The 269862-nt window shown below is 42.4% G+C and overlaps 2 protein-coding genes across 7 annotated transcripts; one reads left to right on the top strand and one right to left on the bottom strand.

The window, feature by feature from the left end:
• The first annotated feature begins 45143 nt into the window (after nt 1-45143).
• On the top strand, nt 45144-202105 carry pex5lb (peroxisomal biogenesis factor 5-like b). 2 transcript variants are annotated; one of them, XM_024435030.1, is made up of 14 exons: nt 45144-45615; nt 102205-102300; nt 112164-112278; nt 140851-141081; nt 146629-146758; nt 147114-147201; nt 147475-147573; nt 170140-170256; nt 178783-178926; nt 181337-181407; nt 183372-183587; nt 195947-196112; nt 196246-196403; nt 199952-202105. In XM_024435030.1, the coding sequence occupies exons 1-14, from the start codon at nt 45601-45603 to the stop codon at nt 200145-200147; spliced, it is 1842 nt and encodes a 613-aa protein (XP_024290798.1). In that variant the 5' UTR covers nt 45144-45600; the 3' UTR covers nt 200148-202105. The 2 variants fall into 2 exon arrangements, with proteins under 2 accessions (XP_024290798.1, XP_024290799.1); XM_024435031.1 differs by lacking the exon at nt 102205-102300.
• A 14066-nt stretch (nt 202106-216171) lies between these two features.
• Nucleotides 216172-241882, bottom strand: mfn1a (mitofusin 1a). 5 transcript variants are annotated; one of them, XM_042328530.1, is made up of 18 exons: nt 241556-241882; nt 241294-241417; nt 240857-240992; nt 240264-240426; nt 239709-239833; nt 231660-231768; nt 231214-231321; nt 230633-230786; nt 230166-230233; nt 229938-230059; nt 229215-229341; nt 228663-228761; nt 226269-226371; nt 225485-225711; nt 224966-225097; nt 223771-223967; nt 216696-216830; nt 216172-216537 (listed from the first exon to the last, which is right to left on the bottom strand). In XM_042328530.1, the coding sequence occupies exons 2-18, from the start codon at nt 241406-241408 to the stop codon at nt 216468-216470; spliced, it is 2190 nt and encodes a 729-aa protein (XP_042184464.1). In that variant the 5' UTR covers nt 241409-241417; nt 241556-241882; the 3' UTR covers nt 216172-216467. The 5 variants fall into 5 exon arrangements, with proteins under 5 accessions (XP_042184464.1, XP_042184462.1, XP_042184463.1 ...); XM_042328528.1 differs by having other exon boundaries at nt 230624-230786; XM_042328529.1 differs by having other exon boundaries at nt 230633-230795.
• Nucleotides 241883-269862: the final 27980 nt, after the last annotated feature.

Consider the following 269862-nt stretch of genomic DNA (forward strand, 5'->3'; position numbering starts at 1 on the left):
ATAAAATATTCAATTACTTTTTGAAAATCGTCCTCTGATTTGTCATCCAAGGGGTCCCAGCTATAACATGTAGTGTCATTTTGTTAGATAAAATCCTTCTTTATATCCCAAAAAGTCAGTTTAGTTGGCGCCATCGATTTGAGTAATCCACTCGATCAACTTGCAGAGAAACTAATCCGAAAATCTACCCCTAAACTTTGTTTCAACAAGTCAAACTACATTTCTATTTACTCCTCAGATACCCTAAAATGTAATCATATTTATTTCAGAAAGAAGTATGTTCAATAGGAAACAAATTTTAGCAGGTGCATAATGTCTTCAAGGCGCAACCAAACACGAATTTCCAAGACAGTGTCCCTCAACTAAAACTGTTATTTCTTATTCATTTTTGAAGTTACAAGCATGAAACCTTGAACATAGACTCCTGACACCATGTGGAAGCTGCTATAGAAATTTTCAATATGACCTTTCTCTTGAATTTCTAAGAGGATGGTCTCTCATTTAGGATTTTCTCCTACCATATCTATTGTGTTATATTCTCCTACATTATTTTAACATTTCTACAAACTTCAAAGTGTTTTCTTGCATATCCTGTCTTCAGGGCCTGAGCTACAGGCAGTTTACTTTGGGCACGTCATTCAGGCAGGAAGTGGGAGAAAAAAGGGGCCAAGCCCTAAGTTTTAATGGAACCGAAAATGTAAAAATATGACCTTGGCATCTCGTAATGCGAACCATAAATGTATACATTTTAAATTTGTTCAGACTGTATTTAACACCAAGGAAAAGTTTTACGATGAAATTGGCCCCAAATCCCAACTGTTCCCTGTGTCCCCTAAATCAGGTTGGCACATTCCTTGATATGATGTGGGAGTGCCCTGCAGTTAAAAGCTTCTGGTACAAAGTTATTTCAAAGTGCATGAATATAAATATTCAATGTTGTTGCTTCTGCTATGTTACTTAGCTCCTTGAATGTCTCAATCAGAGATGATTACTACTTGCAGGCAGCACCGTCGCAAACAATATGTTGGCTTTTAGATGGCAATCACCCCACTCTCTCTCCCAATCCGCCAGTGGATACAGTTACTTTCAGAAGTTATAGCATTAGAATTATCGACAGCAAAAATTAATGGAACATTTGAGGCCTGGAAAAATATACTTGACTCTGTAAAAAAATAATCTCAGCTCAACACATAAATAAACCATCTATAAAGCCCAACTCATACATATATTATATATACAGATATACTGTATACCTATTTTCATATTTTGTACTCTCTTTGATTTCAGGCCCACAGCGAAAGGGTGGTATGGGGAGGGGTTTTTCTCTGGTCACCGGGAGGGGGACCTAAGTACTTTTTGAAAATTATTGCCTGTCTGTGATTTGAGCCCCTTGAAAAAAGGTACAAAATTATAAAAAGTTGTTCACAAAAGAAAACACAATGTCTGTCAACAGTATAAATACTTAATAGAACTGCAATACAGAACTCCGATATGCTCTGAATCTAGGCAGAGGGCTGTATTGGTGTGTATTCTCCGAAAGTAGTTATTCTAGGGCAAATCAACAAAAAAAACCCATTTGAATCCAGATTTCCTGGAGACATAATATTAAGTTAAGCATATCCTTAGAGGGTGGACGGGGACCTGTTGGAGTGATCTTGACCTAATAGACAGATCACCTGCAGAGATGGAGCACCTTATGTACTCACTTAGTGATAACCTGGTATAAACATAGGTATGACCATGTACAACATCTAAATTGCCTTTCATTTATGCTTAGTTGCAGTCAAAACTGTTCATAAACATCTGCCAGTTGCCACGTGTGTTCCCTCTCCGGCCTCTAGGTCACCAGGCTGCTCATTATGGCGCACACCTGTCACAATCGTTACACGCACCTGTGCTTCATCACTCACCTGGACTCCATCCCTTCCTTGATTACCTGCCCTATATATGTCACTCCCTTTGGTTCCTTCCCCAGGCTGATTCCCGTCTGTTCTTTGTTTGTGTTTCTTGTTTTGTATTATGTTTTTTTTTTAAACACTCACTCCCTGAACATGTTTCCCGACTCTCAGCGCACATCATTACATCAGTGGTATGAAGAACTGAAGAAATCAGCAACCCTCTAAATGTACACATAGTGCTCTATTGGTATCAGACCTCAGGATAAGACCCAGAAGCAGACAGTTCGTGGAAACAAAATGTATTACAAAAACAGGGGGTAGGCAAACTATAGGTCAAGGGCAGGCAGAGGTCAGTAATCCAGAGCAGTGTCCGAAAGGTACATATCGGCAGGCAGGGTCAGGGCAGGCAGAGGTCAGTAATCCAGGGCAGTGTCACAAGGTAAAGAATGGCAGGCAGGCTCAGGGAGACAGAGGGCTGTGAGACAGATCCTTGATCCATGAAATGTGGGATGTATACAGAGAGTGCGGGGCAACAGAAGACAAACAGCAGAGGAGCTAAGGATCTTGGAAATGGGGAAAGGGCAGATAAAACGGGGGGAAAGAGTACGGGACTCTACCTGGAGGGGCAGATCCCAAGTAGACGGCCGGCTCCAGGTGGTGGGGTTGGCCGAGACGAGGCACCGAAGAGTCATCTCCAGGTCCTGATTAGCATGATCCTGATTGGCCATTGGATTGGGGTTGAAATCCAGGGGACAGGCTGGCCGACGACCCAATGAGTGTGCAGAACGCTTTCCAGAACCGGGATGAGAACTGAGGACCACGGTCAGAAACCATGTTTTATTTTTTTATTTTTTTTATTTCACCTTTATTTAACCAGGTAGGCTAGTTGAGAACAAGTTCTCATTTACAACTGCCACCTGGCCAAGATAAAAGCATAGCAGTGTGAACAGACAACAACACAGAGTTGCACATGGAGTAAACAATAAACAAGTCAATAACACAGTAGAAAAAAAGAAAAAAAGAGTCTATATACATTGTGTGCAAAAGGCATGAGGAGGTAGGCGAATAATTACAATTTAGCAGATTAACACTGGAGTGATAAATGATCAGATGGTCATGTGCAGGTAGAGATACTGGTGTGCAAAAGAGCAGAAAAGTAAATAAATAAAAAACAGTATGGGGATGAGGTAGGTAAATTGGGTGGGCTATTTACCGATGGACTATGTACAGCTGCAGCGATCGGTTAGCTGCTCAGATAGCAGATGTTTAAAGTTGGTGAGGGAGATAAAAGTCTCCAACTTCAATGATTTTTGCAATTCGTTCCAGTCACAGGCAGAGAACTGGAAGGAAAGGCGGCCAAATGAGGTGTTGGCTTTAGGGATGATCAGTGAGATACACCTGCTGGAGCGCGTGCTACGGGTGGGTGTTGCCATCATGACCAGTGAACTGAGATAAGGCGGAGCTTTACCTAGCATGGACTTGTAGATGACCTGGAGCCATTGGGTCTGGTGACGAATATGTAGCGGGGACCAGCCGACTAGAGCATACAGGTCGCAGTGGTGGGTGGTATAAGGTGCTTTAGTAACAAAACGGATGGCACTGTGATAAACTGCATCCAGTTTGCTGAGTAGAGTATTGGAAGCTATTTTGTAGATGACATCGCCGAAGTCGAGGATCAGTAGGATAGTCAGTTTTACCAGGGTAAGTTTGGCGGCGTGAGTGAAAGAGGCTTTGTTGCGGAATAGAAAGCCGACTCTAGATTTGATTTTAGATTGGAGATGTTTGATATGTGTCTGGAAGGAGAGTTTAAAGTCTAGCCAGACACCTAGGTACTTATAGATGTCCACATATTCTAGGTCGGAACCATCCAGGGTGGTGATGCTAGTCGGGCGTGCGGGTGCAGGCAGCGAACGGTTGAAAAGCATGCATTTGGTTTTACTAGTGTTTAAGAGCAGTTGGAGGCCACGGAAGGAGTGTTGTATGGCATTGAAGCTTGTTTGGAGGTTAGATAGCACAGTGTCCAAGGAAGGGCCAGAAGTATACAGAATGGTGTCGTCTGCGTAGAGGTGGATCAGGGAATCACCCGCAGCAAGAGCAACATCATTGATATATACAGAGAAAAGAGTCGGCCCAAGAATTGAACCCTGTGGCACCCCCATAGAGACTGCCAGAGGACCGGACAATATACCCTCCAATTTGACACACTGAACTCTGTCTGCAAAGTAGTTGGTGAATCAGGCAAGCCAGTCATTAGAAAAACCGAGGCTACTGAGTCTGCCGATAAGAATATGGTGATTGACAGAGTCGAAAGCCTTGGCCAGGTCGATGAAGACGGCTGCACAGTACTGTCTTTTATCGATGGCGGTTGTGATATCGTTTAGTACCTTGAGCGTAGCTGAGGTGCACCCGTGACCGGCTCGGAAACCAGATTGCACAGCGGAGAAGGTACGGTGGGATTCGAGATGGTCAGTGATCTGTTTGTTGACTAGGCTTTGAAGACTTTAGATAGGCAGGGCAGGATGGATATAGGTCTGTAACAGTTTGGGTCCAGGGTGTCTCCCCCTTTGAAGAGGGGGATGACTGCGGCAGCTTTCCAATCCTTGGGGATCTCAGACGATATGAAAGAGAGGTTGAACAGGCTGGTAATAGGGGTTGCGACAATGGCGGCGGATAGTTTTAGAAATAAAGGATCCAGATTGTCAAGACCAGCTGATTTGTACGGGTCCATGTTTTGCAGCTCTTTCAGAACATCTGCTATCTGGATTTGGGTAAAGGAGAAGCTGGGGAGGCTTGGGCGAGTAGCTGCGGTGGGGGCGGAGCTGTTGGCCGAGGTTGGAGTAGCCCGGAGGAAGGCATGGCCAGCCGTTGAGAAATGCTTGTTGAAGTTTTCGATTATCATGGATTTAGTCCAGTCAGGCCTGGAGTGAACCAAAGGCTATATCTGTTCTTAGTTCTGCATTTTTTGAACAGAGCATGCTTATCTAAGATGGTGAGGAAGTTACTTTTAAAGAATGACCAGGCATCCTCAACTGACGGGATGAGGTCAATATCCTCCCAGGATACCCGGGCCAGGTCGATTAGAAAGGCCTGCTCGCAGAAGTGTTTTAGGGAGCGTTTGACAGTGATGAGGGGTGGTCGTTTGACTGCGGACCCGTTGCGGATACAGGCAATGAGGCAGTGATCACTGAGATCCTGATTGAAGACAGTGGAGGTGTATTTGGAGGGCCAGTTGGTCAGGATAACGTCTGTGAGGGTGCCCTTGTTTACAAATTTAGGGTTGCACCTGGTAGGTTCCTTGATGATTTGTGTGAGATTGAGGGCATCTAGCTTAGATTGTAGGACTGCCGGGGTGTTAAGCATATCCCAGTTTAGGTCACCTAACAGAACAATCTCTGAAGCTAGATGGGGGGCGATCAATTCACAAATGGTGTCCAGGGCACAGCTGGGAGCTGAGGGGGGTCGGTAGCAGGCGGCAACAGTGAGAGACTTATTTCTCGAGAGAGTAATTTTTAAAATTAGGAGTTCGAACTGTTTGGGTATGGACCTGGAAAGTATAACATTACTTTGCAGGCTATCTCTGCAGTAGACTGCAACTCCGCCCCCTTTGGCAGTTCTATCTTGACGAAAAATGTTATAGTTGGGTATGGAAATCTCAGAATTTTTGGTGGCCTTCCCAAGACAGGATTCAGACACGGCAAGGACATCAGGGTTGGCAGAGTGTGCTTAAGCAGTGAGTAAAACAAACTTAGGGAGGAGGCTTCTGATGTTGACATGCATGAAACCAAGGCTTTTTTGATCACAGAAGTCAACAAATGAGGGTGCCTGGGGACATGCAGGGCCTGGGTTTACCTCCTCTCCACCGAAAGTCCATGGATCCGGAAGACGTTCTACACCATGAGCTGGGTCGTCTCCTTGGCTGAAGTTAGCTTGGGGAGGGGGATGAAATGGGCTGTTTTGGAAAACCTGTCCACCACTGTGAGGATAGTGGTGTTGCCATCAGGTGGAGGGTGACCAGTGACGAAGTCCAGGGATATATGTGACCAGGGATGGTGAGGGACAGAAATAGGTTGAAGGAGGCCAGCCGGAGCTTGCCGAGGAGTCTTGTTCTGAGCACCGACAGTGCAGGCGGCGACGAACGCGGAGACGTCCGGAACCATGGTGGGCAACCAAAAGCTTTGTAGCACAACGGCCAGGGTCCGACAGGAGTCGCTGGAGGGCTTGTCGGTCATGGAGGAAGTGTTCTTGAGACGAGTGGGAAAAGACGAGGATGTTGTTGAGGAAGAAGAACACAAACCGGTTCAGCATATCCCAGAGAACGTCATTAACCAGGGCCTGGAACACAGCAGGAGCATTGGTCAAACCGAATGGCATCACCAGGTATTCATAGCGTCCACTAGCAGTGTTGAAGTCTGTATTCCACTTGTCACCTTCCCATATCCGTACCAGGTGGTAGGCATTCGGCAGGTCTGACTTAGAGAAGATAGTGGCCCCCTGGAGCCACTCGAAAGCCGAGGCGATGAGTGGTAGCGGGTAGCGGTTCCTAACCGTGATGTCATTGAGGCCCCGGTAGTCCATGCACAGGCGCAGAGTTTTGTCCTTCTTCTTCACAAATTAGAACACTGCGCCGGCGGGGGAGACAGAAGGATGTATAGCCCTTGCAGCTAGGGAGTCTCCATAGCCTTGGTCTCCGGATCCGACAGTGAATACAGCTGTCCCCGGGGTGGTGTAGTGTCCAGGAGAAGGTCAATCCCTCAGTGATAAGGTTGATGCGGAGGAAGCGAAGTGACCCCGGCCTTGCTGAAAACCTCCCGGAGATCCTGGGACTCCGCAGGAATGGCAGAGAGGTCCGAGGCTTCTATGTAGCCTACAAGAAGACGTCCCGGGGCAGGCTGCGCCGACTTCAGGCAATGGGCGTGGCAGAACGGGCTCCAGCCCACGATAGTACCAGCAGTCCAGTTGATAAGGGGATTGTGGCACTGGAGCCAAGAAAACCCCAATACAACAGGAACCTGAGGATATTTGATGAGCATAAACTGTATAGACTCACTGTGGTTCCCGGGAACACGCAGGTGGATAGGAGTAGTTTTGTGGGTAACCCTGCCTATAGAGCGCCCATCCAGTGCTCTAACGTCCAGGGGACTGGAGAGGGGCAGAGTGGGGATGCCCAGCTCAGACACCAGTGTGGCGTCCATGAAACTCTTGTCAGCCCCAGAGTCAATGAGAACCCGGAGAGATTTAGACTGGTCACCTCACAGCAGGATGGCATGGAGAGAGGTTTGTGTAAGGGGAGAAGAAAAACTCTCCTTATGGCCCACCAGAGTATTCGTACCTACTGATGAGCCCGGTCTCTTTAAAGGACAGGTAGACACATGATGACCGGCAGTTCCGCAATACAGACAACTCTGGGTGTTAAGTCTGCATAAGCGTTCGGCTGGAGCCTCTGAGAAAAGTGAGTCGGCAGACCTCCGAGACTCTCGGGGGGGGGACCTCGGGTAAGCTCAGATCCTCTCGGGGACGTAGATGCCAGGGACTTCCTGAGTTCCTTGGAGGCAATGTGGGATCCTTGGGCAAATGATTGGGACCGAAATCCCACATTCCCGTAACCACCCATCGAGCCGGACGGTCAAGGCGATAAGAGAATTGAGATCCATAGGCAGCTCCAGGGCTGCGAGCTTGTCCTTAACCTCCTCAAATAATCTATGAAGGAATGTGTTGAACAGGAATTCCGGGTTCCAGGCACTCTCGGCAGCCAACGTGCGGAAATCAACTGCATAGTCCACCACACTGCGGCAGTCTTGGCGACGCTGGAGTAACTTCAGTGCATCCTCTCTCCCGGACAACGGAGAATCGAAAACCTTTTTCACCTCAGCCACAAACTGCTCCAGGCTGAAACACACGGCAGATTGTTGTTCCCACACTGCAGTAGCCCAGGCGAGAGCACTCCCGGACATTAGCGTTATGAGATAGGCTATCTTCGAGCAGTCCAAGGGGAAGGACGAGGGCTGCAGCTCGAAGATGAGGGAACACTGGGAGAGAAACGCCTGAGAGATTCCTGCCTGTCCAGCGAAGCGTTCCGGAGGAGGTAAGCAGGGTTCTCAGGAAGCCGGGGTGGCCTGGAGAGACGCACTGCTGACCGTGGTGTTGCTGGGGGGCTGGGAGGCTACTGTCGTGGCCGGCGGCCTCACAGATAATCAGCGGAATTGCTCCAGCAATGAATTCAAGGCACAGTCATGGCATTCTGCCAAGGCCTGGAATCCATTCATAAGACCTCAGTGTATCTCCTCGTGTCTCCCAATCGTGTCTCCTTGGGAGGAGATGGCGTTGTGGAGCTGGTCCGAGTCTGCTGGGTCAGTCATGGCCAGTTCGTACTATCAGTAATCCAGGGCAGTGTCACAAGGTACAGAACGGCAGGCAAGCTCACGGTCAGGGCAAACAGAATGGTCGAAACCGGGAAAACTAGAAAACGGATTAGAGAGAAAGACAGGAGTATGGGAAAGACGCTGGTAGGCTTGACGAGACAAGACAAACTGGCAACAGACAAACAGAAAACACAGGTACACAAGGGATAATGGGGGAAATGGACGACACCTGGAGGAGGTGGAGACAAGCACAAGACAGGTGAAACGGATCAATTGGTGTGTATTCTCTCCCAAATAAGTTATTCTACAGGAAATGTTTTATAAATATCAGAATTCCTATAATATTCTCCAAAATTCTGTATGTGCAACCTATTATGGTATTTGGGTTGCTATAACATTTGATTTGAAGTGATTTTGAAGATTTGGGCATGCTTTTTTAAGCATCCTGCCATAGGCCCTTCCACTCCAATTGCTTCACTAGGAGCAATGCTAATGCTGGCTGTGGGGTAAGTAGATTAATAAAACTAAGTAATATGTTTGGTCATTGACTCTCAGGATCAATGGAAAAATTAAGTGTATTTCAAATTCTGGTGTACTGCAGTCATTTTTACCACAGAAATAGGATCACTTTTTAGCTTTAGCTTTTTTATGTGGATACTTATGTGGATTGTACTTTGGCAAAAAGCTGCACATTATTTAAGAAACATTTATATTTTTGTTTTACAGAATATGTAAATTAACTGTACTTAAGTCTGTTTTTTTAGATAACATAATTTACATGTCTTAATGATGTTTTGATAATAATTGAGTTTATATTTAGCTATGATTGTTGTTTTCTCAAATAGTTTCTTCTTGGGGTCAAAATGACCCCAGTTGGTAATCCATGTATGTGAAATACTGTATGTTGATAGTATGAGGGTTAAGGCCTGCAGTGTGAACAAGGCATAATTAATAGGTTAATGTAATAGGTTATTGTCATCAGTGCTTAGTTACAGAATGTGTAAGAAAAGGCCCCGTGAAGGTGCTTCAACTCAGTTTTGACCTTGGCGAGCATAGTGCTGCAGGTCTAGGCAGTTTGAGCATGTGCTAAATTATGGATGATGTAGATTTGCATATGAAAAGTGCTGATATTTGGAAAAGTGCTGATGTAATGCAGTTTACACTGTGGCAATGTGGTGTCTAGTCTAGAGAATGACTTACCTGGTTGAATAAAGGCAAAATAAATACATACTGCTGGAAAATAATGTGAGAGATAAGAGGCAGATTCATGCACAAGGTGAAAAAGGCAGGTAGGATGTTCCTATCTTTCCAACGAATGACTAGTAGAACACAATTGACAGTACACAACATTTTGGGTTTGCATTTAGATTTTACACCCTGAAAATGTTGATATGACAATATGTATTGACTTCTTATCTACAGGACATGGCAGCACTCCACTGTAGGCAGACAATGGTTGCGGTCCAATTCTCTACCTTACAGTGAAGTCATAGCTATACTGAACAGAACACTTGATTTGCCTGCCCTTTATGGCAATATTCCTTTCTTTAAAAACGTTCTAAACAATGTTACAGGTAAGAGTGCACCTTATTTAGACATGGTCACCCAGTCTAGTGCTCTGTGGTCCCATTTCAGCACCATGTTGCTGTCCTCAAGTGCTGCACAGTCTCTATGGGGCTCAAACAATTTCAGCATAGTGGTGCTGTATGTCAATGCATGGACTCATGCTGAACGGGGTTATGATACTGATGGTTTGTAAGGTTGTGGCCAGACACGGTCACAAAAAATAGATTTTGAAAGACTGTACAAGGACACAATCACAAGAAATAACTTTCATTTGGCAAACCTACATATGATGACCCTAAGCCTAGATTCAATCCAGACTGCAGAAGATCTGCTGTAAAGGAGTATACGTTCACTAATGTCTTTAGTCTTACACATTTTTTTGTCTAAACTCTCGGTAAGAAGAATGTCAGCAACTCCAGTTCCAGTGATGATGTTTAATTACATATTATTTGTTCATGAGCAAAGACATTTGGTTTCTGGTAGTACAGAATTAAGATGATTTTGTAAAATATCGGGTTATCACCAATAGTACAATATTACAATGAAGTAACATAACTGCTAGAGTACAATAATATGTCACATTAACAATGACAGTTATAATTGAGTCAGTGATTCACATAGGGAAACCATAACTGGAAAGCTCCACAAGGGGGCAGGGCAGAGCTATAACTAAACATGCCAAATGGCTTTCAGCGTGGAGCTGACAGCAACTTCAAACGACGAGGAAGGATGCAGTCATGTGGTGCTTTCAAGACAACTCGGAAAATCTGAACTTTTTTTGTTGTAGAGCTTCCTATTGGTTGATTATGATATCTTCCAAGTGAGAAACTCGGAGCTCATCTTTCTACGAGTTTCCCATGTCGAAAATGTCTGAGTTTTCCAAGTTCCGATTAGTCTTGAACGTGGAATTAGCAATAGGAGCCAGCAATTCTCCATCTCCATATTCGCATACAAGTTACAAAGAACCAGTGGAGGAATGTACATAAGCACATGGACACAATAGGATGCAATAAAGGTTATGAAAAATACCTTGCGGTAAAATACATGTCCGCGGTTATAACAAAAACCCTGTATACTGTTGAAAAGGCGCACCATTAAAAATGCATTGTTTATTTAAGCAAGGTTAGAAGATTAACGTTTCAGCCTTCAATGGCCTTTATCAGAATAATCACAAAAAGATAATAGACAAGTTCATATAGGGCACGGGAAAGACAATTAGAGAGAGAACTCTCTTCAACTGGTGGTGCTAATGAGAGAGGGTGTGGTAGACTATACAGGTTGGTCCTCAGGAAGAGGGGTTCTGTGGTCAATGTCTCCACTTAATGATGATTTACATATTCACTATACATATGTGCAATTGGGCATTAGGCCACCACTGAAATCAATTAGCGAACGTAGGCTACGTGTTTAACTTGTGTGCTAAAGTAGAAAACTTAATGAAATATACAACAAGGAAATATTTGTCACGTGTGCCTGTGGTTCTATTTAGTTCGTTTTGCTTTATTCCCTCGTGTGCTTTAAATATTTATCCTATTGTGTGCATTGTTTTGGTTGATTTATTTTTACTTGTTTGAGTGACTATTTGAGTGTGACCCTGCTCGGGATGAAGAGCCGAATGACGTGTGAGGGCGTACCAATGGTTTCCAGTATGATGACGTTACTGATGAAGCTTTCTCCACCCTCTCCAGACATGACCTGCTACGACCCGACTGCAGATGCCGCGACTATCGCATCGGAACCCCATGATGCCGATGCTGAAGCAACTAACGCTCCATGCCAAACAACTATGGACTCTAAAGTGTATGTGGTGTGAGTATGCCTGGGCCTGTCCTTGTGTTTAGTTCTGTGTTGCTTTCATGCTATAACCCCCTTTTAATATTAAGAAAAAAATAGAGATATTAAAGAACCGTAAACATTGACAGTCTGCCTCCTGCCTGTGGTATTGGGATTGAAATAACTTTGGTTTTGGACATATGCATTATGATAAGGTGCTTACTGTTGCATGAACGCACACATATATACATGTATTATTGGTTAGGAAACAACAAAAGGCAAAGGTGCGCCAGGGGGAAAATGTGCTGATGCATACACCAAGTTTATGCAGGTTCTGTATGAGTATGCAAATGTACTCACCCACAGAACAGGTGAGGGATTTAGCACCCAAAACGGCACGGAACGACAGAGAATATTGTACATCCTCGTTATAATGCAATTGACATTTATAGGTCATTTCCAATTGAGCCGACATATGCAGCGTTTACCGTGAATGTGGTCTTCGCGAAAGCAGTAAAACGTGCATAGCGAACCAACCATGATCAGATTGAATTTGGCCTTTAGACATTCCCTAGTGAAAGGACTTTCCACACAGTTTCATTTGTTGTACTTACCCCTCAGAGATGGACTGCTACCCACCACCTTGAGAGAAATTTATGCTTAGGTCTGCAGAGAGACAGATGGCCCTGGGAGGATCGCCATTGACAGAGTGTGAGAGGGGGCAGAGGGTGGGGTGGGGTGGGGGTGGGGGGTAGAGAGAGAGAGAGACAGGGAGAAAAAGAGGGGGAAGGGTGGGGAGAACAGGAGGGGGAGTATTTTTTGTCAAGCTCCATGTCCAACACAGACTGACCTCTACATTGGCCCGGAATCCTCCCCATCGCCACAGACACCTGGCAATCCACCAGAGGCCTGCCCTGACGTCAGCACCAGCTTGGGTTGCCAGATTCCAGACGTTGCCCGCGACCTTTGCCGGCCGCCCACTCTGGCCATAGCATGCTGCCAACTGAGCTGATTGAATATTATTTGATTACTCTGAAATCCGAAGGCATCAAGAGATTAGAGCCAGCTCAGAGGGTCAGCTCAGAGTATTTACCTCGAAATACGGCTCACAGACATTTTAGTTTTCAGGAAGACCAAAAAAACAGACGTAACAATGGTATGATGCTTTTGCATGGTGGATAGGACTATTCACATCAAAAATGTGAATGGTGATTGGTACTACCAACTATGGCTATACAGATGTAGGATCTTAATTTTAGTTTGCTACAGCTTGCTACAGCAGGAAATTAATCCTGCAGCAACAGGAAATGTGAATTTTGTGAATTATAATTAATGGTCCATTTTTGTATGGGTTGATACATTTCTCGTTAGGGCAAATCAAGTCTGACATTTTAAAGTGGAAATTACACACTTTAGAAGCCTTTTTAAACCTTGAATACACTTCAAGTTTGCATTTCCTGATTAGTGATCAAATGAAGTTCCTACATATGTACTGACCCACTAAATTCCAAGGTCTGTCCAGCAGTGGACATGGAAATGAATCGAAAGCCCCCTATTCTTAATTTTTTTTGTGATCAACATTTCATAAAAGACCACTATTCCTGATCGATTGATTGGTGTATAAAGAGTTATCACATCTGTTGTTTATGAGTTTTGATCAGTTACGAAACAATCTGGCATGAGTCATGACAGCCGTAATGCTACACAAGTAGCTGATTTGGTTCTGGGTGCTGAGACTAGTCACTAACTGAAAGGCAAGGAAGGGAACTGGTAGACAATATGGCTCTCAAAAAACATTGTATTTGGAACAAGACACTCACCATACCCTAAACCTCAACTAAATCTTGTAATAAATCATGTGGAAATTGAGCAAGTTGAGATGACTAAACTGCTTGGAGTAACTCTAGATTGTAAACTGCCATGGTCAAATCATATTGATGCAGTAGTAGCTGAGATGGGGAGAAGTCTGTCTATAATAAAGTGATGCTCTGCCTTAACAACACTATCAACAAGGCAGGTCCCACAGGCACTAGTTTTGTCACATCTTGACTACTGTTCTGTTGTGTGGTCAGGTGCCACAAAAAAGGATTTATGAAATTTGCAATTGGTTCAGAACAGGGCAGCACGGCTGGCTCTTGGATGTACACAGTGAGCTAATATTAATAATATGTATGTCAATCTCTCCTGGCTGATAGTGGAGGAGCGATTGACTTCCCCAATACTTTTATTTATGAGAGGTATTGACATGTTGAATGCACCAAGCTGTCTGTCTAAACTACTCGCACACAGCTCGGACACCCATGCATACCCCACAAGACATGCCACCAGAGGTCTCTTCACAGTCCCCAAGTCCAGAACAGACTATGGGAGGCACACGGTACAACATAGAGCCATGACTACATGGAACTCTATTCCACATGAAGTAACTGACGCAAGCAGTAAAATTTGTTTTAAAAAAAACAGATTAAAAAAACACCTTATGGAACAGCGAGGACTGTGAAGCAACAAAAACATTGGCACATACATATGCATACACACACACAATAACATACGCACTATACATACACATGGATTTAGTACTGTAGACATGTGGTAGTGGTGAAGAAGGGGCCTGAGTGTGTTGTGAAATCTGTGAATTTATTGTAATGTTTTAAAATGGTATAAACAGCCTTAATTTTACTGGACCCCAGGAAGAGTAGCTGCTGCTTTGGCATCAGGTTATGGAGATCCATAATAAGTACAAATACAAATATGTCTGATGGAAAATGAGCTAAATCCAACTCATGAAAGGAAGGTCAAATTACCATATCAATCATCTGTTCAGGGGCCAAAAACCATTGTGCTTCTTCACATGGTGACATATCTGAGCGTACAATTGCATCATACTCTGTAGTAGGCTACACAAGACACGGAAAGGCAAAAATCGTAATATATAATCCAAATTGCTATTTCCAAAGCATCTCTCTGCTATTTTTGTATAAAAAAAGATGCAGTATAGCAAATCCAGAGCTCCAATCACAACACATGTGTTCTGTAAAGATGCAAACGTAGACCAATCATTGCTAAAAATGTATTTTATTTCTTTAATAGAAAATAAAAGTTGCACAGCCTCAATACCCCTCCCTGCTTGCCCTATTTGTTATGGATGATGGATGCGATAGGTTCAGATTGGGTCATCAGTGGCGGTCCCTCGCAGTCCAGACCCAACGTGGTGGTAGTGTTGGTCAGTGATCCACTCCAAACTGTCAATACATAAATCATTAATCAAAATAACCATACCACAAGGTAGTTACTCTACCTGCTTCATTCATAACAAGAAAACTAACGCTAACTGTAAGAAGCTAGCTAGCTGGCCAAGTTGCTAGTTAGCTAAGTTACTAAACTTGCTAGCTTATATTAACCAGTAATAGAAAATACGCCTAAACGATTTAAAACCTTAGCTGTCACCTTGAGGATTGATAGGGGGTAAAAAATTACCCTGAAGGGGAGGCAATTTCGTTATTTGTTAGCTAGCTAAGCTACCAGGTAGATTTAACCCCCCCATCAAGCCTAGCTAGTTAGCCCTACTGGCTGCTAACCTTTATTTAAACTAGGTAGGCATGTCACAAACCAATTCTTATTTACAATGACGGCCTAGGAACAGTGGGTTAACTGCCTTGTTCAGGGGCAGAACAACAGCTTGGGGATTCGATCCACCAACCTTTCGGTTACTGGCCTGACGCTTTAACCACCAGGCTACCTGCCACCCCAAGATAAAGAGAAATAAAACTTCTCAAATTAGCTACTAACTTTAGCGTCAACTTCGTTGAGGTATTTTCTGAACAGCTTCTCACTTCTTTATTTATCCAGTTGTCAGTTCGACCACACACAGTTTACACACTCATTTGTGGCACCCAAATAAATTAAAAAGACAGTTGAAACTCCACAGCAGAAAATACGTGATTCTTGTTGTTAAACTATCAATACAGTGCTTTTTAGCTTGTGTTTTGCGCATGGCTTTATCCATAAGGAATATAAACGTTATAGCTAGTGTCTGAAAGAATGATGTTGATTTAATATTTGTCAAATTATTGAGATTGTCTTCAAAACTCAAATAAGCATCAGAAATGGTCCTTATTTAGCCTATCCTGATAGGAGAATATGCATTGTATGTGCTGAGGATATATACTATGTAGCCCTACTGTCAGTATTTGTCATCATATAGAGAAAATAAATGTCCACATCTCAGGAGATATAATCCAGAGGGAATCAAAAAATTATTTGTGCATGAAAGAAAAATATGGATATCATGTTTGTGAAATGATTGAGCATGTGGTGAAAACTCAGAAATCATCCTTATTTTCAGCATTTCAAAATCCGGATATGGACCTCAGCCAAAATAAGCATATCTGGAATCAATATAGTTTCATATCTTGAATGTACTGAGAAAACACAGATATGTGATATATACAGTTTAATCAACATGAAGAGGGAAAATAGGATGTCACATATCTCAGGATATTGAATGAGTCCATATCCGGCCATAGAAAATGTCCATATGTGGTATTCGGAGTAATCCCAATATCCTATATGTCTAAAAGACACATTTGTATTCAGAAATGGTCAGGATATGGTGCATATCCACAAAGCAGAAAATATGCATTGGTAATGGCCTGTAATTCTGTAGAATATCAAAAACGTGTCATGTAAAGTTGTCCCCTGATATGGACTCATTTCGCCCAGTGCATGGTTATAGCATAAAGTTAACAGATGGCACAAGCTTTTATGAAACTGGCATAGTTCTAGGCAGACGATTTAATCTTTGATTGACACATCCAGCTTGTTGAACATGGTTGGCTTTCAGCATGTGAAATTACTCTATGGAATTAAATGTTAAATGTTCCATGTCAATGCAGAAAGTAAACTCAAGTTGAATCCTCACATGAAATCTGATGGGTAAGTGGGATTTTCCCATAGGCTAGGAAAACGTACAGTTATGAATATAACTACTGTTCCCTGAATCGATTGCTCAGTTTGGCATAGCGGTCAGCTCTAGGAAGGGTCTTGGTGGTTCCAAACTCCTTCCATTTAAGAATGATGGAGGCCACTGTGTTCTTGGGGACCTTTAATGCTTTTTAGTACCCTTCCCCAGATCTGTGACTTGGCACAATCCTTTCTCGGATCTCTATGGACAATTCCTTCCTCCTAATGACCTGGTTTTTGTATTGACATGCACTGTCAACTGTGCGACCTTAAATAGTCAGGTGTGTGACTTTCCAAATCATGTCCAATCAATTGAATTTACCACATGTGGACCATAGGTGGACTCCAAACAAGTTGTAGAAACATCTCCAGGATGATTAATGGAAACAGGATGTACTTAAGCTCAATTTCGTGTCTCATAGCAAAGGGTCTGAAAATGTATGTAAATAAGTTTTCTGTTTCTATTTGTGATGAATTTGCAAACATTTCTAAAAGCATGTTCCCTCTGTCATTATGGGGTATTGTGTGTAGATTGAGGAACAAAATGTATTTCATCCATTTTGGAATAAGGCTGTAACGAACAAAATGTGGAAAAAGGTAAGGGGTCTGAATACTTTCCAAATGCACTGTATATACATGTATACAGTGTCACAGGTGGGATTGAACCCTGGTCTCCAGCTCTGATTTATAAGTCGGAAGAGTCCGACTCACCTTTGCTACAACAGCACAACAACGTATGTATACAACTCTCTCGTAGAGAGAGCACGTGCCGACTGTATAGTTGTAATCACGTTCGAGGGTAAACCCCTAGCCCTCAAATTCAACTTTTCAGGGACCGAATCCACAGATCCCATATCTGCGGTCGTGGGTGCCAAACTCTCCTGTGCGCCTGGGACAATAGATCCAGAAGACACGGCACCCTCCACGGATCCCCGCCTGACAAGCGGTTGATATCCGGGAACCAACGAAGAGTCGCCAGACTCAACAGCAGACCATCCTGACGGACCTTCTCCACAGTGGCCTGAATCAGATACTCCAAAGCATCCTTTCTCAAAGGAGCAGAGAAGTACAGACAACAGTGTGCGTTTTTGCGCGATGCGTAAAGATCAACGTTGGATCTGCCGAACCCCACCCCATAGATATATGAGCCCTCTTGAAAGTAGATCCGCACCCACGTTGAGAGATCGGGGACGATACGTCACCCTGAGCAACAGGAAATGTGCACTGCTCCATTACAAGCAGATAACGGCCAGGTTTTGGAGAGAGACCACGTCCCCCCGCCTGTTGATGTACTCTACTGCCATCCTGTTGTCGAACCTTACCAACACATGCTGGCTCCCCAACATCGGAAGGAAATGCCTCAGTGCTAGCAAAACAATCAGTAGCTCTAGATTAATGATATGCAGTGCCCTTTACGCTGTTGACCAAATCCCTCTTTTCGAGTAGCCCACATACAACGCTCCCCTCCTAGTAAGGATGCGTCTGTTGTGATCACCTTGTGGGACACTACCCGGCTCATGAGAACCCCCTGCAACAGCAGTCGCGGGTCCCTTAGGCACGACAGGGATACTTTGAGCCACCGATGGCAGTCACAAGATGCGTCCAGATGCATAGCAATCACCTAGCATTGAAACAGACACATCAACAGAAGTCCCAGAGGCACCACAGATATCATAGAGGCCATCGGACCCAATAACTGCAGGCTCAAGTGAAAAGGCATCGAGTGCCTCAGCTGGAACCGTACTAGACAGAGCTGGAATGCGACCCTCCTCTGTTAGGACAAAAACGCATGATTCAGACCTGTGTCCAGAACAAAACCCAGAAACTGAATGCGCTGAGCTGGAGTCAAACAACTTTTCTTGTGATTCACTATGAACCCCAGAGACTGAATATGGGAAACCATTGTGGCAGTGTGGAGTTACACCTGTTCCCTTGACTCCTCTACGACCAGCCAATCATCAAGCTAGGCCAATACTCTGACTCCCTGGCACCCCACCGGTGCTGAAGCTGCCTCCACCACCATAGAAAAGGTGCGTGGGATAGGAAGGGCCCGAAAGGCAGGACCAAACACTTGTAGGCCACACCCTCAAAGTGTGAGCATTTTGAACTTGCAAATGTTGAGGTGCTTGTACACAAGTCCAGGATGGGATGCAACGTTCCATCGCTCTTGGGAACTAAGAAGTACCAGTTGTACCAACCGCTCTGTACTTCTGACACGTGGGACCACCCAAATAGCCTGCTTTAGAAGGAGAGTGGAAATCTCCTCTCTCAAGACAGGCGCTAGGACCTCTGGGACCAATGACGTAATGACACCATGAACACGCAGCGAACTACAGACTGTACCCCCTTGTCACCTTCCTCATCACCAGTAGAGAAACTGCATATGCCCGCCTCTGGATGGAGCATGCTGCCAGTCTCCCATACTTTATCTCTTAAAGGGGCAGAGGACTGGGATATTGAAGGATTTTAGTAGGAAAATGACCCGTAGAGCAGCGTCCTGTTTTTGTTTCTTCTCGCCTGTAAGGAGTCCATAGCCGAGCCAAACAACTTTGTTGGCGAAACTGGCTCATCCAAATACATCTGCCTGTTCCTCTCAGGAATCCGGGACAACGTAAACCAGAAGTGGCACTGAGCCACCACTGTCTTCCCCATACTTTTCCCCACAGCCAGGATAGTACCGCCGGGACAGATGCAGCACAAAATCAGCCGCAGCCCAGATTTGATCAAGAATCTTTGAAACCGGCTTCCCGCCTCCATGGTCTTATTCAGCTCCTGCAGCAGATTGAAATGATACATCTGCAGCATTTTGACCACACTCAATGACCGGGTCGCCACACCCTCAGCCTGTTACACTTTTCCCAACTGATCTGCAGAGAACCAGCACTGTTTATTCGGAAGCACCATGCTAGGAGTAACTCATCAGCTTTCCATCTATTGGTGATGTGGAAACAAGCCCGGCCCCCTCCTTAACTCTCTACATTCATGAACTCGTCATAATATGGTAGCACCAGCCTGGCTGGATGAGGGGAATCCCAGGTCGCCTTTAGCTCATCTGCAAAGATCTTTAAACAAGAGTAAACAACGCTTCACAGCTGGGGGAGAAGACGGCTAATCCACCCCCGGGTGATCTGCCACCCTACAACACAACTATATCAAAGGTGCATTAACCACCAATGGTTCACTCCCCCTGTTGAATCCAAAGCCAGTTCACACTCTGAAAACCCTCCAGAGCCAACCAGGACTAGTATATCATCCCCACAATCCAGACTTGGCTGGTTAGCCTTTTTGAACTTACTCTTACCACTGGCCATCTTACTCAGGCAAGGAAGTGTTGGCTACACAAGCAAAGCAGCAAGTAGCATTTAGCAAACACAAAACCTGATACCAAGACCCAAAACTCGCAGCATCTAGGGGGACGAGTACTCTCGCTCCACTAGCCTACACTTAAGTCGGGGTCAAATCTCGTAGTCTTCATGTGCTTCAAAAGTTTGTAAGTTGCGAGCTGAAGAGCGAAGAATTTATTGCCAGGAAGGCGGGGGCATCCGAGGGCGGGCTCGGCATCCATTGGCCATTTTGGTTTGATTTCAGTTTTCTTCAGCTGGATGTGATTGACTCCCCCATAGTATGTTATACCGAGTGACCGACTGAAAGGGAACTGCAAGGTTGGCCGGTATTTTGTTGTGTCTTGGTACCCCGCTAGAGGTAGCTTTGATAAATTGTGTCTGTTCAGATTTTGAATCAGGGCAATTCCACGGTAATGGAATTGCATTGAGACTCAGATTTTTCACTTAAAATGTATGCCAAAATGGAACTAACCATACAACTCTATGCACAATTTAAACAACATAAACAAATACATTTCTGGGAGAACTATGCAGATGCAAAGTTTGGTAACTGCAGAAAGAATGGAGTGTCCGCAATGACATGACACATTGACTTTCAATAACTCTATTTATTTTGGTTATTGAACGACAGTAAGTGAAGTGGATTTACACCCGGGAACGGAATAGCTTTAACAGAATTTCATCATGGGTCCCTGATCTGTACTACACAGAAATGCATACTTATGGATATGATTGTCATTCTCTTCATGGTGATGTATCTTAAATAGGTACACAAATGTGTAAATATGCAATATCCTATGCAAATTTGGGTATTATTCTACACAATGGCTATTATTTTAATGAGCTCTGCCCACAAACAAGACCAAATTTGGTTGGTCCGGATCTCACCAAATCTAAACTAATCATAGACATCTACTGTATGTTTCACAAGTTTAGACATAAAAGTACAGCACAATAGAGTTCAGTAAAGTACAGTAGAGTACAGTTGAGTAAAGTAGAGTATAGTTCAGTACAGTAGATTATAGGGTACTCAAAATCTAGTGCGCTCTACTGAACTATATTCTACTTTTGTACTGAACTATACTCAACTTTTCTTTACTGTACTGTGCTGTGCTGTACTCTGCTGTCTAAACTTGTGAATCCAACTGTGGTTTGTGACTACTATGATTTCCCATTGTAGACAATTCAATTGCAGAACTTCTGTTACCAATTTTTGGGAAATTCCATTACCGATTTGGTCGAGGAATTCTGAGTTTTAATCACTTAATAATTCATAAACACAATTCACATCAGTAAAAACACTATAAATAATTCATAGGTCTAACTTGACCTTTTTACTTCTTGAACTTTCATTATCCTCCCTCCCTATTCATGAGGTAGAGAAATGAGAAAATATCTTAAAGATATGTTGTCACGGGATTCTTCCGTCGAAGGAGAGGCGGACCAATACGCAGCGTGGTTAAAGTTAATGGTTTTTTAATAAGGAAAACTATACATGAACAAACTACAAAAACAATAAATGTGAAAACCCGAAACCAGTCCTGTGTGGTACAAACACTGACACAGGAGACGCTAATAAGACAAAACCAACAGACAAACGAAAAAGGGATCGGTAGCGGCTAGTAGGACGGTGACGACGACCGCCGAGCACCGCCCGAACAGGCAGGGGAGCCAACTTCAGCGGAAATCGTGGCAGTACCCCCCCGACGCGCGGCTCCCGCAGCGCCGCCACCGAGGACGACCCAGAGGACGAGGCGCCGGGCGATCCGATCCGGGTGGAGGCAGTGGAAATCTCTCAGGAGAGAAGGGTCCAAAATGTCCCCCCCCGGAACCCAGCATCTCTCCTCCGGACCGTACCCCTCCCAGTCCACGAGGTACTGTAGGCCCCCCACCCGGCATCTCGAATCCAGAATGCCACGAACCGTGTACGTCGGGGACCCCTCGATGTCCAGAGGGGGCAGAGGGACCTCAGGTACCTCACCTTCTTGCAGGGGACCAGCCACCACCGGCCTGAGGAGAGACACATGAAACGAGGGGTTAATACGGTAATACCTAGGAAGTTATAACCTGTAACACACCTCGTTTATTCTCCTCAGGACTTTGAACGGCCCCACACACTGCGGCCCCAGCTTCTGACAGGGCAGGCGGAGGGGCAGGTTTCGGGTCGAGAGCCAGAACCTGTCCCCCGGTGCAAACACGGGGGCCTCACTGCGGTGCTGGTCAGCGCTCCTCTTCTGCCGTTCTCCTGCTAACTTTAGCAAGTCCTGGACGGCTTTCCAGGTGTCCTTGGAGCGCTGTACCCATTCCTCAACCGCAGGAGCCTTGGTCTGGCTCTGATGCCATGGGGCCAGGACCGGCTGGTAACCTAACACACACTCAAAAGGGGACAAGTTAGTTGAGGAGTGGCGTAGGGAGTTCTGAGCGTGTTCAGCCCAAGGAACATACCGTGCCTACTCACCAGGCCGGTCCCGGCATTAGGACCGCAGAAACCTGCCCACATCCTGGTTTACGCGCTCCACCTGCCCATTACTCTCGGGGTGAAAACCTGAGGTTAAGCTGACTGAGACCCCCAGTCTCTCCATAAACTCCCTCCACACTCTGGACGTGAATTGGGGACAGAAACAATGTTCTCAGGCACCCCATAGTGCCGGAAGACATGGGTAAACAAGGCCTCCGCAGTCTGCAGGGGATGAGACGACAGGACTTAGAAAACCGATCCACAACGACCAGGATCATAGTACTTCCCTGGGACGGGGGAAGGTCAGTAAGAAAGTCCACCAATAAGTGTGTCCACGGGCTGTTGTGGAACGGGGAGGGGTTGTAACTTCCCTCTAGGCAGGTGCCGAGGAGCCTTGCTCTGAGCGCACACTGAGCAGGAGGAGACATAAAATCTCACGTCCTTAGCCAGCGTGTGCCACCAGTATCTCCCTCTAAGACTCCGCACTGTCCTCTCGATGCCAGGATGACCCGAGGAGGGGAGAGTATGAGCCCACCGGATCAGCTTATCCCGGACCCCCCTCGGCACGTACTGAGTCCCCCCTGGACAGTTAGGGGGGGCCGGCTCTAACCGTGAGGCCCTCTCTATCTCCGCGTCCACCTCCCATACCACCAGTGCCACGAGACATGAAGGTGGAATGATGGGAGTTGGCTCAACGGACCGCTCCTCGGTATCATAGAGGCGGGACAGCGCGTCGCCTTTGGTGTTTTGGGAGCCTGGCCGGTATGAGATGGTAAAGCGAAACATGGTGAAAAACATGGCCCATCTAGCCTGACATGGATTTAGTCTCCTCGCTGCCCGGATATACTCGAGATTACGATGGTCAGTCCAGATGAGAAAAGGGTGTTTCGCCCCCTCAAGCCAATGTCTCCACACCTTCAGAGCCTTGACTACAGCTAACAACTCCCGGTCCCCCACGTCATAGTTTCGCTCCGCTGGACCGAGCTTCCTCGAAAAGAAGGCACAAGGGCGGAGCTTGGGTGGCACGCCCCAGCGCTGGGACAGCACGGCCCCGACCCCCGCCTCGGATGCGTCCACCTCCACTATGAACGCTAAAGAGGGGTCCGGATGCGCCAACACGGGCGCATTGGTGAACAGCTCCTTCAAACGACTGAAAGCTCTGCCCGCCTCTGCTGACCAACGCAAGCGCACCGGTCCTCCCTTCAGCAGTGAAGTGATGGGAGCAGCCACCTGACCAAAACCCCGGCCTTAACGCGAGCATCCTCCATCACCACCCCGGAGGTGGAAATACGATAACCCAGGAAGGAAACGGCCTGTTTGAAAAATTCACATTTCTCCGCCTTGCAATACAGGTCATGCTCCAGCAGTCGCCCAAGTACCTTACGCACCAGAGACACATGCGCCGCGCGTGTGGCAGAATAGATCAAGATGTCATCGATGTACACTACCACTCCCTGCCCGAGCAGGTCTCGGGGAATGTCATCTACGAAGGATTGGAAGACGGCTGGAGCATTCTTCAACCCGTATGGCATGACGCGGTACTCATAATAACCAGATGTAGTACTAAATGCGGTTTTCCACTCATCTCCTCCCCGGATACGTACCAGATTATACGCACTCCTCAGGTCCAGTTTTGTGAAGAAGCGCGCCCCGTGAAATGATTCCACCGCCATAGCGATGAGAGGTAGAGGGTAGGGTAACTAAACCCCACTGTGATGGAATTTAGACCTCTATAATCAATGCACGGACGCAGACCTCCATCCTTCTTCTTCACAAAAAAGAAGCTAGAGGAGACGGATGATGCGGAGGGCCGAATGTACCCCTGTCCCAGCGCTTCAGCAACATATGTTTCCATCGCTACTGTCTCCTCCTGGGACAAGGGCTACACGTGACTCCTAGGAAGTGCAGCGTTCTCCAGAAGGTTAATCGCGCAGTCCTCTCGACGATGGGGTGGTAATTGGGTCACCCTCTTTTTACTGAAGGCGATAGCCAAATCGGCATATTCAGAGGGAATGCGCATGCTGGAAACCTGGTCTGGACTCTCCACCGTAGTCGCACCAACGGCAACTCCTATACACCTGCCTGAACACTCCTCTGACCAGCCCTTAAGAGCCCCCTGTCGCCAGGAAATCACCGGGTTGTGTTGAGCTAGCCAGGGAATTCCCAACACCACTGGAAACGCAGGTGAACGATCCATGAAATTCCCACGCCTGAATCGACTAGCGCCTTATGCTGCAGAGAGGGAAGAAACCCAGGGAAAGAAGTTAAGGTCCCCCTCAAAGCCGCCCCTCCTAACTCCATAGGGATAGGGGCAGGAGGGCTGGGAAGTGGAAACGACAGGACCTGATCCGAACGCCCGCGGGCAGCCAGCAGGTTGTCGAGACGGATAGCCAAGTCAATGAGTTCATCCAGTGTGAGGGTGGTGTCCCGACATGCTAGCTCCCTGCGGACGTCCTCCCTGAGACTGCATCAGAAATGATCTATCAGGGCCCTGTCGTTCCACCCTGCTCCTGCGGCCAAGGTCCTGAACTCCAGGGCAAAGTCCTGCACGCTCCTCGTCTCCTGACCCAGGTGGAACAGCCGTTCACCCGCCGCCCGACCCTCTGGTGGATGGTCAAACACAGCTCGGAATCGGCGGGTGAACTCGGGGTAATTATCCCTCGCCGAGTCCGGACCATTCCACACTGCGTTGGCCCACTCGAGGGCTCGTCCAGTCAAACAGGAGACGAGGGCGCTCACGCTCTCCTCTCCGGAGGGAGCAGGACGCACGGTAGCCAGGTACAGTTCCAGTTGTATAAGGAAACCCTGGCACCCAGCCGCCGTTCCATCATACTCCCGTGGGAGCGTCAGCCGAAGAGCCCCGGAGCCAGATGTGGTAGCAGGAACAGGAGGTGCTGGAGATGAGGTGGGGAGGCCACTCCTCTCCCATCGATCCATCCTCTCCATCATTTGGTCCATGGCCGAACCAATCCTATGAAGAACGCTGGTATGATGGAGGACTCTCTCCTCCATCGATGGGAGAGGAGATGCGGCTGCTCCTGCTGATTCCATGTGTAGAGGTGCGGGATTCTGTCACGGGATTCTTCCGTCGAAGGAGAGGCGGACCAATACGCAGCGTCGTTGAAGTTCATGGTTTTTTAATAAGGAAAACTATACATGAACAAACTACAAAAACAATAAATGTGAAAACCCGAAACCAGTCCCGTGTGGTACAAACACTGACACAGGAGACACTAATAAGACAAAACCAACAGACAAACGAAAAAGGGATAGGTAGCGGCTAGTAGGGCGGTGACGACGACCGCCGAGCACCGCCCGAACAGGCAGGGGAGCCAACTTTGGCGGAAGTCGTGACATATGTATGTTTTTGGAAACTGAATTTCAAGGCACAAGCAATGTTTTCTTAAACTTACAGAAGGAAGAGAAATTCCTCCAAAACTAAATATAAGTGTTGATATGAACTTCACATGTTGGTGCTCATGTTTTTTTTTACTGCACATGGAAATGACCATCACCTGCTACTTGTTGTCAGCAGATGATTTAGGTGCAAACAACAATCTATTCCAGAAGCTTTTTGTCTTCTGGGTCAAAGTAATGAAGACGATCTTCAACAGCGCCAGATTAGTTTCCCAACATGCTGCAGTTTTGGGAGTAGTGGATAATGACCAAAATGAAAGTTGTGTCTCACTTTACTGGTGCTGTTTTGGGGACATACAGTCTGTCCCTGTTATCGCTGTCTCATCGTCTGACCTTAGAGGCATGGAGGTTTGACAGCACCCCATATGTCCCAATACTCCCCCTTCCTTCCCTCCCTCCAGTGCTGCCATTCTGAACTGCAGATAGAGCTCTGAAAGTTGGCACTCAGTTCTCCAACTCAGCAGGGCAGCTATAGAAACGGAGCCAAACTTAGTGGGGACACGTCAGGATGTGAGGAAATTCAATTAAAGTCATTTTCACACCCACCCCAGTTGGTGACACGGGGAGTACCGGTGTGTACTCTGCTGATAGAGGCTGCAATATTGCTTGGCGCTCCTGTAATATCATTGGTCACACTGCTGTTCGGTCATGGCAAATCACGAGTCTCACAGGCAGGCTACACTGGATGCAGAACGTTAGCAGAGCGTGAGGCGCTCCCATTCATTTCAATGAAACCTGGGTGTAAACAACATAAAATTACAGATGTGAAATTATTAAATTATTGGCCATTTTTTGTAGTCTTTAATTTAAGCTGCCAAAGCAGCAGCTACTCTTCATGGGGTCCAGAAAAATTAAGGCAGTTTATACAATTTTAAAAATACATTCACAGATTTCACAACACACTGTGTGCCCTCAGGCCCCTAGTCCACCACTACCACATATCTACATTACTAAATTCATGTGTATGTATAGTGCGTATGTTATCGTGTGTGTGTGTGTGTGTGTGTGCCAATGTTTGTGTTGCTTCACAGTGCCCACTGTTCCATAAGTTGTTTTTTTAATCTGTTTTTATAAATCCTCATCAATCCAAGGAGATTTAACAGTTTTTACAGTCATTTTCTTAATGGGTGCATGCTTATTAGCAACTGGAATAAGTAGTTGTTTCATAAATGCGTCAAGTGCAGTGTCTGGTTGCTCCTCATTACACACCACAGATAAGCAAATATTCTTTACATCATCAACATATGAATCACTACAAAACTTATTGTATGACCTCTTATACACTATATTAGGCCCAGCCTTTGGAACTTTGGTTTTCCTAGATATGGCTACTATATTGTGATCACTACATCCTATGGATTTTGATACTGCGTTAAAGCAAATTTCTGCAGCATTAGTAAAGATGTGATCAATACATGTTGAGGATTTAATTCCTGTGTTGTTTTTAACTACCCTGGTAGATTGACTGACAACCTTAATTTCAGGTCCAGTACCATCGTTGGGCCGCGGGTGTGAAAGATTCAGCAGACTGCTTGTATTACACATCTGGCTAAAAGACTACTGTAGCTCTGCTGGAGTCCCTTTTATCGATAGCTTTGACACCTTCTGGAAACAGAAGATACTCTACCGGAATGACGGAGTCCATCCAAGTCATCTTGACTCCTGGACTCTCTCCACGCATTTCAAGGCTGCGTTGAAACAATGACTGGTAAATTATCTAGAAAAGTGCTAAAAATAGCCCATATTTACATATGTAGCCTAAGAAACAAGGTCCATGAGGTCAATAACTTGCTTGTAACTGATGACATTCATATTCTCACTATCTCTGAAACTCACTTAGATAATATGTTTGACGATACAGTGGTAGCAATACATGGTTATAACATCTACCGAAAAGACAGAAATGCCAACAGAGGCGGTGTTGTGGTCTATATTCAGAACCACATTCCTATAAAGCTTAGAGAATATCTAATGTTAAATACTATTGAAGTTATATGGCTACAGGTTCATCTGCCTCACCTAAAGCCCATTACTGTGGGAAGCTGCTATAGACCACCAAGTGATAACAGTCAGCATCTGGATAATATGTGTGAAATACTTGATAATGAATGTGATATCAACAGAGAAGTATTTTTTCTGGATGATTTAAATATTGACTGGCTATCATTAAGCTGCCCACTCAAGAAAAAAATTAAAACTGTAACCAGTGTCTGCAACCTGGATCAGGTTAAATTATTGGCTGTTTTTTGTAGTCTTTAATTGCTAAAAATCTGTTATTTTTCATCCATTTTCAAACGTTCCGAGCTAGTCCTCCTGATGTCGTTTGACCCCACATGGACTACGACAGTGTCAGCTCCCAGAATCTGCGGTAGAACAATCGGAAGCAGCCTTGTTATGTCCTGTACTCGTGCTCCTGGGTAGCACAGGGATTTTGCCTTTGGGACCGAGATGTTTCTCACCATAGAGCTGCCTATGATGACAGCTGGCGATGTTGAAAAGGGCCGGTATCTCAGGCAGCCTCACGGTCTGATGAGGCTGGGAGCTCCAAGGATCTGAACCCGAGGTAGAAGTCACCGGAGAGGGAGACAGAACCGAGGACCAAGACGCAGGTACCTCCGGATCCGATCTTGATTGGGAAGCCACCAAGGAAGAAGGCGCCGGAACCTCTGGATCCAGGGCAGCAAAGCTGTTTCTGGTCTGTGTCAGTTCCGGGCTCAACGTCTTCATGGAGACCCCCGTTACCAGAGGACGCCTTCTTCGACTTCCACGTCAAGTGACGTACCTCCATGCCTGGTTGGTTGGGTCGAGAACAGCCTGTTCTCCAGGGAAGGTGGACACCCCTTCGGGGATGGAACCATACCGAGCACCGGCCAGTCGGCTGTGGAGAGTCGACACAGCGGCAAAACTTCCACCAGACCAGAGTGGCGTCCTGCTACTGGGGTGGAAGAAAAATAAAATGTAGGTGGGCGTGGGGACCCCAGTAGCTTATGTAGGTTTGCTACTTACTTGCTAAGAGTAGCTACTTCACTCCTGTAGTCCTCCGCAAGCAAGCAGTTGCTACATTGTAAGTCAGCGTGGTCCACATTGTCCCTGAACAAAGCAAAGTAACAGAGCTCCTGCAATGCTGGAAATGTTCAATAGCGGCCTCCATTTGAGCCCTCCGAGCTAGCTAGGCTAGCTGGACTTTCGTGTCTCTCCCCTATATGGAATCTGACAAGATCCTAGGACAGATAGCAGGGCTCACAGTAATTTAGCCCAACAGAGCCGCAGGATTCAAAGTAATATAGAAGTATATAAAAACACTGTCAGCTTTTAAACCGATGTCTTTAGTTCAGGTTTCGGCATTTGACAACAAACATACGTCGATGGCAATACAACACAGAAAAAAAGTAATTGTAGTAATGCACACACTATGAATAGGCTACAGTATGCCATAACTTTAAAAAATACCTTCTCTCCAAAAAAAGAAGCAATATGCAAATATATGGCAATTTTTTAAAGTTAATTCTGTTCTGTTTGTAGAATGTGTGCTTAGTCATTGTACTGTTCTTGTTAACGAGTATCAAATCAAATTTTATTTGTCACATACACATGGTTAGCAGATGTTAATGCGAGTGTAGCGAAATGCTTGTGCTTCTAGTTCTGACAATGCAGTAATAACCAACAAGTAATCTAGATAACAATTCCAAAACTACTACCTTGTAGACACAAGTGTAAGGGGATAAAGAATATGTACATAAAGATATATGAATGAGTGATGGTACAGAGCAGCATAGGCAAGATACAGTAGATGGTATTGAGTACAGTATATACATATGAGATGAGTATGTAAACAAAGTGGCATAGTTAAAGTGGCTAGTGATACATGTATTACATAAAGATGCAGTAGATGATATAGAGTACAGTATATACGTATACATATGAGATGAATAATGTAGGGTATGGTAACATTATATTAGGTAGCATTGTTTAAAGTGGCTAGTGATATATTTTACATCATTTCCCATCAATTCCCATTATTAAAGTGGCTGGAGTTGAGTCAGTGTGTTGGCAGCAGCCACTCAATGTTAGTGGTGGCTGTTTAACAGTCTGATGGCCTTGAGATAGAAGCTGTTTTTCAGTCTCTCGGTCCCAGCTTTGATGCACCTGTACTGACCTCGCCTTCTGGATGATAGCGGGGTGAACAGGCAGTGGCTCGGGTGGTTGTTGTCCTTGATGATCTTTATGGCCTTCCTGTGACATCGGGTGGTGTAGGTGTCCTGGAGGGCAGGTAGTTTGCCCCCGGTGATGCGTTGTGCAGACCTCACTACCCTCTGGAGAGCCTTACGGGTGTGGGCGGAGCAGTTGCCGCACCTGGCGGTGATACAGCCCGACAGGATGCTCTCGATTGTGCATCTGTAGAAGTTTGTGAGTGCTTTTGGTGACAAGCCAAATTTCTTTAGCCTCCTGAGGTTGAAGAGGCGCTGCTGCGCCTTCTTCACGATGCTGTCTGTGTGGGTGGACCAATTCAGTTTGTCTGTGATGTGTACGCCGAGGAACATAAAACTTACTACCCTCTCCAAAACTGTTCCATCGATGTGGATAGGGGGGTGTTCCCTCTGCTGTTTCCTGAAGTCCATAATCATCTCCTTAGTTTTGTTGACGTTGAGTGTGAGGTTATTTTCCTGACACCACACTCCGAGGGCCCTCACCTCCTCCCTGTAGGCCGTTTCGTCGTTGTTGGTAATCAAGCCTACCACTGTTGTGTCGTCCGCAAACTTGATGATTGAGTTGGAGTCAAACGTGGCCACGCAGTCGTGGGTGAACAGGGAGTACAGGAGAGGGCTCAGAACGCACCCTTGTGGGGCCCCAGTGTTGAGGATCAGCGGGGTGGAGATGTTGTTGCCTACCCTCACCACCTGGGGGCGGCCCGTCAGGAAGTCCAGTACCCAGTTGCACAGGGCGGGGTCGAGACCCAGGGTCTCGAGCTTGATGACGAGCTTGGAGGGCACTATGGTGTTGAATGCCGAGCTGTAGTCGATGAACAGCATTCTCACATAGGTATTCCACTTGTCCAGATGGGTTAGGGCAGTGTGCAGTGTGGTTGAGATTGCATCGTCTGTGGACCTATTTGGGCGGTAAGCAAATTGGAGTGGGTCTAGGGTGTCAGGGTGTCAGGTAGGGTGGAGGTGATATAGGGGTGCGTCACCTGAGTGGGTTGATTCACTGATGTGGTCATCCTGTCTGGGTTGGCGCCCACCCTTGGGTTGTGCCATGGCGGAGATCTTTGTGGGCTATTCTCAGCCTTGTCTCAGGATGGTAAGTTGGTGGTTGAAGATATCCCTCTAGTGGTGTGGGGGCTGTGCTTTGGCAAAGTGGGTGGGGTTATATCCTTCCTGTTTGACCCTGGGGGTGTCCTCGGATGGGGCCACAGTGTCTCCTGACCCCTCCTGTCTCAGCCTCCAGTATTTATGCTGCAGTAGTTTGTGTCGGGGGGCTAGGGTCAGTTTGTTATATCTGGAGTACTTCTCCTGTCCTATTCGGTGTCCTGTGTGAATCTAAGTGTGCTTTCTCTAATTCTCTCCTTCTCTCTTTCTTTCTCTCTCTCGGAGGACCTGAGCCCTAGGACCATGCCCCAGGACTACCTGACATGATGACTCCTTGCTGTCCCCAGTCCATCTGACTGTGCTGCTGCTCCAGTTTCAACTGTTCTGCCTTATTATTATACGACCATGCTGGTCATTTATGAACATTTGAACATCATGGCCATGTTCTGTTATAATCTCCACCTGGCACAGCCAGAAGAGGACTGGCCACCCCACATAGCCTGGTTCCTCTCTAGGTTTCTTCCTAGGTTTTGGCCTTTCTAGGGAGTTTTTCCTAGCCACCGTGCTTCTACACCTGCATTGCTTGCTGTTTGGGGTTTTAGGCTGGGTTTCTGTACAGCACTTTGAGATATCATCTGATGTACGAAGGGCTATATAAATACATTTGATTTGATTTGATTTGACTAGTCTCTCAAAGCACTTCATGATGATGGAATGTAGTCGTTTAGCTCAGTTACCTTAGCTTTCTTGGGAACAGGAACAATGGTGGCCCTCTTGAAGCATGTGGGAACAACAGACTGGGATAGGGATTGATTGAATATGTCCGTAAACACACCAGCCGGCTGGTCTGCGCATGCTCTGAGGGCGCGGCTGTGGATGCCGTCTGGGCCTGCAGCCTTGCGAGGGTTGACACGTTTAAATGTTTTCCTCAAAGCGGGCAAAAAAGTTATTTAGTCTGCCTGGGAGCAAGACATCCTGGTCCGTGACGGGGCTGGTTTTCTTTTTGTAATCCGTGATTGACTGTAGACCCTGCCACATACCTCTTGTGTCTGAGCCGTTGAATTGAGATTCTACTTTGTCTCTATACTGACGCTTAGCTTGTCTGATTGCCTTGCGGAGGGAATAGCTACACTGTTTGTATTCGGTCATGTTTCCGGTCACCTTGCCCTGATTAAAAGCAGTGGTTTGCGCTTTCAGTTTCACTCGAATGCTGCCATCAATCCACGGTTTCTGGTTTGGGAATGTTTTAATTGTTGCTATGGGAATGACATCTTCAACGCACGTTCTAATGAACTCGCTCACCGAATCAGCGTATTCGTCAATGTTGTTGTTTGATGCAATACGAAACATATCCCAGTCCACGTGATGGAAGCAGTCTTGGAGTGTGGAATCAGATTGGTCGGACCAGCGTTGAACAGACCTCAGCGCGGGAGCTTCTTGTTTTAGTTTCTGTCTGTAGGCAGGGATCAACAAAATGGAGTCGTGGTCAGCTTTTCTGAAAGCTGCATCTGTGTGTACAGACATACAGAGACATGCACACAGTGTGCAGTGCGCATACACAAACACACAGCCCTCTTGAATTATTCCACGTAGCCCTAAAAGGGTGCTCCTTTTAGAGCCATGCCACTTCACCCTAGGCTAGCATCTCATAGCAGCTTAGACATACTGCAGCACACAAACCCTGCTGCCAAACTTGAACCTCGAGGCATTCCCGAAAAGCCTCTCAATTATTACACAGGATTTCCTCACCCTTTACTGTAATACCATGCACATATACATTTACATGTACTCGTGCGCACACACACACACACACACACACACACACACACAGATACACACATGTACAAACACACACACACACACACAGATACACACACACACACACAGATACACACATGTACAAACACACACACAAACACACACACGTACACAGACACACACGTACAGACATACAGAGACACACACACAGATACACACACGTACAAACACACACACAGATACACACATGTACAAACACACACACGTACAGACACACACACAGTAAGACCTTTGAGACTCTATCCTGAGAGATACCAAGCGTCTTCCTTTGTGATTCTGAAGTGATGACTTCCCCCGTCATTGTATTACCTCCAAATCAACAATCCAGGGTAGAATCAGGCCCTTAATTGATTTTCACCCACTTGATTACCTGAGAGGCCAACATCACTTGTCCTTGGTAAAAATTCATGAAACTGACAAAAAGAGTTCATGAGTGAGAGAGTGGTGTCAGTATGCCAAACAAAAAACATTTATTTCAAAGTTACTTTTAACAATTTACATTGAACATTTTATATACAGGCATTTACTGGGAGAACTGTATAGCACTTTGTGACACCGGCTGATGTAAAACGGGCTTTATAAATACATTTGATTGAAATTTGATTTATTCTCTGGCTGTCTCCATAGGAGAAAACCTTTTTGTTCCAGGTAGAACTATTTTGGGTTCCATGTAGAACTCTTTCCACACAGGGTTCTACATGGAAGTTGAAAGGGTTCTACATATAACCAAAAATGTTTCATCCTAGAACCAAAAAGGGTTCTTCTAAGGGGATGGCCAAAGAACCCTTTTGGAACCCTTTTTACTAAGTGCGTACATCACAAACAGATTTGGGACCAAGTTAATACGATGTTGAGGTTTAAATAAAGGGTTAAAGGGTTGAGGGTTGAGGGTTAAATAAATACGAGATGGAGGCTCAGTTTTGTGGGATTTGCTTGTCTCGACATCATTTCGAGATTATGGACTACATAATCTGCGTAATGTGCTAAAAATGTGCCAAATAGAATGCTATCTGTGAGGAGTTCAACCAACCTCATTACTCTGATGTGGTATGTGGGGGAAAACGATGGGCGCCTGGAGATGAAATACACTGTATGTTATATCATTTTTTAAAAATTCTACAGAGCTCTATCCTTTGTTTCCTACCTAGGGAAACCTTCACTGGTCTGGGATCAGAATTTTGGAGTACAGATGAACAAAGAAAAAAGGGATGGGGCTAGGTTTGAAGATAGAGATGCAGCTGTCATGACGTGGCCCTTTCTGGTTATAGATCGTGGCATCCCCCTCTCTCTCCTACACCCAGGTTCTGTTATCTCAGGTTGTAAATTCCTGGAGGAGACTCTCTCCCTTGGCCATGCAGAAAGATTGTAACAGAAGAACAAAGTAACTCCTTCTACATCACAGAACTTAAGAACTGAACAATATCCATGTTCAGTTCTCAACATTATCCATGTTTTGGAGAAGCCAGCTACGACCCGGTCCGTTTTGTTTCATATTTGTGACCTCATGAAAGACAGTAAAGCCACATTACCATAGCTCTGTTTATACACGTGCCTGCATTATGAGGTTTGTGTCTAATTATTGTATAAAATGAATGAGTAAAGATTAAACTATTTGTGAAATGATGTAATGTGATGTTAAACCGTTACTGTGAGAGAATTGTGTTCCCTTTAAAGTTGAACTAAGTCATTGGCCCGCCCCATGAGCACCGACATGATCTGGCTCATGGGACAGCCCTTTCCTATTGTTATGAATAAAACCCCCTCCTGAAGAAATCTTCTTCAGACCACATGTACCTCGATGAACAACGGGGGCACAGGTTGAGTTCAGACCACAAAACCTCAGTATAAGCTTAGGTTGTAATGGTTGTTGAATTCCTAACCATACCACGTGGAGCATTGGCTACATGGCGGGAAATGGTTAAACTCTGAGACTATTGATCCTGACAGAATAAGAGCAAATCTTAGATACTACTTACTAGTTTGCAGCTAGAAATTATGTCAACCTGGGATGCGAAGACCGACAACCGCCGTAACATCTATATCTATAAAGAACATTTCTGAATGGCACTCTGAAGTATTCAATCTAACCATGAAAGACTTCAGGGAAGCAGAGAGGCGCTGGGCTGAACTTTCCAACAGACAGACTGATGATTCCAACAGAGATCACGACGACACACTGGGTGTAAATATATATTTATTCCAATTTTTTCCCGAATGAGTGAGCGTTCAAGTGCAAAGGATTAGCATTTCAATTAATATAATTATCAACTGTGTAGCGACTCCTTCTGTTCTTTCCCGCCTTTTCAGTCCACACCCACATCCCTTTGTCCACCAAGCCATCATATCGGCTTAACCCACTAGGGAACCTCCCTTATCATTTCCTTGTAACCATATCTACTGTGTTGTTTGTTTTTGCAATCCTGTGATTATTTAGTTAGTTGGCAAATAAATGATTAAGACAATTGATGTATGGATGATTCATAGTAAAGGCTGGGTTCGTGCAGATTACCAACAATTTACTACTTTTGGAATGAGACTAACGTGAGGTAAAGAATAATTCATTAATTAGAAGACTAATTGATCAGTTATTAAAATATCTGAAGAGTTTTATATTAGGAAAATTATAACTTTAATCTGAAGATTTTCCTTGGTGCCCTGACTTCCTAGTTAATTACATTTACATGATTAGTTTAATCATGAAATAATAATTACAGAAAATTGATTTGATAAAATAACACAACACAGCCATGATTTAGTGTAGTTCAGTGGTGTGTATTCATGGATGCCAAGGGAAGCCCCCCCCAAAAAATGGACAAAACATTTTACAAAATAAAAAACTCTTTCGTCTTTTTTCATAATTTTCCTTCAATTCACAAGAGGCTGAATGTATCTCACTGGAGAAACCCTCCGTACAAGTGAAACAACACCAAGTTAAACAGTCTGACCAAAAAGTGTATGACATTGTTGCCACCCGTAGCATATAATTCAATAACAAGGGAATCCAGCAAGCATTTGGTCTCTCTTGATAAAAAAAACATTACAAAATATAGCCAATCAACATAGAGCTAAACTGAATGGCTCAAATGTGAATGGTCCTGGCGGACCAAACAAAAGTGTCAAGAGAAGCCAATTGTGCTTCAGACCAATCACATAAGATCGAAAGCAAAACGTAATCAACAGAAAAAATGTGAATTGCAGCATCTCGTTGTGTTGTTGTCCTCCGGTGGCTAGCTAGCTAGTTAAAATCATCCCTTTCCTAAATTAGCCATAGGATGGAGATTTGGATTTGGACTTGTTGTTTCACTTAATTCTCCGTACTGGCCAATGATTATAATGGCGATTGGGATCCAAACAAAAATTCATACATTGTGCTCCTAGCCTGAGAGGATGGAAGTTCAATATGTAGCTAGATGTAGTAGGCTAATGTTAACTAGCTGGCTCCTCGTTGCCCATGAAAGGAAGTTAGGCTAGCGAACAAACATTTTAGCCAGGTAGCCTAGGACAACAAAACTAAAAGCGTGTCATGTATGACAGAGTCATGGACCATTTCGGCAACATGAAAGAGAGGAGGACGGTACTTGCGTTCTTCTACAAGTAGGGTGAGTCAACATGTGTTTTCTACTTGCACGCACACAGTCTTGTTTAAGTAACCTTGTGGGGACATACAATTCAGTCCCATTCAAAATCCTATTTTCCCTAACCCCTAACCCTAACCTTAAACCTTAAACCTAACCCTAACCCTAAACCTAAACCGTAAACCCCCTAGAAATAGCATACGACCTTGTGGGGTCTAATAAAATGTCCCCAGCTGGTGACATTTTTGTACATTTACAATTATTGTGTTTTCTACACAAGTATAGTAAAAAACGTCCACACACACACACACACACACACACACAGAAATCAGTCCCATGGACAGCACAGCTACATCATTTATAGCTTACGTTGTATTGGACTAAATCGTATTTGGTATCTTTAAGTTGTCACTTTATTAGACGAAGCGTAGGTGATTTGATGATGTTGAAATTGCGTCAGATAACAATATTGACGAATACGCTGATTCGGTGTGCGGGTTCATTAGAACGTGCGTTGAAGATGTCCCATAGCAACGATTAAAACATTCCCTAACCAGAAACCGTGGATTGATGGCAGCATTTGCGTGAAACTGAAAGCGCGAACCACTGCTTTTAATCAGGGCAAGGTGACTGGTAACATGACCGAATACAAACAGTGCAGCTATTCCCTCCGCAAGGCTATCAAACAAGCTAAGCGTCAGTACAGAGACAAAGTAGAATCTCAATTCAACGGCTCAGACACAAGAGGCATGTGGCAGGGTCTACAGTCAATCACGGACTACAAGAAGAAATCCAGCCCAGTCACGGACCAGGATGTCTTGCTCCCAGGCAGACTAAATAACTTTTTTGCCCGCTTTGAGGACAATACAGTGCCACTGACACGGCCTGCAACGAAAACATGCGGACTCTCCTTCACTGCAGCCGAGGTGAGTAAGACATTTAAACGTGTTACCCCTCGCAAGGCTGCAGGCCCAGACGGCATCCCCAGCCGCGCCCTCAGAGCATGCGCAGACCAGCTGGCCGGTGTGTTTACGGACATATTCAATCAATCCCTATACCAGTCTGCTGTTCCCACATGCTTCAAGAGGGCCACCATTGTTCCTGTTCCCAAGAAAGCTAAGGTAACTGAGCTAAACGACTACCGCCCGTAGCACTCACTTCCGCCATCATGAAGTGCTTTGAGAGACTAGTCAAGGACCATATCACCTCCACCCTACCTGACACCCTAGACCCACTCCAATTTGCTTACCGCCCAAATAGGTCCACAGACGATGCAATCTCAACCACACTGCACACTGCCCTAACCCATCTGGACAAGAGGAATACCTATGTGAGAATGCTGTTCATCGACTACAGCTCGGCATTCAACACCATAGTACCCTCCAAGCTCGTCATCAAGCTCGAGACCCTGGGTCTCGACCCCGCCCTGTGCAACTGGTACTGGACTTCCTGACGGGCCGCCCCCAGGTGGTGAGGGTGGGCAACAACATCTCCACCCCGCTGATCCTCAACACTGGGGCCCCACAAGGGTGCGTTCTGAGCCCTCTCCTGTACTCCCTGTTCACCCACGACTGCGTGGCCTCGCACGCCTCCAACTCAATCATCAAGTTTGCGGACGACACAACAGTGGTAGGCTTGATTACCAACAACGACGAGACGGCCTACAGGGAGGAGGTGAGGGCCCTCGGAGTGTGGTGTCAGGAAAATAACCTCACACTCAACGTCAACAAAACTAAGGAGATGATTGTGGACTTCAGGAAACAGCAGAGGGAACACCCCCCTATCCACATCGATGGAACAGTAGTGGAGAGGGTAGCAAGTTAAGTTCCTCGGCATACACATCACAGACAAACTGAATTGGTCCACTCACACAGACAGCATCGTGAAGAAGGCGCAGCAGCGCCTCTTCAACCTCAGGAGGCTGAAGAAATTCGGCTTGTCACCAAAAGCACTCACAAACTTCTACAGATGCACAATCGAGAGCATCCTGGCGGGCTGTATCACCGCCTGGTACGGCAACTGCTCCGCCCACAACCGTAAGGCTCTCCAGAGGGTAGTGAGGTCTGCACAACGCATCACCGGGGGCAAACTACCTGCCCTCCAGGACACCTACACCACCCGATGTCACAGGAAGGCCATAAAGATCATCAAGGACAACAACCACCCAAGCCACTGCCTGTTCACCCCGCTATCATCCAGAAGGCGAGGTCAGTACAGGTGCATCAAAGCTGGGACCGAGAGACAGCTTCTATCTCAAGGCCATCTGACTGTTAAACAGCCACCACTAACAGTGAGTCGCTGCTGCCAACACACTGACTCAACTCCAGCCACTTTAATAATGGGAATTGATGGGAATTGATGTAAAATATATCACTAGCCACTTTAAACAGTGCTACTTAATATAATGTTTACATACCCTACATTATTTATCTCTTATGTATACGTATATACTATACTCTATATCATCTACTGCATCTTTATGTTATACGTGTATCACTAGCCACTTTAAACTATGCCACTTTGTTTACATACTCATCTCATATGTATATACTGTACTCGATACCATCTACTGCATCTTGCCTATGCCGCTCTGTACCATCACTCATTCATATATCTTTATGTACATATTCCTTATCCCTTTACACTTGTGTGTATAAGGTAGTAGTTTTGGAATTGTTAGCTAGATTACTCGTTGGTTATTACTGCATTGTCAGAACTAGAAGCACAAGCATTTCGTTACACTCGCATTAACATCTGCTAACCATCTGTATGTGACAAATAAATTTGATTTGATTTGGATTTTCCTCAGGTTTTCGCCTGCTACATCAGTTCTGTTATACTCACAGACAATATTTTGACCGTTTTGGAAAATTTAGAGTGTTTTCTATCCTAATCTGCCAATTAAATGCATATTCTAGCTTCTGCGCCTGAGAAATAGGCAGTTTTCTTTGGGCACGTTTTTCATCCAAACATCAAATACTGTCCCCTAGCCTAAAGAGGTTTTAAACCCTAACCCTTACTCTAACCTTGGCAGTAACCTTAACCCTAACATTAACCCTAACCGTAAACCCCCTAGAAATAGCATTTGATCTCGTGGGGACTAACAAAATGTCCCCAGTTGGTCAAATTTTTGTTCATTTACAATTGAAATGTTGAAGTTGAAATGATGCTGGAATGGTGGAGGCAGCTCCTGTTTTCTTTGCGACTGGTGATAACTCTACGTGGCTCTAAATCAGTAGTTGTTTAGTAGTCCATGAATGTTAACTTGCTTGGCCATGCTGTAGGTCATGTAACTGTTTGTTAAATGCAATATGCTTTGTTCACTGGACAGATGTTGCTCTCTGGTTTTGTGATGAAACACATGTTGTTGAATTTATTCTACTACTGTGTGACTGTCTTCTTATTGTCTCGGCCCTATGCTTATATATTATGGTGGCATATGAACTAACAGGTTGAAGAGCAAACAATGCAATTATTACATCACATAGGCTGCAATAAGTTTTTTTCCCCTTGCTTGTCTTCCCTAGTGAATTTACTTACGCATCCCTACTGTTTTAGTTTGTGGGGAATTTGTTTCTTCCTCATAGCTCCTTTCAGTAGCTCAAACCGTAGCTCTATTCAGTTATTTTCTGTTTTTCCCCAAGATCTTTCTATTTCATCACAAAACTCTTCTTCTAACGAGTTACTCTAACACTCATATAGAAAACCAATTCATGTCTGATTTCGGTCCAATTTCTATGCGTGAAACAAAGGTCAACAAAAGGTCACGAGAAGCCTCAAAAATGCAATAACTCTGTGGGCACAAACTGGTTGAATCAACATTGTTTCAACGTAATTTGTCAACATATTGTGACGTGGAAAATACATTGGATTTGAAAAAGTAATCAACAACAGATTTTTATGTACAAATTCAGCATATTTTGGGTTTTTCTATGTTAAAAATTGGTTAATTTTAAGGTTGTTTTAAGGTCACATTTCAACCACAGAATTATGTCATCATGTTATATGTTATAAAAAAACAATAGGCTGGGCAGCACCTTCTACTGGAGAGTTTATCTACAGCTATCCATTTGGTCTCTCCATCTGGAGACGTGAATCCAACATAGCAATTATTAGTTTGTGGACAAACTGGATATTGAATTGTTTTTGGTTGTCAACGCAACCAAATATAATTTGAAGGAGATATATCTTCCGCTTTGATAGTTCAATCTGTGCAACTGGCTTTAATTCCAGTTTGTCAAATGAATAAAAGATTGGTTGGATTCACGTCTCCATTTCAACTTTAAATGCACTTTAAATAATAACGTTTGATTTAGTTCAATTCATTAACCATTTTTGGTTGAGATGGAGATGTGAATCCAAAATATCAATTATTCATCTGTAGACAAACTTGAATTAAGACCAGACTAAGTCTGGGGCACAAAAGATACATCTCCTTCAAATGTTGATATTTGTTTGCATTGACAACCAAACACAATTATCACTTTTGCAATACAGTAAATAGTAGGGCTGGGACGATAGCCCTAATGTTGGAAACAAACATCATTATGATGTCATCCAGAGTTGCATTTTTTGTTTTCCAAGCTACAGCACACAATAGTTTACATATAGCATATTTTTAAAGGACCAAAGGGTTTAGTCTGCTTGGTTTGTGTTTTCAGTTTTGAAAATGAAAATGTTATTTTTTGCCCAAATATTGCGATACTGGTATAGTCACAGTGTTACGGCTCTCGTTGGTGGTAGGAAGAGTGGACCAAAGCGCAGCGTGGTAAGTGTTCATGATTCCTTTTATTCAAACACTTAAACAAAATAACAAAGCGACCGCGCACAGTTCTGTCAGGTACAGACACGAAACAAAAAAACAAGATCCCACAAATCCCAAAAGGAAAATGACAAGTTTTGTGATCCCCAATCAAAGACAACGATAGACAGCTGCTTCTGATTTGGAAACACACACACACACACACACACACACACGGCCAAAAACAAAGAAATAGAAAACATAGACTTTCCCACCCGAGTCACACCCTGACCTAACCAAACAGAGAATAATTAGGATCTCTAAGGTCAGGGCGTGACACACTGTCACGTTCGTCGTAATGAGTAGACCAAGGCGCAGCGTGAGTAGAGTTCCACATAATGTTTTAATAAACTGAAACTCACCAAACAATACAAACAAGTACAAACGGAAATGTGACGCTACTGGTGTTCACAAAGGCAACTTACTGTAGACAAGATCCCACGAATCACAATGGGGAAATGGCTACCTAAATATGATCCCCAATCAGAGACAATGATAAACAGCTGCCTCTGGTTGGGAACCATATCAGGCCACCATAGAAATACAATTCACCTCGATGACCCACCCAAGTCACAATCACGCCCCAACCAACATAGAGAATAAACAGTTTACTATGGTCAAGGCGTGACACACACAGCCCCTGTAAATAGCCAATTAACTTGTCGACAAGGTAACAATTTATATGTTGGACTCACATCTCCATCTAAACCTAAAATAAAAGTTAAAGAATAGGATTAAGCCAATGGCTCAGATGAAGCTATGTAATGGAGAAGGTGGAACGTTTTAAATTCCTCGGCGTACACATCACAGACAAGAAATTTGGCTTGTCACCTAAAACCCTGACAAACTTTTACAGATGCACATTTGAGAGCTTCCTGTTGGGCTGTATTCTGGTACAGCAACTGCACCGCCCTCAACCACAAGGCTCTCCAGAGGGTGGTGCGGTCTGCACAACACATCACCGGGGGCAAACTACCTTTCCTCCAGAACACCTACAGCACCCGATGTCACAGGAAGGCCAAAAAGATAATCAAGGACAACAACCACCCGAGGCACTGCCTGTTCACCCCGCTACCATCCAGAAGGCAAGGTCAATACAGGTGCATCAAAGCTGGGACCGAGAGACTGAAAAACAGCTTCTATCTCAAGGCCATCAGACCTTTAAACAGCCATCATTGACACAGAGAGGCTGCTGCCTACATACAGACTCAAATCATTGGCCACTTTAATAAATGGATCACTAGTCACTTTAATAATGCCACTTCAATAATGTTTACATATCTTGCATTACTGATCTCGTATGTATATACTGAATATTATACCATCTATTGCATCTTGCCTATACCGCTCGGTCATCGCTCATCCATATATTTATATGTACATATTCTTATTCCATCCCTTTAGATTTGTGTGTATTAGGTAGTTGTCGTGGAATTGTTAGATTACTTGTTAGATATTACTGCACTGTCAGAACTACAAGCACAAGCATTTCGCTACACTCGCATTAACATCTGCTAAGCCTGTGTATGTGACCAATACAATTTGATTTGATTTGAAACATTAGATACGTCTATTTTAAATATTGAAATTTGGCTGTGTTGTCAACCAAACACAATTCTATATTACTTTTGTAATACAGTAAAGAGAGAAAATTGAAGGCTGTCTTAAACTAATGTAACAGTATTTATTCAACACATCCATGGCCATGTTGAGGTTACTGTAGCTATAAATGTCTTCTTATGTAATCATAGAAAGCGTGCATGTTCAACATAGCATGCAAAGATCACAGGTTTGGGGAAATCATCACAATTGCTATAATAATCTATGCAGAATCTCGAACAGCATTGACCAGCTGCACTATGTACATTTAATGTAATCTCAACTGCAATCCAGGTTATTTGGTTGTGATATTAGATGAAGCATAGTGATAACACATTAAGTTGTATAAATACAAAATATCTGACATTGTATATTTGAACTTTGTTGTGCTTTTAAATGGTTGAATGTGCAGTGATAACACATTTAGATGACAAATAAACCAAAAATCAGACATTGTTTTTCCATGAGAATTTGGTTGTGCTTTTAGATAGTTGAAATCATAGTTATAACACATTGGGAATTCAACAAACTTTCTTTTTAAATTGGTGACTAAAGATTAAAATCTAAATGATCAATGTCTCAACCAAATATTATCCCAATTTCCATGTTGAAATCATGTGGTGTGTTCCCAGTGGGAAAGCCCCTTTCTCTGTAAACACACCAAAATGGGATTCTGACATTGGTGACTGGTGCCCAGTTTTTGGCCACACCATTTGTGGATGAGATTGTCTCGCTGTTTATGGGGGAACAAAATATCAAATGTAATTGAATGATAATCCTAATCCTAAACGGAAATGTGTCTGTAATCCAGAGGTCTCTGTTCCAAATGAAGAGACTGGCTCCAATCCAGTCTGCTGCTTTGGTAGTCTTTGATGAAAATAGATAGGTCAACAAAGGTCTATTATTGTCATGAATGGAAAATGTGATGATGTTGTGTTGTATTGTATTTTTGGATTGAAGATGTGGGAGTGTTTTAGGTCAGTAAAAGCTTAATGAAGAGGTTATATTGTCTGGTTTCCCGGAAACAGATTGAGCCTAGTCCTGAACTATAAAGGACTGTCAATGGAGAATCTCTATCGAAATAGTTTTTTGTCAACAGTTATAAATCCACAACACAAAACCATCTTCCTTCCTAAGTATAATGATGTGGGCAAATATAGGTCAATAGGGTCTTAAATCATTGATACAGGAAGTGTAAACATGTATTTTCTACGCAGACTAAGTTTTAAAAAAAATGATAGTCTAGAGAGGCATAACATGTACACTCAACAACAGGAAGAATAGCTGCTGCTTTGGCAAAAGCTAATGGGGATCCAAATAAACCAATAAATACAAACATATTATGCAAAATACAGAGAGCACATTTCATTCATTCCACATCAGTCTTCATTGGGATGCCTGATATTCTCTTGCCACTGCACAAGTAGATCTTATACAGTAAATAATTATGGGATAGGGAAAGTCAATTTCTCAGTTCGATGGACTTAATCAGACTGTTTCCTATTCTTGTCTGAGCAAATTGGTACATGGTTGCCTGTAGTGATGGGCATTCCGGCTATTTTCAGTGAGCCGGCTCGTTCGGCTCAGCTCACCAAAAAGAGCCAGCTTTTTTGGTTCCCAAACGGCTCTTTAAAAAAATAGCATTCTTTTTAGTAACAAACCAATGCATTTTTAAATACATTGTGCTTAAGGTAGAGTATGATTTCATTTAATAATTTAATTAGAATTGTTTTAACACCAATCATAGTCAAACTATCGCGAACTGTTTGACTTGAAAAAATACAAAACATATTAGCCGGCTCTTTTTGGTGAGCTGAGCCGAACGAGCCGGCTCACTGAAAAGAGCCGGAACGCCCATCACTAGCTTGCCTGCACTCCACGGTTGCATGTTTTGGCTAAATTACATCTCAGCTACTGCCGACAAAGACTAAATTGATTAGGCTGCCTCAGTTGAGAGGTTGACTTATGATTCTTAAAAAGTTATTTCACTCAAACCTAACTCTTTATCACTTCTGGTAGACTAGTGAAAAATTACATAGATTCTGCTCTGTTTCTCCATTTCTTTGAAAAGCACAAATGGATGACATGGGAATCTTGCTGGCTTTTAGGCTCTTAACCTTCATAACACGTGTCTGCCTGCACAGCAAAATAGTAGAATATCATTTTGGGGGGGGTAAAAACACAACTGTGTGCAGTACTTGTTATGAAATGTCATAAAATATTCATGTTGCCGCGTCTTCTCAAAAGAGCATGTCGGGTTAACGACATCTCACGTTGACTCGGGCTTTATTCTCGTTCATTTCCGGAGGGCACGTCAGCGGACGAGTCGCATAAGAGCGAGAGTGCGCTGTCTCTTCAGGGGTTGGGACAACCGAAGCTCCATTCATTCTATCCTCCTAAAAAAGATAGCCCCGAGCGCAATGCTGCTGCAATTTTGAAACAAATACTATTTACAATTGTGTAAATATTGGAAACATGACCCGGGCTCATTGCAGAATCAATACGTTAGTTTGTGATAGTAATTTGGCTGGTTTGAGAAACGCCGATCGTTGACTAATGGTCCGGGACCTCTCTTCGCTGATGGGGTAGCAGCTAGCTGGATACGAAAACAGCGTCAACTCCGTGTTCAGTCAACTCCGTGAGCAAGGGACAGCCTGTCCAAGCCTTCTGTGGTGAAAAGAACTAGCCTATTCGACTTCAACAATCCTCCTGTTTGACTGAATTATGTACCAGGTGCAGGTAAGATTACGATTTTAAAAGCAGTCCTCTAAAAGCCAGTTTTTCACGCCATAATGGCACGTGTAGGCTACATAACCTAGTAAAAAAACTGTGATTCTATAGCCTACAGACTGCTTGAGGACATTTTATGGAAGTAAAATTAATTACTATAAAAAAATTGTGCGGACATAAGATGAATGACGATAGAAATTAAGTAGTTTTTGCAAGAGTAATAACATTTAACACACTGAGTGTACTAAACATTAGGAACATCTGCTCTTTCCACGAGACTGACCAGGTGAAAGCTATGATCCCTTATTGATGTCACTTGTTAAATCCATTTCGATCAGTGTAGATGAAGGGGAGGAGACCTGTTAAAGGGGGTTTAACCCTTGAGACAATTGAGAAATGGATTGTGTATGTGTGCCATTCAGAGGTTGAATGGGCAAGACAAGATTTGTGTCTTTGAACGGGGTATGGTAGTAGGTGCCAGGTGCATTGGTTTAAGTGAGTCAAGAACTGCAACGCTGCTGGATTTTTCATGCTCAACAGTTTCTCTTTTGTATCAAGAATGGTCCACCACCCAAAGGACATTCAGCCAATTTGACACAACTATGGGAAGCTTGAGTTAACATGGGCCAGCATCCCTGTGGAAGTCTTGACACTTTGTAGAGTCCATGCTTGACCAATTTAGGCTGTTCTGAGGGCAAAGGGGGCTGCAAACTCAATTATTAGGAAGGTGTTAATGTTTTGTACACCGTCTATACAAACCAGCCAGGGAATGCCTACAACCTTTACTTCAATGAGTGAGACCAATTTATCTTTTAATGATTTAAACTTCAGTTTATCTTGCTGTTTTCTTTATTGAGTGAGTCGTTATTTGGTTTCTATTAGTGGACCACTTATCAACATCTAAGCTATCATGACTGTGCCTGCTGAAAGCACATTTTAGGACTCCCTCTTACAGTGCATTCGGGAAGTATTCAGACCCCTTGACTTTTCCCACATCTTGTTATGTTACAGCCTTATTCTAAAATGGATTTAAAAAAAATCCCCCCTCAATCTACACACTACCCCATAACTACAAAGCAAAGCAAAAACTGGTTTTTAGAAATGTTTACTAATTTATAAAAATACAAAGCTGAAATATCACATTTACATAAGTATTCAGACCCTTTACTCAGTACTTTGTTGAAGCACCTTTGGCAGCGATTACAGCCTAGAGTTTTCTTGGTTATGATGCTACAAGCTTGGTACACCTGTATTTGGGGAGTTTCCACCATTATTTTCTGCAGCTCCTCTCAAGTGCTGTCAGGTTGGATGGGGAGTAGAGGTCGACTGATTAATCGAAATGGCCGATTTAATTAGGGTCAATTTTCAAGATTTCATAACAATCGGTAATCAGCATTTTTGGACACCGATCATGGCCGATTACATTGCACTCCACAAGGAGACTGCGTGGCAGGCTGACTATCTGTTATACGAGTGCAGCAAAGAGCCAAGGTAAGGTGCTAGCTAGCATTAAACATATCTTATAAAAAAACAATCTTAACATAATCACCAGTTAACTACACATGGTTGATATTACTAGTTTATCTAGCTTGTCCTGCGTTGCATATAATCGATGCGGTGCCTGTTAATTTATCATTGAATCATAGCCTACTTCGCCAAATGGGTGATTTAATAAGCACATTCGCGAAAAAAGCACTGTCGTTGCACCAAAGTGTACTTAACTATGAACATCAACGCCTTAATTAAAATCAATACCCAAGTGTATATTTTTAAACCTGCATATTTAGTTAAAAGAAATTCAGGTTAGCAGGCAATATTAAACTAGGAAAATTGTGGCACTTCTCTTGCTTTCATTGCACGCAGAGTCAGGGTATATGCAGCAGTTTGGGTCGCCTGGCTCGTTGCGAACTAATTTGCCGGAATTCTACGCAATTATGACATGACATTGAATGTTGTGCAATGCAACAGCACTATTTAGACTTATGGATGCCACCCGTTAGATAAAATAGGGAACGGTTCTGTATTTCACTGAAAGAATAAACGTTTTGTTTTCAAAATTATCGTTTCTGGATTTGACCATATTAATAACCTAAGGTTCGTATTTTTGTCTGTTATTATAATTGTCTTTGATTTGATCAAATCAATTTAGCCTCAAATAAATAATGAAACATGTTCAATTTGGTTTAAATAATGCAAAAACAAAGTGTTGGAGAAGAAAGTAAAAGTGCAATATGTGCCATGTTAGAAAGCTAATGTTTAAGTTCCTTGCTCAGAACATGAGAACATATGAAAGCTGGTGGTTCCTTTTAACATCAGTCTTCAATATTCCCAGGTAAGAAGTTTTAGGCTGTAGTTATTATAGGACTATTTCTCTCTATACCATTTGTATTTCATATACCTTTGACTATTGGATTTTTTTATAGGCACTTTAGTATTGCCAGTGTAACTGTATAGCTTCCATCCCTCTCCTTTCCCTTGGGCTCGAACCAGGAACACATCTAAAACAGCCAGCCTCGAAGCATCGTTATCCTTTGCTCCACAAATGCCGCGGCCCTTGCAGAGCAAGGGGAACAACTAATTCAAGGTCTCAGAGCGAGTGCCGTCACCGATTGAAATGCTATTAGTGCGCACCCCGCTGGCTAGCTAGTCATTTCACATCAGTTACACCAGCCTAATCTCGGGAGTTGATAGGCTTGAAGTCATAAATACTTCAATGCTTGAAGCACAACGAAGAGCAGCTGGCAAATGCACGAAAGTGCTGTTTGAATGAATGCTTACTGAATGAAGCCTGCTGCTGCCTACCACCGCTCAGTCAGACTGCTCTATCAAATCATAGATTTAATTTTAACATAATAACACACAGAAATACGAGCCTTAGGTCATTAATATGGTCGAATCCGGAAACGATCATTTAGAAAACAAATGTTTTATTCTTTCAGTTAAATACGGAACCGTTCCATCCCTAAATCTAAATATTGCTGTTACATTGTACAACCTTTAAATGTTGCTATAATTATGTACAATTCTGGCAAATTAATTATGGTCTTTGTTAGGAATAAATGGCCTTCACACAGTTCGCAACGAGCCAGGCGGCCCAAACTGCTGCATATACCCTGACTCTGCTTGCATGGAACACAAGAGTGGTTACACAATTTCTCTAGTTAAAAGTCATGTTAGCAGGCAATATTAACTAAATATGCAGGTTTAAATATATATACTTGTGTATTGATTTTAAAGAAAGGCATTAATGTTTATGGTTAGGTACACATTGACATTGGTACAACGACAGTGCTTTTTTTCACAAATGTGCTTGTTAAATCATCACCCGCTTGGCGAAGTATTATATGCAACTCATATTTACAGATGATGATATTTACTAGTTTAACTAGTGATTATGTTAAGGTTGATTGTTTTTTTATATAAGTTTAATGCTAGCTAGCAACTTACCTTGGCTTCTTGCTGCACTCGCGTAACAGGTAGTCAGCCTGCCACACAGGCTCCTCGTGGAGTGCAATGTAAGGCAGGTGGTTAGTGTTGGACTAGTAAAGCGTGATAGTAGTAACTGATGCAAGCAGTAAAATTAGATTTAAAAAACACCTTATGGAACAGCGGGGACTGTGAAGCAACACAAACATTGGCACAGACAAATGCTTACACACATGATAACATACACACTGTACATACACATGGATTTAGTACTGTAGATATGTGGTAGGGGCTTGAGGGCACACGGTGTGTTCTGAATTCTGTGAATGTATTGTAATGTTTTAAAATGTATAAACTGCCTTAATTTTGCTGTACCCCAGGAAGAGCAGCTAAAGCAGCAGCTAATGGGGATCCATAATAAGTACAAATACTCCTGCTTTGTCATGTCTGTGTGCTGAGGGTCGTTGTCCTGTTGGAAGGTGAACCTTCACCCTAGTCTGAGGTCCTAAGCTCCTCTGGAGCAGGTTTTCATCAAGGATCTCTCCGTTCATCTTTCCCTCGAGCCTGACTAGTCTCCCAGTCTCTCCCTCTGAAAAACATCCCCACAGCATGGTGCAGCCACCACCATGCTTCCTCCAGACGTGTCACTTTGCATTCAGGCCAAAGAGTTCAATCTTGGTTTCATCAGACCAAATAACATTTTTCCTCATGGTCTGAGTCTTTAGGTGCCTGTTGGCACACTCCAAGTAGGCTGTCGTGCCTTTTACTGAGGGGTGACTTCCATCTGGCCACTCTACCATAAATACCTGATTGGTGGGGTGCTGCAGAGATGGTTGTCCTTCTGGAAGGTTCTCCCCTCTCCACAGAGGAACTTTGAAGCGGTGCCAGTGACCATCGTATTCTTGGTCACCTCCCTTCTCCCCTGATTGCTCAGTTTGGCCAGCTCTAGGAAGTCTTGGTGGTTCCAGTTTTCTTCCATTGAAGAACAGAGGCCACTGTTCTGGGGACCTTCAATGCTGCTGTGCCTGGACACAATCTTGTCTAGGAGCTCTACGGACAATTCCTTCCACCTCATGGCTTAGTTTTTGCTCTGACATGCACTGTCAACTGTGGGACCTTATATAGAGAGGTGTGTGTCTTTCCAAATCATGTCCAATCAATTGATTTTATCACAGGTGGAGTCCATTGAAGTTGTAGTAACGTCTCAAGGATGGCCAATGGAAACAGGATGCACCCGAGCTCAATTTTGAGTCTCATAGCAAAGGGTCCAAATACTTAAGTAAATAAGGTATTTCTGTTTATTTTTAATACATATGTAAACAATTCTAAACCTGTTGTCTCTGTGTCATGATGGGATATTGTGTGGAGATAGATTAAAACATTTTTTAAAATCAATTTTAGAATAAAGCTGTAAAATTTTGCAACCCCTACATACTAATTTCACCTTCAAGTTGTCTCGCTGAAATGTTCTTAAACTTTCAAATGACTGCTCGATCCACACAGCAGATGTTGTGGGCTAGGTTAAGAATGCTGTGTTGCAAGTGTAGCGCTACATTTAGCGCTACAGATACTTCACTTTAAGCCTTTTAGATCCCTTTTTGTGCACTATGCGCTCTAATCTTTTAAAAGCATTTTGCCAAGGCAAAGACTTACTCAAGATAATTCTTATCTAGTTTAACTGAATATGATGAAAAAGTTTGCAAACATGATAGGTTTGCAGCATTTGATTCATGCCTGTTGGAAGATTCCAAGGAAGTGCATTTTTGTCACTATACATCATATGCTAGCCTCCTATATTGCAATGCTCCTCAAACCATGCTGATGCAAAAATGATGACAGGACACTATTTGGCAGGCATCAAGTTTTATCTCACGAACATGAGTACTCAATGCATAGTATATGCATGTCAGGGTGGAGGGGCAAATACACCTGAATACTGAGAAGAGATACTAAGTGAGAACCTTGATGTCAGATAAGTGGACAATCTGTACAATACTTAAAGTACCCCCCCATGCAGTCTTTTTTTTAACATTTAATTTTTTAAATCGTCACTGTTCATGAAAATAACTCAATATATTTGTTATTTATATCCCTGAGCGTCCTTTTGCCATTTAAAATGCCCAGTCTGATCGTGTGGGCTTATTGATGCAACTGTAAATATTTACATACACAGCCCTGATTGGTGGATAGGGTCGTCTAGACCAGGAGTGCTCAAATCTTACCATACGAGGTCCTGAGCTTGCTGGTTTTCTATTCTACCTGATAATTAATTGCACACAGCTGGTGTCCCTGGTTAAATCAGTTCCTGATTAGAGCAGAACAATGGAAAAATGCAGTGGAACTATCTTCGAGGTCCAGAGTTGAGTTTGAGGGGTGTAGACTTTACCCCTTCAAAGTAGGAGGATCCATATGCAAATAGAAGCTTTCTGGTCATTGGTAAGAAATAATCATATTGTGATGTCATGATTAGGGATGCACGATATATTGGTGAACTTAGCGGAAATCGTCCGATATCTGTCTAGTTTAACGCCGATGTGTAAAACCGATGTCAAAGCTGACGTGCATACCTATATAATGTAGGCACATGACGTAATGACCCCACGTAAAAGGTAGCGCTACACATGCAACACAGCATTCTTAACCTAGCCCACAACGTCTGCTGTGTGGCTCGGAGTCATTTGAAAGATTAAGATAATTTCAGCGAGACAACGCCAAGATAATGGATTTTTATTGCTCTTGACAATCAACCGTTCTCTGTCGTGGGTGACGTTGGCTTTCACCGACTGGTCGAGCACCTGTACACACTACCAAGTGTGCTGTTTTTCAGATGTTGCCCTACCGGAGTTACACAGTAATAGCGTCACTGCTATTAGCTTAACGACTGACATTTGGACCAGCGATATCAGCCCCATGAACATGCTGAGTCTGATAGCACAGTGGGTGGTGAAGGATTTTGTACTGAGGAAAGTTGTATTGCATGCTCATGAATGTGCTGGTTGTCATACCGCTGCTGCCATTTCAATGGCATTTGAGAACATGTTTGAAACATTTAAACCTGAACACACTAGCTAGCTCCATTCAAACAACTGACTGGTGAAATAAGCTCATCAACTGCGCCTGCAGCAGACGTGATACCCTCTGTCATGGCATTGAAACTAGGGGTCGACCGATTAATCGCAATGGCCGATTAATTGGGGCCGATTTCAAGTTTTCATAACAATCGGAAATCCGTAATTTTGGGCGCTTATATTATTATTTTTTTTACACCTTCTATTTCATCTTTATTTAACTAGGCAAGTCAGTTAAGAACACATTCTTATTTTCAATGACGGCCTAGGAACGAGGCAGAACGACAGATTTTTACCTTGTCAGCTCGGGGGAATCCAATCTTGCAACCTTACAGTTAACTAGTCCAACGCTCTAACCATCTGCCTTACAAGGAGCCTGCCTGTTATGCGAATGCAGTAAGCCAAGGTAAGTTGCTAGCTAGCATTAAACTTATCTTATAAAAAAACAATCAATCAACCACTGTCGTTGCTTCAATGTGTACTTAACCATGAACATCAATGCCTTTCTTAAAATCAACACACAGAAGTATATATTTTTAAACCTGCATATTTATCTAAAAGAAATTCAGGTTAGCAGGCAATATTAACCAGGTGAAATTGTGACTTCTCTTGCGTTCATTGCACGCAGAGTCAGGGTATATGCAACAGTTTGGGCTGCCTGGCTCTTTGCGAACTAATTTGCCAGAATTTTATGTAATTATGACAACATTGAAGGTTGTGCAATGTAACGGGAATATTTAGACTCATGGATGCCACCCGTTAGATAAAATACGGAACGGAATAAACGTTTTGTTTTCGAGGTGATAGTTTCCGGATTTGATCTAAGGCTCGTATTTGTGTGTTTTATTATAGTTAAGTCTATGATTTGATATAGCAGTCTGACTGAGGGGTGGTAGGCAGCAGCAGGCTCGTAATAGTCAAAGGTATATGGTTTAGAGAGATAGTCGACATGTTATAATTCCTGTAATAACTTGCGGCTGAACTTGAAAGGGGTTCCTTCGTTATTTTACCGTTCATGTCTTCCATAGAGAATGTCTTGATCTACTTCAAATAAGGTCTGTGTTACGTGCAGGCTTAAACCACCTCTGCGTTTTGATACCCATGTAAATCTCACTAGGATAAGGTAATGTTCGTCAAAATATTTTCATAAATCCACAATTTTTTAAATCTTTGCTTATATTTTGCCAATATTGATCAGAGTTACCTTGTCCTATGGATATCTACACAGTTATCAAATTGGCAAGGTGGTGTAATCCTACACGAAACACAGACCTTATTTGAAGTGAATCTAAAAATATCCTATGGAATAAATTAATGAAGGAACCGCTTTTCAGATTTTGCTAGAAGGTGTCATGGGAATTATGACTAGCACTTTGGTAGTAAATTCTTACCATGTCCATTATTAAAATAGGATTTCCTGCATATAGAAATTAGTTTTTGTTTTCAACATTCATCACAGGTAACTTAAACTCTATTTTTATTCAAACAGTTGAGAGTATTTGTCTCCTAAGCAGACTCTTCAGTGTCATTGTCACTTCAGAGCTGTGTGTGTGTGTGTTTTACAGATGGCAGAGAAAAGCAGAGCACCAGTGTGGGACTATTACATGGAATTGGCACCAGGGAAAGCAAGGTGTCTTATTTGTGATAAAGATGTAAGCATGGCGTCAGCAACGGCTAAATCAAAAAATACCACCAACCTGTGGAATCATATTAAGAACACCCATCCAAAAGCCCATATGTATTATATTAAGTTAAAATAAAAGTGTTCATTGCTCATTCAGTATTGTTGCAATTGTCATTATTACAAAAATGTATATACAGTGGGGACAACAAGTATTTGATACACTGCCGATTTTGCAGGTTTTCCTAATTACAAAGCATGTAGAGGTCTGTCATTTCTATCATAGGTACACTTCAACTGTGAGAGACGGAATCTAAAACAAAAATCCAGAAAATCACATTGTATGTTTTTTAAGTAATTAAGTTGCATTTTATTGCATGACATAAGTATTTGATCACCTACCAACCAGTAAGAATTCCGGCTCTCACAGACCTGTTAGTTTTTTTTAAGAACCCCTCCTGTTCTCCACTCAATAGCTGTATTAACTGCACCTGTTTGAACTCGTTACCTGTAAAAAAGACATGTGTACACACACTCAATCAAACAGGCTCGAACCTCTCCACAATGGCCAAGACCAGAGAGCCGTGTAAGGACATCAGGGATAAAATTGTAGACCTGCACAAGGCTGGGATGGGCTACAGGACAATAGGCAAGCAGCTTTGTGAGAAGGCAACAACTGTTGGCGCAATTATTAGAAAATGGAAGAAGTTCAAAATGACGGTCAATCACCCTCGGTCTGGGGCTCCATGCAAGATCTCACCTCGTGGGGCATCAATGATCATGAGGAAGGTGAGGGATCAGCCCAGAACGACACGGCAGGATCTGGTCAATGACCTGAAGATAGTTGGGACCACAGTCTCAAAGAAAACCATTAGCAACACACTACGCCGTCATGGATTAAAATCCTGCAGCGCACGCAAGGTCCCCCTGCTCAAGCCAGCGCATGTCCAGGCCCGTCTGAAGTTTGCCAATGACCATCTGGATGATCCAGAGGAGGAATGGGAGAAGGTCATGTGGTCTGATGAGACAAAAATAGAGCTTTTTGGTCTAAACTCTACTCGCCGTGTTTGGAAGAAGAAGAAGGATGAGTACAACCCCAAGAACACCATCCCAACCGTGAAGCATGGAGGTGGAAACATCATTCTTTGGAGATGCTTTTCTGCAAAGGGGACAGGACGACTGCACCGTATTGAGGGAGGAAGGATGGGGCCATGTATCGCGAGATCTTGGCCAACAACCTCCTTCCCTCAGTAAGAGCATTGAAGATGGGTCGTGGCTGGGTCTTCCAGCATGACAACGACCCGAAACACACAGCCAGGGCAACTAAGGAGTGGCTCCGTAAGAAGCATCTCAAGGTCCTGGAGAGGCCTAGCCAGTCTCCAGACCTGAACCCAATAGAAAATCTTTGGAGGAAGCTGAAAGTCCGTATTGTCCAGCGACAGCCCCGAAACTTGCAGGAGCTGGAGAATGTCTGTATGGAGGAGTGGGCCAAAATCCCTGCTGCAGTGTGTGCAAACCTGGTCAAGAACTACAGGAAACGTATGATCTCTGAAATTGCAAACAAAGGTTTCTGTACCAAATATTAAGTTCTGCTTTTCTGATGTATCAAATACTTATGTCATGCAATAAAATGCAAATTAATTACTTAAAAATCATACAATGTGATTTTCTGGATTTTTGTTTTTTTTATTCCGTCTCTCAGAGTTGAAGTGTACCTATGATAAAAATTAGACTTCTACATGCTTTGTAAGTAGGAAACACTGCTGATTTTGCAGGTCATCAAATACTTGTTCTCCCCACTGTATGTGTGTGTGTGTGTGTGTGTATATATATAGATATAAACATTTTAAAATTCGTCCGATTAATCGGTATTGTTTTTTTTTGTCCTCCAATTATCGATATCGGCGTTGAAAAATCATGGTCTGTCGACCTCTAATTGAACCGCCTGCTCAACAAAGCGATTCGGTGGCATTCTGTCTTTACTGTGTCGCCACCATGCTCGATGCTAGGTACATGGACTGCTACTTTGATGCAGACAAAGGGTTTACGGGAAATGTTACATACACAGCTGGACAAGATGGAAACAGACACAGTGACAGTGTGCACCGAGGAAGAGAGGCCACGGACAGAGAGAGCTGAAACTTCACTGCCTGACATGTATGATGAAATCCTGGTTGAGACTGAACAAATGAACAACGAAACAGCACAGAAAGTAAGTGAAAGAAATAGGTTTTGATTATGTTTTACTGGTAATGGGGACATGTACATATGCCAATTTTTTTTTTGTTTTTGTGTTCTGTATGTGTGTGTAACCATTATTTAACTAGGCAAGTCAGTTAAGAACAAATACTTATTTACAATGCCACCAAACCCGGACGACGCTGGGTCAATTGTGCGCCTCCCCTCCCATGGTGATACAACCTGGATTCGAACCAGGGACTCTAGTGACGCCTATTGCACTGAGATGCAGTGCCTTAGACCGCTGCGTCCATGTGTCCGTGTGTGTGTGTGTGTGCGTGTGTGTAACTGTTTAACTGTACTAGAATGCTTAAAAGGCCGCTAAAATTTTTAATATTGGTTATCGGTATCAGGTTTTTTTTTAGCAAGGAAAATTTGTATCAGCCAAAAATTTCACCGGTTTATCACTAGTCATGATCTGGGCCAAAAACTCCTCTCACCTGAACCGTCTGGAATTCCAGGCATTTTTTCCTCAAACAGTTCTTACACGAAAAGGGCATTATCACCATTTTCATAATTTCAGAGTGTTATTTAGACAACATTGTGGAAATGTCATTTTAAACAGAATGGAATTTAAACAGGATAATCACATTGACTGCACTGTCCCTTTTAACTACCAGGAAAATAAGTACTCTGGAGTATTCTGGACCTCAAAGCTCGGCTTTGAGTAACCCTGCCCTAAATATTGGTGGTGCATTATCTGCACAACACAACTTTCACAAGTGCTAGTAGAGCTATTCTGTACATAGTAATGGAAAGTTAGAACAAAGTTGGAACAATGAGAATCTATATTACTGGTCCTTATTACTGATCCTCACAAGTATTTCATTTCTGATCATGGTGAAAATTGAGACCTTTTCGCTTCTTATATGCACTTGTATTGGTGTTTTGACCCAGGGCAGGCATGTAGGCTATTTGTTTCCTCTCTATACTATAATCTGTCTGCTGAAAATTGTTTTCAACATCTTTTGTAAAAAATTATACTATTAATACTGTTTTTGCATTGAAACTAAAGCTTTCACTGGGGAATATTGTCTTCCATCTCCTAAAAATGTTTTCAGGCTTCCATGTCTTCTTCTCCCTGGACCTCCTCAATGTCCACGTCTTGAACATCAGACTCTGAGGCCTCATCTTCACTGTCACTTTCCAGCCTTGTTGAGGATGGCTCGTTGCCAGGCTCAAAAAGCCTCACATTTGCCCAAAGGGCCACAAATTTTTCAACCCTTGTGTTGGTCAGCTGGTGTGTTTCCAAACAAAGACCAGTTGCACTTTAAGATGGCTGATGTTGGTGGGATTTGGAGGATGATGGAGGCAAGAGGGGAAAGAGCCTAAGATCCACAAAGTCCCTTCCACCAGGTGGCTGATGCGATATGTTGGCACGACTGACATATTGCATCCATCTCAAAGCCCTTACTTGGAAGTGTATTTCGCCAGACTGCCAAGAACCTTGCCCTCACCCAGTCCAAGGTGGCGAGACACGGTAGGGATGACACCATAGGCCTTGTTGATCTCTGCACCAGACTGGATGCTCTTGCCAGCATACTTGGGATCCAACATGTACACTGAGGTGTGTATGGGCTTCAGGCAGAAGTCTTCATGCTTTTTGTTATATTTCAGAACTGCAGTTTCCTCTGCTTGGAGCAACAGTGAAGTGGGCAGGGCAGTACGAATTTCTTCTCTTACATCTGCAAGCAGAGTCTGAACATCAGACAGGATGGCATTGTCTCCCTCAATCTGTGCAATGGCTACTGCTATAGGTTTCTGGCTACTTACCACTCTCTCCCAAAATATGTCATGCAGGAGGATCCTCTTGATGGGGCTGTTCATATCGGCAGACTGTGATATGGCCAGAGACACCTTCCCCCCCCAGGAGACTGTCAAACATTATGACAACACCACCCCAACGGGTGTTGCTGGGCAGCTTCAATGTGGTGCACTGATTCTTCTCACTTTGTTTGGTGAGGTAGATTGCTGCTTGGCCCTCTTGTACAGTCATGGCCAAAAGTTGAGAATGACACACATTAATTTCCACAACGTTTGCTGCTTCAGTGTCTTTAGATATTTTTGTCTGATGTTACTATGGAGTACTGAAGTATAATTACAAGCATTTCATAAGTGTCAAAAGGCTTTTATTGACAATTACATGAAGTTGATGCAAAGAGTCAATATTTGCCGTGTTGACACTTCTTTTTCAATACCTCTGCAATCCGCCCTGGCATGCTGTCAATTAACTTCTGGGCCACATCCTGACTGACGGCAGCCCCTTCTTGCATAATCAATGCTTGGAGTTTGTCAGAATTTTTTTTTCTTTTTTTTCTCTCAATGGGATTAGGGAGTTAGATCTAGGGAGTTTCCTGGCCATGAACTCAAAATATTGATGTTTTGTTCCCCGAGCCACTTAGTTATCACTTTTGCCTTATGGCAAGGTGCTCCATCATGCTGGAAAAGGCATTGTTTGTCACCAAACCCTTCCTGGATGGTTGGGAGAAGTTGCTCTCGGAGGATGTGTTGCTCTCGGAGGATGTGTTGGTACCATTCTTTATTCATGGCTGTGTTCTTAGGCAAAATGGTGAGTGAGCCCACTCCCCTTGGCTGAGAAGCAACCCCACACATGAATGGTCTCGGGATGCTTTACTGTTGGCATGACACAGGACTGATGGTAGCGCTCACCTTGTCTTCTCCGGACAAGCTTTTTTCCGAATGCCCCAAACAATCGGAAAGGGGATTCATCAGAGAAAATTCCTTTACCCCAGTCCTCAGCAGTCCAATCCCTGTACCTTTTGCAGAATATCAGTCTGTCCCTGATGTTTTTCCTGGAGAGAAGTGGCTTCTTTGCTGCCCTTCTTGACACGAGGCCATCCTCAAAGTATTTGCCTCACTATGCATGCAGATGCACTCACACCTGCCTGCTGCCCACCCTGAGCAAGCTCTGTACTGGTGGTGCCCCGATCCCGCAGCTGAATCAACTTTAGGAGACGGTCCTGGTGCTTGCTGGACTTTCTTGGGCTCCCTGAAGCCTTCTTCACAACAATTGAACCGCTCTTCTTGAAGTTCTTGATGATCCGATAAATGGTTGATTTAGGTGCAATCTTACTGGCAGCAATATCCTTCCCTGTGAAGCCCTTTTTGTGCAAAGCAATGATGACGGCACGTGTTTCCTTGCAGGTAACCATGGTTGACAGAGGAAGAACACTGATTCCAAGCACCACCCTCATTTTGAAGCTTCCAGTCTGTTATTCAAACTCAATCAGCATGAGAGTGATCTCCAGCCTTGTCTTCGTCAACGCTCACACCTGTGTTAACGAGAGAATCACTTACATGTCAGTTGGTCCTTTTGTGCTTTCTCTGATTTGCTTGACCTTCACTTGAACTCTGCATCCAGCAAATCAATAGATAAAGCATGTCTGGTTGGAGGGGTAAGAACATCCAGAAATCTCTTCCAATACACATTACCTGTGAGCCATTTGGTGAACCAGTTGCATGCACAGCTCAAGCAAGACATTCATCAGCATTTCTCTGACTACGTTCCTCCATTGAGTCAAATAATTTCTGATTCCAGGATGACCATGAGCTGTTGCTATCGATAAGGTGTCTGATTCATCATTTTCACCTCAAATAGAAATAGAGGGACTTCTATTCGATTACAATACCCCACCCAGTATTGTAATCAAAACCTACCAGAAAGCATGTTGTCCTTGGCTCAGACAGTGTAGTAGTGTGGGATCAATAGCTTCTCATTAGTGTGAAAGATCTTGAGAATCAGCTGTACATGTGATGGAAGAATGCACTGTGCATGCAGAGAGTTGCAATTCCATTGAATTGTGGATAGTTTAACCCAAATATGCCACAAGACCTAGAATTGCCTTATGTGTATCCCACAAAAAAAGGTTCACTGTTATAAGCTAACTTTTTTTTGGATGAATTTAAGCAAAATTCCAGGGCTTAACTTCCCATGGAAAATTTCCCGGAAGGTTTCCGACCCTTTGCAACCCTACACGCATGGCTATATGTCATGTAGGTCTGACCGATAGCGTTTATATACACATAGCAGTCTGTCTCTCTGCCATCTCTAATGGAAGAAGCATTGGCTGCGTACTTGTCCATTTCCGTCAATGTCAAATTCAGGCCTTCGAGGGTTGGTGATGTATAGAGTGCGCTGTTAAAATGAAGCGCTTTGTAAGAGAAACAACTTGAAGGAGACGAAACCTTAACTATGCTGGAGTTTTGAAACTCATCATCCTGAGATGTTTTGAAACATTAAATGGTTTCTTGTAACACTTACAGAAACCATTTTAAATGCCTTTTTTGTGTTTTCGAGTTCCATTTAGGACAGAATTAGATCCCTTTTTCTGAAGTGTTCATGATTAATGTTTTATGTATTTGATAATTTGTCATTTTAGCTGGTATTGTCAAGCACAGTGTTCAAACCACCAGCAGTAACTGGTAAATTGAAATAATTTGCACACATTGAAATAAATAACTTGCACACATTTAAAAAGATAGATTTTGGGGTTATATTTTACACTTCGAGACAGTTATGAAATGACGGGGGGTACAGATTGGTGGGTGAAACTATTTGAAGGGTTGGAGCGGGGAATTTAATCCTGGTCTTCAGAAGGGAGAGGGATGAAGTGTCTAAGCCGGGTGCGTTACTGCTAGACCACGGGCTCTGCACGATGTGCGTTCATTTTTATTAAATAGGTTTATTTTGTTTTCTTTGTCAATTTCAATTCACCCCAGAATAATTTCTTAGTGTGGTTGAGTGGGTAACATTCCAAAGAAATGTACTATCTTATTACCCCTCCTGTTTCTAATCTGTCTAAATAAAGCAGGGGGGAAAAATAAAGGTGGAAATCCACAAAAAATATTCTCCATAGGCCCTTATCAGTCAATATTTAGGCTATATACCATTTGCATTTCTGAACCATTGATTGTATGAGAAACATTGTTTTTGTATTTAGATTCTGTGTTTTACATGCATTGAATCCCCTGAAAGTGTTTTCACAATGCTCTCTTAAAAACACCAATATTCAGGTTGAATACTTTAGGACAGAATTAGATCCCTTTTTCTGAAGTGTTCATGATTAATGTTTTATGTATTTGATAATTTGTCATTTTAGCTGGTATTGTCAAGCACAAAATACTTTGCGTGTTTTAGTATACTTCATTTCTGTTTTAAAACACATTCTGTGTATTAATTAAAGCACTACATTGGGTTTACATTCAAACACCCTCCAAACACCAGATCTCAGCTTAGGCACACTACTTTTCATGGTTTCATTACACAATCATGGTGTTTTGAGACTTTACATTTTTACAGAGGGTGGCCGAAGAGGCAAAGGGAGAGCACGACACAGCAGCTGAAGATGGCTGTTTTGTGGGCTGAAGAATGAGCTTTAGGGGAAGAAAAGATGGTGAGACCCATCTTAAACTCATAAATGTCCTCCCTCCTGCGGTTTATGGCTCGAGGTTGATTTGTCCCAGCTCTTAGATAGGAATTTAATGGCCATGTCAAGGTGATGCCTCTGAAGAGAACACAATTGTGAAAATGAGAAGGTGTGGGCGGCACAAAGTGCTAAATGTTTAATTTGGGCTAAACAATTACGGATTTTTCGGCTAAATGGCTATAGTGGTGACTCAATGAGTCTGAGGTCCAGTCCTTGTTCATGGCTTGGCCTTGCATGTGCTTTTAAAGGGTAGGTTGACCTTTTAGACATAATCATGGTTTTTCAGACAGTGTTTAAGTCCTGGATTCAGATTGGTTTAAATAGCCATAGCTAATGTTTATTTTACATTTTTATTCAACAAGGTAAGATCCATTGAGGTTAAAAACCTCTTTTGCGAGGTTGACCTGTCAAGAAGGCAAAACGGGAAAATATAATACATAAAATACAAAACCCATCTCGGTTCTAAACTTAGGAACAGACAAGGACAGCAGCGACTGTGAACGAAGACTGTATTTAGTGACTGATCTGGTCAGTAGGGAACAGAGATACAAAGGGACTTGCCCCATTAATGCTTTGTACACCGAAATGCCCCAGTGCTTTAGCCTCCTGGTGGAGAGAGAGGGCCATTGCACCATAGCATACAGATAAGTGATGAGTGAGTGATCTAGCGTTGGTGATACATCTTAAAGCACCATGATACACTGTGTCCAGAGTTTAAGGTACTTGCTGAGGCATATAGACAATATCACTAATCCAGCACTGATTTAAAAAAAAAAGTGCTTTGAACAAGATCCTTTCTGACTAACAAAGTTAGTCACCACCTAACCAAACAACAATAGGAGTGATAGGGGCATGGTTCGCAATTTTAAAATTGCATAGACAAACCGTGATAGGAAGTTACTAAGATCTGATTAGGCCACAAATTTGGGACATGCAAACCATACTGCCTCTATCCTAACTGTTTAAAAAGTGAACCTACCCTTTTTTAATGTCTCTGTCCATTTTGTAGAACAAACACAGCTTCCAAGTAAAACAACCTATATGACCAGAACACCCTATGATTTGCTGTCTATAAATGTTCAAATAAGAAAATGGACAGCGAAAATGCTCTAGCCACAATTACATGCTCTTAAGTGCGTTGGGATTCTGTAATTTGTTTGCAGAGGTCTGTCTTTTAAAACTGTGTTACAATACAATGTGGTTCCACTTGACTGTTCAGCCAATGCTAAGTTAACACTTTACACATGCGCTGAGGAAAAATCACTTTGACCAATCTCTGATTTTAAACCAGAGAAACTTAACACTTAAAGGAAATGTTCAGAGGTTTGATGTTATTGGTTGGCTGGTTTTCAAAGCTGTTGAGCAATAATACACTGCTCAAAAAAATAAAGGGAACACTTAAACAACACAATGTAACTCCAAGTCAATCACACTTCTGTGAAATCAAACTGTACACTAGGAAGCAACACTGATTGACAATACATTTCACATGCTGTTGTGCAAATGGAATAGACAACAGGTGGAAATGATTGGCAATTAGCAAGACACCCCCAATAAAGGAGTGCTTCTGCAGGTGGTGACCACAGACCACTTCTCAGTTCCTATGCTTCCTGGCTGATGTTTTGGTCACTTTTGAATGCTGGCGGTGCTTTCACTCTAGTGGTAGCATGAGACGGAGTCTACAACCCACACAAGTGGCTCAGGTAGTGCAGCTCATCTAGGATGGCACATCAATGCGAGCTGTGGCAAGAAGGTTTGCTGTGTCTGTCAGCGTAGTGTCCAGAGCATGGAGGCGCTACCAGGAGACAGACCAGTATATCAGGAGTCGTGGAGGAGGCCGTAGGAGGGCAACAACCCAGCAGCAAGACTGCTACCTCCGCCTTTGTGCAAGGAGGAGCAGGAGGAGCACTGCCAGAGCCCTGCAAAATGACCTCCAGCAGACCACAAATGTGCATGTGTCTGCTAAAATGGTCAGAAACAGACTCTAAATCAAATCAAATTTGATTTTATTTGTCACATACACATGGTTAGCAGATGTTAATGCGAGTGTAGCGAAATGCTTGTGCTTCTAGTTCTGACAATGCAGTAATAATCCAACAAGTAATCTAACTAACAATTAAAAAAAAAACTACTGTCTTATACACAGTGTAAGGGGATAAAGAATATGTACATAAAGATATATGAATGAGTGATGGTACAGAGCAGCTTAGGCAAGATACAGTAGATGGTATCGAGTACAGTATATACATATGAGTATGTAAACAAAGTGGCATAGTTAAAGTGGCTAGTGATACATGTATTACATAAGGATGCAGTAGATGATATAGAGTACAGTATATACGTATACATATGAGATGAATAATGTAGGGTATGTAAACATTATATTAGGTAGCATTGTTTAAAGTGGCTAGTGATATATTTTACATAATTTCCCATCAATTCCCATTATTAAAGTGGCTGGAGTTGAGTCAGTGTGTTTGCAGCAGCCACTCAATGTTAGTGGTGGCTGTTTAACAGTCTGATGGCCTTGAGATAGAAGCTGTTTTTCAGTCTCTCGGTCCCAGCTTTGATGCACCTGTACTGACCTCGCCTTCTGGATGAAAGCAGGGTGAACAGGCAGTGGCTCGGGTGGTTGTTGTCCTTGATGATCTTTATGGCCTTCCTGTAACATCGGGTGGTGTAGGTGTTCTGGAGGGCAGGTAGTTTGCCCCCGGTGATGCGTTGTGCAGACCTCACTACCCTCTGGAGAGCCTTACGGTTGTGGGCGAAGCAGTTGCCGTACCAGGCGGTGATACAGCCCGCCAGGATGCTCTCGATTGTGCATCTGTAAAAGTTTGCTTTTGGTGACAAGCCAAATTTCTTCAGCCTCCTGAGGTTGAAGAGGCGCTGCTGCGCCTTCTTCACGATGCTGTCTGTGTGAGTGGACCAATTCAGTTTGTCTGTGATGTGTATGCCGAGGAACTTAAAACTTACTACCCTCTCCACTACTGTTCCATCGATGTGGATAGGGGGGTGTTCCCTCTGCTGTTTCCTGAAGTCCACAATCATCTCCTTAGTTTTGTTGACGTTGAGTGTGAGGTTATTTTCCTGACACCACACTCCGAGGGCCCTCACCTCCTCCCTGTAGGCCGTCTCGTCGTTGTTGGTAATCAAGCCTACCACTGTTGTGTCGTCCGCAAACTTGATGATTGAGTTGGAGGCGTGCGTGGCCACGCAGTCGTGGGTGAACAGGGAGTACAGGAGAGGGCTCAGAACGCACCCTTGTGGGGCCCCAGTGTTGAGGATCAGCGGGGTGGAGATGTTGTTGCCTACCCTCGCCACCTGGGGGCGGCCCGTCAGGAAGGCCAGTACCCAGTTGCACAGGGCGGGGTCGAGACCCAGGGTCTCGAGCTTGATGACGAGCTTGGAGGGCACTATGGTGTTGAATGCCGAGCTGTAGTCTATGAACAGCATTCTCACATAGGTATTCCTCTTGTCCAGATGGGTTAGGGCAGTGTGCAGTGTGGTTGAGATTGCATCGTCTGTGGACCTATTTGGGCGGTAAGCAAATTGGAGTGGGTCTAGGGTGTCAGGTAGGGTGGAGGTGATAAGGTCCTTGACTAGTCTCTCAAAGCACTTCCTGATGACGGAAGTGAGTGCTACGGGGCGGTAGTCTTTTAGCTCAGTTACCTTAGCTTTCTTGGGAACAGGAACAATGGTGGCCCTCTTGAAGCATGTGGGAACAGCAGACTGGTATAGGGATTGATTGAATATGTCCGTGAACACACCGGCCAGCTGGTCTGCGCATGCTCTGAGGGCGCGGCTGGGGATGCCGTCTGGGCCTGCAGCCTTGCGAGGGTTAACACGTTTAAATGTTTTACTCACCTCGGCTGCAGTGAAGGAGAGTCCGCATGTTTTCGTTGCAGGCCGTGTCAGTGGCACTGTATTGTCCTCAAAGCGGGCAAAATGTTATTTAGTCTGCCTGGGAGCAAGACATCCTGGTCCGTGACTGGGCTGGTTTTCTTCTTGTAGTCCGTGATTGACTGTAGACCCTGCCACATACCTCTTGCGTCTGAGCCGTTGAATTGAGATTCTACTTTGTCTCTATACTGACGCTTAGCTTGTTTGATAGCCTTGCGGATGGAATAGCTGCACTGTTTGTATTCGGTCATGTTACCAGTCACCTTGCCCTGATTAAAAGCAGTGGTTCGCGCTTTCAGTTTCATGCGAATGCTGCCATCAATCCACGGTTTCTGGTTAGGGAATGTTTTAATCGTTGCTATGGGAACGACATCTTCAACGCACGTTCTAATGAACTCACACACCGAATCAGTGTATTCGTCAATGTTGGGGGTGGTATGAGGGCCCGACATCCACAGGTGGGGGTTGTGCTTACAGCCCAACACCGTGCAGGACGTTTGGCATTTGCCAGAGAACACCAAGATTGGCAAATTCGCCACTGGCGCCCTGTGCTCTTCACAGATGAAAGCAGGTTCACACTGAGCACATGTGACAGTCTGGAGACGCCGTGGAGAACGTTCTCCTGCCTGCAACATCCTCCAGCATGACCAGTTTGGTGGTGGGTCAGTCATGCTGATGAGATCCTCAGACCCCTCCATTGTGAGACCATATGCTGGTGCGGTTGGCCCTGGGTTCCTCCTAATGCAAGACAATGCTAGACCTCATGTGGCTGGAGTGTGTCAGCAGTTCCTGCAAGAGGAAGGCATTGATGCTATGGACTGGTCCGCCCGTTCCCCAGACCTGAATCCAATTGAGCACATCTGGGACATCATGTCTCGCTCCATCCACCAACGCCACGTTGTACCACAGACTGTCCAGGAGTTGGCAGATGCTTTATTCCAGGTCTGGGAGGAGATCCCTCAGGAGACCATCCGCCACCTCATCAGGAGCATGCCCAGGCGTTTTAGGGAGATCATACAGGCACGTGGAGGCCACACACACTACTGAGCCTCATTTTGACTTTAATTAAGGACATTACATCAAAGTTGGATCAGCCTGTAGTGTGGTTTTCCACTTTAATTTTGTGTGACTCCAAATCCAGACCTCCATGGGTTGATAAATTTGATTTCTATTGATCATTTTTGTTGTCCGCACATTCAACTATTTTAAAGAAAAAAGTATTTAATAAGAATATTTCATTCATTTAGATCTAGGATGTGTTATTTTAGTGTTCCCTTTTTTTTTGAGCAGTGGTATATAAGGTTGCTTGTATTCTGGGCAGTGCTTGAAGTGAAAGTAATATAATTATATAGGATTAACATGCTAACATGTTAAACAATCTCTGTTTTGAATTGTCATTTGTCATTTATGGTCATAGAAAACTGAATGCCATCTTTTATCAAACTGAAGGTTTTTGTCATGTAGTGGTTTTGGAGCAACGGAAGCATGCATCTGTGCACATTAACCTAACCATCCTAATGGAAGATGAACGTAGTCAAGCTCTGGCTTAAGTGCTAAGTCCCACTAATGACACTGGCCTCAGAAAGATCACACAATTTTAAATGTTTGCTTTTCTCGTTGGGAATTAAACACATCAATGCCAGTTTTTCCCGTACATGTTAAGAAACTGGAGTAAACTGTACATTTATGCAAATGCAAAGGCACAACAGTTTGAAGTCCTCAATTGATACGAAGGGGTGAGATATTTATGACAGGGATTTAATAAGTTATATTGAACAAGTGTACTTAATCAAATTGTGTTATTACAGAATCATACATCACTTGTATGATAGAGAAATGGACATAGTGAGTGAAAGAGGAGTGATGGGGAGCCAGAGGGGTGCTGTCTAAAGGAAAAGTTGTGTCGCAAACGTAGACTTGTGGATCGATTGGAGTCAGTTGCTGAGCCTCAGATTAGCCGACGATAGACTAATAGGAAATGTGTGGGAAGAACAGTTGGCTGGTATGCCCTCACCCACTAGTACACTTGAGCTGATTGACTTTGGTTCTGGCCCTCTACAGGATGTCTGGTAAGAACAAGGCAGATGATTCAGCGGTTTTATTGGTTTTTCTTTTTCACCACCACACATTAGGCACACACAGTTGGCTGGTACGGACGAGCCCCCACTTGTCACGAACTGGCTCAAAGCCCGTAACAAAAGGGAGACAACGTGGAGATGAGGAGTAACAAAACATATATTTATTAAATACAGTAACTAAGTATAATACACTACGGATTACACACACCATTGATTACACACACCACCAAGTGAGTGTTTTGCATGCATGAATGTGATAATGCAGGGTGTTGAAAGGTGCCAAAGCAAACAACCAAAAGGCCACCAAGATACACAACAAAAATCTGTAAAGGTGTCTGAATGTAGAGTCTCCTCCATGAATGGGGAAGTGGTGTATTTATCCTGGGACACACCGGGCCCAGGTGTTTCCCATGTAGCTGACGACCCTCCCAACTCCGCCCACTGGCATCCTAATAAGGAAACAAGAACAAAGAGAGAATAAGGCAGACAGAGTGGGAGGGTCGTCACAACAGACACACTCGGAATGAATAGGAATCTTACTTGTTGTGAACTGTTGTAGTTAGATGCACAGGGCAGAGCAGCAAAGGGACCGGATAAGATGGAGTCCTTGTTTATGTTTGGCTGAACTAGAGGTGCAGCTGTTAGCCAGTGTCACTCTAGAGCAGGGTTTCCCAACTGCTTGAATATTCCCAACAGTACACATTTTTGTTGTAGCCCCGGACAAGCACACCTGAATCAACTTGTCAACTAATCATCATGCACTCATTGAGTTGAATCAGGTGAGTTAAAACAAAAATGTGTGATATTGGGGGTGCTCGAGGACTGGAGTTGGGAAACACTGCTCTAGAAAACCATGGGGGCCAGGAGGGTGCTGGCTCCAACACACGTAAGGAGCTTAGGGACTGACCCCATGAGGGAGGTGCACAGAGATGTGGAGTTAGTCCTGGGCCGCCCCATGGAATGCCACGGGTGGCGGAGGATCCTGTAACTCAGCTGGTGCAGGACTGCTGGGGCACATCTGTGGGCACTGATTAAGATGCCGGAGGCTGGCCAAAGCTGAAGGAGGTGACTTATGTAATGTGGCAGAGGAAGGCAATGCCTCCCATGGTGGAGCAGGGAGGCCTATGAGAGATCTGGAGGCAGGAGCAGGCTGGGCCCCAGAGTCAGTCAGGTGGTCTCCCAGGTGTGAGGGTCGGGGGTCATCCAGTGCAGAAGGTGGGTGCCCCCCCCCAGATCTGGTGACAGCAGGGCCCCCAGGCCAGGAAACGGTGGGTCCCCCAAGTCAGGGGGTTGAGGGCTTAGCAGGGAAGGAAACCCAGGGCCTGACAGGGCAGGGGACTGAGAAACAAGCTGACTAGGGAACTTGATGCCTGGCATTAGGACAGGCAACGGGGTGTCGGCTGGGTGCTATGAACTGGCTAGGGGCAGAGACTGCAGAACTAGAGGGGCAGAGCTGGGCTTGTAGCAATGAGGGAGCTGACTGCTTGCCGACTGAGGCTGGGGATTTCGGACTAACTGAGGGCAGAGGCTGTGGACCTAGTATGGCAGCGAACCTAAAGTCTGGCGGAGTAGTGGACTGAGGGCCGATTTTAGGGCTGGAGATAGCAAAACTAGAACGGCTGAAGGCTGGGAGCCTCGTGCTGATAACGTTGGGCCTGACAGGGACACTGACTGGGCCTGACAGGGACACTGACTCTGGGCCTGACAGGGACACTGACTCTGGGCCTGACAGGGACACTGACTCTGGGCCTGACAGGGACACTGACTCTGGGCCTGACAGGGACACTGACTCTGGGCCTGACAGGGACACTGACTCTGGGCCTGACAGGGACACTGACTCTGGGCCTGACAGGGACACTGACTCTGGGCCTGACAGGGACACTGACTCTGGGCCTGACAGGGACACCGACTCTGGGCCTGACAGGGACACTGACTCTGGGCCTGACAGGGACACCGACTCTGGGCCTGACAGGCAGTGGTGGGAAAAGTACCCAACAATCATACATGAGTAAAAGTAAAGATACCTTTTTAATATGAATAGAAAATGACTCAAGTAAAAGTCAGCCAGTAAAATTCTACTTGAGTAAAAGTATTTGGTTTAAAATATACTTTATCAAAAGTAAAAGTATAAATAATTTCAAATTCCTTAAACCAGATGGCACCATTTAACATTTTTTTTTTTTTAATTTATGGAAAACCACGGGCACACTCCAACATTCAGACTTAATTTACAAACAAAGCATGTGTCTAGTGAGTCCGCCAGATCAGAGGCAGTAGGGATGATGGGTTGGTAAGTGTGTGAATTTGACTATTTTCCTGTCCTGCTAAGCATTCAAAATGTAACGAGTACTTTTGGGTGTCAAGGAAAATGTATGGAGCAAAAAGTACAATATTTTCTCAAGGAATATAGTGAAATAAAAGTAGTAAAACTATCCAAGCATTAGATAGATCTATTTTAAATGTTAATATTCGGTTGTGTTGTCAAACACATTCTATATTACTTTTGTAATACAGTAAATAGCCAGTCTTAAACTAATGTAACAGTATTTATTTAACACATCCATGGCCATGTTGCGGTTACTGTAGCTATAAATGTCTTATGTAATCATAGAAAGCGTGCATGTTCAACATAGCATGCATTGGTCGCAGGTCTGTGGAAATCTTCACAATTGCTATAGTAATCTATGCAGAATCTCGAACAGCATTGATCACCTGCAGTATGTACATTTTAATGTAATCTCAACTGCAATCCAGGTTATTTAGAAGTGCTATTAGATAAAGCATAGTGATAACGCATTAAGTTATTGTATAAATACAAAATATCTGACAATTTATTCCCATTTGATCTTTGTTGTGGTTGAAAGTGCAGTGATAACACATTTAGATGACAACTAAACCAAAAATCAGACATTGTTTTTCCGTTGGATTTTGGTTGTGCTTTTAGATGGTTTAAAGCATAGTGATAACATTGGGAATTCAACAAACTTCTGTCTGGTCTTTTTAGAGGTTGAAATCTCATTGATCAACGTCTCAACCAGATATTACCCACATTTCCACGTTTAAATGACGTGGTTTGCCCAGTGGGATGTAATTCACTTGAGAGAAGAAAAATGCATAAAAGACACTGACCAGCCACCCTCTGCAGACAGGGTTGAATATTTCTTTAGACATTTCTTTGGCATGGGTAAATCAGGGCAAATCTGACCTTGGTTCTGAAATGAATGCAATAAATAGAAGGCTTGAGGCTGAAATGGCTTTTCTCGAGGCTGTATTAGGAGAAGCCTGTCCGTGTAGGACTGTGCTGTGTGGAATATGGTATTTTTCTCTCCACAAATGATGGACTTGGGGGCTTAGTCTAACCAATTGCTTGCCTTTATTAGACTCTTTTCAATTGTGTCACAAGTATGAATGAATGTGCTCATTATGTCGATAGAAAACAATACATCTGTCATTGATTACATTCAGCCTGGATGTGAATGTATTAATATTTAGTTGATATACAGTACCAGTCAAAAGTTTGGAAACACCTACTCTTTCAATGTGTTCAATGTTTTGAATGTTTTCTTCTACATTGTAGAATAATGGTGAAGACATCAAAGCTATGAAAGAACACATGGAATAATGTAGTAACCAAAAATGTGTTAAACAAATCTAAATATATTTTAGATTCTTCAAAGTAGCCACCTTTTGCCTTGATGACAGCTTTGCACACTCTTGGGATTCTCTCAACCAGCTTCACCTGAAATGTTGTATTTTTAAAATTTTATTTCACCTTTATTTAACCAGGTAGGCTAGTTGAGAACAAGTTCTCATTTGCAACTGCGACCTGGCCAAGATAAAGCATAGCAATTCGACACATACAACAACACAGAGTTACACATGGAATAAACAAAACATACAGTCAATAATACAGTAGAACAAAAGAAAACAAAAAGTCTATATACAGTGAGTGCAAATTAGGTAAGTTAAGGAAATAAATAGGCCATGGTGGCGAAGTAATTACAATATAGCAATTAAACACTGGAATGGTAGACCTGCAGAAGATGAATGTGCAGGTAGAGATACTGGGGTGCAAAGGAGCAAAATAAATAAATAAATACCAGTATTTGCTCAAACACATTAAGAAGGAAAGATATTCAACATATTAACTTTTTAACAAGGCACACCTGTTAATCGAAATGTATTCCAGTTGACTACCTCATGAAGATGGTTGAGAGAATGCAAGGCAAAGGGTGGCTACTTTGAAGAATCTCAAATATAAAATATTTTGATTTGTTTAACACTTTTGGTTACTACATGATTCCATGTGTTATTTCATAGTTTTGATGTCTCCACTATTATTCTGCAATGTAGAAAATAGTAAAAATATATAAAAACCCTTGAATAAGTACATGTCCAAACTTTTGACTGGTACTGGAGATTAGAATTCGGGTGCAGCGCTTTTTTTTTAGGTACAGAAGTATGCCCTATGAATACTTCTGACCGATATCTGATATTTTCCTTTCCAAAAAACCCCGATACCGATGAACAATATTTAAAAGTTTTGCGGCATTCTAGTACAATTTCAATAGTTGAAACACACACACATTGACCAAAAAGTTATTTTGTTGGCATTACACATGTTCCCATTACCAGTAAAACATAATCAAAACCTATTTATTTCACTTACTTGCTGTGCTGTCGTTGTTTATTTGTTCAGTCTCAACCAGGATTTCATCATACATGTTGAAATGGCAGCAGTGGTATGACAACCAGCACATTCTTGAGCATGCAATACGACTTTCCTCAGTATGAAATCCTCCACGACCCACTGTACATGCTCATGGGGCTGACATCGCTGGTCCAAATGTCAGTCGTTAAGCTAATAGCAGTGACGCTATTACTGTGTAACTCCGGTAGGGCAACATCTGAAAAATAGCTCACTTGCTAGTGTGTACCGGTGCTCGACCAGTCGGTGAAAGCCAACATCATCCACGACAGAGAACGGTTGATTGTCAAGGGCAATGAATTCCATTATCTTGGCGGATTTCGCCTTTAAGTTGTCTCACTGAAAATTCCATACTCTTTCAAATGAGTGCTCGACTTGAATTTGTTTAGTTGTAGGATGTGTGTGCTTAGTATTTTTCTGCTTTTGTTCTGTGTAGCGCTGTATTTCTTGTGGCGTCATTACTTCATCGGCGTCAAACTTGACATCGGGCCAATGCCGACGTTGGCATTTTTAGCTAATATCGTCCCATTCCGATATGCTTACTGATATATCGTGCATTCCTAGTATGCCCCATCAGGGAATTCTTACAATTAGTCATTTAACCTAATTTCCACCTTTTTTATGGTACTAAACGGAGACAGTTCTACAGTATAAGGGTATTTTTATTTTGCATTGTCCATGCAATTTTCTCCCTTAGCCGTTAGCTGTTTCAAGACAGTGACTCCAATTCCATTTTCTTTGCTCTTCACTGAGCATGCTTATATTGTAATTCCTCTTAGTCTTCTGAAAGAGACCTCATTCACGTTCTCCGAAAAGATTCAGAGGGTGTGAAATAAGCCCCAAAGCTCTTTATTACTCTGTCAATACAAGCTGCCCTTTTCTGTTAACAAGTATAGTGAGTTGATTTCTAGAACTGGAATAAAAATAGTTTTTCTAACTATACAACTTAACAGTGACAGCGTGAGTGGGAATTCACATTAAAACTTTGGGTCATAATCCCCTGAACTGTCACTTGATTTACCTCAGTGTGAGGTAAAGGACACTCAAAGAAATTTTATGAATGTGTAAGTATGCTGATTCACATCAGGTTGACCTTTGACTGCTTCAAATTAGGAGTATAGTCCCATGTAATCCTCATGAGTCCTGAAACATTTGTACAGCGAGTATCAAAAGGTGTTAGCTTAATGGACAGAGAATACCCCAACACCAAGGGCTGTAATTGGGTTCCTAGGAGTAGGTGGAAGGAGGAAGCTGCAGAAACTGAGGATGTTTGGTCGTACCTCTTAAATCTGATAGATGTAATGCGTTCTGGTGTGGTTATAATGCATTGTAAGACATAAGCTCTTTGTAAGATCTATTATGTTGAACAGTTCCAAAATCACGGAACATGTTATGTCTCGCAACAGTGTTTGTCTTTGTTCTCCAACAGAGCATCAAATAATAAAATCAAAGCCTTGTATGGCTTTTGAGAGATGTAGTGGAAACGTAAACATTGTGATGTATAGAAGAAAAGACATAACAAAAACATGCATTACCAGGTGCAGGTAAGGTCAGACATAGGGCACCACTTTGCTAAAGGGCTGTTTCAAGTGTCTCACTACAATGGCTTAATCGGAGAGAAAGCTCAATGTTCAACATTAGAACTACTTTGTCTGCTCAGTATGATCAAAGCAGAGGATGCTTTATCAGCAGGCTAGGGACCCTAAAGCTCTGGATATTGGTCTTCGTCATGCATCCTGTCAATTCACTTGAGAGAAAAAGCAGATGGTTGTCTGAAAGAACGCAGCACGTGGTTCTTAGGTAGAGAAATAAATTGGTGCCTTAACTTCAGGGTAGACGTTGGAGCCGAATGTTATTCATAACCCTCATGAGACATTCATGGCACATCATCAGACTTTTATAATAATAATGTATTACATTTGTTAAGCACTTTTCATTATACAAGAATAATCTCAAATGGCATAAAATGAGTTAAAATAGTTACCCAAACAAACATAAATAACCATATCATAAAAGCAACAACGTCTAGGAGGAAAGGTAGGACAGCTGATAAAGATGAGTCTTAAGGCTTGCTTTAAAAGCTCAAACAGTCTGAACAGCCCTGAGATTGACAGGAAGGGAGTTCCAAAGGCGTGGTGCGTGGGAGGAAAAGGCACGGTTTCCCCATTGTTCGGAGCCAGGTCCTGGGTGCATGAAGCAGTTTGGTGAGGCTTGACCGTAGGGTGTGTGGAGGTTCATAGGGGAGAGTAGATCAGACAGGTAGGCAAATCCAATCTCATTTAGGCTTTTGTAGACCAGGAGGATAATTTAAGTAATTTCTTTGAGGGACAGGTAGCCTGATGGATGTCGTCAAGGATGGGGGTGATGTGAGCAGAGTTTTTTTTGTTGGTGTTAGAATCCTTGTAGCACTGCTTTGAATAATCTGTAATTTATTAATTGAGTTTACTGGCATGCCCCCAAGTACTGCATTCATAATAATTGAAAAAGCGTCAGAAGTGGTCTTAGACTGGAGATGTTTTTCATGTCAAAGAATGACATTTTACAGACCAGACTAATGCGTGGAGGAAGTTGTTTTGCTGCCAGGATTTAACCTCTTCCAGACAGTTGGATAAGGTTGACAGAGCAGATGTTGTTAGACTTGGTTTCAAACAATTTTAAGATATTAACACCAAACCAACTTCCAAATATGCAGACTGCCCCAACGTAGATTGCTTGAGGAAATATAACTATTTAATTTAGCTAGCTCAGTGAATTTCAATGGGGAAAACACTCCATAGACTTGTATTTTTTCTTCTCCTGATCTCCCTGGATGGGACACCAGATTCTGCTGGAAGTGGTGTTGGAGGACCAGTAGTAGGCACCCTTTCCTCTGTTCTAAAAAAATATCACAATGCCCCAAGGCAGTGATTGGGGACATTGCCCTGTGTAGGGTGCCGTCTTTCAGATGGGACGTTAAACGGGTGTCCTGACTCTCTGGTCACTAAAGATCCCATGGCACTTATCGTAAGAGTAGGGGTGTTAACCCTGGTGTCCTGGCTAAATTCCCAATCTGGCCTTCATACCATCATGGCCACCTAATCATCCCCAGTTTACAATTGGCTCATCCATCCCCCCCTCCTCTCCCCTGTAACTATTCCCCAGGTCGTTGCTGTAAATGAGAATGTGTTCTCAGTCAACTTACCTGGTTAAATAAAATAAAAGCATTCAAGCTAGAGACACCAAACCAACACATATTCAAGCTATCCTAACTTCCAGTTACAGTGGGGCAAAAAAGTGTTTAGTCAGCCACCAATTGTGCAAGTTCTCCCACTTAAAAAGATGAGAGAGGCCTGTAATTTTCATCATAGGTACACTTAAACTATGACAGACAAAATGAGAGAGGAAAAAATCCAGAAAATCACATTGTAGAATTTCTTTATGAATTTCTTTGCAAATTATGGTGGAAAATAAGTATTCTCACCTTCTGCCGCATTGGGTAGCGGTCGCTGTCCGTGGTTCTGAAACATCAGTGCGTTGTTGAATTGGCTCCTTTTCCTATTCATGTTGCTATGTGCATAATAGCAAAGTTACCCAGCATATTGGTGTTGAGAATAATGCAGCTGTGGATTTAGGAGATGAGCAAACAGCCCTTGACTTAATTGTCTAAGAACAGTGAGGAGCGAGGAATCCCGAATTTAATTAGGTCTATAATCAACAGACTAACTCTAGCTACAGAAATAAAGCATATCCTGCATGTGTTGCCTGTTTGAGTGTTTGTTTAATAGCCTACTGATTCCGTGAGCACCAAGCCTCATGCAACCACATGTCGGATGAACAAGTATACAAATTCGGCTGTTTTTAATATTTGCTGTGCTGTAATAAAGGCTTGGTATGAATGATAATTTATTTAGTGTTTACACTGTTCCAAATTGTTAAATTTATAACCCGTCCTTGATCTCGTTGTTGTTATTATTATGATCATCATTATAATAAGTAATGTCATTATCATTAGTAGGCTTTGTATAGCAGCCTTGTATAACCACCATTGAGCTGCAGGCATAAGAGCGCATCCTGTTTAGTCTTAATACCATAATTTAGGCCTATATTTCAATACTTAATCCATTCGGAAAGTATTCAGACCCCTTCCCTTTTTCAACATTTTGTTACGTTACAGCCTTATTCTGAAATGGATGAATTTTTTTTTTTTACCCATCAATCTACACACTACCCTGTAATGACAAAGTGAAAATAGGTTTTTAGAAATGTTGGTTAATTAATTCAAAATATATATATTTACAGTACCAGACAAAAGTTTGGGCACACCTACTCATTCCAGGTTTTTAAAAATATTTTTTTAACTGTTTTCTACCTTGTAGAATAATAGGGGGGTGTAAAGCCATTACACAAATTTTTCCAGCAGCTGACTGATCGATAATGTCAAAAGCCACACTGAAGTCTAACAAGACAGCCCCCACAATATTTGTATCATCAATTTCTCTCTGCCAATCATCAGTAATTTGTGTGTGCTTGTTGAATTTCTTTCCCTATAAGCAATTTGTTTACTGTAAAATAGCATTTATATCTGGTCTAACACAATTTTTTCAAAAAAGGTACTTAGGTTTGGTAACAGGCTCATTGGTTGGTTAAATTGAGCCAGTAAAGGAGGCTTTACTATTCTTTGGTAGCGGAGTGACTTTTGCTTCCCTCCAAGCCTGAGGGGGGGGGGCATACTTTCTAGTAGGCTTAAATTGAAGACATGGCAAATAGGAGTGGCAATATTGTAATTTTCCATCCAAGTTGTCAGACCCCGGTGGCTTGTCATTGTTGATAGACAACGAAACATTTTGCACCTCTTCCACACTCCGTATACGAATGTCAGAATTACATTGCTTGTCTTTCATAATTTGGTCAGATATACTTGGACATGTAGTGTCAGTGTTTGGTGCTGGCATGTCATGCCTACATTTGCTTATCTTGCCAATGAAAAAAAAACACAATTAAAGTAGTTGGAAATATCAGCGGTTTTTGTGATGAATGAGCCATCTGATTCAATCGATGATGGAGCGGAGTTTGCCTTGTCCAAAATGTCATTCAATGTGCAAGTTTTTACTGTCAATCTTTGTCATTTATCTTTGTTTCATAGTGTATAATCTTTATTTATTTATACACATTTCTGCAGCATTAGCAAAGATGTGATCAATACATGTTGATGATTTCATTCCTGTGCTGTTTGTAACTACCCTGGTAGGTTGACTGATAAACTGAATCAGGTTGCAGGCACTTGTTACAGTTTGAACGTTTCTCTTGAGTGGGCAGCCTGATGAAAGCCAGTCTATTTAAATCACACAGAAAATATACTTCTCTGTTGATATCACATATATTATAAAGCATTTCACACGTTATCCAAATACTGACTTCACTTGGTGATAGCTTCTCACCAGAATGGGCGTTTGGTGAGGCAGATGAACCTGTAGCCATATTATTTCAACTGTATTTAACATGACTATATATCAACCATAGCTATATACATTTGCATAAAATAGAAATATCCACTAACACGAACTCTTGAAGTGTTCAAGCTAAAGGGACCTAAACAAACTTGTACATGTTATCCTATCAATCAATCCTTCACAAGCCAGCACACCACATTTTCAGGAAATGTACTTTTTCTAGTTTTCAATTGAAATGTTCAAAAATAATAAAGAGCATATAAGATAAGAGCAATTTCTCAAGCAAGAATTTTGCTAGGACTTTCTGGGATTGGTATGAGTGGGGATGGGAAAACTGAAAACTAGCTGGTATTGGTGGAGTGGTTTGGAATTCTTAATTATTGGCCTGGTGATGTCACCAGGAAGGCCAAAAGTCCATCCCACTAAAATGGTCTGTCTTTTCAAACAGCTCTTATACTGAAAGGACATTATCATTTTCACTATCACCGTATTATTCCAACTTCATAGTGTGGAAATGTGTATAAAACACATGAAAATCAAATGTTTTACTGCACGGGTCCTTTATATTTTCATACATTTCAGGCCTGCGGCAGAAATGCTACAAAAGTAGGTTTCCAAATGACAAGGTAAGCATTCAGCCCAAATAGCAGCCCACAAAGTACAGTAGCAGTGCTGTTTCCTATCACATTGACTCTTATTGCTTGTTAAAAACAGAACCTTTTTTAACTTGCATTGCTTTTTCTAAGGCTCCACAGTATTAAAGTGGGGCACGGCAGGAGCCAGCAATAAGACTTAGTCCCCAAGCCAGTCTGCACATTTCACAAGACAGTCCATTTTCACTAATAAACCAACGCATTAACTTAAAACACAAAAACACAGCCAGCTGCATACATACGCAAACACACTTGCTCTGTCCATTCTCCCAAGTTAAAGCTCTAGTTAAAATATAAAATACCATGTTCGTCCATCATTTTCTTGCTCGCATTGCTGGGCAGATGCTTTTTTTAAGCTACCCTTCATGGTGGACATATGACAAATTCTTCCCAATCCATAGAACACTGTGTGTTAATGTAGGCGACTTGATTTAAAGTGCCGTAACAGTGCTGCAACCCTTCTGGAATTTTCATCACTGGTTTTCAGTCCATCCTGGAAAAAGAATGCAGATGATGCTGTTGAGTGCATATATGTGGTCTACAGTAAATGGTGAACTGGAGCATGCCACTGCGGAGGTTGATCCATGCGTTATAAAATGAACAATAATGCATATGCAGATTCTGGGAAATGAATGTTTCAAATTTTGTCTGCCTTTAATTTACAATAATCCTAGCACAACTAGCCCCTACCCCCAATCACTGACCTCAACCATAGCCATAATCTAGATGTAGATATTAAGAACGTATGACGGGCTTGTCTTCGGTCTGTGACTATGCTGCCTACCCCCTCCACTCCATCACTCCATTTCAACCCCTTTACAAGGGTACACAATGACATTGTCACATAATAGACTAGAGCCAGGAAATTAGACCCCAATCCTCACCTGAAAAGTAGTCGTGTTCATTAGGGCACACACCATCCAAACCTATTGGACAGGTTTGGATGGTACCTTCCCACTATTTAGCTGGGAGCCTGTCCTCTCCTCTAGGGCATCTGTACTGTAGTTAGTCACAGAGACTCAGGTGGAAATAACCACAGGAGGGATGCTTTCATACAAGATTTATTAGAAAGAACTCTGCCTGATTACTGGTGGTTATAAATACATAAAACCTTTTGGGGTCAAATAATTTCAGTCCACACAATTTTTAACCTCACCTGACACACGGTGACAGAGAGTAGCTAGAGACATGTCCCCACCTCCCCTTGTTGCCCTTGGCTTGCTTTCAGGAGGTTGTTGGCCTGCATGCATATGCTCTTGGCAGTAGGCTGATGATCAGTGTCTGACATTTTTAAAAGCTCAGCAAATAATAATGCATATTAGGTTGAATGATTAATTTCCTAAATAATTAATATCAACTCAGTACCATTTCTGTAATTTCTGAAAGAGGATGTTCATTTTATGCCATTCTGTCCTTGCAGAAAACGCACTACAAATGAATCCCTATTCTCAAAACGAACTGGATCCAGTGAGAACAAGGGAAGGAGTCGTGTTGACATAGATATAGGCCATGTTTCCTTTTATGTACGTCTTTGAAACAAAACACTGCACTTTGGTTTGCATCTACTATGAAATGTGATGCCCACACAAAATTATATTGGCCGCATTCCAGAGACGCAGTATCAGTTGAATACCGCGTATGTCATTACCCTAGAATATGGACTCTTGCATGCATGTGTGCTGTATTAATTGTGTTTACTTGAAAAAACCCAGCAGTGAGCACTAATGATATCCATTTCCTTGCATACAGTACCTGGTACACAAAAAATTACATCACCTATTACCTCATAGTAATCTTTGAATAATGTGTACTAAACATTAGGAACACATGGTCTTTCCATGACATAGAATGACCAGGTGAAGGCCATGATCCCTTATTGAGATCACTTGTTAAATCCACTTCAATCAGTGTAGATAAAGGGGAGGAGACAGGTTAAAGAAGGATTTTTAAGCCTTTAGACAATTGAGACCTGGATTGTGTATGTGTGCCATTCAGAGGGTGGATGGGCAAGACAGAAAAAAAAAGTAAGTTCCTTTGAACAGGGTTTGGTAGTAGGTGCCGGGCGCACCTGTTTGAGTGTGTCAAGAACAGCAATGCTGCTGGGTTTTTCACTCTCAGCAATTTCTTGTGTGTCTCAAGAAAGGTCCACTGCCCAAAGGAACTCACCAACTTGATACAACTGTGTGAAGCATTGGCATCAACATGGGCCAGCATCCCTGTGGAAGTCTTTTGACACCTTGTAGAGTCCATGCCCAGATGAATTGAGGCTGTTTGAAAGGATATTATGCAACTAAATATTAGGAAGGTGTTTCTAATGTTTTATACACTCAGTGTAAGTGTTGCCAATATTTCCAAAGTTTCTAAAAGAACATGAGGTCAGGTTATTCAATCAAATGCAGATGATTTGGTTGGATTGATTTTCAATCCAATCGGGTTCTAATTCTGGCACAAACATGGCTATTGGGACTCATGATATGCTTGACTTGCAAAAGTAATGCATCATTATACAGGTGTGGGATGGTTTTGTCAAAACGGATGTGGTGGGAAAAAAATGTTTAAGCCTCAGCCCAGATCAGCTCGGCTCTGCACTACTGGGAGTCTCAATGGTCGGAGGTAGACTGTTTGCTCAGCATACGGCAGGTTTATTTTTAGATCTGAAACGCGACTGCAACTCCCAAGCCACAACGATACTGAAGAGCTTTACAGCCCCATAAGATGCATGCATGGGTAAAAGAGTTGGAGAGAGAACGAAAGAGACGAGTTAAGGTGAGGCCAACATCCATTACCTTCTTATATCCATAAAACAGTGCTGACTACATGGAGGATGCAAACTGGCCACAAGCCTCTAGTGCAGAGAAGTTAATGTGGGTCCTTTATTGTAGGAACAGCATGTGACTTTTATTTTGATATGCTCTTCTGGAGGTTAAGAGAAGAGCAGATGTTAATTTAGGCAGTCTTGAGATTGTTGTGACTGTAGGTGCCATGCTGGTTTTATGATTTAGCCTTTCCCTAAATTGTAGTACTGTGCTATTTATTAAACATTAAAGTATTGGCTTACGGAGTTGCATTGTACCTGGTCATAATTCATACTATCGGTCTTACGTTAACATATATTTTTCTATTAAAATAGAAGCTTATTTCAAATTAAATGAACCGCCCCCCACCTCTGTCATGGTTGAACCATTTTTTCCCATGAGGCTGCACTACAGTCCTGTTTTTCAGCCCCTTTTCAGGTGTCCCAACTTTTCTCTAGAAAAAAGATCATTTTGTCAGCAAGACAATTTGGTGTTTTGTAACAGATGTCTCTTTCTATTCATCAAATAGATGCTGGAATTATTTTGGAGTGGACGAACATGCGCAGGTAGCCTACTTTTTTCCTGTCTTTTTTAGCCCCATACATACCCCGAATGTTAAGGTATAATTCGCACTTGGACCATGAGCCATTTAAACTGAACAACACTTTCGAAGTCGAAAGCCAAATAACATCGAACAATTGACGAAAGAAGTGCATCTCTCAGTTTGAGCGTGATTGAGGAAGAAAGAGACTGAGAAACGAGATCAAACCTAAAGTTAGCATGGCAGAGGAGTGGGAAAAATCTAAATGTCAGCTTGGTGTTTAGAGGTTGTTGTTGTTTACTTCTGTTCCTTTTAGCCTTTTCTGTTTTGGTGTATATCTGAAAAGTAAATAGAAAAGACGCGTGAAACTGCTAGCTTAGGCTGTGTTGTCATTGATCGTGCAGTGGGTTACCCGCCCTGAGACCTGAAGTAGTGTCACCATCGCCCGATCAGGTCCATCCCACTGGGCACACCACGTAATTTCAACATGGACATTTTGGTTGAGAAGTTGCTCAATGAGATTTCAACCTTTTTATTCACACACTCAGACAGCCAGAAGTTTGTTGAATTCCCAATGTGTTATCACTATCCTTTCAACCACAACTAAAAGCAAACCAAATTCCAATGGAAAAACAAGGTTAGATATTTTGTATTTTTACAGCAATGTAATGTTATCACTTTGCTTCATCTAAAAGCACAACCAAAGGACATGGATTGTAGTTGAGATTACATAAAAAATACATGGTGCAAGTGATCAATGCTATTCAGATTATTACAGCAATTGTGAGGATCGCCACAGACCTGCGACCTTTGCATGCTATCTTGAACATGCATGCCTTCTATGATTACATAAATGAGACTTTTATATTTACAGTAGGCTAACCTCAATGTGGCCATGGATATGTTACTCATTTTAAGGTTGAATAAACACTTACATTAGACTATTTACTGTATTACAAAATCATTGAATTGTGTTTGGTTGACAATGCAACTAAATATCAACTTTTAAAGGATATCTAATGCTTTGATAGTTTAACAAATAATATACAGTGCATTTGGAAAGTATTCAAACGCCTTGATTTTTCCACATTTTGTTCCGTTACAGACTTATTCTAAAATTGATGAGGAAAACATTTTTATTTAAATCTACACCCAATACTCGACAATGGAAAAGCAAAAACAGGTTTTTAGAAATGTTTGCGAAATATAAAAAACAGATACCTTATTTACATAAGTATTCAGACCCTTCGCTATGGGGCTCAGGTGCATCTTGTTTCCATTCATCATCCTTGATGTTTCTTCAACTTGATAGGAGTCCACCTGTGGTAAATTCAATTGATTGGACATGATTTGGAAAGGCACACACCTGTCGAAACAAGCTCCCACAGTTGACAGTGCATGTCAGGGCAAAAACCAAGCCATGAGTTCTAAGGATTTGTCCGTAGAGCTCCCAGACAGGATTTCTTCGAGGCTCAGATCTGAGGAAGGGTACCAAAAAATGTCTGTAGCATTGAAGGTCCCTAAGAACACAGTGGCCTCCATCATTCTTAAATGGAAGAAGTTTGGAACCACCAAGACTCTTCCTAGAGCTGGCCGCCCGGCCAAAGTGAGCAATCGGGGAAGAAGCGCCTTGGTCAGGGAGATAGTCAATCTGACAGAGCTCCAGAGTTCCTCTGTGGATATGGGAGAACCTTCCAGAAGGACAACCATCTCTGCAGCACTCCAACAATCAGGCCTTTATGTTTGAGTGGCATGACAGAAGCCACTCCTCAGTAAAAGGCACATGACAGCCTGTTTGGAGTTTGCCAAAAGGCACCTAAAGATTCTGACCGTGAGAAACAAGATTTGTTTTGAAGTGGGATCGCACATTTTGCAACTTATGATTACATCTTCAGTCGTTGTGGGAAAGACGCAACGTTAAATACATTTGTAAACAACTGGTTGCAGTTCAGAGCCAACCTGGATACTAAGGAGATTCTGAGGGAAATCGATGAGTATCAACATAATCCATCATGGAAAGATCTGGCTAACTCACAAAATAACTCTAATAAGACAAGAAAAGAGAGACATTCATCTACAGACACGGACAATGTACTTACCGTTGAACTAGAGGCTAGTGCTCTTTCTGGAATTCATGAAACACTTAAAGTTGTGTGATGAGGTACAAGGGCTAAGGGGGAGTTTGGAGTTTCGCAAGAGTGAAATTCTCACTCTCCATGGAGAGAACAAAGTACTTACAGCCAAGGTAAAAACCCTTGATTCCAACATGGATTGTCTACTTGGGGAAAAGAGAGCGATGAGGGAGTCGCTACTAGACATACAAAGCATGCATGAAAATCTAAATATTTTCTTGGATTCCCGAGGACACCCAATAATCCAGAGGGGGTGATCAGAGAGTTCATGCAATCCGCCTTGAAACTTCCTTTAGAGGCTGTAAACAAGGTGGCTTTCCACCGAGTGTGCAGACTTGGAGCGACAAGACCAAGAGTCCCCAACCTATCATCACAAAATGTGAACACTACCAACAAAAGGAGCTGATCGAGAGCAGGGGAAGGGAGCTTGAAGGGACCAAATTCGGTCTCAATGACCAATTTCCCCGGGAGATAAACGAACTTCGCAAGAAGCTGTATCCTGTGCAGAGTTAGCAAAGGGAGAGGGGTAAGCGTGCCTTTCTCATTGTGGACAAACTCTTTATAGATGGACAGCTCTTCCGAGACAGCTCCATGATACCATGGCTGTACTAAATTCTACAGAGAAGTCAGGGTTCCAAAAAAAACAAAAAAAAGTATGGGATCTGTAAAAATATCTGAACACTATGAAGTTGATATTAACACACACACACTCAATTACATGCTCACTTACACACACAGACACATAGACTTGATCTTGTTCTGTTCTATCCTCTCTTTCTCTCTGTCGAACTTTTCTATAATTTAATGTGTTTTGCCTATTTATCTTTTCTGTCTTTGTCTACATATTTATCTATGTTTACGACAAACAAGGGGAAGATACCAGAACAGAGACATTGAGGAATAATAACATTGTACGGGATACGTTTGTAGTGAAGCCGTCTCTCTATAGTAATGCAAGGTCTCTTTCATTATCATGTGAAACATCAATTGCTATGGAAATGCTGGGATGTGTTTTTCTATGAAAATTATGTTTAAGGTAATTATGATGAAACTATGATGGTGATACGATAGGGATTACAATTATCATCCTGAATATTAAGACTGTACTCCATGTTACACACAGTCACTCAAACATGCAAATTGGCTGGGTTATTATTTATTTGGACTTCACACATTATAGTCTTACTTTTATCAAGACATCGTACACACACCACACGCTTACTTAATAACATCCAATATCATACACATCAACCTACTCGGATTTACTACACACAATATATTGACCCAATTTTCTAACATCTGTGGCATTGGCTCACAGGCAAGGGACTAAAACAAATATTGCTAGAACCTGTTTCTTGAATTCTAAATATCAGACATTTGAAATATCTCATTTTGACCGTCATAATAACTCTGATGGCAGTAACTTTACAATCACTTATTATGGTAAATTTCGACTGAGAATAGTGTGATGATATCAACAAATTTACTGAATGTTCAAAGGCACTTACATTTTTTTGTCTTGCCCATTCACCCTCTGAATGGCACACATACACCATCCATGTCTCAATTGTCTAAAGTCCTAAAAATACTTCTTTAACCTGTCTCCTCCCCTTTCTCTACACTGATTTGAAGTGGATTTAACAAGTGACATGATATGCTTGACTTGCAAAAGTGATTCATCATTATACAGGTGTGGGATGGTTTTGTCGAAACAGATGTGGTGGGGGAAAAAATGTTTAAGCCTCAGCCCAAATCAGCTCGGCTCTGCACTACTGGGAGTCTCAATGGTCGGAGGTAGACTGTTTGCTCAGCATATGGAAGGTTTATTTTTAGGTCTGAAACGCGACGGCAGCTCCCAAGCCACAACGATACTGAAGAGCTTTACAGCCCCATAAAATGCATGCATGTGTAAAAGAGTTGGAGAGAGAACGAAAGAGACGAGTTAAGGTGAGGCCAACGTCCATTACCTTCTTATATCCATAAAACAGTGCTGACTACATGGAGGATGCGAACTGGCCACAAGCCTCTAGTGCAGAGAAGTTAATGTGGGTCCTTTATTGTAGGAACAGCATGTGACTTTTATTTTGATATGCTCTTCTGGAGGTTAAGAGAAGAGCAGATGTTAATTTAGGCAGTCTTGAGATTGGTGTGACTGCAGGTGCTATGCTGGTTTTATGATTTTGCCTTTCCCTAAATAGTAGTACATTAAACATTAAAGTCTTGGATTACAGAGTTGCATTGTACCTGGTCATTCCAACTGTTGGATTAGAAATGTTGAACATTGAGATATTAAAGACATGATAGTATAGATCTGTAGAAAGACCGAGTGGATGTGGAATGTGCTGGGTGGATGGGAGGGGATCAAAGGATTGCCATAGGGGAGACCGATGGACATCTGTGGACTAGGCGAAGGAGGGGTTGAGGTCAGGAGGTGAGGTCAGATACCCTGAAGGGAGTAATAAAGATTTACTACCGGTTTCCCGTGGAAACATAAGATGTAAGGATTGGAGAGTAAGGGTGTCTTAAGGGGAATATATATATATATACCTGTGATGGGAAAAATGTTGGGTGTCTTTGTTACAGCTGTACAAATCCTTTTGGGAAGAATAAACTTGGTTAAAGCTTCTCTAGTGTGCGTGAGTGAGTTACTCTGAAAAATAAGAACCTAACAATACTATTGGTCTTATGTTAACATATAATTTATTTTAAGCTTCTAGCTTATTCCAAATTAATGAACCTCTGTTATGGTTTAACCATTTCCCATGTGGCTGCACTACAGTCCTGTATTTTGATATGCTCTTCTGGAGGTTAACAAGTGACTTGATATGGTTGACTTGCGAAAATGATGCGTCAATATACAGGTGTGGGATGGTTTCGCAAGAAAGGTGGATCTTTTTGAAAGTGGATGAAAAACAGGTTTGACTCATTAATCTATATTTTGGTGATTCCCTTATAAAATGGGTAAAAGTTATGTATAGCAACCCCAGATGTAAATAGCGGCTACTTCTCAGAGTTTTGAATTGTCAAGTAGTTAAACAAGGGTGTCCGCTGTCACCATATCTATTCATTATGGCTATCGAAATGCTAGCTATTAAAATCAGATCAAATAACATTGAAGGATTAGAAATCCAAGGCTTAAAAACAAAGATGTTCATGTATGCCAATGACTCACATTCTATATTAAGTCTGCAAGCTAAATTCCTGCAATGTCTCATTGAAGATATAGATAACCTTTCTGGACACTGGACTAAAACCTAATTATGATAAGTGTACAATATTACATATTGGAACTATAAAAAATACAATTTTTACATTACCTTGCAGTTTACCTATAAAATGGTCTGACGGTGAAGGAGACGTACTTGGTATTCATATCACAAAATATATAAATTAGCTCTCCACAATGAATTTCAATAGAAAACTAGTAAAAATAGACAAGCTCCTGTAACCATGGAGAGGTAAATACCTGTCTATTTATGGATAAATTGCCCTGATTAAGTCGTTAGTCATATCTCAGTTTACTCACTTATGACGCTGCCTACTGCTGATGATTAGTTTTTCAAATCATATGAGCAAAATATATTTAGCTTTATCTGGGATGCTAAACCAGACAAGATAAAGCATGCCTATCTATATAACGAATATGAACTGGGTGGGTTGAGATTATTAAATATAAAAGCATTAAACCTCTCTAAAAGCTTCACTTATTCAAAAGTTGTATTTGTATCCTAAATGGTTCTCAAGTAGATTACTAAGAAAAGCTTATACATTTAAAAAAAATGGCCATTTTGCCTTTGTGCAGATTGCCATGTCTCAAATTTGATTAATTGAAAATAATACTTTTTTTGAAGTCTCTCTTTTTCAAACAAGCATTGCAGAGCTGGCTACAATTTCATCTGCCTGAAAAGATAGAACAAATATAATGGCTGGACTCAAATGTTCTGGTTGATAAAAGACCTGTATTTAAATATGCTTGAAAATGGGTATTTTGTTTTTAAATGATATTGGAATGGTAGCGTTATGTCTTTCATGGAGTTTATCAGAATATTATGGGAAGGTCTGCTCAATCGAAGATTACAGTCATTTGATTTCAGCATTACCCCCAAAATGGAAGAGGCAGGTTGCAGCGGGAGGAGGTAGGGTCTGTCTGCCCAATATAAAGGATCAAAACTGGTGGAGGAATAAAAATAGCATAAATAGGAAAGTATACCAGTTTAATTTCAGGACCAGGATGTTGTCTATTCATGCAATAAGGCCCGAAAGGTGTGGTATATGGCCAATATTCCACGGCTAAAGGCTGTTCTTATGTTCTTATGCCGAGTGCCTGGATACAGCCCTTAGCCGTGATATATTGGCCGTATACCACAAACCCCTGAGGTGCCTTATTGAAATCATAACATTTTTACCAATGTAATTAGAACAGTAAACAAGTCGTTTGTATCATACCCATGGTATATGGTCTTATATACCATGGCTTTCAGCATTAATGGCTCGAAGAACCCGGTTTATAATTTTTGTGGAACCCTGGGTTGAATTGAAACGATAGCTGTTGATGCAAATCATATATAGGCCTAAATAGTATAATTCATGATTTCTGATTTATAAGCTGTGGTTACATTTAATTTGCTTTGGTAAACCTACCCTTTGGAATGACTTTGATAGCAACAGTGAATATATTTAGTTATTAAGAGGTCTCTTAATAATCATTCTCATGATAGAACATTGGTTAAGCAGAGCTAAGCAGAGCCGGGCTTGGTTAAAACCATGGATAGGAGACTAAATGAATAGCCGTAGATCAACTCTCCAGTAGTAGGTGCTGCCCAGCCTTATTTTTGGGGGGATAGTGGATATAACGTTGATGATCTTACGTTGTTTCAAAGGTACAAATGTAACATATTTTATATAAGTGTCACGTTCTGACCTTTTATTTCCTTTGTTTTGTCTTTATTTTAGTATGGTCAGGGCGTGAGTTGGGGTGGGTAGACTATGTTTTGTGTTTCTATGTCTTTCTATTTCTGTGTTCGGACTAGTATGGTTCTCAATCAGAGGCAGATGTTGTTAGTTGTCTCTGATTGAGAATCATACATAGGTAGCCTGTTTTTCACTATTGGTTTGTGGGTGATTGTTTCCTGTGTCAGTGTTTGAGCCACACGGGACTGTTTCGGTTTGTTCACATTTATTGTTTTTGTATTTTGTGTTCATGTTGAGTTTTTCTTATTTAAACATGGACACTTACCACGCGGCATCTTGGTCCGAGCCTTGCTACTACACCTCTTCAGAGGAAGAAATCAGCCGTTACAATAAGGTTTGTCTATGTTGAAAATTTGTTACAATGGTGACATTATCCTGTGGTTTTAAATTTCACCCTCAAAAAAGTTAATTCTTTCAAATCCAACGTATTTTCCACGTCACATTACGTTGACACAACCAGTTTGTGGCAGGCTAGTGGTTAGCTTACTAGCTTTAGAAGTGTGAAGTGTCACTGCTTTTCTTTTTAATAAAGGAGCATGGAGAGTCACTCCAGTATTTCTTTCATGCTTTATTGACAGACAGTAGAAACCGTGGGAGATAAGTGAAGGGAAAACAAAGTTGAAAGGGGCACATAGGGATTTAACGTGAGATCAAATCTCAAGTGGGACAAATGCAGTTGAAGTCGGAAGTTTGCATACACCTTAGCCAAATACATTTAAACTCAATTTTTCACAATTCCTGACATTTAATCCAAGTAAACATTCCCTGTCTTAGGTCAGTTAGGATCACCACTTTATTTTAAGAATGTGAAATGTCAGAATAGTAGTGTAGAGTGATTTTATTTCAGCTTTTATTTCTTTCATAACATTCCCAGTGGTTCAGAAGTTGACATACTCAATTAGTATTTGGTGGTAGCATTGCCTTTTAAATGGTTTAATTTGGGTCAAACGTTTCTGGTAGCCTTCCACAAGCTTCCCACAATAAGTTGGGTGAATTTGGGCCCATTCCTCCTGACAGAGCTGGTGTAACTGAGTCCGGTTTGTAGGTGTCTTTGCTCACACATGATTTTTCAATTCTGCCATCCAATTTTCCATAGGATTGAGGTCAAGGCTTTGTGATGGCCACTCCAATACCTTGACTTTGTTGTCCTTAAGCCATTTTGCCACAACTTTGGAAGTATGCTTGGGATCATTGTCCATTTGGAACACCCATTTGCGACCAAACTTTAACTTCCTGACTGATGTCTTAAGACGTTGCTTCAATATATCCACATAATTTTCCTCCATCATGATGCCATCTTTTTTGTGAAGTGCACCAGACCCTCCTGCAGCAAAGCACCCCCACAACATGATGCTGCCACCCCTGTGCTTTACGGTTGGAATGGTGTTTTTCGGCTTGCAAGCCTCCCCCTTTTTCCTCCAAACAGTTCTATTTTTGTTTCATCAGACCAGAGGACATTTCTCCAAAAAGTACGATCTTTGTCCCTATGTGCAGTTGCAAACCGTAGTCTGGCTTTTTTATGGCGGTTTTGGAGCAGTGGCTTCTTCCTTGCTGAGCGGCCTTTCAGGTTATGTCGATATAGGACTTGTTTTATTGTGGATATAGATACTTTTGTGCCTGTTTCCACCAGCATCTTCACAAAGTCCTTTGCTGTTTTTCTGGGATTGATATGCACTTTTCGCATCAAAGTACGTTCATCTCTAGGAGAAAGATCACGTCTCCTTCCTGAGCGGTGTGACGGCTGCGTGGTCCCATGGTGTTTATACTTGCGTACTATTGTTTGATTAATTAGGGCCAATTTCAAGTTTTCATAACAATCGGAAATTGGTATTTTTGGACACCGATTTGGCTTATTGTTATTATAATTTTTTTTACACCGTTATTTAACTAGGCAAGTCAGTTAACACATTCTTATTTTCAATGACGGCCTAGGAACGGTGGGTTAACCTCCTTGTTCAGGGACAGAATGACAGATTTTCGGGGATTAAATCTTGCAACCTTACAGTTAACTAGTCCAACGCTGCAACCACCTGATTACATTGCACTCCACGAGGAGACTGTCTGTTACGCAAATGCAGTAAGAAGCCAAGGTAAGTTGCTAGCTAGCATTAAACTTATCTTATAAAAAACAATCAATCAATCATAATCACTAGTTAACTACACATGGTTGATGATATTTCTAGTTTATCTAGTGTGTCCTGCGTTGCATATAATCGATGCGGTGCGTATTCACAAAAAAGCACTGTCTTTGCTCCAATGTGTACCTAACTATAAACATCAATGCCTTTTCTTAAAATCAATACACAAGTATATATTTTTAAACCTGCATATTTAGTTAATATTGCCTGCTAACATGACTCGTTGCGAACTGTGAAGACTTTCTTCCTAACAAAGACAGCCAACTTCGACAAACGGGGGATGATTTAACAAAGGCGCATTTGCAAAAAAAGCACAATCGTTGCACAACTGTACCTATCCATAAACATCAATGCATTTCTTAAAATCAACACACATAAGTATATATTTTTAAACCTGCATATTTAGCTAAAAGAAATCCAGGTTAGCAGGCAATATTTACCAGATGAAATTGTCACTTCTCTTGCGTTCATTGCACGCAGAGTCAGTGTATATGCAACAGTTTGGGCTGCCTAATTTGCCAGAATTCTACGTAATTATGAAATGACATTGAAGGTTGTGCAATGTAACAGGAATATTTAGACTTAGGGATGCCACCCGTTAGATAAAATAGGGAACGGTCCCGTATTTCACTGAAAGAATAAACGTCTTGTTTTCGAGATGTTAGTTTCCAGATTCGACCATATTAATGACCTAAGGCTCGTATTTATGTGTGTTATTATGTTATAATTAAGTCTATGATTTGATAGAGCAGTCTGACTGAGCGGTGGTAGGCACCAGCACTTTCGTGCGTTTTGCCAGCAGCTCTTCACTGTGCTTCAAGCATTGAGCTGTTTATGACTTCAAGCCTATCAACTCCTGAGATTATGCTGGTGTAACCGATGTGAAATGGCTAGCTAGTTAGCGGGGTGCGCACTAATAGCATTTCAAACGTCACTCCCTCTGAGACTTGGAGTGGTTGTTCCCCTTGCTCTGCATGGGTAACGCTGCTTTGAGGGTGGCTGTTGTCAATGTGTTCCTGGTTCGAGCCCAGGTAGGGGCGAGGAGAGGGACGGAAGCTATACTGTTTCACTGGCCATACTAAAGTGCCTATAAGAACATTCAATAGTCAAAGGTATATGAAATACAAATCACATAGAGAAATAGTCCTATAACAACTACAACCTAAAACTTCTTACCTGGGAATATTGAAGACTCATGTTAAAATGAACACCATATGTTCTGAGCAAGGAATTTAAACGTTTTTTTTTAACATGGCACATATTGCACTTCTACTTTCTTCTCCAACACTTTGTTTTTGCATTATTTAAACTAAATTGAACATGTTTAATTGTTTATTTGAGGCCAAATTGATTTTATTGATGTTATATTAAGTTAAAATAAGTGTTCATTCAGTATTGTTGTAATTATCATTATTACAATTTTTTAAATCTTTTTTAATCATCCGATTTTAATCGGTATCGGCTTTTTTGGTCCTCCAATCGGTATCGGCGTTGAAAAATCATCGGTCGACCTCCAGTACCTTCAGGCATTTGGAAATAGCTCCCAAGGATGAACCAGACTTGTGGAGGTCTTGGCTGATTTCTTTTGATTTTTTTTCCCATGATGTCAATCAGAGGCACTGAGTTTGAAGGTAGGCCTTGAAATACATCCACAGGTACACATCCAATTGACTCAAATGATGTAAATTAGCCTATCAGAAGCTTCTACAGCCATGACATCATTTTCTGGAATTTTCCAAGCTGTTTAAAGGCACAGTCAACTTAGTGCATGTAATCTTCTGACCCACTGGAATTGTGATACAGTGAAATAATCTGTCTGTAAACAATGGTTGGAAAAATGACTTGTCATGCACAAAGTAATGTCCTAACCGACTTGCCAAAACTATAGTTTGTTAACAAGACATTTGTGGAGTGGTTGAGAATCGAGTTTTAATGATTTTAACCTGTGTATGTAAAGTTCTGACTTCAACTGTAGCAGTGGCAACTCTGTCACTGACTGAAATGTACATTTCATCCACCTCCCACTATTAGTCATCTTTTAAGAAAAGTTTTATGGGAGCTGTTATGAAACAAGATGTTTAATAAATGAGTGGAGATACTAAAGCAGAAAGACAAGCCATAAAAGTACTAGCTGCCAAGCTTCCTAAAATATGGCTGTGCAGATGTGAGGAAATTGTGAGTTTACACTGGTGTCCTAGAGTGAACTCTTTCCACTCCAAGTATTGAACCCAGACCGCATGATGGAAGAGCTTGTTTGCCATCTGAGCTAAAGCCTTGGTTTAGCTCTTGGAGCTAGCATGAGCCTTCAGGTTTAAGACAAGTTTATTTACCATGCAAATGTAGTGCAATGAACCAATCATTTGTTACATTGTTGAGTAAGTTGTCAAGACTAGTTACGCATCACATTCACTCATTCGGTGATCAATGTCCTTATCATAACTAAAGTGGAGTGTCTATTTCAAAATACTTATTTACTCTTTAAAGTGTTAGGTTCTTATTTTTTTAAGTAAATAACTCGCGGACACTAGAGAAGCTTAACCAAGATGAATTCTTCCCAAAGTGTCGACACAGCTGTATTCAGACAAAAAAACATTTCTCACCATCACAGGTGTGTATATATACCCCACGTTAGACACTCCTCCTTCTCTCCAATCCTTACATCTTGTAGTTCCACAGGAAGAGGATAACAGGATAATAAACCCTTTACTCTATTCAGGGGATCTGACCTGACCTTCTGACCTCAACCCCTCCTTCGCCTAATCCACCGATGTCCATCTGCTTCCTCTATAGCAATCCTTTGATCTCCTCCCGTCCACCAAACACATTCCAAAGCCATCTGTCTTTCTACAGAAAACCATTCACTTCTGACATAAAACCCACTCCTTATATTCTATGCTTCTGATCTATCCTTTCTTTAATATCTCAATGTTTAAAGTTTAACCCGAGTCCAACAAAAGCTAGAATCCTTAGTTGTTACATCCATTTTAGGACTTGTATATTAATGATATATGCCCATTGATTATTGAAGAATATAATTTACAAATGCCTCATGAGCTTATTTCAACGGTACCTCATCAGAACCCAAAATATATCATCTTGTTTTACTCCATTGTTTGTAAACAACAGAAATGTTGTTTACAACATAACATGGTTAAAACTATGCCTCATAACATGGTTAAAACCTCATTTTATTTATTTTTTTACCTTTATTTTACTAGGCAAGTCAGTTAAGAACAAAGTCTTATTTTCAATGACGGCCTAGGAACAGTGGGTTAACTGCCTGTTCAGGGGCAGATTTGTACCTTGTCAGCTCGGGGATTCGAACTTGCAACCTTTCGGTCACTAGCCCAACGCTCTAACCACTAGGCTACCGTGCCGCCTCATAACATGGTTAAAACTATGCATTTGATATCATGGATGGGTCAGTTCTTGTATCCATAGCTCTGTCTATGAATGTGTAGTTACATTTCTCCAGCCCCATCCCTTAACTTTTTGGGTGAAATGGGCAGGGAGACGATTTGTTATTGTTGCAGTCAAATCAAATCCAATTTTATTTGTCACATACACATGGTTAGCAGATGTTAATGAGAGTGTAGCGAAATGCTTGTGCTTCTAGTTCCGACAATGCAGTAATAACCAACAAGTAATCTAGCTAACAATTCTAAAACTACTACCTTATACACATAAGTGTAAAGGGATAAAGAATATGTACATAAAGATATATGAATGAGTGATGGTACAGAGTGGCATAGGCAAGATACAGTAGATGGTATTGAGTACAGTATATACATATGAGATGATTATGTAAACAAAGTGGCAGTTAGTGGCTAGTGATACATGTATTACATAAAGATGCAGTAGATAATATAGAGTACAGTATATACGTATACATATGAGATGAATAATGTAGGGTATGTAAACATTATATTAGGTAGCATTGTTTAAAGTGGCTAGTGATATATTTTACATTTCCCATCAATTCCCATTATTAAAGTGGCTGGAGTTGAGTCAGTGTGTTGGCAGCAGCCACTCAATGTTAGTGGTGGCTGTTTAACAGTCTGATGGCCTTGAGATAGAAGCTGTTTTTCAGTCTCTCGGTCCCAGCTTTGATGCACCTGTACTGACCTCGCCTTCTGGATGATAGCGGGGTGAACAGGCAGTGGCTCGGGTGGTTGTTGTCCTTGATGATCTTTATGGCCTTCCTGTGACATCGGGTGGTGTAGGTGTCCTGGAGGGCAGGTAGTTTGCCCCCGGTGATGCGTTGTGCAGACCTCACTACCCTCTGGAGAGCCTTACGGTTGTGGGTGGAGCAGTTGCCGTACCAGGCGGTGATACAGCCCGACAGGATGCTCTCGATTGTGCATCTGTAGAAGTTTGAGTGCTTTTGGTGACAAGCCGAATTTCTTCAGCCTCCTGAGGTTGAAGAGGCGCTGCTGCGCCTTCTTCACGATGCTGTCTGTGTGGGTGGACCAATTCAGTTAGTCTGTGATGTGTACGCCGAGGAACTTAAAACTTACTACCCTCTCCACTACTGTTCCATCGATGTGGATAGGGGGGTGTTCCCTCTGCTGTTTCCTGAAGTCCACAATCATCTCCTTAGTTTTGTTGACGTTGAGTGTGAGGTTATTTTCCTGACACCGCACTCCGAGGGCCCTCACCTCCTCCCTGTAGGCCGTCTCGTCGTTGTTGGTAATCAAGCCTACCACTGTTGTGTCGTCCGCAAACTTGATGATTGAGTTGGAGCGTGCGTGGCCACGCAGTCGTGGGTGAACAGGGAGTACAGGAGAGGGCTCAGAACGCACCCTTGTGGGGCCCCAGTGTTGAGGATCAGCAGGGTGGAGATGTTGTTGCCTACCCTCACCACCTGGGGGCGGCCCGTCAGGAAGTCCAGTACCCAGTTGCACAGGGCGGGGTCGAGACCCAGGGTCTCGAGCTTGATGACGAGCTTGGAGGGCACTATGGTGTTAATTGCTGAGCTGTAGTCGATGAACAGCATTCTCACATAGGTATTCCTCTTGTCCAGATGGGTTAGGGCAGTGTGGTTGAGATTGCATCGTCTGTGGACCTATTTGGGCGGTAAGCAAATTGGAGTGGGTCTAGGGTGTCAGGTAGGGTGGAGGTGATATGGTCCTTGACTAGTCTCTCAAAGCACTTCATGATGACGGAAGTGAGTGCTACGGGGCGGTAGTCGTTTAGCTCAGTTACCTTAGCTTTCTTGGGAACAGGAACAATGGTGGCCCTCTTGAAGCATATGGGAACAACAGACTGGGATAGGGATTGATTGAATATGTCCGTGAACACACCAGCCAGTTCGTCTGCGCATGCTCTGAGGGCGCTGCTGGGGATGCCGTCTGGGCCTGCAGCCTTGCGAGGGTTGACACGTTTTAAATGTTTTCCTCACGTCGGCTGCAGTGAAGGAGAGTCCGCATGTTTTGGTTGCGGGCCGTGTCAGTGGCACTGTATTGTCCTCAAAGCGGGCAAAAAAGTTACTTTGTCTGCCTGGGAGCAAGACATCCTGGTCCGTGACGGGGCTGGTTTTCTTTTTGTAATCCGTGATTGACTGTAGATCCTGCCACATACCTCTTGCGTCTGAGCCGTTGAATTGAGATTCTACTTTGTCTCTATACTGACGCTTAGCTTGTTTGATTGCCTTGCGGAGGGAATAGCTACACTGTTTGTATTCGGTCATGTTTCCGGTCACCTTGCCCTGATTAAAAGCATTGGTTCGCGCTTTCAGTTTCACGCGAATGCTGCCATCAATCCACGGTTTCTGGTTTGGGAATGTTTTAATCGTTGCTATGGGAACGACATCTTCAACTCACGTTCTAATGAACTCGCTCACCGAATCAGCGTATTCGTCAATGTTGTTGTTTGATGCAATACGAAACATATCCCAGTCCACGTGATGGAAGCAGTCTTGGAGTGTGGAATCAGATTGGTCGGACCAGCGTTGAACAGACCTCAGCGCGGGAGCTTCTTGTTTTAGTTTCTGTCTGTAGGCAGGGATCAACAAAATGGAGTCGTGGTCAGCTTTTCCAAAAGGAGAGCGGGGCAGGTCCTTATATGCATCGCGGAAGTTAGAATAGCAATGATCCAAGGTTTTTCCAGCCCTGGTTGCGCAATCGATATGCTGATACAATTTAGGGAGCCTTGTTTTCAGATTAGCCTTGTTAAAATCCCCAGCTACAATGAATGCAGCATCAGGATATATGGATTCCAGTTTGCAAAGAGTCAAATAAAGTACGTTCAGAGCCATCGATGTGTCTGCTTGGGGGGGAATATATACGGCTGTGATTATAATCGAAGAGAATTCCCTTGGTAGATAATGCAGTCGAACATTTGATTGTGAGGAATTCTAAATCAGGTGAACAGAAGGACTTGAGTTCCTGTATGTTGTTGTGGCCACACCACGTCTCGTTAACCATGAAGCATACGCCCCCGCCCCTCTTCTTACCAGAAAGATGTTTGTTTCTGTCGGTGCGATGCGTGGAGAAACCAGCTGGCTGCACCGACTCCGATAGCGTCTCTCCAGTGAGCCATGTTTCCGTGAAGCAAAGAATGTTACAGTCTCTGATGTCCCTCTGGAATGCTACCCTTGCTCGGATTTCATCAACCTTGTTGTCAAGAGACTGGACATTGGCGAGAAGAATGCTAGGGAGTGGTGCACGATGTGCCCGTCTCCGGAGTCTGACCAGAAGACCGCTTCGTTTCCCCCTTTTACGAAAGTCGTTTTTTTGGGTCGCCGGCTGGGATCCATTCCGTTGTCCTGGGTGAAAGGCAGAACACAGGATCCGCTTCGCGAATGTCATATTCTTGGTTGTACTGATGGTGAGTTGATGCTGCTCTTATATTCAGTAGTTCTTCTCGACTGTATGTAATGAAACCTAAGATGACCTGGGGTACCAATGTAAGAAATAACACGTAAAAAAAACAAAAAACTGCATAGTTTCCTAGGAACGCGAAGCGAGGCGGCCATCTCTGTCGGCGCCGGAAGTTGATTCTAGCTCTGTCACTCAAAGGATTGTAGTGGAGACTGATTTCATCTTTCCATCAAAACTAATTTCTATATTGAGTTGTAATAACAGAAACCTGGACCAGTGTTCTCTCAAATGTTTGGCACTAAGCACATTTCTTTGTCTTCTGAGTGAAAATTCTGCAACTTCCAGTGTGCGTTTACTATGAACACTGAGGCTGTATCCGCTTTAAGTTAGTTTCAGACAGTTGTCATGTAGGCTACTGTGGCTATTTGATCATAATGTAGACCTACCAGATTAGCGTACCATAAAAAAATGCTTTCTATAACATTTTACGTGGAAATAGCTGTTCTATTATTCAGCCTACAGTACCAGCCAATGTTTGGTGTAAAATGTAGGCCTACATTGCATGAGACTAGGGAGGGTTTAACATTAACCTGTTTATCCACTTGTCCTTCAGACAAGGGGGTGACAATGTTTTGTTTGATAAAAAAACACTTTACGAAATAGTTATTATTCCCATACCATTATTAGAGAACCAGACAAATTATGCTACCCTCTGCCCATTGGCTACTTAGCTTACTCAAGAACCTCTCAAAATACAACACTGTGCCTTTAACCTTTGCGTGGTAATGTTACCCCCATATACCCCCACATTTTTTGCAAAATAAACAAACAATAAACAAACACACCTTATTTACGTAAGTGTTCAGACCCTTTACTATGACACTAGAAATTGAGCTCAGGTACATCCTGTTTCCATTGATCATCCTTGATGTTTATACAACTTGATTGGAGTCCACCTGTGGTAAATTCAATTGATTGGACATGATTTGGAAGGCACATACAGTGGGGCAAAAAAGTATTTAGTCAGCCACCAATTGTGCAAGTTCTCCCACTTAAAAAGATGAGAGGCCTGTAATTTTCATCATAGGTACACTTCAATTATGACAGACAAAATGAGAGAAAAAAAATCCTGAAAATCACATTGTAGGAATATTAATGTATTTATTTGCAAATGATGGTGGAAAATAAGTATTTGGTCACCTACAAACAAGCAAGATTTCTGGCTCTCACAGACCTGTAACTTCTTCTTTAAGAGGCTCCTCTGTCCTCCAGTCGTTACCTGTATTAATGGCACCTGTTTGAACTTGTTATCAGTATAAAAGACACCTGTCCACAACGTCACACTCCACTATGGCCAAGACCAAAGAGCTGTCAAAGGACACCAGAAACAAAATTGTAGACCTGCACCAGGCTGGGAAGACTGAATCTGCAATAGGTAAGCAGCTTGGTTTGAAGAAATCAACTGTGGGAGCAATTATTAGGAAATGGAAGACATACAAGACCACTGATAATCTCCCTCGATCTGGGGCTCCACGCAATATCTCACCCCGTGGGGTCAAAATTATCACAAGAACGGTGAGCAAAAATCCCAGAACCACACGGGGGGACCTAGTGAATGACCTGCAGAGAGCTGGGACCAAAGTAACAAAGCCTACCATCAGTAACACACTACGCCGCCAGGGACTCAAATCCTGCAGTGCCAGATGTGTCCCCCTGCTTAAGCCAGTACATGCCCAGGCCCGTCTGAAGTTTGCTAGAGAGCATTTGGATGATCCAGAAGAAGATGAAACCAAAATATAACATTTTGGTAAAAACTCAACTCGTTGTGTTTGGAGGACCAAAGAATGCTGAGTTACATCCAAAGAACACCATGCCTACTGTGAAGCATGGGGGTGGAAACATCATGCTTTGGGGCTGTTTTTCTGCAAAGGGACCAGGACGACTGATCCGTGTAAAGGTAAGAATGAATGGGGCCATGTATCGTGAGATTTTGAGTGAAAACCTCCTTCCATCAGCAAGGGCATTGAAGATAAATCATGGCTGGGTATTTCAGCATGACAATGATCCCAAACACACCGCCCGGCCAAAGAAGGAGTGGCTTCGTAAGAAGCATTTCAAGGTCCTGGAGTGGCCTAGCCAGTCTTCAGATCTCAACCCCATAGAAAGTCTTTGGAGGGAATTGAAAGTCCGTGTTGCCCAGCAACAGCCCCAAAACGTCACTGCTCTAGAGGAGATCTGCATGGAGGAATGGACCAAAATACCAGCAACAGTGTGTGAAAACCTTGTGAAGACTTACAGAAAACGTTTGACCTCTGTCATTGCCAACAAAGGGTATATAACAAAGTACTGAGAAACTTTTGTTATTGACCAAATACTTATTTTCCATCATAATTTGCAAATAAATTCATTAAAAATCCTACAATGTGATATTCTGGATTTTTATTTCTCATTTTGTCTGTCATAGTTGAAGTGTACCTATGATGAAAATTACAGGCCTCATCTTTTTAAGTGGGAGAACTTGCACAATTGGTGGCTGACTAAATACTTTTTTGCCCACTGTACCTGTTGTCTATATAAGGTCCCACAATTGAAAGTGTATGTCAGAGCAAAAACCACACCATGAGGTCGAATAGAATTGTTTAGACCCATATCTGCGGAAGGGTACCAAAACATTTCTGCAGCATTGATGGTCCCCAAGTGGCCCCATCATTCTTAAATGGAAGTTTTGAACCACCTAGACTCTTCCTAGAGCTGTCCGCCCCGGCCAAACTGAGCAATCGTCAGAGAGTAGGGTATGCGTCAGGGAGTTGACCAAGAATCAGAGTTCCTCTGTGAAGATGGCAGAACATTCCAGAAGGACAACCATCTCTGCAGCACTCCACCAATTAGGCTTTTTAAATGGTAAAGTGGCCAGATGGAAGCCACTCCTCAGTAAAAGGACATGACACCCCACTTGGAGTTTGCCAAAAAGGCCCTTAAAGGACTCTGAACATGAGAAACAAGATTCTCTAGTCTGATGAATCCAAGCTTGAACTCTTTGGCTGAATTCTAAGCGTCAAATCTGGAGGAAACCTGGCACCATCCCTACGGTGAAGCGTGGGGACAGCATCATGCTGTGGGGATATTAGTCAGGATCAAGGTAAAGATGAACTGAGAAAAGTACAGAGATCCTTGATGAAAACCTTCTCCAGAGCTCTCAGGACCTCCGACTGGGGTGAAAGTTCACCTTCCAACAGGACAACAACCCTAAGCACACAGCCAAGACAACACAGGAGTGGCTTCAGGACAAGTCTCTGAATGTCCTTGAGTGGCCCAGCCAGACCCCGGACTTGAACCCGATCGAACATGTCAGGAGAGACCTGAAAATAGCTGTGCAGCGACACTCCCTATCCAACCTGACAGAGCTTGAGAGGATCTCTGCCAAAGGTGCTTCAACAAAGTTCTGAGTAAAGGGTCTGAATACTTATGTTAATGTGATATTTCAGTGTCTTAAAGGTTTTTTCTTTGTCATAATGGGGTATTGTGTCTAGATTGATGATGGGAAAAACGATTTAATTAATTTAAGAATAAGGTTGTAACATAACAATGTGGAAAAAGTTAAGGTCTGAATACTTTTCGAATGCACTGTATGTACAGTACCAGTCAAAAGTTTGGACACCTTATTCATGGCTTTTTCTTTCTTTTTACAATTTTCTGCAATGTAGAATAATGGTGAAGACAACATTATGAAATAACACCTGGAATCATGTAGTAACCAAAAATAGTGTTAAACAAAATATATTTTTTTGTTTATTTTTCAAAATATATTTTTATTTGCAAAAGCCACCCTTTGCCTTGATGACAGCTTTGCACACTCTTGGCATTCTCTCAACCAGCTTCATGAGGTGGTCACCTGGAATGCATTTCAATTAACATGTGTGCCTTGTTCAATTCATTTCTGTAATTCATTTCCTCAATGTATTTGTGACAATCAGTTGTGTTGTGAGAAGGTAGCCCTATTCGGTAAAAGACCAAGTCCATATTATCGCAAGAACAGCTCAAATAAGCAAAGAGAAATGACAGTAAATCATTACTTTTAAGACATGAAGGTCAGTCAATTTCAAGATACTCTGATTATGTCATGCTGCCCCTCACACGGTTGTCTTCAGTTTAAAGGGGCAGCCCATCCATTTATCAGACTCTATATGCCTTTTTCTTTGTCATAATCTGAACATGAAACCGTATATTAAGTAATCCTTTTAAGGTAATGATCTACTTCAATTCAGATTTCTGTAGTGGACCACCCGTTTATAAGTTATTTCAAACTGCCTATTCAATTCCTTGATATAAAAGACATTGTCAGCATCCACTTTCAGTTTTTTTCTTCTACAGTATAAGTTCAATTAAAACTATAGAATTTGAATTACTAGAATGGACTTTCACATTCAAGTCAATGTTCTGTGATAGGTGTACAGGTGGCCATATTGAGTTTACCCATGAGTACACTGTCAAGTTGCCAGTCAGATTTATTTTTTTTGTTCTAGCAATTCTATATCTATGGTTATAACAGGCCATTAAATGGTAAATTGAGGAAGTGGAATAGAAACCATTTATCACCGCTGACACAAGTCATTGTTGATCTCACTGTTATAGGGGAAAGGGGAAAGGGCTGTTGCCATGGTGCTGAAGGAGCTTCCGGGTAAAAAGGCATCCTCAGAAGGAAACCCCCTCCTCACCGTGACAACCAAGGTGGGCATGACGACCACTGACAGGAAGCAGCAATCAATCACTTCCTGGTTTGGTATACTGTACACCTGCTTTTTTCGATTTCTTTACTTTGGCTTGCAGTGTCTGCTAAGCAACTCACATGGCTTAGAATTCTGCACACATTTTTATATACAGCCTGGCAGTGAACCAATTAAGGTTAAATGCAGTGCCAGTGGCAGTGTTTCTTGCAGTGCCCCCCTGGGACTTGAAACAACTACCAACATATCACCAATGCTGTTCCTATTTACTTGGCTTGCGGCTGGCAGCATGTGCATGTATTTTTGCAAGCTGGAGCTGTGTCTAGACCCTTTACAACAATCAAAAGTAAAAAGAGAATGTCAAATCTGTTCTGCAGCTGCAACTTTCTATTTCTGAAAACAAACTGCAACATTTACTCAAGGCCTTCTAAAAAATATTGGTATCGTCAATTTATATTTCTGTTCTAAAACAATGCATGACATTTTCACATGTTCATTTTAAAACCATGAAATAACCTGGGGTGTCCCATCGCGCTCCAGCGACTCCTGTGGCTGGCCGTGCGCCTGCACGCTGACATGGTCGCCAGTTGTACGTTGTTTCCTCCAACACATTGGTGCGGCTGGCTTCCGGGTTAAGCGTGCAGTGCGGCTTGTCAGGGTCATGTTTCGGAGGACGCGTGGCTCTCGACCTTTGCCTCTACCGAGTCCGTACAGGAATCGCAGCGATGGGATAAGTCTAAATACTAATTGGATATCCCGAAATTGGGGAGAAAAAGGGGTAAAAGTACCAAAAAAAAAAAAAAAATATAAATATATATATATATATATATATATATATATATATATATATATATATATATATATCTATACATGCACGCATGCAGACTATGATTTCAACAGTTCAATTCAAAATGAGAAACTTAGATGCTGCTTAGCTTTTCTTTTCTGCTCCAATCCAAGCAATCTTTTTTTTATTTTATATGATTTTGTGTGTGAAGTGTGCTTTAATGCAACATTTTATTTTCGCGAATATGCTGTATTTGCAAAACTGATCTCTTAGTTATCCCATGCAGTAATACTATATTTGTTACCCCAGAAATGGATAATTACATTTTTTCTATTTTGGCTCGTCAATATATTCTACTATGCAATGAAATAGGCTTTTGGTGTTTTAGTAGCTTGTTTTATTTAAATGCTGATGGTAGAAATGTATGTGCTTGTTGCCCCCCAGTAACAGTCTCGAAGCACACTGAATGCACTGTTTCGCCCCTTACATTCCCGTTAGTTCTACAGTATATTTTCCTTATTATGACTCCTTGACATATGTATAGCCTATATACAAGTAATTGCCAAAATAAATAATAACTTCTGGCTGCTCTGTTACGGTGTGCATTTTCCTGACATGGTTTAGGTCCACTCAACCCCTTAGATGGCAAGGTAAACGGCAATAAATGCGCAGCCTTTCTGAGTGATCACCTTCAACCTGTGGTGAATCATTTCTATGCTGATGCCAGTGGTCTCTTCCAGGATGACAATGCCCCCATCCACAGGGCACGAGTGGTCATTGAATGGTTTTATGAGCATAAAAACAATGTAAACCATATGTCATGGTCATCTCAGTCACCAGATCTCAACCCAATTGAACACTTATGTGAGATTCTGGAGCGGTGCCTGAGACAGTGTTTTACACCACCATCAACGAAATTATGGAATTTCTCATGGAAGAATGATGTGACACTTCCACCATACAACTGCTCCTTAACCAACTAGCTGACTGGTCAGAACAAAACAAGATTAAGCTCAACCCAACAATGTGCAAAGTCACGTAAGCCTGTTTCAGCCACAATCCTGACCCACCACTGCCATTATCCATCATTTGGTGACCAGCACCAAAGTGCTCGGCGTGACATTCCAAGCCAATCTAAAATGGAACACGCCCATATCTGATATTATCAACAAAGGTGATGGTAAACTATCTTCGCCACTTAAACTTCCCAGTTTTGTCCATCCAGTGCTGGTCTATGGTCTATCCTTGGCATGTAGGTTTCTCACTTATGGGCGGCACACATTGCGATATGTGCGAGGGGAATAGGCAGGGTATATGCAAGTTAAATACTGTAGTACTACTATAGTTAAACTGTTGTGTTTTTGCGGTCATTACTATAATATTAACTAGTGTTTTGTTTTTTTACTGTAGTGTTAATATAGTATTCTACAGTGTACTACACAATTGCATAGTAAGTACTACACGTGATTGAGGGCTACTACAGAGTGTACTATATTTTCTGCAGTTTACTACAGAATTCTATAGTAAATACTAGAGGTCGACCGATTCAGTGGAATGGCAGATTTGAATTAGGGCCGATTTGTATTTTTATTTTTAAATTTTAAATTTAAATAAAAAATTTTTTAAAAAGTTTTCATAACAATCGGTGATCAGCATTTTTGGATGCCGATTATGGCTGATTATATTGCAATTCACGAGGAGACTGCGTGGCAGGCTGACCACCTGTTACGCAAGTGCAGGCAGCAAGGAGCCATGGTAAGTTGCTAGCTAGCATTAAACTTATCTTATTAAAAACAATCACTCTTAACATAATCACTAGTTAACTACACATGGTTGATATTATTAATTTAACTAGCTTGTCCTGCGTTGCATATAATCAATGGGTGCCTGAAATTGTCACTTCTCTTGCGTTCAGTGTAAGCGGAGTCTGGGTATAGGCAGCAGTTTGGGCCGTTGCGAACTGGCTCATTGCGAACTGCGTGAAGACCATTTCTTCCTAACATAGACCGTGATTAATTTGCCAGAATTTTACATAATTATGACAACATTGAAGGTTGTGCAATGTAACAGCAATATTTAGACTTAGGGTTGCCACCCTTTCGATAAAATACGGAACGGTTCCGTATTTCACTGAAGGAATAAACGTTTTGTTTTAGAAATTATAGTTTCTGGATTTGACCATATTAATGACATAAAGCTTGAATTTCTGTGAGTTTATTATAGATAAGTCTATGATTTGATATTTGATAGAGCATTCTGACTGAGCGGTGGTAGGCAGCAGCAGGCTCGTAAGCATTCAATCAAACAGCACGTTCCTGCGTTTGCCAGCAGCTTTTCGCAATGCTTGAAGCGCAGCGCTGTTTATGACGTCAAGCATATCAACTCCTGAGATTAGGCTGGCAATACGATAGTGCCTATAAGAACATTCAATAGAAAAAAGGTCTATGAAATACAAATGGTATAGAGAGAAAAAGTCCTATAATTCCTTTAACTACAACCTAAAACCTCTTAACTGGGATTTATGAAGACTCATGTTTAAAGGAACCACAAGCTTTCATATGTTCTGAGCAAGGAACTTAAACGTTAGCTTTTTTACATGGCACATATTGCACTTTTATTTTCTTCTCCAACACTGTTTTTGCATTATTTATACCAAATTGAACATGTTTCTTTATTTGAGACTAAATAGATTTTATTGATGTATTATATTAAGTTAAAATAAGTGTTAATTGTTCATTCAGTATTGTTGTAATTTTCATTATTTCAAATATATATATAAAATCGGCCGATTTTAATCTGTATCGGCTTTTTTTGGTTGGTAATAATCGGTATCGGTGTTGAAAAAATCATAATCGACCGACCTCTAGTAAATACTGCATTATTCTATGGTAAACTGTAGTTTATTTTTGTGCTCTATGATCTTTGGAAGCTCCAATGTTTGTGGAATTGAAGCCTTAAACCAGTATTAAATATATTACAGAAAGTGGCAATCAATCAATCAAATGTATTTATAGACTTTTTTTCTCAACCTGAGCAATGTCGCTTTCCTTCCAATAACACAAGATTCCTTTCATAGTACTTCACTCGTATATGCCGCTCCTCATCATCCATTTCAAATAATATGGGTACCAGGGTTGAAGTCAATTCCATTTCAATACGCTTAGAAAATCAAAAAGTTAATATTGCTGGAATTACCTTGCCATTTTGGAGAAACTATTGTTTTGCTAGCAAAGCGATTTGTGGTGGCTGATTTAAGTGAATTGTTTCGCCCCACAGTTATTCAAGATGATTAGTATGCCAGCTAAAATAGTTTACAATAGTTAGCAATCACTTCTTCACCTATTTTGCTAGCTACAGTGTGCCTGCCGTGTCAATGTATCCAAAACTGACGTGCTGTTTACAATTTTGACAATCATCCATGTGTATCCACTCTATGCGCATTGAGTCAATTCGGTAGTTGTCCTCATTGAAAAGCATTGAATTGATTGAATTTAAATGGAATTAACCCTGACCCTGGTGACGTACTGTCTCCGGCCATTCACATTGAAGTTGACTTCATACATCTCATCTAATGTGAATTAGGATTTCTAGAGCAGAGCAGATTTGGGGACTAGAACAGATCGTCTGTGATACTGGCAATGTCTACAGCCAGGGATTAGGCCATGGTTAAGCTTTAAGAGTAGGATGATTACTCCTCTGTGATTTGATAATAGATCAAATTCAGAAGGTAATCGGACCTCTTCACTTTTTCCCCAAAAATGTACATTTCTAAAATGAATTAAATTGTTTTTTCCCCTCGTCAATCTCCACACAATACCCTATAATAAACAAAGCAAAAACAGGTTAACATCCTTTTTAATAGAATATCACATTTACGTAAGTATTCAGACCCTTTACTCAATACTTTGCTGAAACACCTTTGGTAATGATTACAGCCTCGAGTCTTTTTGGGTATGACACTACAAGTGTGGCACACTTGTATTTGGGGAGTTTCTCCCATTCTTCTTTCCAGATCCTCTCAAGCTCTGTCAGGTTGGATGGTGAGCGTCGATGCACAGCTATTTTCAGGTTTCTATAGAGATGTTAGATCGGGTTCAAGTCCAGGCACCGGCTGGGTGCTTCAAGGACATTCAGAGACTTGTCCCCGAAGCCACTTCTGCATTGTCTTGGCTGTGGGCCTAGGGTTGTTGTCCTATTGGAAGGTGAACCTTCGCTCCAGTCTGAGGTCCTGAGTGCTCTGGAGCAGGTTTTCATCAAGGATCTCTCTGTACTTTGCTCTTCTCGTCTTTCCCTCGATCCTGACTAGTCTCCCTGTCCCTGCCTCTGAAAAAATCCCCACAGCATGATTCTGCCACCACAATGCTTCACCGAGGGGATGGTATTGGCCAGGTGATGAGAGGTGCTTGGTTTCCTCTAGATGTGACACTTTGCATTCAGGTCAAAAAGTTCAGTCTTAGTTTCATCAGATCAGAGAATCTTGTTTCCTTTAGGTACCTTTTGGCAAACTCCAAGTGGGCTGTCACGTCTTTTACTGAGGAGTGGCTTCCGTCCGAACACTGTACCATAAAGATCTGATTGTTGGAGTGCTGCATCGATGGTTGTCCTTCTGGAAGGTTCTCCCATCTCCACAGACGAACTCTGCAGCTCTGTCAGTTACCATTGGGTTCTTGGTCACCTCACTCCCTTCTCCCCGATTGCCCAGTTTGGCTGGGTGGCCCTGCAGTTCCTAGCCCCACTCTCATTCCCCAGGCGTTCTCATTTGTTAACTTCTGTAACCGTAAAAGCTTTGGTTTCATGCATGTTAACATTAGAAGCCTCCTCCCTAGGTTTGTTTTATTCACTGCTTTAGCACACTCTGCCAACCCGGATGTCCTAGCCGTATCTGAATCCTGGCTTAGGAAGGCCACCAAAAACCCTGAAATTTCTGTCCCTAACTATAACATTTTCCGATAAGAAAGAACTGCCAAATTGGGCAGAGTTAGCCTGCAGAGTTCTGTCTTACTATCCAGGTCTGTGCCCAATCAATTCGAGCTTCGACTATTAAAAATAAACCTTTCCAGAAGCAAGTCACTGTTGTTGCTTGCTATAGACCACCTTCTGCCCCCAGCTGTGCCCTGGACACCATATGTGAATTGATTGCCCGCCATCTATCTTCAGAGCTCGTGCTGTTAGGTGACCTAAACTGGGACATGCTTAACACCCCGGCCATCCTACAATCCAAGCTTAATGCCCTCAATCTCACACAAATGATCAATGAACCTACCAGGTATAACCCCAAATCCGTAAACACGGCCCCCTCATAGATATCATCCGAACCAACCTGCCCTCCATATACACCTCTTCTGTCTTCAACCAGGATCTCAGCAATCACTGCCTCTTTGCCTGCGTCCGTAATGGGTCTGCGGTCAAACGACCACCCCGCATCACTGTCAAACGCTCCCTAAAATACTTCAACGAGCAGGCCTTTCTAATCGACCTAGCCCGGGTATCCTGGATGGATATTGACCTCATTGCATCAGTAGCGGATGCTTGGTTATTCTTTAAAAGTGCTTTCCTCACCATCTTAAATAAGCATGCCCCATTCAAAAAATGTAGAACCATGAACAGATATAGACCTTGGTTCACTCCAGACCTGACTTCCCTTGAGAAGCACAAAAACATCCTGTGGCGTATTGCCCCCGCGATATTGAACTTTTCAGGGAAGTTAGGAACCAATATACACAGGCAGTTAGGAAAGCAAAGGCTAGCTTTTTCAAACAGAAATTTGCATCCTGTAGCACAAACTCCCAAAAGTTCTGGGACACTGTAAAGTCCATGGAGAATAAGAGCACCTCCTCCCAGCTGCCCACTGCACTGAGGCTAGGATACACTGTCACCACCGATAAATTCCCGGTAATTGATAATTTCAAGAAGCATTTTAGTACGGCTGGCCATGATTTCCACCTGGCTACCCCTTCCCTGGTCAACAGCCCTGCACCCCCCACAGCAACTTGCCCAAGCCTCCCCCATTTCTCCTTCACCCAAATCCATATAGCCGATGTTCTGAAAGAGCTGCAAAATCTGGGCCCCTACAAATCAGCCGGGCGACACAGTCTGGACGCTCTCAGTCTAAAATTGTGTCGAAATTATTGCAGCCCCTACTACTAGCCTCTTCAACCTCTTTCGTATTGTCCGAGATCCCCAAAAATTGAAGAGGGGGGATGACTGCGGCAGCTTTCCAAAGGGGGAGACACTCTAGACTCAAACTGTTACAGACCTATTTCTATCCTACCTTGCCTTTTCTAAGTTCTTCGAAAGCCAAGTTAACAAACAGATCACCGACCATTTCGAATTCCACCGTACCTTCTCTGATATGCAATCCGGTTTCTGAGCTGGTCATGGGTGCACCTCAGACACGCTCAAGATCCTAAACGATATCATAACCGCCATCGATAAGAGACAATACTTTGCAGCTGTTTTCATCGACCTGGCCAAGGCTTTCGACTCTGTCAATCACCACATTCATCACCACATTCTTATCGGCAGACTCAACAGCCTTGGCTTCACAAATGACAGCCTCGCCAGGTTCACCAACTACTTCTCAGACAGAGTTCAGTGTGTCAAATCGGAGGGCCTGTTGTCCGGACCTCTGGCAGTCTCTATGGGGGTGCCACATGGTTCAATTCTCAGGCCTCTTTTTTTCAATTCTCAGGCGACTCTTTTCTCTGTATACATCAATGATGTCGCTCTTGCTGCTGGTGATTCTTTGATCCACCTCTACGCAGACGATACCATTCTGTATACCTCTGGCCCTTCTTTGGACACTGTGTTAACCAACTTCCAGATGAGCTTCAATGCCATACAACTCTCCCTCTGCCATACAACTCTCCCTGTCCAACTGCTCTTAAATGCAAGTAAAACTAAATGCATGCTCTTCAACCGATCGCTGTCCGTACCTGCCCACCCATCCTGCATCACTACTCTGGACAGTTCTGATTAAGAATATGTGGACAACTACAAATACCTAGGTGTCTGGTTAGACTGTAAACTCTCCTTCCAGACTCGCATTAAGCATCTCCAGTCCAAAATTAAATCTAGAATCGGCTTTCTATTTCGCAACAAAGCATTCTTCACTCATGCTGCCAAACATATCCTTGTGAAACTGACTATCCTACCGATCCTTGAATTCGGCGATGTCATCTACAAAATAGCCTCCAACACTCTACTCAGACTGCATCCAATTTGCTATCACAGTGCTGTCCGTTTTGTCACCAAAGCCCCATATACTACCTACCACTGCGACCTGTATGCTCTTGTTAGCTGGCCCTCGCTTCATATTCGTCGCCAAATCCACTGGCTCCAGGTCATCTATAAGTCCTTGCTAGGTAAAGCCCCGCCTTATCTCAGCTCACTAGTCACCATAGCAGCACCCACACGTAGGACGTGCTCCAGCAGGTATATTTCACTGGTCACCCCCAAAACCAATCTCTCCTTTAGCCACCTTTCCTTCCAGTTCTCTGCCGCCAATGACTGGAACAAACTGCAAAAATCACTGAAGCTGGAGACTCATATCTTCCTCACTAGCTTTAAGCTCCAGCTGTCAGAGCAGTTTACAGATCACTGCACCTGTACACAACCCATCTGTAAATTGCCCATCCAACTACCTCATCCCCATACTGTTATTTATTTTATTTATTTTGCTCCTTTGCACCCCAGTATCTCTACTTGCACACTCATCTTCTGCACATCTATCACTCCAGTGTTTAATTGCTATATTGTAATTATTTCACCACTATGGCCTATTTATTGCCTTACCTCCCTTATCCTACCTCATTTGCACACACTGTATATATACTTTTTCTATTGTATTATTGCCTGTATGTTTGTTTGTTCGATGAGTAACTCTGTTGTTTGTGTCGCACTGCTTTGCTTTATCTTGGCCAGGTCGCAGTTGTAAACTAGCCTACCTAGTTAAATGAAGGTGAAATTAAAAAATAAAAGCCATTCCAAATTGTTTTTCTCATTCCTAATTAAAGGGGTTGTAATGTCTGAGTCATTAGAGTCTACCTCACAGAGACAGTTATGACTCTAGGTCACACTCAGACCCTCTCTCATTTTCCTTCCCAAATAGACATGGGCGACCATCCATAGTGCACATGGGCATGTATGTCCTCGCCGAACATAATACGCACGGACAAATACACGCACGGTGGTTTAATGGTGGATGGTGTCTATGGTAGAGGAAGCGGTGCTCTCTATCTCCCAGCTCCTGCTTATGTTTGAAGGCAATGCACTGTTCCATATATAGTTTTATGTCCGTAAGTGGTCTATGTAACATCCCCAATGTTGCACAATCTGACATATATGGGATCTAAATATATCTGTCATGTGCTATATATCATCCTTCAACAATAGATAGTAAAGGATATCATATATTGTATTACATTACATTTTACTGTAAGCTGGTCTGTGTTTATTGAACATCAAGGAATACTCAGGGTCACTATTTAGTCAAGTGAAGTAAATAAATATAATTTTTCATTCTCAAATGAAAAATCATAAATGACATATGTTATTTTTCCCGTTTTATGATTTGAAGATCTGTTTCTCAACTCGTATGGTCAAGGGATGTTGGCAGCTGTTTCATTATGTGTTGTATGTTTCACCATCGCTCCTCTTTTGGTTATGCTTCATCAAAATCAGTTATTTTTCTCATCCTCAACGTGTTTAGCTTAGCTGTGATCCGATTCATCTCAATCCCTATGAATTCAGGCATAAACTTGAAGTGTTCCATAACCAGTTGATAGTAGTTTCTAAATTGACTCTTAGATTGAAATGGACTTTAGCCCCCCTCAAGTTTGCCTTCCGTTACTGTATCTAACCTAAGAGTGTTATACATAAACAAAATAGGGCATCAACTGTTGACCAGGGATATTCAACAACATAAAAAAGACAACCTTGGTGTGCCACATCAAATCGGTTTGTGGGCTGGATTTGGCTCACAAGCCACGAGTTGCAGACTCCTACTATGGCGTATCCTTCTCCTGAAGTGTTTTTGTTTTTTTGTTTTCTGTTTTCCTCACTGCGTCTCTCCTCCCCAGCTGGTCGGTGAGCAGCAAGAGAGCCGCCCGCTGCTGAGCCCCTCCATCGACGACTTCCTGTCAGAGAGCCGCATCGATGGACCTGTGGTCCGGCCGGTCACCTCCAACACAGCAGGTAGCCCTCTCTCATTACCCACAACTCATTAATGCCCTCATCTGCTCCTCTCCTCTCATTCTCTCTCAGCCAGTCCCAAATTGTTCCCTGCCCCACCCTTCCCCTAGGCAAGTGTTTGCCATAGCTCTCCTCAAGGGCCCCCAGCCAGTTACACTTGAAGTATTCCAGTACAAGCACACCTGAATCAATGGCAAAGGTTCATAAAGATGCCGGAATTCAGATATGACGTCATTGTTTTAGGACTATCCACAGAGTTTTTAAACAACGGCACATGACATGGTTCAATATACAGATAAACCGCAAAAATGTTCCAATTGGCAGGCATCTCAAAGCTACCCCACACACAATACCCCATAATGTCGAAGTTGAATTGTTTTTTTTTTCACATAAAATTATGTAAAACTGAAATTTCATTAGTCAGTAAGTATTCAACCCCTTTGTTAACCTTCAACCCCTTTGTTAACCTGGTCGTCCCCCCCCATGGGACGGTTGACCTAATGTGATTAGCATGATGTTTTAAGTATGAAGAACATTTCCCAGGACATAGACATATATGATCTGGGCAGAAAGCTTAAATTGTTAATCTAACTGCACTGTCCAATTTACAGTAGCTATTACAGTGAAAGAATATCATGCTATTGTTTGAGGAGAGTGCACAGTTATGAACTTGAAAATGAATTAATAAACCAATTAGGCACATTTGGGCAGTCTTGATACAACATTTTGAACAGAAATACAATGGTTCATTGCATCAGTCTCAAACTTTGCACATACACTGCTGTCATCTAGTGGCCAAAATCTAAATTGCGCGTAGATTCCTAAGTTAAATATTGGACTTTCTGTTGTATTTCAAAGATGGAGAAGAAAAAAAAACATGCTTTTATTCTTTGTATTAACTTTAACCAGATCTAATGTGTTTCACATTTCCACAAACTTCAAATGGTATCAAGAATATGCATATCCTTGCATCAGGTCCTGAGCTACAGGCAGTTAGATTTGGGTATGTCATTTTAGGCGTCGAGGATGGATCAACATTGTAGTTACGCCACAATACTAACCTAGATGACAGAGTGAAAAGAAGGAAGCTGGTACAGAACATGCGTCCTGCTATTTTTTTATCCTTATTATACCAGGTAAGTTGACTGGGAAGACATTCTCATTTACAGCAACGACCTGGGGAATGGTTACAGTGGAGTGGAAGGTGGATGAATGAGCCAATTGTAAGCTGGGGATGATGGTATGGGAATTTAGCCAGGAGACCGGGGTTAACACCCCAATCTTACGATAAGTGCCATGGGATCATTAGTGACCACAGAGAGTTAAGACACCTGTTTAATGAAAGACGACACCCTACAGAAGGCAATGTCTCCAAATACTGCCCTGGGGTATTGGGATCTTTTTTTAGACCAGAGGAAAGATTGACTCCTACTGGCCCTCCAACACCACTTCCAGCAGCATCTGGTCTCCCATCTAGGGACCAACCAGATCCAACTTAGTTAGTTGAAAGTCTACAGACTAACACTAGTAACCCTCTGTAGATATGCATTGGGACCATCTAAATAAAGCGAAAGACTATCTTAAGTTAATATGCTATAACCACCCAACACATCCATGTGTGCAACTTTTGTTGGAATGACTGAAATTACCACTGGAGCACATGGGGAAATAGAGCATAGAGATTGTTTCCCTCTTGATTTATCTAAACTTGTCTTTCCTAGTCGGTGATGAAGAAACGCATCAGGGGCATAATGTTAAAATCAATATTTTAATTAGTAAAAATCATAATTGTCAATCAACATTTTTGGCCTAATGGCTAAAGGCTGTTACACTCTGATCTGTTTCACCTGTCTTTGTGTTTGTCTCTACCCCCCTCCAGGCGTTGCCCATCTTCCTCATTATCCCCAGTGTATTTATACCTGTGTTCTGTTTGTTGCCAGTTCGTCCTGTCTTGTCAAGTCTTACCAGCGTGTTTTCCAGTCTGCCTGCTTTCTTAAGTTCCCTAGTTCCCCCGGTTTTGGCCATTCTGTACCTGCCTGACCGGTTTACGTACCTCTGCCTGTCCTGTCCCCGGGTCTCCCTGCTGTTCTGTACCTTATTGACTCTGACCTGGATTACTGACCTCTGCCTGCTTTTGACCTGTCTTTTGCCTGCTTGCTGTGTGGGTCAATATACCTCTGTGACTAGCTGTCTGCATTTGGGTCTTATCCTGAGTTCTGATAGAACGAACTGGCCCTGACTGACCCAGCATTCACACCAGCTCCACAAAGCTGTCTCCCTGCAAGGAGCCACCATTGGAAGACACAAGGAGCTACTGCAATGTCTTATGGAGAGACTCCATACCCTGGTAGAACACCATGACCAGGCGTTTGATACATTGCTGGAGCAATTCCGCAGATTCCCTACTGGGCAACGGATCACAGCAGTAATCTCCCAGCCTACCAGAGTGTCCCAAGGACCCCGCTTGCCTCCTCCGGAGCGCTACGCTGGAGATTCTGGAACCTGCCAGGCTTTTCTCTCCCAGTGCTCCCTCATTTTTGAGCTGCAGTCTTCTTCGTTCCCCTTGGACCGCTCGAGGATAGTGTACATCATAACGCTGATGTCCGGGAGGGCACTCGCCTGGGCTGTGGCGGTGTGGGAGCAACTGTCCTCTGTCTGCCTCAGTCTGGAGGAGTTTGTGGCAGAAGTTCGGAAGGTTTGGAAGGATTGTCTGTTGTCCGGGAGAGCGGCTGCTTGTTAGCTGCTCCAGCTACGTCACGACTCCCGTAGTGTGGAAAACTATGCGGTTGAATTTTGCATGTTTGCGGCTGAGAGTACCTCGAACCCGGAAGCATTGTTCAAACATGTTCCTTCACAAATTATCGGAGGTGATCAAAGAAGAGTACACTAGTGGGCCATACAGAACTTTTGCTCTCCCCTTACTCGCACACCTTTCAATGCTATCCTGCTGTGGGGGAACCAGTCAAAATCCCTCCGACTCGGGGGCAGCCTGCCCCGGGGCATCTTCCTGCAGGCACGGAAGTTGCCCTGGTCCTCTCCGCCATTCTCGAGGAGTACCAGGACCTCCGGCAGGTTTTCAGTAAGGCCCGGGCCACTTCACTTCCTCCGCACCGTCCCTATGACTGCGGGATTGACTTTCTCCCAGGCACCACACTGCCCTGGGGATGACTGTAATCTGTTGGGTCTGTAGACCAAGGTTATGGAGACCGACATTGAGGACTTTCTAGCTGCAGGGTGTATCCGTTATATTGTTTCCTTTGCCGGCGCAGGGTTCTTCTTTGTGGAGCAGGACGAACCCTGCGCCCATGCATCGACTACCCGGGCCTCAATGACATCACGGTGAAGAACCACTAACCTCTACCCCTCATCGCCTCGGCCTTTGAGCCGCTCCAGGGGTCCACCGTTTTCTCCATTTGGTGTTTACGGGAAGGGGGTGACTGGAAGACTGCCTTCAACATGGCGAGCGGCCACTACGAATATCTGGTCATGCCATTTGGACTTACCAACGCCCCTGCTGTGTTCCAGGCCCTGGTTAATGACGTTGTCCACGATATGTTGAGCTGGTTTGTTTTCGTCTACCTTGATGACATCCTCGTTTCTTCCCACTCAGCCCAAGAACATGTGCTCCACGTCCAATAGGTCCCCCAGGGCCTCCTGGAGAACCAGCTTTTTGTGAAAGCGGAGAAATGTGAATTCCATCGCCCCGCCATCCGCTTCCTTGGTTACATCATCACTGCAATGTACAGATCCCGGGAAGGTGAGAGGGGTAGGGGATTGGCCCCAGCTTACGTCCAGAATGCAGCTGCAACGCTTCTTGGGATTCGCCGCTTTAGCCGGGGTTACAGCACCCTGGTTTCCCCCGTCTGCACTCACCTTTCCGATGGTTTCGTTCACATGGTCCCCAGCTGCTGACCGGGTGTTCCGGGACTTCAAGCACCACGCCACCACGCCTCCTGTCAGTTCGTGGTGGAGGCCGATGCTTCGGATGTCGGAGTGGGGACTGTCCTGTCCCAGCCCTGTACCTCAAGTTAAATCTCTGCGCCTTCTCACATCACCTCAACGCCACAGAGAGGAACTACGATGTGGGGAATCGTGAACTTCTCGTTGTAAACATGGCATTGGAGGAGTGGAGACACTGGTTGGAGGGGGTGGAACATTCGTTCATTGTGTGGACAGACAATAGGAACCTGGAATATCTCCCCACCGCCAAGCGTCTAGATTCCAGGCAAGCCAGGTGGGCCCTGCTTTTCACCCGGTTTAACTTCTCCCTCTCCTACCGACCAGGATCCAAGAACATCAAGCCGGATGCACTGTCACGCCGTTATAGCCCCACCGCTACACTCTCAGATCCTGAGACCATTCTTCCCACATGTCTGGCGACAGCACTCATCTGGGGAATAGGGAAGCAGGTTCGTGAGGCACAGCGTTCCCAGTCAAACCCAGGGGAGGGGGCCCAGATATCCAGATGTTTATGCCTGACTCTGTCCGCTCCTTAGTCCTGGAGTGGGCCCACTCCTCCAGGCTTGCCTGCCACCCGGGCTCCAGTCGGACACTGACCTTTGTGCGGCAATGCTTTTGGTGGTATGGTCCCAGACTTCTCTGCGTTCGTCGCCGCCTGCACAGTCTGTGCACAGAACAAGACTCCTCGGCAAGCTCTGGCTAGTCTTCAACCATTGCCTGTCCCTCACCATCCCTGGTCTTGCATATCCCTGGACTTCATCACGAGTCTTCCCCCGTCTGATGGCAACACCGCCATTCTGACAGTAGTGGACCGGTTTTCCAAAGCCACCCACTTCATTCCTCTCCCCAAGCTACCCTCTGCCAAAGATGGCCCAACTCATGGTGCAGCACATCTAATGTTTGCATGGACTCCCAGTGGACATGGTCTCTGACCGGGGTCCTCAGTTCTCGTCCCGGTTCTGGAAGGAGTTCTGCACGCTCATTGGGTCGTCAGCCTGTCCTCCGGGTTCCACCTGCAGTCCAATGGCCAGTCGGAGCAAGCCAACCACGACCTGAATACGACTCATTGCTGCCTTGTCTCCGCCAACCCCACCACCTGGAGCCAGCAACTTGTGTGGGTTGAATACGCCCGCAACACCCTCCCCTGCTCTGCCACTGGGCTCTCGACCTTTGAGTGTTCTCTGGGGTATCAGCCGCTGTTAGAGGTCTCGGCATACCCTTGGCCCAGATGTAATGTTGCCGTATATGGAAGGGGGGGGGGGGTGCTGCTGTCACACCCTGGTCTGTTTCACTTGTCTTTGTGCTTGTCTCCACCCCTTCCAGGTGACGCCCATCTTCCTAATTATCACCAGTGTATTCATACCTTTTGTTCTCAGTTGCCAGTTCGTTTCGTCTTACCAGCGCGTTTTCCCATCTCCCTGCTTTCTCATGTTATGTTCCCTAGTTTCCCCGGTTCTGACCATTCTGCCTGCCCTGACTCCGAGCCTGCCTGCCGTTCTGTACCTGTCTGACTTATTTACAACCCTCTGTCTGTTCTGACCCCAAGCCTGCCTGCTGTTCTGTACCTTATTGACTCTGCCTTGGTTTACGGACCTCTGCCTGCCTTTGTCCTGTCATTTGCCTGCCCCCTGTTTGGGTCAATTAACCTCTGTGACTCTAGCTGTCTGCATCTGGGTCTTATCCTGAGTTTTGATTTAAAGGCTGCCAGTGAAAGTGTATCGTCAGTGGGAGATTGTGCTAGAGACCTGAAGATTTTTGTCTTATTGTTATTCTTTGTACTGACAGAATACATTTAAGTGAGAATCCATAAACCATAATATATTAAATTAAACAGTTCCTAATTTGGAATAATGTCACCTATCTTCTGTTTCGGCAGTCAACTCGCTCAGTTGCTGCTCCAGAAATGCTCGATCAGCCTCCAGGTCTTCCACTGGAGCCTGGAGGATCTCTGCTTTAATCTTCCATTGAACCAATTCCTGGTTCATCTACTCACTTGAACTTCAACAACATAACTGAATAAAATTATAAACGCAAGAGGCAACAATTTCAAAGATTTTACTGAGTTACAGTTCATAGAAGGAAATCAATCAATTTAAATAAATAAATGAGGCCTTTATCTATGGATTTCACACGACTGTGCAGGCACGCAGCCATGGGTGGGGCTGGGAGGGCATAGGCCCACCGACTTGGGAGCCAGGTCCACCCACCTGGGAGATAGGCCTAGCCAATCAGAATGAGTTTTTCCCAACAAAAGGGCTTCATTAGAGACAGAAATACTCCTCAGCACCCTCCTTCCCCCTTCTCAGTCGACCCCGCAAGTGAAGAAGCCAAATGTGGAGGTCCTGGGGTGGTGTGGTTACACGTGGTCTGCGGTTGTGAAGCCTGTTGGATGTACTGCCAAATTCTCTGAAACATTGTTGGAGGTGGCTTATGGTAGAGAAATTAACATCTGTGACATTGTGTTGTGAGACAAAACTGCACATTTTAGAATGGCTTTTTATTGTCCCCAGCACAAGTTGCACCTGTGTAATGATCATGCAGTTTAATCAGCTTCATAATATGCCACAACTGTCAGGTGGATGGATTATCTTGGCAAAGGAGAAATACTCACTAACAGAGATGGTAACACATTTGTGCACAGACGTTGAGAGAAATAAGCTTTTTGTGCACATGGAACATTTCTGGCATCTTTTATGTCAGCTCATGAAAAGTGGGACCAACACACTACATGTTGTGTTTATATTTTTGTTCAGTATAGTTGGTTGGAAAATATAGGACGGGAAAGTTCATCATGCCAGACACGAGACATTCAATAACCAAATTTGGTTGTTTTTTTTGTTTGCATGCTTTTTATTCACTGTAGCACCATCTCAGGACCAATGGTGACTGAAAAGATATGTTTTACAATCTGAACTCTTGAAGAGATCCAGCATGTGATCGTTTATGTTAACATTGACAAATGCTAGGTAAGTATAGCCGGCTAACTAATCATGGTATTTCACAAAGTTTAGCTTTTTAGCTAGCTAGCTACCTTTTTATAGCTTATACCATAGATAAGAGGTTAGCTAGTTTTATAATCTTTGCTTATACTGTTAACATTAGCTAGGCTAGTAGCTTGCTAACTACTTACATTCTCCCTCCTCGTCCTCTTCCTTTGCATGGTCACACATGCGTGCTCTTGTCCCCTGAGCAGAAAAGATAGTGGACATGAAAACGTGAGCGAGCTAGCTAGCTAAACAAGCTCCAGGTAGCTAACTAGCTGTGGCCCGAAAACAGCAATTATAATAGCAGCAATTGACTTGCAGTTTACATTTTGCTAGCCAAGATTTTTTTAGCTCAGGCATTAATCATATTTCAACAATGTAGCTAGGCACCTAACATTAATTTACCTTGTATATTATTTTATCGCTTTGTAGACACTCCATATGGTCTTCATGCAGTTTCAGCGGTGAATGTAACGTTACTGCAGGCGGGAAGAGGGGGCCCGTCTGGTTCGAAAGGTGCAACGATGTGCAACGTCGACATGGAAACGAACACCCACATAGACGTCACTCATGAAAGATAGCAGTGAAATCTATTTGCATGGTTGTGCACTTTGGTCCCAGCCAATGAAATTAGTGTGCCAATTATATTCAAATGGTACGCCAATTCCAGTCAAAACACTATCCATTATTCCAGCCTGTCCCGAATGGATAGTTTGGTTAGTTTTCTAACTAACATGGTCTATGTCAAACAAAACAAAAAATCTACATAGAAATGGATAAACTGGCTGCAGGAGAAATGTCTGCTGAAAGGAAAAATGAAAAGCAAGAAATGTGGACTGAAGATGGTGTCATACCAGTGCCAGACATCTTAATCTGGTAAGTCATTGTTAGCTAGTGTTAGCTGTATTAATCACCTGGAAGCAAGTGGTATTTTTTTTATTTTAGAAACAATGTTTAATTTAAATATGTAATAATGCAGCCCATCAATATTTTTTGTCGACCATAAACCGGAAAACAAGCTGATATGTTAATAAGCCATCGTGTTGCAGTCTGGGCCGAGATGGGTGTTGCTGAGTCACTCAGAGATATGAGCTTTGAATGTTTTTTTTGTGGTCCAAAAGGCTCTTCAACAGCTTCTAGTCCCAAGCCATAAGACTGCTGAACAATTCATCAAATGGCCACCCCGGACTATTTACATTGACACATTATGCATAGTCACTCTACCCCTACCCAAATGTAAATATTACGTTGACTAACCTGTACACCCGCACATTGACTCAGTACTGGTACCCCCTGTATACTGGTACCCCCTCGTTAATGTTATTTGATTGTTACTTTTTTCATTTTTTTAACTTAAGAACATATTTACTAAATAAACTAATCCAACAATGCAGTTCAAGAAGTAGAGTTAAGCGCTTGACAAATACATTTCGATTTGATTTGCTGTGGTGGAGTTCTGCAGTAGCCAGTGAGTGCAGCCTGTGCCTAGGCCCTAGGTCTACTGCGCAACTGTAATATGTTTCTCTGACCTAGGCTATTGACCACTGTTTCTGTATGTGTAACCGATGTGAAAAGGCTGGCTAGTTAGCGGTGGTGCACGCTAATAACGTTTCAATCGGTGACGTCACTCGCTCTGAGACCTTGAAGTAGTTGTTCCCATTTGCTCTGCAAGGGCCGTGGATTTTGTGTGGTGATGGCTAACTATGCTTCGTGGGTGTCAGTTGTTGATGTGTGCAGAGGGTCTCTGGTTCGAGCCCAGGTAGGGCAAGGAGAGGGACGGAAGATATACTGTTACATATGGTCGCCACCGTATAGGTGACACCACTGTGTAATCACACTAAATGGTAGAACGTGGAACTATATCCCCTGTTGAAGTAGGTCTGTGTACGTTATAATTCCTATTTATGAAAACTGGGAATGTCTTCACATTTCAGAGTATGGAAACAGCAAATAGGACCTGGCAACCCTGTTGAGTTATTATACGATACATGTCATATGAGGACTGGGTCAATTTTGTACTGGTCCCACTCCAGCCTCTTTATGTGGATGCAATACATACACTGGTAGTTCTGCGTTATCACTGACAATGGGAGATGAGAGGTAAATGTGTGAAGAAAATGTAAAATAAATAGCTTTGTATTTTCATTAGACAATAATACATGCTATAAATTATTTATTACATGTCCATAGAGACCCAGTTGTTTCTTATCATGGTCTTTTTTTTGTGTAAACATAATTATTGTCAGGCTTTTCACTGGGTGAAAAGTGTCCATAACACGGGACATCTTTACATGACACGTTATTGATATTCTAGAGATTACAGACAACTCCAAAAATTCATTGGAAATTTTCTGGATAGGCACAAATCTGAATCCAGATGTCTTTTAGACATTATATTATAACATGCGTTACCAAGAAAGCATAACGTGAAAGGAAACGTTGCCCCTAAAATAAATGATTAATATATGAAAATGTGTTGATGTACAGTCGTGATCAAAAGTTTTGAGAATGACACAAATATACAATGGAATACTGAAGTATAATAACAAGCATTTCATAAGGGGCAAAGGCTTTTATTGACAATTACATGAAGTTGATGCAAAGAGTCAATAATTGTAGTGTTGACCCTTATTTTTCAAGACTTCTGCAATCCACCCTGGCATGCTGTCAATTAACTTCTGGGCCACATCCTGACTGATGGTAGCCCATTCTTGCATAATCAATGCTTGGAGTTTGTCAGAATTTGTGGGTTTTTGTTTGTCCACTCGGCTCTTGATGATTGACCACAAGTTCTCAATGGGATTAAGGTCTAGGGAGTTTCCTGGCCATGAACACAAAATATTGATATTTTGTTCCCTGAGCCACTTAGTTTATCACTTTTTCCCTTATGGCAAGGTGCTCCATCATGCTGGAAAAGGCATTGTTCGTCACCAAACTGTTCCTGGATTGTTGGGAGAAGCTCTCAGAGGATGTATTGGTACCATTCTTTATTCATGGCTGTGTTCTTAGGCAAAATTGTGAGTGAGCCCACTCCCTTGGCTGAGAAGCAACCCCACACATGAATGGTCTCAGGATGCTTTACTGTTGGCATGACACAGGACTGATGGTAGCGCTCACCTTGTCTTCTCCGGACAAGCTTTTTTCCGGACGCCCCAAACAATCGGAAAGGGGATTCATCAGAGAAAATTTACCCCAGTTCTCAGCAGTCCAATCTCTGCACCTTCTGCAGAATTTCAGTCTGTCCCTGATGTTTTTCCTGGAGAGAAGTGGCTTCTTTGCTGCCCTTCTTGACACCAGGCCATCCTCCAAAGGTCTTTGCCTCATCGTGTGTGCAGATGCACTCACACCTGCCTGCTGGCATTCCTGAGCAAGCTCTGTAATGGTGGTGCCCCGATCCCGGAGCTAAATTAACTTTAGGAGACGGTCCTTGTGCTTGCTGGACTTTCTTGGGCGCCCTGAAGCCTTCTTCACAACAATTGAACCGCTCTTGAAGTTGAAGTTCTTGAAGTTCTTGATGATCTGATAAATGGTTGATTTAGGTGCAATCTTACTGGCAGCAATATCCTTGCCTGTGAAGCACTTTTTGTGCAAAGCAATGATGACTGCACGTGTTTCCTTGCAGGTAACCATGGAGGAACAATAATTCAGCATGACAGAATGATCTCCAGCCTTGTCCTCGTCAACACTTACCCCTGTGTTAACGAGAATCACTGACATGTCAGCTGGTCCTTTTGTGGCAGGGCTGAAATGCAGTGAATGTTGTTTTGGGGGGGATTCAGTTTATTTGCATGGCAAAGAGGGCCTTTGCAATTAATTGCAATTCATCTGATCACTCTTCATAACATTCTGGAGTATTTGCAAATTGCGATCATACAAACTGAGGCAGCAGACTTTGTGAAAATTAATATTTGTGTCATTCTCAAAACTTTTGGCCACGACAAGACTATGTTAACACTGTGTTGTGACTATAATGACCTATTATGTAGTAGTGCTTTAAGGCTGCAGTTATGGGTGTGGTTGGAGGCGTGTCCAACCCACAGGTGACATCTTGAATTTGCTGCAAGCCCATTCTGAGAGACAGCTGGGGCTAGCTCGATCCAATCGGGAGAGACGCTGGTTGGAGCTGGAGACCGAACAGTTGACGGCTGGTTTGTGCTTTGTCAGTGTTCGGATTGGAAAGCGACAGATTTTTGAGTGTTGATGTAGAGGTGTTTATCCAACACTGCGCTGTGACTGGAGCAGAGATGGATGGATGGAAATGTAAGGGGGTTAGGACTTGAGGAGGATGTGATGGAGTGTAGCAGTGGAGGGGGCAAAGTTGGAGGAAGAGTAGTGCGAGTAGATATGAAGAAGCGGAAGACTGAGGATCTTTTGCAGGTCTAGTCAGGGGAGAGTGGTAATGAGGGAGGTTCCGATCAGTGTTTTATGGAGAGAAGTGGAGTTCAATGGGTTGGTTATGTTTAAGGACAAGAGTGGAGTAATGGCGGTGAGTCTGATCGAATTGGCTCGTGATTTGTATAGTAAAGTAGGAGAGGTTGTCTGCTAAAAGTCTTTGGAAGTTTGGTGGTGGTGTGTATTGATGCTAAACAGCATGAGAAGGCTCTCAAACTCAAGCAGGTATGTAAACGTGAGGTTGATAGTGGCATACCGGATCAAACCGGGCGGTAGTGGCTGACAGGAATTATTTTACCAGAGTCCCAGAAATAGTTAACATAAAATAAATAAAGAATCACTTGAAGGGAGGCTCTCTTATTGATGCAAAGTGCCTCCAGATGACACAAGAAGGGAAGGTGGATAGCCTGTCAGAGATACTAAACTTTGAGGATCCGGTACTGGCAGAAAAAGTTAAGATGTGCAAGCTTATGTTCCGAAACCATTGCGTTGATATAACTGTTAAAGGTTTGGGTATGTGGCGGTGGTGTTTAAAGGGAAAATGAGATTTGTGAAGTGTGGGGCCGAACATGAATGTGGAGATCCAGAGCACCTAGAAGAGCAGGTGTTCCAGGACAGATTGGGATGCAGGTTGGGCGTGATGTAGGGAGAAGAATGGGAGAGAACACACGACTGCTAGACATGAAGAAGGTTGTTACATATGCACGGTAAGTGAGAAATCTAAGAAAAAGATTTGGCTTGTTTAGCATAGCCATGCCCTGCCCCCTTGTGGAGCTCTTCAGTTACTGTTTCTTATATAATTCATAATTGGGATTTTGTTATTGTAACTTATTTTTATAGCAGTGTTATTATGTTACTTCATTGTAATATTGTTTTATTGCTATTTCCTGATATTGTATTCTAATTACTAACAATTCATCATTCTGTACTTTCAGAAACCACGCACATAAACATTAACAAACATTAATCGCGAACATCATAACTGGACATCTTTCTTGCCGAAGATTGAGGCCAACTTTTGTATGCTAGCAACATACTGATGGAATTTACACTCCTTTACAGTTTTAGTGGAGGAAAAAATAGGTCTATATGTAATGGTTGTCTATTTTTTTGAAGTATTGTTGGTGATTGAGCAACAGAAACAGCAAGAAAAGACTGACAACTTATTAATATGCAAAACCCATATTTCAATAATGTTGTGATTGAACAACAAAAATACAGTTTTATATCTTTATGTTTGAATCCTGAAATGTGGCAAAAGGTCGCAAAGTTCAAGGGGGCCGAATACTTTCGCAAGGCACTGTATGTTGGAGTTGGTCCATTTCTTCAACAGATGATCAGGTCTATATAATTATCAAACTTATATTGGTAGAAGAAAGGAAACAGACTCTTTGTTTAAGTATTTAGATTATCCCTCTAATACAATTGTAGGCAGAAGTTGGTACAGAGTTCAGTATATGACTGGGGAGAGCTAAGACATTCTGTAACTCATTTAGCCTCCCCAGTCCCCCTTGCATGACTTTCCCTGGCAACAACATTTTAATAAATATAACCTCTCCATGACAGCAGCAACCATCTTGTCAGCAATTAAAAGCTCAGAAGTGGGTTTGACCGAAACATGACTTCTCATCACAAGTATAGGGTCATAACAAGGTGAACGAGTCTAAGCATCTTCTGACAGGAGGCTGTTTTCATCAGGCCTGCGGCAACCTTGTGTTCTCAGGGAAACAGTCGTGTTCGCAGAAACTCAGCCACGGTTTCCGCCTTCTTTTTACCACACACCGAGGTCTCCTTACAGTTTAACATAACACAATTTATTAACCCTTTAAAAGGTATGAGGCCTTGGTTTAACCCCTTCAGAGGATATGTCTGGATGTCATGCTCAATATTTTTATGCTGTATGTTGTTTTTAAAAAATATGTTTGTGGAAAAAATATATACAACTTTAATAACAAACCAAAAAACTAGCATTAGTTCAATCGTCTTGGGGTAACAGTTGTAATAATGGGGCAATTCATAGTACAGTGCATTTCTCATCCCTGGATTGATGTGCTTTTTCCAAACTATATCTCACGCTGGCTCCACAGTGTCTTAATCTATACAGGAATCCTGTCTGACCCTAGTGCAGCTGTAAGCAAGTGGGTCGGGTCTGTTCGCTAACAGTAGGCCTACAGTTGAAGTTGGAAGTTTACATGCACCTTAACCAAATACATTTAAACTCAGTTTTTCATAATTCCTGACATTTAATCCTAATAAAAATTCCCTGTCTTAGGTCAGTTAGGAACACCACTTAATTTTAAGAATGTTAAATGTCAGAATAATAGTAGAGTGATTTATTTCAGCATTTATTTCTTTCATCACATTCCCAGTGGGTCAGAAGTTTACATACACTTAATTAGCATTTGGTAGCATTGCCTTTAAAATTGTAGAGTACAGGCCTCGGTGTAACGCTCATTCCTTTGACAATAAACGCGAATCCTACCATCACCCCCAGAGAAGAGCACTTTTTGCCAGTCCTTTCTGGCCCAGCGACGGTGGGTTTGTGCCCATAGGCGATGTTATTGCTGGTGATGTCTCGTGAGGACCTGCCTTACAACAGGCCTACAAACCCTGTGACCTTAATTTCCTACCGTCTGTAAACTGTTAGTGTGTTAATGACCGTTCCACAGGTGCATGTTCATTCATTATTTATGGTTCACTGAACAAGCATGGGAAACAGTTTACCCTTTACAAACCCTCTACAATGAAGATCTGTGAAGTTATTTGGATTTTTACGAATTATCTTTGAAAGACAGGTTCCTGAAAAAGGGACGTGTCTTTTTTTGCTGAATTTAGTATATATTCTCAACAAATACAATACATATGCTTTTTGACTGAGGTCCGTATCAGGATATTTATGTGCATTTTGATATACTACATTTTCTGTTTATTTGAGTTTTGAGGACATGTTCAATCATTTGAAATATTATTGACAAATAATTTGAAATATTATTGCCATATAATTCTTAGACATAAAGGCGCAAAACCGCAAGCTACAAGCACTGTAACTGTTAGCCTAGCAACAAAACCACTTTTCTGCTGCAGAATTCAAACCGTCATTTTTTTATTTGGGCGCCACAAATGAGTGTGTAAATGCTGTGGTCGAACTGACAACTGGAAAAACAAAGTGAGAAACTATTCAGAAAAGACCTCAAAGCAGTTAAAGTGAGTAGCTATGTTTTATTTATCTTATTTTCTCAAATCAAGAACGTTAGCTAATTTGGCCAGTAGCCAGCAGGTCTGACTTAGCTAGCTAGGCTTGATAGGGTGACTTAAGGCTGACTTTCACAGATCCCCATCTGCTACATTCACCCCCCAAACTCACTCCACAGCGACATCAGCGTTTGAGATGAGCACAACTATTGTCAGAGTCCAGCTTACTTAGCGAGTCCCGCTTCCCCTTGATTCAGCTTGTACAGAGACTCAGGACCTCTGCTTCAAAAACACACATGACCGCCCTTTGAGGCCTCAACAAAAGTGAAGTAACTCAAGCATAGTGATTATAAGAATCATCCATAAAAGGTGCGTTAGAGGATAGAAATAAGGGTCTGGGGGATGAGGAACATGAAGCATTAACATGCCTGGCATAGCCTTATGAAGTACACATTTGCCAGCTGCACAGAATGCACAAATGCAAATTAACAAAACGATCAGTGGGAGCAGTAATGGAACCAAAATGGAAAACAACTTAAATCCAAAATGTCCTAATTTATCTTTCAACCACCCAAACGGGAACCAGGAGTCTTCTCCTGTAGGGGTGTAGGTATCAGCCAACCGCGTTAATTCTTACAAAATCTCTGTCAGAGGAGTCAAGGAGAAGCATAGCACATTCAGTCAGTGGAAATAGAATTTAGGGCCCTGCAGTATCCCCCCTCCTTATCCAGGATGTCATCTAATGCCAGGCTATACAGTGGGGCAAACAAGTATTTAGTCAGCGACCAATTGTGCAAGTTCTCCCACTTAAAAAGATGAGAGAGGCCTGTAATTTTCATCATAGGTACACTTCAACTATGACAGACAAAATGAGAAAAGAAAATCACATTGTAGAATTTTTAATGAATTTATTTGCAAATTATGGTGGAAAATAAGTATTTGGTCACCTACAAACAAGCAAGATTTCTGGCTCTCACAGACCTGTAACTTCTTCTTTAAGAGGCTCCTCTGTCCTCCACTCGTTACCTGTATTAATGGCACCCGTTTGAACTTGTTATGAGTCTAAAAGACACCTGTCCACAACCTCAAACAGTCACACTCCAAACTCCACTATGGCCAAGACCAAAGAGCTGTCAAAGGACACCAGAAACAAAATTGTAGACCTGCACCAGGCTGGGAAGACTGAATCTGCAAAAGGTAAGCAGCTTGGTTTGAAGAAATCAACTGTGGGAGCAATTATTAGGTAATGGAAGACATACAAGACCACTGATAATCTCCCTCGATCTGGGGCTCCATGCAAGATCTCACCCCGTGTGGTCAAAATGATCACAAGAACGGTGAGCAAAAATCCCAGAACCACACAGGGGGACCTAGTGAATGACCTGCAGAGAGCTGGGACCAAAGTAACAAAGCCTACCATGAGTAACACACTACGCCGCCAGGGACTCCTGCAGTGCCAGACGTGTCCCCCTGCTTAAGCCAGTACATGTCCAGGCCCGTCTGAAGTTTGCTAGAGAGCATTTGGATGATCCAGAAGAAGATTGGGAGAATGTCATATAGTCAGATGAAACCAAAATACAACTTTTTGGTAAAAACTCAACTCGATGTGTTTGGAGGACAAAGAATGCTGAGTTGCATCCAAAGAACACCATACTTACTGTGAAGCATGGGGGTGGAAACATCATGCTTTGGGGCTGTTTTTCTGCAAAGGGACCAGCACGACTGATCCGTGTAAAGGAAAGAATGAATGGGGCCATGTATCGTGAGATTTTGAGTGAAAACCTCCTTCCATCAGCAAGGGCATTGAAGATGAAACGTGGCTGGGTATTTCAGCATGACAATGATCCCAAACACACCACCCGGGCAACGAAGGAGTGGCTTCGAAAGAAGCAATTCAATGTTCCTGGAGTGGCCTAGCCAGTCTCCAGATCTCAACCCCATAGAAAATCTTTGGAGGGAGTTGAAAGTCCGTGTTGCCCAGCAGCAGCCCCAAAACATCACTGCTCTAGAGGAGATCTGCATGGAGGAATGGGCCAAAATACCAGCAACAGTGTGTGTGAACCTTGTGAAGACTTATAGAAAATGTTTGACCTCTGTCATTAACAACAAAAGGTATATAACAAAGTATTGAGAGAAACTTTTGTTATTGACCAAATAATTATTTTCCACCATCATTTGCAAATAATTCATTAAAAATCCTACAATGTGATTTTCTGAATTTTTTTTCTCATTTTGTCTGTCATAGTTGAAGTGTACCTATGATGAAAATTACAGGCAATTACAGGCCTCTCATCTTTTTAAGTGGGAGAACTTGCACAATTGGTGGCTGACTAAATACTTTTTTGCCGCACTGTACCTGGCTATAACAGCTTTAAGACTCTGAACATCAGTGGAAAGGAGGGCAAAACCAGCAATAGTCAAATTCATATGGGCCTGCATGGAGTAGGTGACGTTGTTAATCCAATCACCTACGACAATTGATCCAAACAACTCACTCCGAGGGTTTTTCAAAACGACTACATACGAACCACTTGGCGTGACTCGTCTACTCTGGTTTTGGACCATGTTTACCCATTGATTACTGGTTTTCAATTGGTTCTCCTGGATCTCTATTCCACTGAGCAGAGACTGCTGGTGCAGAATAAGAACAACCAAAAACATGTACCTTTTTAAAGGTTTACCCCAAGTTTTGTTTTTAACAATGTGAGCATAATGTTCATGTGTGACAACATCTGGGTCTGGTTGTGCACTCTTATCTGTTATGATGGCTGTGACGTCTTCTGGCAGTGTGATAGGTGGTGCCACCCCTGGTGCTCCTGGACCTTCACTGCTGTGGGTGTTGCTGAGATGACCTGTTATGGGCCCATCCATCTGGGGTGGTTCCATGTTTGTTTGTGGACATTCAGCTTGATCCACTCTCCAACGTCAACAGGCAGGCTGTCTGGGTCGCCCTGTTCTTGAACTTCCTGGGCCTTCCTGTGTTGGGAATACAAAGACCTAACAGCATGGATTAGTTCCTTCATATATTTACCCAAATCATCATCCAGTGTAGTCAGGTTAGTCAGTTTTGGAGTCATTGGTCTGTGTAAAGGAACGTTCATTGGATGGTCAGATAAGCGCTCATGTGGGCCAAGCCCTGTTCCGCGGTTTATGCTATAGTCTTGATGAAAAAGCACAAAGGGGAGACACTCTACCCATGACTGCCCTGTGGAGTGACGTGCTTTGGCAAGCCCCCTTTTATGGTTTGATTAGCTCTTAAAGTAATCCCATTACTTTGTGGGTGGTAGATACAAACAAACTCTTGGTAGATGACAAACTCCCCAATTGGGCAGCCACCTGTGCAACCACATCTCCTGTGAAATGGGTGTCATTGTCTGCAGAAAAAATTTCTGGTCAAATCTAGGGATTTCCCTTACCAGAAGTTTTGCTACCGTTTTGGTATCACAGTGCACGGTTGGAAATGCTTTAACCCACCTGGTAAGCAGTCAATTATTACCAGGCAGTATCTCTTTCTTTCCTTTAGTTCAGCCATGTCTATGAAATCCATAGCTAAATGGATGAATGGGCCGGCCGGTGCTGGAAATTTCCCTGGTTTCAGGAGGGTACACTTACCAATGTTGTATTGCATGCATGTAGTAATTCCAATCAGATTTGGACAAAACCAGGTGTCAGATATTAGTCTTACCATCTCCCCCTTGGCGCATGACCCCTTGCCAGGCGACACACAGAGGAGATGAGAGGTTTGCCAGAGAGGGACTGCCTCCAAAGGCCATCAGGGGCCCTAGAGCAGCCTCTAGACTCCCACAAAGGGTGATTAAGTGCATCCGTAGCCTGGTGTTGGTCCAGATCAGTGATTTCAGACTTACACAGGGTAGTAAGCATAACGGCATGAGTATGGCAGTGAGAAGCAGCATTCTGAGGAGCATCAGCAGCAGCATTACCTAAACTAATGCTATCAGTGTTGCCTGTGTGGGCACGGACCTTGAGAATAGCCAACTCAGCTGGAAGCAACATGGCCTCCATCAGGGATTCAATCTGTATGCGGTTCTTGATAGGAGTACCAGACGCGTTAACACAGTCCCTACCTTTCCAAACCCCTATCCAAAACAGGCAAACACCAATGGTGTATGCAGAGTCAGAATACATGTTAACCTTCAAACCACTACATAATTTACATGCTTCAGTAAGTGCCAACAGCTCGGCAGAGCAATATTCAGGCATGGGCTGTTCAGTCAACAGTGACCTATCCAGTGAGACTATACCAAAACGTGCATGTTTCCTACCAGTATCCTTATCAATAAAGGCAGAGACTTCAACAAAGAGAGCAACATCAGGGAGCTCACGAGGATCATCATAAAGGTCAGGTCGTGCCTTTGAATCATGTTGGACTTGATCAGGAAAATGTCTACCCAGTAGGCGAACGGGAGTGGCTGGAGAGTTCAGAAAGGGAGCCTTAATAGTATTACCTTCCCCCAGGTCAATTGTTGTATCTTCAGTCCAGTCTAAGTGGTGGTAGGTATCGTTGTGGGTTCCCATATGGCTGAGGAGGGAACTGAGCTGCAGGTGGTTGAGGAGGTTGTGTTGGTGGTTGTTGTTGCTTGATGGCTGAAGTTACAGCCACCGTCAGGTTGTTGGTCTTTCCTTTGTCCAGCTGGGCTAGCTGGGCCTTTTTGAGCTGTGTGTCAAGTCCAGCCTTTCTTTGCTCTTTCCTCAGTCTTCCTTTATGTTACTTACACTCAACGTTTTGTCTGTCTGTCATCATCGCAATGTCGTCTAATTTTGTCAACAGCTTTATCCATTTCTCTCTGCACCTTCTTTTCTTGAGCTGCCATGAGGTCCTATGCTGTGGTAACTCTAGGGTAGAGAAGCGTTGAGTGTGCCCTGGCATCATTCCATATATCCCCTAGTTCTTGATACATTCTACCTGGTGGTGGGGGAGAGTTGTCATCTTGGTCTGGCAGGGGAGTAGGTTCCCGTGTCTCCGTATTCAGAAAAGTCAAGTCTCCAGTAAAGACAACCTTCCTGGTACCATCTGAATCCCCTCCTTGGCTCGGGGCTCTTCCTCCCTCTGGTCCTGGAGACCAAGCACCTGGAGCTACTAGTTTGTTTGGGAGTAGTGGATACATTCTTTTAAACCTATCTCCGCAGCAGGGAGGGGGCAGTGGAACATATGGTAGGGGCGCTACACTCCAGAGGAAGCTTCTCTTTCTTAAGAGAGCCAGCATCTTTAATCTTTGTCAATTCCTTTTTCAAACAGGTAGCTTTCTGTTGAGTCCAGAATAGATTACCCTCAGTTTTTAACATTGCCAAAGCAGTCACGGTAAACAGGGTGGACTTATTTTCCTGTCTTTTCACAATGTCCTGCACATGTTGATATTTGGTCTTGTTAAATGATCCATCCGTAGGCCATCTATATTCAAAAGCCTCTTTGGTCCACTCATGCCATTTCTTGAAAACCCAGGTTGTCTTTTTCCACAGTGGGGTATTTCCCAATTTAAAACTGTTGAGACAACTCTGAGCTCCCATCAGCCATATCTCAAAAATGTTTTCCATTTCTTTTTAAATTAGGCTCTGCGTGTAATGTAAAGATAAATGAACTGCAAAATATCCCTATATGTGCGTATAATCTACCCCTTACGTTGTGTAAGTGTATTGAGAACATGGTGATAAGTAAATGATAATTGAATACCATGTAATGTATGGGTGGTGTAATATAAACATCCTCTATGGAGCAACCACGGAACAGTAAAAGGTTCAAGATGATTTATAACTGATATAAGTTTTGGTACAACCCCCACTACGATTCTGGTATCCCTGTGATAATGTTCTCCTTCCAAAGGAGAAACTACTACTTCGAAACTAGTTCCTTCTAAAATAACATGGGTCAGTAACACACGGGTAGGTGTATTTCCTAATACAACAGGGTGTATGCATTAAGGTTTATACCCCCACAGGCAACTCTTCGAGCGTCTGATCCAAATGTCCACTCCAGTTAACTCAAATACACAGTCATTATTTTGTTTATAACTAACTCCTGATTAAATGTCCCACCATCCAGTAATAACACACAGAAAATATCATAAACAGAACAATTACAATCTAAATTATTAGAAGATATTTTAATAACTCTCAATTCTATCAAATATCGGTGTTTTATACTTGGAATTTATGCCCTATCACCAAATCTCATCTTCTTTGTCAAAGTCATTAACTTGTTATTTAACCTAGGAATTTATAACCTATTTCCACCTAGGCGGTCTGTGCTTCCTCCGAAGAATTTCCCAACAATAGGTTCACACTTTCAATTATTTCATCATTACACAGAAATGTAGGTTTGTATAAATTTAACAGCGAGGTGCCACTCATTAACCACAACGTGCTATAGCAAACTTAGACTTTAGACATAACATGCGTCTGCTTACCTTATAATTTTGTAGCTCTTGCACGTGGATCAATGGTCAGTCTAGCGAAGTGGTCACTCGATCCTGGAAAGCTCACCAAAGTGTTGGTCAATTTCTTTAACAGATGATTAGGTCTATATAATTTACAAACTTATATATTTGTAGTAGAAAGTAAACACTGACTCTTTGTTTAATAAGTATTAAGATATCCTTTAGTAATACAATTATAGGCAGAAGTTGGTACAGAGTACAATATATGATTCTCTCCCCAGGTTCTGCAAAGTGTCTAAGACATCCTGTCCCCCTTGCGGGACTTTCCCTGGCAACAACATTTTAATAAATCTAACCTCTCCCTGACAGCAGCAACCATCTTGTCAGCAATTAAAAGCTCAGAAGTGGGTTTGACCGAAACATGACTTCTCATCACAAGTATAGGGTCATAACAAGGTGAATGAGTCTAAGCATCTTCTGACAGGAGGCTGTTTTCATCAGGCCTGTGGCTGCCTTGTGTTCTCAGGGAAACAGTCGTGTTCGCAGAAACTCAGCCACGGTTTCCGCCTTCTGATAGTGTCTTGAGTGTTGTCCCCTTCAAACAGATGTTACCACACACCGAGGTCTCCTTACAGTTTATCATAACACAATTTATTAACCCTTTAAAAGGTATGAGGCCTTGGTTTAACCCCTTCAGAGGATATGTCTGGATGTCATGCTCAATATTTTTATGCTGTACGTTGTTTAAAAAAAATGTTTGTGAAAAAAATATATACAACTTTAATAACAAACCAAAAAACTAGCATAAGTTCAATCGTCTTGGGGTAACAGTTGGAATAATGGGGCAATTCATAGTACAGTGCATTTCTCATCCCTGGATTGATGTGCTTTTTCTAAAATATATCTCACGCTGGCTCCACAGTGTCTTAATCTATACAGGAAGCCTGTCTGACCCTAGTGCAGCTGTAAGCAAGTGGGTCGGCGGATCTGTTGGCTAACAATAGGGCTACATAGTATATTTTCTCAACAAATACAATGCATATGCTCTTGATTGAGGTCCGTATCAGGATCTTGATATGCGTTTTGATATACATTGTGTGATTATTTGAGTTTTGAGGACATGCTCAATACTTTGTTATATATTAAATCCATATAATTTATAAATGTGCAAACCGCAAGCTACAAGCACTGTAACTGGTAGCCTAGCAACAAGAACCACTTTTGTTTCTGCTGCAGAATTGAAACCGTCTTTTTTTATTTGGGCGCCACAAATGAGTGTAAATGCTGTGGTCGAACTGACAACTGGAAAAACAAAGTGAGAAACTATTCAGAAAATATCTCAAAGCAGTTAAAGTGAGTAGCTGATTTGAGATGTTTTATTTATCTTAACTCGAATCAAGAACGTTAGCTAATTTGGCCAGTAGCCAGCAGGTCTGACTTAGCTAGCTAGGCTTGATAGGGTGACTTCAGGCTGTTGTGAGAGTCCAGCTTGCTTAGCGAGTACCGCTTCCCCCTGATTCAGCTTATACAGAGACTCAAACTCGGGACCTCTGCTTCAAAAACACACGTGACCGTCCTCCTGTACCATACCATCACGCCATTAAAAAAGGCTTCTTCAATAGCGCAAGGGGTCAGACTTCAGGCTGAGGAGTGAGTTTCACAGATCCCAATCTGCTACACTAATACAAGTCTGCAAAATCCAGCAAGGTTAATCATCAAAAGAGTCGTTTGGTGACCCAGGCTTATGTGATGAGAAACTGAAGATTGGTTTGTTTCAAGTACACATTATAAGGGTAACGTGACTGGGTTAAGACTTTGTTAGCCTACTGAGCTAAAGCCTAGGCATTGGTTATGTTACTTTGATTGGTCTCTTTAAGGAAGAGGTCAAAGGGGGGTGAAGTGTAACACAGGTGGTCCGGGGACCACATTTGCGTGATAACTAACATTTCAGAGACAAGTTACATTGTCTGGCGCGCAGGATTGGGTTATAAACCCATCAGTCAAACTAACATGTCTTCAGGTCTCAGGCAATAAGTTTGCTCATCACATGCATGGATCACCAAACCACCTCTGTTGCACTTCCATTGAGGTGCACAGATCCTTCTGCTTCTGTTTGCCACAGAAAGTGTTGTTGTGCAGTGGGCATGAGTTCAAATGCAGTCAGCTATATTGGTGCTATGATGGAGTATGAGGTCAAAAGTATGTATAAGGTCAAAATGTAACCTTGCTGGAGACTTGTTAGCTTCCTGTACTCATTCGGATGGGCTTCAGCTAAGTGGGCTAAAACAGTCTTCTGACGTGCAGGAGACCCGGTTCGCAACCAGTAAGTCACAAGAGCAAGAAAAGGTATTTAACTATATTGTAATGCGGGCCAAAATGCTGTTTTTCCCCCCTCTCCTTCTAATGTGTCCATTGAGGGGAACAGAAGGCACCACCATGTTCCAGAGAAACTTCGCTTTCAAGAATGGGGTCATAATAGCTTATAGCCCAAACAGTTAAAATGCTAGTGCCAAATTCGTATAAAGAACATACATTCAACATGCTACATTGGCTTCAGAAAACACCAGAAACCTGCTTAACATAGTGTTTGATTCTCTGTTCTCTTTTACCATTTCTTGCTGGCAAGGTACAGTACCAAGATGTTGTCTCTGGTTTTGAATCTGAAATTAGAGAACTGAATTTAAGAACTGAATCTAGACGCATCTGAGAAGTTGAATATATTAAACTTTGGTAAACTTGAAATTATGGTTTTTAACTTGATACACAGACAATGAATGCAATAGTTACCATATTGAAACTGAATATATCAGGCCTCCTGATGTGGCGTACATCTAATCGGCCTCACCACTGCCGACCACGTGTAATCACGCCAGCCCAGGACCTCCACATCCGGCTTCTTCACCTGCGGGATCGTCTGAGACCAGCCACCCGGAAAGCTGATGAAACTGAGGAATATTTCTGTCTGTTAAAAAGCCCATGTTGATATCATGGATGGTCAGTCATTGCATCCTTAGCTCTGTTTAGGAATTTGAGAGATTTACATTTATCCAGCTCCATCCCTCAGCTGTTTACCAAAACTGTGGTGGGGTTTCACTTTATCTTTTGAACTGCAGATTGCCTCTTTAATGGGTAGGTTGATTCCTTGTTCACTAATGATACTTTGACACTATTTAATTCCAGTACACCAGAGGACACTTTGGAAATACATGGAGGACAAAGACATGGGTGTTCGGAAATGTTGGCGATCCGGTGCAACTCCAGTCGTCACAATCCCTCGGCTTGTGAAGAGGAGGAACAAGGAGACCCTGGTTGCTGTCATCAAGAAGCATGTGAAGCGTTAGATTATGGTAGTCAGTGACAAGTGGAGAGCCTTTGCAGGTTTCTCAAAGGAGGATTACAGGTCAACCACAGTCAGAATTATGTAGACCCACTTACAGGTCTGCACACTCAGAATATTGAAAGGGCGTGGCAGATTTACAAGAAGGAAGTGTGGCATGGAAACCGGTCAAAGAAGTCCCTAAAGAGGAAGCTCTGCTTCATAGAGTGGATATACGTTGGGGCAGGAGACACAAACATGGAGTCCTTGGTAGACTTTTCAAGGACATAAGGAATGTGAAAAACTTGTGCATCACCCATGTGCAGCACACACCATACACATACACAAACGCTCTATGGGTCACCATAAACACACCGTTCTTATACTGGTCGTTCAGTACAGTTTCCTTTTAATTATACATTGCACACTACTCTGTCGAACTGAATACACCTCTGGCAACTGTCACGGTTTTCTTCTATCTCCTCCTCTGACGAGGAGGTGTAGCAGGGATCGGACCAAAATTCAGTGTGGTTATTTAGATTCATGTTTAATAAAGAAAGAACACGAACAGTTCAAAAACATTAAACGTAATACGAAAACCTAAACAGCCTAATCTGGTGCAAACTAACACAGAGACACGAACAGAATCACCCACGAAACACTCACGAATATGGCTGCCTAAATATGGTTCCCAATCAGAGACAACGATAAACACCTGCCTCTGATTGAGAACCACTCCAGACAGCCATAGACTATGCTAGAAAACCCCACTAAGCCACAATCCCAATACCTATGAAAAACCCCAAAACACACCACATAAAAAAACCCATGACACACCCTGGCCTGACCAAAATAATAAAGAAAACACAAAATACTTAGACCAGGGCATGACAGAACCCCCCCCAAGGTGCGGACACCTAAACCCAAAGGGGAGGGTCCGGGTGGGCGTCTGTCCACGGTGGCGGCTCCGGCGCGGGACGTGGACCCCACTCCAACAAAGTCTTAGTCCACCTGCATCGCGTCCTTTGATTGGCGACCCTTGCCCCTGACCTTGGCCTAGTAACCCTCACCAAGGGCCCCACTGGACTGAGGGGCAGCTCGGGACTGAGGGGCAGCTCGGGACTGAGGGGCAGCTCGGGACTGAGGGGAAGCTCGGGACTGAGGGGAAGCTCTGGACTGAGGGGAAGCTCGGGACTGAGAGGAAGCTCAGTACTGAGAGGAAGCTCAGGCAGGTAGTTGGCTCTGGCAGATCCTGGCTGGCTGGTGGTTCTGGCAGATCCTGGCTGACTGGCGGTTCCGGCAGATCCTGGCTAACTGGTGGATCCTGGCTGACTGGCGGATCTGGAAGATTCTGGCTGACTGGCGGATCTGAAGGCTCTGGCAGCGCTAAACAAGCGGGAGACTCCGGCAGCGCAGAACAGGCGGGAGCACCTGTGTTGATGGGATGGAGAGACAGCCTGGTGCGGGGTGCCGGCACTGGTGGTACCGGGCTGGGGACACGCACCTCAGGGCGAATGCCTTGCATACTATGCCAAACCAACAGCCTTCTCTCTATTCTGTCCAATATATCCTCAACACTCTCATACTCAGCACTCAGCTTCGCCGACAGCTCCAATTCCATCCATGGCTCCTTACTTCCAGCCGCTCTGCCGTGCTAGCTCCTCCTGCTTTTGCTGCTGCTGCTGTTGCTCCTGCTGCACCTGTTGCTTCTCCTGCTGCTGCTGCTGCCTCTGTTTACCTCGCCGCTTGGTCCTTGGTTGGTGGGTGATTCTGTTCCTGTCTGTGTTTTCACCAGATAGGCTGTTTAGGTTTTCATGGTACGTTTATTTTTTTTGTATTGTTCATGTTTATTCGGTTATTAAACATGTATCAAAATTACCACGCTGCATTTTGGTCCGCCTCTCCTTCGACTGAAGAAAACCGTAACAGCAACGTTATGCATGGTTGGTGATATTCAAGTAAAGGTCACAGAGATGAAGAGAAAGGGGGAGCTACTTCCCCCTTCAACTAAGATGAGGACAAACATGTTTTCCTTGTTGCAGGAAGATGGTACTTTGTTACATTCGATAGAACCAGTTCAGAAAAAGAAAAACGTACATGAGTTTTTCCCCAAATTGAATTCAACTTCCCTGGTGCTGCGATGTCTCTCTCTTTCACTCACTCTCCTCAAGCAATGGCCCAACATGCACTGGCAGCCTTTAGCAATTAGGCCAAAAATGTTGATAGACAATTTTTGTTCATTAAAACATTGAGTTTAACATCATGCTTCTGATGCGTTTCTTCATCACCAACAGGAAAGAGACACGTTTAAGCTTAGTGCTTGTTTGTTAGCTTCCCTCTTGATTTATTTCCCTGGGTGCTCCAGTGTCTAAAGGTCATTTCAGTCATCCCGACATCAGTTGCACATTTGGATGTGTTGGTTGATTATTGCATATTAAGTTAATCACTTTATTTCCATATATCCATGTCCCATGTCCATATCCATGTCCCAATGCATGTCTACAGAGCGTTACTAGAGTATTGGTAATTGCACAATTGCAACATGCCCATCAGTTGATATATATTTGAATGTGAAGTAGATAGTTGAAGGTCTATGCTATACAGACTAAGCTCAACTTGTGTTTCACTTGATTTAGATACGCTTTGGGACTATCTACAAATAGTTACTAGAATGCTATTAAAGGGATAGTTCACCCAAATTACACAATTCCGTTGGCTTCCTTACCCTGTAAACCAGTGGTATTCAAATTTTTTCAGCAGGGACCCCATTTCTTTTTCTACTAGAATTTCTGGGAACCCATTTCTTTCACTGGAAATTCACGTCAACAAATAACCTTAGTTAGTTATTGCTTTTTCATCTCTCTAGGAAAACCAGTATATGCATTTACTCAATAAAATTGTATTTTATTTTTTTATTTTTTTTATCAGTAACGTTTTTACACTGTGTATAAAACATTAAGAAAACTAATATTCAGTTGCATTCCCCCTTTTCCCGTCAGATCAGCCTCAGTTCATCAGGGTGTCAAGTTGGAGTAAACTCTACAAGGTGTCAAGCGTTCCACAGGGATGCTGGCTCATATTGACTCCAATGCTTCCCACAGTTGTGTCAAATTGGCTGGATGTCCTTTTGTTGGTGGTCCACACGGGAAACTGTTGAGCGTAAAAAAATAAGCGTTGCAGTTCTTGACACAAACCAGTGTGCCTGGCACCTACTACCATACCCTGTTCAAAGGCACTTAAATATTTTGTCTTGTCCATCCACCCTCTGAATGGCACACATACACAATCCATGTTTCAATTGTCGCAAGGCTTAAAAATCCTTCTTTAACCTGTTTTCTCCCATTCATCTACGCTGATTGAAGTGACATCAATAAGGGATCATAGACTGACCAAGTGAATCCAAGTGAAATCTATGTTATGTAAAGTGCAGGTGTTCTTAATGTTTTGTACACTCAATGTATATTGTCCCATAGAATAAACTGTACTCTTAATTTTTGCAATTCCTAGTGGTGACCCCACTGCAAATCCGACTTTGAATACCTCTGCTGTAAGCAGTCTATGGACAAGGTATGACTGCAATCCGTGCCTCGGTTTAGTTTCTCTGACACTGTTTCCACATGCTAATGTTTTAGCATTTGTGGCTCAAATGACATTCAAGTCATTGGAACGATATTGGGTTTCACGCATCATGTCCAAATCATACGAAAGTATCTAAAATCGTGGAGCTCAACAACATCACTGAGATAATTTGAACATGATGTGTGAAATCCAATATCGTTGTGGAAACAGTGCCGCTAAGGAAACTAAACCAAAGCACAGATTGCTGTCCATATACGGCTTACAATGAAAGGAAACCAATATGTAACTGATATGCAGTTGAAATGCTGCTGATAGTCTACAGATGGTTTGTTGAGCATCTATAGATGGAATATCCAAATAAAGTGTTACCGAATAGATCAACTAAGTGAGCATCTATAGATGGAATATCCAAATAAAGTGTTACCGAATAGATCAACTAAGTGAAAGGGGGATGAGAATAATAGGTTTGGGAAACACTGCTCTAACCCTTTGATGTTTGCAGATCTGTAAGAAGTAAACAATATGGTAGAAGTCCTACCACTACACAGTCTGCTTATACTTATCCAGACAACTCAGATCTGCAAGCATAGAAGGGTTATAGGGTCAGGGGGATGGATAGAATTAGAATAGGCTGTCTCTCAAGTCTTTTGTATGCATTACATGTTCTCCTAGAAAGTGTTTCCCAAGTTGTTAATTCAGCAGTAACACAACTACATTTATGACTACACAGAAATGACCTTCTGTTTGTGTGTCTCCTCAGTTCTATCCTCAGCCCTTGACCTGGTGGACCTGAGTGAGCCCAGTGAACGCAGTAGCAGGAAGGTCAGCGTCAGGGAGCGTCCGAGCCCCTTGGGGCCCTGTAAGGGAAATTCTAAAAACAGCCCACGGAGAGGGAATAGACGAGATGAGACAGAGCTCATCCAGGTGGAGGTGAAGCGCGCATCGAGCGCTCGCACCCCACTAGCTCCCGAGAGGGTCTCCCTAGAGTCAGGTATTGACTGCACGATGTGTGTGTTTGGATTGAGGGAGGGTGGGTGAATGTTTTGTGCATGGGGGGTTGTGTGTTTGAGTGTTACAACATGCAGTTGTCTTCATACTGTGTTCCTACAGCAATATCATTAGACATTCATATTGGGAGGACACTTACAGTGCCTTCAGAAAGTATTCACACCCCTTGAATTTTTCAATATTTTGTTGTTACAAAGTGGGATTAAAATGGATTTAATTTTCATTTTTTGTCAATGATCTACAGTGAGGGAAAAAAGTATTTGATCCCCTGCTGATTTTGTACGTTTGCCCACTGACAAAGAAATGATCCGTCTATCATTTTAATGGTAGGTTTATTTGAACAGTGAGAGACAGAATAACAACAACAAAATCCAGAAAAATGCATTTCAAAGATGTTAAAAATCGATTTGCATTTTAATGAGGGAAATAAGTATTTGACCCCTCTGCAAAACATGACTTAGTACTTGGTGGAAAAACCCTTGTTGGCAATCAGAGGTCAGACATTTCTTGTAGTTGGCCACCAGGTTTGCAAACATCTCAGGAGGGATTTTGTCCCACTCCTCTTTGCAGATCTTCTCCAAGTCATTAAGGTTTTGAGGCTGATGTTTGGCAACTCGAACCTTCAGCTCCCTCCACAGATTTTCTATGGGATTAAGGTCTGGAGACTGGCTAGGCCACTCCAGGACCTTAATGTGCTTCTTCTTGAGCCACTCCTTTGTTGCCTTGGCCGTGTGTTTTGGGTCATTGTCATGCTGGAATACCCATCCACGACCCATTTTCAATGCCCTGGCTGAGGGAAGGAGGTTCTCACCCAAGATTTGACGGTACATGGCCCCGTCCATCGTCCCCTTGATGCGGTGAAGTTGTCCTGTCCCCTTAGCAGAAAAACACCCTCAAAACATAATGTTTCCACCTCCATGTTTGACGGTGGGGATGGTGTTCTTGGGATTATTGGCAGCATTCCTCCTCCTCCAAACACGGCAAGTTGAGTTGATGCCAAAGAGCTCCATTTTGGTCTCATCTGACCACAACACTTTCACCCAGTTGTCCTCTGAATCATTCAGATGTTCATTGGCAAACTTCAGAAGGGCATGTATATGTGCTTTCTTTAGCAGGGGGACCTTGCGGGTGCTGCGGGATTTCAGTCCTTCACGGCATAGTGTGTTACCAATGGTTTTCTTGGTGACTATGGTCCCAGCTGCCTCGAGATCATTGACAAGATCCTCCTGTGTAGTTCTGAACTGATTCCTCACCGTTCTCATGATCATTGCAACTCCACGAGGTGAGATCTTGCATGGAGCCCCAGGCCGAGGGAGATTGACAGTTCTTTTGTGTTTCTTCCATTTGCGAATAATCGCACCAACTGTTGTCACCTTCTCACCGGGCTGCTTGGTGATGGTCTTGTAGCCCATTCCAGCCTTGTGTAGGTCTACAATCTTGTCCCTGACATCCTTGGAGAGCTCTTTGGTCTTGGCCATGGTGGAGAGTTTGGAATCTGATTGATTGATTGATTGCTTCTGTGGACAGGTGTCTTTTATACAGGTAACAAACTGAGATTAGGAGCACTCCCTTTAAGAGCGTGCTCCTAATCTCAGCTCGTTACCTGTATAAAAGACACCTGGCAGCCAAAAATCGTCCTGTTTGAGAGGGGGTCAAATACTCATTTCCCTCATTAAAATGCAAATCAGTTTATAACATTTTTGACGTGCGTTTTTCTGGATTTTTTGTTTGTTATTCTGTCTCTCACTGTTCAAATAAACGTACCATTAAAAATATAGACTCATCATTTCTTAGTCAGTGGGAAAACATACAAAATCAGCAGGGGATCAAATACTTTTTTCCCTCACTGTACACAAAATACTCTAATGTAAAACTGTTAGTCACCTTTAGCAGCGATTACAGCTGTGAGTCTTTCTGGATAAGTCTCTAATCTCTTTCCCCCTAAGAAAAAATAAAGGCTCTAAGAGATTTACACAACAGAATTGTACAATATTTGTCAGTTGGAGAGCCTATCATTCAGAGGTATTCAGAGGTCAAGACTGCAGGTGCTGGGGGGAGGGAGGGAGAGAAAAGAGCGCAAGAGCTGTTCGAGATAGCATGACCGGTGAACAGGTCAGGGTTCCATAGCCGCAGGCAGAACAGCAGAAACTGGATCAGCAGCACGAACAGGTGGACTGGGGATGAGGACAGCCACAAGTCGTCCTGAGGCATGGTCCTAAGGCCGAGTATAGCCCGTGACGATCTCCCCACCGCACTTGCCCGAGGAAAGGAAGGATGGGAGAGAGCAAACAAGCCAGTGACTCAGCCACCGTAATAGGGTCAGAGGTAGAGAATCCAAGTGGAAAGAAGGGAGCCGACTAGGCAGAGACAGCAAGGGTGGTTCGTCACTCCAGTGCCTTGTTGTTTACCTTCGCACCCCTGGGTCAGAAGAGATGAGTCTTGAGTAAAGACTCACATGGACCGGCCGACCAAAAACTGAGCTCTTTAGGAGAAAGCTCTGCATCCAGTTGTTTGCTTAGAAGGCCTGCTTCTTGTGAACGTAGCGTAGGTATGTACGGCAGCAACAAATCGGTGAGATAGGTACAGTAGGAGTAAGTCCATGTAATGCTTTGTAGGTTAGCAGTAAAACCTTGAAATCAGCCCTAGCTTTAAGAGGAAGCCAGGCTAGGACTGGAGTAATATGATCAAATGTATTGGTTCTAGTCAAAATTCTAGTAGCTGTATTTAACACTAGCTGAAGTTTATTTAGTGCCTTATCCGGGTAGCCAGAGAGTAGAGCATTGCAGTAGTCTAATCTTAAAGTCACAAATCATTGATTAGTTTTTCTGTACCATTTTTTTACAAAATATTTCAGGTTTGTGCAATGTTACGAAGATGGAAAAAGCCTGCTCTTGAAATATTTTTGATATGTTTATTTCTTTTTACCATAAAAAACTCCCTAGACTTTGTTGATGACAAGCATACCCATAACATGATTCAGCCACCACCATGCTTGAAAATATGAAGAGTGGTACTCAGTGATGTGTTTTTGGATTTTCCCCAAACATAACACTTTGTATACAGAACATAAAGTGAATTTCTTTCCACATTTTTTGCAGTTTTACTTTAGTGCCTTATTGCAAACAGCATGCATGTTTTGGAATATTTTATTATGTACAGGCTTCTTTTCACTCTGTGGAGTAACAACAGTGTTGTTGATCCATCCTCAGTTGTCTCCTTATCACAGCCATTAAACTCTATACATTGGCCTCATGGTGAAATCCTTGAATGGTTTCCTTTCTCTAGGGCAACTTAGTTAGGAAAGACGCCTGTATCTTTGTAGTGACTGGGAGTATTGATTCACCATCCAAAGTGTAATTAATAACTTCACCATGCTCAAAGGGATATTCAATGTCTTTGCGAGGCATTGGAAAACCTCCCTGGTCTTTGTGGTTGAATCTGTGTTTGAAATTTACTGTTTGACTGAGGGACCTTACAGATAATTGTACGTGTGGGGTACAGAGATGAGGTATTTGTTTCAGAATCATGTTAAACCCTGTTATTGTCCAGGCAACTTATGTTAATTGTTAAGCAAATGTTTACTCCTTAACTTATTTAGGCTTGCCATAACAAAGGGGTTGGATACTTATTGACTCGAGGCATTTTAGCTTTTCATTTTTAATGTGCTCAAATTTAAATTCAGACTGTGTAACAACAAATGTGGAAACAGTCTAGGGGTGTAAATACTTTCTGAAGGCACTGAATGTGTTTAATAATAATAATGTGCTTTTCATGAGAAGGATACAAAAGGCATAACAATCTCTTCACTCCATTCCTGTTACTGTTTTGTCTTAAATCCCTGTGTCCCAAATCACTGCTCAGAGCTACTTTAAAATAGGCCAGATTAAGGTTTCACTGGATTGACAAATTCCTTTCATGTAGAAATGTCAGTTTGCCAGTAAGTAATAAATTGGTCAATTGACCAGTGCAAAGCCTCAAGCCACACAGCTATCCTATTTTCTACATCATCATGGTATTGTCATTTGATTTATGCAGTGACAGGATTAAATGCTGCTGCTGATTGATTGTAATCTCTGTCCTTAGCCTAATGTCTAATTTAGATGTCTCTATAACCACGTTTCCATCCACAGTTTTAAAGTCAATCAGTAAAGTCAATCAGTATAAAAAATAAAATCATGACAGCTATGATGGAAACAGGTAGCTTCGGTAAAATTGTATAAATATTGACAGATCATTTGTTCATTCGACGTGGTGGGATCTTTTTATTTTGGTAAAATAAATTATGCGAGAAATGGAGTTATAAACGTATTTATGTGTAAATATTGATATAATAACCATCATATGGAAATCAAATTTGAGTCACGCAATGATATGGTGTGTGTGTGGTCCTCCTACTACGACTTGGGAAACCATGTAGTTCATTAGGCTACAGATGAAATAATTTACGATGAACTTCACAGGGTGGTGAAAGTGCACAGTGATCTTGATGCTCCTTTCTAATAAATATCGAGGGCCTTATTCTGCTGACATGATGATTGATGCTTGACTGCCACTTGACAAATAAAAAATATTCTTGCTCTTATCCATAATAATCATCATCAGGGACTAGCCTACTTGCACTGTATCTGCGAGCTGTTGGCTAGAGCGCAAGTGCCAGGAATAGAATCGGCACATTTGCTATTTAACGCAACAGTTTGAGACAAAACTATCGGTAGAGTTAAAAATGTGAGGGAAACACATTGAACTTTATTTGGTACATGAAAACATAAGCAAAGAATTATATTTTGTGTGCACTATGTCATCACACACTGACTTTTATCCGCAACAAGTCTGTTTGGTGGGAAACACACCACTGGGGTGAAAATGAATGTAAACCTAGCTACTGACACTGACTGACCTAGGGGCAATTTTTCAAAACTTTCATACACATAGATTTGATTGTAAATTGCGCAACCAGCTAAATCCACACCAACCATTGCAATTTATAAATCTTGAACTTAACATCAAGATACAGTGGGGCAAAAAAGTATTTAGTCAGCCACCAATTGTGCAAGTTCTCCCACTTAAAAAGATGAGAGAGGCCTGTAATTTTCATCATAGGTACACTTCAACTATGACAGACAAAACGAGAAAAAAAAATCCAGAAAATCACATTCTAGGATTTTTTATGAATTTATTTGCAAATTATGGTGGACAATAAGTATTTAGCATAATGATATAGAACTGTTTGCATAATGCTATCCACAAAGTACTGTTAGCATAGTGCTATCCAACAATAGGAACATAACAGTGATGCAAATTGTGGATATCATTATGCTAACAGTTCTATGTTTCTGTCTATATCTTGTGGATAGCATTTTGCTAACAGGTCTATGTTCTTGTCCATGTTGTTGGATAGCATTATGCTAACAGTTTTATGTTTCTGTCTATATCTTGTGTATAGCATTATGCTAACAGTTCTATGTTTCTGTCTATATCTTGTGGATAGCATTTTGCTAACAGGTCTGCACCCTTTATTCCTTCTGCTCAGTCAGTTCCTCTTCTCCTTTGGAGAAATGGGAGGAAGTGAATCTTCACCCTGAAGGTGCCCTGAATGACAGCAGGAAGAGACGATACGAAAATAAGTGCACCTCACACCACTCCTCCAGTGAATTAATATGGTAAAGACATTATTATAAGCCTGTAAAATGCTTTATTTATTTATTATTTAACCTTTTATTTAGCTAGGAAAGTCAGTTAAGAACAAATTTTTATTTACATTGGCGGCCTACCATGGCTATACTTTCCATCTTGTCCACTTTAAACGTCAAGCCTTAACGTGTTAGAAATAGAGTTCAATCAATTATGTGTTAAGTTACAGGAACCAAAACATAAAAAATGAAATATTACCAGAAATATGAATAGTGGTTGTGAACAGATTTTTTTATTTTGTTGTACAACTGTAGTGTTAGAGTATATTGTAGAAGTATACCTTTCCCTTCGATACCAGAAATGTTTACCCTTCTTTCTCCCCAGGTCAGCAGAGTTTAAAACAAATCCATCTGTGAAAAACTCATTTGAAGTCAATAGCATTGATGACGAGGACCACATATCAGCACTAAAGGTCTACAGAACCTCCATTAACATGTATACTAATAGAAAAGTATGTGAAGTTATGGTATCTTCCTTGAAAATAACCATATACAGGTCAAGTTTCACCACAAAGTGTGAGGATGTATCGAAAGCTATTTTAAATGATATATTGGCGTCTCCATTGCCTTCTGGGATTATAAATGTGACCCCTCACACAGTTAAAGGTGAGGGTGTTTTTGCTGATCTTGCATTTCTGTGCGTGTGTGTGTGTGTGTGTGTACGTACACATTTCTGTGTCCTACAGGACCCAGTACCCCAACAAGTGCGGCCCAGTCTCCGTCACCTCTTGGGCAGACATCATTCCCAGGAGGAGGAGTTTGTAAGGGCAAAGGCTGCTGTAGAGGTGAGAGATTAATACACACACACATAATCTAAGATATTTGTTTGCTGGAAGTAGTAGTTTGGTAATGGCTAAAACTTTAAAAACATCCTACACATCTGTTATCTACAAGTTTCCACATGCACAGGATACAACAGGTGTAAAACGGTACAGTGAAATACTTACCTTGAGAGCTCTTTCCAAACAATGCAGTAGTAATATACGGTAGATAATAATAGGAAATAGAATAAAAAATGAAAGCAAAAACAAAAGACATACAATAACTACAATGAGAGTTAAAGAAACACGAGAATGCAAGTTTGTATACAGTCCAGGTCAGTGCCAGTACCTTATTCAATGTGCAGGGCTACTGGAGTGGTTGAGGTGGGTTTATACATATGACGTGACTGGTAGTAGGATATACATGTAAACATGGCTGAAAAGGGACTGGTAGCAGGAATATATAAATACGTATGGTAATATGTGACCGACCGCCTCGATTCGTTCTTATGGTTACTCGAGTAAAGGTTTTGAGATTATGCTGCGGGATTTAGAGGTAATTTGTGGTTTGGTACGGTACCATGCATCACTGCTTCATTTCTGAAGCCCAGTGCAAGGGGGAGTTAGAACACTTATTATGATTTTGGGTCCCAAGGCGTTACTGTGTCTCTGACATTGAATGGGTGACATAAACCAAATAGAAATTGATAATTGTGCACGACTCTTCAAAATGTAATTTCAATTAACTGAATGATGAGGATGAAGGTGATTGAATTGAGAACAATAGTGTAACACCATACCCGCTTGCGCCATCGTGTGCAAATGTATTTTGTTCCCCCACATGAAATGCGATCACGAAACGCAGGTTGAAATATCAAAACAAACTCTGAACCAATCATATTAATTTGGGGACAGGTCGGGAAAGCATTAAACATTTATGGCAATTTAGTTAGCTAGCTTGCAGTTGCTAGCTAATTTGTCCTATTTAGCTAGCTTGCAGTTGCTAGCTAATTTGTCCTATTTAGCTAGCTTGCTGTTGCTAGCTAATTTTTTATGAACGTTGAGTTGTTATTTCTCTACTCTGACAATTAATCCACACATAAAACGATCAACTGAATCGTTTCTAGTCATCTCTCCTCCTTCCAGGCTTTTTCTTCTTTGGACTTTATATGACGATTGGCAACTAACTTTCATAAGGTGTATTACCACCACTGACCTCAATCACCCATGTGGGTATAACCAATGAGGAGATGGCACGTGGGCAAATGCTTCTAAAAGCCAATGAGGAGATGGGAGAGGCAGGACTTGCTGCACGTTCTGCGCCACAAATGGAAGCAACTTTTATTTTAGCGCCTGGCAACGCAGACGCATGCGACCCTGGGCAGCAGGGTAGCCTAGTGGTTAGAGCGTTGTACTAGTAACCGGAAGGTTGCAAGTTCAAACCCCCGAGCTGACATGGTACAAATCTGTCGTTCTGCCCCTGAACAGGCAGTTAACCCACTGTTCCTAGGCCGTCATTGAAAATAAGAATTTGTTCTTAACTGACTTGCCTATTTAAATAAAGGTGTGGTCAGCATGTAAGAATTGCTTTTCCTCTGTCCTGCACGTGCACACCTGGAAAAGCACACATTTTTGTTGTTACTACTCAGTATTATTACTTACTAAAACTGTTGTTACACTAAGAAACAAAAATGTTCAATTATATTCCAGGATATTCTTAAGATATATGTATTGACTGAATATAAGCAAGTGTCTGCTAAATGATTAAGTTGATGGCGCAATTATATAGCCTCGGCACCTACATAAAGCTGAGTGACTCACTCATTCATGGCTTTGGATCAAAATAAATAAGTACCAACATTCTTTCTGATAGTCTTTAATAAAGAAACGTTTTGGTTATTCTGACCTGGACACCATGCATTATAGTCTCTAAAAGGAAATATTTTACAACAAGGCAAGTGGAAGGGGGAAAAGACAGCATTCAGAGGTCAAGACAGCACTGCTCTGTGACAAGCATGGGGACTGGTCTTGATAAATCAACAAATGTTTTATTTTCAGTCTCCGTTTGGGTATTGGTTAGACTACAATTAGGGTATGGAAATGTTAGGATTATTTTGCTCTTACTGTAATACTGTAGCTTACTCCAGACCCATAAAGGCTAATAGCCATTATGGGCTATTAGCAGGATAATAGACTCTTGCCAACACCTCTCAGTATTTTGATTATTTGTGCAAGGCAATTCATCAGCATTAAAAACTTAAAAACAACTCATAGGCTTCTACTTCCAGCTTATACATACTATATACAGTTTATGGACAGAGTAGTTTCAACCTCTCAACCTCTCCCATCTATCTCTGAACACCATCCAGTTTTTTCTATTTGCCATATATCTTTCAACTGGGCTGTGATGTTTCACAAAAGTTCTGAACCTTTCTATTCTCATAGATTGTACAAATTAAAGATAAACACTTTTGCTAAGATTAATATTATATTATTAATCGATTGACTATGGCTTTTTAAATCACCCAGCAGTGCTATTTGCAGAGTTAGCTGCAGGTAAATGTTGCAGAGCTGGGATGGTTGTATCTCCCATATATAACATTCTATTGGTTGCAAAAATGTTGTATAATAATTTTGAATGAAACATTTCTACGTTTTGAACACAGCGTTGTTTTGTGTATCAGTTTATAAACCATGTGCCATGGAATCGGTACATAGACAATCTCTTCCCAACTATTTTGCTATCTGAATGGTACAGCTGTCAGTATTTTGGTCCTTAAATGAAAGTGGTATACATTTTTATTTATCACAATTGCCTTTAACAATTTTGGTCTTTAATGCAGGGCAGACAGATAAGTTCCTTACTTTCTCCCCCTTCCACTTGCCTCTTTCATTTTTGCCTTAATGCTGCAATTAGGTGGTTGTAATTTTGAGTAGAGCAGACATTTCCATATATTTTTGTTAGCTGCATGTGTGACAACTCTACCAGTCCTATTTATGAAAATAATTTAAAAAGATTATGTCGTAATATTTGTTGTAATATGTTATTTTCTGGTGGAATAAACTGAAATTGCAACCAACTTTCAAAGACTTGTTTTAAAAATAGCGATATTTTGGAAATTTTCGAATTTTCAAAGTGAGAGGTTGAAATCTGAATAAAGGAGAAAATTACATTCTTGAACATGGGGTGGGCCATTCTTACTAATCTGCTAGAGAACCAGTTCGGATTTAAGTAAACTCAGCAAAAAATAAACGTCCTCTCACTGTCAACTGTGTTTAGTTTCAGAAAACGTAACATGTGTAAATATTTGTATGAACATAAGATTCAACAACTGAGACATAAACTGAACAAGTTCCACAGATATGTGACTAACAGAAATGTAATAATGTGTCCCTGAACAAAGGGGGGGGGGTCAAAATCAAAAGTAACAGTCAGTATCTGGTGTGACCACCAGCTGCATTAAGTACTGCAGTGCACCTCATCCTCATGGGCTGCACCAGATTTGCCAGTTCTTGCTGTGAGATGTTACCCCACACTTCCACCAAGGCACCTGCAAGCTCCCGGACATTTGGGGGGAATGGCCCTAGCCCTCACCCTCCGATCCAACAAGTCCCAGACGTGCTCAATGAGATTGAGATATGGGTTCTTCGCTGGCCATGGCAGAACACTGACATTCCTGTCTTGCAGGAAATCACGCACAGAACGAGCAGTATGGCTAGTGGCATTGTCATAATCAAGGGTCATGTCAGGATGAGCCTGCAGGAAGGGTATCACATGAGGGAGGAGGATGTCTTCCCTGTAATGCACAGCATTGAGATTGCCTGAAATGCCCGCAAGCTCAGTCCGATGATGCTGTGACACACCTCCCCAGGCCATCCACCTCCAAATCGATCCTGCTCCAGAGTACAGGCCTCTGTGTCACGCTCATTCCTTTGACGATAAACGCGAATCCTGGTGAGACAAAACCGTGACTCATTAGTGAAGAGCCAGTCCTGTCTAGTCCCGCAACGGTGGGTTTGTGCCCATAGGCAACGGTGATGTCTGGGGAGGTCTCCCTTACAACAGGCCTACAAGCCCTCAGTCCAGCCTCTCTCATCCTATTGCGGACAGTGTGAGCACTGATGGAGGGATTGTGCGTTCCTGGTGTAACTTGGGCAGGTGTTGTTACACGTGGTCTGCCACTACAATGGACGATCAGCTGTACATCCTGTCTCCCTGTAGCGCTGTCTTAGGCGTCTCTCATTACGGACATTGCAATTTATTGCCCTGGCCACATCTGCAGTCATCATGCCTCCTTGCAGCATGTCTAAGGCACGTTCATGCAGATGAGCAGGGACACTGGGCATCTTTCTTTTGGTTTTTTTCAGAGTCAGTAGAAAGGCCTCTTTAATGTCCTAAGTTTTCATAACTGTGACCTTAATTGCCTACCGTCTGTAAGCTGTTAGTGTCTTAACCTGTGTCTTAACTTGACCGTTCCACAGGCGCCTATGTAACATCTGCTCCTGCAACGCCCTCTAAACCTCATCCTGTGTCTCCTTGACCTGCTGCCACTCCCCCAGTACTCCCTCCCTCTCTCTGTGTGTGAATGTATCGGCGGAAACAGGTGTGCTGGAGTCAGAGCAGATCCACACCAGCTGCAACCTGTTCCATAATCAAGACCTTTGCAAATACTCAGTCCTGCCACTTCCACACTGCCAGATCGTAATCTATGCTCAGTCAGTCTACGTTCCTAGCCGGTTGTTACTATTCAGACCCTGTTATCCGTTTGTTCCTGTTTTCCTCTCCGCTACAGTTCTGCCCGCTCTGACACGGGTCCCTGTCTCCAGTCCACGTCTCGTCATCCTGCTACTCTGTCCTGGATTCCCCACTCTGCTACTCCCTTGGATTCCCCTCCGGACCTACTTCCCCTGTCTCAACCCCTCTCGCTCCAGCCTCAGCCTCCGCACCTGGTTTCCAGAAACCCGGCCGAGCTTCCCTTGACCTGCACTCCATCTCCCCCTGTGTCTCAAAAAATACCTTGGTTACTTCATGCCAGTCTCCTCGTCTGAGTCTGCTCTTGGGTTCCCCTGTTCCACTCCGTGTAACAGCATGTTCATTAATTGTTTATTGTTCATTGAACAAGCATGGGAAACAGTCTTTAAACCCTTTACAATGAAGATCTATGAAGTCATTTGGATTTTTACAAATTATCTTTGAAAGACAGGGTCCTGAAAAAGGGTTTTATAGAAATTACCATAGCTCAAAATATGCATGACACAGTATACTTTAAATGCATGCAAAGTGGTTTGTAGTATATTTGGGTCATTCAATAAATATTAAAGATATATTTAAAGATCTTGTTAGTTATGTATGCATTGATACTTGTTTGTGTGTGAATGTCCAACCCGGGTTCAAATAGTAATTCAAATCAAATGCAATGATTTTGAATACGGTTTGAACCTAAGTCTGGTGAATGGTGAATGTCAAATCAAATCAAATTTTATTTGTCACATACACATGGTTAGCAGATGTTAATGAGAGTGTAGCGAAATGCTTGTGCTTCTAGTTCCGACAATGCAGTAATAACCAACAAGTAATCTAGCTAACAATTCGAAAACTACTACCTTATAGACACAAGTGTAAGGGGATAAAGGATATGTACCTAAAGATATATGAATCAGTGATGGTACAGAGTGGCATAGGCAAGATACAGTAGATGGTATCGAGTACAGTATATACATATGAGATGAGTAGTTAAAGTGGCTAGTGATACATGTATTACATAATGATGCAGTAGATGATATAGAGTACAGTATATACGTATACATATGAGATGAATAATGTAGGGTATGTAAACATTATATTAAGTAGCATTGTTTAAAGTGGCTAGTGATATATTTTACATCAATTCCCATCAATTCCCATTATTAAAGTGGCTGGAGTTGAGTAAGTGTGTTGGCAGCAGCCACTCAATGTTAGTGGTGGCTGTTTAACAGTCTGATGGCCTTGAGATAGAAGCTGTTTTTCAGTCTCTCGGTCCCAGCTTTGATGCACCTGTACTGACCTTGCCTTCTGGACGATAGCGGGGTGAACAGGCAGTGGCTCGGGTGGTTGTTGTCCTTGAAGATCTTTATGGCCTTCCTGTGACATCGGGTGGTGTAGGTGTCCTGGAGGGCAGGTAGTTTGCCTTGTGCAGACCTCACTACCCTCTGGAGAGCCTTACGGTTGTGGGCGGAGCAGTTGCCGTACCAGGCGGTGATACAGCCCGACAGGATGCTCTCGATTGTGCATCTGTAGAAGTTTGTGAGTGCTTTTCTTCACGATGCTGTCTGTGTGGGTGGACCAATTCAGTTTGTCTGTGATGTGTACCCCGAGGAACTTAAAACTTACTACCCTCTCCACTACTGTTCCTTCGATGTGGATAGGGGGGTGTTCCCTCTGCTGTTTCCTGAAGTCCACAATCATCTCCTTAGTTTTGTTGACATTGAGTGTGAGGTTATTTTCCTGACACCACACTCCGAGGGCCCTCACCTCCTCCCTGTAGGCCATCTCGCCGTTGTTGGTAATCAAGCCTACCACTGTTGTGTCGTCCGCAAACTTGATGATTGAGTTGGAGGCGTGCGTGGCCACGCAGTCGTGGGTGAACAGGGAGTACAGGAGAGGGCTCAGAACGCACCCTTGTGGGGCCCCAGTGTTGAGGATCAGCGGGGTGGAGATGTTGTTACCTACCCTCACCACCTGGGGGCGGCCCGTCAGGAAGTCCAGTACCCAGTTGCACAGGACGAGCTTGGAGGGTACTATGGTGTTGAATGCCGAGCTGTAGTCGATGAACAGCATTCTCACATAGGTATTCCTCTTGTCCAGATGGGTTAGGGCAGTGTGCAGTGTGGTTGAGATTGCATCGTCTGTGGACCTATTTGGGCGGTAAGCAAATTGGAGTGGGTCTAGGGTGGAGGTGATATGGTCCTTGACTAGTCTCTCAAAGCACTTCATGATGACGGAAGTGAGTGCTACGGGGCGGTAGTCGTTTAGCTCAGTTACCTTAGCTTTCTTGGGAACAGGAACAATGGTGGCCCTCTTGAAGCATGTGGGAACAGCAGACTGGGATAGGGATTGATTGAATATGTCCGTAAACACACCAGCCAGCTGGTCTGCGCATGCTCTGAGGGCGCGGCTGGGGATGCCGTCTAGCCCTGCAGCCTTGGGAGGGTTAACATGTTTAAATGTTTTACTCACCTCGGCTGCAGTGAAGGAGAGTCTGCATGTTTTGGTTGCGGGCCGTGTCAGTGGCACTGTATTGTCCTCAAAGCGGGCAAAAAAGTTATTTAGTCTGCCTGGGAGCAAGGCATCCTGGTACGTGACTGGGCTGGTTTTCTTTTTGTAATCCGTGATTGACTGTAGATCCTGCCACATACCTCTTGCGTCTGAGCCGTTGAATTGAGATTCTACTTTGTCTCTATACTGACGCTTAGCTTGTTTGATTGCCTTGCGGAGGGAATAGCTACACTGTTTGTATTCGGTCATGTTTCCGGTCACCTTGTCCTGATTAAAAGCAGTGGTTCGCGCTTTCAGTTTCACGCGAATGCTGCCATCAATCCACGGTTTCTGGTTTGGGAATGTTTTAATCGTTGCTATGGGAACGACATCTTCAACGCACGTTCTAATAAACTCGCTCACCGAATCAGCGTATTCATCAATGTTGTTGTTTGACGAAATACAAAACATATCCCAGTCCACGTGATGGAAGCAGTCTTGGAGCGTGGAATCAGATTGGTTGGACCAGCGTTGAACAGACCTCAGCGTGGGAGCTTCTTGTTTTAGCTTTTGTCTGTAGGCAGGGAGCAACAAAATGGAGTCGTGGTGAGCTTTTCCGAAAGGAGGGCGGGGCAGGGCCTTATATGCCCTGCCCCGCCCTTATATGCCCTGCCTCTCGTCCCCTTTCCATCTGTATGGAACATTGTTCCTTGATCCTAAGCAAATAAAAGGCCAAAGCTGATAAGACAGTACAAAAAAGTCACATACAGTATATGAGTTTTTACTGGCATTATCTGACAATTCTCTGTATATCTATCCTTAGCTCTTGCAACAGCCAATAGCTGGACATGTTATGGAGGTTTGGGTATCGGAGCTGAAACAAAGCACACGATGCATGTCATCAAAATATTTGATTACTCCGTTGAGCCCTCATTCTTCTCCACCTCACCTTCCTCCTAACCTTCTCCCCCTTTCCGTCCTTGTGTCTCCCCTTTCAGTTTAATGGGGGCATGATATCAGTTCTGCCATGCCATATGTACAGTGCTGTAAATATGCTGACCTCTTTTTTTGCTGTCAAACTGATATGTTACAGCAGGTGTTGTTTTCCAATGGTTAAGATCAATTGTGAATGAAGTTGTCTTTATTTGTCTCACAATGCATTATAAAGTTAGTTAATTTGACCAGGGAATAATATCCCCTCATATTAATGTCCCAGGTGTGTGTGTGTGCACGTGGGTGCGCATGTGTGTGTGTTCACCTGTGCATCCATGTGTGTATGCATCTGTGTCTGTATGCATCCCATTTCATTAACAACTATTGACCCATCATTTTCAAATCTGGACCTCGAAGCCAGTTCCACTGCTTTTTTTTCTTGATCTGTGTGCTATTCCTGTGCGCCACCATTCGCTTCAAGTTCAGTCATCAGTCAGGTAAGAAAGAGGATAAGAAATTCAGACAATAGCGAGCCCACTTTCCCTACTTTGGCTAAATCACCAATTGTTCTGCAACTGATATAAGCTGTATTTATGCTGCATTAAACAGCACTATTCTTGACATGTGTCATTTAAATTTAGGTGATCAAACACATGAATAGTGAATATCACCGTACTGAAAAAGATAACCATATTCCCAGAGGTATTGTCAGTAATAATCTTGCGACCATGAAGTTCAATTCCACTGTTAGCCCATTTGGGAAGCCCACTGTGGTAAGCTCATCCAGTGCTCATACTTTAAATGCCATAAATATGGATACCCCCACTGTTTTAAATCGTGTAGGAGGCTTGAGCTGTTGCATATCAACATGCAAAGTTTGTCAAAGATCGACCTTCTTGATATCTGAGTGCATGACATGAGCCCGGATATTTTAATTCTCTTGGAGACTTGTCTAAATGGCTCGATCCCGGATAAGGACCATGACATTGCTGATTACAACGTCTACAAACTTGTTTTTGCATGGTTTCCGCGACACGGTTAGCTTTTAACAGCTAGGGCCGCTATTTCTTGTGCCGGAATCCCGCTTAAGACCGGTTGAAGCCTGCTTGACAGACAGGTTGAAGCCTGCTTGATGGAGACGCTAAGCTGCTAGCCATCATACTAACAAAGTTGGTAACAGATGAGTTTTGCAATGGAGCCCTCTGTCTGGAGAAATAAATGAACGGTTCCAGCACTCTAAGAACTGTATCTACTACGCTTTGTTTCGGGACAAACCGGATCATTCTGACTTCCAATGCGGCGATTGTTTACTTGCCGAGGATTATAGACTTGGGGTGGCTTCTTTGATCACGCTGGTCGCCAGCCTACGTAAGAAGCTGGGGAAAACGCGGAGTGGAATGTTACATTTTCTACGCCAGTGGCAGGATGGCGTTTGCGCTCGCCAGTGTTGCCCGGACCTCCCCCATCTGATGGCAGAATGGAAGTAGCACAGTAAAAGGAGCAAGGCAATCAAAGATGGTCACATTTTACATGCCAGGAAGCCGAAGACCTCTGCCTCTTGCAAAGCAGTCTACACTCCCAACGAGAGGCCCAGAGCGGATACAAACAATGAATAGTTTCGCCGACCTGAAACCTGATCTTCCTGCACTTTCCTCGCTGGAGATGCCTGGGGCCACAATGCCTAATACTACAATTTCAAAGGCGACTTCGGCAACCTTCTCTCCCTGCTCTGGATCGAGTGGGCTCCTCCATCTGTCGGAGGCCTGTGCCGGGCTCAACTTATTCTGCCTCTCGCCAGTCCATAAAGGGTTCTTCGAAATATGTGAAGCGTGGGAGTCGGCGGATTTCCTCGTCCTTCTAGCCAGCTGTGATTTTGGGCAGCTCCATGGTAAGAAATATGACCGTTCCTGGTGCAAAATCAATGTCCTATCCCGGCGCTCGAGTAAATTACATTACTAAGCTGTTCCTGAATGTACTACGTCAGGACATGGGAATTGATTGTATCGTAGTCCATGTGGGTTTTAATGGCATTATGATGGGCAGCACTGAGCAGTTGAAACTGGATTTTAAAGAGCTGATTGACTCTCTGCTAGACACTAACAAATATCTGCTCCTGTGCCCTCTCTGAATCGTGGCATTGATCGCTTTAGCAGGATTCTTTCTCTTCACAACTGGCTACGTGATTATTGCAGCTCAATGGGTGTAACTTTTGTTGACAATTTCAATACCTTTTGGAAACAAAGGCAAAGACAATCCCCTTTATAAAGGGGATGGGATCCACCCAAATCATATGGGTTCCTGGATCCTTTCAAAGCATTATAAGGCTGCGTTGAGACAATGACTTATCAATGACCCAAGCTCAGCTCAGGTAATCCCTACCATTGTCAGAGTTGACATAATGCTTCAACAAATGTACATTACACCAGGGGCGTTGGTAAATACAATGTAAGTAACCTAATTCATATCCCTCTAACTGCTCTGAATGCCTCTGATCCTACAGCTATTGTATGCAGTAATTATGTGCCTATGAACCAGATTTATACTGTTAGCACTGATCCGGTGTGCCCTAGGAGGAAGTCCACTGTATGCAGCTCACCCTGCACTAACATAAATAACATAATAAGCTTTCCAGTAAAGCAATAAAAACAAGTAAGCATCCCAGAAGACAAGTGCTCAAAATAGCCCACGTTAACATATGTAGCTTGGAAACAAGGTTCATGAAATCAATAATTTGCCAGTAACAGATGACATTCATATTCTGACTATCTCTGAAACTCAGTTAGATAATGCCTTTGATAATACAGTGGTAGCAATACAATGTTACAACATTTACAGAAAATATAGAAATGCCAACGGTGGAGGTGTTGCTGTTTATATTCAGAGGCACATTCCCGTAAAGATTAGAGAGGATCTCATGTTAAATACTGTTGAAGTAATATGGCTACAGGTTCATCTGCCTCACCCAAAGCCCATTCTGGTGGGAAGCTACTATTGACCACCAAGTGCTACCAGTCAGTATCTGGATAACAGAAATGTGTGATAATGTGTGAAATGCTTGATAATGTATGTGATATTATATTTTCTGGGTGATTTAATTATTGACTGGCTTTCATCAAGCTCACCTACTCAAGAAAAAGTTTCAAACTGTAACCAGTGCCTGCAACCTGGTTCAGATTATCCGTGAACCTACCAGGGTAGTTACAAACAGCACATGAATGAAATCATCAACATGTATTGATCACATCTTTACTAATGCTGCAGAAATTTGCTTTAAACCAGTATCCAGATCCATCGGATGTAGTGATCACAATATAGTAGCCATATCTAGGAAACCAAAGTTCCAAAGGCTGGGCCTAATATAGTGTATAAGAGGTCATGCAAGAAGTTTTGTAGTGATTCCTATGTTTTATGATTTAAAGAATCTGTTGGTCCGTGGTGTGTAATGAGGAGCAAACAGACACTTAATTTGACACATTTATGAAATTGCTTATTCCAGTTACTAATAAGCATGCACATATTAAGAAAATGACTGTAAAAACTGTTAAATCCCAGTGGATTGATGAGGAATTTAAACATGTTATGCTTGACAGGGATGAGGCAAAAGGAATGTCAAATAAGTCTGACTGCACGTGTGACTAACGTGTTGCAAATTGTGAATTCATGTGACTAAACTGAATAAAAAGAACTACACTATGAAACAAAGGTAAATTACATACAGAATGATAGTAAAAAGGTTTGGAGCACCTTAAATGACATTTTTGGAAAAAGGCAAACTCGGCTCCATCATTCATTGAATCAGATGGTACATTCATCACAAAACCAACTGATATTGCCAACTACTTTAATGATTTTTTTCATTGGCAAAATTAGGCATACCAGCAACAAATGCTGACACTACACATCCTGTCACGCCCTGACCATAGGGGGAACCCTTGGGGTTCTCTATGGTGCAATAGGCCAGAGCATGACTTGGGGGTGTTTTAGTCTTGAATTCCTATTTTTGGTGTGAGTATGGTTCCCAATTGGAGGCAGCTGATGATCGTTGCCTCTAATTGGGGATCATACTTAGTGTGGTCCTTTTCCCACCTGCGTTTGTGGGATATTGTTTTGTCTTGGTTTAGTGCTTTGTGTGCTACGAACTGCACATTAGTTTATTCTTTGTTTGTTTTTTAAGGTTCACATTAATAAATATGTGTAACTCTACTCACGCTGCGCCTTTGGTCCGCTCATTATGTATTCGACGAACGTAACACATCCAAGTATATCTGACCAAATTATGAAAGACAAGCATTGTAATTTTGAATTCTGTAAAGTGAGTTTGGAGGAGGTGAAAAATGTCTTGTCCATCAACAATGACAAGCCACCATGGTTTGACAACTTGGATGGAAGATTACTGAGGATAATAGCGGACGGTATTGCCACTCCTATTTGCCATATTTTCAATTTAAGCTTACTAGAAAGTGTGTGCCACCAGGCTTGGAGGGAATCAAAAGTCATTACGCTACCTAAGAATACGTGGTATTGGTGGATGAAGCAAGACATGATGTCCCAGATGTGCTCAATTGGATTCAGGTCTGGGGAACGGGCGGGCCAGTCCATAGCATCAATGCCTTCCTCTTGCAGGAACTGCTGACACACTCCAGCCACATGAGGTCTAGCATTGTCTTGCATTAGGAGGAACCCAGGGCCAACCGCACCAGCATATGGTCTCACAAGGGGTCTGAGGATCTCATCTCGGTACCTAATGGCAGTCAGGCTACCTCTGGTGAGCACATGGAGGGCTGTGCGGCCCCCCAAAGAAATGCCACCCCACACCATGACTGACCCACCGCCAAGCCGGTCATGCTGGAGGATGTTGCAGGCAGCAGAACGTTCTCCACGGCATCTCCAGACACTGTTACATCTGTCACATGCTCAGTGTGAACCTGATTTCATCTGTGAAGAGCACAGGGCGCCAGTGGCGAATTTGCCGATCTTGGTGTTCTCTGGCAAATGCCAAACGTCCTGCACGGTGTTGGGCTGTAAGCACAACCCCCACCTGTGGACGTCGGGTCCTCATACCACCCTCATGGAGTCTGTTTCTGACCGTTTGAGCAGACACATGCACATTTGTGGCCTGCTGGAGGTCATTTTGCAGGGCTCTGGCAGTGCTCCTCCTGCTCCTCCTTGCACAAAGGCGGAGGTAGCGGTCCTGCTGCTGGGTTGTTGCCCTCCTACGGCCTCCTCCACGTCTCCTGATATACTGGCCTGTCTCCTGGTAGCGCCTCCATGCTCTGGACACTACTCTGACAGACACAGCAAACCTTCTTGCCACAGCTCGCATTGATGTGCCATCCTGGATGAGCTGCACTACCTGAGCCACTTGTGTGGGTTGTAGACTCCGTCTCATGCTACCACTAGAGTGAAAGCACCGCCAGCATTCAAAAGTGACCAAAACATCAGCCAGGAAGCATAGGAACTGAGAAGTGGTCTGTGGTCACCACTTTATTGGGGGTGTCTTGCTAATTGCCTATAATTTCCACCTGTTGTATATCCCATTAGCACAACAGTATGTGAAATGTATTGTCAATCAGTGTTGCTTCCTAAGTGTACAGTTAGATTTCACAGAAGTGTGATTGACTTGGAGTTACATTGTGTTGTTTAAGTGTTCCCTTCATTTTTTTGAGCAGTGTATATTGTCCTGCTAATAACAGGTTAATAATATATTTTTTGAGAATATCCAACGGCTTTTATATAATTCTAAATTAATAATAATAATCGCTTTGTATAAAAAAATATAAATATTTTGGAGATTATTTCATTTTTCAAATAACGTAAAAGGAGCAAGAAAAAGGCCATTCTTGAACATGGGGTGAGACATTGTTACGAAGTTGTAAATAAAGCCAGTTTGTTATTTAGAATTATTTTTCTGTTTTTAGAGCAAGAGAAACTAAAAACCTACAATCATCTTATGGGTCTCCCAGTCAATGGGCGGCACAGGTATTGAACCAGCATCTGTAGCATCACAGCTTGCACTGCTATGTAGTGTCTTATACCGTTGCGCTACTCAGGCGCTGTATAATGTGACCGGTCGAGAGTGGGCTACACTACTACAGTTAGAGCAAAATAACCCTATCAAAATAAAATAGTAAAAACCTCAGTGTAACAACAGTTTTAGTAAGTAATACTGAAGTTGTACACAATTATCAGTTTATATGTAGGTTTATGTCGCCCATTCATTGTCAGTTAGAGACACAGTAGGACCCAAAAGCATAATCAGTGCTCTAACTGTGTTGGTTCATTGTCCTTTTGAAAACAAATGATAGTCCCACTAAGCAGATGGGATGCAGAATTCTATGGTAGCCATGCTGGTTAACTGTGCCTTGAATTCTAATTAAATCACTGACAGTGTCACCAGCAATTCACCATCACACCTCCTCCTTCATGCTTCACAGTGGGAACAACACATGCAAAGGTCATCCGTTCACCTACTCTGCATCTCACAAAGACACGGCTTTTGGAACCAAAATTCAAAAATTTGGAACCATCAGACCAAAGGACAGATTTCCACCAGTCTAATGTCTATTGCTCGTGTTTCTTGGCCCAAGCACGTGTCTTCTTCTTATTGGTGTCCTTTAGTAATGGTTTCTTTGCCGCAATTTGACCATGAAGGCCTTATTCACTCAGTCTCCTCTGAACAGTTGATGTTGAGATGTGTCTGTTACTTGAACTCTGAATAATTTGTTTGGGCTGCAATCTGAGGTGCAGTTAAGTCTAATGACAGTATTCTCTGCAGCAGAGGTAACTCTGGGTCTTCCTTTCCTGTGGCAGTCGTCATGAGAGCCAGTTTCATCATAGCGCTTCATGGTTTTTGCGACTGCACTTGAAGAAACTTCTTGAAATTTTACAGACTGACTGACCTTCATGTCCAAAAGTAATGATGGACTGTCATTTCTCTTTGTTTATTTGAGCGTTTCTTGCCATAATATGGACTTGGTCTTTTACCAAATAGGGCTATCTTCTGTATACCACCCCTACCTTCTCACAACACAACGGATTGGCTCAAACGCATTAAGAAGGAAACAATTCCACAATTAAAATTTTAACAAGTAATTGATATGCATACCTTATGAAGCTGGTTGAGAGAATGCCAAGAGTGTGCAAAGCTGTCATCAAGGGAAAGGGTGGCTACTTTGAAGAATCTCAAATATAAAAAACACTTTTTTGGTTACCACATGATTCCATATATGTTATTTATAGTTTTGATTTCCACTATTATTCTACAATGTAGAAAATAGTAAAAATAAAGTAAAACCCCTGAATGTGTAGGTGTGTCCAAACTTTTGACTGGTACTGTATGTGAAATAATCTCTTGTGGCGTCATGTTATCTTAATATCACTATCCCCATATTATGATTATTATATTTTTGGGGGGGTTATAGGTTTTGCCATAAGCGAAAATACGCATTTATCTGTTTCATTGATTTACTCTTTAGCTGATTGCCAGCTTTTCAGGCAATTGAGAAATAGATACACCTCCTCAATCAAGAACGCTAAATCATGCTACTTTCTATCTCATATTCTGATGGTGTCCCGTCTAAATTTTGGAAAACAGTTAATGCACTAAAGCGCGGAAATTAATCTCTCCCTGCCTAAGAAAGCTGTGGATCTAACATATTTACTGAGAAACATTTGATAAGTGATTATTTTAATCAATGTGTTATCTCCGCAGGACTTTTATTTGAAAGAAATGGTGGTTTAATTTACCCTGATCAGTCAATCGAAGATCCATCAACTTCTGGGGCTAATTTGCTTGATCCTCTCTTGCTGCAGCATTCTGCTCCTCTAATTGTAGAATGATTGACACATTTTAAACCTGAGAATTATATTGGGTGCTATCCCTAGGGTCTGGTCTCCCCATAGGGGAGGGTCCGGGTGGGCGTCTGTCCACGGTGGCGGCTCCGGCGCGGGACGTGGACCCCACTCCAACAAAGTCTTTGTCCGCATGTATCGCGTCCTTAGATTGGCAACCCTCGCCACCGACCTTGGCTTAGTAACCCTAACCAAGGGCCCCACTGGACTGAGGGACAGCTTGGGACTGAGGGACAGCTTGGGACTGAGGGACAGCTTGGGACTGAGGGACAGCTCGGGACTGAGGGACAGCTCGGGACTGAGGGACAGCTCGGGACTGAGGGACAGCTCGGGACTGAGAGGAAGCTCGGGACTGAGAGGAAGCTCGGGACTGAGAGGAAGCTCAGGCAGGTAGATGGCTCTGGCAGATCCTGGCTGGCTGGTGGTTCTGGCAGATCCTGGCTGACTGGCGGATCTTGGCTGACTGGCGGATCCTGGCTGGCTGGCGGATCCTGGCTGACTGGCGGATCCTGGCGGCTCTGGCGGATCCTGGCTGACTGCTCTGGCGGATCCTGGCTGACTGGCGGCTCTGGCGGATCCTGGCTGACTGGCGGGGCGGATCCTGGCTGACTGGCGGATCCTGGCTGACTGGCGGCTCTGGCGGATCCTGGCTGACTGGCGGCTCTGGCGGATCCTGGCTGACTGGCGGCTCTGGTGGATCCTGGCGGCTCTGGCTGCTCCATGCAGACTGGCGGCTCTGGCTGCTCCATGCAGACTGGCTGCTCCATGCAGACTGGCTGCTCCATGCAGACTGGCTCCATGCAGACTTGGAGCTCTGGCTGCTCCATGCAGACTTGGAGCTCTGGCTGCTCCATGCAGACTTGGAGCTCTGGCTGCTCCATGCAGACTTGGAGCTCTGGCTGCTCCATGCAGACTGGCAGCTCTGGCTGCTCCATGCAGACTTGCAGCTCTGGCTGCTCCATGCAGACTGGCTGCTCTGGCAGCTCCATGCAGACTGGCAGCTCCTTGCAGACTGGCAGCTCCTTGCAGACTGGCAGCTCCTTGCAGACTGGCAGCTCCTTGCAGACTGACAGCTCCTTGCAGACTGACAGCTCTGGCAGCACTGGACAGGCGAGGCGCACTGTAGGCCTGATGCGTGGTGCTGGCACTGGTGGTACTGGGCCGAGGACACGCACAGGAAGCCTGGTGCGGGGGGCTGCCACCGGAGGGCTGGTGCGTGGAGGTGGTACTGGATAGACCAGACCGTGCAGGCGCACTGGAGCTCTTGAGCACCGAGCCTGCCCAACCTTACCTGGCTCGATGCCCACTCTAGCCCGGCCGATACGAGGAGCTGGTATGTACCGCACCGGGCTATGCACCCGCACTGGAGACACCGTGCGCTCCACAGCAGAACACGGTGCCTGCCCGGTCTCTCTAGCCCCCCGGTAAGCACAGGAAGTTGGCGCAGGTCTCCTAGCTGGCTTCGCCATACTCCCTGTGTGCCCCCCCCCAATACATTTTTGGGGCTGACTCTAGGGCTCCCATCCGCGTCGCCGTGCTGCCTCCTCATACCAGCGCCTCTCCGCCTTCGCCGCCTCCAGCTCTTCTTTGGGGCGGCGATATTCTCCCGGCTGAGCCCAGGGTCCTTTACCATCCAAGAGTTCCTCCCATGTCCAGAAATCTGGATTTCATTTGCTCCTGCTGCCGCTGCCTGTCACCACGCCGCTTGGTCCTGTTGTGGTGGGTGATTCTGTTACGGCTTTCTTCTGTTGAAGGAGAGGAGGTGTAGCAGGGATCGGACCAAAATGCAGCGTGGTTATTTGTATACATCTTTAATAAAGATGAAAACACGAACAGTATACAAAAACAATAAACGTGAAAAAACCTGAACAGCCTATCTGGTGCAAACAAACACAGAGACAGGAACAATCACCCACGAAACACTCAAAGAATACGGCTGCCTAAATATGGTTCCCAATCAGAGACAACGATAAACACCTGCCTCTGATTGAGAACCACTTCAGGCAACCATAGACTTTTCTAGATAACCCCACTATACCACAATCCCAATACCTACAAAAAAACAAGACAAAACACACCACATAATTAACCCATGTCACACCCTGGCCTGACCAAAATAATAAAGAAAACACAAAATACTAAGACCAGGGCGTGACAGACAGGACACAATGTTTTTCTTCTGATGGTGTTAAGTCAGGGTTCCTTGAGAGGAATAGGATGCCTTTCATTAAATAGCAGAAAACAAATAATTCAGTCAACATTCATACTGGTTATAGTTTATGGTGATATCGCCTATATGAATGCAGCTGCCACTGTGCTTAAACCAGTGGACAAAGTTTATCGTAACGCACTACACTTTATTACGGGTGACAGGTTCAGTGCACATCATTGCTTTCTGTATCAGAAAGTAGACTGGCCCTCTTTGAAGTCTTGTAGATTGATGCATTGCAGTCTTTTTGTTTATGAAGCCCTGTTGCATAGACTTCCGTCTTACATCGTTGGGAACCTGCAGACATACGAGCTACCAGGCTCAGCCTCAGGGATGGTTTACTCTGGAGATCCCTTCGATCTTCACTGAGTTAGGTAAATCTGCTTTTAGTTTTTTTTTACACCTTACTTATGAAATAATCTCCAAAACTCTAAAATTGGAAAAATTGGTGACTAGGGCAATTCAGATGGCTGATTGAGGACCCTTTTACTGAAGAATGCATTTGTTTTATATGCTTATTTTGCTTTTCGTATATTGATGTGTCTGTTTGATACAGGGCTCATCTGTACAATAGACCTTGGTCTCAGCAGACTCTCTGTCCAAAAAAAGGTTACTTAAAAAAAATGTAATCCGAAGAGTTGGCAATGTATTTGTTTCTTCTGTTCCCATTGAAGATGGCTTCTTTCCAAATATAGCGTATCTATATATTGAGGCTAATTTGAACTGACAAGACCCATATTTAGCAGCGGGAGAAATATGCTTCAGTAAATGGGTGAAATTATGGATTTTTGTTCAAATCGCAGTGTGTTGTCTTGGACAGAGGCCAGTGGGGGCATGCAAATTGAGTAAGCAAACACAAGCAACAAAACACGCAATTGGATTTGATTTTTTTCAGGGTCTGAATACTTTTATTTTTAATACATTTGCAAACATTTTTAAGTACCTGTTTTCGCTTTGTCATCCTGAGGTATTGTGTGTAGATTGATTTAAGAAAAAAATATTTTAATCAATTTTAGAATAAGGCTGTAACATATCAAAATTTGGAAAAAGTGAAGGGGTCTGAATACTTTCCGAATGCACTAGCTTGGTCCTTGCAAGTTTGTGGATATTAGGGCTGACCCCATTTGGCCAACAGGTCAATTGTTTGTTGAAAAGGCTTTTTTTTGGTTGACAGATTATTTTTGTTGAGCGGCCCATTAGACACATGTCTGATTCGTGCCTGTCTCAGTGGATTAATCCATTGCGGAGGCTGCGGGAATGTCACAGTCCATCACTCTAAGACAGGCATCTGCAACATAAGGCACACGCGAGGGTATTTGCCTTGGCACGCCAAGCAATTTTATAATATAAAAAAAAAGTGAAATTGCATTTGTTTCAAAATTGCATGGGTTTTTCCATAAATAGCTTTTGCTTTGGACATGACACCATTTATTAAGTTTTCCTTAGACCTACAGTATAGTATGTGTGAAGATAATCATTTTAAATTTGACTGTACGCTTGTTTATTCCATGTGTAACTCTGTGTTGTTGTTTCTGTCGCACTGCTTTGCTTTATCTTGGCCAGGTCGCAGTTATAAATGAGAACTTGTTCTCAACTAGCTTACCTGGTTAAATAAAGGTAAAATAAAAATGTTGAGTCAAGAAGAAGGGGAATGTGGCTAAGATCCACAAGGCACGTCTCTCTCCAGAATGCGATCTGTCCTGCCAATTTGTGCACGTTCATTGTTTCATGCCTTAATTGTGTGAATATTTTTCCCTTTGATTGTTATTGTCTATCAATTCCCCATTACGTACACTATATATACAAAAGTATGTGGACACCCCTTCAAATGAATGGATTCGGTTATTTCAGACACACTTGTTGCTGACAGGTGTATAAAATCGAGCCATGCAATCTTCATAGTTTGTTAAGTGGAATGTCTAAGCGCAACAACGGCTCAACCACAAAATGGTAGGCCACACAAGCTCACAGAACTGGATAGCCAAGTGCTGAAGCTTGTAGCTTGGTAGTGAGTGTTGCAACCGAGGACAGACGATTTGTCTGTCCTCGGTCGCAACACTCACTACTAAGTTCCAAATTGCCTCTGGAAGCAAAGTCAGCACAAGAACTGTTCGTTGAGAGCTTAATGAAATGAATTTCCATGGCCGAGCATCCGCACACAAGCCCAACATCATCATGCGCAATGCCAAGCGTCGGCTGAAGGGGTGTAAAGCTCGCTGCCATTAGACTCTGGAGCTGTGGAAAGATGCTTTCCGGAGGGATGAATCACACTTCACCTTCTGGAAGTCTGACGGATGAGTCCCTGCAGCAATGTTCCAACATCTAGTGGAAAGCCTTCCGAGAAGAGTGGAGGCTGTTATAACAGGAAAGGGGGGACCAACTCCATATTAATGCCCATGATTTTGGAATGAAATGTTTGACGCCCAGGTGTCCACATACTTTTGGTCATGTAGTGTATATCACCCATAGTACATTTACCATAAATCCCCATAATTTCTAATCTACAATGTTTCTTTGGTTTCGGTAATTTCTGTTAATAGATTCAATAGGCTATATTATTTCTACAGTCGTTTACTGTTCTCATTATCGGAGTGGGCACATTGTTTGCAGAGCTCACAACCTATGCTACACCTGTAAGACACGTTTTGGTTTATTTCATTTACTAGTTTTGTCAATTTATTCATTGTCTTTTGTTTGGAGCGCTCCTGTCAATGTTGAGTAAGTACGCACACCTGATTGTGCATAGAGGTAGGCATAGGCTACCTATCCTGTGCGTAAATGTATAAATGTGGCCATTTGGGGATGTCAGATAGTATTTCTGATTGTCATAACTCACCACCACGAATGAAAAGTAATTGTGTCTTCACCTTAAACAGCAAGTAAAGTCTGTTTTTATATCTATTGAGAATGACAATAGTTCCTCAATGTATTAAAAAATCTTTCCAGCTCTCACCCTTTCGATAACCACCGAGCCTCTGGGTGAAAGGGAAAAATGTCAATCCCTCATCCAGTGGGCCGGACCCAGTTGATAGTTGATACAATATGTTAAGTTCGTTGTAGACAGGCGTGGAGAGAGATGAAGCGATTCAAAGAACATGAACAAACTGCCATGCGTAGCCAATGTGATTTATAGGACATTTATTTTTATTAGGGTATTTTCTACCTAAAATTATTTTTATTTGTCGGTTTTCTTTTACGTAGTTGGCAATACAAGTTACTTGCATTGTTATATAGGCCTCTCTCTGTGTTCTGCACTAAGTTATTTATCTGCTAATGGCTCACGGGTTTAGGCTATCATACAATGTGTTCATTTGGCAGAGGCAGGTGCTCTTGCATCTTGCATTAGATTGATTTGTATAATTTTAATTAAGATTTAGATAGAATTTAGATTAACTACATGAAAATGAGATACTTTTGAGATACTAAGATGTTCTAAACATTTAAATGAAACTGCTCCATGAAAATGCTTTTGAAAATTATAACTTGCATGCAGATCGGTAGAAATGGTATGATAAATTGTAAATTGGCATTCCACATGAAAAAGGTTGCCGACCCCCAGCAACTTCAGGAGTTTAACGGCAGAATCTGCGAAGGCCAGTAGCAGCAGGAGTAGGAGAGTTGGGAACATTTTTCTTAATTATTTTCTTTCTATCTTGATCTCTGGCTCTCCCTTGAGTCATTTGTGTGTGCTATTTATTTCATCATACAGTGTGCTTAAACATCAGACAAGCTCAGTGCATGTAGTTGATTTTATTAAAACGTTTATAAATGAAAAAATACATGTTTTAAAATGTCTATCAATTGACTTGTCGAAAGAACAGACGACCCTCTGTCAACCAAGACATTATTTTGGGTCGGGGACAGCCAATAATGGTTAGAATGGAAATAGCTCATTGAAGATTTGGAAGAGAATGGTATATAAAGCCAATGACCCAATCCTAAACTATTCCATTGTTTTTACCTCTCTAGACCCTTTAATTGTTGGCCCTCCCTATTAGCTCTAACTAGCATTGTATTTATACTTTTTTTGTATTGTCACAAACACCAAAGGCTATGTGGAGTTTATACCATATTGCTTACACTAGAGTTGACTTCATTATGAACGAAACGGAAGGACACAGACCAATAATGAGTGAAACGGGGATATCCTATCTGAACAAGGTGAAACGCTCATTTTCTGTTGAGAAACAGTTTGCTACAGTGTGCTCTAATGAACATGACCCTGTAGTATCTAGCTCCCATTAAATCCCATAAGGGTTTCACCAAGGGCCATAGGAATGGGATATGTCCAGTGGATGATTGTGGGATTGGGCCATTACGAAGCAGAAATCAATTCCAACACTTTCTCTTCTGTTCTCATCAGTCGGACACAGAGTTCTGGGATAAGATGCAGGCAGAATGGGAGGAACTGGCTCGCAGGAATTGGCTCGAGGAAGAAAATGAAGGCCCGATACCACCGAGCAGCTCTCCAATTGAGAAGGTAATCTCCCCAACACCTCATTCTTTCCTCAACACTAATACTAATCTGGAAAAATCTCCCATTAGAGTTTCCAATATCATTTACCTAAACTTTCCCACCAATCCCAGAATGTATTCACAAAATGTCTATCCATTCAAAGAGATGCAATTACTGACCATAATCCCTGATACTAATCCCTGATATTACCCCCCAAAATAACCTTTTAAAACCACAAGCGATGGTACAAAACACCATCCCTTCCTCAAAGCTATCTAATCCAATATTTTACATGGAGAAAAACAGTAATATCGATGTAATCACCAAACCTTTGAATTCATCTTCAACCTATCACTAACCTAGGAATCTCACAACTGCACTCATTCGTGATAGGTAGTGTAGAGCTAACATGAGAAAGTGATGTGTTGCTTCAAATGACAGGCCACTGATGGTTGATACTTCATCTAGAATTCTCTCAACTCCCTCTATTGTCTCAATTGGAACAGATTATTGCTCAAATGTTGAGAGATCACAATAATGAGGGAGTTAAAAGGAGAGGGAGGAAGAGAGACAGACAGGGGATATGGAAAGGGACAGTAGTGGAATAGTAAACAACTATCCCCCATTGGTTTAAGTCTTATTAATAACATACATTTACTTGTTATTTTCTTTGCAGTCAATATGTTTCCTCCTGGAATTATTATTATTTTCAATCTGAAAGGTTGTGTTTCACATTCATTCATCAAAAATAATGCTGCAGTTGTCACTCCAGTTGATATGTAATAATAACTACCCACCATAACACATAATGCCCCGACCATATTCTGCCAGAATATATTGTAAAAATGTATATGACAATAAACACACCGGTATGTTAAATCAACATCCATTCCCCAAAATGAAGAAAATCTGTCATATTTATATTGCTATTACGTTATGTTATTACTTGCATCATAATTCAATTTTTGTATAGGTTATTCACCCACCATGTTAAAGACCTTCATAGTTCAGAGGGTTGCCTTTGTTCTTGAATTCTTATCTAAACAAATGGCTGCTGTCAACAGCATCGAACAAGGCTCTGATTTTCTATAAATACATTTCAAATACCCCTAGGACCAAACAGACCTGGGTTTAAATACATAAAGTATTTAAATATTTGTATTTCAAAATGATATTTTCTGTGTTTGAGTTTTTTTAAATGCATGTCAATACTTTCCTACGTGTAATTTCAAAGGAACTTTGTCTAAATACTTACTTAAAATAACTGAAATACAATTTGTAGTATTTCAACCCAGGTCTGGTAAATACTATTTTGTTTCTATAATGGGTAAAGACTTACTTTGACTACATATAATAACGCATTTATTACACATCTATAAGCATTTTATGAACGTGTTATAACAGGTCCAGACCACATTGTTAAAGGTTAATTAAATGTATCCATAGGACATCTATACCACATTCATGTCATGGTATGCAAGAGCTCATTATGTATCTTAATAGATGCATCATTACAATGACAGCATAGTGTCATCATTATGGCTGTTCTCAAAAGTGTGCTTCTGGCATTGCCCCCAATGGACTTACCTTACCTTCTTCTTCTCACTGAGGTCAATGGTGCATAAAGATCCCCATAGGGTTGAATCCTCTGGGTAAATGATACGGTTCAAACGGTGTAGTTCTCATTCGTAACTCATGAACAGCCACCTACATCACAATTAAGGTGATCAAACTGGTCTTTAATGCACACATGAAGGGTCTATTTATGAATTCTATGTAGTCAAAGTAGTCATCAATTTTCCCATTCACAAACCATTTATAGCTAAGCACTTCGTGGCAATTAACTGAGCAGTTTGCCACTCTGATCTATAAAACCAACATTAAAGGTCTATGTATGAATTCTATGCAGTCAATATACTGTCATTTCTATTTTCTCATTCATAAACATGCTTCACTTATCAAAAAGAATATGGACACAACACAAAATGTTAAAAGGATACTTCAGCATTTTTGCAATGAAGTCCTTTATCTACTTCCCCAGAGTCAGATGAACTCATGGATACCATGCATCCAGGAAGTTAGAGAGAGCAATGACTGAAAGTCTATGCTATCTACCGGCACACTAATGCTAGTTAGCAACTTCCTTCAAACTGCACACAGAGATACAAATTGTATCATCTGACGCATTGCCAAAATCCAGAAGTATCCCTTTAAGGGAAATATTTTATTAACATTTTCCAGATGTAACACAGAAACAATTGCTGAAGAATCCTACTATTGACATTTTTCATTTGGACTTTTCTTGAATAGATTTAGCAAAGATCAATATTCAAAGCATTCACATCACGTTACACATTTCAGACTCATAGCAATAACTATGAGTAAAACGTACTAACACAGGGTGGTAAAGCTAGCTAGCATTTCCACCTTAATTAAAGGGTCCGCATGGTCAATCTGGCCTCCGCAGAAATTAGAGCATTCATACTTCTTGCACTTTGCAGAACAGAGCTGTTGTGAAGGAAGTTGTCGTCAAGGATGTGGGTAGCTGCAGCCCAATATGGTGACTGGAGTATGGGCGAGTTTGTTAGGAGCAGCTACTCTTCCTGGAGTCCACATAAAATACAGTAATGGACAAGATACGATATTTCATTAAAATAAGAGTTATATATAGGAAAGTCACCAAGAGACAACAAAAATACTATATACACACTATTCATACATACATATTCATATTCTTATGTACAGTACAGTTAAATTAGATCTTTAGAAAGAGTGATGGCGCTGTGATACAAGATGTTTTTATCTGTTTTTTAAAGCTAACCTTGCTTTTTTGCCTGAGTAACCTCTGGTGACAGAGCATTCCATGATGGCTCTATACATAACTGAGCAATGCATTAAATCTATTTATGATTTGGATGCCGTGAAGAAACCCAGCGAGTGTGTGTGTGTCGAAAGGAGTGGGTGTATGAAAAGCGAATCAGCTAATTGGGCTGTTTTTTTGCCACTCGAGACAGTTTTGCGTGGCTGATTTTTGCTGCACGGCAAGTCGATAAGCCGGTGCGAATGACAAGTGCACCGGTGTTGTATCGGCGTGCCTGCCGAACTGAGGTGCTTCTCACTGGGCAGCTGTATCACGGCATCGCAGCCTACACAAGAAATAACTAATATTGATAATCATCTAGATGTCACCTTGATACATACATACAGTCTACTACTCGATTGGGAGGGCATGAATGGCAACAACACTGGGACACAGTGCTCTTCGCTCCCGCTTGCCAAGCACTACTGACTGGCAATGGCGTGGGAAGTATAGCTACCTAGTAGCCAATATTAGGGTGACAGTCACAGTAAGCTGACAACACATACAAGAAACAGTACACCCATCATCAGTACTTTTAATCAAAAATAAACCATCGTCACTTTTATAACTGAACACTTACAATTATTTCTGTAACAGTGAAATACGACTCAGACTCCCCCTCTGGCTTCAAAGCAAAGTCCAAACTCTTGCCGTATGGTAGCTCAACGTATGATAGTTGCGTGTTAACTTAAAGGAACTGAAGGGAAAAAACTCAATCAAAACCGTCTAACCTATAGATAGTAGAGCGCTTGACACACCAACTCCTTTCCTCACGCCCACTACTTTCCTTTCAACACACCCACTTGCCCATACTCCGGTCACGATATAGGGCTGCAGCTGCCCCTTTCTCCTGACGTGAAGCTAATCAGGAGGAGAATGTGAGAGGTCAGTGAAATATCACTTCCTGTTGACCTCTCGCTTTGACAAAAACATTTAGTTAACCTTTTTGTTCACTATTTCATGACTGACATTGTACGTTTGCACATTTAAATTAACAAAAATAGTTAATAAGAACCCTGGGCTGTCAACCAGAAGTAATGTCATACTAACCTTTTCACATTCTCTTCTGCTGTCAAAACCGTTATTTTATACCTCAATGGTCAAAATAAAATCAACTGGTTTCTGTCTCTTAATTTGTCCCATTTTAAAAAGGTTCATAATGTGCCAAAGTGGAATGGAAATTGTGAAATAAATGTTTAACGAGTATTATGACTATTAACTTGTTGACATTGTGCCAGGGGCTTAGCTAGCTAGCTACATTAGTGATAGCGCTGAAACCCCTAGAGGGCTTAGTTCTTCCTGATGTCGTATTACTGTTAGGTATGGACACAGTCAGCCCAGCCGGTAATACACATGTCCCCCATGGACCGGCTCATACATAAAACATCCTCCATTCAAGCTGCAAAGGCATTGGTTTCCTCCTTAACTCGATTTAAAGTAGCAGATAATGGACCCTGTCATATATTTATGTAGTTGGTGCTGTAGATTAACTAATGAGTTCTAACGTGAAAAATGGATTCTAACTTCGAAAAGTTTACGCCCCCCCCCCCCATATAAAAACCACGACGACTGATAAAAAGCTCAGATCCGCGATTGAATCCATGGCCGAAGCTTTGCAGTTCAGTTTAGCCTGCACTCAGCAGGCTGTATAGAAAACTCCCCTGGAGCCACAGAACGCCCAAATGATCTGCCATCAGTCCAGTGTAGGGAATATGTTCGAGATGCCCTAGCCCGTAGCTGATTTCGGAATAACATTATGCTGGAGGGGTCTCGCCAACCCACGTGGATCCATCTGACAAGCCATCCATCCACAGTCCCTCAGTCGCAGCCAAAACTACTCTTTCCCATACGCTTGTACTATCTATAGTATGACAGCACAAGCAGTTAGCTACCAAAAACTGGCAGACATGTTTACATTTGGTTAGTTTGTGTTATTTAGATGGAAAACGTGAGCTAAATACGGTAGCTCTATAGTTACTCTTAGAAAAAGAGTTTCCAAAAGAGTTCTTCAGCTGTCCCCATAGGAGAACCCTTTTTGGTTTCAGGTTTCCATGTACATGGAACCAAAAGTGTTCTACCTGCAACCAAAAAGGGTTTTTCATAGGGTTCTCCTATGGGGACAGCCGAAGAACCCTTTAAAAGGTCCTTGACCTTTAGGTCTTTCCCTTACCCTGTTCACTTCCATGCTCACTGAAGCCCATAAAAATGCTTGTTCTCTGTTGATGCTGCTGGCTGTTTGAGATGTTTTAGAATAGGGGTGTGCCGATCTCATTGTATTCATAATCACATCCGTTTTATCACACTTTATAGTCGTAATCGGATTTAGTCGTGATCAGACAACCCGGAAGTGCGCATTCACTCGGAGTGCATCTCAGAGTGCATTATGTTCCTTTTAAACGACCCCGACAGATGAAAATGCACATGATACTTACTTAGTTCTATTCAATTATTAATGAAATAGGCTAATAAATAGTACTACTACTGCCTGCATTTATTCCAGGCACAGATTTAGATGAATGTCAGCTATATATTGTTGTACTTTTGAGAGGAGCAAAACTTTTCTCTCCCGCAACTTATGCCAGCCAACATTATACAATACATTTTAAAAAGTATCTACATTTGTCATTTTATTTTCGAATGATCTGTCACTCGGTAAACATGCCTGGGTGAGAATAAATAATAATAGCAAGCAAGCTTGGGCTTGGATCATGACGTAATGACAGACGTCGTCAGCAATGAAATAATTATACGGACAGACAACATAGGCCTACTAAACAACGACAAGTAGACAGACAAAAACAATCATGATGTTGTCAGCAAAGTCAACAGGAAATAACTAGATTGAACAACGATGACTAGCTACAGATTCTGATTCATACATGATGTTTGAAGATCGGGAGACGTGTGCACTGAGACGAGTGAAATGGGGAAATGAGAGCAGAGGGAGAGTGGCTTGTTCTAATCCAATCGTTGCAGCAGGCTCAACTGATACTCCATCTGATTCGTTACAGACAATATAACTAGCCAATAGCTGTTTAAAGCACACAGCGCTTAACACTGTTTGAGTGAAAGAGCATGCTGGCAGCTGAATTATTATATTTTTTCTTTCACGGATAATTACAAAAAATACTTGTCATAATCGTATTCTGAAAATGTTCCATATCTGTTACAATACTCGTTTTGCCCAAGTACTCGGCACACCCCTACTTTAGAAGACACGTTGATGGTAGGGACAGCATCCACTTTGAGAAGAAACTTATTTCTGAAGCCCTCCTTCCATTATTGATATCCGTGAAAGTTCTCTGGGATGAAATGGGCCCTGCAGATGGACGAGTAGACGCCCAATTCGACCACCTCATTCTCACAAATGTATTGAATTAAGAGGAATGTCGTTTTTCATTTACTGTGTGACGCTGACCGCGGGAGGCTTTAGGATTGTTTCCAAAGTTAGAGCTGATTTTGAGAACCGTAAACTCACCTTTTAAAACAACATTACAATAGTATAACAATTGATTTAAGTTTGCAATTTGGGAATGTTTTCTTTGTGTTCTCTTAGTGATTATTATATGCATTTCTGGCATTAGGAAATAGGTGCTACACTCTCTTTAAAGGCTCGTTGGTGGAAAAAAAACTGTGAAAATATTTGTAGTATCTTAATAAAATTTTCCACCACCATGCTAGGGTGACTAATGCTAGTTGCTGGTGTTGCGGTCTGCGTTCAACCAGGGATAAACAGACTCGCGATGTGCAACATCTGGAAGTTGTCCGAAAATCTGAAAATGGTGGTGGAATTTTTTTATTTTTGTTAAGACGGTAAGCATATTTTTACTGATGAGCCATTAAATCAAGGTAAATCAGGTTAAGGAGGAAACCGATGTCTTTGCAGTTGAATGGAGGATGCTTTATGTACCAGCCGGTCCACGAGGGAAAGTAGTGTGTTGCTGGCTGAGTACATTAAAGTCGTACGTAAGATGATAAACGATGTAAAAGGAATAATATTGCCATCTTGTGGCTGGTTAGGCTACATTAGTGAATAATGGGGAAATGCTTTGCCTGATGACTCAAATGGAATTATTCCACTGCTCTATCGTTCGCTACATACAGTACATCAATCTGAAACTGCCATCAATGAAGTTGTTTGTGGTGACGTCAAAATGAGGGGTGTTGTAAAAAATAAAATTAATCAAAGACAATGACAAATTTCCTAAATTCCTCATTACTTATGCTTGTTCTTGCCCGACTAGTCAAGCGCTCTGGAAATCATCGGAGAGGTTGTCAGAAGCAGACTCATTGTGGAAAAGAAACTAACATCTGTGGGCATGGCGTAGTGTTTGGCCGGAGCAAGGAGTTTGAGTAGCCAGGCAAGGAAATTCTAGCTAGCTTTAACACCCTGTGTTTGTATGTTTTACTCACTAAAAATGAGTCTGAAATGGGAATTTGAATCTTTGTTAAATATATTCAAGAATAGTCAATAGTAGGATTCATTTTCTATCAAATGTTCACATTTCCTTTAACATTCTGTGCTGTCTCACTCATCAAAAATAATACGGACACATGTTTTATAAATTATTTATAAATGCTTTATGAATGGGAAAATACAAATGACAGTACATTGACTGCATAGAAGCACCTCACAACTAAGCACTTCAGACCTTAAATGTTGGTGTTATAGATCAGTGGCAAACTACAGTTAATTACCTTGAAGTGCTTCGTTATAAATGCTTCATGGGAATGGGAAAATGGATTTAACTTTACTTTGACTGCATAGAATTCCTACATAGACCCTTCATGTGCGCGTTATAGACTAGTATGACCAACTTAGGCCTAATTGTGATGTGGAGAGGTGTTAATGAGTTACGAAAGCGTTATGATATGACCCTCAACTACACTATTTGATCCATACAATTTACCCTGAGGATTCAACCCTGTGGGGATCCTCATGCCCCCTTGACCTCTGAGAAGAAGTAGTTATGGGCCTATACCGGCCTATATATCAGCATAATTTTCTAAATGTGTTTGGGCCTTTTGGAATATTCACAAACACTTTTGAGAACATCCATAATGATAACACTACATTGTCATTGTAATATGAGCTATTGCATGACATGAAAGTATTATAGATATGCTATTGATATATACTTACCTTTAAAAATGTTGTTGGGACCTGTTATATCACATTCATGAAATGCTTATAGATGTGTAATAAATGCGTTGTGATATGTAGTCAAAGTAAATCTTTACCCTTTGGTATGGAAGAAGAATAATTCATGATCTGCTTTATGGAGACTTAGCGTAAGTGTTGGGCAGTGGTGGGATTGGAGGGACAGTTAGGGCTGGCGCTGGTGCACACTGCTGCTATGTCCTGAACACAATGCCTAACTTCATTTGCTGCGGTTATAGAAATTCATCCATATAATTGGATGATTTGAAATAGAACGAGCCACACAGTATAGATCCTCATGAATAACACACATTTGAATGCCTCACTGAGACCGTTATTACACAGAGGTGTGAAACACTGATCAGAAGATTATACATTTGTATTGTTTCATGAATTAACTGTTATACCGCAAATACCCTACTGTCAATTATGTGATTTTAACCATTGTACTTGTATTCGTATGACCATGCAGACATTATTTACACAAACGTATGCAATTCATTCAAAAAGATGCCTGTGATATTTACAGGGCTACTACTTTCACACCAACAACCCGTACAAAGAGTGGCCCAATGCTTTTGAGGAAGGGCAGCAGAAGGCCAGAGATGGAGACCTGAACAATGCTGTCCTACTACTGGAGGCGGCCATTTTGCAGGACCCATCGGACTCGGAGGTAAAAGATCGTTGAGTTCAGTGGTGTAGAGAAGGGTATACACAAGTATATGCCGTATACCCACATATTTTTCAGTGGGCATTGCGTATATTTATTTCTTAATCCCCACAATGCTTATTAAAGTAGTGTAATGGAGGTATACGTTGTATAGATTAATAAGTCTGATGGAACAGATCAGAATGTTTAGCTTAAAATGTTGATAAACTATTATTTATTCACATTTTAAGAGCAGCTATGTACACACAGAGATGGGCTTACACGCAAATGTTCCAAAATGCAATTTGCGGAAAACATTGTTCTAAAATGCGCACGGCACATACAAGCGGTTTCATGGACAGAGATGAAAATATCCGTTAGAAAGGGGAGATTTTAAGATGCATGAACTATCACAGGTTGCTAATAGTGCTCAGCGATTAACCGACATTTTGTTTGTGCACATTGCACAGTTTCTGTAGAGATACATCCGATCAAGCCAGAACTATGCGAAGTAGTAGTAGGGAGTTGTAGTTTCCAACAGGCCAATATTCTATATAGTTTAGTGCAGAAAACTTGGTAAAGCCTGCTACGAAAAAGAGACAGAAGAATGCTTCGCGAGGTATCTCTAACTGAAAATACAGGCTCTAAGTGATTTGATAGTTGCAGTTCAGCAGTCAGGTAACAGCTCTATGGAGATGAGATGATGACTTGGAAGTCATCAAATAAAACAAATGTAATATACACAACTGAAATATTTTATGGAAGTAAAGTAATGTGAATAAATTATTGATAAGTGATAATCAGTAATGTGCAGTCACTACCATCATGGGACTTTTATTAATTGTATTATTTTGTATTCTTGCTGCATTCAACCCACAAAATGCATTGTGCATTTTTTGTTTAAAAACTGATATGGAAAACTGATCTTTTTTTTATAAGCCAAACGAATCCGAACCAACCTCAAAGCAATAATCGCTCATCACTAATTGCTAACATGAATAGGATAATGCCTTTGGCTGATAGACAATGAAAGAAAACCAATAGAACAGGAGAACGCATAGGGGAAAGACTATAAAATAATTGCCTACACGTTTCTATGGTGGAATTTTGGCTATAGGTATTTTGAAGCAAGGTAAGACATGCCTCATAATAGGAAGTTAAACGTCAAGGTTTCACACAATTAAGAAACAGGAAAAATATAGCGATGTTACCGTCTTCTGGTTGATGGAAAGGCTTTCTCAGAAACCTTCTCTATTGAATGTTCGCTCCACAAAAGCCGCGGCCCTTGCAGAGCAAGGGGAACCACTACTTCAAGGTCTCAGAGCAAGTGACGTCACCGATTGAAACGCTATTTAGCGCGCACCGCTAACTAAGCTAGCCGTTTCACATCCGTTACACCTACCTGGCATAATGATATCATGAATATTTGCGTCAATCCGGTGGCCATTTCTTTTGCAATTTCCATTTTATGTGCTACAGAAACACTACTAACCAAACAACATTTCTAGGTGCCTGCGCAGTTGAACTAAAGGGTAACTACAATAAATAAATGTCATGCATTTTTTTCCCAGACCTCAAACGTGGTCTCCTGATGTGGTTAAAGCATTGTTATGGACTTAGAACATCCAAGTTTGTTTTTGTTTTTTTATTTAAAAAGTTTGACTTTTTGGGGAAAATCAGAAACCTGTGAAATTCAGGTTCAGTTAACAGCCTCATTTATTTGTTTTTATTGTAGGTAACATTGTGTGAAGTATTGAGTTTACTTTATTGAATCAATTTGAGAAATGTGTCTTGTGTGTTCTTTTGTCTTATTTTATTTGTATTTGTTGAGTTTTAGCCCTAGTTCAAACACCACTCTATCGCCGCACCAAACAAATAAATCAATTTCTCTTTGGAAGAGCGGGGATAGAGAGCTGTCTGAAACCATTAAGTGAGCCGCGTCCGATTTCTTTCAATAGTTCTGCAGCTTCTCTTTTGGCCCAGTGCGGTTAAAGTAAGCCTTTGTTTCATGCAGCACATCAGAGCAGTTCTTCCACTTTCAGGAGAAATGGTAATACATATTAATATGTATTAATTGCATGCAAATAATAGTTGCTTCACTACCACACCCACAACAGAAGCACAAGCATTGTGTCGGATTTCCAGGTGGAGGACTTCTGTAAGAGGTCGTTGTTATGTCGCCCCAAAACCAACGAGGAAGTCTGCTGCAGTGTTGAGAGCAGTTGTATGAAACCAATCGGTACATCAAGCAAAGCTTTTAACCTTGCCAGGCCGCTCTTAATTTCTATTCAGTTCCACTCGCCATAAAATCGATGTTTGAACTGTGCATAAGATTTCCTTTAGTGAAGTACTGGTTAGCTCGGGAGTACTGGTGTAATATTGTTTGACTTTGTTTGATGTGTTAGTTTGGTTGAAACCCTCTCTGCGTCTTTAGGCTTGGCAGGTTCTGGGCACCACACAGGCCGAGAATGAGAATGAGCAGGCAGCCATCGTGTCACTCCAGAGGTAAAAAATGAGTTGTTTCTACTTACAATGCCTTCAGACCCCTTGACCTTTTCCACATTTTGTTACGTTAGCCTTATTCTGAAATTGATTAAATAAATAATAATAAAAAATCCTCAGCAATCTACTCACAATATCCCATAATGACAAAGCAAAGCAGGTTTTTAGACATTTTTCCAAATGTATTAAAAATAAAACACACTTTTTACATTATTCAGACCCTTTGCTATGAGAATCAAAATTGAGCCCAGATGCATCCTGTTTCCATTGATCATCCTTGAGACGTTTCTACAACTTGGAGTCCATCTGTGGTACATTCAGTTGATTGGACATGATTTGGAAAGGCACACCTGTCTATATAAGGTCCCACAGTTGACAGTGCATGTCAGAGCAGAAATCAAGCCATGAGGTTGAATGAATTGTCCGTGGAGCTCCAAGACAGGATTTTGTCGAGGCACAGATCTGGGGAAGGGTACCAAAAAATGTCTGCAGCATTGAAGGTTCTCAAGAGCAAAGTGGCCTCCATCATTCTTAAATGGAAGAAATTTGGAACCACCAAGACTCTTCTTAGAGCTGGCTGCACGGCCAAACTGAGCTGTCGGGGGAGAAGGGCCTTGGTCAGGGGGGTGACCAAGAACCCTATGGTCACTGACGGAGTGCTAGAGTTCCTCTCTGTGGAGATGGGAGAACCTTCCAGAAGGACAACCATCTCTGCCACACTCCACACATCTCCACCAATCAGGCCTTTGTTAGAGTGGCCAGACGGAAGACACTCCTCAGTAAAAGGCACATGACAGCCTGCTTGGAGTTTGCCAAAAGGCACCTAAAGACTCTGACCATGAGAAACAAGTTTCTCTGGTCTGATGAAACCAAGATTGAACTCTTTGGCCTGAATGTCAAGCATCACATCTGGAGGAAACCTGTCACCATCCCTACGGTAAAGCATGGAGGTGTCAGCATCATGCTGTGGGTGATGTTTTTCAGCGGCAGGGACTGGGAGACTAGTCAGGATCGTGGCAAAGAGTAACGGATCAACGTACAGATCCTTGATGAAAACCTGCTGCAGAGCGCTCAGGACCTCAGACTGGGGCGAAGGTTTACCTTCCAACAGGACAACTACCCTAAGCACACAGCCAAGATAACGCAGGAGTGGCTTCGGAACAAGTCTCTGAATGTCCTTGAGTGGCCCAGACAGAGCCCGGACATGAACCCGATAAAACATCTCTGGAGAGACCTGAAAATAGCTGTGCACCAACGTTCCACATTCAACCTGACAGAGCTTGATAGGAGCTGCAGAGAAGAATGGGAGAAACCCCCCAAATACAGGTGTGCCAAGCTTGCAGCGTCATACCCAAGAAGACTCGAGGCTGTAATCGCTGCCAAAGTTGCTTCAGTAAAGTACTGAGTAAAGGTTCTGAAAACGTATGTAAATGTGCTAAAATAAAATAAAAATATCGTTTTTTGCTTCATCATTATGGGGTATTTTGTGTAGCTTGATTTAATACAATTTAATACATTTTAGAATAAGGCTTTAATGTAACAAAATGTGGAAAACGTAAAGGGGTTGAGTACTTAGCGAAAAGCACTGTATATACATGTATACAGTGTCAGAGGTGGGATCGAACCCTGGTCTCCAGTTCTGATTTAAGTCGTAAGAGTCTGACTCACCTTCATTACAACAGCACAACTATGTTGTTTAACTTGATAGGGTAAACAGCAAACATAGTAATGACCTTTTTTCAATCCTCAAATAACCTAATTCAATGGGTGTTATGTGCATCAGCAAAAATTGAGTCTCTCGCCAAGAAAAAAAAGTGATTATTAAAACATTTCAAAACATTTCCAAGGAAGATGCATTCTCCCCATCCTCTCCCCATCCTACCTGAAACGACCTCACCTGGCGTGCACACAAAAAAGACAGAACCAGCACATCCTTGCACAGAAATCACAGCAGTCCCTGTCTGCAGGTGTCTAGACCTCCACCACAACAACTTGCCGGCCCTCATGGCCCTGGCGGTGAGTTTGACCAACACAGGCATGCAACAGGACGCTTGCAAGGCCCTGCACCGATGGATCTGCCACAACCCCCGTTATAAACACCTACTGCCAGGGAGCCGGAGCCCACTCCTGCAGGGGTCCCCCACCACACCGCGTAGGGGTCGTCCCCATACGCCAACCTCTTGGTACGCCCACCTCTTGGTTACAATGCATATTCAGTGGTTCCTCCTTTAAAAGTTGCGAGCTTACGCCGCAGGACTTAGAGGTCATTTGTTGTTTAGTACAGTACCCTGCGTCACCACTTCATTGCTCCAGACTAGTGCAGGGGGGAGTTAGAGCGCTGATTATGCTTTTGGGTCCTACTGTGGCTCTAACTGACTGGGCGACACAAACCTAAATGGAAAATTGTGCACAACTTCAGTATTACTGACTAAAACTGTTGTTACACTCAGGTTTTTATTATTTTATTTTGTTTGGATTATTACTGTAGTACTGTAGGCCACTCCCGACCGGTCACATTGTACAACGCCTGAGTGGAGCATTGGTCTAAAACACTGCATATCAGTGCAAGCTGTGTTGCTACACATGCTGGTTCAATAACTGTGCCGGCCTCAACTGGGAGACCCATGAGATGACTGTAGGTTTTTGTTTTTTCTCCATCTAAAAACAGAAATAAATTATTCCAAATAACAAACTGGCTTGATTTACAAATTAGTAACAATGTCTCACCCTATGTTCAAGAATGGCCTTTTTCTCGCTCATTTTACATTATTTGAAAACAAAATCATCTCCAAAATATTTAAGGGGCATTGCACTAATAATGGTGCTGACTAGGGAAACGTTCCCACTGTTCTGTTCTTAGAGCCAGTCTGCACGTTCAAACTAAAACAATGTAACTAATAATGGCATCTTTATGCTTTCATTAATAAAATAATGATAAGAAATACTCTTTCAAAATGCTGATGTTTATTTAGTTATGGATCCATAACAAATTACTATGGGAATAAATATCACTAAATTACAGAAATATTATTATTATACCTTTATTTCAACAAGGAACACAGACTGAGCTGGGCCCTGCGTATACATGTTTACACATACAGTTTAGGTACAGTGATTAACAAATTACACAAGACAAACAAAAAAATCACAGATAACATAAAAAAATACAACAGCAGATTGTTACATTTACACACACTACCGTTCAAAAGTTTTGGGTCAATTAGAAATGTCTTTGTTTTCCATGAAAACAAGAAATTAGTGACAAAATGAATAGGATACTGTATATAGTCTAGATGTTGACAAGGCTATAAATAATGATTTTTAATTTAAATAATAATTGTGTCCTTCAAACTTTGCTTTCATCAAATAATTCTCCATTTGCAACAGTTACAGCCCTGCAGAGCTTTGGCATTCTAGTTGTCAATTTGTTGAGGTAATCTGAAGAGATTTCAACCCATGCTTCCTGAAGCACCTCCCACAAATTGGATTGGCTTGATGGGCACTAATTACGTACCATATGGTCGAGCTGCTCCCACAACTGCTCAATAGGGTTGAGATGTGGTGACTGTGCTGGCCACTCCATTATAGAAAGAATGCCAGCTGACTGCATCTTCCCTAAATAGTTGGTGCATAGTTTGGAGCTGTGCTTTGGGTCATTGTCCTGTTGTAGGAGGAAATATGCTCCAATTAAGTGCGATCCACAGGGTATGGCATGGCGTTGCAAAATGGAGTTATATCCTTCCTTCTTCAAGATCCCTTTTACCCTTTACAATTCTCCCATTTTACCACCACCAAAGCACCCCCAGACCATCACATTGCCTTCACCATGCTTGACAGATGGCGTCAAGCACTCCTCCAGGATATTTTCATTTTTTCTTCATCTCACAAATGTTCTTCTTTGTGATCCGAACACGTCAAACTTAGAGTCGTCTGTCCATAACACTTTTTTCCAATCTTCCCGTCCAGTGTTTTATTTTTATTGGCTAGTCTGAGATATGGCTTTTTCTTTGCAACCCTGCCTAGAAGGCAAGCATCCCGGAGTCACCTCTTCACTGTTGACGTTGAGACTAGTGTTTTGCGGGTACTATTTAATGAAGCTGCCAGTTGAAGACTTGTGAGGCATCTGTTTCTGAAACTGGACACTCTAATGTACATGTCCTCTTGCTCAGTTGTGCGCCGGGGCCTCCCACTCCTCTTTCTATTCTGGTTAAAGCCAGTTTTCGCTGTTCTGTGAAGGGAGTAGTACACAGCATTGTATGAGATCTTCAGTTTCTTGGCAATTTCTCTCATGGAATATCCTTCATTTCTCAGAACAAGAATAGATTGATGAGTTTCAGAAGGAAGGTAGTCGTTTCTGGCCATTTTGAGCTTGTAATCAAACCGACAAATGCTGATGCTCCAGATACTTAGCTCGTCTAAAGAAGGCCAGTTTTATTGCTTCTTTAAACAGCACAAACGTTTTCAGCTGTGCTAACATAATTGCAAAAGGGTTTTCTAATGATCAATTAGCCATTTAAAATGATAAACTTGGATTAGCTAACACAACGTGCCATTGGAACACAGGAGTGATGGTTGCTGATAATGGGCCTCTGTACACCTATGTAGATATTCCATTACAAATCAGCTGTTTCCAGTTACAGTAGTCATTTACAACATGAACAATGTCTACACTGTATTTCTGATCAATTTGTTATTTTAATGGACAAAAACAAGGTCATTTCTAAGTGACCCCAAACTTTTGAACGTTAGTGTTAGGTTATTCTCCTAATAGCACAATAGCTTGCATTACCCAAAGCAGTTACAAGCAATACAAAAAATCCTCCAATAAATGTTTAAAATGTGCAACAGGGGGACATGTCTCAAGTTTAGTCTGCAGGCTATTCCATAAGCAAGGAGCGTAACAGGAAAAGGCAACCATACCCAACTCTGTGGAGATCTCAGGGGCCTTAAGTGTAATCCATGCTTGAGACCTGGTTTTATGAATTATAATTCCAATGTTGATAAATGATGATAAATAAGAAGGTATTTTATTCAGAAGTTCTTTATAGACATACATGGGATCATGTTGTTCTTGTCTCATGGACAGCGAAGTCCAACCCACATTTTTATCTAAAACACAGTGGTGAGTTCTGTAACTAGCACCTGTAATAAACCTAAGTGCACAATGATAAGTAGCATCCAGCGGTTTAAGTGTGGATGCCGTAGCATGCATGTAAATCATATCCCCATGATCTATAACAGACATAAAAGTAGCTTGCACAATTTGTCATGTCCTGTTTCTATAGAGGAAGCCTAGCTTTTTGCAATGTTCGTTAACATGCATTTTAAAAGACAGTTTATCATCCAGCCATATCCCTAAGTATTTATATGCAGAGACCCGATTCATTTGAGAGCCATCTAAGCTCGTAAGTGCAAGTCTATTTTCAACTTTCTGGACCTATTAAAAATCATAAATGTGTTTTCTTAGCATTTAAAAGCTTCAACTGTAAAAAAGACCCTTGTAATATCTTAAAATTGGTCTCCAACTGTGATAATGCTTGGTCAGCCGTTGAAGCAATAGAGTGCATGACAGTGTCATCAGCATATAGATGAATTTGACACTATTACCTCATCACCGATATTGTTTATGCAGAGAGTGAACAATAATGGACCAAGTATTGAACCTTGTGGCACCCCTTTAACCAACTCCAATGGCTCCGACTGGATGGCGTCAACTCTAACAGCCTGACTTCTATCCTTTAGATAGTCATGAAACCAATGACAGGCATCCGATTCCAGTCCTATTGACGACAGCTTACCCAAAAGTATTGCATGGCCTACAGTGTCAAAAGCTTTAGACAAATCTATGAACACTGTACTTTCTATTATCTAGGGCATTAGCAATATCATTTACAACATGCACAGTGGCCGAAGTGGTACTGTGTTTAGGTCTGAAGCCAGATTGATTGCTAGAAAGAGTATTGATAACAGTTCAAAATGGTTGTAGTTGCCTATTCACCAATTAAATTTTGCCAAACAGGAGAGCTTAGAGATGGGCCGATAATTATCCAATTCACTATCATCACCTCCCTTGGGGAGTGGTAAAACAAAAGCTGTTATCCAAGCTTCAGGAATCTTTCCTACAACTAATGTTTGATTTGAAGATGTGCGTCACTGCACTAGCAATGATAGGTGCTGCACACTTGTGTAAATATGGATCCAGATTATCAGCGCCTAACGATTTCTTTGAATCTATAGCAGATAAGACCTCATCTTCTGTGACTTTTTGAAAATTAAAAAACGGCTTACTGTTTTCCACATCAGCTGGGGGCCGAGGGGCTGAAACAATAGACCGTTCAGGATCATGTTGGCCATTTTCTCTTTCAAAAAGAAAACCAGTAGAAATAAAGTGCTTATTAAAAACATCACAAATTTCAGTTTGGTCACCGACGATCCCAGATTCTAATGTAATTTGCTTTGGCAGGGACGTCGAGGAGTTTCCTCGTTTAAGTGAATTAACGGATTTCCAGAAGTTAGAGGAATCACCAGCAGACTCTGTCATAGCACTAGATTTTACCTTTTTTATTCCTCAGGTCCATTTATTTCTCAATTGCCAAAAAATCACCCAATCAGCTGTTTCACCAGTATTCCTCGCCAAGAGCCATGCTTGATTCTTTTGCAGGAAAAGGATTTTCAAATCAGAGGAGAACCAAGGATTAGTTCAATTTTTTTTAAACCCTAAATCACTTTATCGGGGTGTCTTTATCAGCAATGGAGGTAAAAATGTATGAAAAGAAAGAGAACTCTAAAACTGGGTCCTCCAATCCTCTATATGTAATTATTGGCGGAGATTCACGTCATATTTTCTGATATACTGTAGGTGACATGAGTCTCACTAGTGTTGAGTAATGTGCTGTTAAAAGTGGTGTAGGTCCTATTTATTTAAAGAGCATATTGACGTTAGAAGCAATAAGCCTACTTCCGGCGCCGACAGAGATGGCCGCCTCGCTTCGCGTTCCTATGCAGTTTTTTGTTTTTTTACGTGTTATTTCTTACATTAGTACCCCAGGTCATCTTAGGTTTCATTACATACAGTCGAGAAGAACTACTGAATATAAGATCAGCGTCAACTCACCATCAGTACGACCAAGAATATGTTTTTCGCGACGCGGATCCTGTGTTCTGCCTTACAAACAGGACAACGGAGTGGATTCCATGCAGCGACCCAAAAAAACAACTCCGAAAAAGAGGGAAACGAGGCGGTCTTCTGGTCAGACTCCGGAGACGGGCACACCGTGCACCACTCCCTAGCATTCTTCTTGCCAATGTCCAGTCTCTTGACAACAAGGTTGATGAAATCCGAGCAAGGGTAGCATTCCAGAGGGACATCAGAGACTGCAACGTTCTTTGCTTCACGGAAACATGGCTCACTGGAGAGACGCTATCCGAGGCGGTGCAGCCAACGGGTTTCTCCACGCATCGCGCCGACAGAAACAAACATCTTTCTGGTAAGAAGAGGGGCGGGGGCGTATGCCTTATGGCTAACGTGACATGGTGTGATGAAAGAAACATACAGGAACTCAAATCCTTCTGTTCACCTGATTTAGAATTCCTCACAATTAAATGTAGACCGCATTATCTACCAAGAGAATTCTCTTCGATTATAATCACAGCCGTATATATCCCCCCAAGCAGACACATCGATGGCTCTGAACGAACTTTATTTAACTCTCTGCAAACTGGAAACCATTTATCCGGAGGCTGCATTCATTGTAGCTGGGGATTTTAACAAGGCTAATCTGAAAACAAGACTCCCTAAATTTTATCAGCATATCGATTGCGCAACCAGGGGTGGAAAGACCTTGGATCATTGTTACTCTAACTTCCGCGACGCATATAAGGCCCTGCCCCGCCCCCCTTTCGGGAAAGCTGACCACGACTCCATTTTGTTGATCCCTGCCTACAGAGAGAAACTAAAACAAGAGGCTCCCACGCCGAGGTCTGTCCAATGCTGGTCCGACTCCACACTCCAAGACTGCTTCCATCACGTGGACTGGGATATGTTTCGTATTGCGTCAGATAACAATATTGACGAATACACTGATTCTGTGTGCGAGTTCATTAGAACGTGCATTGAAGATGTTCCCATAGCAACGATTAAAACATTCCCTAACCAGAAACCGTGGATTGATGGCAGCATTCAGGTGAAACTGAAAGCGCGAACCACTGCTTTTAATCAGGGCAAGGTGTCTGGTAACATGACCGAATACAAACAGTGCAGCTATTCCCTCCGCAAGGATATCAAACAAGCTAAGCGTCAGTACAGAGACAAAGTAGAATCTCAATTCAATGGCTCAGACACAAGAGGCATGTGGCAGGGTCTACAGTCAATCACGGACTACAGGAAGAAATCCAGCCCAGTCACGGACCAGGATGTCTTGCTCCCAGGCAGACGAAATAACTTTTTTGCCCGCTTTGAGGACAATACAGTGCCACTGACACGGCCCGCAGCAAAAACATGCGGTCTCTCCTTCACTGCAGCCGAGGTGAGTAAGACATTTAAACGTGTTAACCCTCGCAAGGCTGCAGGCCCAGACGGCATCCCCAGCCGTGCCCGCAGAGCATGCGCAGACCAGCTGGCCGGTGTGTTTACGGACATATTCAATCAATCCCTATACCAGTCTGCTGTTCCCACATGCTTCAAGAGGGCCACCATTGTTCCTGTTCCCAAGCAAGCTAAGGTAACTGAGCTAAACGACTACCGCCCCGTAGCACTCACTTCCGTCATCATGAAGTGCTTTGAGAGACTAGTCAAGGACCATATCACCTCCACCCTACCTGACAACCTAGACCCACTCCAATTTGCTTACCGCCCAAATAGGTCCACAGACGATGCAATCTCAACCACACTGCACACTGCCCTAACCCATCTGGATAAGAGGAATACCTATGTGAGAATGCTGTTCATCGACTACAGCTCGGCATTCAACACCATAGTACCCTCCAAGCTCATCATCAAGCTCGAGACCATGGGTCTCGACCCCGCCCTGTGCAACTGGGTACTGGACTTCCTGACGGGCCGCCCCCAGGTGGTGAGTGTAGGCAACAACATCTCCTCCCCGCTGATCCTCAACACTGGGGCCCCACAAGGGTGCGTTCTGAGCCCTCTCCTGTACTCCCTGTTCACCCACGACTGCGTGGCCACGCACGTCTCCAACTCAATCATCAAGTTTGCGGACGACACAACAGTGGTAGGCTTGATTACCAACAACGACGAGACGGCCTACAGGGAGGAGGTGAGGGCCCTCGGAGTGTGGTGTCAGGAAAATAACCTCACACTCAACGTCAACAAAACTAAGGAGATGATTGTGGACTTCAAAAACAGCAGAGGGAACACCCCCCTATCCACATCGACCAGTAGTGGAGAGGGTAGCAAGTTTTAAGTTCCTCTGCATACACATCACAGACAAACTGAATTGGTCCACTCACACAGACAGCATCGTGAAGAAGGCGCAGCAGCGCCTCTTCAACCTCAGGAGGCTGAAGAAATTCGGCTTGTCACTAAAAGCACTCACAAACTTCTACAGATGCACAATCGAGAGCATCCTGGCGGGATGTATCACCGCCTGCTATGGCAACTGCTCCGCCCTCAACCGTAAGGCTCTCCAGAGGGTAGTGAGGTCTGCACAACGCATCACCGGGGGCAAACTACCTGCCCTCCAGGACACCTACACCACCCGATGTTACAGGAAGGCCATAAAGATCATCAAGGACATCAACCACCCGAGCCACTGCCTGTTCACCCCGCTATCATCCAGAAGGCGAGGTCAGTACAGGTGCATCAAAGCTGGGACCGAGAGACTGAAAAACAGCTTCTATCTCAAGGCCATCAGACTGTTAAACAGCCACCACTAACATTGAGTGGCTGCTGCCAACACACTGACACTGACACTGACTCCACTCCAGCCACTTTAATAATGGGAATTGATGGGAAATGATGTAAATATATCACTAGCCACTTTAAACAATGCTACCTTATATAATGTTACTTACCCTACATTATTAATCTCATATGCATACATATATACTGTACTCTATATCATCGACTGCATCCTTATGTAATACATGTATCACTAGCCACTTTAACTATGCCACTTTGTTTACATACTCATCTCATATGTATATACTGTACTCGATACCATCTACTGTATCTTGCCTATGCTGCTCTGTACCATCACTCATTCATATATCCTTATGTACATATTCTTTATCCCCTTACACTGTGTATAAGACAGTAGTTTTGGAATTGTTAGTTAGATTACTTGTTGGTTATTACTGCATTGTCGGAACTAGAAGCACAAGCATTTCGCTACACTCGCATTAACATCTGCTAACCATGTGTATGTGACAAATAAAATTTGATTTGATTTGAACTATTGTAGCACTGTTTCGCGCTGTTCTGAGACGAACATGGGGACTGGTCTTGATCAATCAATTAGATTTTTATTTTCAGTTCATCTCTGTTTGGGTGTTGGTTAGACTAGAATTTAAAAATGAGGGTGCAGAAATGTTATGCTCTTAGTGTAACCTTTATTTATCTAGGCAAGGCGTTTAAGAACAAATTCTTATTGACAAGGATAGCCTACTCCTTCCTCCCCGTCGGGGAATTGAACCCCGGTCTTCTGCGTGGCCTGCCCGCAGGACATGAAGATTCTTTAGCTAAATAGCCCAATACTGTACTGGCGACCATCACATTATACAGCGCCATATTTTCCGTTCCATCCTAACAGAAACCCAGAGGGTACCAAGTACCAATCAAAAGTTTGGATACACCTGCTTATTCCAGGATTTTTCTTTATTTTTACTATTTTCTACATTGTAGAATAATAGTGAAGACATCACAACTATGAAATAACACATATGGAATCAGTTAAGAACAAATTCTTATTTACAAGGACAACCTACTCCTTCCTCCCCGTCGGGGAATTGAAACCTGGTCTCCCGCGTGCCAGCATTCTCTTGTACAGCCATTATTGAAGGTACTTGAGGTCACCAAGAAAGTCTGGACATGGCTTTCTCTCCCATATGTAAGGAATTAGGCACCTTCCCATGTTTTCTACAGTATGTATTGTAGGCTGTTTACTTGTCGGACTGCATAGTAGCCTAATAAACAAATGCAGGTGACTTATATCTTCTAAATGCTTTATTATCCAAATGTAAAAACATATACTGTACAGTACTGTATTTCATCATCAGCATCTTTATACTTTTGTTAATGAAATAATGATAAAAAATACTCTTTCAAAATGCAGATGTTGATTTAGTTACGGATCCATAACAAATTATTGTCAGAATAAATAGCACTGAATTACAGAAATATTGGAACAAAGTTGTCTAATGAAGGCAAACAAATAGTTACTTACTGGAAAATACTCTTTCAAACACACATAGTCATGTTGTACAGCGTCATTATGGCTATTAGCAGGGCTATATTTTGGCTTTCATAAATATTATTTTGGCCTTTATTCAGATTACAATCGCTCACTGTCATTATACAGTTGAAGTCGTAAGTTTACAAACACTTAGGTTGGAGTCATTAAAACTCGTTTTTCAACCACTCCACAAATTTATTGTTAAGAAACCATAGCTTTGGTAAGTCGGTTACGACATCTACTTTGTGCATGACACAAGTAATTTTTCCAACAATTGTTTAAGACAGATTATTTAACTTATAATTCACTGTACCACAATTACAATGGGTCAGAAGTTTACATACACTAAGTTGACTGTGCCTTTAAATGGCTTTTAACCTCTTGAATCTAGGGGGAACTATTTTCATTTTTGGAAAAATAACGTCCCCAAAGTAAACGGCTATTTTGTCAGGACAAGATGCTAGAATATGCATATAATTGACAGTTTAGGATAGCAAACACTCTAAAGTTTCCATAACTGTAAAAATATTGTCTGCGAGTACAACAGAAATGATATTGCAGGCGAAAGCCTGAAGAAAAATCCAATCAGGAAGAGACTCTTATTTAGAAAGCTCTGCGTTCCTATGCGTCCCTATTGTGCAGTGAATGAGATATCAACCAGATTCCTTTTTCTATGGCTCCGCTAATGTGTCTAATGTGTCTTTTATTTTGAAAAATGAGCCTGAACGTCAACATTGCGTCAGTGGTCAGCTGAAGTCTCTGAGTGTTTTGTGCGTAAAGGACAAATGCGGCCATTGTTTCTCTCTATCCTACTAAGAAGCCACCAGTCCCGGTTGATATATTATCGAATAGATATTTGAAAAACACCTTGATGATTGATTATAAACAACGTTTGCCATGTTTCTGTCGATATTATGGAGCTAATTTGGAATATTTTTCGGCGTTGTAGTGACTGCAATTACCGGTCGATTTCTCAGCCAAATGTGAAGAACAAACGGAGCTATTTCGCCTACAAAAATAATATTTAGGGAAAAAAGGAACATTTGCTATCTAAAGGCTGTGCCTTTAAATTCCAGAAAATGATGTCATGGCTTTAGAAGCTTCTGATAGGCTAATTGACATCATTTGAGTCAATTGGAGGTGTACCTGTAGATGTATTTCAAGGCCTACCTTCAAACTCAGTGCCTATTTTCTTGACATCATGGGAAAATCAAAAGAAATCAGCCAAAGACCTCAGGAAAAAAAATGGTTCATCCTTGGGAGCAATTTCCAAATGCCTGAAGGTACCACGTTCATCTGTACAAACAATAGTATGCAAGTATAAACACCATGGGACCATGCAGCCGTCATACCGCTCAGGAAGGAGATGCGTTCTGTCTCCTAGAGATGAACCTACTTTGGTGCAAAAATTACAAATCAATCCCAGAACAACAGCAAAGGACCTTGTGAAGATGCTGGAGGAAACAGGTACAAAAGTATCTGTATCCACGGTAAAATGAGTCCTATATCGACATTACCTGAAAGGCCGCTCAGCAAGGAAGAAGCCACTGCTCCAAAACCAACAAATGGACAATGACCCCAAGCATACTTCCAAAGTTGTGGCAAAATGGCTTAAGGACAACAAAGTCAAGGTATTGGAGTGGCCATCTCAAAGACCTGACCTCAATCCCATAGAATATTTTTGGACAGAACTGAAAAGGTGTGTGCGAGCAAGGAGGCCTACAAACCTGACTCAGTTACACCAGCTCTGTCAGGAGGAATGGGACAAAATTCACCCAACTTATTGTGGGAAGCTTGTGGAAGGCTACCCGAAACGTTTAACCCAAGTTAAACAATTTAAAGGCAATTCTCAAAATAAAGTGGTGATCCTAACTGACCTAAGACAGGGAATTTTTACTTGGATTAAATGTCAGGAATTGTGAAAAACTGAGTTTAATGTATTTGGCTAAGGTGTATGTAAACTTCCCACTTCAACTGTATATAACCTTCCCGCTGTAGACGTCTATTTCAGCACCGTTTCACACTGTTCTGAGACAAGCATGGTGAAACGAAAATGTTCAATTATATTCCATGATATTAAGATAATGTGTTGACTGAATATAAGCAAGTGATGTCTGCTAAATAATCAAGTTAGGTTTCTGCAGAAATAAATAATTTTAAATAAGAAATTGGCTTTATTTACAAATTAGTGAGAATGTCTCACCATGTTCAAGAATGGCCTTTTTCTCACTCACTCTAGGTTAAATTCAAATTAAATCTCCAAAATATTGTTACTTTTTAAACAAAGTGATTATTATTTATTTATTTAGAATTATATAAAAGTCCCTTAGATATTCTCATAGATCCTAACAGAATATTCCCCTTAGATATTAATTTAGAATTCTCCAATGTAATTGTTGGCAGAGAGTCTCGTCATTGAAATAAATATATTTTAGATATGCTATAGGCCTACCATAGGCGAAATGAATATTTGTTTCACTACAATTAGGGTGTGGAAATGTTATACACCTTAGATAGTAATTTAGAATTCTCCTATGCTGTAGTCTACTCCCGACCGTCACGTTGTACAGCGCAATATTTTCCATTCCATCCTAATGGAAATCCTGGGGGTTTCGTTTTTCTCGGAATAAAAAAACGATAATATCAAATTAATTAAGCCAAATTTCTTAAAATCAATCTCATGTACTCTGTTATTACAAAAAAGGTTTTACATTTTCTAATGTAAAATAACGGGCCCGTTAATTAAATAACGGGCCATAGAATGCTGTAGCAGCCCGCAAGATGTGCTGCAGTATGACACAACTTTTAAAGGAGGAACCACTGTAGCTTGCAGATATATTGCATTATTCCTTGTTATAAGCATATATGAGCCTTTATAATGTAAATTGTCCATTTTAGGATAGCCTCAGTTTCAAGATGACTTCTTTCAATCTCAGGATATCTTAACAATGTCTTAACATATTAAGCCTATCTGGCAAAAAAATGATGTCCTTCGTTTCTGATGGAGCTCATTTTAAAATCTCTGCATAATTTACTTAAACTTGTCGAATCCATGCACTTCGGTTACTGTCTTGAAGCACATCAAGTGCACAGTGTGTCAATTGTCACAGTGTGTGTGTGTGTGCTTGCAGCAGCCAGCTGGCGGAGGTCAAGGGATTGTATCAGGAGGCCGTCTTGCTGAATACAGATGGGGTGGACCCGGACCTCCAGACAGGCCTTGGGGTCCTGTTCAACCTCAGCTCCGAGTTTGACAAAGCTGTGGAGGCCTTCAAGTCAGCCCTGTCTGTCAGACCTGAGGTATCCATTAATATAGTACAGAAACACACACACTATGCACAAACCTTTCACAAAAACACCTAAACCTACCACACGCACATGCACACACACACCCTTTCAGCCCCACCTATTCTGGTTATGTTGTGTCTGTCAGGACTACCTGCTGTGGAACCGCCTGGGGGCCACACTGGCTAATGGGGACCATAGTGAGGAGGCAGTTGAGGCATACACCCGGGCCCTGGAGCTCCAGCCAGGCTTCATCAGGTCCCGCTACAACCTGGGCATCAGCTGCATCAACCTGGGAGCGCACAAGTAGGCAAGGGGTATGGGATGGGATGGGTTGAGCTGAGTGAGAGAGCAGTCAGATAGGGAGAGAGTGGAGTAAAAGATGCAATAATAATTTTCTACTTTATAGTGCCCTTCATTACATTAAAGAATCTCAGAGCTTTAAAATAAGACATGCAATTTAGAAAAAACAACGTCACATCATCATGAGATGGACAGTCATTAGAAAGTTCATAGCTTGAGTGGTCATCTGAGGGAGGGGGCAAGCAAGCAGCACGGTCTTATCAAGGTGTCTCGCGTCTACTACCGAAATGGAGCACCCACTTGGATGATGCTACGGCAGTCACGTGGTGCCAGAAAGCACACCACATTTCATAATGTTACTTGTCCTCCCTACGATCCTCATCACTGGACACCTCTGCTGTCATGCTTTTCAGGCTTCTCTTCATCCTCAACCTCTGAACACTGGCTGGCATTTGAATCAAAACATTTGCCAGCTAGCCTGTTAACATTAGCTTGCTAGCCAAACAAACAAATGACTTGCCAGCTTCAGTCTTAGTGCTTTGGTTGATTCTGATGATATTAGCTATACTAATTGTTCATTCTTAAAACAAAAAGATTGTATGGAAACAATCCAAATGAATTACAAAAATATTTACTACAAAAAAAAGGCTTATGTAGCGTGGTTCGTTTTGCGTTGTGTACTTTTCATTAGTACGCTGCCACAACTGGAGGTCTGCTAGTTGAATTGTTTTTATTTGCCCTGCACACGAAGAGACGACACACAATATTTTAGCCCTTGGCGCAGTCATAGTGCTCAGGCACCTTGCTATGCCGAAGGGCAGGCAAAAGAGAGCGTCAAAAGGAAATAACAGGTGCTGCGTGCACACATTCAGTGCACAACAGCACAACATACAATACAAACAAAATGATACAGAACATAATTCAGACAACATAAAGACATACCTGCACACGAAGAGACAACACACAACATGTTAGCCCTTGGCGCAGTCATAGCTCTCAGGCACCTTCGCAAGCACATGGACACTCACTCAAACACGGTCCCAAGTACTCACGAGTTACAATAAATACCACGGTTTTATATTGAAATATCGCGGAGACAAGGACAACATTCCTTGCTAGCCGAAGGTCAGGCAAAAGAGAACAATAAGGGGGTACGGATGTACGCGATGGACAAAACCAAAATAAACAAAACTTTTACAATCACATGTACAGTGGGGCAAAAAAGTATTTCGTCAGCCACCAATTGTGCAAGTTCTCCCACTTAAAAAGATGAGGCCTGTAATTTTCATCATAGGTACACTTCAACTATGACAGACAAAATGAGAAAAAAATCCAGAAAATCACATTGTAGGATTTTTAATGAATTTATTTGCAGATTATGGTGGAAAATAAGTATTTTGGTCACCTACAAACAAGCAAGATTTCTGGCTATCACAGACCTGGAACTTCTTCTTTAAGAGGCTCCTCTGTCCTCCACTCGTTACCTGTATTAATGGCACCTGTTTGAACTTGTTATCAGTATAAAAGACACCTGTCCACAACCTCAAACAGTCACACTCCAAACTCCACTATGGCCAAGACCAAAGAGCTGTCAAAGGACACCAGAAACAAAATTGTAGACCTGCACCAGGCTGGGAAGACTGAATCTGCAATAGGTAAGCAGCTTGGTTTGAAGAAATCAACTGTGGGAGCAAATATTAGGAAATGGAAGACATACATGACCACTGATAATCTCCCTCGATCTGGGGCTCCATGCAAGATCTCACCCCGTGGGGTCAAAATGATCACAAGAACGGTGAGCAAAAATCCCAGAACCACACGGGGGGACCTAGTGAATGACCTGCAGAGAGCTGGGACCAAAGTAAGAAAGCCTACCATCAGTAACACACTATACCGCCAGGGACTCAAATCCTGCAGTGCCAGAGGTGTCCCCCTGCTTAAGCCAGTACATGTCCAGGCCCATCTGAAGTTTGCTAGAGAGCATTTGGATGATCCAGAAGAAGATTGGGAGAATGTCATATGGTCAGATGAAACCAAAATAGAACGTTTTGGTAAAAACTCAACTCGTCGTGTTTGGAGGACAAAGAATGCTAGAAAACCATACCTACTGTGAAGCATGGGGGTGGAAACATCATGCTTTGGGGCTGTTTTTCTGCAAAGGGACCAGGACGACTGATCCGTGTAAAGGAAAGAATGAATGGGGCCATGTATCGTGAGATTTTGAGTGAAAACCTCCTTCCATAAGCAAGGGCATTGAAGATGAAACGTGACTGGGTCTTTCAGCATGACAATGATCCCAAACACACCGCCTGGGCAACGCAGGAGTGGCTTCGTAAGAAGCATTTCAGGGTCCTGGAGTGGCCTAGCCAGTCTCCAGATCTCAACCCCATAGAAAATCTTTGGAGGGAGTTGAAAGTCTGTGTTGCCCAGCAACAGCCCCAAAACATCACTGCTCTAGAGGAGATCTGCATGGAGGAATGGGCCAAAATACCAGCAACAGTTTGACCATCTTGTGAAGACTTACAGAAAACGTTTGACCTCTGTCATTGCCAACAAAGGGTATATAACAAAGTATTGAGAAACTTTTGTTATTGACCAAATACTTATTTTCCACTATAATTTGCAAATAAATTCATTAAAAATCCTACAATGTGATTTTCTGGATTTTTTTTTCTAATTTTGTCTGTCATAGTTGAAGTGTACCTATGATGAAAATTACAGGCCTCTCTCATCTTTTTAAGTGGGAGAACTTGCACAATTGGTGGCTGACTAAATACTTTTTTGCCCCACTGTATGTACAATATTGATGTGGAAAAAGTGTTTGTACACCAAAGAATAACATTAGCTATGCAGCTGTAATTAAATAAAATACACACTGAAATATTATTATTATCAAATTATTAACATCCCCTCTTGACCTGGCCAATTTGAATTGGTCCTTGTGTGCGACTTGGTGCATAATCTAGGGGAACAACATCACGCTGCTACACTTAGGCTGCTACTAGGGTGCCATGGCAACTGTAGAACGATGTTGTTGAAGGCTTACTTTCCTGTGGGGTTAGGAATAGTATATCCAGGTTTAAAGGGATAGTTCAGTCAAGTTTACTGTTTCCTTACCTTGAACGCAGTCTAATGAGGGACTGACTGGACAGACTGGCTACTTTGACAAAACCAAGTCAATGATTACAGTCTTTCCTTGTCCATAGACTGCTCTCAAAGTAAGTATATATACTTTTAATTGAGCTATCCCGTCCTACCAATGCTAACAGGGGTCCTAACTCTCCAATTGTTTTACACTGAACAATGTTAATGCTATTAAAGCTGTTTGTAAACAAACCCATATTTTGGGTTACAGAATCTCTTGGTCCATGTACTACTTTCTACTTATCCATAAGATGAATTGAAGTTGTAATAACGGCAAACTATTCCTTTAAGATTAAGTAAAATTGTAATATCAGCGAACTCTCTCTTAAGATAAAGCAAAGAGAGTAATAATTAAAAGACTTTAAAGTTGTTGTTTTTTAAATCTTTTTCCTGATTTTTTTTTTTAGGGAGGCAGCTAGTAACTTCCTGACTGCCCTTAACCAGCAGAGGCAGAGCCAGAGTCACCAAGTCATGTCGGCTAACATCTGGGCTGCCCTTCGGATCGCCCTCTCCATGATGGACCGGCCCGAGCTCTTCCAGGCTGCGAACCTTGGAGACCTGGACCGTCTCATGAAGGCCTTCGAAATGGGGCGGGTTATGTGACCAGGTTTAGCGGGGCTCCTCAGATAAACAGTTCGCTAATTGGCTAGAGGGTTGCCAGATTGGTGACCAAGAATGGCTTCTGTTAATGTAAAGTTAAATTAATCTGACAGAAGAGAGATGAATGTTATTGAAGATCGGACAAAGGGGGGGATTGTAGAATAATGGAGGTGTTCTAGTGTTTGAAATGCCATTATAGTGGAAATATTGGAAGACCTGAACCAACTAGGGAAATATACACACTCTTTTAATTTAGACTGGCCTCCAGCAGCTGAAATTAGGCTACAATAACGCAGCCATAGATCAAACGTGGTCATTTATTCCCCATTCGTTTTGGTATGGCACTGTATACAACTTCTGCTGTGTGGTCATATACCATCTACTTTAAGTGGATGGGAAGATTGTTTGTAACCCGTTGAAACGGATTTGCACCACTGCAATGGGGTACTACTATTTATTTTTTATCCCCGAAGAGCACAACATTGACTGAGAAAAGGAAAGACAGAGTCTGCTGTAAAGTAGAGGAAAAACAAGCCATGCATGCCCGGCAATCACATTGTGAAAGAACTGAAGCCTTATACTAAGTGAAATGATATCAAATGCACAAGTCGTAATCACTTTTATAGACAGCAGGTACTGATGGTCAAATTGTGTGTAATAGTATAGACTAGAGTCCTCTTGTGTATAGTTTCTTGTCATTTTGTACATACCTGTATTTATTTGGAATATCACTTCCATGCAATGCTCCAAGTACAGTATGTAATATATGACTGGTTGACAGGTCCGATAGGCCGGAAAGTAAATAAGCTAATTTGGACATATACACACGTTTGTCGGTACACAGACTGCCTCTGGATGAACAATCATTGTACCATTTGGTGTGTGTGTGTGTGTGTGTGTGTAGCTTGATTTTTATTTCAGCCACTCTACAGCAATAAGTGTCGTGTTTTTCCACAATGCCCACTTACTATTCAAGTAGTAAGTACCCGTACACACCTGCTTGCGACACCTGTTCCATCTGTTTTTGCAACATCAGTCACATGAAAGGATGTCTTCCTCTCATCTTTACTAGCATCTCAGTAGCAACTAGTGACGTTCAAACAGTGCTTTGTGATCCTGGCTTCAAAGTGTGGCAACAACCGCTGAAAATGAAATCCCTCTAAAGCAGCCTGTCATGTTCAAATGATAGTGATTAAGTCAACAGCGAGGAAAATGCACTCAAAAGACCCGTTAAAACAAGTTATGCAAGTCACCCGTTCGTTCATTGGTTTTACGAATCAGTGTTTGATGAGATATGATTTCAAGCATAAGTCATCTGCTTTTTAAGAAATTCTGTTTTTGAGGATAGATTTTCCAGTTTACTCTTTCTTACCAGAAAAAAGGTGTGGTGTTTAAAGTGAATATTGGTTTACAACTGAATTGGTAGTGGACATGTGTGTTGAATTGACAGTAAATTCCCTATGCAATATACAGTATATTTGTATAACATTGACTGTTGTCTCATATTTGGTTCAATTAACCAAACTCATTGTTTCTTTGGGAGTTTGAACTTCTGTCCACATGCAAAGGCTAAAGACATTACGATTAGTTTTTTAAAGCATATGTGTTAGTGCCAGGCTGGAACAAAAGCCTGTTCTCTGGAAGTGGAGTTGGAGAACCCTGATTTACACTAACCAATTCCCCATTTCCTTAGAATTTACTTTGGGTCTTTTTACCTTCTCAGATTCTCAATAAGTTGAATGTTGGCCATGGAATTTGAGAATGTTGGCTTGTGTAATGTAGTATAATAATATTTATTGACATTGTACAGTACATACAAATCAAATGGCAAAGTTACTAAACAGTTTCCCCACTGTTTCTACACTGTAAATAGTGTGCACTGTATTAAGTTACAGCCTAATTCTAAAATGGATTAAATAAAAACAAAATGCTCAATCTACACACAATACCCCATATTTACATTTTAGCAACTGTATTAAAAATAAACAGAAATAACTTATTTACATAAGTATTCAGACCCTTTCCTATGAGACTCAAAATTGAGCTCAGGTACATCCTGTTTCCATTGATGATCCTTGAGATGTTTCTACAACTTGGAGTCCACCTAAGGAAAATTCAGTTGATTGGACATGATTTGGAAAGGCACACCTGTCTATATAAGGTCCCACAGTTGACAGAGCCAAAACCAAGCGATGAGGTTGAAGGAATTTGGGAAGGGTACCAAAAGAATTCTGCGGCATTGAAGGTCCCAAAAAACACAGTGGCCTCCATCATTCTTAAATAGAATAAGTTTGGAACCACCAAGGCTCTTCCTAGAGCTGGCAGCCCGGTCAAACTGACTAATCGGGGATAAGGGTCTTGGTCAGGGAGGTGACAAAGAACCCGATGGTCACTCTGACAGAGCACTTGAGTTCCTCTGTGGGAGAAACTTCGAGGGACAACCATCTCTGCAGCACTCCACCAATCAGGCCTTTTTGGTAGAGCGTCCAGACAGAAGCCACTCCTCAGTAAAAGGCACATGACAGCCCGTTTGGAGTTTGCCAAAAGGCACCTAAAGACTCTCAGATCGTGAGAAACCAAGATTGAACTCTTTGTCCTGAATTCCAAGCGTCACATCTGGAGGAAGCCTGGCACCATCCCTACGGTGAAGCACGGTGGTGGAAGCATCCTGCTGTGGTGATGTTTTCCAGAGGCAGGGACTGGGAGACTAGTCAGGATCGAGGCAAAGATGAACGGAGCAAAGTACAGAGAGATCCTTGATGAAAACCTGCTCCAGAGGGCTCAGGACCTCAGACCCGGGCGAAGGTTCACATTCCAAAAGGGCAACGACCCTAAGCACACAGCCAAGACAACGCAGAAGTGGCATCGGAACAAATCTCTGAATGTCCTTGAGTGGCCCAGCCAGAGCCTGGGCTTGAACCCAATCAAACATCTCTGGAGAGACCTGAAAATAGCTGTGCAGCAACGCTCCCCATAAAACCTGACAGAGCTTGAGAGGATCTGCAGAGAAGAATGGGAGAGACTCCCCAAATATAGGTGTGCCAAGCTTAAACCGTCATACCAAAAAAGACTGTCAAAGCTGCATCAACAAAATACTGAGTAAATTGTCTGAATACTTATGTAAATGTAATATTTCTGTATTTTCTAAAAAACACTTTTTTTCTTTGTCGTTATGGGGTATTGTGTGTAGATGGCTGAGATAAAAAATAAATAAATAAAAAGTAAATTTTAGAATAAGGCTGTAACGTAACAAAATGTGTAAAAAGTCAAGGGGTCTGAATACTTTCTGAAGGCACTGTACATAAAAAAGAAAACCTATCAAAAATTGTATTTACAGGATAATACCAATATATATTTAATGCATTTCTCTAAGAACAACTATTACATGTATTAGCAACGGAATATATTTTACTTACAAGCTACAGTTGAAATGTCGCCTGTAACCACAAGCACTTAAACTCAATCTGCACTTGCATATTTGTGATTAAAGGAATTGTTTGCCCAAATTACAAAATAAGTTAGTATACTTGCATGATAAGAAAACAACTATGAGCCAGCCATCACTATGGATAATATTCTCTTCTGGTCAATAGAAACATCTGATCATCTATCTTTGTAATTTGCGGAACTATCCCTTTAAGCCAACTTAATTAAAAATAGCTGTACTTATCAATATGCAATATGTTTAGCGTGTAAACATGTTGTGAAGTCATATCCTTTGTAAGCATGTACCCATCATTAGTTGTCACTTAGCTTTTCCAAATGTTCATGCCACTGTATAGCATACAGTATTCCTGTAAAGAAAAATTAAACACGGATTTATTGTCAATATTCAAATAATATTTTAGAAATTAAAGTATTGTTACATAAGATGAATGCCATTGTTTTTTTCTGGATGTCTCAGAGCTGCAACACATTTTCACTAAATAAAGTCACATAACAGTATTATTACAGCCCAGTGGCGCCCTTGTACTGGAATCCTTACCACATCCTTGATTTGAAATTAAACATACAGTACCAGTCAAATGTTTGGAGACACCTACTCATTCATGGGTCTCTTTCTTTTTACTATTTTCTACATTGTAGAATAATAGTGAAGACATCAAAACTATGAAATAACACATGAAATCATGTAGTAACCCAAAAAGTGTTAAACAAAATATATTTTAGATTCTTCAAAGTAGCCACCCTTTGCCTTGACAGCTTTGCACACTTGGTATTCTCTTAACCAGTTTCACCTGGAATGCTTTTCCAACAGTCTTGAAGGAGTTCCCACATATGCTGAACACTTGTTGGCTGCTTTTCCTTCACTCTGTGGTCCAACTCATCCCAAACCATCTCAATTGGGTTGAGGTAGGGTGATTGTGGAGGCCAGGTCATCTGATGCAGCACTCCATAACTCTTGTTCAGTCAAATAGCCCTTACACAGTCTGAAGGTGTGTTGGGTCATTGTCCTGTTGAAAAACAAATGATAGTCCCACTAAGCGCAAACCAGATGGGATGGTGTATCGCTGCAGAATGCTGTTTAAGACATGTTGGTTGAGTGTGCCTTGAACTCCAAATAAATCACAGACTGTTTCACCAGCAAAGCACCATCACACCTCCTCCTCCATGCTTCATGGTGGGAACCACACATGCAGGGATCATCTGTTCACCTACTCTGCATCTCACATAGACACGTCGGTTGGAACCAAAATGCTCAAATTTGGACTCATCAGCCCAAAGACAGATTTCCATTGTTCGTGTTTCTTGGCCCAAGTAAGTTAATTATTTTTAACCCTTGTTAAAATAGGAAACATGTGTGGATATATTGAAGCAACATCTCAAGATATCAGTCAGGAAGTTCAAGCTTGGTTTAATGACAATGACCCCAAGCATACTTCCAAAGTTGTGGCAAAATGGCTTAATTACGGACAACAAAGTCATGGTATTGGAGTGGCCATCACAAAGCCCTGACCTAAATCCTATAAAAAATGTGTGGGCAGAACTGAAAAATCGCGTGCGAGCAAGGAAGCCTACAAACCCGACTGTTACACCAGCTCTGTCAGGAGGAATGGGACAAAATTCACCCAACTTATTGTGGGAAGCTTGTGGAAAGGCTACCTGAAACGTTTGACCCAAGTTAAACAATTTAAAGGCAATGCTATCAAATACTAATTGAGTGTATGTATACTTCTGACCCACTGGGAATGTGATGAAAGAGAGAAAAGTTGAAATACATCATTATCTCTACTATTATTCTGACATTTCACATTCTTAAAATAAAGTGGTGATCCTAACTGACCTAAGACAGGGAATTTTTACTAGGATTGAATGTCAGGAATTGTGAAAGTTTGAGTTTAAATGTATTTGGCTAAGGTGTTTGTAAACTTCTGACTCCATGGAAATCTTTAGGCAAAATGAGTTTCCACAAACAAGGAAAGGATATCCAACAAAACAATTCATCAATTGATCATCATTCTCACCATGCCTATGGCCACAAGGCATTCTAGATAATCTTAAAAGCCCAGAAACTCCCAAGTTTCTATATCGTCCAAGTCCAGATCGGACATGTCTTCATCCTCAAAGCCTTCTATATCCTCTTGAATGTCCATAACTTCAAGAGTGTCCCACAAAACAAGAGTAGCCAGAGAATGTCTGGAGCTCAAAGAATTTTCAAGTATGACCCCAAAAATCTGGAACATCCAAATTCTTCATATTGAGTTGAGGTGAGCAAGTGGTGACGAGTGATATTTGATGCCTCTTTTCATCAGCATGGCGTAGTGGAAAAATTAGCCACAGCTATGAGTGACAAACCTGGGCCTTGTTCAATACTCTAAAAAATGCATCCTTCCTTCCCTAATCTGACATGACTAGATGGGTCTGTCACGTAGAGTAGGCCAGATGGCTAAACTGGATAACCTAACCTCTATAAAAATAAAAAGATGGCGGAACCGCAAAAGTTCTTCTGTGCAAAGGTGTTTATTTACAAGTGATTCCGGAACAGAAAATAACAGTACTGCCATCAACGTCTACCTTATGGGACAGCTTAACAACAATGCTGCCCCATCCACAGCTCAATCCAAAAAAATCCCCTTTAGAGACTGGAGAGAGGCTCCTTTTGTAGGGCTAGCCCCTCCGCTTCAGAACAATTAACCCTAATTAATTAATCAATTAACAATACAAACCTACATTTTCCATGAACTAAACATACTAAAGGATATACATTGCAACACGGTTTTAAACAATATCACAACATAACATTTACAACATTACATCATTACTGACAATATCTTTCAATATGCCCATATGCATTAATGAGCCATTTGGGACAGGCACTATAAAGCCAACCCAATTCCCTTAGCTCAGGTCCTTTTCCAGCATACCCAGAAGCTACAGAGATGGAGAGAGAGGAACAGAACAAACAAACAATGCGCTCATCCACAACATTGATAAGTATAATAATTATTGTATCTCTCAAATATGAACATTGACAAGTGTGAAATGCATGCACCAAGACAGAAGTTAAATTGTGTGTCGACCCACATTGTTAACTTATGGTATAATGGCGCAGGGAGGAGTGATGAATATGTGTGTGCGTTAAAGAACCAAATGCTGCCTGCGGCCAGTGACGGACTTCTACGTCACAGGGTCAAAGAAATTCAATGGAACCCTTTGTTTAGTCATATCAAATGATGTTAGAGCAGTGATTACTTCAACAATGGAAAGAAGTATGGCTGCTTAACCTATGAGCCCTGCCCCCTTGGCACTTGTGGAGATCTGAGAGTATTAGGTTTAAGTTTTCATAACAGTGACCTTAATTGCCTACCGTCTGTAAACTGTTAGTCTCTTAATATGACTATTTATGTAGCGATCAGCATATGTTGTCGAATTTAATCCCGCTAACGGGTTCGGTGCGCAGAGAGGTTAACAAAAACAGTCTGGTTGGGAAGGTTCAATTGGGTGATGGAGTCATGGTGGCGGACGCGAACGCTGTGTTGACCAACCATCGGTTCCCTACCACCTGTATGGTGGTGGCCCCATCCCTGGCTGTTAGTTTGGCTCTACAGCGTTCTTCGCTGATGATAGCTTTAATACCACAAAGACACTCAGTGTTAGCCCTGACAAACGGTTTGCTAGGACAGAGGTACTGGACATCTTTGGTTAGAGTAAACATTAACAGGTTAGGTTAGCTAACAACTGGGGCGTGGCAATCTTTACGTGGGTACTGTCGGGCCGAAATCCAACATTGAGAACTGTTTTCAATCTGTAGATATTCTCCAGTTCAACAACCGGCAGCGGCAATACAAATCCCACTTCATTACGACCAACATTAACGTGTATTGTGATGGCCGATCCCAGACTATAGGTCAAATGTGATTGTAATGGCCTTATCGTGGTTGAAGTAGCTGAGGTCAATATGTTGTGCACCATTGAGAGGGGCAATAGATATTAAGAGGGGATTCTATTCATGGCCAAGTGGTCCATAGAAGAGCTAACTTCAAGGAGAAAATCATCCAGTAACAATCGAACCAATTGGACATGGGCATAGTCATGGTTCATGACCTCTGCTAGCTTTCCTACAGACAGGAGAGTTTTGTTCAGGAGAATAGCGTGTGTGTTGACCACCAGAATAGTGTCCTGGAGAGACTTTCCCACATGCTGCAACCTGAGGGCCTTCGCCTTCATTTGCTGCTGGATACGTGGCATCTCTTCAGTAATCTCCCTAACATTCCTCTTGACTGTGGCTAGACTGACTGCGTCGATGGCAGTGGTACCTAGGGCAAATAGTGACCCTACGGCTGCCCCTATCGATAGTAGCGCCCCGACGAATTGTTTCTCTCGCCTGGGCTCTGTTAGTTCTGACTGGGTTACTGTGAACTTTTGGAGTTGGGCCAACATATGGGCAGTGTCTAGCTGGGCGTGCTTAATTGCCTGGCTGGTCCAGTCAGCCCCGGCCCAACTCAAATGCGCCGCAGGTGGAATGTGTTGACGGTACACATTCTCTGCATCTAGGCGGACATACACCCTCTGCGTGTGAACTCTGCAGTTAGTTGTGAGGAGACCTGGGTCGTCGCAGTTCCCGTAGGGGGTCCGTTCGTGATTACGTCTGCTGGGTTGGTTTTGACCAGGGAACAGCGTGTCAGTATCAGCCAAAGGAACTCCATCCTACAGAAACTCAATCAGAGATTGTTGGATTATTTAAATTATTCGTTTTTGTAAACAAAAATGTTTTGACAACTATTTTTCTGGTTTTCTTTTTTTTAACAGTACAGCGCAGGACGATATCAATAGTGTCAACAGATGTATATCTGGTAGTTGGGAAGCAAATAAGAGATGTTAGATGTTAGGTGCAACGTACTGATCCCCTGGAAGGGAATTTTCTTAGTACCTCTGACTTTGCTAGGTTTTTATCTATTCGGTGCTGGCTAGCACCCCTTCTATTCCCATGGGGGAAGTGTACAACTTGATTTGGTTCCGGTGGACCCACTTTATTTTGGCTTTTTGTCGACCTTTGCTGATTCTGATCTGGTAAGCTACAAGGTGATAGCTTCACCACAATCTCGTGTGGCCCCGTCCAGTGGGGCAGGAACTTTGTTGCGACGCCTGCGGGTTTGGTGTATATGTAGTACCACACCTTATCCCCGACCTCGAACACCTGGTGTGAGGCTTTTTTGACGTAATAGGTCCTGTCACCTTCTGCACTTCTTTCCATCTGTCCTTGAGCATACGCAAAGGTAGTCTGGAGATGGTTCCGCAGGTCGGTCACGTATTGATGAGCCGTGTAAGCAGTGGCTGCGGTGACATCTCCTGGTTGGTACAGGAGATGCAGTGGAAGCGTCATTTGCTGTCCCGTCATCATCTCGAAGGGTGTTATTCCTGTAGACCTGTTGTGTGTAGCTCTGATCGCCATCAGTACCAATGGGAGTTTGAGGTCCCAGTCTTTGTGGTTGGCTGCCACATACTTCCTCAATATTCGGACGATTGTTTTGTTGCTCCTTTCTACCCTGCCCAAGCTCCTAGGGTGGTATGCGATGTGGAGTTTAGCTTTGACTCCCAGAAGCCTTCACAGTTCGGTCATTACAGCTGCCGAAAAGTGGGTTCCTCTGTCGCTGTCCACGGTTTCTCCTGGAAGGCCGAAACAACTGAAAACGTGGTTTAGCAAAAGAACGGCCGTGGTTTTCGCTGTGTCTTTGGTTGCCTGTAGGTATTCCACCCACTTTGTGAATGCGCAAGTCACTGTTGAGGAGATACTTGTTGCCTCTGGCTGACCTGGCAACTGGGCCGACCCAGTCGATCTGGATCGAGCTCCAGGGGTAAGACACGCCCTTGCGTTGCAGGGGTGCTCTGTGAAGTAGCTTGGAGGGTTGAAACTGGCAGCAAGTTCCATGTGAGGCCAGTAAGCCACCTGTCGCATGTAGCCTTGACCCCCCTATGGCCTCCACATGGCTCGTCGTGGGCATGGGCTATCATTATCCCCCTCTGTGTTTTAGGAACTACCCACCTTCGAGCGGTGTCGGTTTCTGAAACATACACCAACCGGTAGGTCATCTACAAGTTTGGGGTGCTGTTTAGTTGCGTACAGCGAACGCAAGTCGTGTGAACCTGCCAAAGCCAGTTCGGACACTGGGTGGTTGACAGGATCCGACAGGAACGCCATCAAATTGGCGAGGGACTCATCTTGGTGTTGCATTGCTACCAGATTGCTATTCACGAATGAATGCGTTAGCAACACATTATGTTCATGCAAAGATGTTTTCTGTGGTGCTACATGGCTACGCGTTACCGCAGACACCATAGCTTCCTCAGTGGTTTTTTCATCTCGAGCATCAAACACCCAAGGGGTGCCGTGAATTGCACCGGATTTCGCCATGCTGTCGGCATGGTCGTTGCCAAGTTTGTCACAACCAGGTGATTTGGAGTGTCCCTTGACTTTCTTCCAATACACCTGTATGTCGTGTTTGGTGATGAGGTCATCACAAGCTATGATGAGCTCTTTGTTTTTCACCTCTTTACCACTTGAAGTAGTCATGTGCTTTTGTTTCCAAAACGGCAAGTGGCATAAGGTGAGTCTTGCGTAGGTTGAGTCGGTGCAGATCGCCAGTTCTGACAATTCGTGTTTCACCGCCGTTTGCAGGGTGGTTAGCACGCCAACAACTTCTGCAAGCTGGCTGGTCTTGTTGCCAAGCTGAAATTGAAGTGGTTTGCACGGAATGTTGTTGTGCCATACCAATCCCACCCCAGCTTGCAAGTGGTCTAGATTGCGGTAAGAACAGCCATCTACAAATGCCATCGGCATTTCAAGACACACGTTCTCTTCGGGAGTGGTGAGGAAAAGGTTTCATCGTCATCAGAGCATTGACACATCGCCAAAGCACTGCCCAAAAGCAGGTTTTTCGCTTTTGTGTAGTTGATTACTACATCATGGCTCTGCAGCGTCATAAGCCAAGCCGCTATCCTGCTGTTGTGTATAGCACCCTCACGGATTCATTGGCTTTTCAGAAAAGTCCAAGGCTGGTGACATGTTTCTATGATCACCTTTTGTCCGTCGACATAACTGGTGAAGAGTTTGATTGCAGCGCTTTTTCGCAGTCTGAGTATTTGTGTTCAGCAGGGTTGAGTGTTTTGCTCATATTTTTGGTACAACCCAGTGCTAAGGCAGTGCTCTGAGAAACCGACTTCCAAAAATAATGTCTTGTCTTTGTTGGGGTATACCAGGCAGGGTGCCTTGCAAAGCTGGTTTTTCAAGGAAGCCACAGCTTCGTTGTGAGTGACATCCCAGACGAATGGGGTGTCTTTCTGAAGAAGGCAAGTCAACGGTTTCGACAAGTCGACGTAGTTTTCGATGAATTAACGGGAGTAATTACATACTCCCAAGAAGCTGCGCACCTCATGAAGTTTCGTAGGTGGTTTGATGTTGCGGACTGCTTGGATTCGGTTAGACTGTGGCAGGATGCCCTCGGCACCCACCAGAAGCCCCCGTAGTTTACCTTGGTCCTGCACCATTGTCCTTTCATGATGGCCAATTTAGCACCTGCAGTCCCGAGTTGGGTGAGAACGTGGTCCATTTCATTGAGGTGGTGTGACCAAGTCTCACTTCTCATGAGAACGTCGTCCACGTAGATTATCGTCCCCCTAGAGGCTGCGTCTGGCATTGCCTTGTGCAGGAAGATGTTGAACTCTGAGGGGGAGTTCGCATACCCGAATGGGCAACGATTGAATGTGAAGAGCTTGTTCGAGAAAGAGAAAGCCAACTTGTGTTGGTCACGAGGGTCGACTGTCATGGTCCAGAAACCATTAGCCACGTCGACGGTGGAGAAGTACTTGGCGTTTGCTACCTTTGGCAACTCTTGGTCTAGCTGTGTCAATGGCCAACGAGACAACGGAATCAGTTTGTTGAGTTCTCTATAGTCAACGGTAAGACGCCATTTACCCATTGGTTTTAGAATGGGCCACACGGGAGCGCTGTGCGTACTGTTACATTCCCTGATTATCCGTTTAGCTAATAAGGAATCAATAATCTCTTGTACCGCTACGTATGCTACGAGCGGGATTTTGTATTGTCTAACAAACGTAGGAGTTTCTCCGGGTGGCGTAGGAATACGCACCACATGGATACCCGTAACCCTGTTGACCAGATCTCGCTGTGTTTGTTAATTCTTAGAACTACCCCTCCCGAATCCGGGAGAATTGTCATCAACTACACTAATTAGCATAACGCAACGGACAAAAACCTTACTAGAAAATATTCATATTCATGAAATCACAAGTGAAATATAGTGAAACACAGCTTAGCCTTTTGTTAATCACCCTGTCATCTCAGATTTTGAAATTATGCTTTACAGCCAAAGCAAGACAAGCATTTGTGTAAGTTTATCGATAGCCTAGCATAGCATTATGTCCAAAATCAGAAAAGCAATCAAATTAAATCATTTACCTTTGATGAGCTTCGGATGTTTTCACTCACGAGACTCCCAGTTAGACAGCAAATGTTCATTTTGTTCCATAAAGATTATTTTTATAGCCGAAATACCTCCTTTTCTTGTTCACGTTTTGTTGAGAAATCCACCGGAAATTGCGGTCACGACAACGCCGAAAGAAATTACAAATTAGAATCATAATATCGACAGAAACATGGCAAACGTTTTTTATAATCACTCCTCAAGGTGTTTTTCAAATATCTATTCAATAATATATCAACCGGGACATTTGGCTTCTCAGTAGGAGCGAGAGGAACACTGGCCGCCTTTGTCTATTACGCACAAATCACTCTGAGAGCCACCGCCTGACCACTGATGCAATGTTGTCGTTCACGGTCATTTTTCAAAATAAAAGCCTGAAATTATGTCTAGTGACTGTAGACACATTAGGGAAGCTATAGAAAAAGGAATCTGGATGATATCCCTTTCAATGGTCAATAAGGATGCATAGGAACGCAGAGGTTTCAAAATAAGAGTCACTTCCTGATTGGATTTTTCTCAGGCTTTCTCCTGCAATATCAGTTCTGTTATACTCACAGACAATATTTTTACAGTTCAGGAAACTTTAGAGTGTTTTCTATCCCAAGCTGTCAATTATATGCATATTCTAGCATCTGGTCCTGACAAAATAGCCTGTTTACTTTGGGAACATTATAATACTGCCCCCTAGTCACAAAAGGTTAATTAACTGATCGTATTTGGTCTGCAGCTTTTGGAATAGAGCATTATTGCTTTGAGTGGTTTCATTCACAACTGTTTGCAGTGCATCAAGTTGCTCACCCAGGTTTCTAGCTAGAAATAGGCAGTTTCATTTGGGTACGTTTTTCATCCAAACATCAAAATACTGCCCCCTACACTCAACAGGTTAAATAAAGGTGAAATAAAAAAATAAAAAAATTAATTTGAAGAGCAATTTGGGTAAAGTTCCATGCTCATGGGTACATCAACAGATTTTTTTCACTTAGTCGGCTCTGAACCAGCGACGTTTCAGTTACTGGCCCAACGCTCTTAACCACTAGGCTACCCGTGTTGGTGTAATATGGGTCATTCCATCAATGGATACACACCTTTTGGGTCCTGTAATTTAGTCAAAGTGCCAATTAAATAAACAGGATTGACAATTTCATCTGAAATCAGCAATAAATCCCCTTGTCACAAGGGGAATGGAATCTTGATTTGTGCAACAGGGAGGGGCAATTGAATGCAAGCTTCAGCATTTTTTGGGTCTATCTATGGGTAACAGGGTTGACTATTTATGCATGACATGCTCAGTTTTTTCTTTTGAAAATAAATATTTAAAAAGGAAGATTTCACCATATTAAAACGAGAGTTCAGTTCAAGTAACAGGGTTGACCTTAAAATTAGGGACAGATGTAAATGAATCACTAATTACATTAAATAAATAATAATCTTAAGTGGGTTAAAATCTTAATAGAGGTCGGGAAAATATAACATGGAACAAAAGAAAGTCTGATTTATTGAATTTTCCATGTGGTTTATACACTGAGTCTACAAAACATTAAGAACAACGTCCTAATATTGAGATGCACCCCCCCTTTTTGCCCTCATAACAGCCTCAATTCATTGGAGCATGGGCTCTACAAGGTGTCAAAAGCATTCCACGGGGATGCTGGCCCATGTTGTGTTTCCCCCAGTTGACTGGTTGTCCTTTGGGTGGTTGACCATTCTTTATACACACAGGAAACTGTTGAGCGTGAAAAACCCATCAGTTATTGACACAAACCAGTGTGCCTGGCACCTACTACCATACCCTGTTCAAATGTACTTCAATCTTTTGTCTTGCACATTCACCCTCTGAATGACACACATACACAACCCATGTCTCAATTGTCTCAAGGCTTAAAAATTATTCTTTAGCCTGTCTCCTCCCCTTCATCTTTACTGATTGAAGTCGATTTAACAAGTGACATCAATAAGGGATCCTAACTTTCCCCTGGTCAGTCTATGTTCATAATGTTTTGTTCACTCAGTGTATTAAAGGGCACTTCATTAAATATAGCAGGCGTTTAAAATTCAACACTGGTGCAACATTTTTACTTAAAATATTTGAAAAAATATCAGGCACAATATTCATGTAACGACCCGTATATTGCCTCCCGTCAAACAATATTTCCACCTTGGTGTGGCAAATCCTCAACAGGCAAGAAACACAGACCCAAGTAATATCTGGCCAGATTTATTGCACTTAGTAGATATGAAGTAACTAAGTCTGTTTATTCATATCTTCACTTGAGTGAAGATGAAAAGCACAGTCATGAATAAACAGTGTCTCTCTAATATACTAAATGTAATGTGCAGAGTTGCAAAAAATAAAAGGACAATACATTTGAGTTTACTTGGTACAAAGGTGACAAAACTGGTTGTAGAACTTAGCAGCAAAATGAACTGTATACCATATATTTATCCTATTATTTTGCTGAAGTGTGTCAACACTAACATTATTTTTGAGCTGGAAAATAACTGATGTTTGTAAAGCTGAAGAAGAGATTCATTTCAAACTCAGTAGCCTGAACTACAAATACTGTACAATATGAGTGAAAAACTACTACTGACTTAGATCATAGGAAGTCAAAACAGGTCCCATCTGTAAAACAAAAGTTACTGTATGGTGTGTGCAGAGCCCGTAGTCTAGCGGTAACACCACAGGCTCTAGACACATGTACTCCCTCTCCCCACCGCAGACCGGGGTTCATTCTTCACTCTAAGGGTTCGATTCAATCCGTAATGCCAAAGTTCAGTGCTATAGTGCAATTAAAATTGAAACGCAGTTTTCCCGTATTCGTAGAGACTGCATTCATGGTAAATGCTGCGTATGTCGGCTCAATTGGAAATGACCTCATAGCGAACTATAGTGCTGAACGTCAAATGAGACCTAAAACTTCATACTGTTACTCCCATCTCTCTGTATACCCTTCTGTCATTTCACAACTGTCTAAATAAAATACTGTATGGCACTATGCCTGTTGTTTTACTGAATCAGCTTGGCCCTGTATACAGTGTATTCGGAAAGTATTCAAACCACTTGACTTTTTCCACATTTTGTTACGTTACAGCCTTATTCTAAAATGGATTCAATACTTCCCCCGCCTCATAAATCTACACACAATACCCCACAATGACTAAGCGAAAACAAGGTTTTTAGACATTTTTGCAAATGTATTAAAAATTAAAAGAACCAATCAGACTTTCCTAGAGCTGGCTGACCTGCCAAACTGAGCACTCAGGGGAGAAGGGACTTGGTCAGGGAGGTGACCAAGAACCCAATGGTCACTCTGACAGACCTCCAGAGTTCCTCTGTGAAGATGGCAGAATCTTCCAGAAGGACAACCATCTCTGCAACACTCCACCAATCAGGCCTTTATGGTAGAGTGGCCAGATGGAATCCACTACTCAGTAAAAGGCACATGACAGCCCACTTGGAGTTTGCCAAAAGGCACCTAAAGGCCTCTCAGACCATGAGAAACAAGATTCTCTGGTCTGATGTAACCAAGATATAACTCGTTGGCCTGAATGCTGTGTGGATGTTTTTCAGTGGCAGGGAGTAGGAGATTAGTCAGGATCGAGGAAAATATGAACAGAGCAAAGTACAGAGAGATCCTTGATGAAAACCTGCCCCAGAGCGCCAAGGACCTCAGACTAAGGGGAAGGTTCACCTTCCAACATGACAACAACCCTAAGCACACAGCCAAGACAACGCAGGAGTGGCTTCGGGACAAGTCTCTGAATGTCCTTGAATGACCCAGTCAGAGCCCAGACTTGAACCCAATCGAACATCTCTGGAGAAACCTGAAAATAGCTGTGCAGCTACACTTCCACTCCCACTTGAGAGGATCAGCAGAGAAAAATGGGGGAAACTCCCAAAATACAGGTGTCGCTGCCAAAGGTGCTTCAACAAAGTACTGAGTAAAGGGTCTGAGTACTGTGATATTTCAGTTTTCATTGTTTTTCATAAATGTGCAAACATTTCTAAAAACCTGTTTTTGCTTTGTCGTTATGGGGTATTGTGTGTAGATTGATGATGAAATGAAAACAATTTAATACATTTTAGAATAAGTCTGTGACATAAGAAAATGTGGAAAAAGTCAAGGGGTCTGAATACATTCCAAATGCACTGTACCTGTGTGAGATGTGCCCCATGCGATAACACATGCAATGACACATCCAGATGCTATCCAGCTAGAACATTTGGTTCCTTGGAAGTTGTGGGAATGTCTGTTTTTGGTTTTAAATTGGTTCTTGGAAATTGAGTAGTTTTTGTATAGAATGATCATGGTACCACAGACCCTTTCAGAACCAGTTCCATTGAAAACCTCAATGTATCTCCTTGTGAGGATCTGTTCACTCAGCACTGATTCTGCAGATACTGGGCAGAGAATGCCTCCAGCTGAGACTCCAGATCTGTGGCTCTGTGTCTGTAGGAAACAGAAGAGATTTATCACTCTGTTATTTTCTAACTTTTCATGTCAGTAGTTTGTATTGAAGTGTGTGTGTGTACAATGTGTTCAGAGAGCCCTACTATCAGACATTAAAAAGCTGAGATGAACAATGCAAGGTAGAGTGGCTATTCAACCTGAGAGTCTTGGAGCGTCGCTGGACGTTCTCCAGTCTCTGGATCCTGCCACTCAGCAGTCGAATGTGCCCCTCCAGCTCCACCTCGCTCAGGTCAACCCGCTGGCACAGACGGGCAAAGGTCGTTGCCAACTCCCTGCCACAACCAAAAGGTCACGTTAGGAGGGCATGAGAGCTGGAAAATACACATACAGTACTTATCACCCACAAAGCAACATTCTAACCAATAGCTCTACAAAAAACATGGTCTTGGTTGAGCAAGGGTGACACGATCTCTAGGTCAAATAGAGGGTGACATCACTTGGAAGATTGTCACTACTAGCGCACAGCTAATTAGCGAGTGATTCCACATTGAGGCTACATAGGCTACACATGACAGTATAACTGTAAAATAACCCCAATTAATAGCAAAATGACTGCACTGTATAAAGCTGTAGTAACCCTGCAGTTACAATAGATTCTGTAATTGTTTAGACACAGTGGTGGAACTGCAATGTATTGCATTGTAACTGCAATTATTTTTGTAAGGTTAGTACTCTACTCACCATACACTAGTGCTGAGCTTTTTGAGGTCCATTTGGTTTCGGTTCAATTATAAATAATCACGGTTTTCGATTTCGTTTATAAAAAAAATATAAATAAACGCACTATGCATTCTGTGGGTTGAATGCTCTAACACAGAGAAAAGGTCCCATGATGGTAGTGAATGCCCATTACTGCTTATCACTTATTAACCATCATTTATTCACATTACTTGAATAAAATATTTCAGTTGTGTATATTACATTTGTTTTATTTGATGACTATTATTTAATTTCAAGTCATCATCTCATCTCGATAGAGCTGCTGCCTATGCTGCCTGACAAAATCACTATTTTACTCGTTCTTAAAAAGTAAATAAGGCAGACTTTTATGACTGCTGAATACCAACTATCAATCATTTTGATCATGTATTTTCAGGTAGAATTACCTCGCCAAGCAACTGCTTTCTAACCCTCTCGATTGCGCATTCTTCTGTCTCTTCTCTCCCTCTCTGTGTCTACCCCACATTAACCTAACTTAACAGGTGTAAAATAAACACACAGACCAGACAAGTAGGTGTGCAATGGATTATGGTCATTTTAGTTAATTACCATGTTTTCTGCGCTAAACTATATAGAATATTAGCCAGTTGGCAACTACAACTCCCTAATACATCGCACAGTTCAGGCTTGATCTGATTTATCTCTAGAACAGTGGTCACAGTGGTCGATGGAGATCTGTAAAAAAACAAACTATAAGACGTGTGTTCATATTTTAATTATTTGTCTCAAGTTGTTGGTGGTAGGTGCACCCAATTCAACTGCCCTGCATGTCGGGTAGGCAATGTGTTCCAATTTTGAACCATTTCTTATGTCTGAAGGTAGGGGATAGCAAATCAAGTGGACTACAGGCCTACCACTTGTCAATCGGGATGGCTCAGATCTTCTTGTTTGCAGTAACATAGCAGGTATATAAAAAAAGCTACTGCAAAGTTGATATGTGTGATTTCAAAGCTTTTAAAACCATGAATAGAGAGAGACAGTCAACAAATACAGCAAAGAGCTGCTGTTTTTATGATTGACTTCCTGTTTAAGTTTACGCAACACTGTCAACACCTTCTAAAGGGAGAGCGGAGGGACATTGAAAGGCACAACATAAAATGTTGAAATATCATTAAAAAAATGTTCTGAGAATAACCACAAATGCAAGGCAATTCAAGCAAAACTAATATGTGACTCGTTTCAGGAAACTAGGCGTATGTCGCGCGTCACTACTTCACAGGAGAGGCATTTTAACATAAACCTTAAAAAGAAATCTAAAACCATTTTTGACAGAAATGCATTCTGGAACATGTGAACTTTCATGTGCCTCAACAACGAACTTGTATGCCATCTGTAATACGAATACAATTGTTAAATTACGAGCCTAGTTGGTTGAGCCATGGAAAAAGCCAGGAACCTTCCCAATAGCCATGATTGTCTGAGATAATGGATTGGCTGGACATGCCAAGAGAGGAGTTTGGATTGGTCTGCCATATAGCATGCTTCTGTCTATAACATGAGCTGGTCAGTACGTGTAGGTAATTCTTTCTAACTTGGATCCTTTCTAACTTGGCTTTATTGAAAGATCACATAGTAGAACTGAAAAACTGTTGCTCTCCACTTTCTGGAGGACTGAGATTTGAAATCAGTGGAATGACCGGTGGAATTAGAGTATGATAGCTTTTCATTTCAAGTTAAAGCGTAGTGTTAGCTAGCTAGCTAACATTAGCTGGCTGGCTCGCTAGCTAACGTTACGTGTATGATCTGTGTAGTAATATTATTAGTATCTCAGAGCCATTTGCATTGCTAGTTATAGCCTAATGTTAGCTACCTGCAGATTCATGCAGGGTAGTAACGTTATGAGTTGGGATTATGGTTCATTGTTTAGCTAGCTAGATTCTGACCTGTTTGTTGTCAGACGGCAACAGAATGTTCATGATGTCACTGCGACAACTGTCAATAGACGTAGTATAAACCAGCCTTTAGTCTTGAAATCTTTGGCTGTTTATTACATGGCCTCACATGTGAATCCTTAAAGAGATGGGTGGGGTCAAGGCTAAAGAGGGTGTGAACGATGCTGGATGGTTGTAGACAAAGAAGCGCTCTCTAGTAGGTTAACCAAAACATTCAAGGGCCTTTTTCTCACAAATGAGGTTACAAGTTTATCAACTTTCAAAGCAGAATTACTTTCCCATTGTTCCTCAACTGTAGTGTATAATATGCCATTTTCTAGCTCTCAGTCTCTACTTATACATCTAATGTAAAAAAAAACACGATTTCAAATGATGCTACATAAGACTGAATCGAGCCAGTCGGTCACATACAGTGGTTCCTCCTTTAAAAGTTGTGCCATACTGTGACACACCTTGCGGGCTGCTGCAGCATTCTGTGGCAAGTTATCTAATTGTCAGACATTTTTGCTGTTAATGCAAGTTATTGCTAATTTGATGACCAGAGCGGCGTCTTTGAGAAGCATTTGTTAGTCTTCCAAATTGCAGGCACGCGGGAGAACAGGGTTCAATTCCCCGACAGGGAGGAAGGAGTAGGCTGTCCTTGTAAATAAGAATTTGTTCTCAACTGATTCTATATGTGTTATTTCATAGTTGTGATGTCTTCACTATTATTCTACAATGTAGAAAATAGTAAAAATATAGAAAAATCCTGGAATGAGTAGGTGTGTCCAAATTTTTGATTGGTACTTGCTTAATTAATTAGATTAATTTTATGGTGTTTCTATTCCATGAAAAATGGAAAAACCCTCTGGGTTAATTCAGACCGTTTCACTCTCGGAGCACACACTGGACGTTCGGGCCGAGGAGTAGGATTGATTTGAGCGTCCTGGCCTTACAACAGCAGTCAAGCACCCAAGCTAACATTGGCTAGCTTGATCGCTACTTCCAAACACAAATGACACCACTCTGACCATTTTACTCACCCTAGCTGGTTAGGCAGTTTGTGTTAACCAGAGTGTTGGTGACTGTAACTGTGCTGCTGGAAACAATTTAATTGCGAAGTTTCCTGACACCAGCTATATTCAAAGGGTATTGAGCGCTCGTAAATTCATTATTCTGCGCTCTGCTACACTCAGACGAGAGTGCTCTGAAATCGAAGTAGATAGCCAGAGCGAATTTACGAAAGCACCCGAATGTCTATTGAGGACGCATAATAACTACGCCATTTAGCTAAGCTACGAATGACGGGAATAATCAAGTCTATAAACGTTGGGTAGTTAGCCTATAGTTAATATACGCTCAAGTTTGATGTGTAACTAGCTAAAATACCACTAGCTAGCTAACATACCGGTACATACTGCTATAATGATATGCTATGTGGTTCGTAAGGACAGCGTAGCAAACAAATTGTCAGCCAACATAACGTGTAAGGTAACTTATTTGAAAAGTCATTACTTTATTACATTGAGTAGCAAGCTACTGCGAGGACATGCTCTATCAACTTTGTGGCTTGAGCATGCTTTTGGTGCACAGTTGATAGCGCGCTGGCCTTCGGGCAAGAAGGTTGAGGGTTTGAAACCTGCTCCCTGCTTGTTTCATTTGAAGTCGTGCACAATTATCAGTTTATTATTTGGTTTGTATTGCCCATTCATTGTCAGTTAGAGACAGTAATGCATTGGGACCCAAAAGCCTAATCAGTGCTCTGACTCCCCCTCTGTCATTAGGGAAAATGTGGTCTGTGATAGGACAGGGGTTTTTCACACCTAGCTCAGCTATTAGACTATTCTTTAGTAAAGGTTGAATAGTCTATTGTTCAGCTTTTAGGCCCCGTACCCAACTTGCAGACATTTTTGTTGCTCTCTTTTTGTCGATAGCAAAACTTTTTTATTTTCAATCAAAAATAATTGTTCTGAAAGCAATAACGAGGCTTTAAAGTAAAAAAAAAAAAAGGTTTTGCAATCAAGTATTTTGTAATAGAGCGCAAAACGTTATGCATTTTATTCCCCCCAAATATTTTGAGAACAAAAAATGTATTTGAAAACAAAACTCCAATTTAATTTCGCTATCAACCACCCTCCATTTTGGCCATTTTTTGAGTGTCAGTTTGGCTACAATACTGTTCAGCCTTTCTTTCCAACACAAAGGAAGTCAGAGCAGACACCTAAGAAGGACTGTGTGATGATGTCATCTCAGGTAAGCAGCACTGGGCATTATTCTGTCCATTTTCTACATAGCTAGTAGTTAGCTCCTACGATTCAGGGACGGTTCATAACATTCTACTGTATTACATAGATATATACATACATAGAATGATAAATCATACAATTATTATTCTCAAACTAACCAAAAACATTGAGCTACGAATGCCTGTTCTCACCATTTTCAGTTGAATTCATCTAACTTTATTTCATGGCAACTCATAAGCAGGCCATGTCCATGTCCTTTGTTTCATAGTCGATATATAATCATATTATATATATATGTCAGTGTAACGGTTAGCTTTTTTTTACAGAAGGATGAAAGAGCACAATATGTCTGTCAGGGAATGCTATTCTGATATGTCAGATGAAGAGTTAGACCAGAAAGTCAGGACCATTAAGGCAAGGATGCCCCATGCAGGCTTTAGAATGGTCAAAGGAAGTCTCAGAGCAATGGGCCATCGTGTACAAAAAGGAAGAGTTAAGGAGTCTTTGCAGCATGTAGATGGTGCAGGTATCATTGCCAGAATGATCCAGCTTCTTTGCATTGGCAAAAATACTCTGTTCCTGCTCCCCTGTCTCTGATCCACATTGATACAAATCATAAATTGATAGGGTACTAAGTGTCACACCCTGATCAGTTTCACTTGTGCTTGTTATTGTCTCCACCTCCTCCAGCTGTCACTTATTTTCCCCAGTCTATTTATCCCTGTGTTTCCTGTCTCTCTGTGCCAGTTCATCTTGTATGTTTAGTCAAGTCAACTAGCGTGTTTTCCCCGTGCTCCTTTTGCTATTCTCTTTTTCTAGTCGTTCCGGTTTTGACCCTTGCCTGTTTCTGGACTCTGTACCTGCTTGACTGACCATTCTACCTGCCTTGAAGCATGTCTGCCACTCTGTACCTCCTGGACTCTGATCTGGTTTTGACCTTTTTGCCTGTCCACGACCATTCTCTTGCCAACCCTTTGGATTATTAAACATTGTAAGACTCCAACCATCTGACTCCTGTGTCTGCATCTGGGTCTCGCCTTGTGCCTTTATACTAAGATGTATAATGTCTTCATCAAGTATAATAATTGATTTAAACTATTCTTACTTATTCGTAGACAATTGTTCAATGATGTATTAAATTGGAGTTGTTCTTGATCAACTGGTAACACATAAATAATGAAGCAGGTTAATAGGTTAAACATTTCACTTTTAATTCCAATGCTTTTTTTCAAGATACAACATTGTCATCTTTGGCGGTATAGATGGATTTTCAAAGAAGGTAAGTATATTATATGCCCATTTCTCATAATCTAATGAACAACCACAATACCAGTCTGGTGTTAAGCTTTCTGTGCTGTATTGACGTATCCTGAAAATGAGATCTGCTGCTTTAGATTGAACAGTGATATCTCAGTTATTTTTTTCATATCTACAAAAAAAGATACTTTACTTTCAGAGTGCGAGCTGATCAAGGGGTCGAAAATGTAGATATTACATCCACTGTTTCACAAGACGACAGCCTGGTTTGCTGGTTTTCTCAGGAGTCCCTAAAACATTAATCACGAATTACAAATTCAGACTCATGTCATAACACTAACTAAGTAGCTGGCTAATGTTAGCTAGTCAGCTAATTTGCTAAATAGCGATTTTCGTAAATTTACTTTATGACAAAAAAATATGCACAAACGTTGGTATCTACATTAGCTAACATATTCCTCTGAATTGTACATTTTTTTGCTTGACTCGTTATAACTACTTACATTTGCTTCCCCCGTAATGTTTTGTCAGCCATCTTTGCTGAAGAAAGTCACCAGGGACCGGTGGCTCGCATCAAATTCGTCATTGGAACCACTCGATATGATGGCAATATAAAAACCTTTGGACCCAAATGCATAATGAGTGCTCTAACTCCCCCTTGCGGTGGTCTGGAGCACTGAAGCCATGACGCTGGGTACCTCTAAGTCCTGCAGTGTAAGCTCGCAACTTTTAAAGGAGGAACCACTGTATGCAGTGATAATGTTTTGGGCCTACAGCTTACTGCACAAACCTCATTACTACAGTACTGTTTTTAATAGGTTCATGTTGCACAATCGTATGTTTTTTAATTAAGTAATGTAAAAATAATAATTGCTTTTTCATTTTGACTCAAAGTGATCGCTCAAAAAAGGTTGGTGACCACAGCTCTAGAGAAATTGAGGAATGTGTGCATTGAGTTCACATAAAAAAACTGAATGAAATGGAATTCAAATAATTTATAATAATAATTGGTTAATTGCGTAACACTACCATACACTCATTTAAATTCAATCAAAAGCCACAGAAACTAAATTAAATCCTATCCTCTCTCAAACTGTTATGGTAGAACTGGGACTCACTGGTGAACCTGCTGGCTGCAGCTCCCACTGGTGAAGGGGATGATGGCCCTAAGTCGGTGGATGGCGAGCTCCACAAACTGCTGCTTCAGAGCCCTTTCCCTGGAGGCGTTGGTCCACGTCAGCTTCTCGTACAGGTAGAGCAGGCCATAAAGTGTTGCGGAGAGGGTGATGAGTCTCCAGCCCACTGAGCGCCACACCTGCCACACAGGGTGGGAGGAGATCACCTGCTTTAGCATTAGCTGTAATAGCGGTGCTAGGCTAGCAAGAAAAATCAGTGTTAGCATTAGCTTTTACAAACAGTTGTCAGTATTAATAGCAAATTAGCAATATAATCATGTGTCAGTGTTTGCTTTACTGTGTCAGTTTTGGCACGCAAGTCATCTGTTATCATTACAAACAAGTAACGATAGCCAACACTGTTCCATACAGATTTTGCGTACCATGACATTCAAACGAGGCTGCGATGAAAACAAATGGGACTGTGGTGACTGTGTTGGTATTAAAATCCCGGTGGCATAAACTATGTTTCTATTCAAGCGTTGATTGACATTGTAATAGACCAATAGTTTTCGAGAAAATAGGAAAACCTGACCCCTCTGACGCTGTACGATACACGTTTCTCTCACAGATTAAAAACAAGAAAGTGAAAGGGATAGGGAAAGGGGGATACCTAGTCAATTGTACAACTGAATGCATTCATTTTTCGCGTCATCACTGCAAGCCATCTCTCTCAAAGCCGTGATAGCCGCAGTTTACATGTGAATACTTTAGCGCTGCCCTAAAAGCCCTATTCAAATTCGACACAAACCTTTAAATAGGTATGTAATGACACATTATTTTAACTCTTTATAGTGTTTTATAAAACATGTAGAGGTGATAAGTTGCCCAAATCGGGTGAAAAAAGCTCTCACACAACATACCTCCCCCTTTCACTATTACTCAGTAGCCTTAGCTTCCCCCTCTGCAATTTAAAAAAAGACCGGGCGGAGCTCTGTTGCCTTCTTCAATCATGTATGGAAGTGTATTAATTATCGTTAAGCGTTAGTGTGCCAAAAGATAACGGCTAGCAATGCATGTGTTAGCGATGGCCAATACAAGCACCTTTCAGTTTTATCAGTAGCTGTTAGCAAATAGAGTACATTATAAAATAAAATGCAAACATAATTCGTTTGAATAGAATAGAACGTGCACATACCACTCCGCCAATGACAAGCACAGTCATGGAGGCTCTGGAGGTGAGTGACACAACACCTGTTGCCATTGAAAAGACCATGTGGTCCTGTAGGCTGGTTCCACCATGTGCCTGGAGTGCAGTAGGAGAGGTATTCTGGAGAGAATTTAAGGGCATATGATACTGGTGGCCATCAGTCCTCCTCATCGAGAGCTACGGGGTGTACAGGCTTTCATTCCAACCCTGCTAAAATTACTTAGCTGTTCTTCGAGATCTTGATTAGCTGAATCAGGCGTTAAGAATAGGGTTGGTGCAAAACCCTGCAGTCCCAGTAGCTCAAGAGGATGACTGGGCACCCCTGGCATATCACTCATTTATCCTACTGTTGTCAAAGTAAACTTTTTTTAAGCATCTCAGAGTAGTAGTGCTGATCTAGGATGATGTCCATGCCATATTTTTGAAATATGATTTAAAGGGCTAAACTGATCCTATATCAGCACCTCTACTCTGAGAGACTGAATACAGACCCTGACCATGGCTAACCTGAAACTTCTGGTTCATGGCCGTCAGGGCACATTTGGCATTGCTCGGCCCAATGAATCGACTGACAAGGGCAGTCCAGCCGAGAGAGAACTGGAAGTCGATGTTCTCCTGGAAGTCGGCGCAGAGGGTGGCCAGGTTAAGGTCGTAGGTCAGGACAAACTTCCTGCTGGGTAGGTGAATGTGGAACTGCTCCTGGACATCAGGGGGCAGCAGCGGCCTAATATTCTCTGAAATACAGAATCATCATCATCAGTTTAACTACACATAAAAATAATACATCTATATAAATCAATTACTTCCTAATTCATGGATTGACATTGTAGCGATCCTCACTAATGAGCCCACGTTACAATTCCCCCAAAGTGAGTTAACCCTATTGGAGCAATGTGTAGCAAGTTTCCCTTTCAACGGAGAGATCTGGGTTCTATTGCTGATCCCTCCGTTTGCTATATTGGTGACAGAGGTTTGGGATGACGCCAGTGAAGCCATCGCAATGCACGGATTGATGTGCTTCGTAAACCTGAAAGATGGTCCAGCACAGAGACGTATCTGTGTTCGGACGGGGCAGTTTAGCAATCCTCACTAATGAGCCCACATTACAATTCCCTCCAACTGGGTTAACCCTAATGTGTACCATTGTTTGCCTTTCACAGGAGCAACACGTTTCCTATTCCCGCTCCCTCTATTCGCTATAATATAATAATGTCATGCCCATGATCACCAAGCTGTTTTGGAATTTCAAGAAACACATTCATGGCTCAAGCAAAGTGTGTACTATACCTACCAATCATGTTTTTCTGGCATGACTGCATGTGGCCAATGATCCCAGTAGAACAACGAAAGGCCAAACATGTACTCATCCTCTCTTCCACATGCATCATAAGCTTCTGCAGGTGAAAACAATGAGGAGAAAGAGATTATTAGACCACATGTAATGGAGGTGGTTCAGTGAACCACGCTCGCGTGATCAGTAACCTTATCGGAGACCTGGATACCTAGGACAGCTCCCCAAGCTCTGGCCAGGCTTTAGCTCAGCGGGCTAATGGTGTTGTGGTGAGTAGACAACCCGGGTTTAAACCTGGTTGGTCACACACACAACCTATTACTCAAAAGGATGTCAGTGAAGATTTGGTTTACCATCATCATATTTTTTAGACAATCATACACAATCAAGTGCTAATGCCATAAAAAAACTACAATTTGTACGACCCTGACCAGTACTTTTAAAGTTCATACATCACTGTGTTATCATCCATAGATGTAAACAAAGCTTACATTCACACACACAGTCATACAGACACACACAGTACAATGCCCTATTGACCCTATGTCTTTTGACCCCATCCACCCTCCTCTGACCAGCAGGACTTTAAGAGGCTTTCCTTTCAATCCTGTTCAGCGTGATCGCTCACTCTCCAGCCAGCTATACTGATCATATAGGGTACACTGAGACTGTGTGTGTTTGTGTCAGGTATTCCGTTAGCCTGTAATTGCCCGGCTTTTGGCTGAAAAAAATAAAATAATGAAAAGAGATAACTAAAATGGTTGCCGGCCAAATTGACCCTGAGCGGGTAAACTGATAGCGAAGAGACGCTGTAGACGCTACTACTAGTCACATCCCAAATCTCACACAAGTGACTCAAGTGACCTTAAAGGACAGCTGAACATTTAGTCTCATCTGATATTTTGGGTAAAATATATATATATTTTTTATTGATTAATATACCACATTACTTCTTACTGGTATATTTTTTAATCTACCCACCACAGTTGATGGTGGAACAAAAAGTTACATTTTAGGCCCTGATTTTAGGCCCTGCATTTAAATAATTAAGGGAAATATCAGTCGATGTAAATACATTTGACTGTTGTTGCTGCTGGAGTTAATCAAATGCTTTAAAAAGCCAAGTCATTCCGCAACAATTCTAAATGCAATCGTGTGTTAAAAACACATTTGATGGCTGAAAAGAGCTACTATTTTTATTTCTTTACTGGTAATTGAATCGCACCATTCAAGTGCACAGAAAATAATAGGCAGGCTATCAGTGCGTCACCCACCACTTTGCAATGTGATATGGAGGCAGTATGCATTTTGAAAACATATATTTAATTGTTTGAAACCTGAATGTTTTACTTCATATTATGAGGCATGTCTTACCTCAATTTGATTCAAAGTAGCCTAGTCAAAATTGGACCATAGAAACGTGGAGGCAATTATTTTATAAAAACTTCCTCATGGCCTCCCGAGTGGCGCAGCAGTCTAAGGCACTGCATCGCAAGGCTTGAGGCATCACTACAGACCTGGGTTCAATCCCAGGCTGTGTCGCAGCTGGCTGTGCCCGGGAGACCCATGAGGCGGTGCACGATTGGCCTAGCGTCATCCGGGTTAGGGGGGGGCTTGGCCGGCCGGGATTTCCTTGTCCTATTGCACTCTACCAGCCTTTCTCTCCTGTTCTATAGGTTTTCATATCAACTTTCTTCCGTTGTCCAGAAACCAAAGGCACAATCCTAGTCATATTAGCAATGCATCCTAGTTGTTGCATCTTTAGATTCCAACTCTTTCTTGGTTTTTAACAGAGATTTTCATCTCTTTCGCATATGGAACCACTCATATCAGGTTTGCTGTTTAGAGTGGTGTTTTCCTGTGAATTGCATTTTGTCAAGTGTTTGAAAATTACGTTTTATTGTCTGCTACATTACAGGAGTTACATGATCTGTTAAGATGAACTACCATAATCGAAATGTGATCTAAATGTTCTATCATTCTGAGCACTGTGGGTGGACGCTCTAATGGGTTACACACCCAATGCATATACTGTATAGGTCCGGTAAATTTCTCAAATGGCCGGTAAATTAAAATCTTCCTGGTCACATTGTCTGGCGCCACATTTTCCTAACGGAAACCCTAGTGTGTGTTTGTGTGCATAGGTCTGTGCGCACATCTGAGTGTTTGCCCAAGGGTGTGAAGGTTAAATGTCACATTTGAAAAAAAACATGACAGTGTAGAAAGGGTGAAATAGTTCAAGGGAATTACAATTTTAATGCCACTTTTTCTGTCCTGAAAAAAAGTGTGTTGTTGGGATTAGGCCTGTAGGCCACATGTAACAATTAAGATAGAGTTTAACTGTTGATCATGGGTTAATATTGCTAGGATATGGGATCTAGAAGCAGAACTCACTGCTTTGTAGAGCGGCAATGCATGTGGTGTAAAATCAGCACTGAACTCATCAACCTGCGCTGGGAGACCACGAATCTGCTCCACCATGGCAACGGTCACCTAAACAAAAATGTATAGTAAAATCATAAACCAACAGATAATTTACTAACCTTAATCTGTCCATTGCCTACACTATTTATATGTGGCTAACAATATACAAAATATCATTGAACACAACATCTTGAACACAAACTGCTTGTCAGCCCAACTATAGGCAAACATATGTGTTGTATGAGAGAGTTGTTCATCTGTTAATCCTAAAACAATCATTTACTCACATATTTACGCACCGCTATCCTTGAATTATTTTGATTTGAGATCTGTGTGCTTAATGAAAATGTTCTCCCATTAACATCAATTCATTATTTAGGTCAAGAGTGAAAGATGTGTGTGCTTATCTCAACTCTGAATCAGGCCTACAGTAAATGATAGGCTATTCCCCTTTGTCATTTGGCTTAACAGACAGTCCCTCCCTTTTTATACAACTGTACGTGGGTGATTGAGAATGTCTACCTTGGCAGCCACCTCATCTGTTATGGTGTTGATCTTCTCTTTGACGTTCTCGGTCAGGCGGTTAAGTTGGCCTCTGACAAACTCTAGACGGTCCTTCTGGTCCTCTCGGTCCTCCAGGGAAAATATCCTGCACACGGAGAGGTCAAAGGGGAAAGAGCAAAGGTTGTCATAGTTAGGAGCAAATTGGAAAGCTTCTCTCTTTCAAGGCTAAATCCTATGCTGAGATGCACATTTGAGTCAGAGTTTTGCGCAATTCATACAGTACATGGATGTTAGTAGGAAGTTAGTGTGAAAATTGGAGGTTTGGATGCACAGATCTAGTGTTTGGACCTTTAAAGGGATACTGCGATATTTAGGTCTTCAATCTATTTATCCATTACTATGAATAGCTTCGTAAGACTATAAATGACCAACTAGCCAGTTGTGGAGTATTTAGAAGGTCTACTCCCCTGCTTTTGAGAGGAGCTAGCTACTGTACTGGGGGACTTTCAGCAATTGTGCTAAACTAACGATATGCTAACTTCAATCATCTCCAAACAGCATGCAGATACATAAAAATGGTATCCATGAGTTCATAGGACTCTGGGTAAGTAGATAAACAGTCTAAATCTTGAAATATCACAGTATCCCTTTAATCTAATGATTAATAATCAATACTGTTTAGGTGCGTATGGCAGTAGCACATTACCAATGCTCCTATAAAAAAATGGGGGAGAAACTCACTTCCTTTCGGCGGATGCGATATTTATGGCGTCCATGACTGCTTTGATTGCTTCTGTGATCTGCCACGCCCTGAGCGTGTGCTGCTCAAACTTGGTCTTGACCGCAGAGTGTGAGATGAACTCCTGTGCAGTCGTAAATACAGTAAGTTAGTGTGACGATGCCACTCAACGTGAAATTGACAATGATATTACAATGGACCATGACAATCAGTTATGCTTCAGTGCTTGCCTCAAAAGTCCTCTCGAATCTCTGGAACTCCCTCAGTCTCTCGTGAAATCCCTCTGCTAAAGCGCCACCTAGAAAGACCAGCAGAAGTCCAAATAAAAATAATAACGGGGGACCACCAGCATATTAAGTTATAGTTAATGTGGGCATTCATGGATGGCCGGGTAAGGTGAGCAGTTCAAAGCTTTAAGATAGCAATGTTTTTGAGGCGAGACAGTAACAGGAGAGAGATGCCTGTTACAGGGCCGATGGAGGAAAATCTGTCAGGAGTGTGCTGGCAACTGCTGGTCAACTTCTTATGAATGCCGATGTATTCAAGTAAATTGATATTTTGCCTTCTAAATTACCTTAACCATATCAATATCGTATAATTATTGTTCCCAAACCTGATCAGCGAGCCAGCCCAGCCAGTCAATCAGCCTCATGCAACCTTGCCCACCTAGCCTTTGGTCCCTACTCACCGATCTCACCTGTCTCGGGCATGCCCTGGGCACAGTGCATCCTGGAGCTGAGCACCTCCTTGGCCGACACAAAGAAGATCCGGCCTGGAGCCTCCTCTTGTCTCACCACCCTCAGCTCCTCCACCAGGAAACTCACACAGCGGTCCATGTGCTGCTTACGCACCTGAGGGAGCTCATTATCCATTAGGTTTGACATTTTGGTCACTCAAAAAGTAGGCAAATCGAATGAAGGGCTCAATGAAGCACACCATAAGCCCTTTATAAGAGGGACCCATCTTGTTTTTCTCACAGCTAAACTACACAAGACATGTAATGTAAGCATAGTGTCCACAAAGCGCAAGCGTGGATGACACTGAGCCACTGTGAGCAAAGAGAAATGATACTCCAGCTGAGCAAGCAGCAAGTCAATGAAGCGATCTTGCGCTGCTTAAGTGTCTATTTCAAGTATTTCACTCCTGCTTTCAGTGTTCTCAACAAGCGGATTTCACTTGATTGCATCTCCTTTTGCTGCTTCTGGTGTAGCATGGCAAAAACAACGCTTATGAAATGCTTGCACTATGCTTGCAGTGTAGTTTCACAGTCAAACTCACTTCATCAATGTACTCGGGCTCCCACGCAGAGGCATCCCAGCGGTTGTGCAGGATAAAAATGTTTGGCTTGGATATTCGCTCGCTCACTTTGTGGAAAAACAGCTTCTCCTTTAAAGAGTAATAGACACATCAAGAAACACATATATATGAGTAGAGAAGCAATGGAAAGAAAAAATAGTTTTAAATGAACAAAAAAACAAGCGCAAAAATGCATCATGGGACACACTGAAATATCTAGATACAATATTATAATTGTTTATGCTCACAGTGGTGTGCATAGGCGTAATTTCCAGTAGGAATGGGGTGAATTTTGTAAGATAGTATAAAAATGCAGAAAATATATTTGAATGGCAAAAAACATTCTTAAAGTTTTCAGTCAATTAATGGTAATGCATGTTAGTGTTAATGCTAAAGAGTTAAAAGAGTGGTTTAGTTTTTTTTCTCACTGTGTTCATCAGTGTGGACTCTGCATTGCCCACCAACACAAAGACGTCAGCATCCAGACAGAACTTGTCGATCCAGCTGTCCAGGTAAGAGGTCACATCAGTCCCTGGGCTGCGTGTGCGCATGCGCATGCATAAGGCAACATATAAGTAGAATTGATTGATAAGTGGAAGTCAAATAATACATTTTGAACACATACAAATTGAACACAGTTTTCATGAAATACAAAATATACAAACACTGCACAGACAAGTCAGGACAACCCAGCGTAACAGAGCCAGTCCGGGTTGTATATTGTACAGTTCTTTCAGAAAGTAATCATACCCCTTGACATATTCCACATTTTGTTGTTTTACAGCCTGAATTCAAAATTGATTAATTAAAACATGTTTCTTACCAATATACACACACAATACCTCATAATGACAAAGTGTAAACATGTTTTTCGAAAATGTAAAAAATTTATTGAAAATGAAATAATGAAATATCTACTCTACCCACCCCTGATTCAATACACCTTTGGCAGCGATTACAACTGTGAGTCTTTATGGGTAAGTATAAGAGTTTTGAAGACCTGGATTGTACAATATTTGCACATAATTTGTTTTAATTCTTCAAGCTCTGTCAAGTTGGTTGTCGATGGCTAATTTTCAAGTCTTGCTATATATTTTTAAGCCCATTTAAGTCTAAACTGTAACTAGGCTACTCGGAACATTCAACGCCATCATGGTAAGCAACTCCAGTGTATATTTGGCCTTGTGTTTTGGGTTATTGTTCTGCTGAAAGGTACATTTGTCTCCCAGTATCTGTTGGAAAGCAGACTGAACCAGGTTTTCCTCTAGGATTTTGCCTGTGCTTAGCTCTATCCCATTTCTTTTTATCCCACAAACTCCCTAGTCCTTGTCGATGACAAGCAAACCCATAACATGATGCAGTCACCACCATGCTTGAACTCAGTGGTACTCAGTAAGGTGTTGTTGGATTTGCCCCAAACATAACGCTTTGTATTCAGGACTTAAAGTTAATTTCTTTGCACTTTATTGTTAGTGCCTTCAAGCAAACAGGATGTTTCTGAATATTTTTTATTCTGTACAGGCTTCCTTCTTTTCACTCTGTCATTTAGGTTAGTATTGTGGAGTAACTGCAATATTGTTGATCCATCCTCAGTTTTCTCCTATCACCGCCATTAAACTCAAACTGTTTTAAAGTCACCATTGGCCTCATGGTGAAATCCCTGGGCTGTTTAGAAGAGACACCTGTATTTTTGTAGTGACTGGGTGTATGGATACACCATCCAAAGTGTAATTAATAACTTCACCATGCTTAAAGGGATATTCAATGTCTGCCTTGTATACCCATCACTGCTCGACTGAGGGACTTTGCAGAAGTGCGGAGTACAGAGATGAGGTAGTCATTAATAAATCATGTTATCCACTATTATTGCACACAGAGTGACTACATACAACTTATTATGTGACTTTTTAAGCAATATTTTACTCCTGAACTTATTTAGGCTTGCCATAACAACGGGTTGAATACTTATTGACTTGACATTTCAGCTTTTCATTTTTTATTAATTTCTAAAAAAAAATCTAAAAACATAATTCCACTATCATTATGTGATATTCTGTGTAGGACAGTGACAGTCTCAATTTAACCCATTTTAAACTCAGGCTGTAACACAACAAAATGTGGAAAGGGTGAAATGGTGCGAATACTTTCTGAGGACATTACACTCTTAGAAAAACGGATTCCAAAAGGGTTCTTGGGCTGTTCCCATAGAATAACCCTTTTTGGTTCCAACATACATTTTATTTGAATCCCATAATTTATCATTTGTATTTGGATATGAATATGAATTTAATATTGTATCATTTGTACTGGACATATTGAATCATTGAATTTATAAACTGAACTTCTACATTCATACTTTTTTAAATATGGTAGATATTGCATTAATTGTCTGTGTATCAAGTTTATAAACTCATTTCAAGTAAATCAAAGGTAAGTATATTCAACTTCTCAGGTGCATGTTTTCAAATTCAGATCTCAAATTCAGATTCAAAACCAGAGACAACATCCTGGTACTTTGCCAGCCAGGAAAGGTAGAGAACAAATGCTCTCTGTGTTAAAAGAGACGTTTCTGGAGGTTTCTGAAGCCAAAGTGGCGTGTTGAATTGATTTTAGTCATTAAAACTAGGTCAGATAGGAGTGAGGTGTTGTTAAATTTGTTTTTTAAAGCAAATTTTGCTGTTTGCTGGAGTAATTTGAGATGGAAGGGAGTTCCATATGATCATGGCTCTATATAATACTATGCGTTGCCTTGAATTCTAACTGGATTTGGGGACTGTGAAGAGACCTCTGGTGGCATGTCTGGTGGGGTAAGTATATCTGTCAGAGCTATACGTAAGTTGATTATATAGACAATTTGGACATTTTAACATTTTAATATTTCTCACAAAAAACACAAAACACAAAAACAAAAATGTATGCAGTCAGCCCTCAACCAGGAAAGCCTGGCATGCATGTTGTTGATGGTAGTTCTGTATGTTAAGGGCAAGGAATGCTGCTATGTTTTAAGCCATCTTCAGCTTTGCTAGCTCTTTCTTTGCTGCACTTAACCATATTACCGGACAGTAATCAAGATGGGACAAGACCAGAGCCTGAACTAGTACAGTTGATTTTTCTGTCAAATACACAGAACATCTTTTTATAACAGACATACCACTCCCCGTCTTCACAACAACTTTGTCAATATGATTTGACTATGATAATTGACCATCCAATGTTATACCTAGGAGTTTAGCTTCCTCAACTTGCTCAATGGTCACACCCACAACTCCATTTGAGGTTTAGGTCTTAGAGAATGTTTTGAACCAATTACAATTATTTTAGTTTTAGCTGTATTTAAGACCAGTTTATTATTAATCACCCATTCTGATACTGACCATAACTCCTTATTTAGAATTTCAGTGAGCTCACTGACTTTGGGTGCTGACATGTAGAGTGTGGAATCATTCACATGCATAGTCGTTCTAGCTTTGTTGAAGACCAGTGTCAAATCCTTTGTAATAATAGAGAAGAGTAACGGCACAAATCAACTGTCCTGGGGACACCGCACTGTACATATCCGATGTTAGAGAAGCTTCCAGTGAAGAAGACTCTCTAGGTTCTATTGGCTAAATAGGAACACCTGCTATTTCTTTGACATAGACTGACAAGGGGAAAGCTATGATCCCTTATTGATGTCACCTGTAAAATCCACTTCAATCAGTGTAGATGAAGGGAAGGAGACAGGTTAAAGAAGGATTTTTAAGCCTTGAGACAATTGAGACATGTATTGTTTATCTGTGCCATTCGGAGGGTGAATGGTCAAGTCAAAATATTTAAGTGCCATTGAACAGTCTATGGCAGTAGGTGCCAGGCACTGGTTTAATATTGTCACGAACTGCAATACTGCAGGATTTTTCACACTCAACAGTTTCCCGTGTGTATCAAGAATGGTCCACCACCCAAATGACATCCAGCATACTTGACACAACTGTGGGGGGGCATTGGAGACAACTTGGGCCAGCATCCCTGTGGAACACCTTCGACACCTTGTAGTCAATATCCGGCTGTTCTGAGGGCAAAAGGGGGTGCAACTCAATATTAGGAAGGTGTTCCTAATGTTTTGTATGCTTAGTGTATATTCTCATAGGGGCCAAATCATGCTTTTTGTGACACTTTCTTCTAATGTGTCCTGTGCTGCATGTGATCATCAAAGAGGGGAACAGAAGTCATGTCCATGTTCCAGAGGTCTTAACTTTCAGGTATGGTGTCAAATTACACTACATGACCAAAAGTATGTGGACACCTGTTTGTTGAACATCTCATTCTAAAATCATGGGCATTAATATGGAGTTGGTCCCCCCTTTGCTGCTATTACAGCCTTCACTCTTCTCGGAAGAGAACTTTCTACTAGACGTTGGAACATTGCTGTGGGTACTTGCTTCCAGTCAGCAACAAGAGCATTAGTGAGGTCGGGCACTGATGTTGGGCGATTAGGCCTGGCTCACAGTCAGTATTCCAATTCATCCCAAAGGTGTTCAATGGGATTAAGGTCAGGGTTCTGTACAGGCCAGTCAAGTTTATCCACATCTCGACAAACCATTTCTGTTTGGACCTCGCTTTAAGCAGGGGGGGCATTGTCATACTGAAATAAGAAAGGGCATTCTCCAAACTGTTGCCACAAAGTTGGAAGCATCATCTAGAATGTCATTATATATAGTAGCGTTAAGATTTCTCTTCACTGGAACTATGTGGCCTAGCCCGAACCATTAAAAACAGCCCCAGACCATTATTCCTCCTCCACCAAACTTTACAGTTGGCACTATGCATTGTGGCAGGTAGCGTTATCCTGGCATTCGTCCAACCCAGATTCATCCGTCGGACTGGCAGATGGTGAACCGTGATTCATCACTCCAGGGAATTAGTTTTCACTGCTCCACAGTCCAATGGCAGCAAGCTTTACATCAAATCAAATTTTATTGGTCACATACACATATTTAACAGTTGTTATTGCGGGTGTAGTGAAATCTTGTGTTCCTAGCTCCAACAGTGCAGTAGTATCTAACAGTCCAGTAGTATCTAAAAACAATACACACAAATCTAAAATTAAAATAATGGAATTAAGAAATATGTAAATATAGATTGAGAAAAGTCAGAGTGGCATTGATTATAATACAGTAGAATAGAATATGAGATGAGTAAAGCAGTATGTAAACATTATTTAAACATTATTAAAATGACTAGTTTTCCATTATTAAAGTGGCCAGTGAATCCATCGTCTGTGGATCTCTTGGGGTGGTAAGCAAATTGAAGTGGGTCTAGGGTGTCAGGTAAGGTAGAGGTGATATGATCCTTAACTAGCCTTTCAAAGCACTTCATGATGACAGAAGTGAGTGGTACGGGGCAATAGTCAGTCATTTAGTTCAGTTACCTTTGCTTTCTTTGGTACAGGAACAATGGTGTACATCTTGATGCAAGTGGGGACAGCAGACTGGGATAGGGAGAGATTGAATATGTCCGTAAACACTCCATCCAGCTGGTCTGAGCATGCTCTGAGGACGCAACTAGGGATGCCGTCTGGGCCGGTAGCCTTGCGAGGGTTAACTCATTTAAATGTCTTACTTATGTCGGCCATAGAAAAGAAGAATCCACAGTCCTTGGTAGTGGGCCACGTCGGTGGCACTGTGTTATCCTCAAAGCATGCCAAGAAGGTGTTTGGTTTTCCCTTTGTAGTCTGTGATTGTCTGTAGACCCTGCCACATACGTCTCATGTCTGAGCCGTTGAATTGCGACTCGACTTTCTCTGTACTGACTTTTGCCTGTTTGATTGCCTTATGGAGAGAATAACTCAACTGTTTGTATTCAGCCATATTCCCAGTTACCTTGCCATGGTTATATGCAGTGGTTTGCGCTTTCAGTTTTGCGCGAATACTGCCATCTATCCATGGTTTCCGGTTTGGGTAGGTTTTAATAGTCACAGTGGGTACAACATCTCCTATTCACTTCCTGATGAACTCAGTCACCGTATCCGTGTATTCGTCAATGTTATTTTCAGAGGCTACCCGGAACATGTCACAGTCCGCGTGATCAAAACAATCTTGAAGCATGGATTGCGATTGGTCAGACCAGCGTTGAATAAACCTTAGCACAGGTACTTTCTGTTTGAGTTTTACCGATAGAAACTGAGGAGCAAAATGGAGTCGTGATCAGATTTGCTGAGGGGAGGGCCTTGTAGGCATTTCAAAAAGTTCAGTAGCAGTGGTCCAATGTTTTACCAGCGTGAATACTACAGTCTATGTGTTTGTAGATCTTCGGTAGCGTTTTCCTCCAATTTGCTTTGTTAAAATCGCCAGCTACAATAAATGCGGCCTGAGTATATGTGGTTTCCAGTTTGCATAAAGTCAAGTAAAGTTCTTTGAGGGCTGTTGTGGTATCGGCCTGCGGCGGAATATACACGGCTTTGACAATAAACAAAGAGAATTCTCTTTGAAGATAATACGGTCGCCGTTTGATTGTGAGGTATTCTAGGTCGGGTGATCAAAAGGACTTGAGTTTCTGTATGTTTTCACAATCACACCATGAAACACCATGAAACATACACCCCGCCTTTCTTCTACCTGGAGAGTTCTTTATTCCTGTCTTCACGATGTACTGAGAACCCAGATGGCTGAATGGACGGGGGCAGTATATCCTAAGAGAGCCATGTTTCTGTGAAACAGAGCATGTTACAATCCTTGATGTCTCTCTGGAAGGAGATCCTCTCCCTGAGCTCATCTACTTTATTATCCAGAGACTGAACATTAGCGAGTAATAAACTCAGAAGTGGTGGATGGACTAGAGTCGGACTAGAAGTTCACTCCGAATACCTCTTCTCTGCCGGTTGTGTTTTGGAGCAGACTCTGGAATAAGTTCAATTGCCCTGGGGGGTACGAACAAAAGATCCAATTCAGGAAAGTTGTATTCCTGGTTGTAATGCTGTTGAGTTACCGCTGCTCTGATATCCAAAAGTTATTTCTGGCTGTATGTATTAACACCCCAAAATTCTTGGCTAATAATGTAAGAAATAACACACAAAAAAACGAAATACTGCAAAGTTGTTTAGGAGGAAGAGGCAGAGCTGCCATATCCGTCGGCACCATCTTACTTTTCTTACTTACACCACTCCAGCCGACACTTGGCATTGCACATGGTGATGTTAGGCTTGTGTGCGGCTGCTCAGCCATGGAAACCCATTTCACGAAGCTCCTGACGAACAGTTATTGTGGTGACGTTGCTTCCAGAGGCAGTTTGGAACTCGGTAGTGAGTATTGCAACCGAGGACAGATATGTTTTACATGCTTCAGCACTCTGCAGTCCTATTCTGTGAGCTTGTGTTGCCTACCACTCCCCGGCTGAGCCGTTGTGGCTCCAAGACGTTTCCACTTCACAATAACAGCACTTACAGTTGACCGGGGCAGCTCTAGCAGGGCCGAAATTTGACAAACTGACCTGTTGGAAAGGTGCCATGTTGAAAGTCACTGAGCTCTTCAGTAAGGCTATTCTACTGCTAATATTTGTCTATGGATATTGCATGGCTGTGTGCTCGATTTTATACCCTGTCAGCAACGGGTGTGGCTGAAATAGCCGAACCACTAATTTGAAGGGGTGTCCACATACTTTTGTATCTGCGAAGTTTACTATTTGATCAACTTGAAATTAAAAGTTTGATAGACAAACAATTAATTAAATATCTGCTATATTTAAACTGAATATATAAATATTGAAATTGAACATTCAATTAAATTGAAATCCAATGTTCATTCAGTTCAATTTCAAATCATGAAATACAAGTTCAATTTATGAATTCAATAATTACATTTGTACTTCACATATAAATAAATATTAAAGAAAAAGTAAATATCCTCATACAAATTCAAAATTATGGAATTCAAACACAATTTCTGTTGGCACTGAAATCACTCCATAGAACATGCCCCATGGATAACGCTGAGATTAATCAATTACCTGCAAATTTGATTAAGCCCGCCTTGCTCTCACTTTTGTAGTGTAACATCATTGTACAATGTTGCGAATGTCTAGGCTATTTCGGACCCAGTGTATCAGACATTTTGTTAACAGTGAATAGCACATTTTGAGCCTCTTCCAGTGCCACACATCTAGTTTGGGGATTGTCTACCGTAACTGTGTAGACAGGTTGTGTGTAGCCTATTCATGATAGTTAGCAATGCAAGCCATGAAAGTAACTATTATGTTCTAAAGGGGACTTAATGGTGAGTAAACATGGCAGGCTACTAATGTTGTGATGACTGGTCAAATGTATGAATGAAGCCATTTGCAGCTATTTGCACCTGCATTTATTTATTTTTATTTTTTTTGTGGTGGCATAGAAATTCTAAATATTTGGTGCACGGGTCCCGTCATTATTTTTCTCAGGAAATTGGAAGGAGCATGGTTGGGAAGTCCTGAGATACCGGTCACTGGCATTAAACCCTAACGCGTACCTGTCCATAATAACGAGGTCATCCCTCAGCAGGGCACACCTGGACTTGGGCCAGAACACCTTCACTAGGCAGCCTGAGTCTAGACTGCGCTCCATATGCAGGGCATGGGCCAGCTGATTGACTGACTGGAAGGGGGGAAGAAAAAGATGCAGAGACATACATAAAGTAGTAGAACAGAGGGAAATATCATTGCTAACAATTGTGTACTGCATTGCTAACAATTTTGTACTGCACGTCGAAAAAGGCTGGTATAGAGGGATTGCCGCAGCCATACCTCAGCCTCCGTCTACATTATAATTTGCAAATAAATTCATTAAAAATCCTACAATGTGATTTTCTGGATTTTCTTTCTCATTTTGTCTGTCATAGTTGAAGTGTACCTATGACGAAAATTACAGGCCTCTCTCATCTTTTTAAGTGGGAGAACTTGCACAATTGGTGGCTGACTAAATACTTTTTGCCCCACTGTATATATATATATATATATATATATATATATACATATATATATATACACAGTAGATCAGTCTGCGACCCCCTGGTTTGACCCCAGACCTTGACGCTTTTTCTGTCATCAGAGCCCTCGGTGGTGAGGTAGGCATCGTCCCCGTCTGTGCCTTCCACCCTCAAAAAGCAGTTGGTGGTGTGGCCAATGCCGCTGGGCAGCACCCGGTCCCTCAGCATGGCATTGATCACTGTGCTTTTACCATTACTCGTCCTGCCAGGGAGAGAGAAAGGAAATGTCTCTTTACTCCTTTGCCAAAATGTTTACAATTATGGTCACAAGGCTAATGTGAACGGCTTTGTTCTAACCTGGGTCTCCTGCCACCTCAGTAATTATGCTGCGATAAAGCCTAGGTAGCTCAGTGAGCTAGAACAAATCTTCCACCTCCGTTACACTAACTTTTGGGAAAATCATTCTGCACATCCAAAATTATGGTACTAATATTTACTTATGCTGTATCAATAGTTACACCATACTATCTAGGTAGTATGAAAAACATCTGGAATAACAGTGAGACTCCTTAATTATACCAATCCAGCAGCAAACTGTATAATATAAATGTCCTTTACATATGGACCCTCAGTAATGTATCTGTGTTGAATATTGGGTTCAATTCTATTTCCAATAAACCATTGACTCTCACCTCCCAAAAAAGGCTACCTTCATGTGCCTACGCGCCAGCACCTCCCGAATGGTGGCCAGTTTCCTAGCACAGGTCTGGATTTCAAGGCACTGCTCCTCCACTGCGACCTGCTCCAGATCCGCACTTCGCCATGTCTCTGGGCATCATAGAAGCAGATAGACAAGAATGGATATTGTGGTAAATGACAACTAAAACCCCCACACTAGTGTAAGGTAGCCCACCATGTGTACGCGTTAATATGTAATAGGTAACCACGCAAAAAAGTTAACAATTAACAAGGGAATTCTCTGAAGGGTGCCCTTTTAGATGCAGATTATAGCATAAAACCATCTATACCTATGATATTGTGTATACATCTTTATTCAAACTGTAAGACGCTATTGATGCTAATAATCTACAAAACACACTTTTTGTTAAGTAACACTATGCAGGCTCACCGTCCACAAACTCTGAGCCCTCTTTGACGTACTCCAGCAACTGATCAAATATACCGTTGATAGTCTTCTTCGCCACCACAAAATGCATGAGGGGCGATGGGCCCCCCGGGTCCATTTCAACTTCCTGAGCATAGTGTTGAGATTAACTTAATAGGCACAGACAAACTGACTGACAGGCAGGCAGACAGATGGACAGACAGGTGACACACAGGCACACATTATGAAAACACAGTACACACATGCACACAAAGTCTGTCAGTACCTTGGCTAGGGGAAAGGTGCAGTGAGAGAAATCTTCAGAGGTTCTGGATTCATTTGCTTCCCAATCAATGCTATAAGAACGTGTTGAAAAGCATAGTTGCAGGACAAGAATTGACAACCCTCTCCCTAAATGATCAAATACACCTGGTTTGCCCAATTACATTTTTTTTCTCCATTATATCATCTGTTTATACACCCGTACACTCTCATTTCCACTTCTTTCTATTCTTCATACACAATCTATTTCACCTCTACCCTCTTCCTCTTACTCTCCATCATACAACCTGGGTCTACCTGCTTTCTGTCTGAAGATCAGATCTCTGAAGCACAGTGGACTTACACAGCCTTTCCAGCTGGTGTTTGTGGAGCCTGTAAATCTCCAATCCTCTTAGCTAGGACTTAATGCATCAGGTGGTTCGGTGTTACACGTCTTGTTTCTTTACCTGCAGCGTCTACTATGAATAATACTATGGGTAATACTATCCTTTAGCAATGTTCACTGAGTTAAACTGGGCCTAACTGTAGATTGGGTACTTGTATAATGTTTACAATGTTTTAGGCATATTGGTATTTTTATAACTGCTGTTTACCATTCACTTTTGATATCTGCTAATCAAATGGACTATTTGCATTGTCTTGTAAGTTAGCATTTCACTGTTGTATTCGGCGCATGTGACATAACATTTGATTTAATCTATCTAATCAATTATTCTAATAAAGTAAACTAGTCTGTGTGTGTGTATACGTGGGTGATTACTATATGATTCCATCTGTGTTATTTCATAGTTTTGATGTCTTCACTATTATTCTACAATGTAGAAAATAGTAAAAATAAAGAAACCCTTGAATGAGTAGGTTTGTCCAAACCTTTGACTGGTACTGTAGCTACAGGGGTATTTTATTCAAAATCAAATAGCTAAATGATCCATTGTATGACCATTTTAAAACAATTCCATATTTTAGCTTAGTACCCCTCCACCACCGGCTTAGACTTTGAGGTTAAAACGTGGAAATCTTGTTACCAATTACACCTTTGAATCACACGTTGTACTGTGTGATACGCGACCATTCAATGGTTATTTTGGACAATTTCAACTGAGACAGTGCACATGTTCAAATTGTCCAAATCTGTGGGTTTTGCGAGAAACTGTCCTTTCTCACAATCGAGTGGAATTACTAGGCTTCCATTTTCCGTCTTGGCTACATGGGTTCACAGGGGGTTTTGCAACAGAAACTAGAGTTTCTATTGCACAGATTCAGGTCCTGTTTTTTGACAGACCACAACCCAAAAAGGTGTGTTGCTTCCAACTACTGGATGCGGTGGTTCCAAGTAAATACACCCTAAATGTTGCATAATCCCTATCAAATGATTTGTGAAGCAGAGACCAAATGTGCCCAACAGGCTCAAATCGGTTTTACAGTATGTAGCAAAATTTGAAATTTAGTTTTTTAATTTGGATAAAAGTAGAGACTCATCGCTACAAAATAGTTTTTTTATACACTGCATTTTTGAGGAACAATGGGAAAGTAGTTCTGCTTTGAAAGTTGATAAACTTGTAAAATCACTTTTGAGAAAATGGCCTTTGAATGATTTGGTACCTAGTGGGGAGCGCCTCTTTGTCTACACCCATTCACCATTCTTCACACCCTCTTAAGCCAGCCCCACCCATCTCTTTAATGATTCACATGTGAGGTCATGTGCTAAACGTTAAGATTAAGACTAAATGTGGTAAAAGTAGTAGCCTACATGAAGGAAAAATTCCAGGTCAACAAAGTGTCCAGATAAAAATATTTTCAGAATATTAGACGTGAAAGAAATAGTATAACCCCCAGCCACATCTTGCCAAGAGGATGGGTCTCTACAGAAGGTGTAAACGGTACAGCCAAATGGTTACTTGCATAGTAGCAATATCAGAAAGTGTCAATATAAATAAAATATACAGTATGTACAAGAACAATATAAATAACCATATCAGTGATAAATGAGGTAGTTATATGCATGCAAATCAGGGTTAAAGTGGCTGAGCAGCAGGATAAAAATTGTAGCAGCAATGTATGGCGTGTGTGTTAGGAGAGAATCATTTGAATAGAGGCACTGCATATAGTGCTGTTGACTGGTCCGTCCGAACCACGCATGAACAAGGGAATCTATATTCTGAGAGCCTGTTTCTGTCGTGCCCTTGACTTTGGTGCAGGGCATGTGATGTCCATAGCCTCTTTGTCTGGAAAATTCCCTGATCTTCTCAAAAACATAAGTTTGTCTAGCTGTGTCCAGTCCAGGTGGTGCTTGTACAAGTAATCCATCTATGGGAGGAATGATGTCAGCGTTGCGCAACAGCTGAATCCTGATCCTGACTGAGTCCGAACGCTCATTGGCAACAACAACAACACCAGGCTCCAGAGCATCGAAGCTGTAAAACAGGAAATAATAAAACAATTGAGAAGACATTACAACCTTGCACAACATCAATTCACCTCCAAAGTTTGGATAAGAACAATAACCTCATACAATGCAATGAAAATGATATTCACCTGAAGTGCTGGTACTGCTTGAACTGTTGCAGTGGCCTGAAGTACGGCGGCAGGTGTTGTTGCCAGCCATAGCTTTCCACTAGCACTGTACCATCCTCCAGTCCAACCAGCTGTGGGAGGTTGACCCCTGTCACAGTGTTGTCCTTCACAACACTAGCAATCTCAGACAAAGTGTTCACTATGGTCTTTCTGAAGTGCTGCTTGATGAGGCCGAAGAACCAGTTGGTGTCAAACTTGGTGTGGTTCCAGAATGTGGTGGAGCTTATGCATGGTCCGCCAGGCACAATACCAGAGCACAAACTGGTATTGTAGGTACACATGTGCAGAGCAGCAGCACTGCATACAGAAAGATCATCTTGAAACTGGAAATTAAAATGATAACACACAGCCCGACTACACGTACCTCTGGAAAATACAGAAATAATGTGAGATCAATAAAAGTAGTGTTAATCATGTTGGAAGTAATTTAAATAATCAAAACGTGTTGTTTACGCTTTACATACCAAGTGTTGTCATGAATTCCTTGTAGAGATGCCACACTGCTGCTTTGTCACATGGGATGGCATCAGCTTTCCACCAAAGTGTTTGATTCCTGGGTGGCATCCTGGTAACACTATCCTCTGCAAAGTTGTTGATTAAATTCACCACTCGCTGCAAGCCCTCATGCTTCAGGTGTAACCTGTGCTTGCTTGGGCCAGCTCTCTTTTTGATGGGAGGCATTAGACCATTCTCCTTGTATGACTGGTGGAGGAGAGTCAGGAGTGTTCTACTGATGCGGAAAGACAAATTCCAGATTCAAATATTTTGGCATTACTTTACATAGCCGTAATCATTGTCAGACACACCTGGCCAACTTGATCATCTGGCAAAGCGGAGTCTTGTTTAGACATGCTAGCTAATCAATGAACTATAGTCCTAATCCATAGAGTACTAGCAATACACAGCGATTGTCGTAACTAGCTAAAGATAACCAAATAGTTTCAATGTTAGCTAGTAAGCTAACTAGCAATGCAATATGGCATTTTGAGAACATTACTACACACAGATCATAAACGTAATGTTGGCTAGTGAGCCAGCCATCTAACGTCAGCTAGCTATCTAACAGTATGCTTTGACTTGCAATGGAAACAACTTTCTGACAAAATTAGAAATGTATAATATCTGAAAATATAGCTTGACTCTTACCTGTATACATGGATGAATATTTCACGGCGGACTGCAACCCCTTTCATTAAATAAGACGTCCTGTGTTGTTTCCGTTGCTTGGTCCGTTGTTGTGTCAAGTCACTCTGGTTCACACTGACCGTGTGCAATGCCATAAGAATCATCTCAAGCTTTAGCCCCCATCCAAACTCTGACCATTTCACTCGCCCTAGCAGAGCTGGTTAGGCTGTTTTTAAGTTATCCAGAACGTTGTTGACTGTAACTGTGCTCCTTGGCAACATGCCGGGCCAGGTCTCATCTGTCTGTAGACTTTATCACAGGGTTACGTCCATCTCAAGGGCTTACCACTATCCTGGTGGTCGTCGATCGGTTCTCCAAGGCAACCCATTTTATCGCCTTACCCAAGTTGCCTTCTGCGAAGATGACAGCTGATCTCATGATTGTCCATGTCTTCGACTACAAGGGCTTCCCCATGACATTGTCTCAGATCATGGGCCCCAGTTTGTCGCACGGTATTGGAAGACCTTCTGTTCCCTGTTGGGGGCATCGGTGAGTCTCTCCTCGGGGTTCCACCCTCAGTCAAATGGACAAACTGAGCGGGCCTACCAGCCCAGCAACTGGAGCAAGTTCCTCATCTGGGCGGAGTATGCTCATAACACACTGCCAAACTCGCAGAAGCCCGCTCCTCGCTACATAGAACCATTCCAGATCCTGAGTCGCATCAACCCAATCACCTATCGTTTCCAGCTTCCCAGGTCCATGAGGGTCAGTCTGTCCATCCTTTCATGTCTCCCGTCTTAAGCTGGTAAGGACCAGTCAATTCTCTCCCCCCACACCTGCTCCTCCACCCCCACACCTGCTCCTCCGCCCCCTTGACATGGTCCGGCATCTGTTGGAGGGAGGGCTACGGTCCCGAGGAGCAGGCATGGGTGCTTGCCCGGGACATCCTGGACCTGGGTCTTGTTAGAGACTTCAAACAACTGGTCATCATGGCTCTGCGGCTGGGGCCGCTCCTAGAGGGCGGGGGGGTGCTGTCATGGTTCCTCCTGGCACCATAGGGCGGCTAAGACTTTTATTGGACTCAGCGTCTTATTATTTCATGATTTTGTCCGTGTTAAAAGAGGTGTGTTTTCTGTGGTCCTTTGTAGAAGCTTGAATTGTTTATCGTGTGCGTTTGTTTCTTGAGTGAGTTTGAGACATAGTGTTTGTTGTTTTTTCCAAGTGTACTGTGATCCTGTGGCTATCGTATCTCAGTAAAGTATTAATTTTATCCTTAACCACTGATTTCTTGTCTGGTCTCTTCTCTGCACCTGGGTCCACATTTCCCACGTCACATGAGGAGGTTCAGAGCAAGAGGTGCAGCACTGAGGGACAATGTGCCCCTTTCGCCTTTCAATAGAATTTCCTTTCTCAGGATAAACATTTTTGTTTTCCCAAATTTGGGCATTGCTCAATAATTCTGAACCAAGTAAAGTTATCAAGAATCAGATGAATTAGATAAAATACATACAGTTGATCACAAACCCAAGGAAAGCAAGAAGCCAGCAAATCCCTGTCCACTTAAAAACAATACTTTCAAAAGGTATTCACCATACAGTATGTGACCCATTTCAGGAAACTAGGCATATTGTCGCAGGTCACTACTTCACAGGATAGCCGTTTGAAGGTAAAACTTTTTTTTAAATCACACTGCATTTTTGGGGCAGAAATGCCTTCTCGAACATGTGAACTTTCATGTGCCTCAATAACAAACTTGTGTATGCCATCTGTAAATATGAATAACATGGTTAAATAACGAGCCTAATTGGTTAATAATCGATCAAATTGAAGACGGGTCTATCTGTGTTCAATACAGGAAGACAACAATCCAAGCTACTTTTCAAGTCTTGCGCAACTCTCAACAGTGTTACGCAGTTCCTAGATGGCCATACTTCTTCAATTGCACAAAGGAATAACCTCAACCAAATTCCAAAGACTGGTGACATCCAGTGGAAGCTGGTTCCTAAGAAATTTCGTTTCCCAATGAGAACACAATGAACAGACAGAGACCTCAAAAAAAAATAATTCTGAACGGTTAGTCCTCGGGGTTTTGCCTGCTACATAAGTTCTGTTATACTCACAGACATGATTCAAACAGTTTGAAAAACTTCAGAGTGTTTTCTATCCAAATCTACTAATAATATGCATATCTTATATGCTTGGCATGAGTAGCTGGAAGTTGAAATTGGGCACGCTATTTATCCAAAAGTAAAAATGCTGCCCCCTATACCTTAAGAAGTTAAGAGTTGCAGGCATTTCAGTCGCTGTAGTAGCTGACGTGTATAGTGTTGAGTCATCCACATACATAGTCACACTGGCCTTACTCAAAGCCAGTGGTCTGTCATTAGTAAAGATTGAAAAAAGAAAGGGGACTAAACAGCTACCCTGGGGGATTCCTGCTTCTACCTGGATTATGTTTAAGAGGCTTCCATTAAAGAACACCCTCTGTTCTGTTAGACAAGTAACTCTTCATCCACATTATAGCAGGGGGTGTAAAGCCATAACGCATACATTTTTCCAGGAGCAGAATATGATCGATAATGTCAAAAGCTACACTGAAGTCTAACAAGACAGCCCAAACAATCATTTTATCATTAATTTCTCTGAGGCATTCAGACATTTGTGTAAGTGCCATGCTTGTTGAGTGTCTTTCCCTATATGTGTGCTGAAAGTTGTGGCAAATAGGAGAGGCAATATCGTCTGCTATTATCCTCAGTAATTTTCCATCCAAGTTGTCAGACCCCAGTGGCTTGTCATTGTTGATAACACAACAATAATTATTTCACCTCTTCCACACACACTTTACAGTATTTCAAAAGTACAATTCTTGTCTTTCATAATTTGGTCAAGTAGACTTAGATGTGTAGTGTCAGCTTTTGTTGCTACATTTGCTTATCTTGCCAATGAAAAAGTAATTCAAGTAGTTGGCAATATCAGTGGGTTTTGTGATAAATGAGCAATCTGATTCAACGAATGATGGAGCTGAGTTGGCTTTTTCCCCCAATATTTCATTTAAGGTGCTCCAAAGCTTTTTACTATCATTTACCTTTGTTTCATAGTATAGATGGATGGATGGCGGCATTCGCGCAAAACTGAATGCGCGATCCACCGCATTTAACCATGGAAAGCGGCCTGAAAACATAGATGAATATAACTGTGGAGTTATTCCCTCCACAAGGCAGTCAAACAAGCGAAATGCCGATACAGGGACAAGGTGGAGTAGCAATTCAACGGCTCATACACGAGACATATGGGGTAGGTTCTACAGGAAATCACAGACTACAAAAATAAAAACAGCCAAGTCACGGACACCGGCGTCACACTTCCAGACAAACTAAACGCCTTCTTTGCCTGCTTTGAGGATAATACAGTGCAACCGTCGCGGCTCTCTAACAAGGACTGCGCCCCATCCCCATCTTCATCTCCGTGCCGATGTGAGTAAAACATCGGCACAACAACCTCTTGGATATAGGAGGCGCAATTTTACTTTTGGAAGAAAAACGTTCCCGTTTTAAACAAGATATTTTGTCACGAAAAGATGCTCGACTATGCATATAATAGACAGCTTTGGAAAGAAAACACTCTGACGTTTCCAAAACTGCAAAGATATTGTCTGTGAGTGCCACAGAACTGATGTTACAGGCAAAACCCAGATAAAAATCCAATCAGGAAGTGCCGCATTTTTTGAAACCGCCTCATGCCAATGACTCCTTATATGGCTGGGAATGAGCTACGAATGAGCTTACGTTTTCCAAGCATTCCCCAAGGTGTCTACAGAATTGTGACGTCTTTTTAGGCATTTACATTGGAGAATGGCTGTAAGGGACCATATATAGCGAGTGGTCACATGGTGTCTCCCGGAGAAAATCTTGCGTAAAATACTGAGGTAGCCATTTTTCCAATCGTTTCTTATGAGAAACCAATTGCCTCGACGGATATATTATCGAATACATATGTTAAAAACACCTTGAGGATGGATCCTAAACAACGTTTGCCGTGTTTCTGTCGATATTACGGAGCAAATTTTGAAAAAAGTTTGCCGTTATAGTTGAAGTATTTTTCGGTCGATTCCTCAGCCAAGCAGGATGAACAATCGGGAGCCTTTTCGCATACAAAAATATTATTTTTGGAAAAAAGGAACATTTGCTATCTAATTGGGAGTCTCCTGGGTGAAAGCATCTGAAGTTCTTCAAAGGTAAATTATTTAATTTGGTTGCTTTTCTTATTTTCGTGAAAATGTTGCCTGCTGCCAGCAGAGCCTAGCATAGCATTATGCCATGATAAACTTACACAAATGCTTGTCTAGCGTTGGCTGTAATGCATATTTTGAAAATCTGAGATGACAGTGTTGTTAACAAAAGGCTAAGCTTGTGTTTTAATATATTTACTTCATTTCATTTGCGATTTTCATGAAAAGGAAAAGTTGCGTTATGGTAATGCGCTTGAGGCTATGATTACGCTCCCGGATATGGGTTTGCTCGTCTCAAGAAGTTAAAAGTGTAAACACTCGCAAGGCTGCTGGCCCAGACAGCATCCCTAGCCATGTCCTCAGAGCATGCGCAGACCTGCTGGCTGGTGTGTTTATGGACATATTCAACCAATCCCTATTCCAGGCTTTATCCCCGCATGCTTCAAGATGGCTACCATTCTTCCTGTACCCAAGAAGGAAAGATAACTGAACTAAATGACTACCGCCACATAGCACTCACTTTTGTCATCATGAAGTACTTTGAGAGGCTAGTCAAGGATCATATCACCTCCACCTTACCATCCTAGACCCACTTCAGTTTACATACCACCCCAACAGGTTCACAGATGACACAATCGCCATCACACTGCACACTGCCCTGTCCCATCTGGACAAAAAGAATACCTATGTAATGTTCATTGACTACAGCTCAGCATTCAACACCATAGTACCCTCCAAGCTCATCATCAAGCTGGAGGCCCAGGGTCTCAACCCTGCCCTGTCCAATTGGGTCCTGGACTTTGACAGACCGCCCCCAGGTGGTGAAGGTAGGAAACAACATCTCCACTTCACAGACTCTCAACACAGGGGCCCCAGCCCTCTCCTGTACTCCCTGTTCACCCACGACTGCATGTACACGCATCAAGTTTGCAGACAACACAATAGTAGTGGGCTTGATCACCAACATCGACGAGACAGCCTACAGGGAGGAGGTGAGGGCACTCGGAGTGTGGTGTCAGGAAAGCAACCTCTCACTCAACATCAACTAAAAGGAGATGATCGTGGACTTCAGGAAACAGCAGAGGGAACACCCCCCTATCCACATCAAAGAGACAGCAGTGGAGAATGTGGAAAGTTAAGTTCCTAGGCGTACACGTCACAGACAAACTGAAAGAGTCCACCCACACAGACAAGCATGGTGAAGAAGGCGCAAGAACGCCTCATCAACCTCAGGAGGCAGAAGAAATTTGGCTTGAAATCCAAAACCCTGACAAAATCTTACAGATGCACAATCGAGAGCATCCTGTCGGGCTGTATCACAGCCTGGTACGGCAACTGCACCGTCCTCATCCCGCAAAGCTATTAGAGGGTGGTTCGGTCTGCAAAACACATCACCGGGGTCAAACTACTTGCCCCCCATGACACCTTCAGCACCTGACATCACAGGAAGGCCAAAAAGTTAATCAAGGACATCAACGACCCGAGGCACTACCTGTTCACACTGCTATCATCCAGAAGGCGAGGTCAGTACAGGTGCATCAAAGCTGGGACTGAGAGATTGAAAAACAGCTTCTATCTCATGGCCATCAGACTGCTAAACTGCAATCGCTAACACAGAGAGGCTGCTGCCTATAGGCTTGAGACCCAATCCCTGGACACATTAATAAATTGATCACTAGTCACTTTAAACAATGCTACTTTAATCATGTTTACATATCTGACATTACTCATATCTCATATGTATATACTGTATTTTATACCATCTATTGCTGCCACATCTGCTCCTGCAACGCCCTCTACTGCTCATGCTGTGTCACCTTGACCTGCCGCCACTCCCCCAGTACACCCTCCCTCGCTCTCTCTGTGTGTGATTGTGTGGGTGGAAACAGTGTGCTGGAGTCAGAGCAGATCCCCACCAGCTGCAACATGTTCCATAATCAAGACCTCTGCAAATACTCAGTCCTGCCACTTCCACACTGCCAGATTGTAATCTATGCTCAGTCAGTCTACATTCCTAGCCGGTTGTTACTATTCAGACCCTGTTATCCGTTTGTTCCTGTTTCCCCTTGCCTGACGCTGTTTTCCTCTTTGCTACAGTTCTGCCCGCTCTGACTCTGGTCCCTGTCTCCAGTCCCACATCACGTCATCCTGCTACTCTGTCCTGGATTCCCCACTCTGCTTCTCCCTTGGATTCCCCTCCGGACCTGCTTACTCTGTCTCAACCCCACTCGATCCAACCTCAGCACCTGGTTTCCAGCAACCCACCGAGCTTCCACTGATCTGCACTCCATCTCCCCCTGCGTTTCAATAAATACCTTGATTACTTGATCCCAGTCTCCTCGCCTGAGTCTGCTCTTGAATTCCCCTGTTCCACTCCGCGTAACAATTGCACATTTGCCTATGCCGCTTGACCATCGCTCATCCATATAAGTCTATGTACATATTCTCATTCATCTGTTTAGATTTGTGTGTATTAGGTAGTTGTTGTGGAATTATTAGATTACTTGTTAGATATTACGGCACTATCGGAACTAGAAGCACAAGCATTTCGCTTCACTCGCATTAACATCTGCAAACCATGTGTATGTGACCAATAACATTTGATTTGATTTAGTTTATTTTAATTTGATTTAATCACATGATTTCTTAATTTGCAGTACGTTTGCCAATCCGTTGGGCTGCCAGACTAATGAGCCATTCCTTTTGCCTCATCCCTCTCAACCATTCCATTTTTAAATTCCTCATCAATCAAAGGAAATTTAGCAGTTTTTACACTTATTTTCTCAACCTGTTTTAGAGACTGGTTTTTGTTGAGAATTTCGGGTTACTGATGTGCCCAAAGTAAACTGCCTGTTACTCAGGCCCAGAAGCTAGAATATGCATATACTTGGTAGCATTGGATAGAAAACACTCTGTCTCTAAAACTGTTACAATAATGTCTGTGAGTATAAGAGAACTGATATGGCTGGCAAAAAACAGAGGAAAATCCATCCGGAAATGTTTTGTTTTAGGTCACAGGGCATTTCAGTGCAAGCCTATGGGAAATACAAATAGATAGGACCCAGATTGCAGGTCCTATGGCTTCCACTAGATGTCAACAATCTTTAGAAAGGGTTTCTGGCTTGCGTTTTGAAAAATGAGCAAGTAGTTGGAAAAACTACAAGGTGTCTCTCATTAGAAAAGTAGTCTTGTTGGCGCGTGAATGAGGTGTGCGCTCTTTGTTATTTATCTTCCTTATTGAACATACTATTCTCCATCTTAAATATTAAAATTTATTTAGATATTAGTGTACCTGAGGATTAATTAGAAACATTGTTTGACTTGTTTGGGCGAACTGTACTTTTTGGATTCTTTTGCATGCATGTTGAACGAGTGGACTACTGAGATCATTGGCGCCAACTAAACAGAATGTTTGAATATAAAGAAGGACATTATTCAACAAAACGACCATTCATTGTGTAGCTGGACCCTTGGGATTGCAATCAGAGGAAGATCTTCAAAGGTAAGTGATTTATTTAATCGCTATTTGTGATTTTGTAACGCCTGTGCTGGTTGAAAAAGTATTTGATGTGGGGCGCTGTCCTCAGATAATCACATGGTATGCTTTCGCTGTAAAGCCTTTTTGAAATCTGACAACCCGGTTGGATTAACAAGAAGTTACGTTTTTAAATGATGTATGACACTTGTATTTTCATGAATTTTTAATATTACAATTTTTGTATTTTGAATTTCGTGCTCTGCAATTTCACCAGATGTTGTCGTAGGTGTTTAATAAATGTGTAAAGTGCAGCTTCTGGTTGCTCCTCATTACATACCATAGACCAGCAAATATGATTTACATCAACATATGAATCACTACAAAACTTATTGTATGACCTCTTATACACTATATTAGGCCCAGCCTTTGGAACTTTGGTTTTCCCAGATATGGCTACCATATTGTGATCACTACATCCTATGGATTTGGATACTGCTTTAAAGCACATTTCTGCAGCATTAGTAAAGATGTGATCAATACATGTCGATGATTTAGTTCCTGTGCTGTTTGTAACTACCCTGGTAGTTTGACTTACAACCTGAACCAGGTTGCAGGCAGTGGTTACAGTTTGCATTTTTCTTGAGTGGGCAGCTTGATGAGAGCCTGTCAATATTTAAAATCACCCAGAAAATATACTTCTCTGTTGATATCACATAGATTATCAAGAATTTCACACATATTATCCAGATACTGACTGTTAGCACCTGGTGGTCTATAGCAGCTTCCCACAAGAATGGGCTTTAGGTGAGCCAGATGAACCAGTAGCCATATTACTTCAACAGTATTTAACATGATATCTTCTCTAGGCTTTACAGGAATGTGGTTCTTTATACAGACCGCAACACCACCCCCGTTGGCATTTCGGTATTTTCTGTAAATGTTATAACCATGCATTGCTACCACTGTATCAAAGGTATTATCTAAGTGAGTTTCAGAGATAGTCAGAATATAAATGTCATCTGTTACAAGAAAATGATTGACTTCATGGACCTTGTTTCTCAGGTTGCATATGTTAATATGAGCAGTTTTTAGATATTTTCTGGGTTGCTTGATTAAAAACAATGCTTTACTGGGACGCTTATCAGAAGTAGACTTGATAGTGCAGGGTGAGCTGCACAAAGTGGTCTTCCTACTAGGGCACACCGCCTCAGTGCTAACAGTGTAACTCTGGGACCCTTGGAATTGCAAACAGAGGAAGATCTTCAAAGGTAATACTCCTTGGAGGGCTACCACTTTTCGGATCTAGGTAAACTCTGCTTGGTCCATGTGGAGGCAGAAGCTTGCTGTAATGTGGTAAGGTTGGACCCAGGTGCAGAAAAGAGACCAGACAAGGAATTAGTGGTTAACGTTTTTGGAATAGGCGACAGCATTTTCACTTTTGGATGAATAGCATGCCCAGAGTGAACTGCCTCCTACTCTGTCCCAGATACTAATATATGCATGTTATTATTAGTATTGGATTGAAAACACTCTGAAGTTTCTAAAACTGTTTGAATGATGTCTGTGAGTATAACAGAACTCATATGGCAGGCGAAAACCTGAGAAAAATCCAACCAGGAGGTGGGACATCTGAGGTTTGTAGTTTTTCAAAGCTTGGCCTACTGAATACACATTGAGATATGGATGAGGTTGCACTTCCTAGCGCTTCCACTAGATGTCAACCGTCTTTTGAAACTTGAATGAAGAATCTACTACAAAGGAGGGGCTCATGAGACCTCTTTGAGTCAGTGGTTTGGCAGAGAGCCTTGGTCTCTTGACGCACGCTCTCGACAGGGTTACCTCGCGTCCCAGTGCTTTTTCTGAAGACAAAGGAATTCTCCGGTTGGAACATTATTGAGGTTTTTTGTTAAAAACATCCTCACGATTGATTCCATACATTGTTTGACATGTTTCTAAAGGATCTTTTCGATTTTTTGTCTGGATGAAGTGCCTGCGCCTCATGAAGATGGATTACTGGGCTGAACACGCTAACAACAAGTGGCTATTTGGACATAAATGATGGAACTTTATGGAACAAATCAGTCATTAATTGTCGAACTGGGATTCATCGGAGTGCCTTCTGATGAAGATCATCAAAGGTAAGTGAATATTTGTGGAGTTGTTTCTAACTTTGTTGATTCCAAAATAGCGGATATTCCTCTGGCTGTTTTGGGCTTCAAAAAGTTCCTGGGAGTGCCTTCTGATGAAGATCATCAAAGATAAGTGAATATTTATGGTGATGTTTCTAACTTTGTTGATTCCAAAATGGCAGATATTCCTTTGGCTGTTTTGGGCTTCAAAAAGTTCCTGGGAGTGCCTTCTGATGAAGATCATCAAAGATAAGTGAATATTTATGGTGATGTTTCTAACTTTGTTGATTCCAAAATGGCAGATATTCCTCTGGCTGTTTTGGGCGTCAAAAAGTTCCTGGGAGTGCCTTCTGATGAAGATCATCAAAGATAAGTGAATATTTATGGTGTTGTTTCTAACTTTTTTGATTCCAAAATGGCGGATATTCCTCTGGCTGTTTTAGGCATCAAAACGTTTTTTTGAAATCTGACACAGCGGTTGCATTAACCTGTTGGTACTAGGGGGTAGTATTTTCATTTTTGGAAAAATAACTTTCCCAAATTAAATGGGATATTTTGTCAGGACAAGATGCTAGAATATGCATATAATTGACAGCTTCGGATAGAAAACACTCTAAAGTTTTCAAAACTGTAAAAATATTGTCTGTGAGTATAACAGAACTGATGTTACAAGTGAAAGCCTGGGAAAAATCCAATCCGGAAGTGACTCATCTTTTGAAAGCCCTGCGTTCCGATGCGTCCGTATTGAGCTGTGAATGCCCTATCAACCAGATTACGCTTTCTACGTATTCCCCAAGGTGCCTACAGCATTGTGACGTAGTTTTACGCATTTATGTTGAAGAATACCTGTAGGCGGCTTCATTGCGCAAGTGGTCACCTGATGCTGATATTATGGAGCTAATTTGGAATATTTTTCGGCGTTGTCGTGACCACAATTTTTGGTCGATTTCTCAGCCAAACGTGAAGAACAAACGGAGCTATTTCACCTACAAAAATAATCTTTTGGGAAAAAATGAACTTTGGCTATCTACCTGGGAGTCTCGTGAGTGAAAACATCCGAAGTTCATCAAAGGTAAACTATTTAATTTGATTGCTTTTCTGATTTTCGTGACAAGGTTGCCTGCTGCTAGCAAGGCATAATGCTATGCTAGGCTATCGATAAACTTAAACAAATGCTTGTCTAGATTTGGCTGTAAAGCATATTTTGAAAATCTGAGATGACAGGGTGATTAACAAAAGGCTAAGCTGTGTTCCAATATATTTCACTTGTGATTTTCATGAATAGGAATATTTTCTAGGAAGATTTATGTCCGTTGCGTTATGCTAATTAGTGTCAGATGATGACAACGGTCCTGTTTGCGGGATGTCACTAGAGGTTAAGGAGAAGTCTATCTTTAATTCTGTGAATAGCACTAGTATCTTTTATCAATGTTTATTATGAATATTTCTGCAAAATCATCGGATGTTTTGAAATCAAATCATTACTGCACGTAACGCGCCATTGTAAACTGTTATTTTCGGATATAAATATGCACATTATCGAACAAAACATACATGTATTGTGAAATATGATGTCCTTTGAGTGTCATCTGATGAAGATCATCAAACGTTAGTGATTAATCCTATCTATATTTCTGCTTTTTGTGACTCCTTTGGCTGGAAAAATGGCTGGGTGTTTATTCGACTTGGCTGTGATCTAACATAATCATATGTTGTGCTTTAGCTGTTTTGAAATTGCACACGATGGGTAGATTAACAAGATGTTTATCTTTAATTTGCTGTATTGGACTTGTTAATGTGTGAAAGTTACATTGCCTTTTCAGCGGAATGTTATCGAAAGGTTAAGGATAATACTTTACTGAGATATGGTGGCCGGAGAATCACAGAACACTTGAAAAACAACAAACACTAAGTCTCAAACTCACTCAGGAAACAAACGCTCACACAGTAAACAATTTCAGCTTCTGCAAAGGACCACAGAAAACACACCTCTTTTAACAGGGTTAAGACAAATCTGAGTCCAATAAATGTCTCTTGGGCGGTCTCTGCCGCCCTCTGGTACCAGGAGGAATCATGACACCTCAAGCCCCAAAGGGAGGTGATAACTAGTGATAACTAGACTATCAGTGCTCAGATGAGGGAAGGGGATACAGTGGCTGCATGGAGAGAGAAGATTTAGCAGCTGCACAACATACTGAGGAGAACATGGCTCCCCCAGTAAAATCCATCTGCTCCATGTGTGGGATCGAGCCAGAAAGAATATGCACTGACTGTGGGGCTTAGAAAATATTTTGCTCTGACTGTGTGGTAGCCACCCATAAATACAAGAACATTGTCCACTACCTGGAGATCTGGCAGGTAATTATATTTTACAATGTTAGATCATGTGCCCAATTGACATGAAAAATTCTTAGGGCTGAAATCCCGTTAACGGGATCGATATGACAACAGCCAGTGAAAGTACAGGGTGCCAAATTCAAAACAACAGAAACCTCATACTTTAAATTCCTCAAACATACAAGCATCTTATTCCATTTTAAAGGTAATCTTGTTGTTAATCCCACCACAGTGTCCGATTTCAAATAGGCTTTACATCGAAAGCACCACAAACGATTATGTTAGGTCAGAGCCAAGCCACCGAAAAACATAGCCATTTTTCCATCCAAAGAGAGGAGTCACAAAAAGCACAAATAGAGATAAAATGAATCACTACCCTTTGATGATCTTCATCAGACGACACTCATAGGACTTCATGTTACACAATACATGTATGTATAACAGAACTGATATTGCAGGCGAAAACCTGAGGAAAATCCAATCAGGAAGTGCCTCTTATTTTGAAACCTCTCTGTTCCTATGCATGCCTATCCTCCATTTAAAGGGATATCAACCAAATCTCTTTTTCTATGGCTTCCCTAAGGTGTCAACAGTCTTTAGACAGGCTTTTATTTAGTTTCAGGCTTTTATTTTTAAAAATGAGTGTGAAAGATCACATTGCGTAAGTGTCACTGAAGGCTGCCAACTCGCCTCCTTCGGAGTTCAGGTACCTGGGCAGGGCTTACGCAAACTCCACACCCAGAGCTGTCTATATTGTGGATCTACGGGACATTTGGTAGCTACCTGCCCATTAAAAAAACAGGCTCATCAAGAAGGGGCGAGTATTCTGGTGGGCTTTATGGAGAACCTTTCCTCTCCCCTTACTCACACACCTTTCCATGCCATCCTGTTGTAGGGGAACCAGTCGAAATATCTCCGGGTACTCATCGACTCTGGGGCTGATGAGAGTTTTTTGGACCCTACCATGGCGTCCGAGGTGGGCATCCCCAGTCAGCCCATCTCCATTCCCATGGAAGTTAGAGTGCTGGATGTGCGCTCTATAGGCCGGGTCACTCACAATACCACTCCCATCAACCTACGAGTGTCAGGGAACCACAGTGAGGATATCCAATTTATGTTTACTAAGTCTCCTCAGGTTCCTGCAGTATTGGGATTCTCTTGGATCCAGTGACACAATCCCATCATAAACTGGACTGCTGGTGCCATTATGGGCTGGAGCCGGTTCTGCCACGCCCATTGTCTGAAATGAGTGCAGCCTGCCCCGGAATGTCTTCCTGGGCCATTCCTGCAGAGTACCAGGACCTCCAGGAGGTGTTCACTTCGCTTCTGCCTCACCGACCCTATTACTGCGGGATTGACCTTCTCCCAGGCACCACTCCGCCGAATGTACTCTCTGTCGTGTCCAGACACCAAGGCCATGGAGACCTACATTGAAGACTCCCTAGCTGCAGAGTTCATCCCTCCTTCTGCCTCCCCCGCCGGCGCAGGGTTCCTTTTGTGGAGAAGAAGGACAAAACATTGTGCCTGTGCATCGACTACCGGGGCCTTAGCAACATCACTGTGAAGAACTGCTACCCGCTACCACTCATCTCCTCAGACTTCGAGCCGCTCCACCTGGTGCGGATACGGGAATAGGACGAGCAGACGCTGAGCTTCCCAGGAGTCACGTGTATCCCCTGTTGCAACCGGAGATGGTGGCTATGGATACATATGTCTCTGCGTCAGGGGTACATTTGGCCCTCCACTTCACCCGCCTCCTCGAGATTCTTTTTTGTGAAGAAGGATGGAGGTTTACGCCTGTGCACTGACTATAGAGGTCTCAATCAAATCACGGTGAGGTACAGTTACCCGCTACCTCTTATCGCCACCACGATTGAGTCAATACATGGGGCGCGTTTCTTCATGAAACTGGATCTCAGGAGTGCGTATAATCTGGTGCGTATCTGGGAGGGAGACTAGTGGAAGACAGCGTTCAGTACCACCACAGGGCATTATGAGTACCTCGTCATGCCGTAAGGGTTGATGAATGCTCCATCAGTTTTCCAATTCTTTGTAGATGAGATTTTCAGGGACCTGCACGGGCAGGGTGTAGTGGTGTATATAGATGACATTCTGATTTACTCTGCAACACACGCCGAGCATGTGTCCTTGGTGCTCAAGGTACTTGGACAACTGTTGGAGCATGACCTGCACATCAAGGCTGAGAAATGCCTGTTCTTTCAGCAGGCCGTCTCCTTCCTAGGGTATCACATTTCCACATCAGTGGTGGAGATGGAGAGTGACCGCATTGCAGCCGTGTGTTATTGGCCGACTCCTACCATGGTAAAGGAGGTGCAGCAATTTTTAGGGTTTGCCAATTACTACTGGAGATTTATCCGGGGGTTTTGCCAGGTTGCTGCTCCCATTACCTCACTGCTGAAGGGAGGTCCTGTAAGGTTGCAGTGGTCAGCTGAGGCAGACCACCCGGATTCCTCTTTCCTCTTCGCATTCATAGTGGAGGTGGACGCGTCCGAGGCTGGGATAGGAGCCGTGCTCTCACAGCGCTCGGGCACGCCACCGAATCTCCGCCCCTGTGCTTTCTTCTCAAAGAAGCTCAGCCCAGCGGAGCATAACTATGATGTGGGGGACCGGGAGTTGTTGGCTGTGGTTAACTTCTCTGGGATTTGTGGGGCGGTAGAGTCCCACCTCGCCAACGGCCAGTGAAATTGCAGGGCGTCAAATTCAGACAACAGAAATCTCATAATTAAAATTCCTCAAACATACAAGTATTATGCACCATTTTAAAGATAAACTTCTTGTTAACCTCTCTGGGATATGTGGAGTCCCACCTGGCCAACCTCCAGGGAAAAATGCAGAACGCCAAATTCAAATAAACTACTATAAATATCAAACTTTGATTATATCACACATGCAAGATAGCAAATTAAAGCTACACTTGTTGTGAATCCAGCCAGCATGTCAGATTTCAAAAAGGCTTTTCGGGCGAAAGCAAACAATGCTATTATCTGAGGATAGCACCTCCGTAAACAAAGAGAGAAAAGCATACACAAAATGCAGAAATAAAAATATAATTCACCCCTTACCTTTGACAAGCTTCTTTTGTTGGCAATCCAATATGTCCCATAAACATCACAAATGGTCCTTTTGTTCGATTAATTCCGTCGATATATATCCAAAATGTCTATTTACTTGCCGCGTTTGATCCAGAAAAACACCGGTTCCAACTTGCTACAAAATATCTCAAAGGTTACCTGTAAACTTTGCCAAAACATTTCAAAATACTTTTGTAATACAACTTTAGGTATTTTTTATGTAAATAATTGATAAAAGTGATGGGATGATCTGTGTTCAATACCGGAGGAAATCAAACTGTAGCTTTCTGGTCACGCGCCTCTATCTAACAGTACACTACAAGTGACCCTCGTTCTGAACAGGGCTACTTCTTCATTACACAAAGGAAAAACCTCAACCAATTTCTTACGACTGGTGACATCCAGTAGAAGCGGTAGGAACTGCAAGAAGGTCCCTTAGAAATCTGGATTCCCAATGACATCACCATGGAAAAGAGTGACCACAAAAATCTGAGTTTGTCCTCTGGGTTTTGCCTGCTAAATACGTTCTGTTATACTCACAGACATGATTCAAACCGTTTTAGAAATGTCAGAGTGTTTTCTATCCGAATCTACTAATAATATGCATATCTTATCTTCTGGGGATGAGTAGCAGGCAATTGAATTTGGGCATGCATTTCATCCGGACGTGAAAATACTGCCCCCTGTCACCAAGAAGTTAATCCAGCCACAGTGTCTGATTTCAAAAAGGCTTTACGGCGAAAGCACACCTTGCAATTATGTTAGGTCAGCTCCTAGCCACAGAAAACCATACAGGCATTTTCCAAAGAAGGAGAGGTGTCACAAAAGACAGAAATAGCGTTAAAATGAATCATTAACCTTTGATGATCTTCACCGGATGGCACTCCCAGGACTCCGTGTTGGACAATAAATGTGTGTTTTGTTCGATTAAGATCATCTATGCATAGGATTAAAGATAAACTTCTCTTTAATGCAACCGCTGTGTCAGATTTCAAAAAAACTTTACGGTATAAGCACACCATGAAATTATTTTAGGTCAGCACCTAGCCAGAGAAAAACATACAGCCATTTTCCAACCAAGGAGAGGTGTCACAAAAGTCAGAAATAGCATTATAAATATTCACTTACCTTTAATGATCTTCATCGGAATGCACTCCCTGGGAATCCCAGTTCCACAATAAATGTTTGTTTTGTCCATCATTTATGTCCAAATACCTTCTTTTTGTTCGCGCGTTTAGTTCACAAATCCAAATTCACAAGGCGCGGGCACTTAGTCCAGACGAAAAGTCAAAAAAGTTCCATTACAGTTCGTAGAAACATGTCAATGTATATAATCAATCTTTAGGATGTTTTTATCATAAATCTTCAATAATATTCCAACCGGACAATTGCTTTGTCTTTAGGTATGAAAGGGAACGGAGCTCGCTCTCACAGCTGCGTGCGTGTCTAAACTAATGGCATTCTGCCAGACCCCTGATTCAAACAACTCTTATTCGCTCCCCCTTCATAGTTGAAGCCTGAAACAATGTTCTAAAGACTGTTGACATCTAGTGGAAGCCTTAGGAAGTGCAATATGACCCCATAGACACTGTATATTTGTCACGCTCTGACCTTTTAATATCTCTGTTTTCTTTCATTTTGGTTAGGTCAGGGTGTGACGAGGGTGGGTATGCTAGTTTTTGTATGTCTAGGGTTTTTGTATGTCTAGGGGTTTTGTAGATCTAGGTATTTATATGTCTATGGTGGCCTGATATGGTTCCCAAACATAGCTGTGGTTCCCAGCTGTTTATCATTGTCTCTGATTGGGGATTATATTTAGGTGGCCATTTTCCCTTTTGTGTTTGTGGGTTCTTATTCTATGTTTAGTTGCCTGTCTGCACTATTCGTATAGCTTCACGTTTAGTTTGTTTTGTTGTTTTGTTGGTTTGTTCAGTGTTCTTTCTTTAATAAAAGAAGAATGTACGTATACCACCCTGCGCCTTGGTCTCCTTACAACGGACGTGACAATATTGGATAGGCAATCACTTGAAAAACTACAAACCTCAGATTTCCCACTTTCTGGTTGGATTTTGTCTCAGGTTTTTGCCTGCCATATGAGTTCTGTTATACTCACAGACATCATTAAAACAGTTTTAGAAACTTCGGAGTGTTTTCTATCCAAATCTAATTATATGCATATTCTTGCTTCTGGGCCTCAATACTCAATACTGCCCCCCAGTCCCAAAGTTGTTAAAGCGTTGAAAGTGTGGAGACATTGGCTTGAGGGGGCTAAACACCCTTTTCTCATCTGGACTGACCACCGCAACCTGGAGTACATCCGGGCAGCGAGGAGACTGAATCCTCTTCAGGCAAGGTGGGCCATCAAATCAAATCAAATTTATTTATATAGCCCTTCGTACATCAGCTGAAATCTCAAAGTGCTGTACAGAAACCCAGCCTAAAACCCCAAACAGCAAGCAATGCAGGTGTAGAAGCACGGTGGCTAGGAAAAACTCCCTAGAAAGGCCAAAACCTAGGAAGAAACCTAGAGAGGAACCAGGCTATGTGGGGTGGCCAGTCCTCTTCTGGCTGTGCCGGGTGGAGATTATAACAGAACATGACCAAGATGTTCAAATGTTCATAAATGACCAGCATGGTCGTATAATAATAAGGCAGAACAGTTGAAACTGGAGCAGCAGCACGGTCAGGTGGACTGGGGACAGCAAGGAGTCATCATGTCAGGTAGTCCTGGGGCATGGTCCTAGGGCTCAGGTCAGTTGAAACTGGAGCAGCAGCACAGCCAGGTGAACTGGGGACAGCAAGGAGTCATCATGTCAGGTAGTCCTGGGGCATGGTCCTAGGGCTCAGGTCAGTTGAAACTGGAGCAGCAGCACGGCCAGGTGGACTGGGGACAACAAGGAGTCATCATGTCAGGTAGTCCTGGGGCATGGTCCTAGGGCTCAGGTCCTCCGAGAGAGAGAGAGAAAGAGAGAATTAGAGAACGCACACTGAGATTCACACAGGACACCGAATAGGACAGGAGAGGTACTCCAGATATAACAAACTGACCCTAGCCCCCCGACACATAACTACTGCAGCATAAATACTGGAGGCTGAGACAGGAGGGGTCAGGAGACACTGTGGACCCATCCAAGGACACCCCCAGACAGGGCCAAACAGGAAGGATATAACCCCACCCACTTTGCCAAAGCACAGCCCCCACACCACTAGAGGAATATCTTCAACCACCAACTTACCATCCTGAGACAAGGCCGAGTATAGCCCACAAAGATCTCCGCCATGGCACAACCCAAGGGGGGGCGCCAACCCAGACAGGATGACCACAACAGTGAATCAACCCACTCAGGTGACGCACCCCCTCCAGGGACGGTATGAGAGAGCCCCAGTAAGCCAGTGACTCAGCCCCTGTAATAGGGTTAGAGGCAGAGAATCCCAGTGGAAAGAGGGGAACCGGCCAGGCAGAGACAGGGCCATGTTCTTTACCCATTTTGTGTTTACCCTACAGACCAGGTTCCCAGAATAAGAAGGCAGACGCACCATCCCGGCTGTATGACACAGAGGAGCAGCCCGTGGATCAGACTCCCATACTCCCGGCCTCCCGTCTGGTAGCGCCGGTCGTGTGGGATCTGGATGCGGACATTGAGCAGGCGTTGCATGCAGAGCCCGCTCCCCTCCAGTGTCCCATTGGGTGTATGTACGTTCCGTCTGCTGTCCGTGAGCAGTTGATCTCTTGGGTCCACACGTCTCCCTCCTCTGGTCATTCGGGGATTGGTGGGACGGTGCGCTGTCTGACTGCGAAGTACTGGTGGCCTACTTTGGCTAAGGACGTGAGATTTTAGGTCTCCTCCTGTTCGGTGTGTGCCCAGTGTAAGGCTCCGAGACACCTGCCCAGAGGTAAGTTACATCCCTTACCCATCCCACAACGACCTTGGTCACATCTGTCAGTGGATTTCCTAACGGATCTTGTCCTGTCGTCTCATCCCTCTGCCTGGTCTCCCTAAGGCCCTACAGACTGCGGATGCCCTGTTTACACACGTCTTCCGGCACTACGGGGTGCCTGAGGATATAGTGTCGGATCGGGGTCCCCAGTTCACGTCAAGAGTTTGGAAGGCATTCATGGAATGTCTGGGGGTCTCGATTAGCCTTACCTCAGGTTTTCACCCCGAGAGAAACAGGCAGGTAGAGAGAGTCAACCAGGATGTGGCCAGGTTTCTGTGGTCCTATTGCCAGGACCTGCCGGGAGAGTGGGCAGCGTTTGTGCCCTGGGCCGAGATGGCACAGAACTCGCTTCACCACTCCTCCACTAACCTCTCCCCCTTTCAGTGTGTATTGGGGTACCAGCCGGTTCTGGCACCGTGGCATCAGGGTCAGACCGAGACTCCTACGGTGGAGGACTGGTTTAGGCATGCAGAGGAGACATGGGAGACCGCCCGTGTCCATCTCCAGCGAGCTGCGCGTCGCCAGAAAGCCAGCGCGGACTGTTACCGCAGTGAGACCCCGGTGTTCGCACCCCGGTGTTCGCACCCCGGTGTTCGCAGACCGGGTCTGGCTCTCGACCCGTAACCTGCCCCTCCGCCTGCCCTGCCGGAAGCTGTGTCCGCTGTTTTTGGGGCCATTTAAAGTCCTGAGGAGGGTGAACGAGGTGTGCTATAGATTACAGCTTCCCTCTGATTATTGTATTAACCCCTCGTTCCATGTGTCTCTCCTCAGGCCGGTGGTAGCTGGTCCACTCCAGGAATCTGAGGTGCGGGAGGTCCCTCCGCCCCCTTTGGACATCGATTGGGCCCCGGCGTACATAGTTCGTTCGATCCTGGATTTGAGGCCTTCAGTACCTCGTGGAGTGGGAATGATACGGGCCAGAGGAGAGGTGCTGGGTTCCGGTTGCAGATGTTTTGGATCCTGAACTACTGCAGGAGTTTCACCGTCGCCGGCCGGATTACCCTGCGCCTCGTCCTCGGGTCGTCCTCGAGGCCGGTGTCGGCGAGTCGCTGGAGCCACTTGTCAAGGGGGTACTGTCACTTCTCTCCTTGTTCAGGCGGCGTTAGGCGATTGTCGTCACCGGCTTTCTAGCCATCGCCACTCCATTTTTCATATATCCATTTGTCTGGTTTCCATACACACCTGGTTTTCATTTCCCCAATCAATCTACTTGTATTTTACCATGTTTCCCATCATGTTTTGTGTGTAATTGTTTCATGTTCTTGTGGTGTTTTATTACGCACTTTACTTTTGTTATGTTCTGTGTTTTGAGCGCATTTGATTTATGTTGTGCTCTCGTTTTGGAACAAAAATAAATGTGAGCCTGTTTACATCACACTATTCTCCTGCACTTGACTTCGCCTCTTATACACTCGCTGGCAACTACGCACTTCTGCCACCATCATTACGCACACCTGCTTCCCTCGTCACACACATCAGCGATTTATTGGACTCACCTGGACTCAATCACCTATGTCTTTCCTCCACTATATCTGTCTGTTCCCCAGCTCTGTTCCCTGCTTCTGCATTTCTTGTAATTTGTCTGTATTACACGGTTCTGACACTGTTCCTGTCCTGTTCTATGTCTGTTCTAATTAAATGTTCACCTCTCCGTACCTGCTTCTCATCTCCAAGTGTTGGTTATTAAAATATTGGTGTTTTAAATCAACCTCTTCACCCTCATCACTCAGTTGGGAGTAATTTAAATGTCATTGTGAAGTGCACAATTATTGCCCATTCATCCATACAGTGGGGCAAAAAAGTATTTAGTCAGCCACCAATTGTGCTTTTCAAGGCGCTACCTTTTGAGATTGAATTCTGTGATGCAGTTGGCATCAGTTGTTGGGACTGTTGCCATCTGTCCAGGGATACTGCCTGGTCTGATGAGCTGCTTGGTTAGCTGCCTATCAAGCTAGGGGGTTTCCTTGACGGCTTGAACACAACCCGTGAAGCGGTTAGCCCTTGTGGCTGGGACTGTGGATTGTCACATGGCTTATGGCTGTCTAGATCGCTGCAGTTTGTTGATGTTTCCATCTTCCCTGTGACCTTTCCTCTCTGGAGCTGCGAGGAGTAACAGTGTAGCCTACGTTGCTACCATGACAAAGACCAAAGCCGGTGGAAATACCGTTGAGGACAGTGGTGTCTCTATCACAGGTGAAGGATCTTTTAAACGAACAAAAAGATTTCTAAAAGCAGTTGTTACACAACAAGAAGAAAATAGCTTCAAGTGTTGTGTCCAAATACTGGTGGTGTCAACTAATAAAAGAATGAACGATCTGACCAGAGAGTTCCAGGACCTGATGAACAGTTTGCAAGTTCTCCCAGGGTCAGCTCGATGAGTTTAAACAGGAAAACGGCAAGATGACAGCAATCTATATGTCATTGAGAGAGGACATGAGTTCTGTATGTGAATCCATAATAACAGTGACAGCGAAATCAGGGACAATCCAAGTTGAACAACATTCTTGTGGACGGAACTGCAGAATCTCCACATGAGAACTAGACAGTTTGAGGACAAAGTGGGGGAAGTGATCTTGGAGAAACTGAAGTTGGACCACAGGAAGATTGAGGTGGAGCGCACCCACAGGAATGGTGACATACCCAGGTGCAAGGTAGCTGTTCTGGAAAGAGCCAAGAACTGTTCTGGAAAAAGCCAGGATAGTCCTCATTGAGGAACGTACATCTTCCTCAACGAGGACTATCCTGAAGCTGTGCGCCAGGAAAGAAAATAACTTATCACGGCCGTGAAAGCTGCCAGAGCGCGTTGGGACATTGCTCACATTAGCTTCTAACACGCTCATTGTCCACCCTCCATCCCAAAATCCTGGAAAGGATGAGAAAGCCAAGCCTATTGGTTCGTCGCTTCAACCCCACAGCACACACACACACTTACACACACCAACTGATTAATGGAATGCTGAATATTTGTTATTTTCCAGATCATGTCTATCTCTGAGAAGCTATCCAGGAAAGGGCTGAAAATAGCCCATATTAACCAAATCTAATTTATTTATCACATGCACTGAATACAACAGGTGTAGTAGACCTTACCTTGAAATGCATATTTACAAGCCCTTAACCAACAATGCAGTTCAAGAAATAGAGTGAAGAAAATATTTACTAAATAAACTAAAGTAAAAAACACTATAAAATTACATAACAATAACGAGGATATATACAGGGGCTACCGGTACCGGGTCAATGTGCAGGGGTGCAGGTTAGTCGAGGTAGTAAAGTGGCTATGCATATAAAATAAACAGCAGGTAGCAGCAGTATAAAACTGGGGGGGGGGTGCAATGTAAATAGTCTGTGTGGCCATTTCATTAATTGTTCAGCAGTCTTATAGCTTGGGGGTAGAGGCTGTAAAGGAGCCTTTGGACCTAGACTTGGCACTTCGGTACCAGTTGCCGTTTTTTTTACAGAAATGCAATGGTTCATTGGATTAGTCTAAATCTTTGCACATACACTGCTTCCATCTAGTGGCCAAAATCCAAATTGCGCCTGGGCTGGAATAATACATTGTGGCCTTTCTCTTGCATTTCAAATATGGTACAAAAAAATACAAAAAAACGCATGTTTTTTTTCTTTGTATTATCTTTTACCAGATCTAATGTGTTATATTCTCCTACATTCATTTCACATTTCCACATCTTCAATGTGTTTCCTTTCAGATGGCATCAAGAATACATATCCTTTCAGATGGCATCAAGAATACATATCCTTACTTCAGGTCCTGAGCTACAGGCAGTTAGATTTGGGTGTCATTTTAGGCGAAAATTGAAAAAGAGGGGCGGATCCTTAAGAGAAAAAATCTTTGTCCAGTTCAAGGTGAGTAATCGCTGTTCTGATGTCCAGAAGCTCTTTTCGGTCATAAGAGATGGTAGCAGCAACTTTATGTACAAAATAAGTTACAAATAATGTGAGAAAACAAACACAATAGCCAAGTTATATTAGCTATTTCTGAGACCAATTAGATAATTCCTTTGATGATACAGCAGTAGCAATACAAGGATATAACATCTATAGAAGAGACAGGAATGCTTATGGGGGAGGTGTTGTTATATATATTATATATATTATATATATTCCATATCCCTGTAATGCTTAGAGAAGATCTCATGTCTTGTGTTATTGAAGGGCTGTGGTTGCTGTTCACCTGCCTCATCTAAAGCTTTTTATTTTGGGGTGTTGCTATAGGCCACCAAGTGCTAACAGTCAGTATCAAAATAATGTGTGTGAAATGCATGATAGTGTGTGATGTAAACAGAGGTCTACTTTCTTGGGGTGGGGACCTGAATAGTAACCGATTCTCAGCAAGCTATCTGCTCAAGAGGAAGCTTCTCACTGTAACCTGTGCCTGTAATCTGGTTCAGGTTATTAATTAACCTTCCCAGGATTTTACGAACACCACAGGAACAAGATCTTCCACATCTATTGATCACATTTTTACTAACACTGTAGAACTTCTAAAACTTTATCTGTACCCATTGGATGCAGTGATTTCAATATAATGGCTATATCTAAGAGAGCCAAAGTTCCAAATGCTAGGTCTAAAATAATGTATACGAGATCCTACAAAAGATTGCTATGACTCTTATGTTCATGATGTTAAAAATATTTGTTGGTCTGATGTGATTAATGAGGAGCAACCAGCTGCTGCACTTGATGAATTCATGTAATTGCTTCTTCCAATTATTGATAAACATGCACCTGTTAAGAAAATGACTGGACGGTTAAGGCTCCATGGATTCAGAAGGAATTACGAAACTGTATGGTTGAAAGAGCTGGGGCAAAAGGAGTAGCTAATAAGTCTGACTGCACATCTGATTGACTGGCTGACTTACTGCAAAGTGAGATATTATGTGACTAAATTAATCAAAGAAGAAGAAACTGTATTATGAAACCAAGATCAATTATATAAATAACAATTTATTGATATATTTCTTTATACTTAAAGGGGTCTTACATTTCAAAATCAAATAGCAAAATGATCCTTGGTGTATGACCTTCTCAAAACAATTCCATATAGCTAAGTAGAACCCTCCCCGTTTAATGCCAAAAATAAGGGGTTAAATACATGTAAAAAAAAAAATAATTTAAAAAACAAATATTTCCTGCTCTTTCTTATATCACTCAGGACAGACACTTCTGACATTTTTTTTTTCTCAGAGTACCCAGTTATCTTGACTGATTAGCACTGAAGTCGGAAGTCAGAGATTTACGAGTTCACAGTTGTTTTGAACACAGCATTTCTACCACTGTTCTTGTTGCGCACTAGCTCGCAATGTCATCACGACAAGCATTATTTGATTCACCATATACTCTACATGCCCACGTTTTGGATATGAAAAATGCTAAACCCCTCTCCCT

The sequence above is a fragment of the Oncorhynchus tshawytscha genome, linkage group LG10 (assembly GCF_018296145.1).
Source record: "Oncorhynchus tshawytscha isolate Ot180627B linkage group LG10, Otsh_v2.0, whole genome shotgun sequence".
NCBI lineage: Eukaryota > Metazoa > Chordata > Actinopteri > Salmoniformes > Salmonidae > Oncorhynchus > Oncorhynchus tshawytscha.

Coding starts and splice junctions, on each gene's coding strand:
- pex5lb (XM_024435030.1), top strand. Junction 147,202..147,474: donor ACCACATATCAGCACTAAAG/GTCTACAGAACC, acceptor TGTGTCCTACAG/GACCCAGTACCCCAACAAGT. Junction 196,404..199,951: donor ATCAACCTGGGAGCGCACAA/GTAGGCAAGGGG, acceptor TTTTTTTTTTAG/GGAGGCAGCTAGTAACTTCC.
- mfn1a (XM_042328527.1), bottom strand. CDS start 241,408: ATGGACCCGGGGGGCCCATCGCCCCTCATGCATTTTGTGGTGGCGAAG. Junction 230,234..230,623: donor GCCCGAGACAGGTGAGATCG/GTGAGTAGGGAC, acceptor TGGTCTTTCTAG/GTGGCGCTTTAGCAGAGGGA. Junction 229,342..229,937: donor ATCGCATCCGCCGAAAGGAA/GTGAGTTTCTCC, acceptor CTCCGTGTGCAG/GATATTTTCCCTGGAGGACC.